Genomic DNA, 243,793 nt, shown 5'->3' with positions numbered 1-243,793 from the left:
GCTTTTTCTACGCTATTTCTTTTTTCAGCCGTCGGCCTTGTCATGATACGTTTTCTCTACTACTCACGCAAATTATACACAAAAGTTCGCTCACTAACCAATGCAGAACCTGCGGTCAATGCTATAAGTGCCTTTCTTTTCAAAACTGCGTGCGCTTGCTGTAGAAAGATAGGAAAGTGGGCGAGTTCGTTACGATTCATCGTGCTTTTAGCAACAGCGCAATAAGAACGCGGAAACAAGGAACAATCACTCCGAAGAAGCAACGCCGTGTTGCTGTGTTTCTTCCTTTTGTCCTTGTCGCTTTCGCGCTGACCACAAGTACGAGTCATTGCTTTGTTTTAATTAGCAGGGGGTAGAAGTAGGGCAGCGCGGATCCCGTAAATGCTTGCTTGGGCGTACAACTGAATAATTTATAATTGTCAGTTGGCTGAGTATGAAAGTTGTATGCGGAGTATGGCCGTATTTGTTTCATTACGCGAGCGTGCAAGCAGTACGCCTGTTTCACTTTGGGCGAAGTTCCGCTGCCGCTGTAAGCCAGCCATCGCCACGTTTTTTCGCCTTTATTCCTTACGCTACGAGGAAATGTGGTTCCAGCTATTCAAGATAAGGCCTCACATTCTCAAAAACACGCCACTGGGCGCCATAAGAAGCGTGTATATGTGTGATTCGGAATTTCTGATCGGTGGGTCTCGCAGCTATCGCGGCTTCCCGTACACCGTCCGCCATCCCAAGAAGACGGAGCTGCACATGCTGCGCGCTGATTCCCTCGTGTTCGCCGGCAAAAGTTCGCACATAGTTTGTCTGATATTTCTGTATATGCTTTTAAAAAACAAGGCAGCACACCACGGCACTTCAAACATCGATAAGTTGTGTTTAAATAGCAGCCTTCCATCCAGCTACGACTTTCCCTGAGTAAGAAAATAAAATCTTGAAGGCCGTGCTTTTGCAAACTGCATGCCCTGAAAGCAAATGTAGATCTCGGAGGCTAAATTGACTTGTTAGCCGCAGTGCAGCACTGCGGCAGTGTGAAGGTTAGGTTGCCTCGGTTGCCTCGATGTGCGCCCGCTCTCCGCGGGCGCACAATAAAATGGCGGCCGCGCTAGCAGACAACGTGGTTGTCCTCACCCTAAACGGAGAGCGGGTGCGCGCGTAGGCACCCTAGTGACGGTTATGCCCGGTAAAATTACTGGATGATATATTGAGCTGGGCCACGTTGCGTTTGTGTGAGCGGTGAGAATGCTCGTTGCAGTTACACGGTAATTGAATCATATTTTGGAAGTGCCTAAACAAACTGTGATCCGTATCGTGTGCATTAACCATCAGGAAACCTCTGGACTCGTGTAACGCCATTAGTTCGCCTTATGTTTCCTGTGATACACCGGTGTCTTACGTGTACTACAGCGCCCGTCCGAGCTGCCTTTGTTCTCGCCTGTCCGCGTTCGCTCGTGAAATGCCTGGCACTGTGGCTTCGAATTATAGTGCGTGGAAGAGTTTGTTGAAAGTTGTGCTTTTGTGCGGTGGTGTTCATCGGCAATTCGACAGTGTTCGTGCTGGAAAGAGCGTCGTCGCGTGGTGCCTGCGAGACGAAGGAGCGCTTGCTGTTCACATCTTGAAGGTAAGCAGGTCTGACGCTTGCGCGCATTCTCGCAGCTTATGGTTCATGTAGTAAACTTTGTGCAACGACAACAGAGCACTTTCGGAGAGTATGTTGCCCATGTTGTTGTGCCCATTTAGCAAACCGTTTCACGATGGGAGTTTCCGTGAAAATTATTATTTCTTGCCGCTTGCTTTCTGCAGTGATGTGCTACCACCGCTGATTGTTGAGACTTAATAGGCAAATATTTACGTAAACGATGAAAGTTCCCGTTTCCTCGGTAGTTTCCCGGCAAGAAATTCTTCCGTGGATATATTTTCTGCAAATTACGTGTGTAATGCATGTAGTTGTGTCGTGGGCATCGCGAGTTGGAACGCGACTGCGGTGTTTTGACAGTGGAGCAGATATTTGCATGTGTGAAGATTATTTTGTTGATACAGTTCAGTTTGAAGCCCAGCTTCGCGAGAACCTGTCTGCATTGTTTCTGTTCTTCGTCGCGTTCGCGTATTTCTCTTCTATGTTGCACGGCAAATATAGACCGATATTACAACAGCGAAATTTCTTTTTAATCGATGCATGTCAATAAGGCGCTCCTTTTCATTAATATTTTCATCTGAAGAACATGATGTCAGCTCCTGCGATTGTTGTCATAATATGTGGGTTGTAGCACTGCGTAAATAAGGGCTGCGATTTTGTTGCGATGCTTTCCGCTCGATGTTTGCCTCTCTTGTAACCCACCGTCCACGGCTCGCTGTACTAGTCAATAACGATGGCGGAATGTCAGTCCGACCACTGAAGAAAAGGAGTAGCATCGGAAAAGGCATCGCTACAAAATCGCGGCCTAGGTTTTAGACCGTTCATAATCGATTCTTTTGATTCACTACGTATTTAGGTTTTGGTGATAATTTCCCAGGTAGTCTGGTGTTAGCTGCTGGTTTTATTCCCGCCTGAATTTTACAATATAACAATGTAAGCACATGAGATATAACTACGAGACATCTGTAAAACGCACAGATTTATGTGTGAGTCTCTTTCTTTCAATGCCACATGACACTGTAAATCACACGTTTGAAGCTTCACATCACAATAAATTAAACCTTTCTTACTGTTGAAGGTTATGCGGATTCTGGAGTCAAGCCTACGACCTGTAGGAACCTGCTGCACTGCTACATATTGGATCGCACAACGATGCACTTGACCTGCATGCTTTTACAAGGTGCGTAAAAAACTGTCGCTGCACTTAGTTGTAGGATATGCTTGTGCAATATGGAATCATTTTTTGTGTGTGCCATTTCCAGGATTTCTAGTAGCAGATCACTTGCACAGTATCTTTTATTTATCCGGGGAGCCCTCAGTTGACGCACTGTAACTAAATTTGGTCCTTCTGAGACAAATATAAACAAAGCTGGAGTGACTATGCAATATATTCTCTAGACAGACTATATATTATTCGAGCCAGGTTGCTTTTTTAGAAACATCATTGAGGAGCATGAGAGTGTCTATGAGCCACCCGAGAGAAACAGAAGGCTGTGGTTACCTGAATTATTATGTAGTCACTACTCGCACTAGTACCTGCACACCTAAATTCTTCCCTTTTCTCGGTCACAAATATGCATTGCATACCATAATTCATCTCCTAAAAATACCCTCATCAAGACAATAAAGTTTGCTGCTCTATTAGGTAGCTGCCAAATTCCTAGTCACAGTATGAGTGCTCAATTTTTCAAGCAAACAACAAGCCATTAACCTTTTAATGTGGCAAGTTCAATGTGTGTCTCAAGAGCTCGTCGGCTTCAGGGTGGAAGCCAGTCTCTTTTATATGTAACAGAAATTTCACTCGTTGATAATGTGGTATAGAATGCTGCTGAATCATAAAAGTCAGCCCAGTAAAGTAGTTGCAAGCCCACATGGTAGCACAGCTGAAAGCGGAGCATTCTCTGTTGCATTGCATTTTTTTCTCCGTTTCGCTGCACTTGTTCATTTGATAAGACAGAGCTGGTCCTATGCCATCATCTATCTCAAATGTGGAGAACCTTTTTTTACCTTCTCATCTTTATTACTTATCTGCCTAATACACAAGCTTCCAATGACATGCAAACAATGCGGAGTACTGCCTATAACTTATGCATTCATCTGTGGTTTGTGGTACCATACGCTCACCACCTTAGATTTTCGTTATGTTACATCGAGGCTTGCTTCACGCTCGAGCTACACTGCACTTGGTGCAATTTTGAAACAGCCACTTTTTGACATAGTGTAATTATTTGTTGCACTCTCACTGAATTGATATTTTCTACTGTGAATAATGCGCTCGCGGTGATTGTACGAAAAGGTTTTAACCACCTAAAGACATGGTTTAGGCAGAAAGTCTCCTAAGTAATGCTGTCACACAAAAGTTGTATAACAATGCGCTACGTCGCAAGATCCATACATAACTAAATTTCTGGCTTTCAAGCCCTAGCTTTTCAACACAATTGTGTGTGCAACAAACATCTTGCTTTTTAACCACTATTCTTGTAGTGACAGACTTTTGTCTGTTTAATATAAGCGCTCCAATCGGTCTTACTATGTCTGGTTAATTCCAATGGATTCTTGACTGTTGCTGTAATGGTGGCGGCTTCAAGGCCAACTAGATCTCCCAGCCTCAGCTGAAAGCATGGACACAGTGGTTGTTTCTTTTGATGATTGTTGTATGTGTGACTTGGCAGTTTGGGTGTCAACTTGTACTGGTTTTGATTGTGGTGGGTTAGAGATGAAATGAGAGCTCATGGCATGTTCTGCACTGCACAATGCGATGGTTTGGCTGGCATCCTGTATCTTAGTTTGTCTTGGACTGCTGTCTGATTTGTTGAGCTGTTGGCCGGATTCTTATGGATACAAAGCTGTATACTGGGCTAGGCAATCATGCCATTGTGCTTATTAGCAACACAAGATATACACAATAATATTGTCAGGCATGCTGAGGCATGTGGGCTGGCGCTATGTAGCACACTAGGGAAAGCACACCAATGATGGCATGGCATGGTAACGCTTTTCGCTTGCACCGCTGTGGTGTTATCAGATTAAGGTAGCAACAATGACATCTAGGCTTCCAGTTCCTGCACTTGCAATGCAGATAGTAGAGTATGCTATTCGCTGGTAGTGGAAGTTTGCAAAGCATTGATTACATACTAAGCTAGCCCGCCTCCCTTGCGTGCCAGCATATCGCCCGCCTGTTAAACACCACCGCTGAATCTAATAGCAGCATGCAGTTGCAGGATATCAACGCAACTGAAAACTCTTAAAGGATACAGCATTGATGGAAGGTATTGCTTAATACAAATGTCGATCGCCTCCAACATTTTGCTCTATGACGAGCACGTGATGAAGTATAATGCAGTTCGTCTTAGATTAAACACCAGTTAATTCATCATTTTTCTGTTCAGAAAGCATAAGATTGCAATAATGTATTCACATGAAGTTTATTGATAGTGTGTCCAATTTTGATAAAGCCTAAACAACTCGCCACGCGAATAACACCTTTTCGTGCTTGTGAAGCAGATGCTGCTACCATTCAGTTTGCTGTAGGTACACATACACAGCATGTTTGCCCTCCACCTTCTGTGGCATGCTGAAGTCAGTAAAGTGTTGTGCTAAACGTTCTGTAGAATGCACACCTGCAGCCTGTACCTGACAATAAAGATGGGTAAGAGCTACAATAACTGTGAAAATGCGAAAAATGCACAGGATATTGTAATGCCTTTCAATTTGGCATTAGAATGTGTGCGGAACTAACTTTTAACCACAGCACCTTATGGCATAGACAGTAGTGTTGCTCGATGGGAGGCCTGTGATATTAGCAAGCTTTCCTGGTAAATATTGGCAAGTTCTTGCTCACGGCATAGGGAGGGCCTCAACTTTGGGAACCTCGATGCTTGAGGTAGCACACAAAGGTTTATTGGCCAGTTGCCTAGTCCTAAAGTTCATGTAATACTTAGCAGCTGCTGCAATAATGTTTAAAATAATTTGTGAGCAGTTTTATACCTGAGTGGAATGGCAGATAACAGTGCTCAAATAACAATTAGTTAAAAGCTTGCTCGTTGCCCTGATCTTTATATGTGCTATTTCTGACTGCTGCAAGTTTCTTAGCTGTGTGCATACAGGCCAAGCTGTTCTTGCTTATATGAATATTTTTGAATAAGTGAAAAAGATTTACTTTTGTTTTGTTTTTCAGGTGCCCTGTGAGCTCTCATCCAAGCACCGCATTGCAGAGGTCTGCTGTGAGCAGACGTGGCAAATTGAAGTAACATACAGATAATCCAATAAAATACTCGTAATTTCAGACAAACCTTTACAAAGTACAGTGAAAACTTTCTTTTAAAAGTACAAACACCAATACAGCGTGATCTTTCCATCCAAACATTACATTTTATATTAGTAAGAAAGACATAACTAGAACAGCAGCAGCACTGCGGTGAGGAACGTACAATAGTATTCCAAGTGTTATACTGAAATATTCTATGAAGTCTAATTAGTTTGTAATTTTAGAACAAGCTAGCATGACTTTCTGTGCCATAGCAGTGTTCTAATCTGTATGCTGCATCTTGTAGGGAACAGTAACCTTGCAATCTTCATCTGTGCATGTCTACATAAAATACAGGATTTAATCACTGGGGCCACATAAAGGATGCATAAAGGTGGAACACACGAAGGAAACATAAAAGCAGTGGCCAAATTTCAACATGGAGGAAACATAAAGGACGGTAACATAAAGGATACACAAAGGAAAGACACATAAAGGAAACATAAAAGCAGTGGCCAAATTTCAACATGGAGGAAACATATAGTACGTTAACATAAGGGATACATAAAGGGAGGACACATGAAGGAAACATAAAAGCAGTGGCCAAATTTCAACATGGAGGAAACATAAAGGACATTTCCTCATGTGACCTCAAGGAAACATACAGTAAACATAAAGGACATAACCATTTTCATAAGGGACGCCGTTTCTTTCTTACTTCATTTGCTGATGTCTCCTACAGAACGTTGTACAGCGCTTGAGATCCTTGGAACACAATTGGGATGTCGAACAGATGGCACAGCAACGCCTGTCTCAGGTCGGCACCGTACGTACTGTTACGTCAAGAGTCCAGATATGCAACAGTTTTCATTTAGAAATGTTCTAGAACATTTATACGATATCGACGTGCGTCCTTGCAATCTTCCAGAATTCATCGTGCATGTCAGCACACTCCTAATCTGTGGCCATCAACTCGTCTTTGAGTACCCTTCTCCCCTTACCCTTGTGCAGAGCAGCATGCTAGAGAACACTAGCTCCGGCCGACCTCTCTGTCTTTTCATCAATATATATGTTATTAGGCGATGGCGTTCGGTTCACTTATGGGGAATCTCTGATCGCGAATCACTCGAAGAGAAACCTACGAGCAGTGACCGTGCCCGAAAGCTCGGAGTTTGTCGCACTGTCCTTCGTTTCTCCTCTCTCTCTCTCTCTCTCTCTCTCTATTGGTGTTTGTATGGCCGCTTTTCTTTTTCATGAAACCCTGATCCGTCTCCTCTTCGGAAATTCCCGGCGCTGATGCAAGCGGAAGTTAGCAGAGCAAGTTCGCGACGGTGGGACAAGCCAGCTCGTCGCCAGGAAGGGTCTCAGCTAAGGTCGTAAAGAACAGGAGCCATCGGCGCGGTTTCCTCGCATCCCCGCTTTTTTTTCACTCACCGGCGCGTATTTATGAAGCACTTGCGCGCGCCTAGTCTCACGCAACACTGGCGCTGCTGAGTGCATGGGACGACTCGCTGAAATTAGTCCCGTCGCCGCACCGAGCTACAACAGCATCACTTGTAGGTTGGATTGTATTTCACGTGCGACGCTTCAAGACTATGCCTGATAACAGACCGATAAGCAATGCAAGTGCAGATGAAGTAGCCTTGCGCAGATAATCTGGGCGTAGTTATGCGTGGTTGGAACGACACCTCACCTCCTGACAGGGCAGCTTTGACTGCGCTGCGTCTAAGTTCGCGCTACCGACGCGGGCTCAAAGACCTTGGCCTTGTTCCATCTACCGCAAGGCCCCCAGAAGGCAGGTGAGGAGACTGGGGAGCATCAGCGTGGTGACAACGGCGTCCCTGTCTCCTGAAAGAAACAAACACACAGAAAAGGGGACCAGAAACAAGAGTTGCCACCACCGGTGGTCGAGAGACGTTGTCTAGGCTTCGGCCTATTGCTTTTGAGGAATACCGAAGCGACGCTTGTTGTTTTCCTTTCGAAATAGCTGGGCGGTTTCCCCCTGGCCTTGCAGCTGGCATCCTTCTCTCGCCTTCCTTTCAGATAACCTTGTCACGGTTACTCGCACCCGCTCCGCTTTGACGAAAGACCACGCGGTATATATTTAGATTACTGCCGCAGAAATGGATTGTTGCCTCTGTTTTCATGCTTTCGTTCTATATTTGCGTGGCGCTCGACCTTCTTGCACGGGTAACAACGCATGCATGTGTCTCCCAAGCCGACGTGGATGGCAAAGTACTACGCAATTAAGCTTCTCAAGTTGACAAATACGGCGAGGTTCATGTTCGTATTTATCTCGAACAGCTTTTGCAAGCCTGCTTGCGCCTAATGAACAGCTTTTAAAATGACAAGTGAGCCACTGTTATTTGGTAATCGGTATGGTACAAGGGCGCTGTGGAGTAGTTTCAACTACAGCTTCCCGTTGCCACCAACGTTTTTAAAAATTTTCTTTATTGTAAAGATGACGTGACAGCGGCCGATGTGACGGAGGCCGACGTGGCCGTCATTGGCCCGATACGTTTATTCGAGAAGCCCCAAGTGTGATAAGGGTGGTTGCTTGTGGTGTCCAGCCCGGCCGAGAGCAAGACAGCATTTTCCTAGCTCGTGCATGCTCGCGAGCGAATCTACCAAGCTGCGTGGTTGGGATTTCGAAGTATGATGGATGGCGAATATAATGACGATACCTTGAGGAACAACAACCTACACTATTTCCTTCCTCTGACAGGACAAAATTGTGTGGTTCTAGAAACCTAATGATCTAGTCCGCTGGATAGCTGCTGCATCTGGCGCTCTTTCATCAAGTCGCGCTTCGCAGACACTTGTTGCGGCTCGAGGTGGCGTTTGGGTCCGGAATCCACCAGGCTCACTGACAAGTGCGTCCAGTCGTAGAAATGACAGAAAATGGGTTTATTTTACATTATTTACACTGACTCCAGATACGGAAACCCCTTTCATGTAGGAGCGTAGTGAACGTCTGAGTTCACATCAGGACACGTCAGCACCTCCCACTGCACCAAAAGTCTTCGCTTCTAATACCGCCGTCATCCCAAGGTCACTAGACTAGGGAATATGAGGGCTGTATGGCGGCCAATCACAATCGTTGAATCGGTCGCAATATCCCGCCCATGATATGGCGCCATTCCGCCGAATCCCGTCTCCAATGTTGTACTTTCACCGCAGTATATTTTGCAACATGGGAATCCGAGTTCGAAGCTGTTCCCACGGTAGCATTCGATGTTGACCCATTTGATCAGTTAGTTCAGGTTACCAGGTCCCGGGGGAGGGGTCTTTTGCTGACTCGTCAACAGTCGGCGAAAACGTTGCTTTGACTTCTGGATAGGCGCTGATAGATGGGTGGGGTTGCCTCTTAGCGAACGTCTAATTAATTCTCTTGGCCGCATTGAGATGCAGCACACTTAATTGTCCGCGACAGTGTTCACAGGACATGAAGACCATTTCAGAGATGTACCATCTATAAAACGAGGGAGGCGATGACTGGCTGCGCATATAAAACGACCTTATCTGTGTGAAGCATTGCTCCCCAGTTGCACCGAGGTCGAAGAGAAAGGAAGAAAGTCGAGCTGGTACTGAATTGGAAGTGAAAAACTTTGACGCTCTTCACTACAACCTTACATCAGCAGGCTTGTTCTCGTCATGCCACAGTTTTGTCGTTTTCTTTAGACTTCAGGCGACGAGCAGTTAAAGAACAAGTCCCTCAGATTGAAATAAAGCACCTTGCCATACGTTACGGCCCGAGCATTACGCGCTTTCCGTCCCTTTTACACAAACAGGTAAACGAGGTTTACAAACAACGTGTCTTTATAAACTGTGCAAGACGCAACGAGTCCGCGTTTGCTAAACGTTGAGGGTCGCCTGTCTGTAACGAGATATTTGCTTGTGCCGCGATCACCGGCAACATGGCCAGCACATGCATCGCCTCCGCTCATTGAGACGGCCCTGCCGTTCCAGCTTCGCGAGGCGCTCCAAGCTAAGCGTCGACCGAGAAAGAGGTAAATGTTTTTCCCCGCATCCCCGCGGCGGCATCCTTCAGTACTTTCAGACTGTTACGTCTCCGTCTAAACTTTTCCCTGTGCGAGCAGGCCGGGTATCTGGCATCGTCGGTGTGCCCGTGTCTTTCCCTCCCTCGCCATCCTCACAGGAATGAGCCGAACGCGAGTTTCTCGGGGGCGGTCGCTTTTTAAAGCAACCCTGGAGAGCGTCCAGGTTCAACCCCGGCTCGGGGGAGTCTCGAAGTCGAAGACTAAAAAAGAGGAGGATTCCCGCAAAGCAAAGAGAAACTCAAAGAAAAAGAAAATGTAAGAGTTCCGCGCCTGGAGTCATATCTGAACCTAGCAGCTACCGCCTCCACCAACAGAGCCTGCCGTCACACTGCTGTATTGCCGCCGCCATGTTTGTTCCTTCTCCTCGACCCCCTCCACCCCCCACTTTGCCACTGGGGCGAGCGAGCCAAGCTCGCCCACCCTTACATGTCTGCCTCCCCCTCTCTTGCTTATTTCTTACCCTCTCTTTCTTCCTCTCCTCTCTGGCATAAGGGCTTCCTCATCTTCCGAGAGGAGCGCGCGGCCGAGAAAAAAAAGGGCGCCGTTCTTTTTCTTTCCAAAACAACGTGACTCTCCTGGAACTCCTCCTCCTTCTCCACCTCATTATCATCTCTTCAGCTGTTCTTCGACCAGCGGCGACAACCGCCTCGGCGCGGTAGTGATACAGCTTCAACAAACCCTGCAGATGCATTCGACAGCAGCCGCAGCCACCAGCATCCGCCTGGGAGACCCGTGAACGAGCGCAGGAGCGCGAGAAAACATCCTTTAGGATCATCGGAGTAGGTGCGCCTGCATAGGAGCTACCGGAACGAGAAAAAGGAAGATAAAGAGCGGTTCTGTTTTGCTCGCCGGTGTGTTGTGGTCAGTGCTCCTGCCTGGAGGAAGTGGTTTTGTTTACGGCGGGCCACCGGAGACGCCGAAGCGGCCTTGCGTGCAAAGGGGCGTCTCCCCTCCACTCCTCTTCGAGCCTTTTTTTATACCTCCAGCTCCTGACTGCCAGCAATGGATGTCCTAATGCAGGTCGGTTTGATTTTGTATTTCAGCATGGGGGCAATTTTCTTCCTTTTTTTTCTGTTTCACTTAGCGTTTGTGCCAGTAAGAAAGCCTAAAAAAGTGCGGTAGGAGATCATTTAGACTTATTCGTTTCCTATTCATTGTCACTCAATACAGGGCGCTGGCATTCCTGGCAGTCGTTTTGTGAAATACCTGTTGGGTCACTCGAGAACCCTCAGTTTGTTTGCATCAGGCTCACAGTGACCATCGCAAGCATTAGAGTCCCGGCGGTCATCTCATTGTCTTCGTTACTTGGTGCTGTGGCTTTTTTTGTTTCGAACTGCACAAGACCACATGGACAATTCGACTGTCTTTATTACTTGATGTTGCGGTTTATTCTTTTAGATTATAAACCATATAAGACTTAGTTTAGCAACCATATAAGACCACATGTACTATTGCGAAGTATTTCAGTTCTACGTTCAGTACAATTTCAATTTGCAGCGAAATTGTGGCTAACCCATCTGTAAATTGTTTACCATGTAATGACCAAGCATGAGGTCCACACTGCTGCTGAAGCATATGCAAACAGTACGAGCGCAAATCAGACAGTCTTTACCCCCGCCTCCTCCCCACTTCTCCTTTTTTTTTTTTTTGCCAAAAGAACAGCTGTATAGGGTTTGTCCGAAAAGGAATGTCAGTGATTATATTGTGAAGCGACTATACGTCTCTTTACACAGGACCACTTGGGATTGGTGAAGGGGGAAGTTAGACTATACACGGGTGGTCGCTCAGTCGTCCGCGACACTCTGGAGAGAAAAGACAAGCTATTCCGTGAAGCTCGTTTTCATTTCCCATGCAAGTCGTAATGCAGCGCTCGTTGGAACAAAGAATTGCCATCTAGTTTTGTGTAAAACTCGGTGAGTCCTCTGTGGAAAATTTTCCTATGATAAAGACGGCATTTGTTGATAATTGTTTGTCGGGAAGTCAAGTCTGCCGGTAGCACGAGGCCTTTTTAGAAGGTCGTGAAGAGGTCAGTAATGAATCCCACGCTGGGCGACCATCACCGACCGTCACCGACAAAAATGTGATGCGTGTGAGCGATCTTTCGGACTCGGACCGTCATTTGAGTGTCCTTTTTGTCGCACAGAAAGGAAACATTCCAAAAAGTACCGTTCGCGAGATTTCGACGAATTTGCAGGTATCAAAAGTGTGTGCGAAGATTGTGCCCAAAGTGTTAACGGATGACACAAATCGCACCGTCTTGAAACATGCCAGGAACATTGGGACATGTGTGAAAGTGACCCCCCATTTTTTAGACAACATCATCACAGCTGACGAGTCTTGCGTGTTTGAATACGACCCGAAACAAAAAGCAAATTGCCGAGTGGCACAGCTCGGCGTCCCTTCGCCATAAGAAGGCCAGAATGAGCAAGTCAAAAGTCAAGACCATGCTCATTGTCTTCTTAGACATCAAAGGGCTCGTCCACCATGAGTTTGTAGCACATGGTACAACAGCAAACGCGTAATTCTACGTGGAAGTGATTAAGAGACTCAAACTAAGAGTGCATCGCGCCCGGCCTGACATGCAGGGCGATTAAAAACTACACCATGACAAAGTGCCAGCCCACATCGACTTACTCGTGACCCGCTTCTTGGTCAAGTAAAAAGTGTCAACGGTTCCCCAGCCACCCTGCTACCCTGACGTGGCTCTCCCAGACTTATTTTTGTTCCCGTGCTTGAAAACTCCCATGAGAAGGCATCATTTTGGAACAGTTGACAAAGTCAAAGTGGTTTGCTCCAAGACTTTAAAGGACATTCCGTAGGAGGCCTATCGTGACGCCTTCGATGCCTGGAAATCTCGCTGGAAGCGATGTATCGACGCAGGAGGAACCTATTTGGAAACACTTTAATGCGTTGTGCCGATCTGACCAATAATTTTTTTAATCGACTCATTGACGGTACTTTTCGAACATACCCTGTAAATACGTAGTCAGCATAGTCATTCCCAGCGGCGGACCTTTCTTGGACCGGCACGGCGCTGCTGTCGGTTGTTGAAGATGGTGGTTGTGCTTCACGGCGTACGAGCAACGGAGCGTGATTCGTTTTATATGGAGCAATGAACGAATGCCCATCGATATCCATAGGGAAATGCAGCCCACGTATGGGAAAAGATGTCTCGCTTTGAGAAGTGTGAGGTGGTGGTGTTGTGAGTTCGCAAAAGGCCGTGAAGAAGTTTGCATGACAATGAGCGTTAAGAGAGGCCATGTACGTCGCTGACTGACGAAAACATGGCACAGGGGCATCTCAAATTTAGTGCTGTGATGGGACAAATGTTTGAACCGGTGTGGGGACTATGTGGAAAATTAGTGTAATGTGCGCAGAATAGTACGTATATTTGTAACTACCCGTATGTACATGTACTTTATTTTGGCTAACAAAATATAGGGGCAAGGACTTTCTGATTCGCCCTCGTATGAAACATCAAATTCACGCGACACTGCTAGTCTGGCCGCAATGCAATGAAACGTCGTGTACTTAATTACCAAATCTATAAATTACCTGTAAGCAGGCTCACTGCCAACTAAAGCGTTCTTGACTAGCGGAACTTCTATGAATCATCAGAAGAAATTGGTAAACTGTGTCACTTCAGGATCTAACATTCGCTTGCTTTTGCTTGTTTGTTTTTGGTGTAATGAAGGCTAAACAAAAGGAGATCAGGCGTGTAAAAAACATACTGCGTAGAGACACCTGCAGCCAGCTAAAAATATGATTTTGTGGATGCATGAACCACAGCAGGGGTGGCTGGCTTAATGATACAGTGTCCCAGCGCTTGCACAAGCAAGTGACTGTGAGCGCAATAAACTCTGAGTAAAACCACACAGAGAAGAACTTCCGCTATTCAACAGGTAGCTTAAATCTCGGCATTACAGCGAAGAAACAAACATGAAAGTTTGACATACAGGGTGTTTCAGCGAACACTTTCAAATTTTTTAAAGGTTGCCTGTGGCAGGGATAGCTCAATTATAGTTTATCAGCCGGTCTACTCGAAACGGCGGACACTTGCACAAAAAATTGAAATGAAAAATTGACTAATTAACAAGAATTCACAAATTAACTTTTTAGCTAATTATCTAATGACCCATATTGCAATTTACAAATTCTAGCAGTGGGCTTCGCAAGGCGGATGCACTTGCAACGAATTCTCAGGACGACACCAGTTTCGAGATATGAATTCCCGAACTTTGCAGGGAAATGCATTGGTGTTCCAGTTACTTGTGTGCTTCAATGCATGAAACGACGTTTTTTTTTTTATCAAATTAACTGGAACGCCAATGCATTTTTCCGCAAAGATCGGGAATTTATAACTCGAAACTGGAGTTATCTTGAAAATTCATTTCAAGTGGATCCGCCTTGCGAACTCCACGGCTCTAATTTGTCAATTCCAATATGGGCCATAATGTAATTAGTTAAAAACTTAATTAGCTGGTTTTTATTAATTAGTCGATTTTGCATCTCAATTGTTTTTGCAAGTATTGTCCGCCGCTTCGAGTAGACCAGCTCATGAACTACAATTGTTTTATCTGCCAAAGGCAACCTTTAAAGATTTTCGAAAGTGTTCGCTGAAACACCCTAGCTGTATACGTAAGCGCAGCCAAATATTCGATGCTCAAAGTTACGTGCAAGAAACTGAGATTCATTGTTTTTCTGCAATTTCTCACGCGAGTGACCACAAGGTTGCTTATCTTGAGTGAAGGGAACATAATTTTAATGGTTATGCAAGTGCTTCGGGCAGGAAACGCGGAGATGAGTGGCCGGGGCCAAGACTTCGAATTCGCGACATTAGAAAACATGGAGGAATTGTGCGTTGCGTGGCTATCTGTGATTTCAAATTTGAAAATACCAATAATATATTCTGTATCAAATAATTATCTACTCCCAAGATTCTTTTCGGGTATTTAACAAATATCGTGACTCAAACGTCAATACCGTAACGGCTACTTGCTCACCACTACATAGTGTTCGCGAACGTTCACTCCCTATTAGCGCTAGCTACCTCTCACTCCTTCGGCATCGGGGACAGTCCTATAATGTAAACCTGGATATATACCGTCGCAACCTTAGTAAGTACTATTGAAACTCACGTTACCTTCACGTTTTCTCCCCCACTTCTGCATAAGGCTTACGCGTGGCAGAGTGGGTCGGGATGGTTGGTCTGCCCAAATAACTTGTACAACTACACACTCTTTGGCAACCGAGTTACCCGGAAGGCAAATAAAACAAACTAAACATCGCCTTTATAGTGTTTCTCGGTAACCGATGCGGGCTCTTTGTACATATAATGCACAAAGCCCATGTACCAGTCTGAACGCGCGGCTGCTGCAAACACATGTCGTCTCTCCCTATCTCCCTCTTTCTCTGCATCAAAGTTCAACCAATTGTAAGCGCTATAGTCGTGCCTTTGATCTTTCATGTAGTTCGCAAGCGCTATCCATTCGACCGCTTTGACAGTGCTACTATCCGTAGCTATACAGAATAGATGCTCGAGTTTCAAAATCTCTTTTGCTTTGAACCACCTCTCCCTAAATTTGTACATACGAGAGACGCTCCGAGTGTAATTGGCAGTGATTTTTGTACGCCGGTCTTGAGACAACATTTAGCGCCTGGTGGTAGACAGCATGATTTTTCATGCAGTAACTCTGTGCTATGGGCGTCACACAAGTGGCGTAATCTCTGCACAATGGTGCTATAGAAACCGAACAGCCATGCGTAGTGATTTGTTTCGTAAGCATGCTGTTAAATTTCCCTACAGAAAAGAAATTCCAACCGCAGTCATTCACAATTCGCATTATGGTGCGTAGAGTAGTACGCATTTTCCTGCAACTCGGTGCCATAAGATTGGCAGGTGATGCTTAATATTGGGTGGACGGGCGCGCACTGCAGAGCGGTCGTCGTTCTTGTGGAACACAGGAAATGTGCTTGGTCGATAGACATCGTGACGGCCTATAGTCGCCAATGGTGTTTACTATTTTAGGACACCGCGGAAGCTTCGTTGGTCTGCTCTGCTGAATTTATTGTCCTGGTGCGTAACAAAATTTAGCCTCACTCCGTTCGCCAGGGAATAGGCTAGGACACAAAAAAAAAATATTTATTTTTTATTTATGTGCGTGTACTGCAATTCAAGGCATAACAAATCACGAGGAAAATAAAGGGCAGTAAATAGCATGTAATGTAAATAGGCATAATCCGAGCACGTTTTTTACTTCCTCACTGAACCGTCAACGACCTATCCTTTGTTCTACCTTGATACCAATCAAAGAACATTTTTGACCATTTGTAGCCAATTAAACGGAACACTGTTTGAAGGATTAGTGTGCAGCGTTAGGCGAGCATTGCGATAAACGAAATGATCGTACTGTTACCCGAGTTGCCACGCGGCATAATGTGAGGATGAAATTACAAGTAAGCATCGAGGCCCGTTTCACGCAGATACTGCAACAACGAACACGTGGCTGCAACGTTAGTGGACGCGTGTACCATCTCGTGCAACGTCGTGCATGGCGAGCCTCCCCGCGCCCTCCCTGGGGCCCTAAGCCTATACCGTCGTGTGCCGATATCTCTAGATTTAGGCGAGACAAGACGGGAAGTCAGTGCTGTGAAACATCAGAGGGTGGCGCAAGCGACTCAACGAAAGCGTGAGACGTGGGAACGATCCCACATCTTCGCATTACGCGTAATGCAAATATGTGAGATCTTTCCCCACCTGCGGCAAGTAGTTTTTTGATCCACTTTCATTGCCAATAATTTATCACTTCTTTAATTCAATTATTAAGCACAAGTAATTTCCCCTATGTTTCCCTTGTTGTCTTTGGCTTCTCAATGGCAACGCGTACTTTGGGAGGAGGAGGAGGAGAAACTTTATTATTGCAGAAACCGTTGCGCGGTTTATTCCTGGGTGGTTCCCTCTGACAGGGCTCCACTGGCGATCGCGGCTCGCCGGGCCTGGTCGAGGGTCGCCAGTTGGCTTCCCAGGTCCAGTTCGGAGAGTCTCGCCTCCCAAGACCACGTAGTGAGTGTGTGTGTTGTGACTCGTGGCGAAATTGCTTTGGGTAGCATAGGATACAGCTCTACAGGGCCAGAATGTCGAACTTTCGAAGATGCTAAGAAAATCTGGTGCGAATAAAATGGGAACTGTGAAAGAAGTAACGCCACCTAGAGAAGACCATCGTTTTCAACATTACAAAACTAATAAGCCTGAAGTGCTGGGCACTACTTTCAGTAGGGCTCTTGTAAACACTGCAGCTTGAACGGTCCGCAAGGTCTCAGCCTGTGAATTTAGTTGTTTCAGCCGTTTGCGTCTGTAGGTGGTGCATTGCTTGACGGTGCTCCAAAGAGAATTAGCTGGGCAGGAAAAAAAAAACAAGCTTTCGCGACCCACTCGCCAGGTCAAAACACTTACGATGTATTACATGCTGCTGCCGCATGCACGCAACAAACACGCGTTCCGTGAGCGCACTCGAGGAAACCCCCACACGGCCTTGTGCACGCTTTCTTGAGTGTCTTTCCACTGTACGTCGAGCACGCTCGACCTGCAGACCAATATAGCTTTCTTGTGGTTTCCTCGTTCCGCGTCTTTCGGCATGGACCCCTTGAAAATTTAATTTCTTCATTCTGTACTTCATACAGTCCATGACAAGCAGCCGACTAAGTCGTACCTTGCACTTTAAATCGACTGTTGCTTAATAGATGCCGTACGTTGTCTACTTAGGCGCCTTGGAAAACCTCCAGAATACAAGTTATCTGGGTAGAGATCACTATTTCCTGTTTTCATTTTTCAAAATGTGCGGCGTTTAATGAAAAAGACTCAAGTTTCGTTTCAATCTTTTTTTTTTTTTTTCGTTGGCAGATTACTCGAATGACAAAGTACCGGTGTTTTCGGCGTCTGTTTCGATTACATGAAGTGAAGGGTGACCATGATAATTCGGGGATTATCTGCTCAACTGTTTACCTGCTCATTTATTGAGAAGTTTCTTCCTAAACAGCGCAGAAGACTGTTTGCAGAGGTGTGGTCATAAGACATAAAAGCCAGATATGCCATGATCATGAGAATAAGCATATCTATTTAAACGTGGAGCAACAAGCATTGTAAGTGGCGACGAGTTACGGTAAAGAGTACATACGCACAATCATATGAATATTACCGTAAAGCTAATATAGCAATTCGATATTTCATATCATTTCCATAATTCATATCTAGGTTATCATCAGCAATCTCTTCGAATATCGGCGATCTGTGTGCCTGAGCGGAAAACCCTCTTTTATTTTCCGACAATTTTCGTTATACTCACACGCACTTTAATTCTAGCAAGCATAGGTGTACTTTTCTTGGTTCAGTAGGTAATCATTGCCAGTTTGATATAAATACATTGTGTTTCTACGGGCTAAAATTTTAAGAATAGTTAACTGCTGGGCTAGTTGGTGATCTTGCATACTGAAAAGATTTTGCGCCAAAAAACAACACACACAAGGAAGACGACGACACCACGGGCGTTACTTCAACTGTTTAATGAGGGTGAAAGCACTCGACATATATAGCCCTCCACAACACCGCGCATGCGTACAAGGCAACATGGAGTACAAGGTTTTATCGGAGTAGGCGTGATAGAAACATCAGCTCAAAGAAAAACCGATGTATCACTAACACAGTTCGGACCCGCTTTCTTGGTGTAGAAAGCTTCCAATGTTTCACGCGATGTCTGATGCCCGGTGTAGCGCCCGTGGTGTCATCGTCTTTCTTGTGTGTGTTGTTTTTCGGCGCAAAATCTTTCCAGTATGTAAAATTTTAAGTTTACATAATTACCTATCTATATTTACCGCTGTTTCTTTATTCCACGTACCACTCTGCTCTCGAATGTTGTCCTTTCTCTGGTTAAAACGAATCTAAGGAATTACATTTGGCCTAGTCTATTGGGCATTCTTTTAAGTTTAACTGAAAACGCTCGACCCTGTCTTTGTTCGCAGACTGCCTATTTGCATTATAAGCATGCTGCGCAAGATTCACAAGAAAAGAAAAAAAAAAGGACAGAACAGATCGCAGCAACAGTACTGCGCTCTGTGTTGTTCTCTTTTCTTTTTTTCTTTTCTTACGCATCTTGCGGTGCATGTTTATAATTCAAATATGAAGCAACTAGTCCTCAAGAAAGTATTATTGCAACAGATGTCTATTTGTATTCTTACGATGAGCAGTAACCGCAATATTTTTCCGAGCTAACAGACAGCGGAACGAAAAGCATGCGTCGTTGAAGTCAATGTATTCTCCCTCAAACCGGAAAACGCTGTGGGTACTTCTTTCCGACAGCATCGATTGTATGAATTTCAGAACAAATGGGAAAACCACGAGCTAGTTAGAACTTCTCGCGAATTCCAAGGGCCGAAAAATTTTGCAGTGGGCTGTACCTATATGTGCTATCCTTGTTACAGTGCTACCGCTTTGCAAGATCCGCATATTTAACCAAATTCTTTTCTCCTCGCCCGCGCAGGGAAGCATCTTCGAGCAGCGAACGAGCGAGTTCTCGAAAACGATAGGGCGGCGGATACAAGTGTTCAGCTCCGGGGGCGGGATGTTCTCGTCACACAACAAGTAAGTGTCCCGCGGACGCCTCCAGGAATCGCGGGGTGCTCGAGGTCATCGATGGTCGCCCGTTGACCCCGGCATCGTCCCTTGACGACAAGCACGTTCTGCAAGCGCGATGCATGTGTTTTTGTGTACGTGCATGCTATAGTAATCATATACACTGATCCTCAATGAGTGTGCATCACGGTTTGCCTTTTTTTCTTTCAGTTGCATGCACGCGCGGCCTAAGTTACTCCATCCAGAAAAGTTCATTTCGAAGACTGGTTTCTGTCACCAAAACAACTATATGACGACATAACGCTCTGTTAAAGGTGTTTAACGTACGATACTAGCTCCAAGCTCTCGTTATGGTGGCGGACAACGCTAAAGGCTTCGTCGTTCTCAAGTTTTCAGGAAGCAGGTCACTCACTATGCTGCGCGCTATTTATTTGGGAGATGCTGTTGAAAAGTACTTCGCGTTCTCCACGATGTTTAAGTTAGCCGCTCTGAAATGATGTAACTAAAGCACGAGAACGTCACCGCGATTAGGGAATGGGCGACGCCGTGGCAAGAGGGGGGAGGGGGGGGGGGACGAAGTTGACGAGAGCGCAGCCGTCGTCCAAACTGTTTCGTTGGGCCGTCACACGCAGCTGCTTGCGCGACTCCTACTTAAACAGAACGTAACCTCTGGATTATCACATCTGTGGTGCGATTTTCGGACGCAAGAAACAGATTGAAACGTCATGTTCTTCAGTGGTGGTCACCATGATAAACGCCTCGGCAATCGTTCTTGTTCCTGTTTAAAGACGCCCGCTGTGCGACCTTTTACCACTGTGCTAGAAACCGCCAGAAACGTTTAAATTTATTTGTTTGGACAGCATTGGTTGCGTTTACAACTTCCATCTTCTTATTTGCCTGTACAGAACAATTCAAAGTGGGCCGTAACATGAGGTATTCTTTTTTTATGTACCGATTTATTGCTGTAATGAGAGTCCGATTACCTTTCGAAAAACTATTTCGTTAGCTTAAACGTTTCTTTTTTTTTTCTCAGACAATCATATTTCTCGCGTAGCTTTGTCTCTTTAGTACTGGCACTCTCGATCAATGCTGAATTCTATGGCTATTGAGTGCGGTGCACTGTCCTCTTGGCTGTGCTTCACCGCGACTACAATAAGGACATTGGAAGTAGCCCGGAAAACAGGACAATAGAAAGTAGTGAGAGAACACTTCACAGACTCGTCATGTCGTCGTCGTCTGCTCGCAGCTCTTGCGCGAAATACACAGCCGTGAAAGGAAGCTTTATGCGTGATAAGACAAGCAATCGACAGTGACAGAGCGCACGTGCTACCACTTGACAAGAATTACGGGCAGAATAGAGACTGAACGGCTGGCAGAAAAAAAAAAAAGATTATCGGCACAAATTATGATTACTGGGGCCGATACATGCGTATGCATTAGGAGAAAAGAAGCAAGTCAACGAAAGGGTCTAACTATGTGATAAAGAATACAATGGTCTGTGAACGCAAAATGCGCAATTGCCACTTCATGAGGTACGTTATCTCTTCGTCGCTGTCGCTGACGGGAAAAAAGAATGCGGAGACATGCTGCTTGCATAGGTTAGTTAATAGTGTATCTCTCTTTTATCTGATGAACAATGATAACCATCCACACCTCATACTCCCGCTAACGCAGACGCTGCTGACTAAATTATGATATGAAATTTATCGCAAGCAGCGCGCACATGCGCTATCTCAAGTGTGCATTACGATAACGTGCGTGGAATATGTAAGCACGCTGTCCATCGGCCTGCATGACAGAGATTCGAAATCTCAGAAGCTGGCACGCATCCACCTTGTAGTCATTACTAGCACTATATTTAGTCTTCACGTTCATTCTCTTTTTTTTTTCTGTAGCTGCTGTTGCCCCGTATTACAAATATTTTTGTTGCTTTTCGATCAGTCCTCTTTTTCCACTTTTATTTTTTTACCAACAAGTCCCGCTCTTCTATGCTGATAGCCCTTGCCACGTAGTGTTGTGCGCCTCTGGCTCTTCGATCACATGTTTTGTTTTGCCTACAATCTGTGTTCGCACCTACATTTTCTTACGCGGCCTTCAACAAATCACTACCCGCCGTGGTTGCTCAGTGGCTATGGTGTTGGGCTGCTGGGCACGAGGTCGCGGGATCGAATCCCGGCCATGGCGGTCGCATTTCGATGGGGGCGGAATGCGAAAACACCCGTGTACTTAGATTAAGGTTCACGTTAAAGAACCCCAGGGGGTCGAAATTTCCGGAGTCCTCCACTACGGCGTGCCTCATAATCAGAAAGTGGTTTTGGCACGTGATACCTAAACTAATTTTGTTTCACCAAATCACTATGTTGAGTGCCATGTCTCTAATACCGATGTCTCAAGGTGCACTATCAGTTGCCATCGAGCCCGATTGGAATTGAAATTCTCGACCGCGATTGGATTCTTTCCACCGCTTGCTCACGGGAGCTCATCGCGATGAAGAAATTTGATCCCGATCAGGCTTGTTCTCGATCAAAAGTGAGCCGTGTAACGCGCCTGGTAACTCATTTCTGGTCTCCAGTTTCCTGCGCGGTTATAAAATATTGAATGCCTTCAAACAAACTATCTGAATTTTCTACAATTTTGCAATGCTGTATGCGTGTTTGTCTTCCCGTAGGGAACTGCTGGGGCAGGCATTTTATTTCGCCTTTTGTTTTTCTCTGCTGTTTGTTCTTATAACGTCATTGGATCATCGCCATATTCAGGGGGAATATCAAATGCCAAATCACTTTCCCCCTTTTTTTTTGATTGGAGGGTGTGCTTTTGTTTGGCTTGTCTGGCTGGACGAAAACTGAAAACCAGTGTGATATCGCAAGACGGTGGTTGCACGCTTGAGAGCAGATTACGCGGTCGTAAATCTGCCGTGCCGCAACAGTGCTGTGGCGTCTCGTTGGCGTCGATTTCGCTGGAATCTACAGGTTCGCAAACAGCCTCCTTTTATCTGAATAAGTGCGGCGTTATCGCATGCGTCGCGGTTCAAGATGAGTGACTGAGTAGGCAACAAGGAAACGCCATGAAAGCTTCAGTGTTTGTGCCAGTACGTCTACTACAAGTCGTTTCAATGCTTGCTATGGCACGAGGGAACAGTGCATTTGACAATTGTTCGCTAAAGCATGGCTAGTGCAGCGGTTCGCTATATATTGGTTTTATTTTATTTTATTTTTGTATTTACTTGCTTACTAGCGTTTTACTCAGGTCAGTCTGATCCTTGGAGCAATTGGCAGGTTCTAAACATAGGTACCAGCCACAGTTGCTACTTGCCCTCTATCTTGTTACACTCCATCTCATTACGATTTCATTAAGCGGCAGCTTGGCGCTGACATTCTGTACTGTATACTGTTCAAAATATTTTTTAAACTTGGTTAAAGCTTAACGCACGCTTTTGTTGAACCGAATGGCACCGTATTCCTTTTTATGCGTATATGTGTGCAATTAGACTCAAAGTGGTGGTTGGTTACGATAACAAAGCTGATTTACTAACAGCCTCGCGTTCAGGATGACGGCTGCCAGAGTTTCAAAAAAGGAAGTTCGAGCAGGCGCTACTGGCTGGAGAAACTCTCTCTCTCTCTCTCTCTCTCTTTATATATATATATATATATATATAAACTTCCACTTCAGCTTGTCCAATTACCTGTGGCTAGTTGTAACAAGGTGCAGCGATTGATCACCGCTTTCCAACAACGACCCAATGAATTGTTGCGTCTCGCCACCAGACATGCGTCCAATCCGTCGGCAGCCAGAGAACAGGTCTGTGTCTAAACAAAGGTGGGGACCGCGGCAGAACCGGACGCGCCTAAACGGAGCTTCTATAAATTGCGGCAGTAAAAGTTTATCTGCGGGGCTCCGAAATAGCGCCTTCAGACGCGAGGAGGCTCGCCTGCTTGGCTCTTTCGGTTCTTGCTCCTGTCTCCGTACTTTTTTTGTCAGCTTCTGTCAACACGAACACGCGAAGATGCAAACGCGAGGCACCTCTCAGCGCAGACAGCCAAAGAAACCTGTTTTACGACATTGGATTGCGTGCACACGCCACCAGCTTCTTTTGTGTGACGTGTCCGTCTCCGGCATGCATTTTCTACCCTTATCAAGCAGGCGCGGATGCACTTTCAGTTCCCTACTAAAAGTCCATTCTCGCAGAATATTCGATCGAAATGAAAGCGTATACTGCCTTTACGGACAATCCGATTCGCTGCTCACGGAGCCAGTTAACCTACTGCGCGAAAAAAAATGTTGCCACAATCGCGCAGGGCATGAAACGTACTTTGCGAGCGCTCTTTTAGCCCCCATAAAATGCGTCGTTAAAAGAAAAAAAACTAGGCAGCAGTGTACACACATTTCGTGAGACTTGGGTTTGTGTTTATTGTTCGATGTTCAACTTCGCGAACGCAAGCATTCGCCGCTCGTTAAGAGACTAGCAGGCAATTTACAGACGCTCGTTTAGTCGGGCCAGCATAACTCCGGTAGGAAATCAGCCGTGTTGTTGTGTTCAAAAAATCTGAAAGCCGCGATTTTTCAGCCAACAGCAACGTTACAGTCTAGGGAAAGTGCTGAGTGGGTCTATCCGAGCGCAAAGTATTAGGGCCAATTATCGTTATTCGTAACAACACGAATGCAATGAATGACGCTGTCAGTGCAGTGATTCAGAATAATTTCTGACCCCAAAGGTATCCTTAACTTCCAAAGCGGCGATGTAAATTGGAGGGCTTTTTTTTTGCGCACTGACCCTATGCGCAATGCGGCCGCCGCGGCCAGAATCCAAACACGCTGACTACAGTGTTGGGCAGCGGGAAGCCACACTCGCTAAGGCACCACTGAGGTGATTTATGCATCCTTGTGTTCATTCAGGTATTGATATTTACATGGCTGTGAACTTCTGTGAACACTGCTGTTAATTTAGAGCTGTTAACGTCAAATTCTCAACCATTCTGAATAAGCACTACGGAGCACACATTGAACAAACAGTAACCTTGAGGAAAATAAAGCTGTGTTGTACTTTCCAAACGAAGCATAACCAAATGGTTGGAAAATAAGTGCACTATAGCTATGATTTCCATGATGGCCATAATAATTGCGTAGCCCTATATTCCTCCAGAAATCATACATTGAAGCTCAGCGACAACGGCTAGCCAAAAGCGCCTACTTTTGTTTTTGTTTTTTTTGCCACAGATATGAGTCTTCGCGCATTTCTTTCTATCGCTGACTTGACCCGAAGGAAAAGACACGTCCGCAGGCAATAAGCCTTGATTTGTCTCTCCTCGTGTGCGTTCTTCTGACGTCCGAATGGCGAGTTGAAATTATAGAGAAGAAGGCTACTCTATTGTATGACGACTCCATAGTACAAGTCGTGCCCACTTATGGAGATGGCGCTCAGCGGTAGTGAACTGGAGACGGGTGTCATTGCCCTCCCCTCCCCCTCCTGATGTGGCGGACCTGGTGTGCCAGGTGCAGCACAGAATCTGGTGCACGCCTTCGATTGGTGCGGCCGGGCAGGGGAGGTTGACCAGACGGCAATATCCAATTTATTGGCTGGCGTGGACAACTAGCGTCCTGCGGAAGGTTGCAAACGGAGCGAAGTTCGGCGCAACTGCTTCGTTAATCTCGAGATTGCGAGAGCCAGCGCGTGGGTGACACGCGTGGGCGGAATTCACAGCTAGCAGCAGCCGCCGACAGACCTCCCAGACGACACGTGCTACTCTGGCGCCATCTCGTAGCCGTCGTCGCCGCACTACGATTTTCTTCTCACGCTTTCGCCATCGCCTCCTCGGCTTTCCGCTTCATGGTTTCGCTGCGCGCTCCTCTCCGCTTTCCTCCTCGTGCCTTTCATCCCCACCGCTGCGCTCCGCGTCAGTTTTCATCTTTCGCTGTTCTAGTTCACTCCGAAGCCGCCGCCACTCGCCGCAGGAACGGGTGTCTAAGTGCTGCGCTCTAATAGATGCATGAATGTGTAGCTCTTTGCATAGACAGTAGCTCAAGGGATGCACACCGTCTTCGGTGCTGACGATTCGTTACGCTACTTTACATCTGTGCACAAAACTATGCTAGCTTATGGAAAAGAGAGAGAGAGAAAGCAAGGAGAGGAAAGGCAGGGAAGTCAACCAGACGAGTGTCACATTTGCTACCCTACACTGGGAGTGAGGGAGGGAAAGGACGAATAGAAAGAGGAAGAGAGTTAGCACTGAGTGCACGTGGGAGATGCACAGGGGCACATATGCGGTCTCTCAAAACGATGCACTTGAAGTACTGCACTAGCGCACGAATCGCTTTTTGTGCCATTGAAAGACAACGTTCAATAATGACCGTAGTGCACATTCGGCTTGCCTGTCTGCAACTGGTGCCTCATTAGCACGTGAAGTGCGTGTCATAGTAGCGGCAGCACGCGTTTAAAACATACTGGTGAACGTCGATAACGTTGTGGGGTGGATATTCACGTCTTCGTTTGAATCATAAGTTTCGGAATAATTAGCAAGCGCTAAGTCAGAAAAAAATAGAAGTACTAAGTGCATATCTCTGCACAAATGCGAACTGTTCGCGGCACCAATTGAGCGTGAATTTAAGGTACTTCACAAAAAGTGCGAAATCTAGGTCCTTGCTATAATTAAACTGCTTAAGCACATAGAAAAAACGCGAATATACCCTCATCCTTTGATGCGAGAAGAGTTTCGGCAGTCCTGGAACAAAAAAAAGAAACTATGAAAAGGAAAGCCCTAAGCGTCACCTATAGCAGTGATATCTCTAAGACAACAGCCTGGTAGCGATGACGACAATGACAGGACGACGATAAAAGACGATGATCTTGATAGCAGCTCAAACGTCCCGGTCCCCGGATCGAGTCACGCATTGGAAAAAATTGTTTAATCGCAATTCCTTCTGCGAAAATGTGTGTCGGGGATACCTTCGAATAGACGCCATGAAGTATTAGTGAAGGAACAACAGCACCCTGCCGCTATACATTAAAAGAAATCCTTCCAGATCTTTAATAACTTTGACTGCAAGCATTATCGATGACAAAAGAGCTTTGTGAGAGCGTTACAGGAGCACCACGGTGGTGGCTTTTCGTGGTTTTGACGTTCCGTAGCTGAACACAAATTGTAGGGTTCCATTCCCGACCACGGTATCCGAATTCCGATGGGGACAATGCAAAAACGCTTAGGTATCGGGCATTGGGTGCACAATAAAAAATCCCAGATTGCCAAACTAATACGGACCACGCCTACTACGGATTCTCGTAAAACCCGTAAGTTGGTTTGAGACGTTACACACTGTAATTTATTAAATTTTATTTTCATTTCTGTAGGGAAGATTAACGCATCGAGCCTGCCGCGATGCCTAAGTGGCTACGGCGATGCGCTGCTGAGGCCTAGGTCGTTGGTTCGATCCGGGCAGTGGACAGCGCATTCCAAGAGCGGTGGAATGCAACTCTCAGTTACCATGCATTCAGTGCATGGCAACGAACCCCAGGGGCCAAAAATTAATACCGACTTCTACACAACGGCATGTCTTATAATAAGATCGTGGTTTCGGCACGCAAATTCCCAAAATATAATTACTCTTTATTTTTATTATTGCATCGGGAGCTTAGGGTTGCTTTGATAGAGAACTTCAAAGTTTGAAGTGGCCCGACGCCCCCATTTAAGCAGGCCGTGTTCAGTGCTTTCAGACCTGGGACCATATTTTGTGATGTCTTCTTTTCATTTCCATTCTATTTACCCTTTGTCAGAGGCTCGCAAGATGTCTCTAGTTTCCGCTATGGCGGCATCGGTTACTCGGCTAAACGGACGATCAGAAGTAAATGGAACCAGCAGAAAAGAATGTTTTGCAAAAATTTTCCCCTGGCTCCTCTGTCCCGGGAATGCCGTGTTGTGTTCACTTTTGCTTCCACCTCGAAGAGAAGATATATAATGCAACTTGGCGCCAACAGTGCCCTCTTACAGCTGCAGTTCATCGCAGGGAGCAAGGACATTGCCAACGAATGCTCTTAAGGCACGAACTGGGTCGCCTAGCTAAATCACCATCAGAAGGCGTACGAAAGAAATGCGGTGGTCAGGTTGCGGTCACCACTAATGCGCGAATGCTGGACTGCCTACAAACAATGAGAGCATTAAGCGGCCGCAACGCGGTCCGGCCCTGCGAGCAGAGTCCAAGGACGGCACGAAAGCGTAATGTTCTTGCGCCGCCGCGCAGCAAGTAAGTAGGATACTTGTAGTGCGCCTACAGATTCTCCTACCAAGTTCTCCGGGCTCCGAACTCGAATCTGAAGCTCACCTTAAGCTGAATTCTTATGCTTGAGCATCGAATGGAAAACGAAACGAAGGAATGAAGCCAGCCAGAAGGTAAACATTTTACTGAAGCTCTATACTGTCTCCTAATACCAGCTACTTTCATACTCACATTCAGGTTTGATAGCTTCCGAAGTGGTCGTATACACTTGCGAGGTGCACTGGGCGACACATAACAATGCGTAAGCTCCATCTGATTTCGTTAATGCGTCCTCTAGGACCATTTTCCTATTTACAAACATGACTCCAGGAGGTTGCCCCCGCCATATCCCGGTCGAATCACTCGGCTGGCAAGGGAGCCTTCACTTGGCGAGCTAAGTGCCTTGCTAAGTTTAGCAGGTGCGAAAACAAATCACCGGTGAAACAACCGTCGGTCGTGGCAGTATACGGCTCCCCAGCTGCTACTAGCGTGTTGCAGCTAATTTAGTTCAGGCTGTATTCATTTGTATATAGCACATACCACATATCAAAATAATGAATGTGACATTAAGATGCAGAAAGGCGGCGGTACGGATAGGTGGTCCAAAGATGATACTCTCGCGTAGGTGCGACGGCGTACAGGCAGGCAGAAAACCGACTTTCAAAAAAATCCCTTATGAACTTTGTGCCCTCTAAACAAACGTTCAACTGGGCGGCGGCGATAGCAACATGCGTTGGCGGTGGTCGTCAAATCGAATGACGTCATATGACGGTGCTTGCGGTTGGCCGCTTTTATATACATGCGTCATTGACTCTTCCAGGTGCATGCGCTCTCCCGGCGGATTCCAGAATAAGCGCCAGACTATATATAAGGGCACTGACGTGAACCCGACAGAAGTGGGTCGTGTCGGCGTGTAGGGCCGCAGTCGGCCTGCCGAGTTCAAGAAAACACCATCGCGTCGCGTTGAGCGAGCGTCGAGTCAGGCCGAGCCAGTCCGACTGCCTGAACTAGGTTGACCCAGCCCGATTCATGTGCAGCGCGCATGTATAAATGCGGATGGGTCGGGCCAGCCAACCCTGAGACTTTCGCGGTACTTCCGGGACGTCAGCGGTTCTCATGGGCGAGGTGCACTCTAGCACGGCGTCTCAAAGCGCTGGCTACCACGCGAGTAGAATTGGAGAAACTGGCACGGTCTCGCTTTTAGAAGCAACTCGTTGCTATGCGACGGGATACAAGCGATAAACAATGGTGGTTCTGTGGCCGAACGGAAACTTTATACGCGCTCGCGTGCTGTCACTCGTGCTATTCAACGTGACGCAATCGCTAATCGTCTCAACGATAGTTGCCGTTGGCACGGGAGAAGTATGCGTGCTATTGTGGCCTAACTGCTGCAGCTTTACAGAATATAGCGAGAAGGCTCGGTCGCTTACTATACCGAGTGTCCCATTTAACTTGAGCTGAACGTTAAAAGCATGCAAACACCGCGTAGCTGGACAGAACAAAGGTAATGTTGTTTGCCGTCGTTTGGAGATACTCGGATTATTTTCTGCATTCTGCCTAATTACATTATTACTCTTAACTAATCAACTTCTAAAATATATTTTGATTAGATGAAAAACGTCAACGAGAAAATTATAGAGCGACATGAAAAAATTCCCGATGCAGCTTTCTGCTGCTCAATACGGGCTACATAAAAGTGTTTTTCCAAGCATGAGAAAAGCCCGCGAATACACGCAAGGTGCCTCGAACGGCCAGTCGCGCGGTAATTTTTCCGGGGATGCCTCCAGAATTGGCCTATAGTATACCTCACTATCTCCAGGATAGGCTGATTGTATATTGCACTACCTTCGAGGTCGGCCGATAGTGTATTGCGCTATCTCCATAATCGGCCGTTAGTTTATTGCACTATCTCCAGGACTGGTCGACAGTACCGTGCAATTTACTCCAGGATCGGCCAATAGTATATTGCACTATCTTCATAACTGACCATTATCTCCAGGATCGGCCGATTGTGTATTGTAATATCTCCAGAATCGGCGGATATTATAGTGCAATTTACTCCAGGATTGGCCGATGGTATATCTCACTATCTCCAGGATAGGCTTATTGTATATCGCACTATCTTCAAGGTCGGCCGATAGTATATTGCGCTATCTCTATAATCGGCCGTTAGTTTATTGCACTATCTCCAGGACTGGTCGACAGTACAGTGCAATTTACTCCAGGATCGGCCAATAGTACATTGCATTATCTTCATAACTGACCATTATCTCCAGGATCGGCTGGTAGTACACTGCACTACCTTCTGCATTGGCCACTATATCCAGGGTCGGCCGATAGTGTATTGTAATATCTCCAGAATCGGCGGATATTATAGTGCAATTTACTCCAGGATTGGCCGACGGTATATCTCATTATCTCCGGGATAGGCTTATTGTATATCGCACTACCTTCAAGGTCGGCCGATAGCATATTGCGCTATCTCCAGAATCCGCCGGTAGTATATTGTACTATCTCCAGGACTGGTCGATAATATGGTGCAATTTACTCCAGGATGGACCGATAGTATACTGTACTATATCCAGGATTGGTCGGCAGTAAAGTGTAATAGTAAACTGCATTATTTCCAGAATTGGCACACTTCACTTGGAGGGCCGACACTGGATAGAGTTTCATATCAAAGTGGGCCGATCCCGGAGATTTCGTTATGAGGGGTCACGTGGTTCGCGTGTTGGGATTCTCCGCGTCTTGCTGTAATACCTGACAGGCACGTAATCCCTATGCTGCAAAACGTTCAGTTGCAGATGATCAGTTGTATAGCATTTATGAACCGCTTCAAGGAAGGTTCGGTTGACGTAGATTACAACATGTGCATTTGTGTGTGATTTTTTTCCTTGTTTACGATTACTCTTGCGAAGTCATTATGAAGTGTATTGAATTCAACAAGCTGAGGAGCCCAGTACCCGACTGGCTCCAGAAAGTAGAAAGACTTCAGTGCACGCCAAAAAAAGGTTAGTCCCGGAGATAGCCTGCGTTTGGCTGACGTTGTTTCGTTGCTAAAACTTTTTTTTTTCGCTGTTTAATGTAGCGCAAGTCAGGCAATGAAGAAAAAAAGAAAGTTGTGGCCTAAATGGTTAGAACATTGGGCTGTTGTGTTAGAGGGTCAAGGTTGGATTCCATCATTGGACACGTAATTTTTCTGCTTTCTCTGTTGAAGAAACCTCAACCGACGCAAGAAAGGAGCCTACCCGGCTATCGGAAAGTGCATCGTATGAGCCAAAGAATGATTCGCATTACTCTTTGAACTGGTAACCATCACAGCTTTTCGAGTGCTCTAAAAAGTGAAATCGTTGAAGAAACATTTAGCCAGTCTCCAAGGCGGGTTTGCAGTTTCGTGGGAAGGATAATAACGGGTACAACAAAGGGATGTCTATTTGGACATTACAAGATGTAAATACACAAGAACACAAGAACTGCCATTCAGTTTTCCTTTCACATAACAAGCAAAAATACTTATACCACAATGCATATTACCCTGAGCAAAACTAGAACAAGGTGAAAGCAGGAGCCAACGTTTCGATAAGTGGACTTGTCTTCTTCAAGGCGACGTATGCTTTCCCTGTTGCTCTTCGACTAGAGAGTAAGTAAAAGCGCTAAATTAGAAATTGCTATATCTGCTATTACATTTTCTGTAATGACTACATTCCTGGAGATGCACATTGAAATTATTAGTATACAAAATCAGAAGAAATCTTATTAAAAAATCTAGGCAGCAAAAATATCGTTATAGTTCGCACTCAGCGCGCTTGCACTGAATTGTAAAGTGGCTGTAAAATATCAAAATATAATTTAGTAGGTTATATGCTCGACATGGCTCGTTGCTCTGATGACCTAGAATGCACGCACTGTACCTCAAATTAAGGCTCGAGGTAATATATAGAAGGGTAGGTCTGACAACGTTGACGTGGAAGGTAAACAGATGCCGTTGCATTAGCACATGCTTAAGTTGTTTGCCTTATGTTGCGCCGCACGGATCTATTCCTGGTCGTGTTCATTAACATATGTGACACGTGACGCACTGACGTTTGTTACCTTTCCACCACGGAGGTAGTCGATCTCTCTCAATCGTAGCGTCTTTAACAGATGGGCGGAAGAAAAAGAAGGCTAATGAAAGCCGGGATTTCCTCCCGAGTAACGATGTCTGTGCAGTGGCGAGGGGATGTCTTTAGCACGGCTGAAAGGGGGCAGCAAGACAGGAGAGAAGTTACCTAAGCGTTTTGTAACAGTCCTTACGAGCGTTACCACTGTGAACGCCACCACGCACACCCCTTGTCTATCGCTTAGACGTCGTGGCTTGGTAAAACGGCCCGGGGCATCACCAGGTACTACTCGCTACTGCGGGGGAGACGGCGGGCTATATACGAAACAGCGAAGGCTCTGAGCGCGGGAGCCTGCGGTGTCGCGCCGCTGGGCTGCCGGTTGTGTCCCCGGCCGTTACATCAGTTGTGGGCGTGAGTCACGCACTCGAATTGGGAGGGGGGAGGGAGATGTGGGAGAGGGGGGTTACAGGAACACGGCTTCAGACGGCCCAACCGCTCGCCCTTGTTCTATCGGAACGCTGTAGTGACACCACTTCGAGCGGAACCAAGAGGGGCAGTTTGAAAGAAAACGCACCGAAGCTGAGAATACGAGGCGAGCTGTAAATCTCGGTGGGAAAACGTTGCTTCAGGACGGCGGGGGCAGTTCTTCTGCTATACGACTACCGGCCCGAGCCAGGGGCCCGCCAAGCCGTCAGCAGCAGCGGCCGCAGCAGCAACAACCGGAGGTGCAAAAATAGAGGGGGTTGTCTCGCGCCCCCTCCCCGGGCCGACCTTGCTTCGCTGGCAGCGTGTCGGCGGTGTACACCCTCCCTGTCGTCGTCTCCACGCGCAGCGCGCACTGCTGCTGAGTTTGCGTTGCGCGCATTCCGCGGTGCAGCAGGCAGCGAGGCGAGGCAGGCGCGACCTTCCAAGGATGCGGCACCGACGCTGGTCGCCCCCGAGGAAACACGTCGGGCGAGCAATGCGGACGCCCGCCTTGGCCGATGTCGGGCCGCGGTGATGCGGCCCGCTTGCAAGCGTGGGATGCGCTGGCGCGCAATCGCCATGGGCGGAGCAAGCGGCGCTCGCAATCGCGTTGTCCTCGCGGGATCACGTGTCAGCCCGGCGGTCACAGGTCGGGTTAGCTTTTGAACGAGGTCGTACAGTGGTGGGAGTACCACCTCCTTCTGGGAAGCTGTCGAGCACCTTTCGTAGGGCTAGTTGGTTAAACGTATAGCGATATCACTAATCCAACGACGGCTAAACGTTCTCCCGAAACAGTAATACACAGATTACGTCTAAGCACAGCAAACGCGAAGAGGGTTCTTTTTTTTTTTTTTTTTTTTACATAGCATAGGACAAGAGTTGAAAGTGCGGTGTGCTCTTGCTTGGAATCATAATAAGGTATTGAACCCCTTTTGTTGCGCTGCATCATTCGTGCTCAGCATAGGAAGAAAGAGCGAGATAAATTACGTGCTCTGGACAGACGGCCACTTTTATTTGGGGAAGATATTTGGGCCGTAACCAACAATTGATCTGCGAAAACGCGGAGCTAGCTCTTTAAAAAAGTGTTCGGAAGAGACGAGAATAGCAGATAATTACTAGAGCGTAGTAATTATGTTCTGTGGATATGCGCGGTAGTGTAATGTTTCTTTTTAGAAGTTTCCTTGATCTTGACTTCGCTACAACCTGTGATGTGAGCTTGTATAATACTCCATGGTAGACTGCGCTCCATCTAAATGCAAGTGAATTACGAGTGGGTGCTCTATTTACTTAAAGGGGATTACTTTTTGTACAAGTTCTGTATTGTGAAGTACGACGCGACCATTTGAACTTTGTGTGAAGTCTGCGTTGGCGCTCTCGAACCTATATTTACTTTTTGGGTTGATAATTTATCGCTTTTTGTGTCAGTTTTAGCCGGCCTATCTTTGTTACGTACCGTCTGTCTATTTTTTCTCTTGTTTGTTCCTTTCAGCCGGACATTTTTTTTTATAACTGTTTGCTTAAGAGACAAGGAGTAGCGGGCATCACTCAGGATGCCAACCTCTCCTGCACAAACATTTAATAAAAGATATGGTCTTAAATTAACACACATGCACGGATTAGGTATAGGGCGCTGGTGTGTACTTCATTTGTGTGTTTGTGTCACTTTGCTGCTCTCATCTAATAGCTGTCGACCGCTGCTGACATTCACCTGGCCACTCAAGCCCGCGTTGGAATTTCTGCGGGTTAACTAGCTACTTGTCAAGAAAGGCTTAAGGGAGCATTTTATGGGCACAATACAACCGAGTACTCAGCTCTTTTATAATTCCCGGCATGAAAATATGCTCATGTGTGAAAGCGCAAGCGAAAACGAGGTTAGAGGAGAAGCATTTCTGTAGTGCGAAAAATTCACGCTGTGAACCTGCCTGCAGCATTCACGATGTAGTCAGGATACGTTTACGGGTGTTTCCTATGACTGTAACGCATTGTCGGAGAACGCATTGACGCAGCTTAAGAAAGAAAAAAAGAAGAGAGAGAAAAAAAATCTGTCATATGCAAAAAACTATGAGGCAGCGAGACGCGTAAACACAAGGTTTACAAATCAAAATCGATTAAACAAAAACCTACACTTTTAACCTTTTTTTTCTTCCTGTTGTAAAGCGAACAAAGAGCAATTTTGTGATCAAGTTCTGTAAAAAAGATTAGGTTTTGGTTCCTCCGCTTCAACACAATATAGTGCAACCAACGAGCAGTTCATGTGAAGCCAACTGCTCTCGGATGTTCTTTACATTAAATACGTCTGTTTAATAATTTTTTACCTTTGTATACTTGCCTTCAATCTTTAGGACACGAAAGGTGTTTCAGGAGAGCACTGTATACTCCAGTTAGAACGTATCTGCTTTAGCCGTAGCGAAGCACTCTATGTACATCGCGAAAGGAAATCTCCGACTATGTTGCCGTTAAAAATTGGTGCGCTTACTCCCCTCGCAAGCCTTGGCCGTTTACCATGAACTCATCTATTTTGCTTCTTACTACAGACTCAAACGTGTTTTGTTTTGGTATTGCATTATATTCAGGAAATGTTGGCGCCTTTAAGTGGCGCCGGCTGCTCCTTTTTGAAAAAAAAATGAAAGAGCAAGCTGGCACTGAACAAAAAAAAAAGTTGCAAGAATGTAAAGATCATACTTCAAGTCAGGGGACATAAATACCGCTAAGGAGAGCTCATAACAGACCGCGTAACGCACTGGATCGTAAAATCTAAAGCGTGAAATTTCGCCTCTCGGCGTGTTGCACGCCATAACAAAAATGAGTCGTCGACATAGAAAAAAAAAGAAAGGACGTTTCGTGGTCGTGCGGCATCCAACAATGCCCCCCCTCTGTAGCTCAAGGCCTTTGCACCCACTGCCGTAACTTCGCGCTAGTTGAAGCGACGGACGTGCAATCCAACGGTCTCGCCTGCAAGAGAGCGGAGGCGAATATACTACGTCATTTATTTCGACACGTCGAGCTCGGTACTGAAAACATTGCTCCAAGCTAGCATGACGCCGAGGAGCAGAGTTCACGAGTCTCGTGCTGTATGAAGGACGAGTTGCATCTAATCAGACCTATTCCAAAGAGAACGGTGAGAAGTAAGTTTGCGAGACTGTCTTATGGGTCCTTTTTCAGTGCCACGACGTGTTGATGAAACTGCCTTCTGCTTCGTTTCGTAATGTGGCGGACGCCTACGTTGTGACCTCTGCGGGCCTGTCTGATGACGACAGTATGTCTTCTGTTTCACGGCAGCGTTCCTCCGTGGAAGATGCCAGTGACAGCGTGAACACGAAAGACGAGCCATTACACGTGTTTTGCATGTCAACGTGGTCATTCGCTGCTAAGGGACGGCGTTATTGGTAAAATTGTATTTAGAGTTGTATACCCGCTTGAGGCTGCAGACGTCGTTACAAGGCCGACGCGGCCCCATACTTAACGGGATGATGTCATTAATAGCGTAAAATGAAGACTTTTGTCGACGGTTTCTTTTGTCTCGTGATTCACGTTTTCGTTTTCGCAGACAGGCAAGCGTGCTTGACGGTTTTCGGTTAAGCCGTATACTGGTAATTGGCGCGTACCTGTTTCATTGTCCTACCAGAAAATCTTGACGAGCTTTCTCTGCATAAGCCACGCTTATTCAGCGTTTAGACACGAGAAAGTTAGCGTTTTGAACGTGTCACAGATTAGACTTCTGAAATTGTGCGCACCGTATGGCTCATTTCTTTAGGCATCAAGTATTACTAGGGTTCTTATACTCACAAGTAGAAAGACATAAAGCGGGTAAGTTTAGCGCCGGTTACTGCTTACAAAAAGTTTCCCTTGTTTTCAGTGGTCAGTGGGCATTTCAGGATGCTACAATCTTGATTTGCTTGACTACCGAAAAAAGCGGTGCCTGTTCATGTGAACTTTTTCCCCACTAGTTTAGCTTCTTTTTTTTAATTTCTAAGCTTCCTTTGCGATAGGAGAAACGCTCCTATGGTTTCAGAGTTAAGGGCTGCTTGTAAGCTTTGTAAGCTCAGTGAACTATCAGCACAGTGGTACATCTTTACTCCGTAATATTACTCTCTGCTGACGCGCTTGTACTGATAGACATCACTATTTGTTCACATTGTTAGCAAATGAATACGCTCAGCGCTACTACTGACAAGGGACTGAAATGCTTGCTGGAGAGCTGGCCACCGGATGAAGGTCCATATTAGCCGCATGTCTCGTGACCAATAGAGTTTCCTAAAAAAAATTACAAGAGGAAACACTGGCGCTAGCGTCTATGGGAGAAGCAAGCATTTCTGTTCAGTCAACATGGGACTTTCAAGCTCATCATATTCAATAAAAATATTACGTTATAAGTGTCACACTTTGCAGTCACATATTCATGTGCGCACGGGCTTATTGCGTTCTGCGTCTAGAAAAAGTAAGGTTGCTTCGAAATTTAGGCCCATAAACGCAGATAAAGCACAGCGAAGGAAAAAAAAGACATTCACTTTAGCATACTCTAAAAAGGATGACGGAGAAAACCTGAGCGCTCACGAGAAATTCATTAAGTTACTTTGACATTCTCATTCGAATGCGTTGTTACTACTTATTACTTGTTTTCTCCCACCAAATATCGTGGGTTTGAGTGCCTTAATTAACTTTGCCTTAATTTACAGCGAAAGCCGTGGGTTCGACTCCCACGAATGGCAGTGTGTTCGACCATCAATGGTGGCAACACCAGTTTTGGTGCCGTTGAATTTTGGTCTTACGAAAGGTCGAGGTTTGGACTCCCACCAAAGGTCGTGGCTTTGAGTTCCACCATTGGTCATAGGTGGCATCATCAATTGTGGTACCATTGAATTTTGGTGCCATTGAATTTTGGTGCCATTGAATTTTGGTGCCATTGAATTTTGGTGCCATTGAATTTTGGTGCCATTGAATTTTGGTGCCATAACGCCGGACGGTCAATTTTTCGATAACGCCGGACAACGGATTTTTCAAACCATGAAGCACTTAAGGCGTTCCCCTTAAAAACACTAAAACGTCTCAAGCCACAGGCGCAGATTAGACAGATCCATGTGCTATCCATCATTCCCATCGTAGCTCAACGATTGCAGCGCCAGAGTTCCCTGCAGTAATTTTAGTAGGAAACTGTAAGTTGGGGCACCTATCCGAAACGTTTAGGGATCCAGCGTTCCTATAACATGAATGCCTTGTATTGAGGTAAGCTGCCAGGACACACCAACGTGGTCCCTGAGCCGAGCATGCTTCTCCGCGCAAATGTCACGCGCACCCAACCACCGAAAATGAAGGCTTCTATATTTAAAACATTTTATTCCGAGTTACGTGCCTGCCGCGCGTAATTTGCCAAGAGAAGGCTCTCCGCCTTCTCTTGGCGGAGGGTGGGGCATTGACGTCACCACCATTGTCAGTAGCTGCAGCAGCAGCAGCAGCCCTAACTAAGCTCGACGCTGTTTCTTTCATAATCCCGAACCTTCGCGCACGAATTCAAGCAGAGCTCGCGCAGCGCGCGTGTGTAAAGCGCGGTCTGTTCCCATCCGCCCCGATCTCTCTTCTTAGCCCGCGTCCTCTAGGGGGAGTCACTTGATTGATTACCTGCGGCGTGCCAACTTGGCATCACGGCGTGTGTAGTACGGGAAAATCGGACGTCCTACATCCTGCTCCAGGTTCCTTCTCCGAAGACACGTTGGTATACGGACGGCGTTCCCGTGTCTAGCTACTACGTTGCCGACTTCAAGGTGCCCAGACTCGCTCCTCCATCCTTGTCGCTGTGCGCGCATAGCCACTTCCGAGCTTACGTAACACTGAGGAGTGAACGTTTGTACGTTCGTTGTGCGCCTATAGCATCTGCGAATAGAACGAACACGAGTACTTCATTGTCTCCCATGTCTGCTTGGATATAGCGCGCGAATGGAAAAACAAAGCAATTGGAATGTAGTGCTCAGGAAAAAAAAAACATCCTGAACTGTAAGGACACGAGCAGTTTCTAAAGGGGGAATGGGTGCTGCTTGCTGCTGGCGGTCCTACCCTTGCGAAAGGTTCCGGTAGTTGCACCGGCCGAGCGACACTTTAGAGTCTGAAGCGCGTTCACAACGCATACAAAGAAGGCTGACGTCGAGGAACGAGTTCAACCGGAGGCGCAACGTGCTGCGCGATTCGTCAGTACCACTTCGCCCTGCTAGCCCGCCTGCACGTCTCACCGTTCACACTCCTGAGGAGGTATGCTGTAAGAGTCCACCTAGTGGACATGTCCATTTCGTCCGCTGCTGAAGTGCTGATTGGCTGTGACACTTGGTTGCTGCGGTTACGCAGTCCAGCCCAGCCAATCAGAACTTCAACAGCAGACAAAATGGACATGTCCACTAGGTGGACTCCTATACAGAATACCTCCCCAGTTATGTATCACGGAGGAAATTGAGGAGAAGTCGGAACAGCTAAGGGCACCTCTGTGAAGGAACTAACGAGAAATGTTCTGCAGCACTCTACCGCGTGTTCAGCATTTCGTTGAATCTACTCTAGCTTGCTAGACCAACTCCGAATTAAAATAATTAATACAACACTCCGGTAGGCATTGGATAAAGATAGGCAGATGTTCGCGCTTGATGCAGGGAAGAGAGATCATAGAGGTGGCGCAAAAAAATCGTGCATTGCCTTCATATTTATAGTGTCAACTTCTGCAGCGGTCACGATACAGAAAGAACGCATGGTAGCATACAAGGAAACCTCATGTCATGGTAAAAAAATGTCCATACCCTCGCTAAGTAGGTGGCCGGCATTGCGCTGGGAGCCCTAACACTGTAGCTATGTAAGAATTTTCGGGCAAGCGGTAAGTCCTTTAAGGTGACGTTGCAGTCACTGCAAAAAACGGCTTCCATTTTCGATGTCGTAACGGTATCACAGCAGTCCCAAAGGGGGTCCCAAAAGGGTATGGGATGGAAAAACACTTTGATGAAAGCAAGCGCAAGGACTCGTCTACATTGAATTAGGAGAGAACGCCAACTAGGCGCCTCGCCATCAGCGTCGAATAAATACACGGTGTGGCAGCCTCAGAACTTCAGAGGTTGGCGAGGGTTTGACACAGGGACCCTTCTCTGCCTACGCCGCAGCCTGTCAGACCTTGCTGCATGACTGAAGAGACGCGTATGCTTGTTTACGGACCTGTTACGAAAAAATATGGCCTTGCACGCCGAAAATAATACCCATGTTGAAATATTACCATTTGGTGGTGGCGTCGGTATTCTGCTATACACCTGACACGCAACCACGCCGCGTCGCGAGATATGCCGAAAAACAGCGTTCCATCTCAATCTCCGCCAATCCTTCACTCGTGTCCTTCACCGCTATAGCAGGTGACTTCCTGCCTCGCTTGAGAGTTTGACTTTTAATTGTAATCTCTCTGACTTTTTTTTTCTCAGTCCAAACTCGCCGGTGGTATAGAACGCGTTGTGTCAAGTACATCAATATCTATCTATCTATCTATCTATCTATCTATCTATCTATCTATCTATCTATCTATCTATCTATCTATCTATCTATCTATCTATCTATCTATCTATCTATCTATCTATCTATCTATCTATCTATCTATCTATCTATCTATCTATCTATCTATCTATCTATCTATCTATCTATCTATCTATCTATCTATCTATCTATCTATCTATCTATCTATCTATCTATCTATCTATCTATCTATCTATCTATCTATCTATCTATCTATCTATCTATCTATCTATCTATCTATCTATCTATCTATCTATCTATCTATCTATCTATCTATCTATCTATCTATCTATCTATCTATCTATCTATCTATCTATCTATCTATCTATCTATCTATCTATCTATCTATCTATCTATCTATCTATCTATCTATCTATCTATCTATCTATCTATCTATCTATCTATCTATCTATCTATCTATCTATCTATCTATCTATCTATCTATCTATCTATCTATCTATCTATCTATCTATCTATCTATCTATCTATCTATCTATCTATCTATCTATCTATCTATCTATCTATCTATCTATCTATCTATCTATCTATCTATCTATCTATCTATCTATCTATCTATCTATCTATCTATCTATCTATCTATCTATCTATCTATCTATCTATCTATCTATCTATCTATCTATCTATCTATCTATCTATCTATCTATCTATCTATCTATCTATCTATCTATCTATCTATCTATCTATCTATCTATCTATCTATCTATCTATCTATCTATCTATCTATCTATCTATCTATCTATCTATCTATCTATCTATCTATCTATCTATCTATCTATCTATCTATCTATCTATCTATCTATCTATCTATCTATCTATCTATCTATCTATCTATCTATCTATCTATCTATCTATCTATCTAAAGCTAAAGCTAGACCATTGACGTCTGCGTAATGCGAAGCACAACGTAATTGTCACTACGTTGTTGTTGTTGTTGTTGTTGTTGTTGTTGTTGTTGTTCACAATAACCCAAGTTAATGCCAAAAAGGTTCATTGAAGGGCGGCACATGCCTAGCAGCACGTATCGATAATGGCGTCGAAGAAGCTCATTGAAGACGGGCACATACATAGTAGCACATACCCTCAGGAACGGCCCACGTTTTTAGACTCCACTATCATCGGCATCGGCCCACGAAAGCCGGCAGGTACCCATTACAGAAAACTGGGTTGAACTCGCCTAGAATAATTCGCTTTAAAAAGGTGACCTAGCAGAGGTGATGAAGACCCAGCGTCCCTTCTGAAACAAGGAGCTTCTGGCATCACTGTATGTCGTCGACATCTTTGGGTGCTCTCGAAAGTTGGAGACCTCCTTTTACAGCGGTAGATGTTATGTGCTCACTTCCCTAGTCATTTTTATTTCCACCGGTGTCGGTCACTGGAATTCCTCAGTGCGATGCCAGAATTGTGTACAGAAAAAGAAAAGCCACAGTGACCCGCGAGTATTCGAACTCCGGACCCACAGATTGCTAGTCAATGATACTACCCGTCAGCGACGCTGCTGATGCTGAAGCGAATAGTACTGCACCTGGCCTCCTCACCGCTCGTGTAAATGGTTGGCTGACCCCACTCTCTCCGGCTTATCCATAAGCCAGCACTGAGGCGAAAGAATACAAACGAAGCTGGTGGCAAGAAGCGAAAATCAGGATAGGAAAGAGAGGAAGAAGAGATCACGCCTCTCCACTTTCCATTCGGAGAGCACCACATCCACAAACGAAGACGATTCGGACTAGAAGCATCCGTCGCTCAAGTTAAATTTCTTGAATGGAGATTCCTCGTTCTCATGCTAATGTATGTACTCCAACTGATACCGCATGAAACAGTGCCAAGACTTACTGCACACAATATTACGTCAGGTATTACGTTGCTGCTATCTAAAACTCCACAAGCAGCTTATTCGGAAGTTTGTATGTTAAAGAAAATAGAGAAGTTTATTCATTCACTCATTCAGACATACGAATTGTTTTCACACGGAGATTATCTAGAAAGGGGTAGTAAAAAGGCAACTAAATTCCTGAAAATGTGCCAAAACCAGTCCTTACCATCAAACTGCACAACGCACAACACAATGAGCTATTTAATTGTTCAACGTTATGGTAACGAAAGAAGCAGACATAATTTTGCACCTACAAACACAGCATTAGACAACATTTCGCAAATTGCTCGTAGAGCTAAAGCTGCAAAACTTTGATCGCAGCAATAAAGTCATAAACACATCAAAAGGTCAACAAATTAGAAAGTAGTCTATGAGATAAAATATAACAGTGTTGTCCTGCAACCCACCTTTTAATTCTATATGATTTTGATAGAGGTCGGATATTTGCTATTCCGAAAGTGTGACCTATACTACTTAGGAGTATATCTGGATATTCTGGTATATCTGGTATCTGGATATTGGATATCTAAGCCTAAATAATGCCTATCGTATGAATAAAATTTACAAAGGTACAACTTAATTCTTTCTTTCTTTCTTTCTTTCTTTCTTTCTTTCTTTCTTTCTTTCTTTCTTTCTTTATGCACTGTCTTTCTTTTTTTTTGGAATCTCGCAACACAACGTTGCACTAGCAGTACCGTTAACAGTGCACTCTTTTGCTAGGCTTCTTATTTGACTGACAGCTCATGGTGCTGTGAAACATATTTTATCGATGCTACTCGAGCGTGCATTACCTTGGAGACTACACGCTAATTGGTGTGATGCGAGCCCTTAATGCTAATCAAACAAGCACTGTCAGCATATTTCGGAAACGATAGTAGCAAATCGTTTGGATATCTGCATATATTACACTTCGAGTGGTTTTTCTACCGAGGTTGTGCTGAACAACGGTGTCGAAAGACCAAAATTATTGACCAGACCGTGCATACACCGTGCATACTGGAGTCACAGAATGTCATGGCTTTCGAGCTGCGGAGTCCCTCAGCACAACTTAAGACTATGGATTTCACTCTCGGTCCTCGATGACCGCATTATAATGGCGGCACATTGAAAAAGCGGTGGTGTGCCGAGATTTTAGTATCCGATAAAGAACCTCGGGTCGTCAAAAAATAATCAGAAGTTCTCAGCTCCGGCAATCCTTATGCATAGCCCAGGAGTAGCTTTGGGACGTTAAAATAAATAGCCTACCACTTAGCAGTAGACGCCACAGAATCGTCTTCAGTTTAGTCAATACAGGCATGTACACATCTCCAAGCTCCCCCCCCCCTCCACCCCCGTCACAACCTCCGTCCAGTTGCGCGCAACACAGAGACAGACCTCTTCTGACCTGTTTGGTTCAACTCAATCACGATTCGTCCAAAGGTGTCATTTCATGCGCAGGCGCTTTAGTGGGCGGTTAACGGGAACGCCACTCGAAGGAGAAAAACGAGGGAACACGATTGCGCCGCCCTTCAGAAAGCCATACACTTCGTGTCACTGAATTATGCAGCGGCGCGCAGAGCCGCATCGAAAGAGGAAGCTGGGCTACTTTACAGCTTTCCCGAACTACGAAAGCAAGTGGAGGTAAAACTCTGCCTCTTGTCGAACCGCCGGGCCGTATCACAGTAACCGTTTTCCCAGTTCAACACGCCAAAAGTCCAGTTGCGACGCCGGTTGCATGTCACTCTTACTACTTTGTTTCGTGAATTCAGAAGCGAACGCGTGATAGTGCAGCGCGATCACCGGGGGCATAGGCATGCTCCTGGTTGCACCGTTTCCTCGCAATCGCGTGGCGAAGCTTCGCTAGGCTAAACGCGGAACTCCTTTTCTTTTTTCTTTTTTTTTTGCTCGTGACCCGCTGGCGCCACTTTCCGCATCCACCGGCACTCGTTTTGTTTTTGTTTTCTTTAGGTTTGCCGCTTGTGTGAATCTGCCGCGACTGCGGTCGTGGAAAAAAAGAAGTCTTTCCGATGCGCGCCTACCTGTGCTGCCGGTTGGCGGATCACCGCGGCACGCTCCGATAACGTCGCTTTGCTGTGCCTACAGACGGCGATGGAGAGGTAGTCACAAATAAATAACAAACAAGGCAACGTTACACGAGTCGCTTACGCACCACTTCTCCGGAAGAGCCCTGTGGGTAACGAAGCCCGAAACAATAGGCCTTCGGTTACGGTTCGCCTGCCCGTGCAAGCAGCAGCGTGCCCGCTGCTATATAGTGTGTGCCACTGGAACCCCCTTCCTTCCCTCTCGCTATTTGTTTTCTTTAGCGACGTCGTCATTGTTACCACTGCTGTTAGTGCACAGCAATAGGAGGCCGCAGGTCTCCGGTCACTGGCGCCCTCTAGTGGAGGGTTGTTCGCGAGGGCGACGTCATGGTAATTTCGCTAACAGGTGGAATGCGTTTAGGCTGAGCAGTGCGGGCTATCTTTCGCGAGCGCGTTGGGCTGCTCGCACTACCGCAACAGTCGCTGCTAAACTTCCGGGCGCATTAACTTTGTCAAGTGCGCAACGATAGAAGATATCGCGAGCGCCTTCTACCGATTTCAACAGTTGTGGCGCAGACCAAGTGAACCTCACTAGCGAAGGTTAACCGTATGTAACCGGTTCAAGTGAAGCTTGTTCTTTTTCGTCGCTTTCTTCTGCAGAAATAACTCGCGAGACTTTTCTTCGCTTTTATCCCTTGATCATCACGATAACAAAAGTCGCAGTGTCGGGCGAACTATGTAGCAATGATAGCGATAGCGAAGCATTAGACAGTTACATGGAGTAAGGTTCTCGTAGTTTTATCGGTCGTATAAATTTCAGTAAGCATTCGCTTACTATAGCAAACCAAGCGCGGTGTAAAGCGTGCACAAACAAATCTGAACAGAGCTCGATGACCACGAGCACTTCTGTCACAACGCTGGTGTGATGCTCAGCTAGAGGAAAGGGAAGTGCCCGCGCTTGTCCTAAAGCCAACGCTTCGTACTGTCGTTCGCTTCCCCATTTCAGATATGCCGCGTCTGCACGACATAAGTTACGCGACGTCATCTGTAGGCATGTGATAAGACGGCACTCATCAAGGCACCATCCTTCCTATCTCGCCCTCTCACTCTTGCTCTCGAGCCCTCCCCCAACAGCATACGGAACACGGGCCGCGCATTCTTATCGCGTTTGGACCTTATGGGGAACATCACTGCGAAGGCGAAAATTCGCCTGGAGGGTCCATGTAATTTCGATCACAACAAAGTCAATTTGAGTCTTTTCAGTTAGTTTTACAATGACTTGATACACACGAAACAAGGACCTTTGTGCGTGGATAACTAAAGAAAGGCATGTCAATAGAATCGCTATTTTTAATTTCTGCTACGGGAGTACCTTTTCGAGAAATCACGCCAATTTACGTCCGACGGTAAATGCCGAACGGAACAAATTTATAGTTTACGTAATACTAAATGCCCGCGCACTTTGCATTCTGAGCTTGGGCCATGAAACCGAGTACCGAAAGTAAGTGGCGCGCACTGCATTTGCTCTCTTAAGGACTGTACGATGCATGAAAAGAAATGTGGTAGTAACAGGCGTAGTTTTTTAAAGGCGTACTGACAATTTCTGCACCCGAATCGTCCGAGTTGCAATATCAAATGCCGCGTGAGTCGATCCCGTGTCCCTAGCGTACGAGATTTTTCTTCGCTGTTATCCCTTGATCATCACCATAAGAAAAGTCGCAGTGCCGGCCGAAATGGGAAGCAATGATAGCGATAGCGAAGCATTAGACAGTTACATGGAGTAAGGTTCTCGTAGTTTTATCGGTCGTATAAATTTCAGTAAGCATAGAGGTCAAAAGGCCACCAAACGACCACTGCACCATTTCCGACCCGCGCGCACTCACCAGACTTAAGCATAAATGCTCAAGCTCTCAAGAGTGTCACTATTAGCTCTCAAAGCTGCTTTCTCAGTTTTGTACCGCAAGGTATAGCTTAGTGAGCAAGGCTGCACGGAATACGTTATGATGTAATGTAACGACATCCTGGCCAGCAGTAAAATGCTGTAACGTCACCCGTCAAAAGTGCTAATAGCACCGTCAGACGGCCAATTTAGGTACATTTCGAGCAAGGACACTTACTTCGCCATTAGTTTCATTCACAGCCTGTCAGACGGAGAAGTTTAGTGACGCCTGCTGTGGACTGCACTTGCCAGCGAGCCTGTTCAACGAACTCACTTCGCTGCGCTGAAGTATGCAGCAGCCTCGACAGGAGCACCTCAAGAATAAATAAATCAATGCTCATAGCAGAGTCGACATAATTTCTAAGGTCACTTTTCATGATTTCAAATGTTATGAGCGTCTTGGTAACATAATGTGAAGCCAAAACAAACTTGAAACGTTCATTCTAGGCGGAGTGCGCTATTTTTGACCCTCTGCATATTATATATATTCCTTTGCTTCCATTGGCTCAAAACAAATAGACGTTTTAATGATATACACAGCATTCCTATTTTTGATTGCGAAGGTTCTCGTAAATAAGCATTTTCTTTTCTCCTAATAGTACCATAACCATTTCTAAAACTAACAGTGCCAAGAATCTTATCAATCCCCATGCCTCCACAGATCGTCATTGTCATCAATCCCGAATTTCAATTGACTGACTAGCACCATGCCGATGAAGTGGCCAAGTGCTCTCGCTCGATGTGTCACTAAATTTGCTCATCTGACTGTGGTATAAGAATCGTTTGCAGCGAAGCTGACGCAGTTGCAACTGCACTTACTTCTCCCATAAGCATTGACGTGTTTCGCCTTTAATTGTCGGCGGGAAAAAAAGTGTATTTACTTTTACACCGCGTACCATAAAGCACACCAACACAAAGTGCTAAATATTCAAACGCACTGAAGGAATTGCTCACTTCCATTGTTTAGTACATTATAGTTTTCGCCCAACTCAATTACGAACATGTACTCGCGCAAGAAACCAGATACAATACACTGGGTAGTCCCTCACTTGAGGTGAATACTCAGTGAGAGAGAGGTGGAACGCTATACCTACTGCGTCAATTGGGCTACGACAATTGGCTGTTTCGTTCGTGCTGTACGACGCCTTCGAGGCTGCAACCGTAGACCGCGTTTCCGGCTGTTTGATCGACGTTTCATATCGACCATGCCGCTGCTTGCTACCGTCGGACTTCACCGGCACTCGCCGCCACACAAAAAACTGTCGTTGAACTCTCCTTAAGAATCTTTTCGTAAAAAAATGTTAGCTGCCTTTGATACAGTGGTGGCCCACAGCTTTTCTCATTTTTTCAATGTTTGAAGAAGAGGTGAGCTTACCTTTCCTGCAGAGTTATCATGTAACCACTGCACCGCGTGCGATTTTTTGAACAGACACTCACACGCGTCAAAAAATTTGGCTGCTTCGCCTAAAAGGCGAAATCAGTGACAGCGATTGCAGCGCCTAGCGTTGTGCCTGGACTCCTCGGTCGGAGTCTCAGCTATGTAACTTAAAAAAAAGGAAGGGTATGAATGCGAGCTATAGTTGGTACAATTCCGTGGGTAAAAAAAAAGACAGCGCGAAATTTGAACGATTTCAGTGACCATCTGCGCGAGCATGCCATTAACATGAAGAAAAAAAGCTTTAGTAACCTGGACATCCACTGTGCAATGTGCGGCTGCTATCCGTTTTTTTTTTTTTTTTTTTAGTCAATCATGAGATACAAGTTCTGCGACGGTGCAGAGATCGAAACGGCACGCGAGATTTTTTTGAAGCTGTCGTCATGATGTGTATAAAAGGGGACGGACGCATCGCGACGTTAATTAATATGCGTTTGTTACTTAGCGACTAATTATCACGTGTCACCCGTCCCCCATGGTTGCCACCGCTGACGGCATGTCTCCGAAAGGACCGACCTTTTGTTTCAAAAGGGCTATCCTTAAATGTTACTTAGTGTTCATAGAAAAACCCGGCATGTTACACGTGCTCTGAAATAATTATTTGACCTCTAGCTTGGCTCAAGTACAAATTTATAGTTATCCGAGTATTTCATGCCAAGAAAGTACCTTAGCTCAAAAGAAGAGCCCGTTCACCAGCATCGCTAGTCTTTATGGATCCGAGACAGAAGGTTCATTTGAAGTGTCAAGTATCCCAGCGAAAAGCTGTATTTCGCTAAATAAGCTGTAATATCGCTAGTTTTTTGTTTCTTTTTTTTTTTACTAAGTGCTTTCTTTCTATTTAATACTTCCACTAACTGACGCAAACATCCGACCTCTGAGAGCTGTTATTTCACTTTTCCGGTGCGTTTCCTATTGTGTGTCAGGTGAAGCGGCCTGTGCACGTTAAGCACGCTTCGTTAAAAACTGCGAAATAAATGTTGCGGGCGGATGTTTTCCAGCGCGGCACGAACTGTTTCCTTTTTTCTCTCGAACATTTCGAGCTTCTCAGTTTACTGTGACGGTTTCAAGCGTCGCGTCCGAGGATTTTCGTTTCGTCTCGAATCACTCGCTTTTATTTTTGCGCGTTTGTAACCTTCGCAGAAATGTTCAATTGGCCGAAGCTCTTCTCGTTTTACACAAACCACGATTTTCCTCTTTGTAGAGCAGTCAATTCTACAGGGTCCAAAGCAGCTATGCTAATAATAATAATCAATAAATCATTTATTAATTTATTTATCATGCCCAGGAACAACCATGAGGTCGGAGTGCTGGCTCACGCGTAAATTAAAGGAATAGAAAGCAGTGGGAGAATACACTTATAAACAATGAATAAAAAGAACAATCTTGAAAAGAACAATGCAGATGCAGCAAGCCACAAGGTTGCGCCTTGTGTGCTTTAGGAACGCAGAATGTTCAATTTACTCAAAGCTTAATGTTCTTTACCTATTTCTTGCAACCGCTATACGCAGTAATGGCGAAAAATGGTAGGGGACGCTAATCGTTGACTTCGGTGTCTCTTAGTGGCACTCGCACTTGGGCGTTGTTCTTTTGGTTAAGTTGAGGTGAACGCAATGCACGAACCAAACTCGGAGGCAACTGTTTTCCATTAATTATCCGGTTAAATATCATGCCACCTTCTTTTGTGTGACGTAATTAGTTACGTCATTACTTCCGCTTTCTGCTTCCGGGTTTCCAGAAACTCCGTCAAAGTCGTGCTCACGTCGCGAGTCTCTAAAGTCCGCGATTATGTGCTCTGATGTGCGTTAATCTGTGATTTCTAATTAATCCTAATTATTCCGGACACTTCATTAACTCAACTTGTAACTAACCTTATGCTCTGATATCATATTGTTGCGGGAAGAAAGCAGGCCCACGAGTGTAAAATAACGTATATTTACAAATGATGGATATGGCGTTCAGGCAACTGCCAGACTTCGTCTTTCTCTAGTCCAATTCAACTTCTTCCTTCACTTCACCGTAACAATATATATAATGAAACCCATGAATTTTGTACTGTACTATACTTCTCCATTTTTTTTAATCTGTTTTGAATTTCCTCGTCTGTCGTCACAGGAGGTTAAACGGCAGTGCTGCGCCAGAAACAACAGTGCCACTCGATGCTTGGGCCACTAAAATTACGTTGCGTCCACAAACGTGTACGCCGTGACTGAAGGGGATATGTGAAACTATGACACAACAACGCAAAGCTCTGAAAAAAAAAACTGACAGCGAGTTATGCAAACTGTCAGGATCATGAAAATAAACGCTATAAAGACTGCATTCTTTGGTCGGTTGGGTGTTGGTGGCGACTGGCAGGAACACGGAAACGTCCATGTTCTCTCGTGATGTTGAGCGGAATACGAAACATGATACTGAGGAATTCGGGACAGGTGAGGATACAACGAAGTAATTTGAAAAGAAACAGGTCAGCGCGATTACGTCGGCAGCGAAGTAAGGTCAGTGGAAATAAATCAACAGTGCTAGAAGAAGGTCCGGTATCTGTTGAACGACAACAACAACAATATTTATCGCCACAAAATATCGAAAACAACACAAGCAGGCCGGTCTAAGCCTCAGTTGACTTTAGGACTGTGGCTATGAATATGATAGACAAGGCAAAAAATATACATAAGTTGATGAGACATGTAGAAAACAAAATAAAACGAATGGCAAAACATTAAGAAGAACAAAATAACATTTGGTTATCTACTTATAGCAAAAGAAATTGAAGAGGTTGAATGATAAGTTGAATAAGTTGAGAAGTCGAATAATATTAATAATAATAATAATAATAATAATAATAATAATGTTTATTGCTACCAGAAATGCAAAACAACACCAACAGGCCGGTCTAAGCCTCAGTTGGTTCGCCGTGCCTATGAATATGATACACATGGCGAAAAAAAAAATACATAAATTGATGAGAAATGTAACATAAAGAAATAAAATGAATGACAAATATAAATAAAGAACAAGAGATCAGTTGGTTAGTCTACTTAAAACAGAGGAAGTTGAAGAAGTAAATATTATGATGCAAAAATGTTCTGGAGGTTAATTTCACCATAGATAATTTTATGGTGAATAATAATTCTTTCGGCGTGCTTTTCGATATATCGTTCAATATTTCATCTGGTAACTTGTTAAAGATGTCCGGCACATATGCATAGCGATTGGCCGCACCGTACGTTGTGGCTGATCGAGGATCTAAATAACGCATGTGTTTTCCGAGTTCTCTTTTGGCGGCACTTTTTGTTTTGAATGCGGACCAAAAATGTTTGACGACAACTGTTTCGATAAGCAATGATTGGAACTTTGATAGACCAAGTTCACGGAAGATATTTGCAGCTCTTACTATTGGTGAATTGTAGGCAACATATTTAAGAATATTTTTTTTATAATTCTCTCTGCACTGCATCTCCAACGATCCGAACAGAAGCCGAAGACAGTAATGCCGCATCTCAACAGACTGTAACCCGGTGCATGCACAATAATCTTTTTTTACAGACAAGGGTGCAAAACTTTTGATATTAAACAACATCCAAGCTACTGACCTCAGTTTAGAACAAATAAGTAATAAGTGATGCTGCCACGATAATTTACTATCGAAAGATATTTCGAAATATTTCCCAGAATCCGCGTACGGAATAGGCGCATATTTACAAGAAACACAGTTCTACTCATGTAAGTAGCGATGCATATGTTAAATACAGTAGTCTTCAGTAGAGAACGAAAAGAAACAAGTTGTGTTTTTTGGGCATTAACCGCAATTTCATTGTTAGTGAACCAAAACATTGCACTGTATACGTAATTTTGCAACATTTCAGTGCGCATTTTGTTAAAAAGCTGTTTTGTCAGTAACACAGTGTCGTCAAGATGCTGGAACACGGAACATTTGGAAGTATCCAAAGGAAATCATTAACGAAGATGTTAAACAACAACGGCGATAAAATGAATTCATGAGGAACTCCAGCTTTCACCCACAGCTTAGAACTATAAACGCCCTTATCATCGGTAGCGACCACTTGAAATCTATTGCTCAAGTAATTTTCGAGAATGTTGTAAAAAAGGCCCACGAAATCCCCAAAAATACAGTTAACAAGATTTGATGATTCAGAGTGTCAAACGCTTTCGCTCCATCTAAGAACAGCGCACACGTGAAAAGATTCCGATCGATTGCCGAGAACAGTTCATCTGAAAATTCTTCAAGCAGTGCTACAGTACTACGCCCTGAAACAAAGCCAAACTGTCGATCAGTCAGGATAGAAAATTTGTGAAGAAAAGAAGACTTAGTATGGAAAAGAAATTTTTCTAAGACCTGAGCAATAACCGGCAATATAGAAATTGACCGATAGTTTTCAATATTATCTTTCTTCGCTGACTTCTGTAGTTGTAAAAGAATTGCAGTTTTTAGGCATTCGGGAATTTCGTCACCTTCCAAAAAAAAACCATTCAGCATATGCAGGATAATATCTGACAGCGCATTGAAATTCCTTCTCATGGTGTGTAAAGATATTCCATCATATCCAGTGGGCTTGTTCGGAAACTGAAAATAATTTCTTTGAGATCCACCCCTCGAAATTTTAGGAAGAAAAGCTGACCCAGATACGGATTGCCCTAATGACCGAGTGTTTTTGGATGTAGAGGCAGCTTTTTGGGACGCTCGTACAAAGTACCTGTCGAAAGCATCAGCCACTGCTGTAGGAGGTTGCTGAAAAGCACCGAAAACAGACCGTTTACTGGAACTCACTCCTCTGAGACGATTTGCCAAAGACAAAGCTTTGCTTACATTATTTGAAGATTGTTAGAACTTATAAAGAAAGTAACGGGTTTTGTCGGCACGCAGAAGAGCAACAATTCTACTTCTTGTCGACTTGTATTCTATTCGCAGTGCTTGGTTTCTCATATTTCTTTTGCAGCGTTTCCACAAGGTGTCTCGATACGAAATAGAAGCAAGCATTTCCGCGTTCATCCAGCAGTGACCCTTTCTTATCGGCTTAATTATCAGCCGTGTGCAACGTAATTCAATTTTTTTTGTTCATTTGTGTACAGAACCTTTCATAGACTTTGCCCAACGAATATTTGGTTAAGGATGAATAGTCAAACGAAACGATAAGCTTATCAAGCTTCGATTCATTGAAAATAGGGACAAGGCATTTGCGCTGCCCAGATGCAGTTTCGACCGACGGAGTTCCGGACGCGTCTGGTAATACAAGACGGCATGCTACAAAGTAGTGGTCAGCCAACCTTTGTAGAATAGTACTGACCTAAGTGAACAGCTGGGAGCTCTGACCGCTATGTGATCTAAACAAGACTGCACTAGGCTATTATTAACTAATCATCTTACTCTAGTAGGAGCTCCAATTGTACATTCCAGACCATAAGCGGACAACGTAGATAAATAATCACGGTCACTTTTTCAGAGCATAAAATGTTGATATTAAAGTCTCCGATCAAACAAGATCGGTCCACTGAGCTTCACTGCCGCAGAGCTTCATCAAGCTCTACAAGAAACCGTGAAAGGCTGCATGAGGGTGGTCAGTAAATCGATAAGACCTGCACAGAGAATGACTTCTCACAAACTTTGACCATCATGTATTCAGCGTGTACAGAAGATGCATCAACAGAAGAAACTTCACAGTTGTTTACAAAGAAAGCAATACCTCCGCCTCGACGCACCGCTGCGTCTGACCAAATGTGCGGAAGAGCACTGCAAGGTAAACGTGTCAAGGCAAGCCTGGGAAACATTTATTTCTGTTATCGCAAAAACATCTACAATGCTAGCTGCCTACTCAGCCAGAAATTTAAATATTTCTCAATCTTCACGCAGACTTTGAATATTAACGCTCACATTGGTGAAATCTTTATCAGAATTGCATCGAAATTCTGTTTTAAATTAATTGAAGTCCAGTAGTTCGCTGAAAGAAAAAGGCATGTTGGCTAAGCAATGTTTGCCAGGTATGCTTGTTTACCGATTCGAACAAGATACGCTGTTTCATTCTTTTTCAAAAAGATGTTGCCTCCTTTCGTCCAACAAAACCGATAACCCTTTTCCTTTGCCTTCGTTCTCGATTTCCAGAAGAGATCATGGTTATTTTTAGTAGATTTTTTAGTAGATCTTTGGAAATGATACACCTTCACCTCGTTGCTTCAGCTTTCTCGGCACTTGAAACCATTTCTCCTTCCAAATTACAGATGTCAACCGCACCGGGACCGCAGGTGTACCACCAATTCTGATTTTTAAGCGATGTACAGCGGCAATGTCGTCAGACGAAAACCCAGACAATTCCAGTTTTGCTGCCATTTGCATGATCGTTTGTGTTAGGCTTTCATTACTTTTCTCTGGCAAACCATGAATCTCTAGGTTCTTTAGTCTGCTGTACTGCTCACTTTCACTTTGGTTTTCTTCTATCTTTTGTATTACTGCTGTCTGAGTTAACACAGTTGTTTTCAGAGCTTCCAGTTCAGCACAATCAGACATTTGACGTTACTGAATATCCTGCTGTTGTTTCAAAACAGCATTGTACTTCTCGGACAAAAACGATACCGATCCTTTCAGTTCCCTAAAACTGATTTCGATACATCCGTGAACTCTTCTTTCATCAATAGGAGAGAATCAACCTTCTTATGCAGAATCGGCTAAGATTGCAAACTTTTTCTGATTCCCTTTGGCTCAACCAACAGTGAAGACTCCGAACCGCTGTTTTCCTCGAGAGCAGTCTCTGTGCCACTGTTTAGTTTCTTGTTACTTCGGCACGTTTTACACCCACGCATCTCTCTTAGCATTCCCCATAGTAGTGAAAGTGTTAGCTGTTATTCCAGAGCATGACTGTCCGAGATGATACGAATATTCGCATTAATACGATACGAATGGTATGAATATTCGTATATATATATATATATATATATATATATATATATATATATATATATATATATATATATATATATATATATGCGACCGCCGAGAAACTAGCCTACAAATCAGGCGTCAGACGAGGAAAACTGTTCATCGACGGAATTAATGTCGAAACAAACACGAATAGTGTCACATAACAATAATAATTATAATAATAATAACCATGACGACAAGAATAATAATAATAGCAATCAGTAAATTATATGCACTATCCAGCCCGTATAAGCATGGGTGCTTGTGCGCATGGCTGGGCAGCACAACTTTTGGTAAGTACTCGAGCTCAAGCCCCAAAAAAGCAGTTCCTAAACTGCGCTCTCGACACTAGGTCTGGAAGCAGACAACTGGCTTTTCTGTTCATTTCTTTAGGCAATGCCAATACAGGAAGGAAAAACAAATACTACAGATATGTGTGACCTTGCAGAATCGCAACCCAATTTTCCGAAAAAATTTCGGTTGCCTGTAATTAAATCCCATACTTTAAAACGTTGCCCCTATATGACTGGTCCGTTTGATACCCTCCAACACATAACCCATTCGGGCTCTTGGTAAGGGAATTTTACCAATGCCGTGATTCATTCACATGCATTTTACTTCGCGAGGATATTGGCCACAATATCACCCCCCCCCCCCTACACACCTTTATCCCTAGATGTGATCTCGTCGCAGTTTACGGTTACACCAGGGCAGCATGCTAAATTAGGCGTTAATACTAAAAGACAGTTATAACGCTCCGATAGGCTGCATACGTAATTTACTGCGAAAGCCAGTAATGTGTACGCACACCTCGAACTTTGTTTACACGATATCTATAACCTGCCTCTACTTTTACACAAATATGAACAATGTGCCTTTTGTACTTCATCGAGGACACCGAGAAACCTACTAGAAGCCTCGTTTAGCCGAAAAATACACGTAAAGTAGCGGGAGTTCAGTAATTCATTGCAACGGCTCTAATGTCCAGAAAGTTTCACCCCATATTGCACTGAGCATGGCCCCTGTTTCCAGTAAACGTAAACTTGGTGTAAAATAGAGTTATCTCGACTTATTGGGACGCATAGCTGATAACGACAGTATGATACTTTCGAACGCTTACTCAAAATTTTAGCAATGACAGTATTTCTATCGCACGCATGTAACTTCCCCACAAGGATTGGCGATAGCTTGCCTCCCATTTCACGATAAATTTGACCCTGGTGGCGATTGTTCTTCTGCCAGAGAAGCGGGCAAAATTCTGCGCGTTCGTAAAACACTCATAATGCTCCGGAGCGCTTGCATACGTAATTTATTGTGAACTTCCCAATAAATCCACCCACTTTGAACTTTGCCTACCCATTGCCCATTACGTGACCCTTACTTTCACCTCCTTTAATTCACTGAGGACAGCGTGCGATCATCGTATCACTCATGGAAATAGAGTAAAAACGAAAATTCGTTATCTTTTTTGTAGCGCTCCTAATTAAGCCAGGGATGTCAAAATTTCGGGACGCATTGCACATAAAGCGCCTCTGACTTCATTTAAACATGACAATTGTGTAACGCAGAGTTCTTTACGGGCATTGGTAAACGTAGCTAATAACGGCATGCATGACAACTGGAAACACATTTTTAAAGAGTTTTTTTTTTTTTTTTTTTTTTTTTTGCAAGAGCTGTATTTGATTCACACACATCTAACGTCGTACACGGAGTTTTCATAATGGTAGGCATATTTTTCGCTAAGATTTATTTTGGTGGCACATTATATGTAATTGCATCGGGCTCAATTTCGCACTACTCGTGAAACACACTCGGCCCGCTCCAGAGCACATGCATACGCAATTTATTGCCAACACCGCAATTTGCGCGCATATTCGGAAATTTGCGTAAGCAGTAACCATAACGCGCCCCCTTATTTTCACAAAATTTAAACAGGTTGCCCTGTCTAGTTTGTAGAGGACGCCTGAGAAACCAACTGCAAACGGGGTACGACACGTAAAGGTAATTAAAAGCACGATAGTCCAGCAATTATTTCCAACGCTTCTATTTAAACTAGAAAAACGGAAAGTTTTGCCACACACTGCATGCACTTAGGAACTTGAAGTGGTGTCTTGTGCAGTTGTCTTTGTACTTTGGTAAATATAGCTCTACAAATATATATATATATACGTAAATATATATGTAAATATATATATATATGTAACATATATGTATATATATATATATATATATGTGTAAATATATATGGTAAATATATGATCTACAAAATCTCAGGCCGATATCACTAACCTCCTGTCTTGGCAAATTATTTGAGAAGGTGATCCACACACGTCTCACGTCTTACATTGAAGACCGCAACCTATTTCCCACTAACATATTCGGCTTTCGCCAACATTTGTCGACACAAGATGTTTTCCTGCTACTTCGCGAAGAAGTTCTATGCAACACCGCGGTTGGTGCGGAACATCTCGTCCTGGCTCTTGATTTAAAAAGCGCATTCGACACTATTTCACATGAACTTATCTTATCTGAGCTAAGTGACATCGGTTGTGGACAAAGAATCTATGATTACGCCCGCTCCTTCCTGACCTCTCGCATCGCGACAATAGGCATTGGCACTACGCGCTCAGACCCTTTTCCCATGCCCAATAGAGGTACACCGCAAGGGGCGATACTCTCCCCCCTTCTTTTCAATATCGGCATGAGACGCTTAGCCAAAACACTCGACGTCATACCTGGGCTAGGGTACGCGATATATGCAGACGATATTACCCTATGGGCAACCAGCGGCTCGTTAGGACAAAAAGAAGAAATCCTGCAAGAAGCAGCGACCGTTGTTGAAACCTTCGCTCGCAGCAGTGGAATGAGCTGCGCTCCCGATAAATCAGAATTTATCAGGATACGAGGTCGAGGCCGTCAAACTCACGAGCCGGTGAACCTCTTTCTAGGAGACAGCCAGATAAAGGAGGTCCAGAAAATGCGAGTCCTCGGACTGTGGCTGCAAAGCAACAAACGAGTAGACCACACCATTAAAACCGTTAGGACTACGGTGAAACAGATCTCCCGTATGATCCGTAGAGTAACTTATCACCGAAAAGGTTTCAAGGAAACAGAGACGATCCGGCTCGTTCAGGCTTTTGTGCTAAGTCGTCTCACATATAGCCTCCCTTTCCAGGACCCCACGAAAACAGAACTAAAGGCCCTAGATGCGTTCATTAGAACGTCGTACAAAGCGGCTCTCGGCCTACCACAGGGAACCTCTACTGAACGCCTGCTGGCCCTCGGGATTCACAATAACTACGAGGAGCTACGGGCAGCGACGCTCATATCTCAACGGGAGCGGCTTAGCTTGACCTCCTCTGGCAGAAAATTACTTTGCCGCGTGGGTTACCCTACTCGTCCACAGTATGCGGGAGAAGAACTCGAATCTCTGCCCAGAGTCCTTCGTGAAAGGATCATAGTAGCCCCAATCCCTAAGAACATGAGTCCAAAATACCACCGGGGACGTAGAAGTGCTCGAGCTCGAAAGTTAATGCAGCAATTCGGTGGAAACCCGGATACAGTCTACACAGATGTCGCCCGATTTGGTGCTTACAAATACGCCCTCGCAGTGGTAGGAGCGGCCGCAAATCAAGGGCTTGTGACTTGCGCCACGGCTAGAGTTGCATCTGCGAATACCGCAGAAGCTTCAGCCATCGCGCTAGCTATTAAAACTAAGGACGCTCTGGGACAATCGTCGATAACTCTTACAGATTCCCAAGTCGCATGTAGACTATTCCTCACCGGGAGGCTACCACACAGCACCACTCACCTATTAGGATCCAACCTAACGCAGAAACACATGATCATCTGGTGCCCGGGTCACGCAGGACTCGAGGGCAATGAGAGAGCGAACGGCGCAGCTCGTGCTTTTGTCAACCGAGTGGTCGACCACTCTGACGAAAACCCCTTTTTACCACGAGACATCCTTGAGCACCAGCGGCGCGAGCGAAGAAAGTACAGTCCCACCACACCCTGACCTATCCAGGCAGGACTCTTATGACTGGCGCCGAATACAGACGCACACATTTCCAAACCTTTCTTTGAAAAATGCCATTCACCCAACGCTGTACAGCGCTCGCTGTCCGTGGTGCGGAGGCCGGCCAACTCTCGCCCACATTACGTGGGACTGCCAGAACAGGCCACCCAAAATTAATACACCAAAAATAGCCGGCAAACTTTCCGGAAGGGAGCAGTGGGAGACTTGGCTCGCCAGCGAGGATCGGGAGATGCAACTGGCGCTCCTCGACCAGGAACGGCGGACCGCTCAAGCCAGTGGGGCCCTGGACTAGGGGCTCCACCCACTCGCTTTCTGCATTTTTTTTTCTTTTAAATAAACGTTTTGATATATATATAAGCTACAGAAATGAAACGTTTGCCGTTCGTCGCGCATGACACTCTTCCGACTTCTACAAAATATAAGTCCTGTGCTTTGTATAGTTCACCAAAGAGACTTGGGAAGAGTAACTACACGTCGTGTATAAAGTATAAAAAATTGGGCGACGCTGAGTATTCAGTAATTATTTTTAAAGCACACATTTATCTAGACTTCAAATGTTTGGCACACGTCACCAAAAGTATGACAACGCCCCCCCCCCCGCATTTATTGAAGATATGAAATTTCTTCAATTTATGTTACGCCCACAGAGAATATAAACATTTTGAAGCCTTTCGTATAACGCTTCAATATGGACCAAATACGAGAGTTTAACAATTTTTATTTAAGCGCCAGGCCCTTCAAAATTTGCCGTCTTATTGCACTTACCAGTCCCCACGTTTTCTCAAAATATAGACTTTATGAGTGATATAGTTTTCTTTTCTTTTTTTATAAAGCCATCAAAACTGGCATATAAAGCTTTTGAGCTGTTCTATAGTCGCAATAGCAGCTTCGCTGTAAAGGAACGAGTTATCGACACGACGAAGAACAGTCCGGCTTCTGTAAGCCATCATATTTTATTCAGCCGCTGCGACCTAAGGTAAACAGTTCCGCCCTGCTTTTCACTTCGCTCAGTGATTGCACCGTGCCGGGTATGAACGCTTACACTGCGTTTCATAACATTCTGGCGCAGTGATTCGAGCCGCGAGGCGTGCTCTGGCTCTGGAGACTTCGTTCGACAATGAACAAACGGCGCTTTAATGCGAGAAGGAAAGAGTAGAGGAGAAGCGGGGTAAGCGGGAGAGCGGATGCTCTCACGCGCGTGTTTTGCGTGCTGGCGTTTTCGCGCTCCGATCGCATGACGGCAGCTGGAAGCTTCACTACTGTCATGTTATACTAGAGCAGCCTTTCCCGCGAGCACTGATACCGCAAAGAGAACCCCTCTGTAGAAAAGGAGGAGGAGGAGGAAATAAAGAGAGAAGGCGAGGATGTGAGTATTAAGAGTGCAAGGAGTGAGAGTGCTAAAAAAACCGGAGAGAACATCTGTCTTCAAAGTACTAAGACGGCTACATGAGAATCTCTTTCTGAGTACTAATAGCTAAGAAGACCAGAGAGAACATCGCTCTGAGTACTCTGAGTAATAAGGCTTGAGGTTCAAAGTACTAAAACGGCTACAGTTAATCTCTCTGAATAGTACTAAGCCGCCTTATTGCTAAGACGACAAGAGAGACCCTCTGTCTGAGTACCAAGAGTAATTAGAAGTCTTATTACTAAGACGTCAGAGTACTAAGGCGGCTAGAGAGCACCTGCCTGCGCGACACGACTGTTGGCCTCATACGGAAGACAAACCATCGAACTATTGGCGACTCCCAGAGCTGCAGCCGAGGTACCCGAACCGGAACGGGCGTGTTCACCGGGGCAATTAGCGCGCTGAAACGGCAGGATGTCACGCCACACGTACGTAGTCTTCTGACATCGACGTGTCTCTAGGTTTGCGATAATTATTCGCAAGAGTTCGTGGCACTTCTGCGAGCACACTGATCTATGAATGAATCTTTCGGCGCAGCGCCGCTGTTAACGAACGCCGGTTAGTTACATGCAGTCGACAGGTTGTTTACGGCCTCCCTTCCGCGCCCACGTCACGTGGTGTTGTCGATCCGCGTGCAACGCGCGAGTGCTTGCTTTCCTGTTTGCGCTCGCGACACTGCTGCTGAACAGGCCGATCGCTTCTTTTGCCCAGCTATGGAATAGAAGTGAAAAAAAAAAGTGAATTATGGGGTTTAACGCTTTGAAACTTGGGTTATGAAGTATCGAAGGCTGTAAGCTTGGAGGGGTCCGGAATAGGTTTGTTCATCTGGGGTTCTGTAACGTCCCCGGAGGGTCCCGGGGGTACGTGTCAAGATATATAAGTATAGCAGCGGGAGTAATACGGAGGTGGATCAGGAGTTTTGGCATATAATATCGCACCGTTTGAGCAGGCTTGTGACATCGGACGCAACATGAAAAAAAAAAACCAAATAAAATGAAAGCAGCCGCACCTGCAGGTTGAAAACACGTCGAGGTGGTTGAAAGAAAACGTCGGTGTTTGCTCGAAGTATAAAGTGGAATGAGCATTAACACTGTCGAGATCACGCCGGAGGATATATCGAAAGTCGAAAGATATTGAAAGTGGGCAGGACGATATTAAAGGCATGTGCAACGATAACAAAAGCGGCAAACGGCGGATAACAAAGGCTTAGGGAAGCGCTGCACTCTGTAAATCCGGTGGCTCACCATCGCACCATATGTGCACTGAGTAAACTAATGAAGTATTTTGCTGGTCGACGTCTTGTCCATTTGTGGTGCGACATAGCCGCTCGCTGCTGAAGGAAGACGTACGAAGTCAGGTAATATTTTAGTAATAATAATGTAGGTATCGCCTTATATATATATATATATATATATATATATATATGTGTGTGTGTGTGTGTGTGTGTGTGTGTGTGTGTGTGTGTGTGTGTGTGTGAGAGGGAGAATCCTATATTAATAACCAAGGAAAGAGGGGTAACCGCCACCCGCAAACGTTAAGTCCGCTTGTTCATTTTTATGTATTTTATAATTAAATAAAGGCTATCGCTTACTCACCCTTTCGCACTTTGGTTCGAGAGAGCCGCGAAGTTTTGTTTTCCCGATGTCATCACCGTGAATAAAAATGACTCGTTGCGACAATCATACGTCGTGTATTATGATACCTTTCAACGGGAATAAGTATCCGTCATGTTTAGTGTTTGAACACATCTTAATTCGTACAATGTCATCTACATGCCACCTCACGCATGTGTCATATTCAAACCATCTGCGGAAATGTTCATATATTTCAACCTCTTAAGAAAGATCGCATAATTTGGTGATGCGTCACAGTGTTTCGACTACATTGTAGGCTATTTTATGTTCTCCTTGATTTAGAATGTCAAAACTGACATCAAAATAAGTATTGTGGGTATATGTGTTCAAAACGGTCAAGCAATATTTGAGGTAGTGGCCTCTAAAAAAAAGTTATGAGTCACTTAAGTATCCTTACGGGATTTGAATGCGAAAACACTTTGGCTTCTTTAAGTTACCACCTTAAATTAAAATTGTACCTGAATCCGCCTTAATCCACTTTGCACTAATGTGTACCAACCTTAATGCACTTTAATCCACTTTTATCCCTCTTAACCCGTTTTCTCGCCTAATTTGTATCTACCCTAATTAGCTTAATCCGTTTAGCTCACCCTAATCCACCTAAATTCACGTTGATCCATTTTAATCCAACTTAATGCACTTTAATTCACCTTCATCCACTTTACTTCACCGTGGGATTTCTCAACGCGAGCCGTAGCAGGTTCAGCTCCGGGAACGTGACGTCATCGCTTGGTCACGTGGGTTTTTGTACCAACGGACGTGAACGCCGGACGCAAGACGTACGGCGCATTTTTCGCTTCGTGGGGCATGTAAGACTTTCGCGTTAAAAATTATCAGTTCGCTGGACCACGCAGTTGACGTTGATTGCAATGCACGCTTATTGATATCTTCCAATAGAAATAACGCATATCTGACTGCTTGACCTATTACCGTTCTATCTGTATTGACCTTAACCCTGCACACGATGGTTACGCGCCCGTCTAAGTGCAAATTCACTCCTTTTCGCGGCATATTCGCTAGGCTTGGCGTCTAGAAGCGGGAACTTTTCGTGCCGGTTTACTCCTAGAAATATTTGCCCGAATTTAGCGTAAGCTATACTGTAGTGATAACGCAGCAGCTTCGTGCGATTAAGCCGTTATAGCCAAACTACAAATCCGAGTACATGCGCGAACGTGTGGAGCCTGTACTTAATCGATGTAGGAGAAATGACCTGAAACGCTAAAGCAAATAACTAAATGCACGAACCTAAGCAACACTACCCTTGAGAGTTGAGAAAAGTCATGTTGTAAGAAGTTTGGTTGTGTCTGTAAAAGCAGCTTAAAATTTCCACGAATCAGCGCGAACCATACGAGTTCTGCCTAAAAATGTTAGCGTATTTTTTTTTAATTATGCACCGAGACGAAAACGGCGTGCAGGCACTATCTCTCTTGTGTAGCACCTACCGCAATTTCTTTCATTCTATTATCGCGTGTTCGCGTGTTGCATTCGTGCGCGTGCTAAGCTATCCAAATTGCACCTGGTGAAATCATATTCAATCCAGGCTGAAGCGGGCAAGTTAGGGGAATTGCAGGTTTCTGTCTAATACCGCGCGAAGCGCAGAAACATTTTTGCACGTTTTGCAAAACACCCCTCGGTTTATCCATCGTTACGGTCGCAACCGAATGCACATTCGTGGGGAAGGCTGCAAGCAACATGTCGCTTTTTATTGGTCCTTGATGCCGTTACACGCTACGAGTTTTGAGTCGAGCAAAATTAAAGTTAGTAACGAATGGTGTTTGGAGAGGAGTAAACTTTTTCGGGAAGCATCGAGAATGTGCGTGTCGCACAGTGCATCGAACGCTGCAGGGGCCGTCAGGAGTGCGCGCGTGCCAATCTGTCAAGTCACTCGTGATAAGTTAGCAAAATCAGTTTGGTGTGAACCCACAAGGTGGCAGAATTATTCGCGAAAGTTGTTATGGCACCTGACAGTACGCGGCGCAAAGAATGCGAGGCAACCTTGCTGAAAAAAAAACGACATTTTATGCGTATTTTCGTACTACCTTGAAGTGGATGTGAACAGGAACTTTTTTTTGAAAGAAAATATTTCACTCAAGAAGTTCGTTAAACGTGTTCCGCGTCCTCGGCTCCACCAAGGGCCTCTTCTTTTTTTTTTTTTTTTTTTTTTGTTCCCGAAATTAAAATCGGCAGGTAGTGTCGGTGGCTCGAATGCTGTGATGGGTGATAAAGAAGAATTCGTAAAGGAAGGGTGCAGTATTCTAAATAAAATGCTGGCTGTGACAGGTATTGCTTTCATTGCGGGAACGTCCAACTATATATATATATATCATAAGAAGCCAACAAACAAAGTCGCCATGGGCAACACAGGGGTAATTACTTGTACTTAGCCATTGAAATACATAAATTATAAATTAATGGAATTGAAAGTGGATGAAAACACAACTTGCCGCAGGTGGGGAACGATCCCACGTCTTCGCATTAGGCGTGCGACGCTCTAACCAATTGAGCTACCACGGCGCCGTCTTCCCATCCACTTTATGGGGAATTTATGTGTTACTACTGGAACTAACCATGGGAGCGTTTGCGCGGGCTAGCACTCACACGCAAACGGGAAACTGAACGGATGCAGACACGAACGGGGTGACACGGTATGGGACAGGTGAAGTGCGAAGTACTAGAAAAGCTCATTGGAAAAAAAAAAGAATGCAAGGAAGAACCGCGAAGGGGAGAATCGAAGCAACGTCGCAAATTTCGCGCAGCAGTGTAAGTCGACCATCCTGGCAACGGCGGGTAGCACATGAATTTTTCTTTGATTCCGCATGGCTTCGGAGAGAAAGCTCTCTGCGATTTTTTTTTATTATTGTTCATTGTGGTTCAGCTGTGTTGCGTGTCAGCTGCACGTTTCTTTTAAGCAGTAGTGGGTTTTACGTTCCCAACGAATTCTCTCCTTCACGTAATTTGTTTTGCGATTCATAATCAAGTCTCGACGCTTCTGAGTATGCATGTCGCTAAATTCCATGTCGTTTTGGTATCAATATTAGGAGCTAACTGGTGGTTAAATATAGGTGGTTATTTTTTGACGTATAATGAGGTCTTTAGTTGTAACTTTCTGAAAACAGTACGATGGTGTAACCTAGAGGCTTTAAGAGGATAACACTTATCATGCAACGACTCCCCAATGCCAAATCAGTTTTTTTCTTCTTTAGAAAAGCCAGCTAGTTCGAAGCCAAAAGGGTGAAGTTTGGGCAAGATCATCTACGACCGTGTCCGAGTAAGTTGCGCTGCCAGGTTACAGTAAAATTCCACGGATGGGAGACTGAAGAACACACGAACGACACGCGCGTGAAGCCCCTTGTACCGCTTGCTATCCATGTGGTTTTCCAGAAAGTTCTGCAGCAGAACCTTAGTGGGACTAGTCCCTATATAAGCCACATACATTACTCATGATTCTCGAGGATTGAGCGCTGTGCTGGCTTCGTAAGCTAACACTATAGCACGGTAGCTCTCGTTATAAAACTCTGTTAACCAAGTTGCCATCGCCAGTAATATTCTTACGCAGTTTACGCTCCCATTTCTATGAAAACGCGCCAGTTCCCCCGTCCTCACGAGCAGTCATGGCCGGGCAAAGCCAGTGGTTCGGCAAGCTGTTTTGAGCTGCCAGTGAATTCCCCTCGTCGCGACTACTCCTAGACGGGCTTACCACATCGCGTGTTTCGCGATGGGTTGGGCAGTCGACATTGCTGCAGGTCGTGTCTCTTGTCGCGGGTTCCTGTAAAAAAAAAAAAACGATGCACCTCCCGAGACTGTACGGTTGCCACTTGACGTTTGAGCCTTCGTTCGAGCATTGCTGCCATGTCAGATGTCTCGAATGAACAGCGCTTGCGTAGCACACTGGAGTCGAGCCCAGCGTAAACCAGCCTTTTCTGACAGCTCGCACGAACGTGTGGGCGAGCTCTGGATAGCCAGCGTTGGTCCAGATCCAATGCGCATTTTCGCTTGCCCCCGATCGTGTTCAGCCAGCTCTTAAAAATTGTGTTTTAGCCGTGAAGCGAAATTGGACTTCTGTAGCGATAGAACTCTCGGGACGTAGTAACTTACCACAGGTCTGTGACCGAATCTTGCAACCGTGCAACAAGGTCGATGTTCTTTGGGGCATTTGACAATGTGAAATTTTGCGATGCAGAGTCCGAGCTGTCTTTTACTGCGCAAGCATTCTTTGGCGAGCTCCGCAGCCCTGTCACGCGAGAAGTGTAATGCCTTGTATCTGCACAAAAATGAGTCATTTGCAAAGTTAAGACATTTAATCGTAATGACAGTGTAAATGTACATGATTGGAAGCTTTTAAGCAATAAGGAAAGAATTTTAAAAAATAATGAAATCAAAATGGAATACCCACAGATATACACAGGGCTCCTTAGAAAATGCATGGGGAGGCTTATAGTAGGGATGGCCCATCTGAAATTTGGGGGTGGGTCAACTTGAAATTCGGAGGTGGACCAACTGAAATTTGGGGGTGGGCCAAAAAGTGGGCCAACTTTAAATTTGCAAGTGGGTCAACTTGAAATGTGGGGGTGGGCCAAGGTAAATTTGGGGGTGGGCCAACTTTAAATTTGTGTGTGGGCCAACTTGAGGTTTCGAGGTGGCCCACCGCCCAATTGAACGCTGCTGAGTGCCCTTCGAATTACGGACACCTCACGGGCAAGCGAGCACGTGGTTGGCGCATTTTCATTGGGCGTTACCGAGGCGTAATCATAACGCAGGCGAGAGCTCGCGTGGACAAGGAACGCGTCCATAACACAGACTTACCAGAGCGACAGCGAGGGTGGAGCTGCGATGCGCTCTCTACTCACGCAACACCTCACGGGCTACTGCGGCAGCCGGCGTTCACTTGCAACCGCTCGGCTCCGTCGAGGTGGTCTCGTGCCCGGAGCTCCAGCTCAATTGGTACGATTGCACTGAAGGCGTTGGATGCGGCGAGAAAATCTGACAATTGCCTACTAAAGCCTGAGCATTCTTTGCCACCGTAAAGGCCATGGGTAGAGGCAGGTCAGCTAGAAAAAGCAAGTAAGCAAAACTAAGCAAAAACGAAGTCACGGCCGAGCCAAACAATGCTTATGCAGAATTTCTCAGAATTTCTGTAACTTTTCGTGACGTAATTATGACTAACCATTTCTTCAGGTGCAAAATCCTAATAACATTTTTGCATGCGATAGCAACGTATGCTCAGTGCTTGCACTAGTTCGCGAAGCATCTCGTCTGAATTCTGGAGAAACCTTACTGAAGTTCTTGTCTGAAGCCTGTTGTGTGTCATATGGGCCTTAGAAATGGGCGATCACACAAATAAAATGGGCTTGCAATGGCAGGTCATGCTTAGTGTTTGCACTGGTCTGCGTGAGATTGTCCGAAGCCTCTTGTGAGTCATATGTCTAGTTACGCAATAAACAAGAACGTGGTAAAGGCTAGAAAAGATGCAGTGACTGGCAATGAAATCTAGGCGAAAACAGCTGTCATTTGCTGAATGAATGCTAGATGACGCCAAAGCTGCGCGCCGAACAAAGCACGGAAAATGTCACCAACGCGCGTACTTCCCGTTCCTCAGCTAATCTAAGTTTGTTAACGTACATCTGAAGTCACGTCTGATGAGCAAGAACACGTAGTGCATTAACGGCAGCGTGCGCAAGGTAGCCCCGAACTTGCTGTCGCAAGTACTTGCTATCACAAGATCACGAATTTGCGTCATGTGACCATCTTTATATTTTTTATTGTTTTGCATTTATGCTCTCCTTTATTTAATACACGGCAGGACATAATCAAGGGGAATAAATTTGACAGAGGTGATGACAGTAGCTGTAGTCGTCGGTGTGATAAGGATTGGGCATCTCACTGGCCGGGTCCCACCGGTGGTCATAGCCTCGAAGTACGGATGCTTGCGCCGGTGGGTGGAGAGGTCAGGACGACGCCCCGTGGTCCGGCATAGCAGCTGAAAATCTCTTACAAGCCCACACAGTTAATTGATGAAGCGACTCCGACTCCTGACTGTGGCTACACTCCTCTAACGTCACGTCATCTGACGCTTCAAAAGACACGTAATCATTTCGCAAGCTGAACTCGCCGCCAACTATTCTACTGCACAGGCACTGCGCACACTGGAAGGCTTAACGACATCTCGTTTGAGGAACTTTAACTGCTGCCAGCATTGCGTGCTAATTATTTCGGGGCGGACATTTCATTGGAGCCCCAACATTGACTGCCAAACACATCACGCATCTCATGGACATTGCAGCGCCGTTTTAAATTAGAAAACAATGAAGGAATTCACTACAATCATCGTCAGAACCTGGGATCTGTACACCCCGTTAGACCGAGTGAGTCTCATTATGACTGTGAATGTCGGTGTGTTGCGGTGCAACACACCGCCTCAGCCTGCCCCAGTCGTATACGACAGAGACGTCTCTATTTAGAGATCTAGATTCTCAAACTGCCTTGCATGACGTTTGCGGGCCATGCCGGTGTTTATGCAACCGTTTGCATCAGTATGCGCGATATCCCGTGGCCTCCTGATCTTGATTTTGCACGTAAGACTTGTAAGTCATGCTGCGTGGGCCTGGTTACGCTCGGTACCTAGCGTACACGTTGATGTCTTTTTCTTGCGTGTCTTTTTTTTTTTTGCTTTTGAATAAATCTTGATTCCTTGTTATCGGTCAAGGTAATTTATACTTTTAGTGTGTCCCACGTGTTCGTTTGCGTATCCGTTTCGTCGGCAGAGGAACGTAATCTCACAGGCGCGAATCGCGTCATCCGTAATCCAGCTCCATCGCATTCACTTTCCCGCGGGGCGTCTATTGCGTAAGAAGCAAGGACGTTACGTAATCCTTTCTTTTACGCAGTGGCATTACGACAGCCTTTTCATTCCTCCAAGTGAACAAATTCACTGCAAAGGGTTGCATTCCTGCATTCCTTCACAGGTTTTCCAAGGCTATTGTCGAGAAACATTTTCGAAGAGAAAGAAAGAAAATGGAAGATGAAATGCGGGCTTGAGAATGATTTCTATACTTTGTTTCTTTCTTTCTTTTTGCTTCTTTAGTTCCTATCTGTCGTGCGAATACTTCACTTTGCGTCACATGCTCACGTTGCTCACGCAGTTCCGAGTCACGTGTACGGCGCCGCCGCTCAAAAGAGCCGAGCGCGCTCTCCGAGATGACTTGCGTAAGCGCTGACCCATTTCACTGCCGCGATTCGCCCATGTGTAGACGGGGGAGATGCGCGCGGTTATCCTCGGCAAGCGACTGGACAACTGCGTGCGTACTGTCTCGGGTCAGCGCGACGACGGCGCACCCAAACGTGGTCCAGTTTCTACGGTCCAGGTCCAGATGTGGTCCAGGTCTATGCCTGACGCGTATACAAGTTGTTTAAGCGAGCGCTTTCAAAAAGATTCTTCTTTTTTTAAAGATGGCCTGGCGCAGGTCGCACAATTCTAGTCCATGAGCTAGTTACTCGAAGAGGCGGATATTACTTGCGCGAAAAATCGAAATGCTTATTCGATTAATTAACAAAAATTCACTAAATAAGCTTTTAACTAATTACCTAATGGCAAATATTGCAATTTCGAAATTTTCGAAACTTTTGTCTTCCTTGAGGGCGACTGGCCTATAGTGAACGTCTTTGATTCACTCAGGCCTTCCGTGTGCGTGCGCGAGCTCACCGCGGCTTTCCTCTCCCTCCCCCTCCCTCCCTCCCCCTCTCTCTCTATCTTATCTCTCTCTCTATTCCCTATTTCCCCTCCCCCAGAGTAGGGTAGCCAACCAGACGCATTTCTGGTTAGCATCCCTGCCTTCTCTCTTTATTTCCTCTTCCTCCTTCTAGCGGGTGAGACGGCAAGGCGTATCCACTTGAAAAAGAATTGTGCAGATGACACCATTTACGAGAGTTGCGCTGTCAAACTTGCGGTAAAAAAAATGCGCTGTCGTTCCACTTACTTTCATAACAAAACGGCGTTCTATGCATTGAAGCACATAACTAACTGGAACTCCAATGTATTTCTCCGGAAAATTCTGGAATTAATATCTCGAAGCTGTTGTCATCCTGAGAAGTCGTTCCAAGTGGATCCGCCTTGCGAACTCTGCGGCTATAATTTGTAAATTACTATATATAGACGCGCGTATTGTCGATATTAATTTCACCCGTGTGCACCCATCGTCCACCTGTCTATGCAAACTTAATGAAGAGTGAATATCGCGACCAGCCAAGTGTGTAGTTCTACACACGAGGGTCCTTCCGGGAAATTCGCTTCATACTTTTCGGTACTACTAAATATTCCCAAACAGCGAAAAGTAATTTGATTTTCTGTTCTTTTAGGCATTTCTTTCCTTTCTCGAAGAAAGCTGGAAATGGTTGCGAGATAGGCGTTTGCGCCCTCCATGACACATTCCTTTCGCTCCCTTTCCTGCGCCCTGTGGGGTCTTAGAGGGGGAGTGAGTAAAGTCGCGTGAGCGAGTCGCAATACTGTCTGGTTATCCCGACCTCGGAGAGCGGAGCCCCCATATAAACTCTGCCAAGAATGACAGCCGTCTCCCAGGCGAAGGCTGGAAGAGCACACGTCGCGAAACAACGGCATAGCGGGTCTGGAGCTCTTTCCCGGTCCGCATCTTGTTCTTACATCGCACTTCTTTGTTTGAAAACAAACGCGTTTAATACTCACTGCTGTGCTCGTTTCAGGTGTCGCCCGCCGGTGATTCGGTCGCTTTTCGCGCCTTGTCGACTCGTCCTACCACCTGCGATTACGACACCGCCTACAAAATGGGCAGGCCGCCACTTACCTTGCCCCTCCCCTCCCCCTGCCTTCTCCCTGCCCTCTCCCTCCCCTCTCACCATTAATCACGTACCTGCATAAACAAAGCGTCTCGTTTAGAATGGGGCTGCACGAGACATTAATGACGTTAGAGGGACACAACTTCCTCCCTCTGAACGATACGACGTGCCCACCTTTCTTTGGCATTCGCGCGCGAGCTGTCGCTCGTGTCCGGACTTTCGTTCCCTCATTTCCTTTTCTTTTTCTAATTTTTCTCTTTATTTATTTATTCACCTGCCTTCGTCGCTCTTTCAGTGAAGGGGCAAGAACTCCCTCTTACGTCCTCGCACCACTCGATATAAGCTGTCGGCTTTCCGAGGACCACGACTTGATCCCCCGTTGCTCAATGCAGCGCTACCCACTCGATGCGTCCATCGCGCCTCTGATTGCATCCCTCTTCGTGCGCTCTCATTTGCTTAGCTGGGTCTCAGAGAAAAGCTCATTGGCGCTGGCGACGTCATCGGGATTTCGCCGCGCCAAGGTAATACTGCGCGTGTGCGATGACTCTGTTTCCAGAGAGCCGCTGGGAGTTCAGTAAACGGCACCTCTGTCTTGCTGTTCTGAGCAGGTAATACCCTGCCTGTCGAAACAGAAGTAATGAGGAAGTGCACCGACGTAATCGTGGAGCTTACCCACGCTAAGCGAATTTTCGCTCTGGCGCAAGGCACGCTCACACGTCTTGTAGGGGCGACCGTCGAAGAACCCACTTCGCCCGAAGACAGATGTAGCGTAACCTGCGCGGGCCGTGGGCTAACGCCAGTCCACGCCCGCCCACAGTAGTTAACGCTGGCACCATCTAGGGACGGCGGATGTGGTGTCTCTTTCCGGGAGAGAAACTTGGGCAACGAACGATTTCTGCGAACGACACTGCGGCTACATGTGCGTGTGGTGACCTGTTATGTTACCATTCCAGACAAAAAGTGATCAGCAGTGAGCGAATGAGGCAAGCCTCGGACCGGTACGAGGTTGAGGTTCGGGTTTCCTGGCGGAAGTGACTTCCGGTTCTGTCACTCTTATGTGCGGCTTCATAACAAATCTAACCTGACCAGTCTTGCAACCACTGCGTACATTATAAACGACTTTTTTGTCTGTTTCGCTTATCTCTCTTCCGCTTTGTTGCTTCCTTAATTCAGATAGGCAGAAGCATCAGCGCACACTCCGGATAGGTCTCTTCGACACCTGTGATAGACACTGGCTCACTTTTCTTCTCACTTTTTCCCCACAATTTCTAATTACATTTTGTTGTTCGATATATTGCCTTCCATTTTATTCTACAAGCGAAACAGTGCGATAACCCGTAAGGTGGTACTAATATCATTAAAGTGTAAAATTTGATTTGCTCAGTCAGGCTAGGTGACTATAGGTCACCGCCCGTTTCAAAGGCCGATGCCAACATAAATCATCATCATCATCATCATCATCATCATCATCACGAGAAATTATAATCCACCCCAAAAATAGCACGAAGCTGCTAAGGAAACTTGTTTTCAGGAGTAGCTTTTTTCAAACTGTTTATTAGCTGTTATGCAATGTTCAGTTATTGCCAATATGGAGCCAACTAACAATGTCCAGCATGATAAACTGCAAATTTCTCAGCTGCTAAGAGAAACTTATTAGTGAAGCCCCTCCACCTATACCTATACAGGGTTGGCCACACCCGTAAAGTTTCCAACAAAAAGTGTGAGTGCTTAAAAGTTTAGTGAGATAAAGCGTAATAAATAATGTCACAGGAACGTTTGACGTCGCAAGAACGAAGATTAGACACGCCCATCCACTCACTAACCACATTCAGGAAAGAAACAAAATAGGAGATGCCTCTGACGTCACGTATTGAAGCCGGAAGTAGAGCCATCTTAGTGTGCCCTCTTCCTTTTTTGCGTCTCCAATCAGCTCGCCGAAGCAGATGGGGGCGAACTTCGAACTTACACTGCGACGAGCTGCCTGCGGTGTGCGCAGCTGACCTGCGTCAGTACGAAACCTGGGAAACTTCTGTAAAAGCTTTAATGAAGCATACGCACCCGTGAGTTTCTTTTCGTAGCACCATTGAAAAAGACAAAGGAGACCCGCCCATTGGTCGGGTGGGAGCCTGTGTTGCGGGTTGTTTCACTCACACTCACAGCTCTTCAAAGGCCCAAAACTTAATTTTGAAGCTTGGGACACCACACTCCAAACACAGCTGCTCTCGCGAACGGAATGTGCTTAGAGAAAGGCCCGGGCCGAAAACTGTTGTCTGGATTTTTGGTGCATGGCCGAGAGCTGCTAGAGCTTCATGGGCGTGGTTTCTGTGAAAACAAGGATGTTCGGACCGCCAGCCTCCGTGCTCCTTCGCGAAAAAAAGCAAAACGTGACTTGCGTCACACTCTCTCCAAAGCAACCGGACTCTCTGGGGCCTCTCCTACGCTTTCCTTCCTTCCTTCATGTACTAACCATCATTCGCAAAACCCGCCGTGGTTGCTCAGTGGCTATGGTGTTGGGCTGCTGAGCACGAGGTCGCGGGATCGAATCCCGGTCATGGCGGCCGCATTTCGATGGGGGCGAAATGCGAAAACACCCGTGTACTTAGATTTAGGTGCACGTTAAAGATCCCAAGGTGGTTGAAATTTCCGGAGTCCTCCACTACGGCGTGCCTCATAATCGGAAAGTGGTTTTGGCACGTAAAACCCCATAATTTAATTTTTAAATCATTCGCAAAGTATACCTGAACGATAGTAGTGCCAGAGTTTTAAAAAAAATCGTAATATGGGGTTTTACGGGCCAAAACCACAATCTGATTATGACGCGCGCCGTAGTGGGGGACTCCGGAAATTTCAACCACCTGGGGATCTTTAACGTGCACCTAAATCTAAGTACACGGGTGTTTTCGCATTTCGCCCCCATCGAAATGCGGCCGCCATGACCGGGATTCGATCCCGCGACCTCGTGCTCAGCAGCCCAACACCATAGCCACTGAGCAACCACGGCGGGTAGTGCCAGAGTTCGCTCTAGAAATTTTTGTACGGAACTCTATAAAGGCAAGGCAGCACCACCCGCAGTGCGCTCGCTGTCGAAGGCGGGCCACTTCATTTCCCGTTTTGTACCGATACTGAGGCAAGGGCTAGCGGACAGCCCGACTGAGAATAGAAACCGGGAGACAGCGGGGGACTGGGAGCAGCGTTCCTGGCAGTCGTTTCAGTCCCCGAGGCGCGATGAATAAACACACACGTGCCAGTGCGTCGCTCTAGCTATTTCGCTGCATGGCTGCGCCGCCTAAATGCCACCGACGACGTCGCAGCGGGAGAAGGGGGGGGCGCTTGCTCTCGGCGCAGTCAGAGCGGAAAGGCGCCCGAAAGCGATGACGAGCAAGTTGCAAAGCTCGCTGCCTGCGCGCATCGAAGATGAGCGACGTGCTTAAGAGGCGTGAGGCTGGCGACATCGCAACCTTGCTACAGAATATCGAAGTCGGACGGAGACCTCCACGTCCCTACGAAGGACTTAAACGAGCAGAAGCAGGGACAGCCCATCCATGTATCCCGGGCACATATTCCAGAGACGTTGAAACGCGCAGCATCAACAAAGACTTTCCTCGCTCCTCGCTTCGGAGATGACTAACCACGAAGTCGTGGCTTCGACTACCGGCTGCGGCGACTTCATCCTAATAGGGCGTGTTGTGAAAGCCCTCGTGTAGCGAGCTTGGAGACAGAGAGAGAGAAAGAGAGAGAGAGAGGATATAAGGAAGACAGGGATGTTAACCAATCAAGAGTCTGGTTGGCTACCCTACGCTAGGGGGAACGGAGAAGGGGTGGAGAGGCGAATGTCAAAGAAACTATGGTGGTAAGGACTAATCTATTGAGCCCATCGATGCGTTTTTCATAACCAGATTGCGGCTGTTGAACGGAAAAAAATCCCATAATTTAAATCATAGTGCCACGCAAACGGTACCGAACGCGAACCAATGCTCTAGGGACGAGCTTTTATATCCAACTGCCAAAAAAAAAAAAAATATGATGTTAGTCCGCCGTCTGATAAGCAGCTGTCTGGATTTCGCACCTCGTCTCCTTTGAAGAGCAGCTCACGATGCTTTTGTGCTGTGAACAAACAAACACGGTGCGTAGATCACACGGAGGCGATCGTATCTTTAATTGATGCACATCGCGGAAACCGCGGAAAATTCAAGCGAAAGCCCACGCTCACCGCCCCCCCACCCTCTTTTTTTCTCGAGCTTTCCTCCCTGCGAGAAGTGACGACGTCACAGGCGGTCACCTCCGCGTCGCGCACGGTTCATAAGTAGACGGCACCAGCACGAATGCGGGGACTCTCGTGAAACGGCAGAGTACGCGATAGTGCCACCGCAAAAGCACCGCGCCGCTAGAAAAGAATATATAAAAAAAGTGTTGGAAGGTTGTTCAACCGCAAGTTGAAGTCGATGAAAGGCAATAATGTTTTCCTTAGCCAGTTGGGGGCGAGATAGGGACGGAGTCATTGCATGGGTCGCTCTAACGCGCCAGCCCTCCCGTGAGAGTATGAATGAATAAACTTTATTTCGCTTTTTATAAAGGTGAGGGGCCGGGGAGTAGAGAAGGAGGTAGTTTTTCTGGATTGGCCCACATTTGCAGGCAGCACTGTCTTCGGAAACGGCCCACATTGTTATACATAATTGTGTGCTAATAGATTTTAAATAATTTCTGGGCTTTTACATGCTAAAACTACGATCTGGGTATGAGGAACGCCGTAGTGGGGGGGGGGGGGGGGGGGAGCTCCTATGTTGTAATGGTTACAATATCGGAATTCTCTGCAATAATCCTGTGTTTGAATGAGGCCGTCGAAAATTTTGCTTTATGAATTTATTTAAATATCTATGAGCAAATATGTATATCCAAAACATCACGGCAATCAGTGACCTCAGAGGCACACGCCCACATTTTTAGATTGCACTATATCCGGCGTCGGCCCACGAGAGAGACTAGAAACATAACCGATATGGAAAAATCATGGTAACTCACCAGGAAAGCCGTTGTTCTTACAAGAAAAAAAAACGGACAGAAAAGATGGCGCTATGCATTACCAACGTCCCGCACTGAAACGTATGGGATATGGAACATGACCGCTCCAAATTACCTATATTGTTACCCATATTGGGCTGACGGGCTCCGCCGGCTGGACATGATCAGCGCCTTAAGCCTGTCGCCGCCCTCCTTTTTCTCTTCCCCTTCTCCCTTCCCCCAGCGTAGGGTAGCCAACCAGACCCTTGACTGGTTAGCATCCCTGCCTTCCTATATTTCTCTCTCTCTCTCTCTCTCTCTCTCTCTCTGTCTTTCTCTCTCTCTCTATCTATCTATCTCTCTCTCCCTCTCTCCCTCTCTCCCTCTCTTTTCACAGAGATCCACCTCCTTTTAACGCGATATCGTTGAGGGCCCCTTGTCGCAGAACATGCGGCGTCGGCATCAAGCGTCGGACGTCGCTTCGGCAAAAAGAATATCTAATGGCGCATACTCAACCACGCAGGCCCTCCATGTGGCGCTAGGAAATCACTGAAATAATTGAATTTCTCAAGGTAAAATACGTATAATAATCGTAAAGTACGACTTACACACAACCTACTGGCATGATAGCGGATTGTAATTTGAATATACGAGAGAACATAACTCAAGCTGCTGGTTTTGCTGCCTGCCAGGCTCTGCCGCTCAAGCCTTCAAAGGCTTTGGCAGGCCTGTATGAATGTACTGATTTGATTATTGGCAATAAAGGTATTATTATTATTATTATTATTATTATTATTATTATTATTATTATTATTATTATTATTATTATTATTATTATTATTATTATTATTATTATTATTATAAAAACTCAAACACAAACCCATTTTAACGCGATAGTGTTTTTCAGCTGTCGCTTGAGGTCTGTCTTGGAAGAAGCGGCGCGGCCTCCTCGGTTCCTTGAACATCATCAAAAAAAGAACCACAAAGCTCGTCTTTGTTCGTAGCGTTCGCCGCCAGCATTTCTATGGGGCCCTGAACTAAGGGCTCCACCCTACGGCGAAGTCTCCCCACCTCATTAGAAATAAATGTTTTCTCTCTATCTCCCAGGGAACATTACGGTTGCATAAGCTGCAGTTGCCGCGAAGCGTGAGAAGCGCTCAGGGATCATTGAATGCTATCGCGTTCCACTCTTAAAGCGAATGTTAAGCGTCCTCTAACTTTTGGTGACGGCGATTGATTGATTGATTGATTGATTGATTGATTGATTGATTGATTGATTGATTGATTGATTGATTGATTGATTGATTGATTGATTGATTGATTGATTGATTGATTGATTGATTGACCTGTCAGTGAATGTCGCCAAGGATTTGTCACCAGACTCGCGTAACCTCATTAGGCTCCATCTCCATCCCCGTGAAGACCAGCTTCTACATTTGCGAAATTGAATCAGAAGCAGTACTCGAAAATATCGACTCTTGGAAGTTAATGTCACATGCATCTAAACCATATGTTAATGATTTAACCGTCTTTTTTCCACCTATCTGCGAAAATAGATGCTGCTTTATGTGAGACCATCGTATTACCAATGCGAACTAAAAACGCTCGTGAACGACATTTCTAACGTCGTTCATTTGCACTGTAATCCAGGACGAATCAGCACAACGAACCACGATGCGATTAGCTTTCTCCGCGTGTTCAGATAATCAACTCCTTTATTTACCTAAACAAGCATGAACGGCGGTCACATGGTCATACACATGGATGCTGCTGTTCGCATATATCGTGCCATTTGAACAAACAATGGGTTTCCGAGGTTGGCAGTAAGAACTGGCTATAAAAGGCGTCGTGTCGTCGCTCGGCTTTTCCTGGGTCTTGGCAAATTGAGGAGTATATTTTTGTCTGTGGTCCCCATTACGCCCAACATCTTCCATCTGATCTCCCCTTGCAATTAACGAAACGCCTTTTACCCGCAACTTGCGGCATAAACGATGCGGCAAAAAAAGAAACTACGTCCCTCTAATAGTCGTCCGGGCATGGCTTCGCACGACACCGCAAGTCGGGCAGCAACCGTTCTCACGCGTCACGGGACGGAGGGCGACGCTGGACGCATTTCCCAGCAACACTGGCGTGTTCGCTCCTTGGATCACGATCGGGCCCACGAGGGTCAAGTGAGCCGTTGCTCGGGTAGTTCCAGCCAGCCGTTTCTTTACGTGCCTTCCTGGGCGCAGGTCGGTGGGGAACAGGCTGCATTCCGCTCTATTTCGGGCTCTTTATTCTCTCACCACGTTGTTGGCGCACGCGCTGGGGCTCTTTGTGGCGTGCGCGTTAGACGTCCACGCGATCTCGAGCGCCAGTGTCACGGAAGTCTCGAAAGTCTGGCGATAATGACCGCGAACAGCACGAATATCGGAGGGACAAAGAGAGAGAGAGAGAGAGAGAAATAAAATAGCGCTTGGGTTCAACCGTTCACTTCGCCCTTTTCCGTTCTTTCGATTTACATTGTTTCCGTCCACGGTATGCTATATACTGAAACGGGGGGGGGTGAAGGGGGGGGAAGGGGGGATGAAGAAGGAAATACGTGCAACCGTCGCGGAATGCACATTCGGGCAAGATGAATGAAAGAAGAAGGGAAAATAAAAGCGAGAAACAAAAACTATCAAGCGCGCCTCAGCCCTGAAACGCCGAACACGAGGACAGCGAGAAAAATCTCGGTCGGGACGTTTGCAATTTCGTTGCAACTCGATCCGAACTCCCGCTCGGCGGAAGCGCGAGCGATGCTATGGCGAGGCTGCGAAATTGCGCGAGGATCGACGGTAGCGTCTTTCCTCGCTTCCGTCGCTGCTGTTGTTGAGGGGTGGCTCAACACGTACGGCCAATATTGAGCACCGAAACGGCACGGGTATTTGCATACATGGCCTCACTCATACAGACCATGCACAGTCCGTCACTTCCGCGTACGAGACGACAACGCCTGTGTACGAGGCTTGTCTCCTGTTCGAGCGCATTTGGCACTATGCGGTACAGGGTCACCTCACACACAGGCAAACATTGTCAAACTCGGAAAAGTCCAAAACAAGGCGGTTTGTTTCATATTTTGTCGGTATGAACGTAATTATTCGACGTCGTCCGGGCTCCCTGAGTTAAAGTTAACATCGCTTTCCGTACGTCGCTACAGAGAATCCTTAAAATTCTTGCACAACATGAAAAACGTGTCTTATCGCTCTTCGAACGCATCATCTTTGTCTTTCGTCAGGCCGTTTTCCACGCGTAACTTTCGTAAGATTGATGCATTTCCTCTTTTTTTTTTTTATGCCCGCACAACAGTATACACAGATGCTGCAGTATACGCCAAGCAAAGAGGCACAAACATAGTAAAGACAGCTGCGATAGTAATAAGCCAGGACTACAAAGAGATCAGCAGCGCGTCAATCAAGGACTGCTCGGTAACGGAAGCTGAGGAAATAGCCGTAGCTCTAGCGGCAGTGGAGGGCTACCGATCCGAAAGGTCTTTAACAATACTCACCGACTCGCAAACTACGTGTCGGAATTACATGAACGGCAGAATAGGACGCAGAGCGCTTCACATCCTCCGCTCCTGCAGGGCTAACAACAAAGTCAGGCATACAATTTTCTGGGTACCGGGACACGCTGGAATAGAAGGGAACCTAAGGGCGGACAAGGCAGCTCGAGAGCACACAAACCGAGCGGCCACAAGCACCGACCCTGAGGAACCCATACCAGTCAACCCAAGCTACTCAGACATTTTGAATTACTATAAGGGGGTCCGAATCAAATACCCTCCACCCCACAACAGCCTAAATCAGCATGAAGCAACCTCTTGGAGGAGGCTGCAAACAGGAACATATCCAAACCTAAACACACTAAGCAAGATGTTTCCCACCCAGTATACAGACATTTGCCCCTGGTGCGGCGCCAAGCCCACCTTATATCACATTACATGGGAATGCGTTCAGAATCAACAATTCCTTCAAATAAAAGACCCGAGTGCGGAGCAGTGGGAGAGGGTGCTCTCCAGCAGCGACCCGAAAGTTCAGCATGGACTAGTAAGGCACGCTCGCCGAGTAGCCACCCTCAGTGGTGCCCTGGAATAGGGGCGTCGACCCTGCGCAGATGGGGAAGAAGACCGTGAAGACGGCCGACCGCATCTGCCACCGCAAATTTCTAACCAATTAGAGCAAATAAAGTTTTTCCTCCTCCTCCTCCTCAACGCGCTATCGTACCGTGGCATTTCATGCCTGGCTGCATTCGTTCATTCCCTATAAAGGAACTTGAATGTGCTGCTTCTAAAAATCAATATGAATTTACTTAATTCTGTTTCTCTATTTCACTCTATGAATACTGTATTACTTCAGTGCCTCGTTGCTCTTGGTATGGATAGTACATATTTCCAGTGTATTAACTGCTGCATCATTATTTTAAGGCTGCTAATATTGAAATAGTTATTGCTCTAATGCGTTTCGTTATCTTGTTCCCAGCTGTATTAACTCACCGGTGCAATAGCCATTCTATGGGGCGGTAGTATGTACAAATAATAATAATAATAATAATAATAATAATAATAATAATAATAATAATAATAATAATAATAATAATAATAATTACTATTATTATTATTATTATTATTATTATTATTATTATTATTATTATTATTATTATTATTATTATTATTATTATTATTATTATTATTATTATTATTATTTATTTGTTTCGCTTGAACAGGACATGCCGATAGATGTTGCCAAAAACATTCCCCGCTCACTGTCGCGCCGTGTTTAGTTGCATGCTTGCGCGTGCCTTTGCTGCGCGTTCATGGTGACGATGATGATGAATGGCGATGTTTATTGGCAGAGCGAGAGAGCAAAGACCAACCAACACCAGCACTGCGCACTACTCAACAGAATAGGCGTGGACACCACGGGCTCGGCCAATTAGCACGCAGCTCTACAGCCATCGAAAAACTTAACGGCCCTTATAGGATCCTAGAAATATCGTCGTGAACGCCTACGCTTCTGCAGACACCTTTCACGGGCGTTTTTCGTGTGTTTCGTCGTGTCACGACTGTGTACTTCGGGTACGCGAAGGTGTCGTCAACGATATTGGAAGACATCTCGGGCGGCGAGTAAATGGCTGGTTTTAGAGCTCGCGCAGTTCAGGAGCAAAACACCGATGTCGTCCACAGGTGCTGCGGAATGGGACGGGCTCTTTCAGAATGCGTGCAGCGTACAAAACAACGGCCAGTGAGCCCACACTGCCCGAGATAAAATCTGCTATCCGAAAAAGTAGTTCCTGAACACGTTTTAATGGCCAAACCCTTCGTCTTCATTCGCTGGAATTATTCCTACGTTAACTAGACGTCGTAAACCACCATTTAGAAAAGAATGAAGTCGCGATTTATATAGGCTCGTACCATTGAACTGCGCCAGAACTCCTCATACCCTCAGATGATCGCCAGCTGTCTTTCTACGTCGCAGGTGGTTGACAACGTCAGTGTTATACATCTGTAGCGCATATTACGTCTGCAATGTTAAGTTCGTCGCCAATATTCCTGCTGATTACTGCATAGCACGAAAGGCCGCATCGAAGGTTGCTTTCTTGTATTCAGGCTCGGGAAGTAATTTAAGTCAAATTATTGAGATTACCTAATAACCCACCACGGCTAGTCCACGCCATGTCGAAGTGGAACGCTCCGAGCCCAAGGCCGCACGAACGGTGGCATCGCGACACGGCTTACGAGGTTTCTTGTTCACGCTGTCCGAACGTCTGAACGATCGCATTTGCCCTGCAACAACAACGCTCCCGGAACGCACTCGTGCGTTGTCCGTCGCGACGTAACAGCGGAAACGTGCCGTGTCTTCACAAGGGCGCGGGCACGATGTCGACGCAGCCTACAGCCATGCTTTTCCCACGCTTTCCTTTTTCGCGCCGTTGTGTACTGCCACGCATAGGCAGTTCCATTCCGCTTACGTGCCTCTAACGGTTTATGTGCTGTCGCTTGCGTGCAGGAATCTCCCAACATCGCGGGAACGCGCGCGTACAAATGCGAACACATAGCTTGAAGAAACGAGACGGAACGGGAGCGAAGCAAAGGCAGCTGCCGTAGGGGTGGGTCGCACAGCATAGTTTACGCACAGCGCAGTTTGCGCACAAGTCGCCTGCTGTCACTTTGCTGATTGGCCGCGCAGTCAAAATGACGCACTATTCGTAGGGCCGCTGCAGCCAACGCTGCTATGTATTTCGGTAAATGCGCAGGAGTGTCTGCCCAAAAATTAAAAAAAAAATATTCTATCTGCGCCGACTTTCTGTAATTCTTAAATGTAGGAGAGTGAGGACAAAAAGAAAATGTTTTTGCTTATACCAGCTTTCCAAGCAGCAGCGAACGTCACAATTTTGCGCTATATAATCGTCAGTGCTATTTATTTACTTATTTATTTATTTATTTATTTATTTATTTATTTATTTATTACAATACCCCTAGAGCCCACAGGGGCGTTACAGAGAGGGGGGTGGAAAGACAAAACAAAACAAACAAACAAAAGTACAGCAAAAGGAAAAAATCATAATGCACATGCCTGTTCAATGATATGCTTGGTAATGGCTGTCATGAAGAATGGCGTGTCTTCAATGCAGGCAATAAGAGGCGGAAGGTGGTATTATTATATTTTGCGTACACATTATGTTTATTAATCAATTTAGTGCGCAATGTTGTAATCACAGGATTGCAGTCGACCATAACGTTTCACTCTAAACTTTGGGCCTGTAGCACCAGTCTCCTAGAAATGCGGAAATGTGCCGCGAGATGGCATTGCTGTTTCTGTTAACAGTTTTCTTCTACAGCGAGTAAATGTTAATAGCGATGCATTTCGCAGCTGGCCCTAATTCAGGCTTTGGTGTGATTCGGTGTGCGATTTAAAAGAAAAAAAAAGAAAGAACGCTCGAATAAAGCAAGATAACATACTAAAGACAGTTGAGGAAATGTTCAAGCGAACGTTTTACAAATCATCGTGTTCGCAGGATGAGTCGTGGCACAGTTGCCGCATCCCAACACGAGTTCAGTTCAACTGGTGTGTAGAAATAAAAATGCGGAAACGTTAAAAAAATTAAAAAGAACTGCAACAAGCAGCAACGCAGTCACGCTACGCATCGCATGCACGTTTGCCGCACGCACTGTGAGCATGATATTTTCATCGTTCTTGTTATAAATGATATGTTCACTTTTATTTCCAATTGTTTTAATCTGATTGCACAATAACATTTTTATTTATTGTATAATCACCATCTATAAACCGCGAGTTCTGTGTGCCTTTCTTGCTATATCTTCTTTTTGATATTGGCAGTATTATTAATTCAATACGTAGATAAATAAATAAGTAAATAAATAAACATGCACAAACACATATGTGCAACCATGTACTTTCTACATGGTTGCACAGATGCACCATGTGCAGTAATAAAATTCATATGGGCGCGCACCGCCTCTGTTTGTTGTGTTCGCGTGCTCAAATGACCGGAAAGCGGTGACTGGAGGTGTTCCTTATTGGTAGAGTAAAAGGCGGTGACAAATCTCAGGCACGAGTAGCGTGGAAGAAAACGTATGCGTTTACTGTGTTCGCGATAAGTAAGAGAACGCCGATCAGATAAGCTACGCGCGCAAGCCAGTCTGCAGACGACTTCGACATGTTCTGGTTAAGAGGAAACTTAAGCTCAGATCGAACTTTGATTTCCGTATTAAAATACACGTTAAATGAAAAAAAATACAAAAGAAAAGCTTTCATAAGACAAAATCTGAATTCTGCCGGGTGTTGTAACAAGTCCGTTTAGGTTATTGTTGTTGTTTCTTCAGTGAAAAATTATCGGAAGTCACTGAACTTCAGTGAAATTGAAGGATAAAGTTCGCGGCTCCGCAGCTCCGCATGCACCTGCAGACAGATACTCAACATGTTATTAGCTGTATACACATTGGAGCGCCTAGAGCGGACAAAAGTCGACGCGCATTAGCTTGCAGCCTAAGTGAATTTACTGCGCTCTTATACAGAGGACATACAACGCCCGTCTAATTAAGTCTCGTCGCGTTCGCTCATCAAGTTGCTGTAGGCGCTGGTTGATACTGCCCAATGCAGAACCAACCATATACTCGACTCTCTCAAGCTTGAAGTTGGCCACAATTGCCTTGTCTATACTTCCACGAGGTCATTCGCACATATCTCATTTAAGGATCGATGTCTGGGCAACTTGCACGTGTGGGGCCAACTTGGTCTTGGTGACGTCGTGTTTTGCAGCCTTATATGTTCTATTTATATCCCCATGCTGCCTGCGTCTGCAAAACAGTAGTTAGAGTGGGTGGATCGAGGGGAGAAGTGCGTCCAATGGATTCTTCGAAGTCGGTAGCTCTCGCCCACGGAGCTCGTCCCGTACATTCCCATTCGGGATATCGTATTCCCTGCGCGTCGCCGGCGTTGTCCTTCCGAGGGAATGCAGTGGTGCGTCTTCCGCGGGAGCGCGGAGGCGTTGTCACCTCAAGCGTGCGGCGCCCGCCAGCGCTGCAGTAGCCGCGCCCTCGCCCGCCCGCGGTGCGCAGTTCTTTGTCTCTCGGCATTTTTCGTGTCCGCCCTTGTACTTTCATCCCCGAGCTGCACAAGAGTAAAATAGCGCTCTCCTACGAGAGGTCTCCCCGTGAGGCCTCGGATGTGGGAGGACGAAGAAGCTCGCCGGAGGAGGAGGGGGAGAAAAAAAGGTCACTGACCCCGTGTCGCGCCGTGCTCCAAAACGGGCAGCCCTTCCCACCGCCCTTCTCCGACGTCGCCATCAATTTGCCCCTGGTACCGGCGAGCGCCCACGCTATGGGAGCAGCGGGGTCTCCCTTCGCGCAGTATATATGCACGCGCGCAAGTCTAAGCAGAAGGCACGCGCCTGTCGCGATTGCGCCGAAAGAGTAAGCAAAAGGAGGCGCAACAGGGAAGGACGACGCCGAGCTCCCGTCGGAAGGATTTTCTAAAAACACACACCGGCGCGCAAAGCTCCCTGCCCCCACGCCGCTGCGCTCCGCTTCCCGGGCACGCAAAGCGAGCTCGGCGTTTTTCTTCTTCCTCGAGCGGCAGAGCCCCGACGGTCCGGGCCAGGAGCCGTCCAAACGCAGCCTCGTCGTCGTCCCCTTCGGTGACGACGAGTGTGTGAAGCGCGTGAACTCATCCGTTGCGTCCGCTTCAGTAGTGGCGTGAAGCCACTTGAAGCGTGGACAGACACCCGACCGCGTTTCCTCCCTCTCCTACCCCCCCCTCCCCCCTGTGCCCAACTTCCTCTCGTCTCGGAAGTCCTGGCTAGTTCCTCGAGGATGGGGCCCTTCTCCACCGGAAGCGTAACGTTCCCGTCTCCCACGCGGTTCTCGCTTTTTTTTTTTGTGTTGGCCATTCGTCATCGACACCACCTCGTCCCTCCAAATTGGGCGCCACGAGAACAGGCGACAACACTATACCCCACAGGACTAGCTATCTCTTTAGTTTTCTCCTTTTATTTCAAGCCTCTCGCTCTTTCCTTCCGTCCATTCTTTTCTTCTCTTGCTTCCCTCTTTCCAGTGTGTTGGGTGTCCAGTGCTTTAGCCGTTTCTCTCAACTTAGTCTTGCGTTGTATTGTCTGTGCTTTCTGAGCGTTTGTAGAAATCTTGTGGTCAGCATGGCTAACTCCAGGGAAAATGAGATGCCCGTACGGAGCAGGGCCAGAGGGCTTTCAAACAAACAACCAAACAAAAAAAGTTCAAAAAAAGAAAGTCTGGCACGACGAAAACGCTCGAGTGGAAATGATCAGGGGTCTCAAGCTTTAAGCGTAGTCCGTGCTTCCTTTTACGAGGCACTTAACCCTGCCGGCGACGTCACGCGACGACTTACTTGACGTCGCGGGAAGAAGACTGGCAAGGCGCACGAAATGCGTCGAATCTTTCAGTGAAACAAAGTGCGCTTAACTGTTAAGCTGGGCGCTCCCCTTGTCACTTTCCTTCCCTTTCCGTATTTTTTTTTTTTTTTTGTGCATGTGTGCGTTCACCACATATTGTGTTCGAAACAATCTCCGCACACTAATATTCACATTGAAAGAGTATATTTTTTTTTTATCTTAAGTTAAAGCGCAGGGGTGTTATTCGCCATATTTGAGAAATTTGGCCTGTAAAGCAACTACAGTAATAATATGTGGACTACTTGTGCCAGAAACGTTTTTTTTTTTCTATTATGCTTTGAGAAAGAGTAATACGAGTCTCGCAACAGGATGATACGTCGTTCAAAAACAGTAAAAATTAAGAAAACTGGACCATCAGCCGTACCGTACTGAAAGCGCCTTTTCTCACAGATCAATGAAGCAAAGCAGCATTATGTTGGGGTCATGGCTCGTGAAGGATCACATTTGGGAACGCCCAACCTTGTGCAGCAGAACATTTCGGTTGTCTGCCTCAAGCCAGACAATTAGGATGCCCGTGGCAGATGGTCTCCCTTCCTCAACCTTTAACAACAAAAAAATCGAAATTATATTTAAAGATTACTAATCAAAACTTTTGCGTCATTTGCATCGTTTTGTGTGTTCATTTGCTTCTTTTTAGCTTTATGATTATTTTATGTACCAAACCTGCACAGTAGGTTTTGATGAACGTCCTATTGTATAGGTATAGGTCTCCAGATTTTGGCTACTTGGAGCTCTTGTGTGGCTAAACCTATACGTAACGCCAGCCGACCTACGAGCTGGACGAGGACAGATTGACTTGCTCACAAATGTCTACCTACACACCGCTGAGAAAACATCGAATGTAGAATCCCAGGACAAGCACACACATCTCGCTTAAGTGAACGTCCGCGTTGACATTTCGGTCACGCTCATTGTATCTCTTGTACTGCCTACGGTGCGCAAACGTCAACTTACCACCACAGGTTAGAACTTGAGAATCTGCGAGGCCCCGTCAGCCGTCGCCACGGGGGAAATTACTGCGAAAGGCCTGGCGTCTCGATTGACGTCAATCGAGCCTTGGTTATAGCCGCCACCTCCTAAATAGCACAATGCCTGGGCGCTTTGAGCCATGACGTCACGTGTGTGTGTAGGCCGACGAGCAATAAATCTCAGCGTGGAGTGCTAGTAACATTTACCACGATTTCTTTAAAGAGAAAAAAAAAGTGCAGTGGTAGCGTCGACCTACGTAGATGACGCCGCGACCAGAACGCTTAGTCCTGTTAACGAGCAAGTCAGCATCAGAGTCAGTTTACTGAACGTCGACATCAATGCGATGTTGGAGGCACCGTCTGATGAATGGTAAATGCTTGACGAAGGTTGGCGCCCCCTGTTAGAGACGCGTTTACGATGTAGTTACGAAATAAAAGGCTGGCGTTATAGCATTATTTAACTATATAATAGTTGTTAACCTTTACTAAATGCTGCCAACATGGCGCGAACCATGCGTTGTCAGGTACTGGTTTACTTACGTTTGCGGGGCCTGTGCTATCAGCATGAATTCAAGCTCTCGCAATTCCTAAACTATCGCAATGCGTTATTTATTTTCGATGTTCTGGTGCATTCGTAGCAGTGACCTAATACGGACCCCAAAACGCGCACTATAGGGACTACTCCATGCTTTAAGAAATGTGCTGATCCCACTCCCTCTTGGAATCGATGTAAGCTAAGTTTTGTCTGCTGTTTGCGTTCGTTGACGTTGATATATTGACGGCATACGGCAGTCGTGACGTGATGTGAAATGTTACCTTGGCTGCTCCGCTTGTGTTTGTTGTTCTTGCTTTGCTCGACGCTTTGTGCGAACCTTCGTCTACTCGGCAATAAGTGCGCTCTGAACCACAACTGCGCAGGCCCTCCACGTGGCGCACACCCTGTCTTGCATTCTTTACAAAGTTATTCCTTGGAACTTTGAGAATGTCAGCTTATAAACAAATATCATGAAACAAAACATTGACAGCGCATGTCTTTTATGTTCTTGTGACATGGCCACGTTTCAACCACGTCCCGATGCGGCTGGCGTTAGCCGCGTGCGTCTCAACTACGTCCCGACGTGGCCGGCGTTAGCGGCGTGCAAGACCACAGCAACAGCAGCAACAGCAGCGGAAAGTCGAAGAAAGAGGCAAAGAAAGCTTCGTTCTAAAATCCGTCTGCAAAGCGATTACACGTCGCACTTCCGTGTAGCTACGCACAACAGGTGCTCACATCACATGTTTACAGTTCAGTTCGCGTTTCAATTTATGCCGGCGGCATACATTTGGGGGGTAACCGAACGTCGCCTATAAACTGCAACGCCTGCCTGGTCTGTTCCTCCTTCTGACAGACTGCACATGCACGTACGTCGCTTGTGCTGCCACGCGTCGCGGGCTACCTGCATCTTTCCTGTAGATATGGCGTAGAGGCCCGGGCCGGACTACACAAAAATGTGCGCCCCTCAAATTTATTTGCCGTCGTTCCAAGGACGCAAACAAGAAAATTGGCCCCGCGCCCCGGAAGCGTATGGCCCGGTATGCTGGCGTTGTTTTCCTTCCACTTATAAAATCGACCATATTCGGGCGAATAGCTTGCGCTACCGACACATTGCACCCGCAGCTGTGCGTACATCTCGGCCCGTGATCGCACGCACCTGCTTTTCCCCCATCGCGAGATATGTAAATTGGACCGGAATGCGGCGCATATCAATGACGAATCCTGTTGTGTTCAGCCGTTTCAGTGAAACATCGGTGTGAGGCGCACGGTCGGTATCGTGAGCATGTACTCGCTCCAAAAAGTTTTGCCAACAAAACACGAGAGGGGAATGCCGGAGGAGGAAAAGGAGGAGAGTAAGTTGGCTGGCATCGTAAAATCGGGAGAGAAGTCGCGAGCACGGACTGGCAGCACCGTGTCGTATAAGCAAAATACATTCGCCGTTTCGTCTACAGCGAGCGCAGGCGATCGAATATTCGCAAAACAGCGCGCGAAGTGGCGTTCCTTGATTTGACAGCATCAAAAATGTGCTGCACGTGACGTTGTTCTTTGCCCAATATATTTGCCAGCAATTTATTTGCTTGCTGAGCGTCGGCGGATAGACGTGCTCCGATACATTTTACCTTCCTTCGCGCGCGCGTTCGACGCTATTCCATCGCCCACTCGATCTGCTTGTTTCGAGGCTCGCGACTTTGTAATAAGCGTTCATCGATTTATGCGCCACGCGTACGCAATATTACGCTTGGTGTCTACTATATATTTGCTTTCTCAACATGTTGATCAATGCCTACGTGCACGCATTATACACTAGGTGAAAGGCGCAAAAAAGAGCTTCCAGTGAGCATACGCAACGGAACATCTTTTTCACAAAGCGCAGTGCACTTTCTTGCGTATGCAAGACAAACGTACACTGGTGCGTGCGCAAACATTTGCACCACAGTGCTCCCGACCGCAGTGCTTTACCACATCTACTGTATTTGTATGGGCGTCTCGCGATATTTGGTGGTGTTTGTACAGTTGAGATAACGATGTGGAAGGAACATTGAGTTTATGTTCATTGTCCGAGAAGCAATGCACTGAAGTGATTGGTAACTATTCTTTCATCGCTCCCAAACTCGCAGGATACACACATACGAAGAAACGAAGACACACATAAACACTTTTTTCTGTGTCTTTCTTCGTTCCTCCCTGTTTCTCACGCTGTTTTTATTTTAAACACGAACCACCAACGGGCCTCAATCTCTACCCTTCATAGCCTCATAATAGAGTGTCATACAAGTGACAAAACCTCTCGCTTCATCGGCTCTTCAGTAACCCTAAAAAAAATGTGGTTTTGCGTGCCACGACCACGATGTGATTATGAGGAACGAAGTAGCGGCGAATTTTCTATTAGTTCTAGGCAACTGGGGGTGCCTTAACATGCACCTAAATCTAAGTACACGAGTGTTCTTGCATAATTCGCTTCCATCTATATGCGGCCGCCGTGGTAGGGCTCGAACCTGCGACCTCGAACTCAGCAGCGTAATACCATAACCACTGGGCTACCACGGCGGGTAATCAGTAGGCTTGTGTTTGTCATTTGAGTGGACACTGCGTCAGCTCGCAAGAAGTTTCTATCATCTGTACACAGACGAGGATTGTGCGATTCAGTAACTCATTCACAGGATTGCTTCTCGACAAGCGCCTACATCTCTTACGTCTCATGAAAACGGCCATTCTCAATATGTGCAAGCGTTGTAGTAAGTTGATTTTGAGAGCTCGGGGGGGGGGGGGGGGTGGAAGGGGGAAGTCTTTTGCTTTGCCCTTGCATCGCGTAACGACGAGAGATAACGAAATGAAATAAACCTCCAAGGAATAGAACAAGAAAATTTTAATACATGCACCTCCGAGTGAGCCACATGAGCACGGCTCTATTTATAACGAAGATTAGGCAGATTAGGCTGTTATGCGGAAGCAGGTGCCGAGGCTGAATTAGTCAGAACAGGAGGTCTCAGGCAGCCGTGAGTAAACGACCCTAACATCTTTGTTTATGTTTATTTATTTTTTTGTTTCTTTATGTCCGCTTTATCAGTGTCTCGGTGCATTAACCTCATCTTCAAAATCATAAACCAGCTGACCTGCGAAAAACACCTCATGTACCACATTTCTGCCTGCAATGCTGCAAGGTGACTGTGTTCTCGATACACCTTGACGATGTATTCTGTAAACTCATTAGGAGGATATATACCCAATACCAAGTACGTTTTCCGGGCCACATATACACTTGTTGCCAAGCGCACATCAGAAAAAAAAAGAATCTAATTGGGGAGTTTAATGTATCGGAACTGCACCGCGGGACTTAGGGACACCGTATGGGGGACTCCGGATTGATCTTGGCCAACGTGTTCTTTTTTTTTTTGCATTTCGTCCCCATCTAATGCAGCTGCCGAAGTAGGGATTCGACCCCGTCACCTATAGTGCTCAGCAGCGCAACGTAATAGCCACAGCGTCACCGCGGCGGGTGGGAACATCGGAAGCGCGGACATTAGTAAAATGTCGCTAAACTTTTTTTTTTTTTTTATTATTGGTGAGCGGCACGTTTTAAACGCGATTTTTCGCGCGTCCAGGCGCTGCCAAACGCGCAGTACGCGCGTAGTATATACTGACTGGTATGAGTATCTCTGACAAAACTTTCACTATGCCCACTTCAGAAAATTTATACCCAAAGTGCGGTCGCTTTCGGGCAGCAGGAACTAAGATGTAGGAGAACAGCTAGTTGAATCTAATTGGCAATGTTCTCATGCTAACATTTTACTATATAACAGTCTACACTCGTGCATAATTTAATTGTACGTATTGGAAGCTACATGGAGCAATTAGTTCTGCCTTGTTAACGCTCAAGCTTTTCTACTATATAAGCAAGACGTCAGATAAAATTATTGCTAATATCTGTTACAATTTAGAAACGTTCACAGTGACTCACCTTCCCCAGAATGATCGTTTAATCTAAGAACTTACGAGAGCAATGTCAGGGGCTTCGCATATAATGCAGATAATTGCAGCTTTTGCATGCTTTTTGCACGATATTGTCTCTGCATAAGCACGTTAGGTCGCACCGCGTAATGTAAGGGCGTTACCTTCGGTGTAGTAAGTGTCTGCCATAGCTTCACGCGCTCTTTTGTTTCGTGACTATAATATCGCCAACAATAAATCTTAACCTGATTGCAGTTTCTTTTAACCTTTCATTTTTTTAGGCTAGAGTTCTAGTCGTCCACTTAGGGGCGAGCGAATAGTAATTTTAGAGACCGAATCGAATACGAGTTGAATAGTGCCACAAGCGATTCGAATATCGGGCACTTTTCCAATCATTTTCGAATACAAAACAAACGTTTTCACCATTATTATGAAACGATGATCGAATGATTGGTATATATCCTGTAAAGTACGGCTACTTATATGCCGGAGCCGGCTCCACTACGCAAGTTCTCATGTTTTTTCATATATGCTATGCCCTCGGGGTAAATATCTACCGCACTTTTGCTCCGATCTTATGTTCGATTCGGTGCAGTTGGAGTTTTGAAATATTCGAAAAGTATTCGAAAAAAATATTCGCATTTACGAATAGCGACTGTTGAATTCCAAGACCGAATTGAATGGGACACTATTCGATTCGTTATTCTAAAGTTTCGAATATTCGCATACCCCTAGTTTCTGTCACGACATTGCACTTTATTAGGTATTGTTTTTTAAAAGCCAAACTGAAGCATTTGAGAAAAATATACAGTTTGTTCGCATACCCGGCATTTTTCAGAGAGTGCGATTGATCCGCGTTTGAAAAAAAAAAAAGAACAAAAAGAAGTGTAGCTCCATGCACGCTGCATATATATAGCGTACTCCACTAGGAAACCTCTCGCGTTTTATGCTACCATATGACCTCTGGGATGAATTTTTTTTCGAAATTGGGCTCAAATTTTATGTTGAATTGGGCACATTCAAGGATTTAATTTATTAGGAAATAATTTGAAAAATATTTGTATTCATACGAACCGGCTACTCGATTCGAATACCTAATCGAATAGCGCAATATCCGATTGGATATTCAAAATTTGCGAATATTCGCGCACTCCTACTCATTTTGTTCTACCAGTGTCGCCAAATCAAGCGTGTATTATTATTATTATTATTATTATTATTATTATTATTATTATTATTATTATTATTATTATTATTATTATTATTATTATTATTATTATTATTATTATTGCGAGAACAAACAACACTCTACAGCTGATATTGACGTGTGTGGTTGCGTTCATAGATCCTGCAGTTAATTGTGTAGGTTAGGCACTGTTCGTTATCACGTGCGCAGAAATAACAATTGAAACTTACGTGTATTTCGAAGGAAAGCCCCCATCCCGGAACCAGACGTCTTCTTCAATCTTTTCGGTTGTGTGTACAGAGAGTATAAAGCCCATAAAAGCAAGGTATATTTCAGATCAGGTCATAATACGCAAAATGAAAAAGCTGGCGCGATAAGATGGCATAAAAATTTGTGCACATTTTTTTGAAAAATCTTGCGAGGTGCAGATGGAGAGTCAGGTCGCTAACTGCTCAGTCATCAAAATTAAAAAAAAAACATAATAGGAGACCTAGCGGTGATAAAGGCGGGGAAGGTTCTCCCACAACCAAACTGTGAAACCTTACAATGCGAGACAGTTGTCAATGGAAAATCTGTTACACATCAGAACAACGTGTACGAGCTCATTTTGACGTAAGATTTTGTTATATGTGCAGCTTACACACTGCCTTCATAGTTGCTTGTCGCACTTACCGTATAGTTAGAAACGCATCCTAAGAGGTGGTTCTGCATTTACGTTGAAGCAATCCGAGCGATGGACGGTACAGCTGTCCGTCGATGTTGAAATACATTAGCGGCCAGTTTTAAGCGCTCTTTAAGTTTCAAGTGCACCATCACTATCATCATTAGGAGCAGCAGCAGCCTACTTAAGCTTGCTAGCCACACAAGGCAGAAGCCTCTACCGGAAATCTTCAACTGTTTCTCTCCTGTGTAAGACCAACAAAACTCCCCCGACTGCTTCCCCTCCCTTGACACCCATTTGGTCACTGTAACAAGACTCCGGTTATGTGATGGGCGCCATTTAAAGGCCGTCCCAGCTTCATTTTTTCCACTTAGCCTCAACCACAGAAAGTGATATGCTCAGTTTTTACCCGTACGGATTGGTGGATGCTATGAGCGTCCCCTTTGATACGGGGCGGTGGGTTGCGCCACCAACCTCTTCTTTTTTTATTTTATCAAATGCCCTACCTACAGACAGACAGACAGACAGACAGACAGACAGACAGACAGACAGACAGACAGACAGACAGACAGACAGACAGACAGACAGACAGACAGACAGACAAAAAACTTTAATGACAAGATCCTGAGAAGCTTTGCCCTAGGGCAGAGCTGCGGGTCGCTCCCACATGGGGACTGGTAGGCCGAGCCTAACCACCGCATCGTGGGCTCTCTGGACAGCCCAAGTTTGATGTGCACATTCTGAGCTCCGGATGGCAGAGCTCCATTCTTGTTTGAAAAAACACACCCACCTAAAGAATTCCGAGCATCAAACTTTCTGAACCACTAATGGGAACTTATCTTTTTTGTACGCGTCCGTTGTTTGTGGTCTCGCTATACTTTTCTGCCGCCAAACCTGGAATCGCCTCTTACTAATCTCTATTGCGGACATGTTTATATTCTTCCCGCTATCCCTGAACCCAAAGGCTTCAAAGAGGCCAGAGGAGCGTAAACCGACATCTGGGTAGATATTTTCACACTGTAATGAAACATGTTCCGTTGTTTCCCTAGATTTAACGCCGCAAGCACGTGCTTCTTCCTTGGTGTATCTCGCTTTATAACTACGCTTCCTAAGGTTCTGATCTCGCTTTGAAAAGTAAAGAGCATCCCTTTGAATTATCACAAATTGTTTTTTTTTTCCTGATTTAGTTTTGCTTCTTAGGTAGTCCCTCATAACAGATTTATTTTCTATTGCCGCACTCATGAGAATGTTTCAGCCTCTGTGACATTGCGTTTGACGTTCTTTGTTGCCATGTTGCTTACTAGACCAGTCGCATACTTGCTGGTAAGCTTCCTAGATATTTTTTTTTGTTTTTTTCTACTCTTTGAGTCGACGTTTCTCCCGTACAAATACCTGAACACTCTCAAGCCTTTACTTTCTTCCATATTCCTCATTCATTCTTCAAAATCAGTTTTACTCTGAACTTCCTTCATTTCGAAACTTGTCCAGCCCATATAATCCTGCACAGCTTCATTCTCGTGAGCGCCAGTTACGAGGCGTTCCACTGACCTTTGGTTGCCATCGGGTCCTGCTTGTACCCCTGACTTCAAGCTAACGGCCGCATTTCCAAATGTAAGTCCTGGAAGCATTACACCTTTCCACATACCCCGGAGCACCTCGTACCTATTGTGTCCTCCATAGCACTCTGTGTTTCATTATGGCCGTATTTCTCTTTCACTTTGCTATTATTGTTTTTTTCCTGTGTTTCCACGTATCTATTGCCTTCGCTTTCATTTCATTTATTTCATTTATTTTTTCCCTTAAAGGCCCGAAGGCATTACATAAGGGGGGAACAAAATCAAGGTCAAAGAGAAAGAAAAACAATAACAAAAAAAAGAGTATGTAACAGTTAAATGTTCTTGTCACGCGTATACAATGCAAAGTAAAATTCACGGGATCGAAACACGAGAGAAAAAAAATATAGATATATATATGAAACACTCAATTAATACACGAGAAAAATACAGTGAAAAAGGCATCACACGGAAAACAAGTAAAAATAAAAAATAATCAGCAGCTCAGAGTGCCGAATTGAATATGACAGGAACCTTTTGCCCTCATGAAAAATGGTCATTTAGTTTATCCCGGAATGATTTGCGGTTAGTGCATGATGCGATGGTATTTGGCAGGCCATTCCATAGTGCTATCGCGTCCGGAAAAAAATGATGACTTTAGAGCTAAGGTGTAACAGTTGATGCGTGCGATGCTATGGTCATGGCTTAGGCGGCTAGACGTCCTGTGCGGGGGTTGCAGCTTTTCGTGTCTCGTGCGTGGGTGATAGTAGAAATGATGAAGTGTTCATGCACCAAGGTATTTGTATTCTTTTCCTGGCCATGTATTGACACTGTTTGTTCACTGTTTTTTATTACCATAAAGCCTGATTTTTTAACGCTAAATTTCAATCTTAAATTCTCACCTTTCTGTCCACAGCTACTAGCCAGCTACTTTCCTTATCACTTTGCCTGTTAGCTAGCAACACAATGTCGTCCGCATAAAACAAACCTGGAAGCTGCTCCTCTACTATTGTGCCCGCTTGTTTGTATGAGAGATTAAACCCGATATTGATTCCTTCTAGCGCCCTTTCCATCCTTACCATGTACATTATAAACAGCAGCGGGGATAAAGGGCACCCCTGTCTCAGTCCCTTGGTGATATCAACTGTCTCCCTTCGGTGATATCAACTGTCTCCCTATATATATATATAGAAGGTCGTTAACTAAGCCTTCCCCTTCAAAATATCTCACAGAATGCTGCGGTCTACGTTGTCATACGCTCCAGTAATGTCTAAAAACGCCACACATAACGGCTTCCTTTCTTCTATGGATATTTAAATACACTGAGTAAGAACAAATAAGTTATCATCCAGACGCCTACCGATTCTGAAGCCATTCTGAAGTTCTCCCAGCCATTGTGTTCCCAGACAAGCCATTGTGCTCGGCCCATGCTTGCAATTTTAATTTAATTGCCTGCATTGCTAACCTTTATATTAGTAATATAACGGTCAACGGTCTATATGAGTGAATTCTATCTTTTTTTTCCTATATCTTTATAAATAAACTTCATTCTACTTTTTCGCCAACTGTCTGGTACTCGCTTATCTTGGAAGCTTTTTTTCTGTTGCTTTCAGCAGAGCTTCCTCACTTTTCGGTCCTAGTTCATTATTCAGCCTAACGGGAACCTCGTCTAACTCTTTGGCTGTGCGCTTAGGAATTTTCTCTTCGGCTTTCTTCCAGTTGAAATTTCTCAGCCACAGCTCCTCTTCTGATTCTCGCTCATGCTCTTCTTTTTTCTGAAAAACCATCTCGTCATTGCCTTGAAATTATTCAACTGCTCTTTTTCGGATGTAATTAATGCTGCGTCCCCTTCCAGTTTGTTTCCATCTTCGTCTAGGGTATGTTGTATTATTCCAGACTTCCTGCCTAATAAATTAATGTAGTTCCAAAATATTGTATACTCTATCTCAGTAGTTCCTCGCAGCACTGTGGAAGTTACACGAATTCTTAACCAATAGGAAGCCCGGATGCCCCTCTACATGTGCTCATCCGCGCCACGTCGTCTGCTCAGTGTCTGCTTGCCATACCGTCGGTACATGCTACATGGTTGGTGGGTTGACGAAAGAATGTTTTGACACCGTAACCATAAGCCTTGTTTACATGCATGCGACAGCGGAGCTTCGCTTCACCTGTACACTTTCCCTGCAGTTGCCTTACAGCCTCCTTAGCAAGTAGTAAGGGCGAGCGCCCTCATAAATGTTCACCCGCGGCACAGCGTCTGCTCGGCGTCTACTTGGCATTTGATCGCTACCGTCATCACGTATCATGGTAGAGCGGGGGTAGTAAATTAATAATGCAGTGACCAATTAGTGATTTACAGCGTTCCGCACCGTCAATGCATCGCCAGTGTTAATGGCGTGCCGCCACGTGTTAACTCGAAATCAGTTTTAGGCACGGCACTATGTCTGTATTCTAGCAGCATGAAACCAAACAGCCGATCTCAATAATTACGGCAAAACTTGCCTAATGCTTTGACCTCAACTTCAGATGAGACTTAGCGATGACGGATTTTGCCGCTTGTTTTTTGCTGACAGGACGGAGAGCCAGTAACATGCGAAAATTCAAATCGAAGCGGGCAGTACTGCCATGTTCCTATAGTTGATCACGGTTAGGATGGATACTACGGTTACCGGCGGTAAATGCCGCGGTGATTCTCCGTATACGACGGGCATGTGCAAAGGTCATAAGATGTCACGTATCGCCATGCCGTATTATGTAGCGTGCAAAAAATAAAACTCTCTATACTCCGTTTCATACATAGCAGTCAACGCTGCGGAGTCTAGAGAGACTTCTTGCAGAGGCTTCGTTCGCAGTTGGATAGAGTTCGATGTTTTTTGAGCGCTATTGTGCGCAGCTGTATTTATATAGGCTCAGTGTAGAATGAAACAAGGTTTAATCCTTAGAAACAAACACACTGTGGTATACGACTGCTAATGCGTTGTTTTAGATCATTATTATTTTTGTTGTTCTTTTCTGATTTTTTATTTCCAACCCGTCGCGAGGAGCTTCACGTGCATGCTCGCGCGAGCGAACGCTATTGGCGCGCAGCGAGTCATGGACGGAATGCCCAGCGAAGCGTAGACGGAACGCGCGGAGTGATAACTTTTTTAGCCGAACTTCTTGCGTAGCTTCCACAGCTATGCACAGAACAACGTATAGTGCAGCCAATAATCAGACCGCTACACCGGGAACTATATACCGCTGCGCAAGGATATTGCCTATGCACGCCTGGTACCTTCGGCGCTGCTGCAAGGCACTTCTGAGACGGAGTTCACTCGCGCGATAACAGCAAAGAGAGAGCGGCCCCTAGAAACTACCGGTCGCGGGCCTCATCAGCCTCCTGCGCCTGAACACAAAGCGCGTTTTTTAAGTTCTTCCACTGTGCGGAAAGTCTATTTTTTAAGTTTTGAGATAAAAGACATGCGCATTACGCCTTACAATTATTATATAAAATTTCTCGTATACCTTCCAGCAATCTTGACTTGTTAAATTGTCGTTATGTACAGAGGAAAAGGGTTAAAAATCTGCGGGCTTAAATTTTAACCTCTTTTCTTACTATTGCATTGCTGCGCCGAAAGGAAAATAAAGACTTTGGATGGAGAGCAAGCTCCCTCCTAAGTCTTTATTTTTCTTTCAGCACAACAATGTATTCATTAGACCTCAACCAACTCGCCCAGCATCAAGTTCTACTCAATGCTTTTCTTGTTAGCTAGATTTAGCGGGCTACGTCAGTGAGCAAAACCGGAAGCCATCTAGGGCCTGTGTTTGTAAACAGTGAAATGGTCTATATAGTGCAGCCTTCTTTTTCTCACGTATTTCTGACAAAAAATCCTTACTTTCACCTTTAATCTTTGCTTGAACCAGTATTTGAACCATGGGGGCGAAATGCGTAAACGCCTGTGTACTTAGATTAAGGTGCACGTTAAAGAACCCCAGGTGGTCAAAATTTCCGGAGTCCTCCACTACAGCGTGCTTCATAATCAGAAAGTGGTTTTGGCACGTAAAACCCCATAATTTAAATAATTATTAGGTATTTGAACCATACATTTTTCCCCGGTATATTTCCCATCTTCTGTCTACTTAATCCTGGGGCAACTGCATTTAAGTGCTCCTCAATCTCTGCCCACTTTTTTATTTCTTCTGCCGCCCAGCATGCTTATGTAGCCTAATGCACGGCGAGCTCTCTCCTTACTTATTTTCCTCCTTTTTCTGTTATCGACGGCGATGCTACTCCGACGTCATTCCCCTAGGCGACCTTTTTCTTCATTACTGCCTAACCTCCCCTCCTGAGCGCCCGTGGGCCCCCCCAAAAAGCAATTGCGCGACCAGCGAGTCGCCAGCTCACTTCTTGTCCAAGCCCGTGATTGAAGTGGAACCCGCCTCGTTGAAAACCACCGTACCTTCTCACTTCCCTGTTTACTTCCACAACCTCGACACCTTTCTCTCGGCTGACTCTCCATATAGCTTCATTAGCGGCCGCAACCGCTCTTCCTTCGTTAGTGACACGTAAAGTTACCTCCGGCACCGTGCACACCACAATCTGCACCCGAGGGGACATCTCGCGCCAGTCGCTACGCCAAACGCTGAGCTAGTCCTGCCTGCTTTTTTTTTTTTTTTTTAACGTCATTTAGTCCGCCCGCTACTACTATAAGGTTACGTCCCTGTGTGTTATTCACAATACACACTGAGCTCCCTCTATCTCGAAGTGCCTATAATTTCGATTGTTGTGCGATTCAAATCTTCCTTTCAATGTGCACGTTGCCCTCCAAGTTTCAGCCCCCATGTGCAGGTAGAATACACGGATTCTATACTTTCGTTGTGCATTTTATCGCTAAGTGTACATAACAACGGGCATCGCGGTGCCGAACAGTTCACGGGGCACGTTAGAGTCGACAAAATATCACGTGCGTGGCTAGACGAAGTCGCAAAGTCAATCAACGCAATGAGGTGACCGAAGGGCAGTGACACTTGCCAAGGCGTCTGTTTGCCGTCGTCACGGCTCATAATCGGACAAGTCGGTGGAACTCTTTGTAAGGCGATGAACCAAACAGCGCGCTGCGCCTGACGCATGGTGCTCCGTTTAATGCAGTGTTGACTCACTGCGTTCCACATGCGAATGACACGGGCGCTGCATGAGACGTAGAATCAGCCACACAGAATGTAGCAGTACACACACAAAAAAAAATATATTTTTAAGAAGAGAGAGAAGAGTGTATGATTCTGAGAGGCAGAGGATGTTAAGCAGGGCTGGCTCCAGTTCAGTGGTTCACAGAGTTCTGCCTTGCACCCCCTGAACTGTTCGAAGGTCTTTCAGGACATAGAAAGGAGTACGTCTTTCTCTTGCTCTCTCTCTCTCTCTCTCTCTCTCTCTCTCTCTCTATATATATATATATATATATATATATATATATATATATATATATATATATATATATATATATATATATATATCTTTCTCTCTCTGCACCCTTTAATGCTGAGAGGTATGTGCAGAGAAACAGTCGTGAAGCGAACGTACTACAACAACAATAAACAATATGCTCTATGTTCCTAATCAACATAAGGGGAATATACCGCAACGACGCAACCACAGCATTTGTGCTAATGACCGCACGAAGGACCGTGCTAATAACCTGAAGCGTTTTAATAAAACAGAAATGCAATTTCCTGTGTGAGTCAAGCTTTTGTTGCACTGTCTAACGCGGATCATAGCTTCTTTGAATCTTTCAGATGAGTTTGCTGGTCTTTGATAAACGCCTTGTGCACTGTGTTCGTTGTGGCCGTTGCGTCGTCGCGCTGTAAAAGCTTTATATACAGTGTGCAGCCTCAGAGAACGTTTTCAAATTTGTTTTTAAATTGCCTGTTGCAGATAGCACAATTCTAGTCCACGTGCTGGTCTACTCGAAGAGCAAAAAAAATTGAAATGTATAGTTAACCAATGAACAAGAATTCACTTATTAATTTTAGTGCAATAGATAATTAAGCTTTTAGCTAATTATATTATGTCACATATTGTAACTTACAGATTTTAGAGGGTGGGACTGCAAGGCGTATCCACTTGAAAAGAATTGCCTGGATGACACCGTTTGCGAGATATGAGCCGTCAAACCTGCGGTAAAAAATGCACTGTCGTTCCACTTACTTAACAAAAAGGTCGTTTTGTGCACTGAAGCACAAGAGTAACTGGAACGGCGATGCACTTCTCCGCAAAGTTCGGGAATTAATGTCTCGAAACTGGCGTCACCCTGAGAATTCGTTCCAAGTGGATTCGCTTTGCGAACTCCCCAGCTAGAATTTGTAAATACTTTTGATAGCTAGTCGATTATATATATATATATGTATGTATATGTATATATATATATATATATATATATATATATATATATATATATATATATATATGTATGTATATGTAAATATAGCTGCGCGAGGTCGCCGTATGCTGCTCGCCAAACCCCCCCCCCCCCCCCCCCTGCGGTTGTTGTCTTTTTCACAGACGATGGTCCTCAGTGGTGCGTGTCCAGAGCGATGCCGCGGCACTGTAGCTACTGTAGCTTAGGAAGCTAGTTGGCACCCATCAACGATGACAAGAGAAGGAGGGAGGGACAACTCATGGTAATAAAAAGAAAGAAAGAAAGAAAGGAGGAAAGAAAAAACGTATAAGAGTCTATAGCGCACAACAAGGATCACGTACAGAACCTTATACCAACCATGGCGCACACTCTATATGACCGCTCGCGAAAAGGAGTTTTTAAAACCTCCAGTGCTCACGTTACGTACGATCGCCTTCCCATCCGCCTTGGTTTCATATCGGACGCTTCGGCAGCACTACAGAGGTGTAAGTAGTCCATCGCAGTAGTTAATTTTCTCTCTCACCCAAAATAACGCTCCGGGAGCCCCAGAAAGCATCTGCTTAAACAAAAAAAAAAAAGATACCATGCAGCGTATTGACCACCACCTTCCCACTGAAGTAATATTTTTTTTTTTTCATCTACGTAATCTGTAAAACATCGTACATACACCGTGATTGTTAAAAGTGCATGGCCGCCGTGAGACCACAGGCTGTTTTAGGCAGCCTGTACAGAGGCTTTCTAGAAGCGGTTTGAGAATATCACAGGGGCGTACACGAACATAGGTACTCTATGAACCATAAACAGTATATGAAAATCGTTTCTAAGATGTATGCCGTCTGATAAATGTGAATAACCATTGTATGAAAACACAAACCTTGCAAAGGTCGATGGAGGGGCGTAACACCACTGGGCAGTCGAAGGATGGGCGCAGCATGCGTCGGTACATGTTTTCCCAATAACGCATGCGAATGCTGACCGAACGTTGCCAAAAGGTCGCCGGTGACTTGACGCACTATGTTCTACATTCTATAGTTTTCAGGAGTAAACTATATCACGCACAAACGCAGGCATAGCGGGAAACTCAATTACAACAGCATAAGAAGTGAAGTCGTGCTTCACGTACAGAACATAATACGGTTCTTTGTCACAAGTTGGACGTGTTATACAAGGTTGCCTGTCGGAGGAAAGTACAGAATTACGTCTTTACACGAAGTGCGTGTACGAAATTTCTGCATTTTCTATGTTGATCTTTGGATTACGTTCGCAGTGCTTTTCGTCCACGAGAATACCCCGCCACCATCATTCACGAGAGCGCGTCCGACGCGTAAGCGACGACGCCTTATCGCGAGGAAAACGCCATTTTCGTGGGCCATTAGCCTGCTCTTACGACCGGAACAATTTGCGGCCGCCCTGTCTTCCAAAGATACACCAATCTGTGGTATACGCTTATTGTACCTAATTGCGGCATTCGCTGTCCGTCTATTAGCAACTTCGCATGCGCGAATCGCCCACTGTGTGCCGTTAATAACCGGCTGTCAAGTATATGCGCTCGACTGCATGCTTTCAGTGGTTCCCGGCCTTAGCGTCCATCCCGCCCACGTGACACGCGCGTACAGATGGCGATGTGGCAGCGACTTCTGAACGACTTTTCTGGATTTCACGCAAACAGTGGCGATCTGTTTTGGCGCCTCAAAAGTCTCTCTCCTCGTGTTTTTCGGAGCCGCATTTAGTTTGTCTCTCGACGTATTATCTCCGTCTGCATGATGAATACGCCTAGGTCTAAGTCGAGTGAAATGCGTTTTCACGTTTCCAAGTTAACTTAAGCTTGCAAGAAAAATCCTTTGTAAGCGCTGGTTTGGTAGATTGTGCCTGACGCTTTCAAGTAATTACGTGCACGAGGTGTCACGATTAGCTTTCTTTCTCTACACCTCCCTTCACGCTTCAATTTATGCTGATGGTTCATAAGCACGCGCACAAAAGGTTTCGGAGCAAAGAAATTGCGACAAGGCTCTCTCTCTGTATCTCTCTCCCTCTCTCCCTCCCTCCCTCCCTCTCTCTCTCCCCTTGTCTCTCTCTCTCCTTCTCTATCCCTCTCTCTCTTTCTTGCTCTTCCTTTCTTTCTTTCTCTTTCTCTCTTTCTCTCACTCTTTCTTTCCTTCTTTAACGTGGGCCAGGAGCATAAGGACGCAGTATTGGATGTCATATGTGCAAATACCGCCTGCACATTCCAGGGTGAATGCGTCGGCTTCAAGGAAATTTTGCTTTTTCGTGGATCCCGTGCAATGGAATTGCTTTCGTGGCCTGTAGTGCATACACCGCATGAACATGCGTGCGCGCGCGCACGCAGGGCAGCTTTTGGCATAGTCTTCGCATAATGCGATAGTCTGTCCATAGAAGCCGTACTAGCGAAGTCGTGATTCTAACGTGCTCGCATTGGAGCACTAGCGCGCGGACACCACTTTCTGCGATTGTTCATTTTACGTTCCTTCTAACGAGTCCTTGCTCGGGACGCATCGCGAGCCAAATTATATCTGGCGCCAGAGCTATTGCTGTAGACACTTGACACATGTGTCGATTCCTCAAACGAGAATGAGGCTACTTGAAGCGTCTCGCAACTAATTAATCAGTATATGTAATATAACAACACAGAGTGTAAGACAATGCGCAAGGAATTAAGTAAACACACATACACACGCACATGCGCAAGAGGCCCGCATCGCCTGCTCTGTTAGCGATGAAGGCTTCTTGATTTCAAAGACACAATTTAGTTGAGATCGTACAGAACACGTGTTATTACGTAAGTTATCAAGTAAAAGTTTCTGTAATGCTGGTTTTCACGGCACTACTAAAGCTTGCACTGCACGAGGAAGAGGATGCGATGGGGTCTGTCTGCTTCTGAATCTCTCCCAGTTACTTGGACATGACGGCGTTATTCACGCAGATTAAAACAGAGTACCTGCAAGTTCAAAAACTACTGTCACTGAGCATCAGAAAATGCGTGCTTGCAAACTTCCCAACGGCTGAGTCTGCAACGTTGGTGCTTTTTTTTTTCTTTTTCTGACGTCTGCTCTAATACTAACTCAAATGAGTGCTTCTCATTTTTACGATGGCTGCTACATCAACGGCAACATTGACGAGGAATATCAATAAATCAATCAATCAATCAATCAATCAATCAATCAATCAATCAATCAATCAATCAATCAATCAATCAATCAGTCAGTCAGTCAATCTACCGACCAATCGATCAATCAATCAATCATTTACCGTTCCCACGAACAACCCTAAGGTCTGAGTGCTGACTCATGCATATATTTAAAAAAAAAGCTGCATGATGATACAAGCAGAAAGATAAACAGTATGATTAAAAGGGACAATTATGAAAAGAAGAGTGTACATGTGTACACACAGCAAGGCGCAAGGTGAATAGAAAAGAAAAATGAGGAGAAAAGGGCAGTTGAACAATGTGTGAAGCTATGAGAGAACAGTAATGACAGCGAGTTATGAAAAATCACCAGATCATGAAAATAAGCGTTATAAAGACTCCGCATTCTGTGGCCTGTTGAGTGTTGGGGATGACAGGCAGGAACATGGAAAAGTACGTTCTCGGGGGATCTTGCGCGATATATGAAACGTGATACAACTGAGGAATAATAATAATATACTGCAGTATAAGATCGCGTGTGGCTTGTCTGCCACCTATCTGACGAGCTGACCTAACGGAGCCTTGCGCCTCTGGAAGCTAGCGCATATCCACTGTCAGTCATATTATTTACACGGCACCATTCCTCGAATGGAGCAAAATCGAAGAGAGCGAACTCGACACGCTCATCAGGTCCGGCGTCAAAAGAACAATCGGTATTCCACACTCCACTAGCACGGTAAAACTACTCGAACACGCAATACGCGGCACTACAGACGAATTAATCGAAGCACAGTTTATTGCAAAGATCTCCAGGCTTTCGTCAACTAAGCCGTGCATTAGGATTCTTGATGAAGCTGTTATACTCCCTATACAGGCACTGCTCGACAGATACCCCCCTCTAAACTAGCCCGGGAGGGTATAAAGGTAGAGCCCGTACCGAGGAACATCTCCCCGATATATAACGAAGGTCGCAGAAGAGCACGGGCTATAGAACCATCCTTCAACGAATCAATCCTTACGGGGAAGCACTGTAAAATAATTTACACCCGTAAAAGTGAGAAGGGGCGTAAATGTGTCTATAGCTCACACACCTAGGGTGGGGTTCATATAACTGACACCTCAGGGGTGTGACTTATAGACAGATTTACACCCTTCTTCACTTTTAAAGGTGAAAATTATTTTACAGTGAAATACATTCATTCTTCGTCGACGCCGCCAAATACGGCAGCGAAGACAGGTTTACAATCTTGGTCGTTGACGCGCGCGGAGCGCTTATCAGCGCCGCGTCAATCTACACTAAACACGCGAACGAGGCGGAGGAAACCGCGATAACCTTGGCTCTTCAAGCCACAAAAGGCCCGACGACCATTTTCTCTGACTCGCGCAAGGCGCTCAGGGCTTTCTCGTCCGCTCTAGTTTCTAAACACGCAGCCGGCATCGTCAACAGATCCTTTCGTAGCACTACGGGCGAAGGAACTGGAGTTCATAGCATAGCGTGGTTCCCGGCCCACGTGAACGATATAACTAACCGAGCGGGTTGCAACTCCAACGAGCGGGCCAACTACCTGGTGCGTGAATTCACAAGCCGCGCCCGAGCTAACGGTCCGGATCTCCCACAGGATTGCCCCTTCAAAGATGATTTTACCACCTATCACGAAATTGCGTCGCATCACACACAAAGCAGGAGGAAATTCCCTCCCACACCACGAAACTGAACAGGTCTCAGGCCATTACTTTCAGGCTCTTGCAGACGAGATCCTACCTCACCCCCAGAGCCCTTAGTTGGACAGACCCCAACTTGAATAACGTTCTTGTCAATAATAATAATAATAATAATAATAATAATAATAATAATAATAATAATAAAGCGTTAATGAAAGTACCCCAGAAACAACCTGTACGTCTGTTATTGCGAGTCATTTATCCTGATGAAATTGCAAATTGGGAACCTCACTGTAATATAAGTAGTATTGTAGCTCAGCATCTTCTAATATGGCATATTGCTATTGACATCCAACAGACAATTGCTTCAGCACTGCGTGCTCTCCTGCAGGTTACAGCTCGCTCCGTGAACACGTGGCTTAAAGAGTTTCGCGACCAATATCCCCACTTTTAATGTGCAGCCTGCCGTATCGCATATAGGAGTTCGCGCGGATGCAGCAGCCGCATAAAAGTCCGGCAGAACCAATCGCAAAGGGAGAAGTTATGCCTGTAATATGTATGCTGGCGAAATGATCTTGCGTAACTAGTAAAGTATACCAGCAGCAGGCAATTTTCGTAGTCGCGTTTAGTCGTGTTTAGAAACTTTTCCTGCGCATTCAACGCGAGCAAAGTTAGCAGTGAAAGTCGTCAAAGCGAGATTGCGGCCTCATTTACAGTCCGCGGTGGTAATCACGCGCCTGCCTCGAATAAGCGCGCACGACGTTGCGTGAAGACAAACTCCGCGCCTAATTATTCTCAACAGTGGCACGCACGCGCGGACTAGCTCTCATGAAAAAAAAAAAAAAAAAAAAGCGCTTGCTTGCCAGACAAAGCGTCAACCGACAACCCCACGCGCCGTTCATTATTATACGCGGTGCCGACAAAGAGAGCGTTTTTTTCTAAGGCAGTACATGACGCGTGGGCCGTGTTCAAAACGCGAACACAAATAGTCGCGGACGAGTGACTATACCGTAGTTTACCGCGTATTGCATGCGTATTCAGTATCAGAACAGCGGGCACGCGCACCGCGTCCTATACGCTTGCCGCGCCTATTGAACAGTCGGCGGCAAAAGTTTACGGGGCGTGGGTGCCGCGAAAAAAAAGTTTCATTTCCGAGTAGTTTGCGCTTGCACTCAGTAGAGGGCCGCAGGCAACACTGTGCTGTTCGCATATACCAGGGCACAAGTTGGAAATCTGAATGTGTATCATGCTCCATGCCCACGCTGAAAAAAAGAAAAAGTTCTACTTTTGGTTTTCTCCCGCACATATGCTTTTGATGCAGACTGTGCAAACGTTTGACTCTTCTTGTTTTTGCTTTGTTTTTACCACTGGTGAATATTCAGTTAAACGTAAAGCACTTTGGTCGAAGCGTTGTGTTTGGACCCGCTAACGTTTGGGCAAAACCAAAAATAATTTGCACTTTCCAACCAGAGCATTTGTGGCCGGACACAATGTCAGCTGTAAGGCTCATTCAGCGTACTTTCCTAAGGTTCGACGTGTGCAAACTCCCACGGAGATCGGCCAGAGAAATGCCAGGCGCTCCTAAGTATAGAACGCAAGCGCATATAGTGCTACCCAAACCAACGAAGAGCGAGTAGGGCTTGCAACCGACAATACGGACTACACAGCGCTGCGAAAGAGTGAATGCGATTGCTTGGTCGATACGAGCTAAAACAGATGATGACGTGACGCCCGTCCGTACACTTCGTATTGCGAACAGTGAAAGGGCCACGTGTTGCCCTCAGGTTCTGCACGTTTCGCAAGCTCAATTAATAAAACTTCTGCCGGATAGCTTCTTTCGAGAGACGTGATGAGCCTTTTAGTTGTGTTAATTAATCATTACGCCTAATTGAAACGCATAAATAATAAGGTTTTCTTTTTTTGGTTCAATATGATAACTACACTGCCTTGTTGAGAGGTAAAAATCTCTTGTAAATGTTTCTTTTTATGTATGCTGTACCTGAATGTACACCTGTGGCTTTTCTTGTAGTCCCCCCCCCCCTATGTAATACCCTCCTTCGAGGGCCTTTAGGGGTATTGTAAATAAATAAATAAATAAATAAATAAGGAAAATGAAAGTGGACGAAAAGACAACTTGCCGCAGGTTGGGACAGAAACCCCATCTTCGGTATTGTACGCGTTCGGTGCTTTACCAATTAAGCAGTCGCGGCAGCCATCCTTCCGCCAACTTTTTTTTTATTCTATTGGGGGGGGGGGGGGGGAGGAGGGGGCTTGTATACAAGTGCAAGATTGTCCTTGGGATTGCTGGCCAGCGCGGCGTCCCGGCCAAGCCAGCGGACGTGGAACAACCTTTTAACCGCAGACGAAGGAGCAGGAAACGTGCCAATAAACTCTCGTATGCTATACCTCGTGGCATCGAAGCTGGCGAGTCATCGAAGCCCTCACAATGCAATGCGCGAGATGAATGGTAGAATTCGAGGGGATCGATTTCTTCTCCTTCTGTTTTATTCTTTTCTTTTTTCAGTCACAACCATGTGAAACAGCAGGCAATGAGGCCAGAGAAAGCATAGGGGAAGTTAACTGGAATGTTTAATCGATATGTAGAAATAAAAAAGTCGGACAAAAGGAGGAGGAGGATGCAAGCTACGGGCGGATCTAGCCTGCAGAGGCATACTGGCAATTGTTCCGCCCGAGCGTCTCCTTTTGCCATGCGGGAATAAAATTAATATGCATATTAATAAGTAGTTCATCGCAGCATACAGTTCACTCCGTATCCAACGAGGCCATTAACTGCGATGGGTATAGCTTAGCATTACTTGGTGAACTGGTGAGTTTCTTTTCAAGAAGCTTCTGGAAAAGGCGAAACACCTATCCCCTGAAAATTCAGTGTCCTTGCGGGAAGATCAATTCATCGCGGTAGCGCACGGAATCGTCACATTCATATCTCACTCTGTCAAGTAGAGTATTGCGCTCCTCCACAAATTATGGGAATTCTAGCAAGTAATGTTCTATGTCACCACGGGCGTTGCAGAACGAACACACTGGTGACGGCGACAGTCGTATATTTTGTGCCATCCCGCCGGCGTTCCGTTCCCGCTGACCGGGCGCGAACACCGTGTACAGCAAGAACAGCAAGGACCCGTCTGTCGTACATGTTGTTCTTTCGTCCTCGTCTTCGTAGCGCTTTTTTTCATCAAGTATGCTCAACCAACTCGCCCACATCAAGCTTCTACAGCAAGGACGCTTTCCATTGGCTAAGTCCCTTGGTCACGCAAGATTGATAAGGAGTGAAAGTGGTTCTTTGGAGACTCTTGTGCGCGCAAAGACAGGACGTCGAACCAAGAAGGGACACATACCATGCGCAAAAGAACCAAAGAACCATGTATACAACCAACTCGTCCAAAACGTAGCGCTTCCGAGTGAAAGTGGTTCGCAGTGGTCGTCCCTTTCATAGTCGCTGGACGTTTTGTGGCACTCCCGTCGTTGGCCTGTGCGTTAGTGCTTGGTGCGCAGTGACACCAGAATCCTCATTTCTGGGTACGCCGATGTGCGATAGAAGCCACTGAGAGCCCAGGTGAGACCTTAGACTGCGTAGAGGCTTGATGTTGCGTAAAGGCCGCCGTAGGCGAACGTACTGTATACAAGATCCTCGTTGGAGTACGCGGAGTGCTTTTTGGCAGTCGGACAATTTCACTTATGGTTGCAGTGGGCAAGACTTGAGTTTCTGCATCAATGTACCATGGTTATCCAAGTATGTTAATAGCCGGAACGCGTCATGTATGAGGCGTGTTCTGCAGCCTGTCGGGCTTCTCTCGCGCGCGTCCCTCTGGACACGCCACGCCATCTGCCGGCGCCGCTGTGAAGTCCGCGTGCCCAGTGGCACATACGTAGTGCCCCATGTTGGCGCCAGAGAGGTTCATTGAAGAACGACACATACCCACGGGCACATACTTACAAGAACGGCCCACATTTTTGGTGGGACAAGTGGATAGCTAGATAACTAGATATCCGAAAATAAAAGTGGTCTGACAATGCCAAATACGCTATACTTGCATTAATATTCGCATTAACAAGGTAACGAGAAACGAAAGAGGACGAAAAGACAACTTGCCGCAGGTGGGGACCGAACCCACAACATCCGCATTGCGAGTGCGGTGCTCGAGTAACGCTGAGGGCGTGGGGGTTCGAAGGGAGCTTCTAGAGCTAAGCTCACGCACTACGTGCGACTAAAAAGGTCGTTCCACGTCTGCCACCTTGGCCTTGAGTAGCGCTGACTAACACGATCAGGGCTAATTTCATACACGCAAAGAAATACTCAAGAAGGCGAGCGAGAAGACGACCGCACGTGCAATAGGGTAGACGCAGGTTCGATATCCCCACCTAGCTGCGGCAAGTTATCTTTTCACTTTCATTTCGCTTTGCCTTATTACTTCTCCGTTTCAATCAAACATAACATATTATTTTCCCCCATTCTTTCTCTGGCTTCATTGCTTGTTACTCCATCACTGTGGTGAGTAACGATGAAATCGAGCCCCTCTGAACTGTTTGTTTTTATCGCACGTGGGCGCATTACGGCAGTAACGTTATTGTGAGAGATCTTTACCTGCTCACATTTCGTCATGACTTCAAGCGCGCGGGCCTATATCCGTTCACTGTCGTGGGTTAGCCTATAGCCGCGTCTAGCTGGGCGCTAGAAAAGTAACTGGGCAGCGTAAATGGTGGTCTTCGAATTTGAAGCTCAGCTTATGCGAGAGTGACAATCGCAATACAGGAGATGATGAAAATGCCCGCCACCGGTTTGAAGGCATGTCTGCGCACGACGCTGCCTATTGCTAGGCAGCCATTGGAGGCAGTCAGTGCCTATTTCTAGGAGTCAGTGGGCTTTTGCACTGTTCGTAAGGCACTCATAACGCTCCGGATCGCTTGCATACGTATAGTTTTCCGCTGAGGCCGTGATTAGTCCACGCGCTTTTGGTGTTCGCCTACACATTACCCGTAACTTGCTTCTAATTTTAACCAACTAAGCACAAGGCGCCTTGTTTAGCTCCCTCGGAGCACTAGAGAAACTTCCGCAAACCTAGAATAACGCATGGAAATAGGGGGAAAATGAGGATTTAGTAATTATCTGCAACTCTCCTATAATAAAGTCAAAAGCGTTCAAGTTTCACCCGACACACATTGTGCATAATCTGGTTCCCATGTGTAAATGTAAACTCGGTGTAACGTATATATTTTCCGGGATACCGGTAATCAGAGCGCAAAATGGCCCTATATAGCTGGCACATTTGAGCAATTGGTAAATAATTTTTTTATGAAAGACTATATTTGAGACAGACGCATTTAACTTCCCTCACAGATTTGTAATTAAGTGTGATTGTAGAACTTTCGCGAAAGATGGTAATGCTGTAATGCATGTAATGCTTTCGAACACTTGCTTACGAAATGTGTGTTTCAAACCCTACAAAATTTACTCGAATTACGTCACTATTACGTCAATTACGTCAATTATCTGACTAGGCCGACATAGTTTGCAAAAAGAATAATCCATTCACTATTTCAACTAATTATATTAGTAACTTCTTAGTTACAAACATTACGGCACGTGTCTGTATCAAAAACGTGAAGGGAATCGTCATAAATGCCTAGTTCGGCGTTTCTATACATTTTACATTGACCATGTAGACTGAAATTACGGGCGTCAAACTATTTGTTCGGTCTACCTGATTACGGAGGCGACACCGTGAAGCGCGGATAGCGGTGCAACAACCTCGAGGTGACATCGATGACCATCGCTGGAGAGACCGGCGCAGCTGATATCGCTATGACGTAGGAAGTGACATCGCGTGACTCGCGTTCGCGCCTTTGCTGCAGCCAACGCAGCTCGCTGGCTGAGTGACTGAAGCTTTGATTGTTTGGTTGTAGATAACGTTTCTTTATTTCCGAGGCAGCAGTTTAGTCGCCCAGCCTTACAGCATGGTTTACTGTTTCGGTGCAAGTGCTGGACGCATTCGACCAATTTCGGTGCGAGTTTTCGCGCGTACTCCTAAACGAAACGGCAGCGAGGTGCTTGGCTGATAAAGTCACTGAAAAACAAGATACCATGGTGATAGTATGAGTCGAGCAAGTGGGGCGCACAGGGCTTGTAGCGTGCTCGCCCTTGGTATCATTGAAGAAACTAGATGATCGTCCTCTGAGTGAACAGACAGTACTAGAGCACCGTCCCCATCGGCTCAGACGGCATTGAAGGCACTTCTGTGCTTTCTGAGAACGTCTGGTTTGCACGAGCGGTTTTGACTCAATGACTGTCTGTGCATGTCTCTATACCCTCTCTCCCTTCTCTCTCTTCCTCTTCTCCCTTCCCCCAGCGTAGGGTGGCCAACTAGACTCTTGACTGGTTAACATCCTTGCCTTCCTTATATACCTCTCTCTCTATCTCTCTCGCCCTTGACATGACATCAGTCGAAATACCCTGCGCCGAGATGCATGCGACTTGTATGCGCGCACACAGCGGCAGCGGGGATTGAGACAAAAAACGTAACGCGGTTGAATTTTCTCGTATCATAATTGACTAAGTGGATACATTAACATCCCGCGATAATTCTGGCGAAAGTGGCAAGCCGCGCTCCCCTCGACGAATGCTGTAAACAGTACAGTTATTGCGGCAAAAGGGCGTATAGTTACTTCTATGAAATTTTATTCCAACTGAATAACCAACATGAAAGCATAAAGTTGCTCGCTACCTAAAAGCTTTTGCCGCGCTGCCCACTAGGCTGGGACGTACGCGCTAGTTTTGCCTCCAAGACGCCCCACATGAAACGCTTAAAACATGCAAACAGTCGGAATTAACCGTGGCTGAACCGCTGGAGGTGCCGAACACTTCGCAGCCGGTATCACGTGATGTCACTTTCTGCGTCACGGATATAGATTCCAGCAGATAGCGCCGCGGTATGTCCTCGAGACCAGTATACAGGCACGAAGGTCATAAGCGCGAAAATTCGGTACGAGGCAGCGTTCGTGTCTGCACCCCGCCTTGCCCGAGAGGAACGTTTGGGCGTCGCTTATAATTCGAATGCCCGTCTCTGCCTGCCGACTGCCACGCATGCTTGGCTGATGACGCCGCCCGCCACGTTTCCTTTTGTTCCAGTGCTTTTCTTTTCCCCCGTCTCTTCGCCCCATTGTCTGCGCTTTGCCCAAAAGGGTGTGAAGCCATAACCAATGTGCTATAGCAGCCGCACGACCACTGCTGTAGACACGTGACTGTGCGCGCATCCGAGAAACCCAGAATCCTTTTGTTCTACCCTTCCATCAGCTGCGTCGACATTCGGCCGCGAATGTTGTGGGGGCGTCAGGGAAAAGCTGTCCCGCGCACTGTCTCTGGAAACAGCAGCTGACGAACGAGTGAAAAAATAAAGGAAGAAAAGATGTATACGAAGACAGTAACGTAAACTGGGCGACATGACAGCCTGCCAAGTCAGCTGCCTGTCACGCGGGCATTGCTAAGCTAAGCGAATCTGCTCTGTTTCTAGAGAACCGTGGTTGCCAAGAGCGTTTTCGGGCATGTGGGAAGGGGAGGGGGAGGGGCAGCATACAGTTTATAAGTTATGCCTAACTTACAGTTTGCGACTATTGCAGATGCGTAGAGGCAGCCTGCGACTAACTCGGCACCAGTGCATTACGCGCTGTCAGTATAATTAATGCATTTGCTGCGCGGCTGTGTGTGAATGAATTAAATAATTAATTAATTAATTAATGAGCGAACGCAGCGTTTATAATCACAAACTGGGTCCATGGCCTAGGTGTGAAGAGGTATGTGTGAAAACGAAGGATGGAGGTAGGCTGAAACGTCACGTCATATGGGCTAGTAGCACCGTAAGCTTTCTTTTCTTTTTCTTTTTTCCTCATTGTGGTCCCAGAAAATAGACGAACGTATAGTATAAGAGTGCCAAACCTTTCACCCCCGTCTAATTGCGCTTTCATTTCTCGTTGGAGAGGGGCGACGTTAATAATTTTGAGGCCAATCAGAAATATATATATATATATATATATATATATATATATATATATATATATATATTCACATGTCTATACACAGCCTTCGTCACTTCTGACTACAGAGCGCTATAGCCTTGGGCTCAAAGGAAGCGTGTGTCCCAGTAATCTCTGGATTCAAGATATGATACACAAGAATATATGCTTTGCATTTTCGTGTGACTTTCCTTGAGCTCTCGCGCTATCTATCAAACTTTAATTATGTCCTTGAATGTATGCTTAATCCTTCGTAGGCACAAAGTTCCGTCTCCTTAGGAAGAAATTGTGGGGGCTGTACAACTCCTGATGCGTGTATTTTCTCTTGCTGAGCCCATTTTGGTCGTTCTAACATTACACGTACTATAGGTACATTATTGTCACTCGCATGAGCATCCTATCATGGAGGTCGCTTGAGACCTTAATTGAATAGCCCTTATATCTACTTTTTTTGTTTTTTGTATGTTAAATGTCGTGTACAAGCACTTTCAACGTCACAGCCATAAGAGTTTAACACCAAGTGCTACCGCGATGCGCTGTGTCTCTGCTGTGACCCCTCTAACGTCAGCTCGAATAGCGCCAGACTAATGTACGCGGGGTCTAATGGAGGGGTCGATAACGTGACGATTATGCGTATAGCCTAATGCGTGATCACATTAGACTCCGAGTATTTCTACGAACTTCCAGATCCTGCGGCGAGGGATATCTCGCCTTCAACGAGCGTCCTTCCCCTACAGCGTGCTGAGGCACGATCCCAACCTTCACAACGCCCGCGAACAGACGACAGCTTACACACGTTACTTCTTTTGCGTAACCAACCGCATCAGCTGTCCAGACAGCCGCGCACGCAAACTCCCAAGACAGTTTCCGAATATGCCGTTAATCTAGAAGCGAGAATTCCGCGACTCCTTCGTCGTATATACGATGACTGCACGCGGTCGCAACGCGTGCGTCTGGAATGTGACTCATTGTTTAGGGGCGAACGAAGGCCATCACGCTTGCAACGCTCCGCGAATCGTGACGGCTGCCTCCACTCGCATGCACAAGCGAAAGCGCCATCACGGTGAGGTTGCGCGTGTCCCCATGTTCGTCCGCGTCTCATCACACACGGCGACGCGCCAAGAGGAAGGGTGCTTTTGCCAGGAAACGAAAACGACAAACGAGACAAAACAATCAAACGCAAAATGCCCGCTTGCGACTGCATGCAGCCTGCGAGCACGCCGCATCGGCCCACGCGCATATACGCCAGCCATAATTGCACCGTGCCCTCCCCGTGAGGTGGCACTTCATCAACTGTCGTGCCGATCCTCGCTCGTGTGTTATAATTCCAGCCTACGCTCACGAAATCATACATTGTGTCTCTTCGCACAAGGACGAGAAGCACTTGTCTTTTTTTTTTTTTTTTTTTTTTGCAGCTGCGACCAGTTGATCGGCTATTTACGTTCTGTTTATTTTCGTCCCCTATTTCTCAGCCGTGCGCAACAGTACCGTATTTACTCGATTCTAGCTCACTACCAATTTTTCACGGCCAGAAATTGAACAAGTGCTTCCCCTCGATTGTAACGCGCACCCGAATTCTCATCGTTCAGAAAAGCAAAATCCATTAACCTTCTATTGTCCAGATACATTTAAGGTGAAAGAGAGAGAAAGAGAGAGAGAGGGAAACGGCGATTTAATAATTTTCTATTAATGTTTTTTTTTTGTATTTTACTTACAATACTTCAAGGGCCCCGTGATGGACACATCAGGGTTGGGTAGAGTCAAAGCGAACACAATTGCAATGATTAGCACAGTTGTACATGCAGACATTCTGATGTTTCATCGCCGTCACACGCAATTTCTTCGATGACAGATTTGAAGCCAGCAGGGTCGGTGATTGTAGCTGTGCGGCTGGGAACGCAATTCTAGACTTGCGCAGAGCGCATAAAAAAGGACTGCTATATTGCCGCGGCAGTGGGATTTAACGTTTAACTTTCCGATTACTCGATTACCTCTTCGCATTCTCCTCTAAGCAAGCCATTTTCAATCGTCACCAACACACTTGTCCGGGAAAGTCTAAGTTTATAACTGGTCTTTTATTATCGCTACAGAAGACCAAGTGATATGCACTATGTCTTCATTCACTGACAGTGCGCTTCGAAAATGCAAGGACACAATCCTAGAACGCAGCGACAAAAGACATGGAAGACAGTCACTTCGCAAACGCCACATTTACCGCAATGTCGATTCCAGCTGCTCCTTGTCAATGACCCAACAATAAAACCCATTGCGGCTCTCATGCCGAATTGGCATTGTCACACACACACACACACACACACACGCACGCACGCACTCGTCGCATCATGACGATCGTGAAATATATACAGCCAGAATGGTCACATGACTTCTGTGAGTCACTTATACTCACACAACTAAATCATCCAAACTTATTACGGGATAAGTTATTTCCTTATTATATATTAGTTTAAATATATATGTTATTCATTTCACGGCTATCTCCCTCTCTCTCTCTCTCTCTCTGTTCTCACTTGCATGATGAATGGCTGCTCTTCTCGGCCTTTTATTTCTTTTTTGTTTCAATTCCTCTTTTTTTTTTTTAGCGAAGCTTTCTTTCCGAACCTTCCGAGACTTTTCCGACCCTGGCTGCAACCCTTGCGAAAATAGTTCTGTATATACATACAAAGGTTACATGAATGCGACCAGGAAGTAGCTCAGGTAAACCTTGTATGCTTACCGTAAATCCAGCGCTGTTAACTTCTTACATAAAATAACTTCTTACATAAAACCTGCACATATAATGTAGACTCACGGGCGAGTCACGGGCACGCATATCTGTTAGTGGAATGGTGAATTACATTTAACGGTAATTCTTTGATTTACTTTACTTTCTTTGATTTGGCCGTTCAATATGTGCCTCTGGGATCTTCTTCTCCAATCCGTCTGAATGGGCGGATTGTACAGTTCGTACATGAAACATAAAGACATAAGACGTCGGCTCACAGGTAACACGCCGATCTGTTTGTGGAATGGTTAATTATATTTCACAATTTCTACGATTCGCTTTGCTTTGTTTGATGTAGCCATTAAGTATGTGGCACTAGGTGCGTGCCCGGTTTTGGTCAATCCTCCAAAGTGGGTGTCTCACTCTGGCACAAGACGCACCGATTCCCTAAATGTTGCTTGATGCGTGCCGTACTTTTCTGCGCGTACAGCTGTCATCACCAAATTGTAGGAATCGCCGTTAGCTCTATATCATTTAATTAATCGCGTTCCTTAAACTTCATTTCGCATAGATTCCAACATGTGGGTTGAATCTGCAAGAGCTATTTTTTTTTTAGCTCCAATTTGTCATTTACCACCTAGACAATTCGACAGTCGTAATAAGAGCCCCAGCTGGGAGCAGCCAACTTGCGTTATTACACGCGAGCTTCGCTGTCTTTACTACGGCCAATCTGCGAAGAGTAAGATATTCGGGCATACCTACGTCGCTGATATGCATATAACCACAGGAGAATCGAGGGCAGCCGACCCCCCCCCCCCCCCCCCCCCAATATTTTATTCTACCGCTCCTCCTAGAAGCGTGAATTGTCAGGTGATGGTATGCCCGCCCGCAACCCCAATAAAAATTGAGAATCAAACCCATCAACGCAAACCACCAACCCTCCCCCCCCCCACACACACAAATACGTATAAACATTCTTCATTCTTACGCCGCTCTTTCACGTATGCATGAACAAAAGAAAAAATCAATGACCGATGTTTTATATATAGCATCTATGAAATGCTTTAAGACCTCGTTATTTGACTGCGGTTAATTACCGATGATTCAGAGCAGTCCGCGAGTGACTGGCGTTTTCCGTCTCCCACGACGACGCTCCGCGCGGCCGATGCCAAGACTAGGAGCTGCTCCGCATGCTTCGCGCGTTCGCTCGGATGTCTACACCGCTCAGCGTCGCAGAAACTGCGCATCTTGGAAGCCAAGCATACGCGCGCGAGAGGCACGGCTTCAAACGCGCGCAAAATTGCGCAGTTGGAAGGTCGCAGAGTCGATTCTCCTCTTCCGCCGAGCGCGGACGACGCCATTTGTAAACAGAAGCACCGTTGCCCAGGCGACGCGTCCGTCGGCTCTCGCAGCCAACGAGAACAAACGAGGCCGTCGCGAGACGGGCGAGAGGAGCCAGCCAGCAGCAGGGTGGCGGCTGCCGAGTGCGAGAAAATCTACGCGTGCCTGTGTAACTTCACGACGACGAGCGATTTCTTCGAACACAGGTGCGTAGCGAAGGCACCCCTATTTTGTTTTACTCTATTGTACGCGACCTGAGATTTCCGTCCGCGATCTCCGGAGACAGTTTTGCGTGGCGTAGCCGTCAATTTTGACCGGTTATTTTAGTCCGAGAAGTGCAGCGTTCGGGCGACGGCGCCCAAGTTTCTATTTCTGTGTTGGAGATTTCGTGAGTTGGTTCTCGTCCTACGGCAAGTGGCCCGTCGGAGCAACTCGCTGCGAAACCAACGAAACCGTTTCGTCTTACGGACCTCACCGGTATTGTCATCTCAAGCAGCTGTGAGTGCTGACCAATTTTCTCTATCGTCCCGTTGGTACGGGCTCAATGGGAGCCGAGTTAACGGTGTACGGGCAGGCGGCATTCGTCCCCAACGTCCCGAGACGGCGACTGCAACTCCGCCGCTCGCCGTGGTTGTCACATTGTCCTCGCGTTTTTCATTCGCGTACTGGCCGTCTTCCGAGAAGCCGGGGTTTGTCGCACCTTTGACGCCACTGCGAGTGGAGTGCACATTTTGAGGGTCTCCTTTTAGGATGATGCGGCGCGGCATGCGGCGAGCGAGGGAGCACCCGTCTCTTCCTCGGCTATATTTATCCTCGGTCCGACGTTGTTTGTAGACTGTGCTCTTAACATCTATATGCTTTGTTCCTAAGCGCAGTTGCGATTTCACGGCGCGTGTATTCGTTACGTCAAAACCGCATGAGATACGACCGTACGGGCGCCACGCGCCGTACGAGCCCCGCCGCTGGTATCTTGAAAACAAATACTGTTGCTAAGAAGAGCTGATTGCCTTAGTGCGGCGTTGTAAGTTTGTAGTCGCTGAAGGCACGGAAGAGAGCTTTCCACAACAAGTTAGTGTAAAAAAAAAAATTGCTAGTAAGTTCACGGTGACCGACTTTTACGTGCTGTAGAGGTGATAGCGGAAGACTGTCGTAAGGCGTGGTCGGATACGGAAGCAAGGCGTGCCGATATTTCTGTTGCCTACTGTTGCCGCTGGGTCCGCCTTTTCCCGAGTCATTGGTTATAAAAAGCGGGCGAGGAATGACTGCGCCTGATTCCGTTCAATTTAGTGCCGTGGGACTGCCTGTTGAGCATTAGCATACTTGTTGATCGGCGGCGCGATAGGTTCCCGAGCGTTAGGTGCTACCCTTGGATGATTAAAAGTGCTTTTGTCTTCTAAGCAGGTCTTAGCGGTGGGTCAGTGTATGAGGTGTGTTGGAAGCATTATCGTATGCATAAGGCATTGTAGCCACGGCGACCTTGTTAGGGCGGTTCCGTTTGTCTTGCCACTGTATTCAAATATTGACGTAAATTGCTTGTGAGCTTATTGGGAAGAAATAAACGCGCGTGAAATCTGCCTTGTAAAGCATTAGTATTCTGCAGTGTCACAGTTTCGGGCAAAACTAGCGGTAATATGTCACACTGCAGATGCACTAATCTGCCCATTATGATTTCTGATACATAATAGCCAAAGATATAGTATTTATTTTTGTAAACCCTGAAAGTATGCAGATATCTGGCTTAATTTATTTGCTTGTCGTTTCATGCTAAGTATGTTGTGTACAAGTAGCCTTCCCTAAAACATACTTTTGGAGGATGTTGTTGGAAAAGAATTAGCATATGTGATGTCTTCAATTCTGGTTTTGGGGGCATGTCAGTGTCATCATGTGCCAACACCTTTTTTTTTCCCCTAAAATGTGCACAGTGTTCCCATGCTCCTCGTTCTCATTGCAATGACCGGGCAGTTGTTCGAGTTAAGAAAGCTATGATGAGGTTTCTTTAATCAGCTAAAACTGCTGCCGATGAGCTTATTTTGTGCGGGAAATATCCAACAGGCAATGACATTTATATAATTTTGCAAAACTTACAATTTTTAGCTGCATTCAGGATACAATAGTTCATGTTGAGTTGTTTGGAGTGTTAGGCCATCTTTACTTTGCATACTGCAACAACTTTGAAGCTTACGTCATGGGTGGTGTGGATGTTTACTCTGCCTAGATTGTCCCAAGAGACTTTGTTGTTCAATTTAAAAGCTGATAGTGTACTTGCTTTGACTGTCGGTGGCGGCAACAGCGAGAAGGCAGGAAACGGGCAGTCATGAGTATCATCAGTGTCAAGACGACGACCCACAGGGTCACGACGCGTGTCAGGACACACCATCGTGTGTCCACCACAAGCCTCGATGAGAAGCCGGCGTGAGTGCCAAGTCTCAGCTTGGTCGCATGGGAGTGTAGTGATTGGCCTCGAGCAAGTGTTTCCCAGTTTTGCCTGGATTTTGCCCCAAGTGCATCCCGTACAGCTCCCATTTGTCTGTCCTTCACTGCATTGCATGGAGTGGTATGTCTGGAAGGATCAATGTCATGTCTCCAGTCTTCAGTGCAGTTCTTTACACTTGTGTGCATAGTCAAGAGTTGCATTCCACCAGTGGGAATAATACCGTGGTCTACTGGCTGCAACATACCATAAACCAGTTCTAGTTACTCTTCTCAATGTACACTTATCTTAACTACATTCACATAGGTTATTACATTATTGCTAACTCCCATTTGCAGAAGTTGGCACCCGTGTGTGTCCATTCATTTTGTCCATACACTTGTACCTCTTATTAAAGCTGTGACAACCTCTGCCTTGAACATTATGGGTTAACTAGATTGAGGCAAATTTTGAAGTTACTCCCTCTTGGTGAAAAATGTGTGGGCTGTACAGAATTTCGAACATTAAAAATTGGTGGACTAGAGGCGTAATTTTGCTTTGCACTGTCTGTGCTTCTCTTAATATTTTAGTGCTGCAATAATCGAACTTTGTAAGCTCTGTTGGGGCGGTCTTAAGGTTACTGAGCATTGGTAATACCTTTGCACAACCTTCGTGTATGTATGTGCGATGACATGTCACTCTGTATGAAAGAACGCTCAAGGGGCGTGGCATGTCTTGTGTGGACATTGTTTTAGCAAATCCGCCACCCAACTCTCCACTAAAGGGTGAGAGCACCAGCATCGAATAGCATGCATTCTTTGGGTGTTTACTGTGGTGAGTTTTAATAATGTACTAACATGTTGGTGTTTGACCTTTTGTTTCAGTAATTTAATCCATGACCGACTAATACTGCATCTTGAGTGATCTTGACTAACTCTGTGCTGCACGGAGTTCTTTACTGTTTTAGTTTCTGCTTATATTACTATGCTTTCTGTACCAGTGTTTGGAAAACTTAGAGATAAAATACTTTTGTTGGCTATTGACTTTAAGCTGTGAAAGTAGACATGTTGTGTTTTTATAGCTCATCTTCCAGAATTATAAATTGAACTTGAAATGGAAAGCTGTTGAATTTTGACAAATTTTTTTCAATGCCTAACATTTTGTCATGCAGTTTGTATAATTTGTAGAATGCTATACTCTTCCAAGTGGTTGGTTACCTTTGATAGCAGTCATATTTACTGCTGCTCAAAAGCTAGCAAGATTATCTAGTATAATTATGATGGAGTCTCTGGACAGTTGCTTCAGCCAAATTATTTTGACTGTTCATTATGTATGTCAACCTTTACTCTAGGAAAAACAGAAGGAAGGTGGGAGATGGAAATTGAAGACAATGAGCAAAACAAGAACAAGGTGAAGATGGGAGCCAACATTTCGATGAGTCAACTTGAAAAAGACAAGTCCACTTATTGAAACGTTGGCTCCAACTTTCAACTTGTTCTCATTTTGCTAACCTTTACTGTAGACATTTAAATGTTAGATTGTCTGGATTAAGTAAACATTGAAGTGTTGCACTTAAAACCAATACTGATACTGACTTGTGCAGTTTCATGCAGCCTAAAAGATAGGCTGACAAACAACAGAATTTATTTATTCTTATTTATGCTAGCAACCCAGTAATCATGTGCTGGTTTCTTTCCATGTAAACTTGTCAGGCTCCATATGGCTGAGAACATCATGAAGGACGTGAAAAAGTATGCCGACATGGACATCGATGAACTTCTATCCAAGCTGTCTCCGGAAGAACTGGAGCAACTTGGCAACATGGTGGACCCAGATGTGAGTGCTTCCTTTATGGATGCAATGGCAGCCACTACATTCTCACTGATAAGACCCTTGGGACTTGCACTCATTTCAGCGGGGGGGGGGGAGGTGGGTTGTGACTTTGAACGGCAGGCTGTTCTCTTCGTTAGTGCCAATTAACAGACTGTTCAGTGAAAAAGTGTTATTGAACCCCTGCCCTGGCATCAACAAAATCAAACATCAAGGCTTGTTTAGTAATATTTATTAGTACAGGATTAGGTTTGAAACTGTTGACAGGCTGTTTGGGCATGAACTTGTAAATAGTCAAATGTAGCCAGGCCCCTGCCTGGCTACATCCCTGAGGCTAGAGGACTCAGGCTCACCTCCCTTCTTTCCCTCGAATAATTTCTCCTCCTTCTCTCAGTGGGAGTAATCTGTGGCTTTCTATAAATCAAAATTGAAGAAGGCAGAGGAGCCGAGCATGTAACATGTGGGCTGCCTGCAGTTTTCTAGTGGTTTGTGGTATTGCGCGGCAAAGTATTTATTCCCTTGCTTTGATCAGTGAACTGTAATTTAGTTGGATATCAACAAGAAGTGCATTGCAATATTGTGATTCCACAGCTAACAATTTCTTTGTGTGTAGGAGCAAGACTGTTTATCATTAGGAATACAGATGGGACAAAAAAAAAAACACAATCGGAAAGCTTAAGGATGCAGTGTTGAAATTCCTGGTTTGCTTGTGCCATTTGATAAAAATTGCACAGTCCAGGTGCTGGAGGTGTTGCTAATGTAAGGACACACTTTTACTCAGCAGTGTGAGTGCCTGCCATCTGATATACTGTTGGTCTCAAAGGTCTGCGAGGTGCAGGTATTGCAAGAAAATTTCTGTGCACTCCGTGCCTGCAGACATTGCCATTGTCACATATACTACTATAGTCAGTGACTAGTCAAGAATGCAAGAGAGGCTCTTCACAAAAATTCGTGGTGTGCATGCCTCCTGTCTCTGCACACTTCAAAAAATAGCATCCTTACATGTGCCACCCACACTAAGAGGAGGCGTCCAGTTGTCCAAGCAACAATGAGCACACCATGCACAATTGATCCCTTCTCAGACATGGGTATCACTCATGCTCTTGCAAACCGCACCAGGTTGGGGAAGTTTTCCATCATCGAGGCGTCTGAGCAAAGTGAAAGCGGTCTCATGATGCAGAGGGGAAGGGAGGAGAGGAAGACCAGGGCCGGTATAGCGTGAGGCCTTCTTCCACTTGATTCTGTTCTTATCATCTGCTGCTCATGACTGGCTGATCATCACTCAGACCACCGATGAAGCACAAAAAAGAAAATAATGGTAGCATTACCCCAGCCCAGGACAAAGCAAATTGCTGGTGCACGTATACACATTTTCTTTGAAGGGTACGTGTCGCTAAATTCTTAACTTCGCACTGACTACAGTGCAATCTGCAAATATGAAGTCCGCATAATGTGCCCATGCTGCAGAAATAGTCTGCTTTTAAAGCGAAAGCTTTACTGGCCACGAACTTGCGATTTCGCCTTGGTGGTGCTTCGAGGAGGCACATGACGTCACAACGTACCTTGCCACGGATATTTCTCTCTCTCTCTCTCCCTAGTCACTACACTACTGCGCATGCGCCACTAGTAGCACCGAGCCACAGGTGTTCCACCGCTGCACAGCACCGCGCCTGTCTGCCGCCGCCGTGTGGTATGACGTCACACCGCGTTCCTCGTCGTTGCACTCGCCTCTGCTCGCTTCGCCAGCTGCGTCGGATGCCTGATAACATGTTCGAGGATTGAAAAGGAGAGCTCACGTGCACTGCAACCACAGTTGAGGCGGCAGTATGGACGGCGACAATTCTGATAAGCAGGAGCAGGCCTGGAATCGACATTGGAACGAAATGAAGAGGAAACGAATCGCCCAGGAAACAGACGAATAGCGCGCCAAACGACTGGCTAAACGCCACAGCATAGCTAGACAACCAGACTAACCTGGACTTGCAATCAAGATTAACCAAGGCTAACCATGCTATGCCTTAGCTTTCGCTACATATATCGTGGCATAGCCGAGCTAAGCCACTGCCAATTTTTTTTCATAGCTTCTCTGCCTCAGATGCTCTCTCCACAGGGCTGCAGTGTTGCCCTTGCGTTGCCTTCGTTTGCAAGAATGCATTCTAGATCAGCGCAGCAGCATTAATTATTCTTTCTTGCAATGAGCTAGCAAAAGATGACCGGTGATCCCTAGAAAATTCTAGCAATCTCTTGCAAGCCATCCTCCTCTTTTGCAACAAGGTATTGGGAGCTCCTTTGCAGACGAGAGGGAGGGGTGTGCCTCCAGGTGTGGCCTGCAAATTTGCAAAATAAATATATTGGCCTGTTTGATTCTTTGTACATCCAGCACTAGATTAACTGAGATTGAATGTTCCTCACTCAAGCTCGACAATGTGTAATGTCTCAGTAAAAAATTACAACTTGCTTCAGTGAGACAGTTGGTAAAACACCGCCGAAGGAAAGCTTTATCGCAGAACACCGCAGAAGGAAAGCTTTATCGATTGTACAGAGACAGTGTATGACATTTTAAGACTTAAAAGGACCCATGGACCTTACCATTGAGCCCTACTTATGTATATCGCTGAAACTAGCTTGCATTTGTATACTTGTATATTAGGCTAACTTCTGAAATAAACTCACACACACGCAAAAAACGTATCCTTTAGCAGAGCCTCTGTACATGCGTTGTACTGAACCGAGGCATGTTACCCTTTATCAGTGCCTCCTTACACGTGCCGCAGACTTGAAAGTCCCCAACGTCCTTGCCGGGAAAGCACCGAGTCAGCACATTCACCACCTTCTGCCATCGCTCTTCCGACCGTGTGCCGTTGATTTTCGCGAGGTCACTATTAAAGCATAGGCGATCTCATACTCGGCAGCTTGATCTGAAGTTGCGAACGAGAAAGTCTCTTTAGAACCTTGCGTAGGCACCGTCGAATTCTGGCACTGTGCCCTCGTGGTATCAACGTCTCATTGTGGCATTCTCGGCGTCGCGATATGCGTCATCGGCTCTTGCTTGTCGCTTACGTACCACATCGCATACATGCTTTTCTTCTCAGGCCACAGGGTTGGAATGACGTCGATGGTCTCTCTCCCGCCGCTGCTCTCGCTGTCACTCCTCATAGAGACGCTGCTCTTCAAGCATATGGATCATGCGTGGCCTTCCCCTAGCAACGGTGGAGCAAAATAATACCAAGAATTCTCCTTGGTCACCTTATCAAGCATACATAACGTCACACACTGCATCATACATTTACAGAAACACTGCTGTCACAGAGGGCCATTTTAGGTACCGGTGGCTGTTAAACTGGACTCCGATGCAAGCAGCAATATGCGTTTGCTTTTGTTGTTAGCTCTTTCACTTCTTAGGTTTCCACGCAGATGCCATAATATCTCGGATCCTAGCCATAGACATCTTTGCAGTAAAGCATGCGAGTGTTGTTATTGATAAAATAATTGTGCAACTAATAAAGCACTTCCCACCAGACCCTCGCCCTAATTAAAAGGCAAGCCAGTCTGATACAAGCGAGAGTTCCTGCGCCAAACACAGAAAATTGGCGGAAATTGAGCCACACTGCGCCAGAACGGCTTCGGCATGTGTACTCCGGCAATGGCCGCGAACAGTGAGTGGATTCATTCTCCAAAAAAGAGTGCAGCCGTTCACATGCCACTCGCCATGCAATGGTGCCTCCTGCACAGAATTTTCACACTTGTAACACTGGACTTTTCAGTGCTTCTGGCAACTGGCTGGTGTGCACGTGGCCAATTAGGCGGCTGTATTTAGAATGTACTGGAATATGGTTGAGTAGGATGAGCAGCACGGCGTTCCTTATAGCTGAGGCACAAAACAGTAAAAAGTAGGTGGATGGCGCTGCAAGCGAATTAGATATTAGGGAAGCACCTGCTGCAGCGCATTCAGCAGGTGGGCGTCTCTGTCTCCAGGGCTGGTATAATGTAAAACTATTCTAATCTGTTGTTATGCTCATATGGGCGAGGCCTGAGTCATTTGGCCTAACAGCTGATTTGGTATGAAAAGTCTTAGTTTAGCCCGAAAGGCAAAGCATTGATTGCAGTAGCACATTAGTAGACAGCGATACAAAGTAAAGATAGTAGATTTATTGGCCGCATAAGCCTGTAAACATTCGCTTACTAACTAAAGTAACAAGCATGGGATCATGTTGGCACAAGCAGACATGGACAGATCTCACTCGATGACCGCGGAAACCCTCTGTCAAAACAGTGGAGTGAAGAAACGCTCCAGCAGTATCAAGCGAATTGATTTTTGTGCTGCCTTTCACTTCGACATGATCTAAGCAGAAAAACGCAGCATACACGAAGCTATCAGCACTTGCACTCTGTCGCCATCGCAGATCGCTTTAACATAGGGCTCACACGGCCGCGCCATACCCAGCAGCCGCTGTAGTAGACTGCCCCCTCCCCCCAGTGCCTTCCGCGTGACTGAAGACTGTGTGAATCCTCCCCGCTTTGCTCCCTTGCCCATGCGAGATTGAGCCTCCATTGCCAGCTCACCCTCGTACGCTTTCACTTGCACATACTGCAGAGCATATGGTGCACGGCGACGATGTTATCGCCCGTGGACTTTATATGGAACATCATGGCGATGTCAACAGCAGAAATGCGCCTGGAATGTCCATATAATTGCTATCGCAATAAAAGCAGATTGCAATAGCTTTACGTTATACTAGCCCAGGTTTGATCGTGGCTCTCTGGGTCTGCGGTGACATATCGTGATCCAGAAATCATATTACACCGATTAAACCGCATAGTTTGAGAGCATTTTCTGCTATCATCATGAGCATCGACGCAGGAACATGTAGTTAGATCATAGTGCCGCTGATGTTCACAGCTTGATAGGAAAGCATGCAGTGGGCCACCTCTCGACACACACTTCTATATTCTAGTAGGCTATTGCTGCAAATCGTGCTTCTACTGAGCGGTTCGTGTTGGTTTATTCTGTTTCATCGTTGTTTTGAAGTACACGGCCATGTTCCATATTTTACCAAAATTCAGGTTGGCCTGCTCCGAACTGCTTTAAAACCACATTTTATCTACTCCAATGTGCTCCAAAATGAAATTTAGTCTGCTCCAAAATTCAGTTTTACTTGTCCCAAAAATTGCTCCAAAATGACTTTGAGAAGTGCCACCCCTGTATCTTGCATAGGAAATAAACTGAACTCAATTGAGACAAACTTTGCACTTAATTCTGATAAGCAGGACAGTCAAACCTTCTTTTTATCATGTTTTCCATAAATTCTTGCTTTTCTGTCTAAGGTCCTTTCATATTTTTTTATGAAATGGAGCACAGTTTTTAAACACTCTTCATTCATGTGAAATTGAGTTCTGTCAGTTAAAGTTATTGAAACTTGCTAAATTTTAGTCTATGTCCAATGTAGTCCATCTTTACCCGCAAAAGTTAACTAGGCCTGAGCAGACAAGGAAAGAAATGTAGGACCTGCCTTGGCAACTTCAAAGCAGTAATGCCAGCATTCTTTTGTTTTTGCACCTTTTCTGGCTTAATGCACCTCCTCTCACAATAAGAGTGGCCTTGGTATTCAAGAAAAATATAAACCTGAACTTATTTTTTTCTTCCATGTCCCCTCATGCAGTATTCTTGTTAAAAGTGGTGTGAAAAAACAATACCTAAATACTCTCATGCAAGTAAGACCGTTTGTGGCATTTTGGCTGGCCATTGAGTAAAACAACCTTGCTTGCACAAAAAACAGAATAATAAGGGGTACAGTGACTGTACATTTCTTCACAACTTCATTTCAGTGCTGAAACCTGGCACTCAAACTTCAAGTAGCGCTGGTAGGGCATTGTGCACAACGAAGACACCCTTATTAGCCTTTCTCTGAGGCACTAATCTTGACCAGACACTTTAGTTGTATTTCACTGTTTGTGCTTGTGTTTGTTGCTTTGTTGTGTGGATGCATCATTTCATGTTACCACATCGTCTGGGGTAGTGTGTTGGATGTATGGCCATGCGGATATCTCCAGCATTCATTAAAGAGTGTTTCTCACTCTTGGCAAAGAAAACAAGGTTAAGTGGAAGGCTCGTGGGTAGTACAGCAGTCCTTCGCACTGGATTGAACAGTATATTTTGGGCTTTGTGACTTGTTTCCTTGTCTACGCTGAAAGCTGAAAAATGTTTCCTTTTTTCCCCACTCTGCCATGCGTCCTGAGACATAGGGTTTCTTTTTTTTCCCCCCCGCCCACTGCAGGACTCTCTAATACCACCATCGGAACGATGTCGGACACAAACCAAAAAGAAGCCGACGGGTCCCCTGAACCGGCGCCACCTGCTGCAGTTCCTCGAAAAGTTTGCACGGGAGCAGGAAGACTGGCCCGAAGCTAAGCCATTCCAGGCGGGATCAAAGCGAGGTGGGGCACTTGAACACTTCAGTCATCGTGTTTAAGACACTTGAACTCGGAGTTCTAAAAACTCTCCTCTGAAAAAGTGACATTCCCTGCCAGGCTGTGAATCTAATTTTCTAGGCAGAGAAATTCCCCATTTCTGACAACTTATTTCCACAAAAGTCTAAAACCTAATTAAAGAGGACAAAGGAAAAGCAGAAGTATTCAACAAGTATTTTCATTCAGTTTTTACAAAGCCATGTAGCATTGCTATTTCTTACACACCGACACCATTACCGGAAATGGAAAGCGTTGCCGTGAGCAAGGAAGGAGTGGAGGCTTTGTTGTTTAACCTAAACCTGCATTCAGCTCATGGACCTGATGGAATTTCTAATCATGTTTTGAAACAATGTTCGAGACAGATAGCGCCTTTCTTAGTAATATTATTCAACAAGTCACTAGATAATCAAAAACTGCCGGAAGATTGGAAGACAGCCAACGTGACTCCGATATTTAAAGAAGGTGATCGTACACACGTCGGCAATTACAGGCCGATATCTTTAACTTCCGTTTGCTGTAAGACTCTCGAACATGTCCTGTACTCTAATCTGATGAAACATTTTCAAACAAATAACTTTTTCACTTCGGCTCAGCATGGGTTCCGCTCTGGTTTTTCGTGCGTAACACAACTAGCCGAATTCACTCATGACATTGCACTCGGCCTGGACCACGGTGAACAGATAGATGCACTCTTTCTTGATCTGCGGAAAGCATTTGATGTCGTCCCGCACAATCTACTTTGCTTAAAATTATCATTCCTAGGCCTTCCTGAACATATTTTTGGCTGGATAAAGGATTATTTACACCTGCGCAAACAGCAAGTTGTTCTTAATGGGGTAAACTCTGCTCCAATGCACGTGCTATCGGGAGTGCCTCAAGGCTCTGTGCTTGGGCCTCTTTTGTTCCTAGTTTATATTAATGATTTAGTAGTAGGCCTTAATTCAACAGTTAGACTGTATGCCGACGACTGCGTCATGTATCGTGCAGTGAAATGTTATGCAGATATGTCTGTCTTACAGGACGACCTTGAAAAAGTTTCTATTTGGTGCAAGCGGTGGCAGATGACTCTGAATACTGGTAAATGCTACCATGTGCAGTTTACAAAGAAAAAGAAAAAATTCCCCAGTTCCTATTGCCTAAATAATATTGCACTCAGTACCGCTAAGGATGTTCAGTACCTCGGAGTTACGTTTTCTGAAACGCTTGACTGGACTAATCATGTTAACTCAATTAGCGCGAAAGCTTACCGTCTTCTTCACTTTTTCCGACGAAATTTTAAGCATTCTCCTTCATCACTGAAGGCAACCTTGTATTTAACAAACATCAGGCCTATTCTAGAATATGCATGCGTTATCTGGGATCCATACACTAAAAACCTCACAGAAAAAATAGAACGCGTCCAAAAGCAAGCAGCACGCTTCGTAACAGGAAATTATAATTTTACTACCAGAGGATCCAGAATAAGGGAAGGGTTGGGTTGGAAAACTCTTTCTTCACGCAGGAAAATCCTAAGATTGAAATTCCTTTACAATATATATAAAAGTAAAACTGGTATCGACAAAACACTGTTCATCAAGGAGCCGCATTACGTTTCATCTAGGAGAGACCACGCTAACAAAATTAGAACTTATCAGTGCCGTACCAATGTGTTTAAGTATTCATTTTTTCCTAACACGATTAGCGATTGGAATGAGCTCCCTAATGAAGTGATGGCAGCTTCTAGTTTTGAAAATGCTATTGAGAGTCATATTCTTTGATTGTTCTGTTATTCATCTCTGCACATACGCAACTTTTTTTTCTGTTTTGTTAGTTAGTTACTTTGTCACTCACTTTGTTTTGTACTTTGTTAGTTTCTATTCCGCTTTTGCGAATTTCAGTGCTTAAACTATGTTCTATTTACTGATGTATTCTTTTGATGTTGGTGAATATGTTTCCATTGTGACCACCTGTATTTTAACCCCCCTACGATAATGCCGTACAGGCGATGTAGGTATACCGAATAAATAAATAAATAAAAAATATCCCTGCATAGTTTCTTCTGCTGCTATATATGTTGCTGTGTAAAGGTCGACTTCAAATGTATGTCAGCTTTCCCCCAACTCGCTCATCGCAAATAGAAGAACAAAAGAGTATCGAAGTACAAGTCATGACAATAAATTTATTATCTGTAACTGAAGTCACAGCCCTTGTCTTGGCTTTTAAATTGAATAAAATTTGGCACCAGAGTTAGTGTTCAGTTCATGCCACTGTTGACGTTTAAGTTGGGATAAACCCAAGAAGCGACTTACACATGCAGTTGTACCATGGATGCCACCAGTGTGTGCATTGGTCAACTCAGCATACTGAGTGTGTGTTGATGTGTGCACTTATTTCCAAACAACATTGCATAAATAAATAAATAAATAAATAACTAAAGTGTCAACTTGCTATGTTTTACAATACAGGGTAGTTTATATTTTGTGTAGTTGCTTGTTAGTACAGATGACTTCCGTTAATTCAACCTTGGCGGGACCAACAAAACTGATGGAATTATCTGGAGGGTCGTATTAAGCAAGATGCAGAAAGAGTTTTGGACCTGTCATGCTATGGGAAGCACCTTGTAACCAGTCTCTTTTTCTTGACTTTTTCTTTCCTGGAAAAATGAAGTCACTTGACTTGAAACCTGTCTGATCATTATGTCATGCTGGGAAAATCCAGGCTAACTAGTACAGTCAGCCACAAAAGTTTATGGGCCACAGGATCTCGGGGGGGAAAATATTCAATTTCTGAGCAGCCTGTAACAGCAGTCAGTAAAACCAAACATCACAGTGTTGTTCATATATATTGGTAGAGGCTGTATATGTGAATACTAGGCTGCGCAGATATTCAGCTTTTTCTCAGATCTCGTGTTCCGTAAAATTTTGTGGTTGACTGTACATCTTGGTGCTCTATGATAGCAGTACAATTCCTTTGAAAAGTCGAACTGTGCCTCTGTGCATCTCTTCTTACAGCTGACGATTCATGACATGATGCAATGGGTCTGTCAGCTTCTGGAATTGTTATGGCTACTGCATGGTGTCTAGACAAAATCTATCCAGCACTTTTCTTAATTTTTTATGAGCAGTGTCGTAATACCTAGCCTTAACCATTCTTGCGGCAATCCCGTGGGCGATGCCATGTTTGATCTTGTGGTGGCACGTCCACTGTTTGCCTCAACTTCCTCCATTACCTCCGCATTTACAGTCGGTGTGTATGATGGCGGTGCGGCTTGCAAACCTGTTTCGGGAGATGTCGTAGATGGTGACTGGGTGGATGACATGAAGCTTTGGCCACAGCTTCAGAGAACATGCAAAAGCGCTTTGAAAGCTGATTAAGCTATGTCCAAATAGCGTGAGCAGTGTATATGGTGCTTGTTTTAAAAGCGAGGCTAAATATGTATTCCAAGCTGACCAAACTTTCCGCTCATGAATTGGATAAGGATTAATCTGTTTTTCTCTTCGTTCTTTTTTTTTTTTTTGGAAAATATTTTGAAGCAGCGGTTTGTCACATTTCTCACTCAGTTTCCTTGGTGTGGTCACTATCTGATTATTTCTGCCTAATCGCTCGCAGGTGTGCCGAGTCCGATAGATTTGTTCTTGCTGCACGCAAGATTTGAAGTAGCCTTTTTGTAGATTGTAATACCTTGTAGCAAAGATGTATTATCACTAGTAACTCTCTTACTTTTGTAGACCGTTGTGAAACATTCAGCTTTGTGCGCTGTTGGTGTTGTCCGTTATTTACTGTGCGTGTATGGTGCGCATATATTCAAGTGTGCCCATTCACTTATTGACACGTTGGCGGTAGAGTAGGCACAAGATTCCATGCCAGTTGGGGTAGATGTGTGTGGATACTGTGCAGAAGGGTTGAAATCTGGGCCAGTTGGTACATAGTTGAAGGAAAAAAACCTGTCACAAGAGAAAATAAGAGAGGTTCACACCACAATGACTGGTTTGCTTTTTTAGGTTGGTCACGATAGATGTGATAACTTGCCTTTTCAGGCTCTGTGATTAGTGATGCTGTTGTTGCGCATGCTCTGCTGGCCTTCCCAGGAATATGCCATTTCTAATAAAGCTCAGTTGATAAAAAAAAAAACAGTCGTGGTGTGAACCTCCCTTCTTGTCATTTGTGACTGGTTTTTTCCTTCAACCAGATGCTGTGCGCGAAACAAATTATGATAAGAAGCAGCGCTACTCCATTTGTCATTGTTCAACGAGCTGTACTCACTCTTGCCGACGTTCCGGGGCTGAAGCATTTTCTTTGAAGGTTTAGCAATACAATGCTGGCAGATGAGCAAATTTCTGTATCCTCAAAGAAAGCCGTGCATCTCGAAGTGCCGGTAACGCATACAGACAGTTGCAGCAACGGTTCGCGAACTTGGCTACACAGATCCATTTTATTCCTTGATATGCCAGTCACTATTCTTGCAGCCAACTACTGCACACATCTTCAATCTACATGATTCAATCTGGCATGATGGGAGCACATTGCATTAGCGAAAACTCAGTTGCATTTCCGACAGTTGATCGCACAGAAGCAAGGTGGAAGCAGTAATGGTTTCGTAGTTGTGCACTGTCGCTGAGACGACGTGTGGCGTTCCGCCTAAAGCACCTTTTCGTTTCTCTAGAACAAACTGCTCTGCGAAAAGGGTCAATAGCTACGCGTCAGCAAATTATGCTCTATGTCGTGACTTAATGATAATAATCGATGATGCCAAGTCAAGAGTTTTGAGACTAAGTTCAGCGTGAAATTAAAAGATCATGCGTTTTCCAACCATTACACTTACTAAATGGGATCATTTTATGTGAGAAAATCATGTAGTAGGATTTCTACACCTTTAAGAATATGTGTCGGTGCTTCTTTAATATTTGTTGCTTGTGTGCCCTTAATCTCGTGATTATGGACATTGTTTATTTAGAGATATTGATATTGAGGGTCCTCTAATTAATCCTTATAAACATGTAACAGGGTTTCAAAGTTGCTCTGCTCCTTTTTTTCTCTGTTGGTCGGGCCTTCTAGGAAAGGTCTTTGTTCCCCGTGTCCAGCCAAAGCCCAAACAAGATGACGATGTGGAAGTTGAGCTGGACATCGGTGAAGACTACGAGAAAGCGCTCAACACAGCAAATGAGTCGGAGCTGGTGGACCTGGCAGGTCAGTGTGTTTCCGTAGGTGTGCACATAACAGCGAAGCCACAGTTGCTGGCAACCTGTGAGGTGGTTTGGTGGAAATTCACCTCAATGTGCTTTATCTTGAATTAGTAAAGGCAAGGCGCAGAAGACCAGGACTCAAGAAGAACACAAACGACAGGACAGGCACCGGTCCTGTCGTTTGTGTTCTTCTTGAGTCCTGGTCTTCTGCGCCTTGCCTTTACTAATTCAAGCATGAACCAACTAGCCCAAGCAAGAGTTTTACTTGTGTTTTATCTCTTGTTGAATGCTCAGCTTGTTGCTGCTATGTTCCTACATGCGGGTCATCAGTGATCTATCCCAAGATCATGCGTACGAGTTAAACTGACGGCCAGTGTTCGGGTCTGTGGGCGACCAGCTAGCAGCTACTGCGAGCACACATGCCAAGCTTGTCGGTGTGTTTAAGCTCACACGTAGGCAGAAAGCTTCAAACTGTGCGAATATGTTGCAGCAGACTGGTTGATGGCTGCTGGGTGATGTAAGCAGATCATCGCCTGTGACTTTGTGCTCTCATAGCCGAAATTTGTCGTGCTGCAGTTCCACAGGTAATTGCATTTTTCTAGATCCAAAAGTTGATAAGGCTTGTACGGAGAGCTTTCCCAATTAGTGACAATTAGTGACTAATTACAGCGTATCGCCCGTGACCCCATGGTTGCCACCACTGACGGCATATCTCCGAAGGAACTGTCCTTTTACTTCAGAACTACTATATTTAAATATTACATAAAGTCCTCGTAGAAGCAACCAGTATAATGCCCCGACCGGAGGGCAACAAGGCTAAAAACTAGGAGTGTGCAAATACCGAATAGTAGTAGATTTCGAATCGAATATCAGATCAAATCAAATCAATAAAAAAAAGCAGAATATCAAATTGACTGTCAGGAAATATAACACAAACCTTATGCTTACAAATTTTGTGCAAGAAACACGGTACTGCACGTGCTCAGGAGGCTACTCACATTACATTAAGAAGAATCTTGCTAGCTATCAGTAACTTAGGTACCTATGATTTGAGATGTATACAGTAGAACCTTGTTTATACATAACGAGGAAAAAAAAAAGACACGAGGAAAAAAAACGTATTAACCGAGACAACTTGCAATCAGAAGTTACTGAAAGATCGCCAGACTCAATGACTTGACATCTGCATAAGGTGAAGCGTTGCGTTAACCATTGCAGCATGAGACGCCGACGCGAGCCAAGCTGGTGGGGTTCGAGTGGCACAGAGACACAGGTTGCCCTTTTTGATGGCTTCAGCATGAGCCAGCAGCTTCTTTTTTTGGTGCGCATAAGCATTTTCATGTGAGACAGGCGGCTGACTATTGCAGGGAAGGTGCCACAGCGGGTCGGCTGCTGTTTTCAATCGTACACACTTCACACCTTCTCTTGTTTACATTAGGTCTAGTGGCTCGAAAACGTATTGTACAGTTGCAGTTTGGCTATCTACTGAACATTGCTGCCAAAATATTGTTTTCTGAGAAGGTATGAACCAGTAAAAAATAACCGTAACTGTATTGGGCTTTTTTTTTTGTGTGTGTGGGTGTGTGTTCTTGATCGTGAGCGTTGTTGCCGGGAAATAGTACGTAACGAGCTCGTATCAACAAGGTTCTACCGTAGTATGCTGTACTCTTTTTAAAGGGAACAACAAATTAGTCTGCCAGCACTGATAACAGCTCAATTCGTATAAGAAGGTGTGCAAAATACATTTTATCAATAGAATGTATGTCGAATAAAATCAAGTGCTTTTTTTTCCCTCTGGAGCTGAAGAAATGGTGAAGTCCTAAAAACTACAGGGGATTTCAGTTATATAGGAGTGGACCATACTGTGCTTAATGACAATCTTCTATTGTTTAAAAAGTTTTGCTTTCAGGTTTTCTTCTAGGAAGCAGGAGGACTTTTCCATTTTTATGGCAGATTGTTTCTGTGGGTTATTGTCAGGTTGTTAAGGCCAATCTGGGCGGCAGACTAAAATGGGGAATGCACATCACGCCATCAGCACCGCTCCGCTGATTCATCGGTGTCGCAGGCGTCAACTGCGGTCAGTGCCGATGGTAAAGAGTTCTCAAATCGGGAGGCCCACTTCAAATTTGTGTGGCATGCACCCCTCCCAGCTCCCCCCTTCTATTTTTTTTTTTTTTTTTTGTCAGGATCCGTCTGTCGTCTGTGCACATGCGCCTGAAGCTGGGAGTCAGTGAGCTCTCAAAAGATACTTTTGAGCCAGCCATGTCTTGAGACGGGTCGCTCGATGCGATGAAAAGCGAAGGGTCGAAGCGATGACAAGAGAATATTGTGCGCCTGCAAATGATGTTCAGAATGAGGGGCCACTGTACCGTATTTTGCAAAGATGGTAGCTATGAACATGCAATGGTCATCCCGTGCACTTGTTTCGTTGGCGAGGCAGCTTGTCGGCTTTGAGGGTTGTGCGACCATTGTGAATAGATCTACATTGACATAGTAACTGTAACTGTAACTACACCTGACAACGCAGCTATGGCTTAATGGGCTAGGGCCTGACGACAATTTTTTGTGGTCGATGTTAAAACTGGCTGGAAACCTTCGCAGAAAGCTTGCCGCAAATATGTTCCTATGGGTGACTCATCACTGTTCGGTCGCAAGGTCACGTGTATGTGTTAGATTGACGGGCGTCGAAGCGGCGTTCGGGTACACGTTCGATGAGCCAGCAACTGCCATAAGCACGCGTTAAAGTCGTCTGTGTGCTCACATGTGAGTAGAAAGCTCTGAACTGCGCGAATCTGCGTGCATGCACTCTGAATTCGCATATTAGATGTGATCATCATGCCTTCCGGTGACTAATCTGCTTGATCTTCACGCAGGCTTCCGTGCTTTCCACATGTGCTGCTTTTGTTGCTCCCTCTGTTCGCGTAGCATTAATTGTTTCGATCGGTTCGGTTGACCTGGTCGAACTTTGTACCAATAAAGATCGCCTGCCATGGAAACATTGCACATGTCAAGGCACCGACCACACCTGGATCATTCAACAAAGATACTGATATTCAAAAAATCGAATATTTGGGAAATTGAATATTAGATATTTGTTTTGCAAATCAAATTATTCAAATGTTCACTATTTGATTCTAAATCGAATATTCAAGTATTTGCACACCCCTACTAAAAACTGTGACAGCCATGAGTGATGTGGCTTAAGTCCTGTTGTCCAAACATTGGTACAAGATTGAGAATGGCCTATCTCTTGTTCTCTTGTTGCTTTGTTAACTTTGTCATTGTTCATGTAGTAATACAACTTTTCTTGTGTCTTTCTTTCCGGTACAGCTATACTTGGTCTGCACAGCATGCTCAGTCAGGACCAGTACCACAATTCTGTGACCAATCGAAGACAGAGGCCGGGCACAGGGTTTGATTGTGAGTAGCTTTTGCATTGTTGCGTTTTGGCACTGTTCTGTGGGTGATGGACCTAAGTAGATCAGAGGGTTTTATGAAGACTGGACATAACTTGCTACCCACCGTGATTGCTTAGTGGCTATGGTGTTGGGCTGCCAAGCACAAGGTCAAATCCCAGCCACTGCGGCCACATTTCTATAGGGGTGAAATGCAAAAACACCGTGTACTTAAATTCTATGGGTAAATGCCGTAACCAGGCATTGTGTGCTGCAGTTATTGCTTGAAAAGCTTCCTAGGGGAGGCCGAAAATAGGCATTTTTAATGGATAACGATGTGTGTTCAATGCATTGACTGTCTCCTAAGCTCTGCCGAAACATATGCTGCGAAGAAAGGGTTGCTATCGGGGTCACCATAGGGGTCAAGTCAAGCGCGTGCGTGCGTGCTGACTGGCAAACTTTGAATTATCTGGCGAAGGCCAATTTAAGGATTGAGATAGCGCAAGTTTGGGCCCATAGAAATGCATGGGCACTGGCCAGGACCTTCGGTCGGGATCGAATTAACGGTAGTCTACTGTATTTTCTAAAGCTCCCAGTTATTGTTTTTCTTCATTCATGTGAGTTGTGCTCCAAACTGTACAAGTAACCATTCATTTTCTGGCTGCCATCATTTTTGTTCTCAATTGTTCAAATTCTATAAGGTTATTCACTAAACAACTCACTGCAGTAGCCCAGTGGCTACACCAAAGGCCCAATGGCGTTGCGCTGGATGGTTGCGGGTTCAATCCAGACCGTGGTGGCTGCATTGCAATGGGGGCGAAATAAAAAAAGTGGTCGTGTGCTGATAGTTAGGTGTACATAAACGAATGCTAGGTGGTCAAAATTAATTCAGAGTGTTCCCTCACCACACTGTGCCTCATAATCTGGTCATTATTTTGACATGTAGAGCCCCATTATTTATTTTAATTCTTTGAGCAAAATTAATACTGTATCATACGGTGCTCTGCAATAGAATGGGGCAGGTGGTAACATGGCTTTATGCTAAGTTTCGTAGGTTTGTAAGAATCTTTTTTTTTTAGTTGACCGATATTTTGGAAAATATTGTGGCCCCTTCTGTGTTAGAAAATTCCATTGGCGACTGTACTTAATGCTTTCAGCATCACTGACGAACCAGTACGTTTCCGCATTTCTGTCCCGCCATGTTCCTTTTTACATTCCTTTTGTCAAATAAGAATGTGTGGACCATACCAGGACCATACCATTTGCCATTTTTCATGTCATTTTCATTTCCACTTGGTCAAAATGAAACTGGTGTTTGTTTTATAATATCTGAGAAAAAGCCTGATGCTGGGCATTAAAGGTCAAATTTTAATATAATGAAATTTCCACATAACGAAGTAAGTTGGCAATTTTACTTTGTTATATCGAGGTTTAACTGTAAGCATTCGTATTCAACTCTAAAATTTAAGTAATCGAATGTGCTTACTATTGTGTGGTTCAGCGGCGTCCTGTTTTGTAAGGTTTCTTTGTTGGTAAATGTACGCAGCCCTGGTGAAGGCGTCCATGCCCAAGCCCATGCCAATGGAGCCAGACAACGACACCAACACCCACCAAACTGCCGAGAAAGTGGCTGCCAATGATCCGTCCTTGAAAACACTTAACTGGAACAACATCAAGGTATGGCGTGATAATTTTTTGTTAAAGTTTGGTGTACGAATAACAAGTATACAGCAGCCAAATAATTTCTTTGCGTCAGTTTTTAAAACTCACTCAATTATTTTTTAGTTAGTTGTGCTGTTGCCAAGTGCTCCATAGGGATCTGTGTAAAACCTCGTCAATTCGGATTTCACGGGACCGAAAGAAATGACCGAATTGACTGAATAACCAGTTATCGAGGGTATCAAGACAACAATAAATGCCTTCTATGTCAACATGCTTCTATTTATTGAATGAATAAGCGAATCCTGTTTTTATTTTGCACAAAAGCATTGTGGAAGCTGCAGTTCTCATCATCTCGCTACTGATTAGCGCTTGCAAAAGTGAAGGCCTCACGACTTTCTTTGCAGTACGGCTGCAGCACACTTCATCCCGAACACACATTTTACTACCATGCACACATCACAAAAAATATTTTAAGCCATTGAGCTGGTCGCCAACAGATTGTCCATCCGCTGCGATATGACCGGCGCTCTTCAACCTCAACGGCTTCTGCCTTGTTTGTGACATTGCACGCGTGGCCATTATGCCGAGTCAAAACAAAACTACTGTTTGCTGCAGCCGCCGCAGACGAAACCGCAGCCACTAGGACGTGATCATGGATAGCACACATGCAGTTTCAGAAGCGTGCGGCCAACATGGTACTATGCATGGCGGTAAACACAAGGCTATAAAGGCACAAATAGGCACGAAGCGTTCCAGCGTTCCTGTTGTTCACATACGATTTCTGCTGGTGACTATGGCAATGCGGATGTCTTGGTTCGACAATAGGGTCGTCGTTGCTATTTGGCATCGCACATTTGCTGCGTTCCGTGCTTGCCGAGCTGCGAGAGCTTCGGAATGAACCGATGTACGGCCAAGTATTTGATTGCATTAAGTAATGCATACGCCTGCCGGGACCAGCGGACAAGTCCAAATTATTCGATTTTCCAAATTAAGTTAACAAAGGTAAAATTAACAAGGTTTTACTGTACGAGGAACTAAAAGTAATTCCATTTCTTTTACTTGGCACAATCTCAAAATATTGTATTGCAAACATGCTCTGTTGTAATCCATGGCACTAGCTACATTTCTTATGGTAGGACAATTTCACAGCTTTCCACATACTGTTTTGCCCCACCAGGCGATTTTGATTGAATGAGCGCTAAACTTGGTTAGTTTATATCAGCACTGGTTAAAAATTCTCGAAAACTGCAAAGTTTTGTTCGAGCTGTGTCACTGAGAATCTTCTGACATAACTACACTGGCTGTCTTTGTGTTGCATTCTCAGTTATGAGCAGATTGTGCCATAGGTAACGTCAGGGGTGGGAATTCCGTGCCAATTACTTCATTTTGATACTCAAGCAAATTGCTGCATGAAATTGTTCCAAAAGCCAAAAATGGCAGAAATTGCCCCACATGGTGCCAGAACAGAGGAGTGGCTTCCTCTCCTCAGCCACCTCCATACACCCAGTCACTCCATTTGATCTCCAGATGTCTAGGTGCTTCCAGTGAGTCTAGTAAGTGGCAACATGTAGTCAGCCACATTCAGAATCTTGGTTTGAGTAATCATGGTTTCGTTGTGTTAATTAACGCTAGCTTCTTCATAACTCCTGAAGGAAAACACCTCCAGTCACTTCACCAGTACTTAAGAGGTAAATTAGTATGAAAAACGCATGCTCTTCAACACTTCTTTAATGCTGTACAATGCAACGTTTTGTGACTGTTATCCCACTTAGTTATATTAATGGTCTAAATGAAAGGGGAAAAAATAAGTTGCACGCTTTAGAATGCTCCAACAATAGCATATATGCTCAGAGATCAGAATTTGTCTGCTGAAATCTGCTGAAATGAAATCTTATCTACTCCAAAAATTGCTACACAATGACCTTGGGCGTTCCCACCCCTGTAAGGTGCGTGCATGCTCGATGTACATGTTATGTGTGTGAGCCCCCTTATTAATTTCCTACAGCTTTCTTGAGTGAGAGTGGAAGTATAGAATTCCATTTTTTTTCTTCTGCTTCAGAACATCCGAAGAGATGACTTCAAAAAGCTCTTCGAAGGTCTCAAGAAGAATACAAACCTCGAGTCCCTTTCCTTAGCAAACACTGATCTCACTGATAGCTTAGTCAAGGTAAGTGTTCAAAACCCTGTTGTTACTTCTCGTTAGAAAAAGAAAAGTGTACAAACCTGCTGGTGCAGTTTGCTTTGGAACTTGCGACAGTGTGCTAAGCAAATATAGTAGGCCCATGTAAACTTTTCTCTTTTCTTGCAAATTTCTGAACATACACTACATTCCCTTTAAGAAAAACTTGAAGGGACCATAAAAACTTGTTCGTCTTATCAAAAGTGCCCCACACCCCCCAATTAAAAAAAGAAAAGTGGCAGCATGTCACGGACTCCATGGAGACCGCTACATTAAATAATCATCTCAAATTCTGAATTTGCCAGAAAACAAGTGACATTGTCCCACAAGTGGAAAAATAAAAGGTGTGCTGTATTCTTGGAAGGCTACCTTCAATTTCGCGTGACTAGCACAAGACACATTGGCGTCTATGAGCGACAGCATTCTTGACACAGTGCCAAGCACACTATCTTATCACAGTGAGGAAGCGCTGCCTCCCATTGATGTGTCCAGGGATAGTCACGCGAAAGTGATGCATCTTTGAAAGTGATTGTCTAAGAATACGGCCCAAGATAGGCTGTGGTAGCAATTCTTTAGCGATGCTTTTTATGTTATTCATTTTCACGCTTTGTCAATGGTCAGAGCGATGCTCCGCCTGCATTGTCAGTGGGATCAGCCGGCCATGTACGGTCAATAAGAGTGAACAGAACTCGCACAACAAATAGCACAAATCGAAAATACAGCCTTTATTTATTTATTTATTTATTTATTTATTTATCATAGCCTCAAGGTACGGTTGTAGATTGCAGAGGGGAGGGGCAAAGTAAATACAGAGGCAAATCACAAAATAAGGAAGGAAGACAAACAACATGGCAAAAAACATCGTATACAAAATAAGAATGGTAAATAGAAACTTGTGAGCGTGGCAAAAATACATGGCGTAACAAAAAAGAGATGACATGGTTTCGTTGTAGTTTGGCATGTAGTTTGGCGTGGCTTTTCTTGCAGTTTAGCCATGGCCAGAGAGTACTACTACTTCAGCTAGGCTTCACTAGCTTCGGTTTTTAGGAGGTGATGGCAGCATCTCTAAAGATCACGCTGGTGACATATAAAAATGAAAATCACTATTTCTGCTCGACTGTTGCGATGCGCGAGATTTTTCTTTCATTTTTCTTTATCACTTCTCTCACTCCCTCGTGCCACAGAGCAGATTCACTTTGCATTGCTGTGCCAGGCAGCATGTTTCTTTTTCCGTTTTTCTTTGGTGTTCCGCGGATGCCCTGCCAGAATCGGCAGTGTTGGCGGTCACAGTGAAAGTTTGTCTTAGCCATAGAGTATATGCAAAGCGGTTCTTATTAAGCAAACTTTTTTTACAGGGAGTCTATGAAAGTTCAACCAAACATTTGCACATTGTTCGGTACATATAAAAAAATTTGGCTTAACTGAGTTCATCTTAGCGAGAGTTTACTGTATATCATAAATGGAGGATATGCAAATTTATACAGGCGCACTTCCCCATGCATTTTGTCTCATCTAACCTAACCCTGGACTAAAATCGGAAATACGGTAGGACCCCACTGATACATTTTTCAAGAGACTGTAGAAAAATGTAACAAGCAGGAAAACGTAACAGTGAGGAAGGGCTTAAATTGCCACAGCAACATTAGAAACAGCTCTGAATGGCTCCCTGTACAGTTATCGGATGTCTCGGCATTCGTATTGTGACCGGGGATGGCACATGCATGCATGTAGCATAAAAGGCACTGTGAACCGTGGATAGCACATGCTGCTGTGAACGTCCCAGCTAAATTTTTCAATCATGCGCAGCACATGGCTCTTGCAAGCAGATCGCAGTTACATGCAACTGCAGTGTTTGGTTTGTACACAACAGGGCTAGAGTGCACCCCCATGCTCATATGCTCCTGTCTGACAGGCTCTGCTATGTTAGCTAGACTAGACTGGCGTTGGCCTGCACCAGCATGACAAATGGATAAAGCTATATCTAACTTGCGCATTTTGAAGTGCTGTCAATAGCTCATTACGAAGCGAAATCTGCCAAGGTGTCTGACCAGGAGCGAGCAGGAGTGAGTGCACACTTGCAAGCATGCGTGTGGTTTGACCTTAAGTTTCTTGCGGTTTGAGGCTAGTTGAGTACCATATTTACTCGCATAATGATGGCACTCGCGTAATGATTGCACCCCTGAATTTTGTCGTCAAAATTAATTTTTTTTATTTCCCGTGTAATGATTGCACCCCGAACTTGCCGCAGCGATATGTCGTGTGCTAAGTCTAGCTAATAATGATCGCGCTTACCATCTGTCGAATGCTACGCGAACGACTCTTCAAGACAAGCCAAGCGTTCTGCATGCACCAAACATTCTTAAGTAGATGCCTCATTTCATTACTTTCATCACTTTCCACACTTCCATGACAAAAAGAGGTACAACCAAACTTGCCTTTATTATGGGTAGGCTTTATAATGGTTGTGGTCAACAAAAACAAAAAAGGTGCCTTTTGATTCTTTTCATCTGCACTCGTGGGCACGCAACAAATCGCGCGCGGCAATGATAGTAGCCACGTTTACACTGATACGTTAAAAGTGTACCCTATTCATACGCCGCCGCTTGTAACACAGTTAAGATATTTGCCCACCCTTAGCGTAAACATGCCGTATCAGGATAGTAGTGAAGACAGATGCCGCAGTTTCCGCAGCACGCCGGCCATGTATTTCTATGTCACTGGCAGCTAAGCGCGCCCATGTTTCTGTCCCCTCAAAGTGGACATGGCTACGTTATTGCCGCAGACTTGCCGATATTAACGATATTATTCATCACTGATATGGAAGAAACTGTTTCAATGCACGTAACATACTCACGAGAAGAAAAAAAATCGTGTTCGGTGCGTTCGGCTTGCTCCGCTGGCCGCCATTTTTGTTTTGGTGTCCCGCACCCGCATCCCGCAGCAAACACGGGACGAAACAAATTTTTAGTTTCTTTTCGCGGGAAGTTTAATCCACGTAATGATCGCACCCCTAAATTTGCGTCAATTTTTCTGACAAAAAAGTGCGATCATTATGCGAGTAAATACGGTATTCAAAACTAGGTGAAATTAGAGAGACCCAACGGCTATGACATTGACAAGCAGGGTGGCCAAAGTTTAATTCATACACGGGTGGCTGCGACCAAGCATGAGCAGACGATAGTCAGCTTCTTCCGGGAGTACATAATTATTATAGAAATTCAAAAGCAGCAGCAACTTGATTTGGGCAAGTTCGTTCATCTGGAGTAAAACTTGAAGCAGCCCGAAGAAGATGAGGACAGGAATTGAAAACAAACAACAGGACGAGTGTTGTACTGCCAACTGGAAAATTTATTGAAAGATCAACCAGCTCTTACAATGTATCGAAAAACACCAACAATAACGAAAAGGTTGAAAGGCTTATCTAGAAAACTTATCTCAAGTTTTGTGAGGCTTAGTGATGCTGTGCTAACACATTTATGTATCTCCTGCTTTGGTAAGGCTGTAAGCTCCTACAATTTCTTTTTTTTTGCTCTTTGTGTGCTTCAAGTTTTATACGCAAAAGCAGGTTTTTGCTTACGTCAGCCTGTTTATTAGACTGCTTCAATAAATACACGTAGTAACTGTAAGAAAAAGTGCACTGATCTGAACGCCCTTCTTGATTGATGTCAGCTATTGGCCAATAGCAGGTGCATATGGGAATCTGCTATATTATGAAATAGAGCGTCGAGAAAAGAGTAAGGAGCAGGCTTCTGTTAAAAAGAGAGCATTTGATAAAAAGGTGACTTTGCGCTCTACTTGCGAGATCCGTGTGCTGCACACGACTGCAAAATTTGGCCAAGATGTTCACAGCAGTGGATGCTATCTGCGAACTGTGTTTTTTCACCAAGCCAGAGGGGTGGTTCAGGGCCCCTCTAATACCAGTGTACCAGGGACGTTGGCATTGGGTTATGCAATCGCCTCGCCCTAGACAGATTGTGTCAGCTGACCCGGCGCCAGGTGATCACATGCAGGACTTTGGTTATGGCTCTCGTAAGGCAGCAGTGTACCAACTTGTGCCACTGAATTTGTTGCCCTCCTTTTCTTGCTTTGTTCAGGCTTCTCAAATATGTCTTGCTTTCAGCAACGGTGAAAGCAAGGAGGTTGATCATCCAAGTTATGGAGTCTAGACGAGCAGGAAAGATATCTTACATCGGGCATTGGGAAACTCCTCATAACTGAGTTTATGTTACTAGGAGTGTGCTGTATCTGAGGGATTACTTTTGAAGGTGCCTCTGAATGTACCGTATTTGCTTGCATTATGATGTACCTTTCTCTTTGCCTGGAAGATTAGTGCAAAATATGTATGTGCATTCATTATGTGTGATGAAAATTCTAGCAAACATTTTGGCAGACTGAGAGCAGGAAGAATGATTTGTTAGTGAATGTAGTGCGATTGTAACAATCATGCATGTCACCTTGATCTCGCCACAAGCATTAAAAGTATCACCATGCATAGCATGTGGGTGGCCAGTGACAGCAAAGTACCGGTGGTTGTTCAACTTGAATCTCTTTAAATTTTCCACAAACGTTTGCTGCATCACTTGAACAATACAGCTTTTTTGGTGTCAGAGTGTGTGGGTGCGCCTTCAAACGATCAAACCCTAGTGATATCTGACTTGTAGTGGAATATAGTGGGTGCTGATACGTTCTTTTCAGTTACAGTTGTGCTTATTAACGTGCAAATTAGGAAATGGGCACAGAGATGTGACAGTATTCCTGTTATGTTCATGTGAATAGAATGCTAGTTAATGCCAATAGCTTGTCCATTCAGTTATTTCAGTACACCAGTGAACTACTATTTTCAATAGGAATGCTTGAGTAGTGAAACTTAGAATTTTCTGAATAAATAAATATGAATACAGTATTTCAAAACTACAGGCTTCAAGTGTTGAATCATATACTATAGTAAAGTTATCTTTCTTCTAAAGTAGAAATAGAAAGACTGGAAAGGTGGCAAAAATCCTTTTTTTTTTTCCAATACACACAAATTCTCTGAACTGGAAAAACGAGAAAGCAATAGGTGCTCACCAAAGTTTTGGATGGAGCGTGCATTATAACGGTCCAGTGGTTGATATGCATAAACCCTTTTCCATCACATGCAGGCTTGGTAACCCTGGTATATAGTACAGTAGAACCTCGTTCATATGTTTGGGAAGAAAAAAAAAAGACATACTAACAGGGAAAACGTATAACCCAAACTCATTAAAATATTTGCCAGATTTAACTGTAGTTGAGATGCACATAATGGGGAGCGTTGCACGAATATTTGCTGCATGAGATGCCAATGCTCGCCGAGCTGGTGGGGCTCAAGCGGCCTGACCTTCAAGTGGCCTGAAATTTGGCCTGGGTCAGCAGTTTTTCGGGTGGTGCATTTTGGCGAGAAGTTCTTAAGTGCTATTGTGAAGTCGGGGGTCCATGAGGCCACGAAGGATCCATGGATGGTGCCGTGCCATGTGCCGGGAGAAAGAAGGGTTCCGAGCGACAGTTAAGAGAACAGAGAAAGGATTATATTCAATACGGGTGCATGACCAAGTTTTTCAATATTGGCTCCATTTCTCGGAGCACACCACATGCTAGAGTCTTTGCATGTCAGAGTGTCTCTCCCTCTCACAGCCATCTGGATCCACTTTTTATGCCGTTTATTTCGCTCTTTTTCTCACTGTGGGAATTCACTAACCAATTGCAAACGCCGAATCGTTCACCACCTCCCATTTCTGAACTCCACATTGTACAATACGAGGCAACCAAATGCAAACTGGGAACCGGCCGTCGACGCCAGGACTTCTCGGCAGTGACCCTGTCATCAATCAGTGGCCTCTTCGTGACAGTCAGGAGGGGGTGACATTGTCTTGAAGAGAACTGCCTTGAGGGAACAATGAGGCATGATCAGCACCCGTGACAGCCGCATGTCTGCCAGTGAAGCATCCTTTGTTCTGAGGGATCGCCAGGCACAAGAGTGCCCATTCGGCAAGAACCATTCTGGCACAAGACGCCAGCCGGCGTGGAGTTAAGGCTTATGGAGCTGGTGGGTCCCCAGCAGCCTGAAATGCACATTGTGGTTTCTTTATTGCATGTTTTGAGGTGGCAACTGGAAACCGAAATTAAATCGAACTGGTGGGTAACACCGGAATAGGACGCCGCCAGAGGGAAACATGACGCTAACGTAGCACTGCCTGCGGCAGAACCAGCGGCACATTTTGGTTATCAGCTATTAAAAGCATGCATGATGCTTCCAACGGTGTCATGCCAAATGCACTGTGAAGCAGATAGGCGAAGATGCTTATCACAATAGATTTGGTGAGGATAGTGGTGAGTGTGACAGGCGACAACCTGCGAGGGGATTTGCTTTACGGGAAGAGGAAACTGAGTGCGTCCTGGCATTCTTGCGTGACACAGGCGAGCGAGTACTGTGGGGAAGCTGCCCCTGTGGTTCCCAACTGTTCTGAATCACTCGAGCTTCGTGCCTTGTTCACATGGCATCTAGTGGCCGTAAGACGTATCATATGATCGTAGTTTACTGATGTACTGCAGGGTTTTCCAGGAACGTATGAACCAGTATGAAAAAAGCTTAGCTGTATAGTTTCATGTTTCTGTTCTCGATCGCGAATGTTGTCATTGTGAAATTGTACAAAATGGCATATCAATTCTCTACTGCACAGGAAAGTGAAATTTGAAATTCCCAAACCGAACACTTCGAAATGGAAGTATGTTTGAATACAGCAGAGCCCTAATTTTCATTGATTTCCACTGTGCTGTTCTTGTGCAGCGCCTCATTGATGCAGTGCGGCACAACAAGACGTTGAAGTCGCTCAACGTGGAGTCCAACTACATCAGTGGACCTGTCATCAAGGACCTCGTTGAAGCCACCAACGCTCAGCAATCCCTCGAGGACCTCAGGGCATCTAACCAGGTGAGGGAGGAACCCTGCTGTTTTTCATCTCGGTATGCACTGTTTAGTGCAGTGTGTCAATGGGGCCCTGAAACAATTTCCGAAAGAAAATGTTGCCAATCTGCTGATGAGGCTCCTGCGCACATGTGAGCCAAATGTTGTTGCACTTCATGCAGCAGAGAATTTACAATCTCGTGTCAAAAGCAATAAAAAATTGCTTGCTCTCGCTTCCGCAATGTCTTCATGTAGCCGCACCTCGACCAGCTTCACCCACAACAGCTATTGGCTGATTTCGTCATCGCAAAAACGTTCTCAATGATACAAATACCGCTCATTTGAGTTAAATAAATAAGAAATATATGTCTGCAATCTCGGACAGAAAAACTATCTCATTGTTGCACTAGCCAGTCTTAACAAGGCAGTTAAGCATCGCTGTGTCTGCTGCATAGGGTCACGGAGACGAAAAGCAGAGCATAGACGCACAGCCACCATGGGGTGCTACCATGATCCGTCCCACATTTCAACTTTGGGTGGGCCCAGTGAGGCATTGCTCCCTTGTGCCCCTTGCCGTCACCCCTGTGTAGCTTCCAGCGTACTAGTGGAAATGAATGGAGAGAGAAAGCCACTGATCAGTCCTATAACTACTTCTAACTTCACTTTTGCTTTTGCTTGAAGAATTCAAAAAGCTTTTGTAGCAGGATATTAGGATTGAAAAAAAAAATTATAATATGCAGTTTTATGTGCCCAAACCACTTTCTGATTATGAGGTAGCTGTAGGGGAGGGCTCCGGAAATTTCGACCACCTGGGGTTCTTTAATGTGCACCTAAATCTAAGTACATGGGTGTCTTCACATTTTGCCCCCATCGAAATGCAGCCACTGTGGCCGAGATTCGATCCGGCAACCTCATGCTCATCAGCCCAACCCCATAGCCACTGAGCAACCACGGCGGGTGAGATTAAGATTTGTGAGCAACTTAATTTAATAGTGATGTCATTCTATGATTAGTTAACAAAGTGTCTCAGGGCCCCTTTAAGGGGGGCAAGGAGGTACTGAAGCCTTCTTTAAAGCCTCCTTTAGCAAATTTAATAAAACTGCAGTCTTGTTCAGTTTCCTGTGCTGGTATTGAATATGTAGTCATCTTTAAGATAGCTCAATTAGCTCATAAAGCTAAATAAAAATAAATGGTGCGAAGTCTACTCACCAAAATGCAGTTGACTTCCATTAATTCGACGCTGACGGGACCAACAAAATTGGTCAATTACCCAATGGGTCGAGTTGAACAAGATGCAGAAGAAATGCATGGGTGTCTAACCATCAAGGCATCTGGAATTTGGGATTTGGCGGCGTATTGGAATTTACGTCGTAAGGATAAACACCAGGTGCACTCATCATCTGCTTAGGTGCTGTTTTAAATGCCACTATCAAGAAAACTGTACAATTACCATCTCTGAGGCTTTGTCAAGATTGGTTTAGCGGTATATACTACTCATTTATAACAAATTTAGCCAAAGTGAAATTTCATTGAAGTTGGCCTTTAAAAGCACTGTAAAGTAGGGGTATGCGAATACCAAGCAGTAGATTTCATATCGAATATTGAATCAAATCAAGAAAAAAAAACGCAAATATTGAATCAAATATAGAGCTGCACATGCTGAGTAGTCTCCTAGCTTTGCATAACAATGTTGCAAGCTGTCACTAAATTTGGCATACTATTGAAATCAATGATGTAATTGAAAGCAATGATGCCAGAATAGAACAGTTGATTAGATAGGTAAACTCTTTGCGTAAAGCTAACAAAGAGCTGACCAAACAGGTAGTAGAACTGAAAAAGAAGGCACAGCCAGGCCCTGCCAGCGTAGCAGTAGCCAGACCAGTAGGTCGAAGAAATGAACCAAGCGAGGGAGATAACTCCCCTGCCCCGGAAAAAAGAGCAGTAAGCCCCAAAACTGACTCGGTTTTTCCAGTCCTCAGCGAGCTGAAAGAGGTAATCAAAGAAATTAGAGAGACGACAGAAAGGACTAACTTTAATGTGGATAAACTATGGAAATGGAAGTTAACGGCCGAACAGCAATTCAAGAAACTCAAAACGAGATGCGACGACGACGAATTCTTGCCGTCAGAATCAGAAAGTGTAAAATCGCTCTCCGGAACGTCAGGGGGCGCTCCAAAGAGATCGATCACGGGTAACAGCAAAATTAACCCGTCCAATAATCATGGATAGCACCCACAGTTTTAGTGTGTGGCAGTGGAATTGTCGCAGATTCCTCAACAAAAAGGCATCGCTGCGCCAATTAATTATATCGATGGGGGTCAAACCAAAAGTAATTATGCTGCAGGAAACTTTAGCGGACGAAGTAAAGCTGGCCGGGTACAAATCGGTATGTAGAGAAAAAGATTGCGGGAGGGGATTGGCCACCCTCGTTTACAAAAAGCTACCCTTTATCGAACGCGATATCAGAAGTCGTACTCAAAAGGCACAAGGGCAGGGCACAGAGTATCTTCTGCCTAAACATTCATAGCAGTCCCACCTACAAGAAACAAAGCTTTAGGGCACTTTTCAACAAGGCACTCGCAGTTGCAAAGAGGTCCCCACTCTTGGGACTTCAATGCTCCTTACCAAGCGTGGGGATATGCTTGGAGTACAAAGAAAGGTGAGGGGTTATGGGACCTTGCCACGGACCTGGGACTGTACCTGATCACCGATCCGGCTTTCCCCACCCGCTGTGGAACGTCCACGTGCAGGGACTCTACACCCGACCTAACTTTTGTCAACAATTCGAAACAAGCTAGTTGGGAAAACTCGGGCACCCATCTAGGCAGCGACCACTATATCATACACATAGGTATAGGTATGCTGAAACAAGAGACTAGAACCTTTCAGTGCACAGACTGGGACCTTTTTAGGAAAGTTAAAGCGAAGAGACTAGAATCGGAACCGATAGAAGCGGGCAGACAGTCCTTCCAGACCTGGATCAACCAGCTCGAAGAGGACCTCAGGGAAGCCACTAAAGAAATTAAGACCGAACAAAACATAGAGAACATAGACAGTAGGCTCGCGCATCTGATCGAGGCCAAACAATCCATCCTGCAAAGATGGAAAATGCAAAGACTGAACCGAAAGCTCAGGAAAAAGGTAGCATTGCTAAACAGACAGATAGAGGAGCATTCGAGAACGCTCGTGAAACAGCAGTGGGACGAAGTTTGCCACTTGGCAGACGGCAGAATCAAACATGGAGGCAGTTGGAATATCCTCAAACATCTATTGAACGAGAGCAACACTAAGTTAAACAAGAGAACGGCAATTACAAAACTAGTACATCAAGTCAGCCAGTGCACGACTCAGGAGGTAGTCATGAGACAGCTTGTGGACAAATATCTCCCGCTCAAACAACCGGGCGATAGCGACGAACGCGTGGAGTACATGGGAGGACCGTGCGAGGAAATGGACCGCGATTTCACCGAGGGTGAGGTACGGGCCGCCCTCCATGGTCTCTTGGTAGATCGGCAGCCGGACCCGACGGTATTACCAATAAACTCTCTTAACCCTTTGAGGGTCGAATTATTTTGAAAAAAACTTTCCCAGGTGGTCAAATTACTTTATTGCGGATCTTGAATGTACAAAATGTATAAAGTCGGGAATAAATGGTATGAAAAATTAGGAACAGTACTTTGGTGTTGGCATCACTCGGAAATACAAAATGTTCAATAGTATTTCAGAGTGTGGCACTCCTTGAAACACGGTTCTACGCAGAGTGCCTTATCGCAGTCTGCACACCTAAAATGCGTGTCTGTTCTCCTCTTGGAGCGACGAGTTGTGTTGGCGCACACATGACATCTTCTCTGCGTGCGGCTGCCTTGGGCAGAGGTCTGAGGCACCCTCTTGTGTAAGCGCATTGCTGCTTAGAGCGAGAATACCTCGCGAACGCCGGTGATAAACAAGCTAAGAGTAGCGCCAATCTAGATAGAAATCAACTTCCGCCGCCCCTGCAAGAGAGTGCCAACAAAGAGAAAAATGACGTTTCGCACGCCTCCATTGCGATCATGCGGCAAAACAGCAACTGCAAAAGGGGTGTTGCCGCAGTCTGCGCGACGTGCTGAAGCTAGAAATCAGCTCTATTTATCTCTCCAAGAAGGTAGCATAAATTTCAAATGCTTCTTGTAAGTCCTAAGAGGTGGCAGCACCTCCCAGTGAGCAGGTATCGTGATTATGGCGCAAAATTTCAAACTGAGGGTCGAAACCATACCCGTACGGCAAAGACCTTGCGGGACAGAAAACCGCCGCCGTACATGTACGGCAAAAACCTTCAAAGGGTTAATGAATCTAGACAATGAGTCGATCACTTTCTTGATGGATCATTTCACCGAGTTGTGGAGAAAGGGAGACTATCCGGAGGAATGGAAGATGGCCAACACCATCCTCATACCAAAACTGGGTAAACCGCTCCATCTGGGTAATCTCTGTCCAATCTCGCTTACATCGTGCATAGGTAAAGCTATAGAACACGTTATTCTCAACAGACTCACTAGATACGTCGAGCAAAATGACATACTCCCGTATAACGTGATCAGTTTCCGCCCCGGACTATAGACTCATGACGCCATGCTCCTGATCAAACACCAGCTCATACACGGTAGCCTGGTGCATGCGAGAGCGATTCTGGGACTAGACTAGACATCGAAAAAGCTTTTGATCGCATAGAGCACAAGGCCATCCTCGAGGTCCTGTCTGAGCTGGGGTTGGGCGAGAGGCTATTCGGCATAGCCAAGGCGTTTCTGGGCGGTAGGCAAGCGAGCCTCGCGCTAGGAGAACTAAAATCGAAGGTGATGAACCTGGGAAATAGGGGCACCCCGCAAGGGCCCATACTTTCGCCCATGTTATTTAATCTAGCAATGACCAGAGTTGCGAGGAAACTGGAGAGTATAGAAGGTATACACTTTGCAATATATGCCGATGACATAACCATATGGAGCGCCAATGGTAACGTAGGCCAAACGGAGACCAGACTGCAGGAGAGCATACACGCCGTGGAAAGCACGCTAGCCGAGGTGGGACTCAACTGTTCAGCGGCAAAGTCTGAGCTTTTGGTCCTGAAACATCGGCGCTGTGGTCGAAGACCCAGGGGCTACGTCCCCGAGGAGGAACCCAAGATTATCTTACGCTGTCACAACGGATCCGCGATTAAGCAGGTGGAAAAGATTAGTTTTAGGCTTCCACATAGCAGCGGGAGGTACCAATCTCAGTGCCATTCAACACATTTCAAACAAGACGGACCAAGTCATCAGGTTACTAAGGAGAATCAGCAACAGACAGAGAGGCCTGGGTGAGGACAGCGCTCTAAGGCTAGTGCACACCTTCGCTTTCTGTCACTTCACCTACGTGGCAGATCTATTTAAATGGTCACAGGCCGAGCTGAGAAAGCTCAACACTATGATCAGAAAGTTAGTCAAGGCTACCCTAGGTATACCCATCAGCACCTCGAACGTGAAGCTCATGAACCTAGGTGTGCACAATACGATAGAAGAGATGGCGGAAGCGCAACAGATGGCGCAGCAGGAAAGACTGACGAAAATGCAAGTGGGCAGGCTTATACTCAAGGTATAGGGACAGACCCCAATAGATCGATGAACCTGAAGGAGGCCGAGGTAGAATTGAGCGCGAACCTTAGAGATGCGATCAGAACCACCCCCCTCCCGAGAAATATGCACCCAGAACACAATGTTACCAGGAGAAAAGCGAGAGCGAAAGCTTTGTTGAAAGAAATTGAACAGCTAGGACAACAGGCGGCCTTTGTAGACTCTGCCTGGGTCAAAGGCAAAGAGGCCTACACCGCCGTGGTGGTCGACAGCCGGGGTGAGGTACCGGACGCCGTCTCCATCTTCACTAAGGATTCCACGGTGGCGGAGCAAGCCGCAATTGCACTAGCCATCAGGAACCATAAATGGTCTTCCATCTATAGCGATTCCAAAGCATCAATTAAGAGCTTTGACAAAGGCTATGTCGCTGGGACTGCGGCTAAAATTGTCGACAATGTTGAAACTATCAAAACTGAAATTCGATGGTTTCCTGCACATATGGGACAAGTGGACGAGACTCGGCCCAACCTCAACGAGGTGACGAACAACCTGGCACGAGGACTTGCTTGCCGTGCCGGTCAGTACCGAACCAACGCCCACTACCATTCCGAGGAGCATAAAGATCACTTACTTAAAAGGACATCACTAAATATTACTACTTGGGGCGTAGGCAATTCCCACTGCCAGATGTAAAATTGAACAGGGCTCAGGCAGTCACGCTATGTTTACTGCAAACCCCAGGACGTACCCCACTCCGTATTTCATAAATAAAATTCACTCCGAAAGAGAAATTAGGAAATAATGTAACGTGTGCGATGGCATCAGACACATGCTGGCGGGTTGTCCCACGACTCTCGCCAACCCCGAAGAAAAATGACTTTACTGGCACAAGATGATATCAAGCTTTTCACATCAAGATCAACTACGGGCTGTCCAGAGGGTCCACGATGACGCCATAAGGCGCGGCCTGGCGGTGCCAACGTGGATGCGGCCCGCCTCGGTCTGAAAAGACCGGGCTTCAGGACTCTAATAAAGTTTTGTGAATGAATGAATGAATTGAAATCAATTCATCTTGGGTATTAGGCACGAACACACACAAGAAACAAGGAAGATGGGACTTGTGTTTCTTGTGTGTGTTCGCGCCTAGTACCCAAGATGAATTGTGACCAACTCACCCAACAAGACGTCCTTTTAAAATATTGAAATCAAGATGTACAGGTCAGTCTACTATTATTAAAGGGAACACCAGATTAGTAGGCCAGCACTGATTAAAGCTCAGTTCTAGCATATAAAGGTCTGGAATTTCTCTCTCTCTCTATATATATATATATATATAGAGAGAGAGAAATACTGTTGAATGGAATCAACTGTTTTCCTCCCCCCCCCCCTCTGAAGCTAATGAATTAGTGACATTCTATTACATTGAATACCAGTGCTGTTCTCAGGTTAATAGCAGACCTGTGCATTGGGGCAATCTTTGATTTGTTGAACAGAAAGCTTTCATTCCAGTTTTTAAAATACAGGTGGGCTAAAACGACCTTATGGCAGTTGGGTTATCGTGAGGCCAATCTGCATGACAGACGCAAGGACCGCGCATCACGTGACTCTATCACCACTTTGCGCACAGCCAGCATCGACAGTAAAGAGGAGATGCCGTCGCCGCCGTTTCATTGTCAGGCTCAGTGGGACCTAAAAGAATCTGAAATCTGGAGTGCCATGGCAAATTCGCGCAGTCTCCACATCGAATATCTATATATTCGAAAAATCGAATAGAATTATTCGAACGTTCACGATTCGATTCAGTAATATTCGAGTATACGCACACCTCTACTTTAAAGATCTTTCTTAAGTACGGTAACTAAGAAGAACCAAACTGAACGGAGAAGGCAAATGCTTAATTGGCTCATTTCATCATTGCAGGTGATGTCGTGAGCTCTTCTGATTCATCACCCTCCCTTTGTTGTGTCGCGTGCATGCAGGATCTTAACAGTGTCTGCTTTTTTTTATCTACAGAGGCCTTCGATCCTTGGTAACAAGATCGAGATGGAGATTGCGCGGCTGGTGGAGAAGAACCGTACCTTGTTGCGGCTGGGCATCTCGTTTGACGTCCCTGATGCAAGGATGAGAATAACGCAACACCTACAAAACAACTACGACCGTTGTGAGTAGCACTGGAAATCTACTTCACTGTGTGCCTTAACTAAAGAAACATGAGCAGAACAGTTCATTTAATATTTTATTGGCCTGGTTCTCTCAAATGCTGTAGAGGAAGAATCCAGTTTAACTTTGACTGCATAGGGTTACTTAATGTGCACCTAGCACACATGAATGCTTTTGTATTTTGCTGTTGTCAAAATGTGATCTCAACAGCCAGGAATCACACGTGTAACATTTTGCTCGCCAGCAGAAAGCCACCATGGTAGGTGATTAAAACATTGTAGTTAAAGTAGGCCATGGGAGCAAGAAATGTTAGGAGAAACTATGCTCCCTCGCATATGCCACTGGTGTGGTCGGTAGCGTCATCTCGTGGTTAAAAAGTTATTGTTGTGGTGGTTATCACAACTGAGAATGCATGCTTCGAGTGCTGAAAGGTGCTGCCTGTTTAGTATCCCTTTCTTCACTTTGTCCATGCTGTTTTATGGGCTACATCCTGCTTAGCTGAAGGCAGCGTAGGCATAAATAGTGTGTGTGTTCGCGTGTGTTGGCCAGTATGCATATGTGTGAGCGTGCATGCAGCATGCCTCTCTAATGGTGTAGTAATCATGCAACCCCTATGCTGCAGACTATATGTACAGTCAAATGCCTTTGTAACGAAGTGCTCAGGACCTCATTATACAGGTCACTATGTTAGCATTGTGAAGCGTACCGCTCATGCACTAGAGCAGGCTAAGTGCGTTCAACAAAAGAAAGCCTTTATTTAAAATGAGTTAGAGAGATTTATAGTCAAAATAAATCTCGCATTTCTTTTTGCGCACACTTTGTCTGACTGAATATGCGACTGCAACCGACCTTATAGCGCTGATGTCCACAGCACATTCCATGGTCAAATGTAGGAGCTATGCAACGTTAAGCTGCAGATCATCCAAATTTGACTGTTTTCTAGTACTTAATGTTGTGAGTGCAATCTGTGGCTCTGAATGTTGAGTGTATTTTTGGGGGGAAGACCATGACTAATTTCATGAACAGTTCGCCTCTTCTCACATAAAGCTGCACTCGCGTGGCAACCATTAGAGATGTTCGAATTTCCGGATGTGCTACATGGTGGCTATAATCTGCTGCCTCTGCGCACAAGCGCGAGGTTGTGGGTGTGGCTCTTGGTCACGGCGACGATGTTCCCATGGGGATGGAATGCAAAGGCACTGGGCGCGCATTGATGGAACTCCAAGGGGTCGAAATTAATCTGGAGCCCCCTCTCATATCTCATATGAGGGTGTTACCACAAAGCTTCAAATGCAAGTTCTATCGAAAATGAGTAGCTTCATCTGGATTTAGTGGAGCTATTCAATGAATGAATTCAGTGAAGGAAATTGTGCGTTATGGAGGTGTGCATTTGTGGGAAAATTTCCATCCATCCATAGTCATTACGCATTGTGCAGGGGCAAGGCAACATTTCTTTCGACTATAAGTAGAGTAATTTCTTCGTCTCAATCCCAAATCTGACATTTGTTTCAGAATGCTACATCATGCTCAGTAATTACCAAAAGACGGCTTAATCATTAATAAGGAAATAAAAACACCGTAACTCTTTTACAGTGAAGTGCTGATGCATGCAAGCTTTTTACTAAGGCTTTCAACCCCTCTTGTTCTTGCAGAACTCCCGCAGTCATTTAGAAAGAGTGCTTCTGTGCTCTTCAGATATGAGCAGACACAGCTATGCACACTTCCCAAGTCAAATGTCTTTCTTTATTCAACAGTAATGTGAGAAAAGTGCGTACTATGGTGTGGAAGTTAGTGCAGAAAAATTATTCGTAGCATTGCAGTGACATTGCTAACTGGTCCATGAGGAAGAGGCATGCAAATTACATTTGGTTGCACGAACACTCACAAGAATTGATCATTAAAGAGCCCAGGATCGAGACATTGTAACTAGCATTAAAGTGTGTGGGACCAGATTGAAAAGAACACAGGATGCAAAGGTAGACTTCAGCAGTACACACATAATGCTAGACTTTTGATTGAAGCACAATTGTTGTGCTATGTCCTGTGTCCCTACCCTTTTTGGTGGAATACTAGTGCAATGTGAACCGGACAAGGGCGTGGGAAGAGCACACGAATACATAGACACAGCTGATGTGTTCATGTGCTCGTGTTGTGTCCTTGTCTTGCTTGTACTGCACTAGGGTTCCAAGATGGAATACCAGCATGCCTGCATTACAAACCTATTTGGTGGCTGTGGGCTGAAATGTTGGTCTTCAAGGGTCCCAAAATAAAGAAGCAACACTATGTAGTGTACGAAGCTTTGGATACTGCATGGTAAAGAAACCCAGGCAGTCTAAGTTTAGCCAAAGCTGTCAACTATGGCATATTTCTCAGTGCCCCTGAGTTGCTTTGGATTGTTAAACACTAGGTAACCATGTTTTGTTCCTGTCATTGTGACTGCAATTTTAGTTCTATTTAAAACATCTCATTCCTAGAATAATCACCAACTGTCTCTCACTTCTTGTTTAGTTCTACTGAGGATAGTTTGGGTAAATCGTCCTCTATTGCTACGAGCGGCATGAGCAGAGGTCTTTTCCTGTGACTGACTGTGAATTGTCCTTGCTCTGTATTGATTTGGTCCTTCTGCTTTCAGTGCGGCTGCGACGTACCGCTTCAGGAGCACAGCTCAGCAGCACCTGAGCTCCTTGGGAAACCTTGCCGAAGCCGCGTCTTTCTTTGCTTTCGTTTTTTTTTTTCAACTTTATATCCTAGAGGCGAAGGGCAGGAGAGCTCCTGACCTATGTTGCAACAGCCGTGGAGTTTCATACAGATATGTGAAAGGCATGATGAGGTGTGCATCAGGATGGATTAACTTCACTGAGAATGGCTTCAAGCTTCTTCCATTTGTTTTATTTCAGATTCGCTATTGTCGCCAATGAAAAAGTGCTTAACACTCTGCAAGAATAGTTGGACTTTGAGAACAGTCAGGTGGTAGCACTCACTGGCTATTATATGGAGCTGATGTAAGAAGCTACAAGCACATTCGAGGCAAACTTTATAAAGAGCCATACTCTTCTTGCCATTCCTATGTTCGTTGGCTCACCTCCCTCAAGCACTAGGGCCCGATTTTGTGTATGGAACTCCACAGCAATATCATTGTAACTTTTTTTTTCAATGATGTGTGCAAGTGTGTGTTGGACCTACTGCTGCCATTTAATTGTGACACCCTGTGTACAGCAAAAGTTGAGCCAGCAGCAGCAACTATTATCCTTAGGTGCATTTTTTTGTCCTTCCTATCTTTGCTCATCTCGCTCGAAAGGAATGTCATCTTGTCGCAAAGCTTTGGTTCAGGGGTTCGGTGTTAGGTGGCCAAGGGAAATTTGAAGCTGCGTGTTTTTTTTTTCTTGATGAACTGCGTAAACAAGAATCTTGGTCGCCGCTCTTTTTGGCGGCGAAGCAGCAGGCCAAAGCAGGAATAAACAGGGCTTAGAGTGAAATCATTTTCCCAGACCACACGTCGGAACCTGCTCGATTGGCACCTGGTGCGTGCTGACCTGACGGTGTTCATTTTATCATAGTTCTCAGCTGCACGCCACAGATACTGCCCTCCCTTACTGCTATCCAGCTAGCAAGCTTTTTGTGTAACCACCTTATTCAAAGAAAACCTGTTCCTTCACAGTCCAGCCAGGCATGTCATTTTTGACAGTGACATTGCCGAACAGTGACCACATCCTTGATCAATCTCTTTGGGGAATATTGCTTTCAGTGTACCTTGACCACTTGGCTATAAGCCGACAGAATCAGATGCGCTGAAAGGAATGCTGTACATGCTCCCATTGGCACAATTTTCACTTGCCACATTGGATGTTAAGTTACACGATGGACAGCATCCCCAAAAGGGTTCAGTTGAGGATATGGCCTCTGCTATAATGTTGGACTTCTTGCAAGTCATACTTGTCTGTACACTACATAGCTATCTGCCAGCTGGAGGTGTGACTGAGATGAAAAGTTCGCTGTGTTTTGCAGTATGTTGGAAGGTAGTGACAGTTTCAGAACATTGAGCTGGAACAGCACGTGAAAGTTTGGTGTCACTATTGTGGTTGCTGGCTTTGATAGTGTTTCCTGTCTGCTGTAGAGGTGCTGCCCGCAGTCTCATGTAAACTGCACAAAGATAATTGTACATTATTCACATAAACATTCATTGTTGCGCATGTTTTTCTCTTGCACAGTGGCGTGTGTGTATGCTCTATGATTTCATCTCCACTATATCAGCAACAAACCGGTGTTTTTCCTTAGTGTTTTTCACTCGTGCCTCCAGTTTACTGGAAGCAAAGGCATCATCATCATTTTGCTCTCTCACCAAATCGGTCGCGTGCACGATATGTCCACTACAAGTCGCGGCACTGGGCGTCATGCTTTTCCTGCTCTAGCACTGCCTTTAGTACACTTCACAGCCCTTTGGTTTCATTGCGTTACATGCTGTCTGGTTTTTGAAATGTTCGGTGCTTTGCGAGCACGGCGTGCAGGTTATTCGCGTCTGCTGCTGCGGCATTATAATTGGGCAGAAAGTAAATGCATGCCGCAGGCAGCTTCGCTTGTAAGCTGTATATCTTGTTCGTGTATCGTAGTAGTATGCTGAAACACATTGCTATTTGAAAGCAGCTGGTGCTGGATGATGTTGAATGCCAAAGCATTACCACATGTACTATTGCGGTCAATATGAGTTGCAACAAAAATAAACACCCACCACGTTTACTTTCACTAAGAAAAATGACAGGGGTCATCTCTTTTGTAAACGGGGTGCTACTAGTAATAAGCCCTTCTATAGATTCGCAAGTGTGCCTCCCTGCATTGCTTTTTTGTCCGAATAATGACCAAATTAATGGTCATTGCTGAAATTTAGACAAAGTTCTAGCTACACATGCTGGGGCTTGTTTCTTGTGTATGGTTTCCTCACCAGAACTATGTCTACATTTTCCATGTCATAATACCAGCAAACTCTGCTTGTACATGCTGTTCGCAAAAATGACTGTGCCGTCACGAGTTGGACAAACTGCCTTGCAGGAAATCTAGCTTTACAATTATGAAAGAACCTGTTGGAATGGCATTTAGTTAACAGACTTTGTGTGCATTGACGCTGTCGTATGGTCTCTTAGCTTGTCCAGTGACAGGCTCCCAGGTTGCAAATCATCTTGAGTGCAATTGTACATGGCTGCATTTTGCTGCTTGGTGTTATAATGAGATCCTGTGTTTCGAGACCTTGAAGTAGGTCTTGTGAACCTACCTGCTCAAAGGTTAATTGTCACGTGTATGTGCAGTTGTTCCACAAGTACAGCACTATGCCATTTCATGCGTCCACTTAATTCCTCAGTAAGCTGTACATAAATGCAATGTCTCCTTGTGTTGCCATTTCAAATGGCTTATTCTTTTCTTCCTTTTTTTTCTGCAAAGCACAATGCCGGCATTCTTGTACCCTTCATTTGTGACATGCAGGGTCAGATATAACAGAGGAAAAGCTTGATACAAATGCCTGTGCCAGCCGTTTCAGATGTGGTGCTCCGTTTGGATGGGACTGCATTACCTCTTCACCATGCATGACATATATTCTGTGCACACAGCCATGATTTTGAGCTTATCAAGCTGTTTGTGTAAACCTTGAGTAATAAAATTCACACATGCATTTTTGTTCTGTTTAGACTTTTCCACACAACACATTAGTACAGCAACATGTGTGACCCTTTTATTTTTTAGGTTCATCAGCATAGCTCCTTAATAAAAGCATGCAGAGTGGTATCGCAGCACAACTTATTAAGTGTTCCATGGACTTGCTTCTGGCTGAGTATGCAACAGCAAGGGAACGAATTATAGTATGGGATTGGGTGCATTCATAATGTTTGCTTGACCTGAAGTCACCCTATTTGCATTTGTGAGTGCAGGATCTTTGAAATGTTACTGATGTCAGACAGCAGGCAGGCACAGCGAACATGGCACTAATTCCTGTCCTGCCAATGATGGAGTCACTGCCACTGCTGTATCCCAGTGTATTAAAAATACTAGCACAGTACTAATTGTTTTTTCTTCATTGTTCCTTTAAACTATCAACATATCAACGAGCACAGATTCACTTGAGCCAGCTGTGCAGGACATTTCCTCAAAATCGTGCATTTGATAGAGTTCAGAGCTGTTGCTCTCGTAGGTTTGTCCACCTGCACGGGAGTCTTCATACAGCAACCAAAATTTACCTTGCGCACTGCCTCGTATCTTAAGTCACATCTGACAACGTCCAGCCAGATTTGTCCAAAGAACAAGGTAGGTATTTGATAAGCTCTCTTTCACTCTCGAAAAACTGAATCCCATGTTTACTGTGATAATGAAGGCTCGAGCAGGTGGCTTTAGCCACCTTTTCATTTTAAATCTTGTTTGGGACCATGATCATCTCGTATGTGAGTGGCTGTTTTAGTGTTGTGCAAGGGCAATTTACTAAATCTGGTCAAAAAGATTTTTCTCTTCATTCAGCTACCATGACAGTGTCTTGTAGAATATCACACTCCCACTGAAGCAAAAAGCCATCGCTGATTCAAGCTACGCGCACGTGCTTAAAGACCATGTGCAACGAAATACTGCACAGAGTGAAAAGCTTACATTCCATCCCGGTACCTTGCAACACTGTGGAAACTGCCAGACTCCATCCATAGCCAATAGGAAGGCTGGGTGCCCCTCGAGACTTGATCATCGCTGTCCCGTCGTCTGTTTGTCATCCTGTCTATACAAGCTGCACGGTTGGCAGATTGCCGCAATGAAAGTTTCGACATTATAACCTTGAGCTGTGTTTAGTTGAATGCTACAGCTAGTTAAGCTTCGCTTCCATCTTTACGCTTTCTCAGCAGTTTCTTGCAGCGCCCTAAGTCAGTATTAAGGGCGAATGCCCTAGTAAATGTTCACCCACATGCTCAGCGTTCAAGTGGCATTTGCTCACCGGTGTCATCACATACTATATTAGAGCGGAGTAGTAAATTATTGATTCAGTGAACAATTAAGCCTTTGTAGTGTTTTGCAACGTCAACGTAGCACCAGTTCTAATGCTGTGGTGCCCTCTGTCAACTGGAAATCAAGCCACTTTGATGGCTCGGCGCCACCTTTAGTCCTAACAGCGTCAAAAAACACTTGATTTCAGTTACGACAAAACGTACCTAATGCATTGCCCTTGGTATGAGATGAGACTAAGTGATGAAGGATTTTGCCATTCATTTGTTGGCAGCGACAGGCTTGAAACGGCCAATCTGGGCTGTTCAAGGCTGCGTAATCATGTTTAGAGAGGCTGTTACGGTTGCCTGTGGTAACCGCCACAGTAACTTGCAGTATAGGACGTGTATGCACAAAGGGCCTGAAAAAGTATGTATTGCTGTTACGTTGCATTTCATCGTAGTTTGCCTTCAAACACTCGCAGGGCACGGACGTGCATATTCTGCTAAAAATGTTCGGAAAAAAAGGATTTTACGCTTACTGCTGCACTGTTCAATCTTGCTCAAATTTTGTAGGAAGATTGTATTTTGGGGATTTACGTCATTCAGTGTAACACTTGATTTGCACAGTCAATTGCCTGGTTTCTAAGGAAAAAAATTGGCTTAGCCCAACTAACCCTGGATGTGCGAAACGAAAGGTTGGTTTAGCCTGGTCAAGTGTTGGTTTCATTTGGTTAACCTTTGATTTAGCTGTAATTATACTTAAGTATACAATCATCGTTAAGCCAGGTATGACGGCTGTGCCTAGGTCGGTGGCTAGACGTGACTGTGATTAGGCTTCGGTAAACATGCGTCGTTCGACGGTGCGATGCCTATTGTGACACAGGGAAGGCGCAAGTGCTAGACATGCAAAGAGACACCACGAACATGTGCAGCGTCTAAGCACAAACGGACAGGTCGCCAACGCGGTCGCTACATTGATCTCGACGGTGCGACGCCTGTTGCATTCCGGACCCTTTCCGGTGAAGCAGCTCGCCGGGTGATATCCGCGGGGTGATCAGACGCCGCTCGGCGACGACGGCTCAAAGCCTCCCGCGCAGTGACCAGAGAAGACGGCCCGGCCTCGCTCTCATCCATGGCCAAGTTTGCACTGACTAGTTACTGACTAGGCGAGCGCGGCGCTCCTCTTAGCCAGGCGCGTGGCTAGTCACGTGGTCAGGCGGCAACCCAACTGCGGAGAGCGCATGCGCCAAGCCGGCAGCGAAGCTCGGCACGGCGAGTCGCATGATGCGTTGCCAAGGCTACGGCGCAGCTGCGGTCAAATGAAGGTCAAATTCGCGGCGACGGCGAAACTTGGCTCGACGAGGTTAGTAAAGCTTTCGCTTTTAAAAGATGTGCCCACAGCCAAGGAGGTTCAACCGCCGGGAGTGAAGCCGCCGGCAGCCATATTGCTAGGCGCTCACTGTGTTTACGTTTCCGCGATGAGGAATAAACAAGGAACCCCTTTACAAGCATTTCAGTCCGCACTTGTGTGTTGTCGATAAAAAAAATATTCCCGAGTCAATTTATTGCCGCAGGCTTTGAGAAAAGCTATTAGTGGGACGCTAATCCCAGTTCCTCACTTCGTTAAATTATGAACCGTGCCTCCACACAGCCCGTGCGATGTGCGTGCCTAATGAACATTCGTGACTGTTTACCCACTAACTGACGTGAAAGATGCGGTAGGCGCTGTTGTGCGGCGCGTCAAGTGAACGGTCTTCGAAGTCGCGCGGTGCATCACCCGCGCCACGGTGTGACCCGCGCAATCCGCGTAAAGCTTTGCCGTGTTGAATTGTGTCGCGGGCATTTCTAAAGTGATGTTTTTCCACTAACCTTGATGGATCTTATGGTCGACGACGCCGTTCTCGCCAACAGGGATAAATACCACACAACTCACCCTTTCACTTTATTTTGCGATGGCAGTTCGGGGTAACGATGAATAAAGCCCTGGGGGCATCCGTTTTTAGAGCGCAGCTCTTTCAGGCGCCCGTTTCTGCGGTGAGCGTCGGCGTTGTTCCTCGTAACCGAGCGAACGAACACAGCGAACGATGAAAGCGAACTCGGATCGCAGCGGAAGATGAAATACGGCGATAGTGAAGAGAGCGCGAAGAGGATGGTATGACGAAAGCGTGAGAAGAAAAGCGTAGTGCCGCGCAAGACTGATTTTGCGACGATGATGGCTACGAGATGGCGCCAGAGTAGCGCGCGTCTGTATGGAAACAAAGCACTGCATAAGCGGAGGCCTGTCTGCGGCACGAGACGTTCATTTGAGGGATCGCCAGCCGTTTGTGCGCAGGCGCTATAGTAAGAGCGGGCGCGAGAGAGAAAATGTGGGGGGGTTTTCTTCTTGAATATATGGCTCTGCCTATAGGCACTACGGAGAAGGTTTCTAAGCGCGTGTTTGTCCCCTAGACATGCCGGCACTGCAGAATGAGGTCGAGTTTAGGCTCCGCCGTTGGCTGCCCGCGCAGTGAGGCAGTGGGCGCAGACACACCATTTTGTGATCGCTGTGTCTGAAGGTGCAAGGCTCTGACTAGTGTTGTATAAGTCATGGGTCGCTTTTTTCGTCACGACGATCGACTGGATTTTTTACAAGCACTGCTCCAGGAAGGCACATGTAAACGGCAAACGGAGGCCTCAGGAGAGCACCTGATGTTATAATAAAGCAGGCGGCGCAGGATCTCCAGGGCACCCAAGGGGTAGAGGGGACACCAAAGCTGGAAGCAAGGCGCCCGGTGGGTTGGGGCCGCGGAGGCCGAAGTGTGCTAGGGTGTGTTCGCATAAAAAATTGGCTACATGTTCCCGATAGCGGACAGTCGATCCTATACACCCCTGGCACCCGCATGCCTCGGCGAGCCCCAACCCACGGACCAGTCCGGGTTCTAGCTTTGGTGCCCCCGTTGCCGCTTTGGTGTCCTGGAGGCGCCGCCAATAATGCGAAATAATGACACGCTGGTACAATAAGTAAAAAAAACACGATTGGATAAATAGAATTACGTCCAGCGGCCAACTTGTGACGCAAAGTTCAGAACTACCGCGCCCCGGGACTTCTGCAACGACAGTCAGAACTTTGCCTCTGAAGGTACGTCGAACAGACTTTCTCGCGCCTGCGGCACTGGTGCTGAGTCAGTCATCGTCACCGGCGGCCTTTCAGCCACTTGCGTTCAACCACGGTTGCTAAGGCGCTCTGCCTTCTAGATTTTCAATATATGCGGCTCGGGCTCTACTACGGTTGCTACTGCTCCCACGGAAACATCTGTGATGTTATTTGCAAGGTACATCGCCCCCAGGCGCGAGAAATACGCTACGACTGACTTAGCACGAGCGCCGCAGATGCGAGACAGTCTGTCCGACACAGCGGTCGCCAAATCGGGCGTGAGTGCCCGCTGCTTCACCTATTTTGCTGCGCCGGCAGCCAGCGTCCGAACGTAAGCAAACTCGACCCCTGTCCGCAATGCTTGCACGCCTAGGGACAAACGCCTACAACACCCCCTAAGAAGAGCTCTCAGATCTTCGCTCTCGCGCCCGCTCTTACTCGCGCCTGCGCACAAACGGCTGGCGATCCCTCAAATGAACGTCTCGTGCGCGGGGGCGGTCTGTGGCGGCTGCTGTGAATCGCGCCCACGCGCCGCCTCTCGCGACTTCCCGATTGGCGAAGCGGTCGCGCCACATTTCGCTCCGCACGTCAGATCTACCCCCCACCTCACCCATCCCTAGACAACAGACATGCGACAATTTGGAGGTGACTGCAGACCCACACACTCCCCTCCACTGTCACCCTATCCCCTTACCATCCTTCTTTCCCCACCCCCGCCTGCACCCTCTGTCCCGAACCGTTCGCATCCGCCATCCACATCCTCTCGCTTTGCCCGGCGGACCCTACCCCGCTGGGCCTGGAGCACCTGACATCGTGGGAGGACTGGGAGACCGTGCTCCGCTCTGAGGACCCGGCAACGCAGACCATCGCGACCAGCCGGGCTGCCAGTGTTATGGACCTACGGAACATAAACGCTTGAGTGGAGTACGGTCGTACGGGGGCCCAGGGCCCTGCGTGCCCGGAACATCTTCGTTTGATTAAAGTTTTTAACAACAACAACCGTTTGCAACGTGTCGCACGAGACAGATTGTCCGCGAAATGAAAACACGTATACAGCTGCGCTCAAATTTCGCATTAGGGATTATCGAAATCGTCGGTTCCGTGTTTTTTATAGTAATAATTGCTGTTAGTATAGTAATTTCTATGGTAGTTAAGCAGTATTTATTTTTCTGAGAAACCGTAAGTCCCCGTCGCGTTATTTGTATGCAAATACAATAATTGCTCTCTATTTTAGTTCTCAAAATTACCGAGCTGGTTTACAAAAGGCGCCACAAGCTATGTGTTTAGCATACTGAACAACGTGACAGTCATATGCTGAACCCAGAGCTTGCGTCATGAAATTCACTGTGGACGTTCTTCTATATTTCATGTGCTGGGGAAAATTGATGCTACTCATCTATCCAGCCAATAACCTATTGCAACGCACACAATTGAAACATCAGTCAGAAATGCTACGCAGACATAGGAACAGCAGAAAATATTTCCATTTGACACCTGAACTTTTACAAACCATAATGGTTCACTATATACAACCTAAGTTATTAACTCGGGTTCTGCGTTCATTAAATTTCAGATATTGCACTCTTGAAACCAGTGCTCACGCTTTTTCTTCGGTATTCGCTCGTTTCGTATACTTGCTAGACCGGTCGCATACTTGCTGGTAAGCTTCCTAATTTTTGTTCGTTTTTGTTTTACTACACTGTGAGTCAATGTTTTTCCCGTACAAATACCCGAACACTCGCAACCTGCTTACTTTCTTCCATATCTCTCAGTCATTCTTCAAAATTAGTTTTTTACTCTGAACTTCCCTCACTTCAAAACTTGTCCAAGCCCATATTACCTTGCACAGCTTCATCAGTATACTCTTCTTGTACATGGGCACCCAATGCGAGATATGTGTCTCCATATACCTATCGCCTTCGTTTAAGGTGTTTATATTCTTTTACTCGAGGACTATTTCCTGGCCCTGTATTAACACTGTCTGTTCACTGTTTTCATTGAATATCATAAAACCAGATTTTTTAACGCTATATCTTAATCCAAAATTCTCAGTTTGTTGTCCGCAGACATCAGCCAGACGTTGCATATCACTTTGCCTGTTAGCAAGCAACACAATGTCGTCCGCATAAAATAAACACGGAGGCTGCAGCTCAATTAACTGTTGTGCCAGCATGTTTGTATGAGAGGTTAAACCCGATATTGATACCTTGTCGCGCCCTTTCCATTCTTACCATGTGCATTATACACAGGAGCGGCGATAGACGGCACCCTGTCTCAGTCCCTTGGTGATATCAACTTTCTCCTCGTTCCTCATCCCTTCCGATTCAACGCTAACGGTATTTTCTTTGTAATTCTCCCTCAAAAGCTGCACACACAAAGCGACTACGCGTCGCACTTGGCTCGATTTGCAACGTGCCGCACGAGATTGACTCTCCGCCGCAGCCAATACAACGGCGAAATGAAAACACGCATAGAGCTGCGCTCAAATTTCGCATCAGGGAGTATCGCAATAGTCGGAGAATTGTTTCCTCGGAAACCACGTGACCATTGCGTCGAAATGATTCGGCTGTTATTTTTTAATGTAATTTAATGCTACGCCCTCTTCCAGTTTGTTTCCATCTCCGTACACAATATGTTCTTGTATTGTTCCCGACTTAACTGCCTAATAAGTTAATGTGGTTCCAAAATATTCTAGGTGCGGTCTTCTTTATTTCACGTATTTCTCACGACCAACGTTCACTTTCCCCTTTAATCTTTGCGTGAACCAGTATTTGAACCATAGTTTCTTTCTCCCGGTATATTTCGTATTTTCTGTCTATTTCTTGCATGCCTGTGGTCTCACGATGATTTCTGTCGTTCGTCGTCCGTTTCCCGTATTTGCATGTTCCACCAGATGTTCGGCTTCCTGTTTTCCTTTCCAACGAGCATGTTGCTTCTCTTTCCTCATTTCTCTCGTCATTACACTTAGAAGCTCACTATACTCCGACTTCTTGCTTGGCTATTTGCCAGGTTCTTTCTCGACTGTCGTTGTCCTTGTAGCTTCTTACGTCAGCTCCACATAATAGCCAGCGAGTGCTACCGCCTGACTGTTTTCAAACTTCAACTATTCTCGCAGAGTGTTAAGCCCTTCTTTATGTCTGACGAAATAAAGACAGTCAGTCAATCAACAACCTTATTAAGGTCCTAAGGAATTACTAAGTCGTAGTTGCGGGCCGCTTCCACATTGGGGCCGGAAGACCATGGTCCTGCACCCGTTCGCGGGCCCTTTGGACAGTCCTCAGTTTGTCCTGGGGATCGCCGCTCTTAAGGGCCTCTTCCTTCCCAGTCCTCTTGTTTATTAAAAGATGCGTTTTGTAACGCAGAGTATTGTCAGGGCATGTGTGCTAACGAGCAATATACTCTTCATTACACTCAGGTCAGTGTGGGTCGATGTCCGGAGCAAAGCGGCTAAATTTTCCTCTCGAAGGGAAAGATACCGTTTGTAACATTCTCAATGTGGAAGATTGAGGTCTAGTTAGCAGTGGGTGTGGGAGTGGGAATTGCCTGCGCCCAAGCTGATAGTGTTTGAGTATTTTATGAAAAGAGAGTAAAGGGTGAGAGTTATAATCCCGACTGCTTAGTGTATCGGGACCAATGCGGAATGTTAGACCTCGCTCTTGGTCATGAACTAGCTCTTTCGGGTTGGGTTTGCTGGAATGTACATTGGTTCTCATGTGCGCCGGGAACCATGCGATAGTGTGAACAACATCAGGTGGTCTTTGCTTGGTTATAGCCGCCGCCTCTTTCGAGATTAGGCCAGATAGAAAAGCTCATATGGCTGATCTCGAGTCATTGTAGATGTAAAGCCGCGAGGGATCATTCATAGCTAGCGCGATGGCAGCCTCTTCAGCCGCCGCTACCATGGTGTGTCTTACGGAAGCTGCATTAAAGATTTTCCCGTGAGCATCAGCTACAACAGCTACAAATGAATTTGTGCGCGCATACTGGGCAGCACCTACATATAGGTAGTTAATTGCAGGCTTTTGTGCGTAAAGTCAATGAGAGAGCGGGCTCGTGCCTTGCGTCTAGCTGCATTATATTGGGGGTGTACATTCCGAGGGAAAGGGCTAACTTGAAAGGTTGCCCTAACGGTGTGAGAGAGCATGATGGCATTCGCGTCGACGGCCAAGTTAAAGGCAGATGCGATTTTAGCGGAGCGACTAGTAGACTCCCTATTAAATACAAAATCGTTATTATCAGTCTCACAAGGTAAGATCGATTGCCTAAAAATATTTATGAATTGCTTTTAAGAAGCTGAGACAATGTTACTCTAAAATAGAAGTCTTTCCCCTATTTAAGACTAGCTCGAAGTTCCTCCTTCACTTGGTTAAACATTGCAGCCTTAGTGGGATCACCACTCAGCTTTGAGCGCTGTAGTTTGTTGACACGTCGTGACAAGTGTAAAATATATATCGTCATCCCTAATTATACTGAGTTGAAACCAAAAAAAATTCTTGCTTTTAACAGGGACAAAACGGTGAATGCATGAGAGGATAAGGTTTTCGAAAAGAGAAACTAACTCATTAACGTCATTACCAGCACTTATTTGCACAAAGTGGCCGAAATTTTCACTTAGGTATCTACAATGGAAGCATCATCCGCACGATCGAAGTTCGGGAATGAGGTGTATATGAAATGTGTGGCTTTTTTATGGGAAGAAAAATGCAAACTGAAACTGCTCTATGATCCGAAATACCTTCAATGACTTCACATTAGAAACCACCTTCCACAAGGCATTGGCTGAGAAAGATTGATCTAGAAGCGCTTCACCTCTGGATAGGCTGCTCTACTATCTGTTTAAGACCAGTCGACAGTGACAGCTCAAGAAGCTCCCTCGATGAGCGAACCATGATGTGGTTCGATCATGGCCGTCATGAAATGACGGCCATGATATATATGAAGCATTAAAATCACCCACGAGCAGTATGTTTGATGAGAGGATGTTGCGCTCGTGTATAGAAAGTATTCAGGCTAGATAAGAGGTCAGGAGATGAACCTGGAGGGCGATAAAGGACACCGACTATTACCGATCTCTTTTCAAGGTATAGCTTACACCAAGCAGATTCTAGCTCGATCAGAGATTGGAGAACAGAAAATTGTAGGTCAGATTTCAGGAAGAAAAGGCTGCGCCACCTCCTCGGCCGTGTTTCTTGCCAACTCTAACAAGGCTAAAACCAGGCGGTGCTATTGATCGTTTACGTCACCTTGTCGCCACGTCTCTGTGACGCCTTTAATCTGAGGAGAGTGACAAGTAACGAGTGCGAAAAAAGTCAGCAAGTTTGTTAAGCAAGCTTCTCGCATTGACATTGAGAACTTGTAGATTGTTATGTGGAGTAATATAATTTCATTTAGTGTGATGGGTAGAACTATGTGTGGCAGCATTTGACGTGTGGCCTGATACTTCGACAAGTTTGTTAGTATATTCATCCCAGTTATTAAATAAATTATGGGGTTTTACGTGCCAAAACCACTTTCTGATTATGAGGCACGCCGTAGTGGAGGACTCCGGAAATTTCGACCACCTGGGGTTCTTTAACGTGCGCCTAAATCTAAATACACGGGTGTTTTCGCATTTCGCCTCCATCGAAATGCGGCCGCCGTGGCTGGGATTCGATCCCGCGCCCTCGTGCTCAGCAGCCTAACAACATAGCCACTGAGCGACGGAGTTTTCAAGAAAGGAAACGCAAGCGATGAGTATGAGGATTATTGTGTTACAAGATGAGCCCCAAAGTGTTAAACTAATTTAAGGTTTAAGTTGATCCGTTACACAAGTAACGGATTCTGGAATTGCAACAGCCCAGTAAAATTTCCGTGCAGCGTTGATGAAACCAATTCCCTGAAAAGCGCTGTTTCGTCACATATATATCGCTGTGCATCCTAATGCAAGTGTTGCCGACTATTGAATGTGATGATTAAATGGATTGCGGAAATTGCCTTTTCAGGAAAAAGCGCTCAGCCTGTAGCCCAGTAAAATGTTTGTGCAGTCATGGTGGAACTACATACCTGAAAAGCGCCAGTTCGTCACATCACTCTTCATGGAAATGTGAGTGTTGCCGCATATTGAAAGCGATAAATAAATAGATTGCGGAAATTGGCTTTTGCGAGGAAAAAGGTAAGCCTATTGCTCAGTGAAATGTGGGCGCAGCCGTGGTGGAATCACTTCCCTGAAAAACGCTAGTTCGTCAAATCACTCTGCATGCAAATGCAAGAGTTGTGGCATATTGAAAGCGATAAATAAATGGATTCCGGAAATTGGCTTTTCCGAGGAAAAAGGTAAGCCTATTGCTCAGTGGAATGTGAGCGCAGCCACAATGGAATCACTTCTCTGAAAAGCGCTAGTTCGTCACATACATCCTGTGCATCCTAATGCAAGTGTTGCCGGCTATTTACAAGATGAATAAATGGATTGTGGAAATTGCGTTTTCAGGAAAAAGCGCTAAATCTATAGTCCAATAAAATGTAGGCACACCCACAATGGAATCACTTCTCTGAAAAGCGCTAGTTCGTCACATACATCCTGTGCATCCTAATGCAAGTGTTGCCGGCTATTTACAAGATGAATAAATAGATTGCGGAAATTGCATTTTCAGGAAAAAGCGCTAAGCCTATAGTCCAATAAAATGTCGGCGCAGCCGTGGTGGAATCACTTCCCTGAAAAGCGCTAGTTCGTCACATACATCACTGTGCATCCCGATGCAAGTGTTGCCGCATATTGAAAGCGATAAGTAAATGGATTGCGGAAATTGGTTTTTCCGAGGAAAAAGGTAAGCCCATGCATTGCTCAGTGAAATGTAGGCGCACCCATAATGAAATCACTTCCCCGAAAAGCGCTAGTTCGTCACATACATCACTGTGCATCCTAATGAAAGTGTTGCCGGCTATTTACAGGATGAATAAATGGATTGCCGGAATTGCCTTTTCAGGAAAAAGCGCTAAGCTTATAGTCCAATAAAATGTCGGCGTAGCCATGGTGGAATCACTTTCCTGAAAAGCACTGGTTCGTCACGTACATCACTCTGCCTGCAAATGCAAGTGTCCAAGTATTTACGCGATGAATAAATGAATTGATGAAATTGGCTTTTACCGAGAAAAACCTTAGCCTATTGATCCTTTTCGCGGCGATCCCGTGGGCACTGCCATGTTTGATCACGTGGTGACGCGTCTTTTTCTTGCCTCAACTACCTCTATTGCCTCCGCGTTTACAGTGAATGTGTATGACGCCGGTGTGACTTAGCAAACCTCTGTTTCGGGAAATATCGTAGACGGTAACTGGGAGGGCGATACGAAGCTTTGGCCGTAGCTTTAGAGAACATGCAAAATGGCTTTGGAAGCCTATAGGCTGTGTCGAAACAGCACGAGCAGCGTATATCTTGCTTGTTTTAAAGAGACACTAAAGGTAAACATTAAGTCAAGCTAAAGTGATAGATTAGGGCTTGAGAATCTCTAAGGCGTCCATATTATCATGAACAGAGCCTTAATAATTGATAAATTGAGGCAACTGCAGGACATCATTATAGACTGCCCCGGGACATTCAAGTGCTTGCCTGATGACGAAAGCACTCCTCAGTTAAATTCTGTCAATAGTACTCAACCACTCGTTGCAAAACACATCATTGTACTGTATTATAAGACGAAATAAAATGCTACTTGTCAATTTCTATTTCATCTTTAGAAAAAGGAACTCCGCATCGTCGTCCTTTAGAAACGACAACGACGCGGCAGTCGAAAGGCTTTGTTTTCCCTCGACTCCGCGCTGCCCACGCTTTTACGTTTCAGTAGTTTCGTTATCGCGTAGTGTTGCGCTGGTTGTGTTCGCTCCCGAAACTCGCACAAACTACAAGTAGAAGAGAATAAACTTCCATGCGATGTCGCGGGATGCCCGAACGGGCTATGCCACTTGACCGAAAAGCAGCTGCTGCGGCGAATCGCGCGCTCTGTCTTCAAGTGTCTTCGCACGGTACCGTCATCTGTCGGGCGCCGTTTTACTCACCGACGGCAGCAAAGGGTGCTGATGGCGTATGCAGCTTTACCACTCCCCCCGGTGGGGTAGCGGGAGATTTGAATTAGGAAAAAGGTATTCGGACCCTTCAGATGCAATTTTTTCGTAAACTAAGTCTTTTCTTGACACTAAAAAAGCGTTACGAGGTTTCTGGAATGGTATTTAAACAGTCAACGTCGAGTTAGTATTAGCTTTTAGTGCCCCTTTAAAAGCGTAGCGAAGTATGTATTACAAGCTATCCAAACTTTCCGCTCATGAATTGAATCAGGATTGGTGTGTTTTGTTCTTCGTTCTTTATTTGGCAAATATTTAAAGTAGCGGCTTGTCACATTTCTGACTCAGCAAATTTTTTTGGTGCGGTCACTATTTGGTTATTTCTGCCTAATCCCTTGCAGGTGGGCTCCGTTCCGATAGATTTGTTCTTGCTGCGCGCAAGACTTGAAGTAGCCGTTTTGTAGATTGTAATACCTTGTAGCGAAAATGTATTATCGCTAGTAACTCGCTTACTTTTGTAAACCGTCATGAAACATTCAGCTTTGTGCGCTATTGGTGTTGTCCGTCATTTACTGTGCGTGTATGGTGCGCATATATTCAAGTGCGTAACCATTCACTTATTGACACGTTGGCGGTAGGTATAGGCGCAAGATTCCATGCCAGTTGGGGTAGACGTGTGCAGATATACTGTGCGCGAAACGTATTATGACAGGAAGCGGCGCTAATCCATTTGTCATTGTTGAACGAGTGGTACTCCCTCTTGCCGATGTTCTGGGGCTGAAGCATTTTCTTTGGAGGTTTAGCAATGCAACGCTGGCGGATGAGCAAATTTCTTTATCCTCGAAGAAAGCCGTACACCTGAAAGTGCCAGGAACACGTACGGACAGTTGCAGCAACGGTTTGAGAACTTGGCTACACAGATTCATTTCATTCCTTGATATGCCAGTCACTATTCTTGCAGCCAACTACTGCAGACGTCTTCAATCCACATAAATAAATCTGGCATGATGGGAGCACCTTGCGTTAGCGAAAACTCAGTTGCATTTCCGACAGCTGATCGCACAGAAGCAAGGCGGAAGCAGTAATGGTTTCGTATTCGTGCGCTGTCTCTGAGGCGACGTGCTTCGGGTCGCCGAGAGCGCCATCTCGTTTCTCTAGAACAAACTGCTCGGAGAAAAGGGTCAATAGCCCAGTGAAATGTCGGTGTAGCCACGGTGGAATCATTTCCCTGAAAAGCGCTGGTTATTCACATAGAACACTCTGCATGCAAATGCAAGTGTTGCCGCCTATTTACGCGATGAATAAATGAATAGCGGAAATTGGCTTTTGTGGCAAAAAAGATAAGCAGGTTGCCCAGTAAAATGTACGTGTAGCCATGGTGGAATCACTTCCCTGAAGAGCGCTGCTTCGTCACATAAATCACTCTGCATGCAAATCCAAGTGTGCCCGTCTATTTAGGCGATAAATAAATAAATTGTGGAAAACTGGCTATTACAGGGAAAAAAGCTAAGCCTATATATCGGCGCAGCCATGGTGGAATCACTTCCCTGAAGAACGCTGCTTCGTCACGTAACTCACTCTGCATGCAAATTAAAGTGTGTCCGCGTATTTTCGCTATGAATAAGGGAATTGCACAAATTGGCTTTTGCGGGAGAAGGCTAAGCCTATATAGGTTTCGTTTTTTCATTTCCGAGAAAAAGCTTGTTGGTTTATCCAACGCGAAAATCGGCGTCAGCCCGTGCGCGAGGAGTGATTTATGCGAAGAACCAGCGAATCAGAAAGAACTAATTGGACCTGGCTACAACAATAACAGCATAAGCCATATGCTCACGCTTTTTTTTCTTTCATTATCACAGAAAAATTTTCCCAGTTTATTTGTTTGCTTATCGCACAAATCGGCGTAAGCACGTGTGTGCGGAGTTATTTATGCGAAGGTTAGGCGCTTTAGGGAGAACTTATTGGACCTGGCTGAAACGGTATTTTATTGGGCTATAAGCTTACCGTTTCTTCATTTTTCGAAGAAAATTAATCTCAGTTTATCTCAGTTTATTAATCTCAGCCCACGCCACGGCTCGAGGTCTCACACGCCGAGCCGCCGTAGATATGCGGCCGCCGCCTCCGCCCCTGAGAGCGGGGCATCGGATCTGACGGATCGGGACACTACGACAAAAATGCAGCAACAAGAATCACAGTGGGCGTGGGCGATGGCCTAACCACGTTGAGAGACCTCACCCAACACTACAGACTTGAAAGACGCACTTTCCCGCCACCGCACGATAAATTAGACAGGAACGAGGCCGTAACCTTACGCTTGCTCCATACACACACCTGCCCTAGCCCCGCCGTCTTACATCACTGCTACCCGGGTTGATATCCAACAGATGCGTGTAAAGCTTGCGGACAGAGAGCAACGCTGCGACAGATGCTCTGGAAATGAGCGGGCAACAACGCTAATGAAACCACCTCCGTTCGCGACGCGTCCACAATCGCAGCAGTTGCCAGAGTACAGGAAGCCCCGAGCTCGCTTCTTCCCGACGCCGCCCCGGCTGCGGGAGCCGCCTGGGACCTCAGCCGCCCAACTGGATGGATGGATGGCGGCTACACCCTTCGTAACGGGCGGCGGCTGGCGCCACCTAGCCTTTTGCTCCCCCTCCTATTTTGTTTCTTTATATCCCCTTCTCCTTATACTAGTTTTCACTCCCCTCGTCCCCCCAAAATCGATATCTAAGATAGTATAGAAAAGATTAGCTCCCCGATTTATGGCATTATCTCTCCCTTGACTTCCTCCACCAATCCTCCAGCCTCCCCTTCGTTACTGCCACTCTTTTCTCGTCTATTTGCCCTCGTTCCCCGGGAAAACCTAATGCCCCTTCCATATCTGTCACTGTTCCCTCAGCCAGAGTCGGGCGAAGGTCTGTGCATCTCAGCACTATATGCTCTGTGGTCTCAATTTCGGCTCCGCAAGCTGTGCACAAAAGGTCCACGTCTTCAAATTTAGCCCTGTATGTTTTCGTTCTCAAAACCCCCGTCCTAGCTTCGAATAATGGTGAGCTGTCCCGCGAGTTATCAAATAAGCGCTCTCTCTTTATCTTCTGTTTTTGTGTCCTATACATAGATAGCGCTGGCTTTCCGAGCATTCTTTCTTCCCAGATTTTTCTTTCCGTCTCCTTCACCCCCTTTCCCACACTAGAACCACGTTGAACCCCCTCCCTCGGCTGTACGTATCTAATCCTCAGCCTCCTAGTTCTAAGTGTCCACTTTGTGTTCAAACTTTTAATGTATAGATATTTGTACACTTCTCCCGCCCACCTTTTTTTCCCCACAGTGCTGGGAGTCTGTTCGTATTTTAGCTTACTTACTGCCTCTCTACCTTCGAATGACGTCCATCCCATGTCCCCCCGCACTCCCTCATTAGGGGTGTTCCCGTGCGCTCCTAAGGCCAACCTGCCTACACTTCTCTGTCTTGCATTCATGCTTGCCTGAACTTCCGATTTCATGCACAGTACTGAATTTACGAATGTAAGGCCAGGCAACATAACCCGTTTCCATACCCCTCTAACCACCTCGTGCTTATTATAGTTCCATAGTGCCTTGTGTTTCATTACAGCTGAGTTCCTTTTCATTTTTACAATCATAATTTTTTCTTGTTCTTCCAAGTACTTTTTGCCCTCGTTAAGCCAATGCCCAAATACTTGTCTTTTTCAACATGATCAATCTTAGTGCCTTGTATTTCAAATGGTTCCTCCTTTCTTCACTGTATACTATTATCCCAGACTTCTCTCTACTGAATTGCAGTCCCAATTTTTCTCCCTCCTCTCCACATGTCCTCATTAGTTCCTGTGGTTCTACTCGGGTGTCAGCAAGCAGTACAATATCATCTGCATACATCAGTCCGGCTAGTACTTGAGCTACCTTCTGCCCTTCCAGCATATAGCTTATGTCGGTTCCTATTGTGCTCTGTTCTAGCCTCTTTTTCATTTGGCTCGTGTAAATCATAAAAAGCAGGGGCGACAATGGACAGCCCTGCCTGAGACCTCTTCTTATTTTAGCTGGCCTTGTAGTTTCCCCCTCCCATGTTATCTCTACCCCATTATCTGTATAAACTTGTAGGAATCCAGCCACCTTTCTATCTAGACCATACTCCTTCAAGTCGCTCCATAACTTTTCTCGGTTTACATTATCATAGGCTCCTCTAATGTCTAAAAAAGCTATCCATTGCGGTTTCTGCCTGACTGCCGCTATCTATGCACTGTGTTATAAGACATAAATTATCATCTAGCCTTCAGTTCCTTCGAAATCCATTCTGCAGCTCTCCCAAGATCTCTTCACGTTCTGCCCATTCCTCCATTCTCATTTTCACCATCTGTATTGCTACTCTGCATATGACTGATGTGAAAGGTATTGGCCTGTAGGATTTAATGTTGTCCTTGCTTCCCTTACCTTTGTAAACTAATATCATTATACTTGATTTCCAGTCCTGTGGAACCTCTCCCCCTACAACTATTTGTTCAATAAGTTGTCGTAATTTTATTTTACTTTTCTGGCCTAATATGCTTATCAGTTACATAGGTATGTCATCAAGTCCTGTCGCTGTTCCCACGGGGACCTTGTGTTCAATTCTGCCCCATTCCTTACTTGTCATCCCTCTGTTCTCCTCCTCTAATTCTCTCCTGCTGTTGTCATTTCGCTACCCTCTGGCTCTGCAAACGCTGCCTGTATTGTTAACCTAATATATTCCTGAGCTTACTCTCCCTCTACATCTGTTCCTTCTGGTGTGGTCAGTGAGGGCGGAACCACCACTGTCTTCTTACTCTGTTGCCTTATGTGTTCCCAAAACTTCTTAGAGGCATTTCTGTCTTTTTTCGTATCTCTAACAACCACTGTACCTCAACTTTTGCTATCTTGGCTTGAATTATTGCCGATGCTTCTCTTTTCATTGCAAGGTAATTCTCCCATTTTGTCTCCACATCTTCAGGTGGGGCTCCCCTTTTCTTTGCTGATCTGTGTTTTCTGCACGCATCTTTGCGTTGCTCTATGGTCTCCTTAACTTCTCGGTCCCACCAGATTTTCGGTTTATGTTTTCCCTGCTTACTTCCTAGTTTCCTAATTTGTCCCTTCTCTAGCTCTCTTTTAAATATACCCATTAACTCGTCGTATGCCCATCCCCTTTGCGGTTGCTTGGATACCATGTTTTCAATGTTTTTCGCCACTTCTAGTAGCTGCCCGTCATTCAGTTTGCTCATACCTTTCCTTTCTTTAGTTTCTATCAGTGGTACTGTCCTTCCAAAACTCATTTTGATTCGTTATTGATCACTCCCCAGGATTTTGTACCTTCATTATGAATTTCCACACCTCCCAACCGTTCATACAGCTTGTGGGACATTAGGCAGTAGTCGATTGTCGAGTGGGAGTTACTTCTTTCCCATGTTATCTCCCCGTCGCATTTATTTCAGTATTAACTATTACAAAATCATGGGCATGACAAAAATCTACTAACATCTGCCCTGTTGCATCTGTCGCCCCGTCAAAGTATTCCAAATGTGCATTCATGTACCCTAAGATGATTATCTCCCGTTTCATAGCTAACTCCCTGATGTCCTTGGCCATACATTTGAAATGTTTTGCATCCTCCACTTTCGACTCATTCCCTGTTTTCAGGTACACAACTCCCAGGATTGTCTCTACATTCCCTACGGTGCCCTTGAGCCAAAAAACTGATCTTTCCGAACTCTCAAAAGAAAGTTCAGAGTTGACAGACCAGCTCGGTGCGGTCCAGGAAGCCGAAGATGCCGCAAGAGTCCAAGGACTTCGAGCCACCACCTGAGGCCACAACAACAAAAACTACCGGACACTTCTTTAATAAAGTTTCCTCCTCTCAGTTTATTCGTTCGCTTATAGCGCAAATCGGCGTGAGCACGCGCGTATGGAGTCATTAATGGAAACAACGAGTGATTTAGAGAGAACTTATTGGACTTCGTGGAAAGGATATTTTCACGGACTATAGGAATAGATTTTTTCATTTTCCTGAGAAAATTCAGCCGAGCTTATTCGTTTACTTATTGTGTAAATCGTCGTCAGCACGTGCGTACGGACTGATTTATAAAAGCACCCAGCGCTTTAGAGCAAAGTTCTTCGACTTGTCAGAATCGATATTTTCATGGGCTATAGGCTTAACATTTCTTCATACTTTCGAGAAAAATAATTTGAGTCTATTCCTTAATTTATCGCATAAAGCAGCCACAGCACATCAGTGCCGAGTTATTTGGGCAAATAACCAGCACTTCTGAGAGAACTTATGGGAGCCTGCTGAATCGATATTTTATTTATCATTTTTCCATATTTCTGAGAAAAATATTTTGAGTCTATCCCTTTATTTACCACGTAAATCAGACTCAGCACGTGCCTCCCGAGTGATTTATGCGAAGAACCAGAACCTTTGAGAGAACTTATATGAGCTTGCTGAATCGAAATTTCGCCCATGAAAATCGCCCATGAAAATATCGATTCAGGAAGGTCCCATAAGTTCTCCCATAGGTGCTGCTTCTTCGCATAAATCACTCGGCACGCACGTGCTGAGGCTGATTTACGCGATAAATAAAGGAAATAGACTCAAATTATTTTTCTCGGAAATTTGAAACAATGGTAAGCCCATGAAAATATCGATTCAGCAAGGTCCCATAAGTTCTCTCACAGGTGCTGGTTCTTCGCATAAATCACTCGGCCCGCACGTGCTGAGGCAGATTTACACGATAAATAAAGGAATAGACTCAAATTATTTTTCTCGGAAATTTGAAAAAATGGTAAGCCTATAGCCCATGAAAATATCGATTCAGCAAGGTCCCATAAGTTCTCTCACAGGTGCTGGTTCTTCGCATAAATCACTCGGCACGCACGTGCTGAAGCTGATTTAAGCGATAAATAAAGGAATAGACAGAAATTATTTTTCTCGGAAATATGAAAAAATTGTAAGCCTATAGCCCATGAAAATATCGATTCTCCAAGGTTCCAAGAGTTCTCTCATAGGTGCTGGTTCTTCGCATAAATCACTCGACACGCACTTGCTGAGGCTGATTTACTCGATAAATAAAGGAATAGACTCAAATTATTTGTCTCGGAAATTTGAAAAAAATGGTAAGCCTATAGCCCATGAAAATATCGATTCAGGAATGTCCCATAAGTTGACTCACAGGTGCTGGTTCTTCGCATAAATCACTCGGTACGCACGTGCTGAGGCTGATTTATGCTATAAATAAGGGAATAGACTCAAATTATTTTTCTCGTAAATTTGTAAAAATAGTAACCCTATAGCCCATGAACATATCGATTCAGCAAGGTCCCAAAGGTTCTCTCACAGGTGCTGGTTCTTCGCATAAATCACTCGGTACGCACGTGCTGAGGCTGATTCTCGCGATAAATAAAGGAATAGACAGAAATTATTTTTCTCGGAAATATGAAAAAATTGTAAGCCTATAGCCCATGAAAATATCGATTCTCCAAGGTTCCAAGAGTTCTCTCATAGGTGCTGGTTCTTCGCATAAATCACTCGACACGCACTTGCTGAGGCTGATTTACTCGATAAATAAAGGAATAGACTCAAATTATTTGTCTCGGAAATTTGAAAAAAATGGTAAGCCTATAGCCCATGAAAATATCGATTCAGCAAGGTCCCATAAGTTCTCTCACAGGTGCTGGTTCTTCGCATAAATCACTCGGCACGCACGTGCTGAGGCTGATTCTCGCGATAAATAAAGGAATAGACTCAAATATTTTTTCTCGGAAATTTGAAAAAATGGTAAGCCTATAGCCCATGAAAATATCGATTCAGCAAGGTCCCATGAGTTCTCCCATAGGTGCTGGTTCTTCGCATAAATCACTCGGCACGCACGTGCTGAGGCTGATTTACACGATAAATAAAGGAAATAGACTCAAATTATTTTTCTCGGAAATTTGAAAAAAATGGTAAGCCTATAGCTCATGAAAATATCGATTCAGGAATGTCCCATAAGTTGACTCACAGGTGCTGGTTCTTCGCATAAATCACTCGGTACGCACGTGCTGAGGCTGATTTATGCTATAAATAAGGGAATAGACTCAAATTATTTTTCTCGTAAATTTGTAAAAATAGTAACCCTATAGCCCATGAACATATCGATTCAGCAAGGTCCCAAAGGTTCTCTCACAGGTGCTGGTTCTTCGCATAAATCACTCGGTACGCACGTGCTGAGGCTGATTCTCGCGATAAATAAAGGAATAGACTCAAATTTTTTTTCTCGGAAATTTGAAAAAATGGTAAGCCATTTGGTAAGCTCATGAAAATATCGATTCAGGAAGGTCCCATAAGTTCTCTCACAGGTGCTGGTTCTTCGCATAAATCACTCGGCACGCACGTGCGGAGGCTGATTTACGCGATAAATAAAAGAATAGGCTCAAATAATTTTTCTCGGAAATTTGAAAAAATGGTAAGCCTATAGCCCATGAAAATATCGATTCTGCAAGGTTCCATAAGTTCTCTCATAGGTGCTGGTTCTTCGCATAAATCACTCGGCACGCACGTGCTGGGCTGATTTAAGCGATAAATAAAGGAATAGACTGAAATTATTTTTCTAGGAAATTTGAAAAAAATGGTAAGCCTATAGCTCATGAAAATATCGATTCAGCAAGGTCCCATAAGTTCTCTCACAGGTGCTGGTTTTTCGCATAAATCACTCGGTACCCACGTGCTGAGGCTGATTCTCGCGATAAATAAAGGAATAGACTCAAATTTTTTTCTCGGAAATTTGAAAAATTGGTAAGCCATTTGGTAAGCTCATGAAAATATCGATTCAGGAAGGTCCCATAAGTTCTCTCACAGGTGCTGGTTCTTCGCATAAGTCACTCGGCACGCACGTGCGGAGGCTGATTTACGCGATAAATAAACGAATAGGCTCAAATAATTTTTCTCGCAAATTTGAAAAAATGGCAAGCCTATAAGCCCATGAAAATATCGATTCAGCAAGGTTCCATAAGTTCTCTAATAGGTGCTGGTTCTTCGCGTAAATCACTCGGCACGTACGCGCTGAGGCTGATTTACGCGATAATTAAAGGAATAGACTCAAAATATCTTTTCTCGGAAATTTGAAAAAATGGTAAGCCCATAGCCCATGAAAATATCGATTCAGCAAGGTCCCATAGGTTCTCTCACAGGTGCTGGTTCTTCGCGTAAATCACTCGGCACGTACGCGCTGAGGCTGATTTACGCGATAAATAAAGGAATAGACTCAAAATATATTTTCTCGGAAATTTGAAAAAATGGTAAGCCCATGAAAATATCGATTCAGCAAGGTCCCATGAGTTCTCCCATAGGTGCTGGTTCTTCGCATAAATCACTCGGCACGCACGTGCTGAGGCTGATTTACACGATAAATAAAGGAAATAGACTCAAATTATTTTTCTCGGACATTTGAAAAAATGGTAAGCCTATAGCCCATGAAAATATCGATTCAGCAAGGTTCCATAAGTTATCTCACAGGTGCTGGTTCTTCGCATAATTCACTCGGCACGCACGTGCTGAGGCTGATTTAAGCGATAAATAAAGGAATAGACTCAAATTATTTTTCTCGGAAATTTGAAAAAATAGTAAGCCTATAGCCCATGAAAATATCGATTCAGCAAGGTCCCATAAGTTCTCTCACAGGTGCTGGTTCTTCGCATAAATCACTCGGTACGCACGTGCTGAGGCTGATTCTCGCGATAAATAAAGGAATAGACTCAAATTTCTTCTCTCGGAAATTTGAAAAAATGGTAAGCCATTTGGTAAGCTCGTGAAAATATCGATTCAGGAAGGTCCCATAAGTTCTCTCACAGGTGCTGGTTCTTCGCATAAATCACTCGGTACGCACGTGCTGAGGCTGATTTACGCGATAAATAAAGGAATAGACTCAAATTATTTTTCTCGTAAATTTGTAAAAATAGTAAGCCTATAGCCCATGAAAATATCGATTCAGCAAGGTCCCATAAGTTCTCTCACAGGTGCTGGTTTTTCGCATAAATCACTCGGTACGCACGTCTGAGGCTGATTCTCGCGATAAATAAAGGAATAGACTCAATTTTTTTTCTCGGAAATTTGAAAGAATGGTAAGCCATTTGGTAAGCTCATGAAAATATTGATTCTGCAAGGTTCCATAAGTTCTCTCATAGGTGCTGGTTCTTCGCGTAAATCACTCGGCACGTACGCGCTGAGGCTGATTTACGGGATAAATGAAGGAATAGACTCAAAATATTTTTCTCGGAAAGTTGAAAAAATGGTAAGCCTATAGCCCATGAAAATATCGATTCAGCAAAGTCCCATAAGTTCTCTCACAGGTGCTAGTTCTTCGCATAAATCACTCGGCATCCACGTGCTGAGGCTGATTTACACGATAAATAAAGGAATAGACTAAAATTATTTTTCTCGGAAATTTGAAAAAATGGTAAGCCTATAGCCCATGAAAATATCGATTCAGCAGGGTTCCATAAGTTATCTCACAAGTGCTGGTTCTTCGCATAAATCACTCGGTACGCACGTGCTGAGGCTGATTCTCGCGATAAATAAAGGAATAGACTCAAATTTTTTTTCTCGAAAATTTGAAAAAATGGTAAGCCATTTGGTAAGCTCGTGAAAATATCGATTCAGGAAGGTCCCATACGTTCTCTCACAGGTGCTGGTTCTTCGCATAAATCACTCGGCACGCACGTGCGGAGGCTGATTTACGCGATAAATAAACGAATAGGCTCAAATAATTTTTCTCGGAAATTTGAAAAAATGGTAAGCCTATAGCCCATGAAAATATCGATTCTGCAAGGTTCCATAAGTTCTCTCATAGGTGCTGGTTCTTCGCGTAAATCACTCGGCACGTACGCGCTGAGGCTGATTTAGGCGATAAATAAAGGAATAGACTCAAAATATCTTTTCTCGGAAATTTGAAAAAATGGTAAGCCCATAGCCCATGAAAATATCGATTCAGCAAGGTCCCATAAGTTCTCTCACAGGTGCTGGTTCTTCGCGTAAATCACTCAGCACGTACGCGCTGAGGCAGATTTACGCGATAAATAAAGGAATAGACTCAAATTTTTTCTCTCGGAAATTTGAAAAAATGGTAAGCCATTTGGTAAGCTCGTGAAAATATCGATTCAGGAAGGTCCCATAAGTTCTCTCACAGGTGCTGGTTCTTCGCATAAATCACTCGGTACGCACGTGCTGAGGCTGATTTACGCGATAAATAAAGGAATAGACTAAATTATTTTTCTCGTAAATTTGTAAAAATAGTAAGCCTATAGCCCATGAAAATATCGATTCAGCAAGGTCCCATAAGTTCTCTCACAGGTGCTGGTTTTTCGCATAAATCACTCGGTACCCACGTGCTGAGTCTGATTCTCGCGATAAATAAAGGAATAGACTCAAATTTTTTTTCTCGGAAATTTGAAAAAATGGTAAGCCATTTGGTAAGCTCATGAAAATATCGATTTAGGAAGGTCCCATAAGTTCTCTCACAGGTGCTGGTTCTTCGCATAAGTCACTCGGCACGCACGTGCGGAGGCTGATTTACGCAATGAATAAACGAAAAGGCTCAAATAATTTTTCTCGCAAATTTGAAAAAATGGCAAGCCTATAGCCCATGAAAATATTGATTCTGCTAGGTTCCATAGGTTCTCTCATAGGTGCTGGTTCTTCGCGTAAATCACTCGGCACGTACGAGCTGAGGCTGATTTACGCGATAAATAAAGGAATAGACTCAAAATATATTTTCTCGGAAATTTGAAAAAATGGTAAGCCTATAGCCCATGAAAATATCGATTCAGCAAGGTCCCATGAGTTCTCTCATAGGTGCTGGTTCTTCGCATAAATCACTCGGAACGCACGTGCTGAGGTTGATTTACACGATAAATAAAGGAAATAGACTCAAATTATTTTTCTCGGACATTTGAAAAAATGCTAAGCCTATAGCCCATGAAAATATCGATTCAGCAAGGTTCCATAAGTTATCTCACAGGTGTTGGTTCTTTGCATAAATCACTCGGTACCCACGTGCTGAGTCTGATTCTCGCGATAAATAAAGGAATAGACTCAAATTTTTTTTCTCGGAAATTTGAAAAAATGGTAAGCCATTTGGTAAGCTCATGAAAATATCGATTTAGGAAGGTCCCATAAGTTCTCTCACAGGTGCTGGTTCTTCGCATAAGTCACTCGGCACGCACGTGCGGAGGCTGATTTACGCAATAAATAAACGAATAGGCTCAAATAATTTTTCTCGCAAATTTGAAAAAATGGCAAGCCTATAGCCCATGAAAATATTGATTCTGCTAGGTTCCATAGGTTCTCTCATAGGTGCTGGTTCTTCGCGTAAATCACTCGGCACGTACGCGCTGAGGCTGATTTACGCGATAAATAAAGGAATAGACTCAAAATATATTTTCTCGGAAATTTGAAAAAATGGTAAGCCTATAGCCCATGAAAATATCGATTCAGCAAGGTCCCATGAGTTCTCTCATAGGTGCTGGTTCTTCGCATAAATCACTCGGCACGCACGTGCTGAGGCTGATTTACACGATAAATAAAGGAAATAGACTCAAATTATTTTTCTCGGACATTTGAAAAAATGCTAAGCCTATAGCCCATGAAAATATTGATTCAGCAAGGTTCCATAAGTTATCTCACAAGTGTTGGTTCTTTGCATAATTCACTCGGCACGCACGTGCTGAGGCTGATTTACGCGATAAATAAAGGAATAGACTCAAATTATTTTTCTCGGAAATTTGAAAAAATAGTAAGCCTATAGCCCATGAAAATATCGATTCAGCAAGGTCCCATAAGTTCTCTCACAGGTGCTGGTTCTTCGCATAAATCACTCGGTACGCACGTGCTGAGGCTGATTCTCGCGATAAATAAAGGAATAGACTCAAATTTTTTCTCTCGGAAATTTGAAAAAATGGTAAGCCATTTGGTTAGCTCGTGAAAATATCGATTCAGGAAAGTCCCATAAGTACCCTCACAGGTGCTGGTTCTTCGCATAAATTACTCGGCACTTACGTGCGGAGCCTGATTTACGCGATAAATAAACGAACAGGTTCAAATAATTTTTCTCGGAAATTTGAAAAAATGGTAAGCCTATAGCCCATGAAAATATCGATTCAGCAAGGTCCCATAAGTTCTCTCACAGGTGCTGGTTCTTCGCATAAATCACTCGGCACGCACGTGCTGAGGCTGATTTAAGCGATAAATAAAGGAATAGACTGAAATTATTTTTCTCGGAAATTTGAAAAAATGGTAAGCCTATAGACCATGAAAATATCGATTCTGCAAGGTTCCATGAGTTCTCTAAGAGGTGCTCGTTCTTCGCATAAATCACTCGACACGCACTTGCGGAGGCTGATTTACGCGATAAATAAAGGAATAGACTCAAATTATTTTTCTCGGAAATGTGAAAAAATGGTAAGCCTATAGCCCATGAAAATATCGATTCAGCAAGGTCCCATGAGTTCTCTCACAGGTGCTGGTTCTTCGCATAAATCACTCGGTACGCACGTGCTGAGGCTGATTTACGCGATAAATAATGGAATAGACTCAAATTATTTTTCTCGGTAATTTGAAAAAATGGTAAGCCTATAGCCCATGAAAATATCGATTTAGCAAGGTCCCATAAGTTCTCTCACAGGTGCTGGTTCTTCGCATAAATCACTCGGTACGCACGTGCTGAGGCTGATTTACGCGATAAATAAAAGAATAGACTCAAATTATTTTTCTCGGAAATTTGAGAAAATGGTAAGCCTATAGCCCATGAAAATATCGATTCAGCAAGGTTCCATAAGTTCTCCCATAAGTGCTGGTTCTTCGCATAAATCACTCGGCACGCACGTGCTGAGGCTGATTCTCGCGATAAATAAACGAATAGGCTCAAATAATTTTTCTCGCAAATTTGAAAAAAATGGCAAGCCTATAGCCCATGAAAATAATGATTCTGCAAGGTTCCATAATTTCTCTCATAGGTGCTGGTTCTTCGCGTAAATCACTCGGCACGTACGCGCTGAGGCTGATTTACGCGATAAATAAAGGAATAGACTCAAAATATTTTTCTCGGAAATTTGAAAAAATTCTAAGCCTATAGCCCATGAAAATATCGATTCAGCAAGGTCCCATAAGTTCTCTCACAGGTGCTGGTTCTTCTCATAAATCACTCGGTACGCACGTGCTGAGGCTGATTCTCGCGATAAATAAAGGAATAGACTCAAATTTTTTCTCTCGGAAATTTGAAAAAATGGTAAGCCATTTGGTAAGCTCGTGAAAATATCGATTCAGGAAAGTCCCATAAGTACCCTCACAGGTGCTGGTTCTTCGCATAAATTACTCGGCACTTACGTGCGGAGCCTGATTTACGCGATAAATAAACGAATAGGTTCAAATAATTTTTCTCGGAAATTTGAAAAAATGGTAAGCCTATAGCCCATGAAAATATCGATTCAGCAAGGTCCCATAAGTTCTCTCACAGGTGCTGGTTCTTCGCATAAATCACTCGGCACGCACGTGCTGAGGCTGATTTAAGCGATAAATAAAGGAATAGACTGAAATTATTTTTCTCGGAAATTTGAAAAAATGGTAAGCCTATAGACCATGAAAATATCGATTCTGCAAGGTTCCATGAGTTCTCTAAGAGGTGCTCGTTCTTCGCATAAATCACTCGACACGCACTTGCGGAGGCTGATTTACGCGATAAATAAAGGAATAGACTCAAATTATTTTTCTCGGAAATTTGAAAAAATTGTAAGCCTATAGCCCATGAAAATATCGATTCAGCAAAGTCCCATATGTTCTCTCACAGGTGCTAGTTCTTCGCGTAAATCACTCGGCACGTACGCGCTGAGGCTGATTTACGCGATAAATAAAGGAATAGACTCAAAATATATTTTCTCGGAAATTTGAAAAAATGGTAAGCCTATAGCCCATGAAAATATCGATTCAGCAAGGTCCCATGAGTTCTCCCATAGGTGCTGGTTCTTCGCATAAATCACTCGGCACGCACGTGCTGAGGCTGATTTACACGATAAATAAAGGAAATAGACTCAAATTATTTTTCTCGGACATTTGAAAAAATGGTAAGCCTATAGCCCATGAAAATATCGATTCAGCAAGGTTCCATAAGTTATCTCACAGGTGCTGGTTCTTCGCATAATTCACTCGGCACGCACGTGCTGAGGCTGATTTACGCGATAAATAAAGGAATAGACTCAAATTATTTTTCTCGGAAATTTGAAAAAATAGTAAGCCTATAGCCCATGAAAATATCGATTCAGCAAGGTCCCATAAGATCTCTCACAGATGCTGGTTTTTCGCATAAATCACTCGGTACGGACGCGCTGAGGCTGATTCTCGCGATAAATAAAGGAATAGACTCAAATTTTTTCTCTCGGAAATTTGAAAAAATGGTAAGCCATTTGGTAAGCTCGTGAAAATATCGATTCAGCAAGGTCCCATAAGTACTCTCACAGGTGCTGGTTCTTCGCATAAATCACTCGGCACGCACGTGCGGAGGCTGATTTACGCGATAAATAAACGAATAGGCTCAAATAATTTTTCTCGGAAATTTGAAAAAATGGTAAGCCTATAGCCCATGAAAATATCGATTCAGCAAGGTCCCATAAGTTCTCTCACAGGTGCTGGTTCTTCGCATAAATCACTCGGCACGCACGTGCTGAGGCTGATTTAAGCAATAAATAAAGGAATAGACTGAATTATTTTTCTCGGAAATTTGAAAAAATGGTAAGCCTATACCATGAAAATATCGATTCTGCAAGGTTCCATGAGTTCTCTCATAGGTGCTCGTTCTTCGCATAAATCACTCGACACGCACTTGCGGAGGCTGATTTACGCGATAAATAAAGGAATAGACTCAAATTATTTTTCTCGGAAATGTGAAAAAATGGTAAGCCTATAGCCCATGAAAATATCGATTCAGCAAGGTCCCATAAGTTCTCTCACAGATGCTGGTTCTTCGCATAAATCACTCGGTACGCACGTGCTGAGGCTGATTTACGCGATAAATAAAGAATAGACTCAAATTATTTTTCTCGGTAATTTGAAAAAATGGTAAGCCTATAGCCCATGAAAATATCGATTTAGCAAGGTCCCATAAGTTCTCTCACAGGGGCTGGTTCTTCGCATAAATCACTCGGTACGCACGTGCTGAGGCTGATTTACGCGATAAATAAAAGAATAGACTCAAATTATTTTTCTCGGAAATTTGAGAAAATGGTAAGCCTATAGCCCATGAAAATATCGATTCAGCAAGGTTCCATAAGTTCTCCCATAAGTGCTGGTTCTTCGCATAAATCACTCGGCACGCACGTGCTGAGGCTGATTCTCGCGATAAATAAAGGAATAGGCTCAAATAATTTTTCTCGGAAATTTGAAAAAAATCGTAAGCCTATAGCCCATGAAAATATCGATTCTGCAGGGTTCTATAAGTTCTCTCCCAGGTGCTGGTTCTTCGCATAAATCACTCGGTACGCACGTGCTGAGGCTGATTTACGCGATAAATAAAGGAATAGACTCAAATTATTTTTCTCGGAAATTTGAAAAAATAGTAAGCCTATAGCCCATAAAAAATATCGATTCAGCAAGGTTCCATAGGTTCTCCCATAAGTGCTGGTTCTTCGCATAAATCACTCGGCACGCACGTGCTGAGGCTGATTCTCGCGATAAATAAAGGAATAGACTCAAATTTTTTCTCTCGGAAATTTGAAAAAATGGTAAGCCATTTGGTAAGCTCGTGGAAATATCGATTCAGGAAGGTCCCATAAGTACTCTCACAGGTGCTGGTTCTTCGCATAAATCACTCGGCAAGCACGTGCTGAGGCTGATTTACGCGATAAATAAAAGAATAGACTCAAATTATTTTTCTCGGAAATTTGAGAAAATGGTAATGCTATAGCCCATGAAAATATCGATTCAGCAAGGTTCCATAAGTTCTCCCATGAGTGCTGGTTTTTCGCATAAATCACTCGGCACGCACGTGCGGAGGCTGATTTACGCGATAAATAAAGGAATAGACTCAAAATATATTTTCTCGGAAATTTGAAAAAATGGTTCTCTCACAGGTGCTGGTTCTTCGCATATATCACTCGGCACGCACGTGCTGAGGCTGATTTACGCGATAAATAAAGGAATAGACTCAAATAATTTTTCTCGGAAATTTGAAAAAATGGTAAGCCTATAGCCCATGAAAATATCGATTCAGCAAGGTCCCATAAGTTCTCTCACAGGTGCTGGTTCTTCGCATAAATCACTCGGCACGCACGTGCTGAGGCTGATTTAAGCGATAAATAAAGGAATAGACTGAAGATATTTTTCTCGGAAATCTGAAAAAATGGTAAGCCTATAGACCATGAAAATATCGATTCTGCAAGGTTCCATGAGTTCTCTCATAGGTACTCGTTCTTCGCATAAATCACTCGGTACGCACGTGCTGAGGCTGATTTACGCGATAAATAAAGGAATAGACTCAAATTATTTTTCTTGGTAATTTGAAAAAATGGTAAGCCTATTATAGCCCATGAAAATATCGATTCAGCAAGGTCCCATAAGTTCTCTCACAGGTGCTGGTTCTTCGCATAAAACACTCGGTACGCACGTGCTGAGGCTGATTTACGCGATAAATAAAAGAATAGACTCAAATTATTTTTCTCAGAAATTTGAAAAAATGGTAAGCCTATAGCCCATGAAAATATCGATTCAGCAAGGTTCCATAAGTTCTCCCATAAGTGCTGGTTCTTCGCATAAATCACTCGGCACGCACGTGCTGAGGCTGATTCTCGCGATAAATAAAGGAATAGGCTCAAATAATTTTTCTCGGAAATTTGAAAAAAATGGTAAGCATATAGCCCATGAAAATATCGATTCAGCAGGGTTCCATAAGTTATCTCACAGGTGCTGGTTCTTCGCATAAATCACTCGGTACGCACGTGCTGAGGCTGATTCTCGCGATAAATAAAGGAATAGACTGAAATTATTTTTCTCGGAAATTTGAAAAAATGGTAAGCCTATAGACCATGAAAATATCGATTCTGCAAGGTTCCATGAGTTCTCTCATAGGTGCTCGTTCTTCGCATAAATCACTCGACACGCACTTGCGGAGGCTGATTTACGCGATAAATAAAGAAAAAGACTCAAAATATTTTTCTCGGAAATTTGAAAAAATGGTAAGCCTATACCCATGAAAATATCGATTTAGCAAGGTCCCATAACTTCTCTCACAGGTGCTGGTTCTTCGCATAAATCACTCGGTACGCACGTGCTGAGGCTGATTTACGCGATAAATAAAAGAATAGACTCAAATTATTTTTCTCGGAAATTTGAGAAAATGGTAAGGCTATAGCCCATGAAAATATCGATTCAGCAAGGTTCCATAAGTTCTCCCATGAGTGCTGGTTTTTCGCATAAATCACTCGGCACGCACGTGCGGAGGCTGATTTACGCGATAAATAAAGGAATAGACTCAAAATATATTTTCTCGGAAATTTGAAAAAATGGTAAGCCTATAGCCCATGAAAATATCGATTCAGCAAGGTCCCATAAGTTCTCTCACAGGTGCTGGTTCTTCGCGCAAATAACTCGGCACGTACGCACTGAGGCTGATTTACGCGATAAATAAAGGAATAGACTCAAAATATCTTTTCTCGGAAATTTGAAAAAATGGTTCTCTCACAGGTGCTGGTTCTTCGCATATATCACTCGGCACGCACGTGCTGAGGCTGATTTACGCGATAAATAAAGGAATAGACTCAAATAATTTTTCTCGGAAATTTGAAAAAATGGTAAGCCTATAGCCCATGAAAATATCGATTCAGCAAGGTCCCATAAGTTCTCTCACAGGTGCTGGTTCTTCGCATAAATCACTCGGCACGCACGTGCTGAGGCTGATTTAAGCGATAAATAAAGGAATAGACTGAAGATATTTTTCTCGGAAATCTGAAAAAATGGTAAGCCTATAGACCATGAAAATATCGATTCTGCAAGGTTCCATGAGTTCTCTCATAGGTACTCGTTCTTCGCATAAATCACTCGGTACGCACGTGCTGAGGCTGATTTACGCGATAAATAAAGGAATAGACTCAAATTATTTTTCTTGGTAATTTGAAAAAATGGTAAGCCTATTATAGCCCATGAAAATATCGATTCAGCAAGGTCCCATAAGTTCTCTCACAGGTGCTGGTTCTTCGCATAAAACACTCGGTACGCACGTGCTGAGGCTGATTTACGCGATAAATAAAAGAATAGACTCAAATTATTTTTCTCGGAAATTTGAAAAAATGGTAAGCCTATAGCCCATGAAAATATCGATTCAGCAAGGTTCCATAAGTTCTCCCATAAGTGCTGGTTCTTCGCATAAATCACTCGGCACGCACGTGCTGAGGCTGATTCTCGCGATAAATAAAGGAATAGGCTCAAATAATTTTTCTCGGAAATTTGAAAAAAATGGTAAGCATATAGCCCATGAAAATATCGATTCAGCAGGGTTCCATAAGTTATCTCACAGGTGCTGGTTCTTCGCATAAATCACTCGGTACGCACGTGCTGAGGCTGATTCTCGCGATAAATAAAGGAATAGACTCAAATTTTTTTTCTCGAAAATTTGAAAAAATGGTAAGCCATTTGGTAAGCTCGTGAAAATATCGATTCAGGAAGGTCCCATACGTTCTCTCACAGGTGCTGGTTCTTCGCATAAATCACTCGGCACGCACGTGCGGAGGCTGATTTACGCGATAAATAAACGAATAGGCTCAAATAATTTTTCTCGGAAATTTGAAAAAATGGTAAGCCTATAGCCCATGAAAATATCGATTCTGCAAGGTTCCATAAGTTCTCTCATAGGTGCTGGTTCTTCGCGTAAATCACTCGGCACGTACGCGCTGAGGCTGATTTACGCGATAAATAAAGGAAAAGACTCAAAATATTTTTCTCGGAAATTTGAAAAAATGGTAAGCCTATAGCCCATGAAAATATCGATTTAGCAAGGTCCCATAAGTTCTCTCACAGGTGCTGGTTCTTCGCATAAATCACTCGGTACGCACGTGCTGAGGCTGATTTACGCGATAAATAAAAGAATAGACTCAAATTATTTTTCTCGGAAATTTGAGAAAATGGTAAGCCTATAGCCCATGAAAATATCGATTCAGCAAGGTTCCATAAGTTCTCCCATAAGTGCTGGTTCTTCGCATAAATCACTCGGCACGCACGTGCTGAGGCTGATTCTCGCGATAAATAAAGGAATAGGCTCAAATAATTTTTCTCGGAAATTTGAAAAAAATGGTAAGCCTATAGCCCATGAAAATATCGATTCAGCAGGGTTCTACAAGTTCTCTCCCAGGTGCTGGTTCTTCGCATAAATCAGTCAGTACGCACGTGCTGAGGCTGATTTACGCGATAAATAAAGGAATAGATTCAAATTATTTTTCTCGGAAATTTGAAAAAATAGTAAGCCTATAGCCCATGAAAATATCGATTCAGCAAGGTCCCATAAGTTCTCTCACAGGTGCTGGTTCTTCGCATAAATCACTCGGTACGCACGTGCTGAGGCTGATTCTCGCGATAAATAAAGGAATAGACTCAAATTTTTTCTCTCGGAAATTTGAAAAAATGGTAAGCCATTTGGTAAGCTCGTGGAAATATCGATTCAGGAAGGTCCCATAAGTACTCTCACAGGTGCTGGTTCTTCGCATAAATCACTCGGCACGCACGTGCGGAGGCTGATTTACGCGATAAATAAACGAATAGGCTCAAATAATTTTTCTCGGAAATTTGAAAAAATGGTAAGCCTATAGCCCATGAAAATATCGATTCAGCAAGGTCCCATAAGTTCTCTCACAGGTGCTGGTTCTTCGCATAAATCACTCGGCAAGCACGCGCTGAGGCTGATTTAAGCGATAAATAAAGGAATAGACTGAAATTATTTTTCTCGGAAATTTGAAAAAATGGTAAGCCTATAGACCATGAAAATATCGATTCTGCAATGTTCCATGAGTACTCTCATAGGTGCTCGTTCTTCGCATAAATCACTCGACACGCACTTGCGGAGGCTGATTTACGCGATAAATAAAGAAAAAGACTCAAAATATTTTTCTCGGAAATTTGAAAAAATGGTAAGCCTATAGCCCATGAAAATATCGATTTAGCAAGGTCCCATAAGTTCTCTCACAGGTGCTGGTTCTTCGCATAAATCACTCGGTACGCACGTGCTGAGGCTGATTTACGCGATAAATAAAAGAATAGACTCAAATTATTTTTCTCGGAAATTTGAGAAAATGGTAAGCCTATAGCCCATGAAAATATCGATTCAGCAAGGTTCCATAAGTTCTCCCATGAGTGCTGGTTCTTCGCATAAATCACTCGGCACGTACGCGCTGAGGCTGATTTACGCGATAAATAAAGGAATAGACTCAAAATATATTTTCTCGGAAATTTGAAAAAATGGTAAGCCTATAGCCCAGGAAAATATCGATTCAGCAAGGTCCCATAAGTTCTCTCACAGGTGCTGGTTCTTCGCGTAAATAACTCGGCACGTACGCACTGAGGCTGATTTACGCGATAAATAAAGGAATAGACTCAAAATATCTTTTCTCGGAAATTTGAAAAAATGGTTCTCTCACAGGTGCTGGTTCTTCGCATATATCACTCGGCACGCACGTGCTGAGGCTGATTTACGCGATAAATAAAGGAATAGACTCAAATAATTTTTCTCGGAAATTTGAAAAAATGGTAAGCCTATAGCCCATGAAAATATCGATTCAGCAAGGTCCCATAAGTTCTCTCACAGGCGCTGCTTCTTCGCATAAATCACTCGGCACGCACGTGCTGAGGCTGATTTAAGCGATAAATAAAGGAATAGACTGAAGATATTTTTATCGGAAATCTGAAAAAATGGTAAGCCTATAGCCCATGAAAATATCGATTCTGCAAGGTTCCATGAGTTCTCTCATAGGTACTCGTTCTTCGCGTAAATCACTCGGCACGTACGCGCTGAGGCTGATTTACGCGATAAATAAAGGAATAGACTCAAAATATCTTTTCTCGGAAATTTGAAAAAATGGTAAGCATATAGCCCATGAAAATATCGATTCAGCAAGGTCCAATGAGTTCTCTCACATGCGCTGGTTCTTCGCATAAATCACTCGGCACGCACGTGCTGAGGCTGATTAACACAATAAATATACGAATAGGCTCAAATAATTTTTCTCGGAAATTTGTAAAAATGGTAAGCCTATAGCCCATGAAAATATCGATTCTGCAAGGTTCCATAAGTTCTCTCATAGGTGCTGGTTCTTCGCGTAAATCACTCGGCACCTACGCACTGAGGCTGATTTACGCGTAAATAAAGGAATAGACTAAAATTATTTTTCTCGGAAATTTGAAAAAATGGTAAGCCTATAGCCCATGAAAATATCGATTTAGCAAGGTCCCATAAGTTCTCTCACAGGTGCTGGTTCTTCGCATAAATCACTCGGTACGCACGTGCTGAGGCTGATTTACGCGATAAATAAAAGAATAGACTCAAATAATTTTTCTCGGAAACTTGAAAAAAATGGTAAGCCTATAGCCCATGAAAATATCGATTCAGCAGGGTTCTATAAGTTCTCTCCCAGGTGCTGGTTCTTCGCATAAATCAGTCGGTACGCACGTGCTGAGGCTGATTTACGCGATAAATAAAGGAATAGATTCAAATTATTTTTCTCGGAAATTTGAAAAAATAGTAAGCCTATAGCCCATGAAAATATCGATTCAGCAAGGTCCCATAAGTTCTCTCACAGGTGCTGGTTCTTCGCATAAATCACTCGGTACGCACGTGCTGAGGCTGATTCTCGCGATAAATAAAGGAATAGACTCAAATTTTTTCTCTCGGAAATTTGAAAAAATGGTAAGCCATTTGGTAAGCTCGTGGAAATATCGATTCAGGAAGGTCCCATAAGTACTCTCACAGGTGCTGGTTCTTCGCATAAATCACTCGGCAAGCACGTGCTGAGGCTGATTTAAGCGATAAATAAAGGAATAGACTGAAATTATTTTTCTCGGAAATTTGAAAAAATGGTAAGCCTATAGACCATGAAAATATCGATTCTGCAAGGTTCCATGAGTTCTCTCATAGGTGCTCGTTCTTCGCATAAATCACTCGACACGCACTTGCGGAGGCTGATTTACGCGATAAATAAAGAAAAAGACTCAAAATATTTTTCTCGGAAATTTGAAAAAATGGTAAGCCTATACCCATGAAAATATCGATTTAGCAAGGTCCCATAAGTTCTCTCACAGGTGCTGGTTCTTCGCATAAATCACTCGGTACGCACGTGCTGAGGCTGATTTACGCGATAAATAAAAGAATAGACTCAAATTATTTTTCTCGGAAATTTGAGAAAATGGTAAGGCTATATAGCCCATGAAAATATCGATTCAGCAAGGTTCCATAAGTTCTCCCATGAGTGCTGGTTTTTCGCATAAATCACTCGGCACGCACGTGCGGAGGCTGATTTACGCGATAAATAAAGGAATAGACTCAAAATATATTTTCTCGGAAATTTGAAAAAATGGTAAGCCTATAGCCCATGAAAATATCGATTCAGCAAGGTCCCATAAGTTCTCTCACAGGTGCTGGTTCTTCGCGCAAATAACTCGGCACGTACGCACTGAGGCTGATTTACGCGATAAATAAAGGAATAGACTCAAAATATCTTTTCTCGGAAATTTGAAAAAATGGTTCTCTCACAGGTGCTGGTTCTTCGCATATATCACTCGGCACGCACGTGCTGAGGCTGATTTACGCGATAAATAAAGGAATAGACTCAAATAATTTTTCTCGGAAATTTGAAAAAATGGTAAGCCTATAGCCCATGAAAATATCGATTCAGCAAGGTCCCATAAGTTCTCTCACAGGTGCTGGTTCTTCGCATAAATCACTCGGCACGCACGTGCTGAGGCTGATTTAAGCGATAAATAAAGGAATAGACTGAAGATATTTTTTTCGGAAATCTGAAAAAATGGTAAGCCTATAGACCATGAAAATATCGATTCTGCAAGGTTCCATGAGTTCTCTCATAGGTACTCGTTCTTCGCATAAATCACTCGGTACGCACGTGCTGAGGCTGATTTACGCGATAAATAAAGGAATAGACTCAAATTATTTTTCTTGGTAATTTGAAAAAATGGTAAGCCTATTATAGCCCATGAAAATATCGATTCAGCAAGGTCCCATAAGTTCTCTCACAGGTGCTGGTTCTTCGCATAAAACACTCGGTACGCACGTGCTGAGGCTGATTTATGCGATAAATAAAAGAATAGACTCAAATTATTTTTCTCGGAAATTTGAAAAAATGGTAAGCCTATAGCCCATGAAAATATCGATTACGCAAGGTTCCATAAGTTCTCCCATAAGTGCTGGTTCTTCGCATAAATCACTCGGCACGCACGTGCTGAGGCTGATTCTCGCGATAAATAAAGGAATAGGCTCAAATAATTTTTCTCGGAAATTTGAAAAAAATGGTAAGCCTATAGCCCATGAAAATATCGATTCAGCAGGGTTCCATAAGTTATCTCACAGGTGCTGGTTCTTCGCATAAATCACTCGGTACGCACGTGCTGAGGCTGATTCTCGCGATAAATAAAGGAATAGACTCAAATTTTTTTTCTCGAAAATTTGAAAAAATGGTAAGCCATTTGGTAAGCTCGTGAAAATATCGATTCAGGAAGGTCCCATACGTTCTCTCACAGGTGCTGGTTCTTCGCATAAATCACTCGGCACGCACGTGCGGAGGCTGAATTACGCGATAAATAAACGAATAGGCTCAAATAATTTTTCTCGGAAATTTGAAAAAATGGTAAGCCTATAGCCCATGAAAATATCGATTCAGCAAGGTCCCATAAGTTCTCTCACAGGTGCTGGTTCTTCGCGCAAATAACTCGGCACGTACGCACTGAGGCTGATTTACGCGATAAATAAAGGAATAGACTCAAAATATCTTTTCTCGGAAATTTGAAAAAATGGTTCTCTCACAGGTGCTGGTTCTTCGCATATATCACTCGGCACGCACGTGCTGAGGCTGATTTACGCGATAAATAAAGGAATAGACTCAAATAATTTTTCTCGGAAATTTGAAAAAATGGTAAGCCTATAGCCCATGAAAATATCGATTCAGCAAGGTCCCATAAGTTCTCTCACAGGTGCTGGTTCTTCGCATAAATCACTCGGCACGCACGCGCTGAGGCTGATTTACGCGATAAATAAAGGAAAAGACTCAAAATATTTTTCTCGGAAATTTGAAAAAATGGTAAGCCTATAGCCCATGAAAATATCGATTTAGCAAGGTCCCATAAGTTCTCTCACAGGTGCTGGTTCTTCGCATAAATCACTCGGTACGCACGTGCTGAGGCTGATTTACGCGATAAATAAAAGAATAGACTCAAATTATTTTTCTCGGAAATTTGAGAAAATGGTAAGCCTATAGCCCATGAAAATATGGATTCAGCAAGGTTCCATAAGTTCTCCCATAAGTGCTGGTTCTTCGCATAAATCACTCGGCACGCACGTGCTGAGGCTGATTCTCGCGATAAATAAAGGAATAGGCTCAAATAATTTTTCTCGGAAATTTGAAAAAAATGGTAAGCCTATAGCCCATGAAAATATCGATTCAGCAGGGTTCTACAAGTTCTCTCCCAGGTGCTGGTTCTTCGCATAAATCAGTCAGTACGCACGTGCTGAGGCTGATTTACGCGATAAATAAAGGAATAGATTCAAATTATTTTTCTCGGAAATTTGAAAAAATAGTAAGCCTATAGCCCATGAAAATATCGATTCAGCAAGGTCCCATAAGTTCTCTCACAGGTGCTGGTTCTTCGCATAAATCACTCGGTACGCACGTGCTGAGGCTGATTCTCGCGATAAATAAAGGAATAGACTCAAATTTTTTCTCTCGGAAATTTGAAAAAATGGTAAGCCATTTGGTAAGCTCGTGGAAATATCGATTCAGGAAGGTCCCATAAGTACTCTCACAGGTGCTGCTTCTTCGCATAAATCACTCGGCACGCACGTGCGGAGGCTGATTTACGCGATAAATAAACGAATAGGCTCAAATAATTTTTCTCGGAAATTTGAAAAAATGGTAAGCCTATAGCCCATGAAAATATCGATTCAGCAAGGTCCCATAAGTTCTCTCACAGGTGCTGGTTCTTCGCATAAATCACTCGGCAAGCACGTGCTGAGGCTGATTTAAGCGATAAATAAAGGAATAGACTGAAATTATTTTTCTCGGAAATTTGAAAAAATGGTAAGCCTATAGACCATGAAAATATCGATTCTGCAATGTTCCATGAGTACTCTCATAGGTGCTCGTTCTTCGCATAAATCACTCGACACGCACTTGCGGAGGCTGATTTACGCGATAAATAAAGAAAAAGACTCAAAATATTTTTCTCGGAAATTTGAAAAAATGGTAAGCCTATAGCCCATGAAAATATCGATTTAGCAAGGTCCCATAAGTTCTCTCACAGGTGCTGGTTCTTCGCATAAATCACTCGGTACGCACGTGCTGAGGCTGATTTACGCGATAAATAAAAGAATAGACTCAAATTATTTTTCTCGGAAATTTGAGAAAATGGTAAGCCTATAGCCCATGAAAATATCGATTCAGCAAGGTTCCATAAGTTCTCCCATGAGTGCTGGTTCTTCGCATAAATCACTCGGCACGTACGCGCTGAGGCTGATTTACGCGATAAATAAAGGAATAGACTCAAAATATATTTTCTCGGAAATTTGAAAAAATGGTAAGCCTATAGCCCATGAAAATATCGATTCAGCAAGGTCCCATAAGTTCTCTCACAGGTGCTGGTTCTTCGCGTAAATAACTCGGCACGTACGCACTGAGGCTGATTTACGCGATAAATAAAGGAATAGACTCAAAATATCTTTTCTCGGAAATTTGAAAAAATGGTTCTCTCACAGGTGCTGGTTCTTCTCATATATCACTCGGCACGCACGTGCTGAGGCTGATTTACGCGATAAATAAAGGAATAGACTCAAATAATTTTTCTCGGAAATTTGAAAAAATGGTAAGCCTATAGCCCATGAAAATATCGATTCAGCAAGGTCCCATAAGTTCTCTCACAGGCGCTGCTTCTTCGCATAAATCACTCGGCACGCACGTGCTGAGGCTGATTTAAGCGATAAATAAAGGAATAGACTGAAGATATTTTTATCGGAAATCTGAAAAAATGGTAAGCCTATAGCCCATGAAAATATCGATTCTGCAAGGTTCCATGAGTTCTCTCATAGGTACTCGTTCTTCGCGTAAATCACTCGGCACGTACGCGCTGAGGCTGATTTACGCGATAAATAAAGGAATAGACTCAAAATATCTTTTCTCGGAAATTTGAAAAAATGGTAAGCATATAGCCCATGAAAATATCGATTCAGCAAGGTCCAATGAGTTCTCTCACATGCGCTGGTTCTTCGCATAAATCACTCGGCACGCACGTGCTGAGGCTGATTAACACAATAAATATACGAATAGGCTCAAATAATTTTTCTCGGAAATTTGTAAAAATGGTAAGCCTATAGCCCATGAAAATATCGATTCTGCAAGGTTCCATAAGTTCTCTCATAGGTGCTGGTTCTTCGCGTAAATCACTCGGCACCTACGCACTGAGGCTGATTTACGCGTAAATAAAGGAATAGACTAAAATTATTTTTCTCGGAAATTTGAAAAAATGGTAAGCCTATAGCCCATGAAAATATCGATTCAGCAAGGTCCAATAAGTCCTCTCACAGGTGCTGGTTCTTGGCGTAAATCACTCGGCACGTGCGCACTGAGGCTGATTTACGCGATAAATAAAGGAATAGACTCAAATTATTTTTCTCGGAAATTTGAAAAAATATTTTTCTCGGAAATTTGAAAAAATTGTAAGCCTATAGCCCATGAAAATATCGATTCTGCAAGGTTCCATAAGTTCTCTCATAGGTGCTGGTTCTTCGCATGAATCACTCGGCACGTACGCGCTGAGGCTGATTTACGCGATAAATAAAGGAATAGACTCAAATTATTTTTCTCGGAAATTTGAAAAAATGGTAAGCCTATAGCCCATGAAAATATCGATTCAGCAAGGTGCAACAAGTTCTCTCACAGGTGCTGGTTCTTCGCATAAATCACTCGGCACGCACGTGCTGAGGCTGATTTACACTATAAATAAACCAATAGGCTCAAATAATTTTTCTCGGAAATTTGAAAAAATTGTAAGCCTATAGCCCATGAAAATATCGATTCTGCAAGGTTCCATAAGTTCTCTCATAAGTGCTGGTCCTTCGCGTAAATCACTCGGCACGTACGCACTGAGGCTGATTTACGCGATAAATAAAGGAATAGACTCAAATAATTTTTCTTGGAAATTTGAAAAAATGGTAAGCCTATAGCCCATGAAAATATCGATTCAGCAAGGTCCCATAAGTTCTCTCACAGGTGCTGGTTCTTCGCATAAATCACTCGGCACGCACGTGCTGAGGCTGATTTACACTATCAATAAACGAATAGGCTCAAATAATTTTTCTCTGAAATTTGAAAAAATGGTAAGCCTATAGCCCATGAAATTCTCGATTCTGCAAGGTTCCATAAGTTCTCTCATAGGTGCTGGTTCTTCGCGTAAATCACTCGGCACGTACGCACTGAGGCTGATTTACGCGATAAATAAAGGAATAGACTCAAATAATTTTTCTTGGAAATTTGAAAAAATGGTAAGCCTATAGCCCATGAAAATATCGATTCAGCAAGGTCCCATAAGTTCTCTCACAGGTGCTGGTTCTTCGCATAAATCACTCGGCACGCACGTGCTGAGGCTGATTTACACTATCAATAAACGAATAGGCTCAAATAATTTTTCTCTGAAATTTGAAAAAATGGTAAGCCTATAGCCCATGAAATTCTCGATTCTGCAAGGTTCCATAAGTTCTCTCATAGGTGCTGGTTCTTCGCGTAAATCACTCGGCACGTATGCACTGAGGCTGATTTATGCGATAAATAAAGGAATAGACTCAAATAATTTTTCTCGAAAATTTGAAAAAATGGTAAGCCTATAGCCCATGAAAATATCGATCAAGCAAGGTCCCATAAGTTCTCTCACAGGTGCTGGTTCTTCGCATAAATCACTCGGTACGCACGTGCTGAGGCTGATTTACGCGATAAATAAAAGAATAGACTCAAATTATTTTTCTCGGAAATTTGAAAAAATGGTAAGCCTATAGCCCATGAAAATATCGATTCAGCAAGGTTCCATAAGTTCTCCCATAAGTGCTGGTTCTTCGCATAAATCACTCGGCACGCACGTGCTGAGGCTGATTCTCGCGATAAATAAAGGAATAGACTCAATTTTTTTTTCTCGGAAATTTGAAAAAATGGTAAGCCTATAACCCATGAAAATATCGATTCAGCAAGGTCCAATAAGTTCTCTCATAGGTGCTGGTTCTTCGCGTAAATCACTCGGCACGTACGCACTGAGGCTTATTTACGCGATAAATAAAGGAATAGACTCAAAATATTTTTCTCGGAAATTTGAAAAAATGGTAAGCCTATAATAGCCCATGAAAATATCGATTCAGCGAAGTCCCATAAGTTCTCTCACAGGTGCTGGTTCTTCGCATAAATCACTCGGCACGCACGTGCTGAGGCTGATTTACGCGATAAATAAAGGAATAGACTCAAATAATTTTTCTCGGAAATTTGAAAAAATGGTAAGCCTCTAGCCCATGAAAATATCGATTCAGCAAGGTCCCATGAGTTCTCTCACAGGTTCTGGTTCTTCGCATAAATCACTCGGCACGCACGTGCTGAGGCTGATTTAAGCGATAAATAAAGGAATAGACTGAAATTATTTTTCTCGGAAATTTGAAAAAATGGTAAGCCTATAGCCCATGAAAATATCGATTCTGCAAGGTTCCATGAGTTCTCTCATAGGTGCTCGTTATTCGCATAAATCACTCGACACGCACTTGCGGAGGCTGATTTACGCGATAAATAAAGGAATAGACTCAAAATATTTTTCTCGGAAATTTGAAAAAATGGTAAGCCTATAGCCCATGAAAATATCGATTCAGCAAGGTCCCATGAGTTCTCCCATAGGTGCTGGTTCTTCGCATAAATCAGTCGGCACGCACGTGCTGAGGCTGATTTACACGACAAATAAAGGAAATAGACTCAAATTATTTTTCTCGGAAATTTCAAAAGATGGTAAGCCTATAGCCCATGAAAATATCGATTCAGCAAAGTCCCATAATTTCTCTCACAGGTGCTGGTTCTTCGCATAAATCACTCGGCACGCACGTGCGGAGGCTGATTTACGCGATAAATAAACGAATAGGCTCAAATAATTTTTCTCGGAAATTTGAAAAAATGGTAAGCCTATAGCCCATGAAAATATCGATTCTGCAAGGTTCCATAAGTTCTCTCATAGGTGCTGGTTCTTCGCTTAAATCACTCGGCACGTACGCGCTGAGGCTGATTTACGCGATAAATAAAGGAATAGACTCAAAATATCTTTTCTCGGAAATTTGAAAAAATGGTAAGCCTATAGCCCATGAAAATATCGATTCAGCAAGGTCCAATAAGTTCTCTCACATGCGCTGGTTCTTCGCATAAATCACTCGGCACGCACGTGCTGAGGCTGATTTACACAATAAATAAACGAATAGGCTCAAATTATTTTTCTCGGAAATTTGAAAAAATGGTAAGCCTATAGCCCATGAAATTATCGATTCTGCAAGGTTCCATAAGTTCTCTCATAGGTGCTGGTTCTTCGCGTAAATCACTCGGCACGTACGCACTGAGGCTGATTTACGCGATAAATAAAGGAATAGACTCAAATTATTTTTCTCGGAAATTTGAAAAAATGGTAAGCCTATATATAGCCCATGAAAATATCGATTCAGCAAGGTGCAACAAGTTCTCTCACAGGTGCTGGTTCTTCGCATAAATCACTCGGCACGCACGTGCTGAGGCTGATTTACACTATAAATAAACCAATAGGCTCAAATAATTTTTCTCGGAAATTTGAAAAAATTGTAAGCCTATAGCCCATGAAAATATCGATTCTGAAAGGTTCCATAAGTTCTCTCATAAGTGCTGGTCCTTCGCGTAAATCACTCGGCACGTACGCACTGAGGCTGATTTACGCGATAAATAAAGGAATAGACTCAAATAATTTTTCTTGGAAATTTGAAAAAATGGTAAGCCTATAGCCCATGAAAATATCGATTCAGCAAGGTCCCATAAGTTCTCTCACAGGTGCTGGTTCTTCGCATAAATCACTCGGCACGCACGTGCTGAGGCTGATTTACACTATCAATAAACGAATAGGCTCAAATAATTTTTCTCTGAAATTTGAAAAAATGGTAAGCCTATAGCCCATGAAATTCTCGATTCTGCAAGGTTCCATAAGTTCTCTCATAGGTGCTGGTTCTTCGCGTAAATCACTCGGCACGTACGCACTGAGGCTGATTTACGCGATAAATAAAGGAATAGACTCAAATAATTTTTCTTGGAAATTTGAAAAAATGGTAAGCCTATAGCCCATGAAAATATCGATTCAGCAAGGTCCCATAAGTTCTCTCACAGGTGCTGGTTCTTCGCATAAATCACTCGGCACGCACGTGCTGAGGCTGATTTACACTATCAATAAACGAATAGGCTCAAATAATTTTTCTCTGAAATTTGAAAAAATGGTAAGCCTATAGCCCATGAAATTCTCGATTCTGCAAGGTTCCATAAGTTCTCTCATAGGTGCTGGTTCTTCGCGTAAATCACTCGGCACGTATGCACTGAGGCTGATTTATGCGATAAATAAAGGAATAGACTCAAATAATTTTTCTCGAAAATTTGAAAAAATTGTAAGCCTATAGCCCATGAAAATATCGATCAAGCAAGGTCCCATAAGTTCTCTCACAGGTGCTGGTTCTTCGCATAAATCACTCGGTACGCACGTGCTGAGGCTGATTTACGCGATAAATAAAAGAATAGACTCAAATTATTTTTCTCGGAAATTTGAAAAAATGGTAAGCCTATAGCCCATGAAAATATCGATTCAGCAAGGTTCCATAAGTTCTCCCATAAGTGCTGGTTCTTCGCATAAATCACTCGGCACGCACGTGCTGAGGCTGATTCTCGCGATAAATAAAGGAATAGACTCAATTTTTTTTTCTCGGAAATTGGAAAAAATGGTAAGCCTATAACCCATGAAAATATCGATTCAGCAAGGTCCAATAAGTTCTCTCATAGGTGCTGGTTCTTCGCGTAAATCACTCGGCACGTACGCACTGAGGCTTATTTACGCGATAAATAAAGGAATAGACTCAAAATATTTTTCTCGGAAATTTGAAAAAATGGTAAGCCTATAATAGCCCATGAAAATATCGATTCAGCGAAGTCCCATAAGTTCTCTCACAGGTGCTGGTTCTTCGCATAAATCACTCGGCACGCACGTGCTGAGGCTGATTTACGCGATAAATAAAGGAATAGACTCAAATAATTTTTCTCGGAAATTTGAAAAAATGGTAAGCCTCTAGCCCATGAAAATATCGATTCAGCAAGGTCCCATGAGTTCTCTCACAGGTTCTGGTTCTTCGCATAAATCACTCGGCACGCACGTGCTGAGGCTGATTTAAGCGATAAATAAAGGAATAGACTGAAATTATTTTTCTCGGAAATTTGAAAAAATGGTAAGCCTATAGCCCATGAAAATATCGATTCTGCAAGGTTCCATGAGTTCTCTCATAGGTGCTCGTTATTCGCATAAATCACTCGACACGCACTTGCGGAGGCTGATTTACGCGATAAATAAAGGAATAGACTCAAAATATTTTTCTCGGAAATTTGAAAAAATGGTAAGCCTATAGCCCATGAAAATATCGATTCAGCAAGGTCCCATGAGTTCTCCCATAGGTGCTGGTTCTTCGCATAAATCAGTCGGCACGCACGTGCTGAGGCTGATTTACACGACAAATAAAGGAAATAGACTCAAATTATTTTTCTCGGAAATTTCAAAAGATGGTAAGCCTATAGCCCATGAAAATATCGATTCAGCAAAGTCCCATAATTTCTCTCACAGGTGCTGGTTCTTCGCATAAATCACTCGGCACGCACGTGCGGAGGCTGATTTACGCGATAAATAAACGAATAGGCTCAAATAATTTTTCTCGGAAATTTGAAAAAATGGTAAGCCTATAGCCCATGAAAATATCGATTCTGCAAGGTTCCATAAGTTCTCTCATAGGTGCTGGTTCTTCGCTTAAATCACTCGGCACGTACGCGCTGAGGCTGATTTACGCGATAAATAAAGGAATAGACTCAAAATATCTTTTCTCGGAAATTTGAAAAAATGGTAAGCCTATAGCCCATGAAAATATCGATTCAGCAAGGTCCAATAAGTTCTCTCACATGCGCTGGTTCTTCGCATAAATCACTCGGCACGCACGTGCTGAGGCTGATTTACACAATAAATAAACGAATAGGCTCAAATTATTTTTCTCGGAAATTTGAAAAAATGGTAAGCCTATAGCCCATGAAATTATCGATTCTGCAAGGTTCCATAAGTTCTCTCATAGGTGCTGGTTCTTCGCGTAAATCACTCGGCACGTACGCACTGAGGCTGATTTACGCGATAAATAAAGGAATAGACTCAAATTATTTTTCTCGGAAATTTGAAAAAATGGTAAGCCTATAGCCCATGAAAATATCGATTCAGCAAGGTCCAATAAGTTCTCTTACAGGTGCTGGTTCTTCGCGTAAATCACTCGGCACGTGCGCACTGAGGCTGATTTACGCGATAAATAAAGGAATAGACTCAAATTATTTTTCTCGGAAATTTGAAAAAATATTTTTCTCGGAAATTTGAAAAAATTGTAAGCCTATAGCCCATGAAAATATCGATTCTGCAAGGTTCCATAAGTTCTCTCATAGGTGCTGGTTCTTCGCATGAATCACTCGGCACGTACGCGCTGAGGCTGATTTACGCGATAAATAAAGGAATAGACTCAAATTATTTTTCTCGGAAATTTGAAAAAATGGTAAGCCTATAGCCCATGAAAATATCGATTCAGCAAGGTCCCATAAGTTCTCTCACAGGTGCTGGTTCTTCGCATAAATCACTCGGCACGCACGTGCTGAGGCTTATTTACACTATAAATAAACGAATAGGCTCAAATAATTTTTCTCGGAAATTTGAAAAAATGGTAAGCCTATAGCCCATGAAAATATCGATTCTACAAGGTTCCATAAGTTCTCTCATAGGTGCTGGTTCTTCGCGTAAATCACTCGGCACGTACGCACTGAGGCTGATTTATGCGATAAATAAAGGAATAGACTCAAATAATTTTTCTCGGAAATGTGAAAAAATGGTAAGCCTATAGCCCATGAAAATATCGATTCAGCAAGGTCCCATAAGTTCTCTCACAGGTGCTGGTTCTTCGCATAAATCACTCGGTACGCACGTGCTGAGGCTGATTTACGCGATAAATAAAAGAATAGACTCAAATTATTTTTCTCGGAAATTTGAAAAAATGGTAAGCCTATAGCCCATGAAAATATCGATTCAGCAAGGTTCCATAAGTTCTCCCATAAGTGCTGGTTCTTCGCATAAATCACTCGGCATGCACGTGCTGAGGCTGATTCTCGCGATAAATAAAGGAATAGACTCAATTTTTTTTTCTCGGAAATTTGAAAAAAATGGTAAGCCTATAGCTCATGAAAATATCGATTCAGGAATGTCCCATAAGTTTACTCACAGGGGCTGGTTCTTCGCATAAATCACTCGGCACGCACGTGCTGAGGCTGATTTACTCGACAAATAAACGAATAGACTCAAATAATTTTTCTCGGAAATTTGAAAAAATGGTAAGCCTATAGCCCATGAAAATATCGATTCCGCAAGGTTCCATGAGTTTTCTGATAGGTGCTGGTTCTTCTCGTAAATCACTCGGCACGTACGCGCTGAGGCTGATTTACGCGATAAATAAAGGAATAGACTCAAAATATTTTTCTCGGAAATTTGAAAAAATGGTAAGCCTATAGCCCATGAAAATATCGATTCAGCAAGATCCCATGAGTTCTCCCATAGGTGCTGGTTCTTCGCATAAATCACTCGGCACGCACGTGCTGAGGCTGATTTACACGATAAATAAAGGAAATAGACTCAAATTATTTTTCTCGGAAATTTGAAAAAATGGTAAGCCTATAGCCCATGAAAATATCGATTCAGCAAAGTCCCATAAGTTCTCTCACAGGTGCTGGTTCTTCGCATAAATTACTCGGTACGCACGTGCTGAAGCTGATTCTCGCGATAAATAAAGGAATAGACTCAAATTTTTTTTCTCGGAAATTTGAAAATATGGTAAGCCATTTGGTAAGCTCATGAAAATATCGATTCAGGACGGTCCCATAAGTTCTCTCACAGGTGCTGGTTCTTCGCATGAATCACTCGGCATGCACGTGCGGAGGCTGATTTAGGCGATAAATAAACGAATAGGCTCAAATAATTTTTCTCGGAAATTTGAAAAAATGGTAAGCCTATAGCCCATGAAAATGTCGATTCAGCAACGTTCCATAAGTTCTCTCATAGGTGCTTGTTCTTCGCATGAATCACTCGGCACGTACGCGCTGAGGCTGATTTACGCGATAAATAAAGGAATAGACTCAAATTATTTTTCTCGGAAATTTGAAAAAATGGTAAGCCTATAGCCCATGAAAATATCGATTCTGCAAGGTTCCATGAGTTCTCTCATAGGTGCTCGTTCTTCGCATAAATCACTCGACACGCACTTGCGGAGGCTGATTTACGCGATAAATAAAGGAATAGACTCAAATTATTTTTCTCGGAAATGTGAAAAAATGGTAAGCCTATAGCCCATGAAAATATCGATTCAGCAAGGTTCCATAAGTTCTCCCATAAGTGCTGGTTCTTCGCATAAATCACTCGGCACGCACGTGCTGAGGCTGATTCTCGCGATAAATAAAGGAATAGACTCAAATTTTTTTTCTCGGAAATTTGAAAAAATGGTAAGCCTATAGCTCATGAAAATATCGATTCAGGAATGTCCCATAAGTTCACTCACAGGGCTGGTTCTTCGCATAAATCACTCGGCACGCACGTGCTGAGGCTGATTTACTCGATAAATAAACGAATAGACTCAAATAATTTTTCTCGGAAATTTGAAAAAATGGTGAGCCTATAGCCCATGAAAATATCGATGCCGCAAGGTTCCATGAGTTTTCTGATAGGTGCTGGTTCTTCATGTAAATCACTCGGCACGTACGCGCTGAGGCTGATTTACGCGATAAATAAAGGAATAGACTCAAAATATTTTTCTCGGAAATTTGGAAAAGTGGTAAGCCTATAGCCCATGAAAATATCGATTCAGCAAGGTCCCATGAGTTCTCCCATAGGTGCTGGTTTTTCGCATAAATAACTCGGCACGCACGTGCTGAGGCTGATTTACACGATAAATAAAGGAAATAGACTCAAATTATTTTTCTCGGAAATTTGAAAAGATGGTAAGCCTATAGCCCATGAAAATATCGATTCAGCAAAGTCCCATAATTTCTCTCACAGGTGCTGGTTCTTCGCATAAATCACTCGGCACGCACGTGCGGAGGCTGATTTACGCGATAAATAAACGAATAGGCTCAAATAATTTTCATCGGAAATTTGAAAAAATGGTAAGCCTATAGCCCATGAAAATATCGATTCTGCAAGGTTCCATAAGTTCTCTCATAGGTGCTGGTTCTTCGCGTAAATCACTCGGCACGTAAGCGCTGAGGCTGATTTACGCGATAAATAAAGGAATAGACTCAAAATATCTTTTCTCGGAAATTTGAAAAAATGGTAAGCCTATAGCCCATGAAAATATCGATTCAGCAAGGTCCAATAAGTTCTCTCACATGCGCTGGTTCTTCGCATAAATCACTCGGCACGCACGTGCTGAGGCTGATTTACACTATAAATAAACGAATAGGCTCAAATAATTTTTCTCGGAAATTTGAAAAAATGGTAAGCCTATAGCCCATGAAAATATCGATTCTGCAAGGTCCAATAAGTTCTCTCACAGGTGCTGGTTCTTCGCGTAAATCACTCGGCACGTACGCACTGAGGCTGATTTACGCGATAAATAAAAGAATAGACTCAAATTATTTTTCTCGGAAATTTGAAAAAATGGTAAGCCTATAGCCCATGAAAATATCGATTCAGCAAGGTCCAATAAGTTCTCTCACAGGTGCTGGTTCTTCGCATAAATCACTCGGCACGCACGTGCTGAGGCTGATTTAAGCGATAAATAAAGGAATGGACTGAAATTATTTTTCTCGGAAATTTGAAAAAATTGTAAGCCTATAGCCCATGAAAATATCGATTCTTCAAGGTTCCATAAGTTCTCTCATAGGTGCTGGGTCTTCGCATGAATCACTCGGCACGTACGCGCTGAGACTGATTTACGCGATAAATAAAGGAATAGACTCAAATTATTTTTCTCGGAAATTTGAAAAAATGGTAAGCCTATAGCCCATGAAAATATCGATTCAGCAAGGTGCAATAAGTTCTCTCACAGGTGCTGGTTCTTCGCATAAATCACTCGGCACGCACGTGCTGAGGCTGATTTAAGCGATAAATAAAGGAATAGACTTAAAATATTTTTCTCGGTAATTTGAAAAAATGGTAAGCCTATAGCCCATGAAAATATCGATTCTGCAAGGTTCCATAAGTTCTCTCATAGGTGCTGGTTCTTCGCATGAATCACTCCGCACGTACGCGCTGAGGCTGATTTACGCGATAAATAAAGGAATAGACTCAAATAATTTTTCTCGGAAATGTGAAAAAATGGTAAGCCTATAGCCCATGAAAATATCGATTCAGCAAGGTCCCATAAGTTCTCTCACAGGTGCTGGTTCTTCGCATAAATCACTCGGTACGCACGTGCTGAGGCTGATTTACGCGATAAATAAAAGAATAGACTCAAATTATTTTTCTCGGAAATTTGAAAAAATGGTAAGCCTATAGCCCATGAAAATATCGATTCAGCAAGGTTCCATAAGTTCTCCCATAAGTGCTGGTTCTTCGCATAAATCACTCGGCATGCACGTGCTGAGGCTGATTCTCGCGATAAATAAAGGAATAGACTCAATTTTTTTTTCTCGGAAATTTGAAAAAAATGGTAAGCCTATAGCTCATGAAAATATCGATTCAGGAATGTCCCATAAGTTTACTCACAGGGGCTGGTTCTTCGCATAAATCACTCGGCACGCACGTGCTGAGGCTGATTTACTCGACAAATAAACGAATAGACTCAAATAATTTTTCTCGGAAATTTGAAAAAATGGTAAGCCTATAGCCCATGAAAATATCGATTCCGCAAGGTTCCATGAGTTTTCTGATAGGTGCTGGTTCTTCTCGTAAATCACTCGGCACGTACGCGCTGAGGCTGATTTACGCGATAAATAAAGGAATAGACTCAAAATATTTTTCTCGGAAATTTGAAAAAATGGTAAGCCTATAGCCCATGAAAATATCGATTCAGCAAGATCCCATGAGTTCTCCCATAGGTGCTGGTTCTTCGCATAAATCACTCGGCACGCACGTGCTGAGGCTGATTTACACGATAAATAAAGGAAATAGACTCAAATTATTTTTCTCGGAAATTTGAAAAAATGGTAAGCCTATAGCCCATGAAAATATCGATTCAGCAAAGTCCCATAAGTTCTCTCACAGGTGCTGGTTCTTCGCATAAATCACTCGGTACGCACGTGCTGAAGCTGATTCTCGCGATAAATAAAGGAATAGACTCAAATTTTTTTTCTCGGAAATTTGAAAATATGGTAAGCCATTTGGTAAGCTCATGAAAATATCGATTCAGGACGGTCCCATAAGTTCTCTCACAGGTGCTGGTTCTTCGCATGAATCACTCGGCATGCACGTGCGGAGGCTGATTTAGGCGATAAATAAACGAATAGGCTCAAATAATTTTTCTCGGAAATTTGAAAAAATGGTAAGCCTATAGCCCATGAAAATGTCGATTCAGCAACGTTCCATAAGTTCTCTCATAGGTGCTTGTTCTTCGCATGAATCACTCGGCACGTACGCGCTGAGGCTGATTTACGCGATAAATAAAGGAATAGACTCAAATTATTTTTCTCGGAAATTTGAAAAAATGGTAAGCCTATAGCCCATGAAAATATCGATTCTGCAAGGTTCCATGAGTTCTCTCATAGGTGCTCGTTCTTCGCATAAATCACTCGACACGCACTTGCGGAGGCTGATTTACGCGATAAATAAAGGAATAGACTCAAATTATTTTTCTCGGAAATGTGAAAAAATGGTAAGCCTATAGCCCATGAAAATATCGATTCAGCAAGGTTCCATAAGTTCTCCCATAAGTGCTGGTTCTTCGCATAAATCACTCGGCACGCACGTGCTGAGGCTGATTCTCGCGATAAATAAAGGAATAGACTCAAATTATTTTTCTCGGAAATTTGAAAAAATGGTAAGCCTATAGCCCATGAAAATATCGATTCAGGAATGTCCCATAAGTTCACTCACAGGGCTGGTTCTTCGCATAAATCACTCGGCACGCACGTGCTGAGGCTGATTTACTCGATAAATAAACGAATAGACTCAAATAATTTTTCTCGGAAATTTGAAAAAATGGTGAGCCTATAGCCCATGAAAATATCGATGCCGCAAGGTTCCATGAGTTTTCTGATAGGTGCTGGTTCTTCATGTAAATCACTCGGCACGTACGCGCTGAGGCTGATTTACGCGATAAATAAAGGAATAGACTCAAAATATTTTTCTCGGAAATTTGAAAAAGTGGTAAGCCTATAGCCCATGAAAATATCGATTCAGCAAGGTCCCATGTGTTCTCCCATAGGTGCTGGTTTTTCGCATAAATAACTCGGCACGCACGTGCTGAGGCTGATTTACACGATAAATAAAGGAAATAGACTCAAATTATTTTTCTCGGAAATTTGAAAAGATGGTAAGCCTATAGCCCATGAAAATATCGATTCAGCAAAGTCCCATAATTTCTCTCACAGGTGCTGGTTCTTCGCATAAATCACTCGGCACGCACGTGCGGAGGCTGATTTACGCGATAAATAAACGAATAGGCTCAAATAATTTTCATCGGAAATTTGAAAAAATGGTAAGCCTATAGCCCATGAAAATATCGATTCTGCAAGGTTCCATAAGTTCTCTCATAGGTGCTGGTTCTTCGCGTAAATCACTCGGCACGTAAGCGCTGAGGCTGATTTACGCGATAAATAAAGGAATAGACTCAAAATATCTTTTCTCGGAAATTTGAAAAAATGGTAAGCCTATAGCCCATGAAAATATCGATTCAGCAAGGTCCAATAAGTTCTCTCACATGCGCTGGTTCTTCGCATAAATCACTCGGCACGCACGTGCTGAGGCTGATTTACACTATAAATAAACGAATAGGCTCAAATAATTTTTCTCGGAAATTTGAAAAAATGGTAAGCCTATAGCCCATGAAAATATCGATTCTGCAAGGTCCAATAAGTTCTCTCACAGGTGCTGGTTCTTCGCGTAAATCAATCGGCACGTACGCACTGAGGCTGATTTACGCGATAAATAAAAGAATAGACTCAAATTATTTTTCTCGGAAATTTGAAAAAATGGTAAGCCTATAGCCCATGAAAATATCGATTCAGCAAGGTCCAATAAGTTCTCTCACAGGTGCTGGTTCTTCGCATAAATCACTCGGCACGCACGTGCTGAGGCTGATTTAAGCGATAAATAAAGGAATGGACTGAAATTATTTTTCTCGGAAATTTGAAAAAATTGTAAGCCTATAGCCCATGAAAATATCGATTCTTCAAGGTTCCATAAGTTCTCTCATAGGTGCTGGGTCTTCGCATGAATCACTCGGCACGTACGCGCTGAGACTGATTTACGCGATAAATAAAGGAATAGACTCAAATTATTTTTCTCGGAAATTTGAAAAAATGGTAAGCCTATAGCCCATGAAAATATCGATTCAGCAAGGTGCAATAAGTTCTCTCACAGGTGCTGGTTCTTCGCATAAATCACTCGGCACGCACGTGCTGAGGCTGATTTAAGCGATAAATAAAGGAATAGACTTAAAATATTTTTCTCGGTAATTTGAAAAAATGGTAAGCCTATAGCCCATGAAAATATCGATTCTGCAAGGTTCCATAAGTTCTCTCATAGGTGCTGGTTCTTCGCATGAATCACTCCGCACGTACGCGCTGAGGCTGATTTACGCGATAAATAAAGGAATAGACTCAAATTATTTTTCTCGGAAATTTGAAAAAATGGTAAGCCCATGAAAATATCGATTCAGCAAGGTCCAATAAGTTCTCTCATAGGTGCTGGTTCTTCGCGTAAATCACTCGGCACGTACGCACTGAGGCTGATTTAAGCGATAAATAAAGGAATAGACTGAAATTATTTTTCTCGGAAATTTGAAAAAAGTGTAAGCCCATGAAAATATCGATTCAGCAAGGTCCCATGAGTTCTCCCATAGGTGCTGGTTCTTCGCATAAATCACTCGGCACGCACGTGCTGAGGCTGATTTACACGATAAATAAAGGAAATAGACTCAAATTATTTTTCTCGGAAATTTGAAAAGATGGTAAGCCTATAGCCCATGAAAATATCGATTCAGCAAAGTCCCATAATTTCTCTCACAGGTGCTGGTTCTTCGCATAAATCACTCGGCACGCACGTGCGGAGGCTGATTTACGCGATAAATAAACGAATAGGCTCAAATAATTTTTCTCGGAAATTTGAAAAAATGGTAAGCCTATAGCCCATGAAAATATCGATTCTGCAAGGTTCCATAAGTTCTCTCATAGGTGCTGGTTCTTCGCGTAAATCACTCTGCACGTACGCGCTGAGGCTGATTTACGCGATAAATAAAGGAATAGACTGAAATTATTTTTCTCGGAAATTTGAAAAAATTGTAAGCCTATAGCCCATGGAAATATCGATTCTGCAAGGTTCCATAAGTTCTCTCATAGGTGCTGGTTCTTCTCATAAATCACTCGGTACGCACGTGCTGAGGCTGATTTACGCGATAAATAAAGGAATAGACTCAAATTATTTTTCTCGGTAATTTGAAAAAATGGTAAGCCTATAGCCCATGAAAATATCGATTCTGCAAGGTTTCATAAGTTCTCTCATATGTGCTGGTTCTTCGCATGAATCACTCGGCACGTACGCGCTGAGGCTGATTTACGCGATAAATAAAGGAATAGACTCAAATTATTTTTCTCGGAAATTTGAAAAAATGGTAAGCCTATAGCCCATGAAAATATCGATTCAGCAAGGTTCCATAAGTTCTCCCATAGGTGCTGGTTCTTCGCATAAATCACTCGACCCGCACTTGCTGAGGCTGATTTACGCGATAAATAAAGGAATAGACTCAAATTATTTTTCTCGGAAATATGAAAAAATGGTAAGCCATTTATTTAAAGGAAATAATTTTTTTTCCGAGAATATTAATGTTAGTTTATTCCTTTATTTATCGCGTAAATCAGCGTCAGCAGTGCGTGCCGAGTGATTTATGCGATTAAGCAGCACCTTTGAGACAACTTATGGCACCTTGCTGAATCGATATTTTCATAGGCTATATATAGGCTTACCATTTTTTTCAGTTTTGCGAGAAAATAATCTGACAGAGAAGGAGATGGAGAGAGAGAACAACTTTATTGTTTGCCCGGGATGGGGTCAAGCGAAAGGGAAGAGATGGGAGATCATCTGTCTTCTTCCCCCTTTAGACGGCAGGCAGGAGTCCTTGGGCCCCGGCGACGTCTTCAGCCATCCGGACGAGTCGGACTTGTACTCCCGGATTGCATTTTTCCGTGAAAATAATCTGAGCCTGTTGCTTTATTTCCCCGCCTGTCAATATCTTAACTTCTGACTGTTAGGTTAGGGGTGTCGCAGCTTTTGTTTAAGCAGAGTGTCCTTCCGATAGGTATACTGTATTATAGTTGTGCACGGGGTCGGGCGTGCCCGAAAGCCCTGAGCCGGCCCGGCCCACGGGCAGTGCTCGGGCCATTTGGAGATTCTCTTACTAGGGCTTGGGCGGGGCCCGGACCAAGGAAGCCACGTACCCAAAACTTTCTCTTCTTGCTAAGAGGCTATTAGCCACTCCGGCCACCAGTTCAAGCAATGAACGAAACTTCAGCGCAGCCGGATTCATAATTCAGCAGCGCCGCACTTGCCTTAACCCTTCATTAATGGACAACTTGTTGTTTTTGCACAATACCTTAGAATAACAATTCTGTGCGCGCGCTGCATCTGTATATATTCAAGATTCTGTCATCTGGAATGCAAGAGTTCAACATTATAAGGTCATTTAAATAAACTGATTTTCCTCATATTGTTTCTTTCGTGTGTCGGCGTCGCCTTATTGCTGGTCGGGCGGGGCCCGGGCCCTAACCCGGCCGAAGGCCAAGCCGGGCGGTGCCGGGCCGGGCGAACTCAGGCTTTTTTTAGCGTCGGGCCGGACCGGGCCACCTGTGGTAGTGTAGGACCCGGGCCGGGCGTGGGCTCAGAATTGCGGCCCGTGCACAGCTCTACGCTGTATGACATGGTTTCCGTAATATACTCCCAGTTGCGAGTGATTCCTCGTGCTGCCTTCCATCTTGTCCCCGTCTAGTTTCGCGCTCTGCACACTTGTTATGTACAGCATTGTATGTTCGTCGCAGTATTCGCTTTTCGATTTGCCTTTCTTGAGTTGATTGAGGTACTAGCAGTCATGGAGGCATTACGTAATCGAGGAGTACAGAGCGCTTACGTAAATACCATGTAAAATATCTGCAGAGGTTCTACAGCTACCCTAATTCTACACAAGAAAAGCAGGAAGATACCTACAAAGAAAGGGGTCGGACAGGGAGACACAATCTCTCCAATGCTATTCACTGCGTGCTTGGAAGAAGTATTCAATCTATTAAACTGGGAAGGCTTACGAGTAAGGACCGACGGCGAATATCTCAGCAGCCTTATTTTTGCCGATGACATTGTTCTATTGAGCAACAATGCAGACGAGTTACAACAAATGACTGAGGACCTTAACAGAGAGAGTGTAAGAGTGGGGCTGAACATTAATGTGCAGAAGACAAAGATAATGATGAATAACCGAGCAAAGGAGCAAGAATTCAGGATCGCCAGTCAGCCTCTGTAGTCTGTGAAGGAGTACGTTTACCTAGGTCAATCAATCACAGGCAACCCCGATCATGAGAAGGAAATTCATAGAAGAATAAAAATGGGTTGGATCGCATACCGCAGACATTGTTAGCTCCTCACTGGAAGCTTACCGTTATCATTGAAAAGGAAACTGTACAATCAGTGCATTTTACCAGTGCTGACATATGGCGCAGAGACTTGGAGACTGACAAAGAAGCTTTAGAACAAATTAAGGACCGCGCAAAGAGCGATGGAACGTACATTGCTAGGCATAACGTCAAGAGACAGAAAGAGAGAAGTTTGGATCAGAGAAGCAACGTGTATAGACGATATTCTAATTGACATTAAGAGAAAAAATGGAGCTGGGCAGGTCATGTAATACGCTGGTTAGATAACCGTTGGACCACTAGGGTTACAGAATAGATACCGAGAGAAGGGAAACGCAGTCGAGGACGGCAGAAGACTAGGGGGAGCGATGAAATTAGGAAATTCGTGGGCGCTAGTTGGAGTCGGTTGGCGCAGGACAGGGGTAATTGGAGATCGCAGGGAGAGGCCTTCGTCCTGCAGTAGACATAAAACAGGCTGATCATGATTATGAGTTTCACAGCTAATGAAATCGAGTGATCGGAATGTCGATTGTTAGAATCTTTTTTACGCCGAATTCTTTAAAAGGATTTAATCAGGGGCGACTGTGTATTTTCGCTCCGGTCTTTCTATTCCATTCATCTTATTTCCTGCCACACGTCCGGGAGAGGCCGTTCTCGGTTGACACGGCACGCGCATGCTGGCAATTGCCCGACGCTATCGAATCCTCCTCTCAGTATGCGTTTACGCGAGTAGGTGGAGTTGGAAGTTAGAGCAAGCGGGTGGGAAGAGTCGGGTCAACCCACCCGTTTCATGCGGCTTGACTGAACTCGGCTCGGCCCAAACTGCAAGCGTTTACGTGCACCCGACAATCGGTTTTCCTCCCGAGAAGCCGCCCCACACCAACTTTGTCGGGTTAACGTAAACGTTGCGGCAGTGATGCGCAACTTACCTGTGTTGAGGCACACTGATGTCATCGTATCCATAGCGTTGGTCGATGATCTTTCTCTATATGTGGGCAAAGAATGAACGAGACAGGAGATTTCTGTATTGCACAAATGCTGCGGCAATTTATTTAAGAGTTTCTAAGTTCATGGAATCTATTACGGGGGTCCGTCTTCAAAGGAAGATTGCTTATCGCTGGAAAAGGCGCTGCCTTGCCCTCTTTAACCCCCTCCCCCATTCTCCCTCTTCCTCCACAACGCAAGCAGAAAAACCTGTGCATCGCGCTGCCCGTACACTTATATATTCAATACAGGCCTCCGAACGTAAAGTTAAATGATAAGACGCAGGGATGGCTCGAAAAATGCATTGCACTTACGAAACTGTGCGGTATCTCCCGTGTCACTTCCACAGCCTCAGATCTGCTGTCGAGAGGGATCTGAGGGGTATTGCTTTCACCGGTTCAAAAGAGTAAGTGTACCGGAATCGGGCAATGTTTAAAAAAGCACCGCCTGACATACGTTGGTATTGCACAAGCCTCTAAGGGGCATCCCATGTGACACATCCTATTATGCCCTGGTGTCTAACCTGGTAATCATGAAACAAAGCACGTTCAGGCTACCGTACGCCGCGCAGTGATGGTGTTTCATTTTTGTCCGTACCACGTCTGGATGTGGCACAAAGCACGCGATTTTCTTGGAGAAGCGAAAAGCGCATAGGATAAAGCAGTGCGCAATAAAATACCTAATGGCTAATGGCAATGGCTGTTTTTTGTGGAATTGGTAGGAACGTGCCCATTTTTTTTTTCAAGCATCCCCGACGGGCTTTCTTGTCGAAGTGTCGGCGAAGACAGTGTCTCGGCTGGCAAATTAAACAGCCTTCCACTGAGCCACTCTTGCAGGCGCTACTTACCTGTACACTATATCGTCAAAGGGCGGCCGATACCGTTTCTACAGCGACAGTCGCTCCATAGATAAATTCTTATAGTCATTAACAGGTCAAGAATGCAGAAGTGAGAACATTTCAGGGAATGGGTAGGCACCAGCTGATCTTTGTGGATCACTCGTTCTCGCCTAACTTCTGCATGCGTGCGCCGGTGTTTCCATTTTGAATGGAAGCCAACCATCGTCCCTCATGGGACATCCCTAGTAATTTTACATCTCTCTTTGGCGCAGGTACCCGTAGCATGCTTTCATTATAGGCTAAGACCGCGCCATTCCAAAACGCGCGTGTTGGGTCGCCACCCCACGTATCGACGTTCGGGTGCGGGTGCAGTGTGCCTGCTCAATGCCCGTGTATCTCTTCGCTGTCTTTCCTCGAGCGTGCGTTTGTTGACCATCGTCTGCGCCACCTGTGCCTGTCCTTCCTGCTGTCCATGCACTGGAACTGAAAGCTTCCCATGCCGACAACAACGCCAGACACACAGCCTAGCGAGCGGGGGAATCACATAATGCATGCATAGGAAACGTTGAGCATTCACGATGACCGCTAGCCAGTGTTTGTCTACATGCAATGGTTTCCAGGTTCTACATAGACATATATCACAAATGTGCAAGCCGTATCATGGCCAGTCTGAAGCGCGCGTCTGGTGTCTGTGCAGGCGCGCCCTCCTGACAGGCTATAGCCGTATGCATGCGTGCGAGTTCTAACACTGACGTGGGTCGGACAATGCTATGCTTATCAGGTTTGAGCAAGCATGGAGTTCATGCAAAACATTAAACAGGCGCGCCTATCTTGCTCTTCAGAAAATCGTCTCGTTTGCGTCGTAGCTCCAGCGGCTGGCGTCGGCAGATCTTGTTGACACAGCCGCAACGCCATCTGGCCAGCAGCCGGCCGGTGCCTAACCGCACCGGGTTTGTGCATACATGCTGATGCAAGGAGGCCCGTTGTGTCCCGTGTCGGTGCGAGACGTAAGGGAGCTCCATTTCCATCGCAAAATGACGGGCAACAAACCTAGCACACCTTTTTTGGCTACTCCTGCATTCTTGAATTGTCACTTGCTGTACACACACGTGCGGATAGAGACACACCAAGGTACAAATATATGCTGCCGCAAGCGGGATCTGTGGGTAAGCACCACCAAAAACACTTTTTTTGCCTTGGAGCCTGCCAACGCAAACTGACCAGTCCAACAAAGGAGGCGCAGAACCTCCGTGTAATGCCGTATGCTGCCGCACTCGATGTGGCCTTCTCAGACGGCAGGCCGTTCGGCGGTACTGAACTGCGGAGCGAATGATCGGGACTTGTCAAAACACCTTCGACATGGCTACGCGGGGTGTCCTGGACAAGACTGTGGACCGCGCAGTCTTTACGAGTGTTACGATTAGCGCCCGTCGGAGATTACGAAGCCCGGTCCATTTCCCCTTCGCCGCGACGGCGGAGGTTCCTTGGACGATGGCTCGGCGTCGATGTCGTTCTCAAAGGGGTCTTCTTCCGGCGGCAGCGTCGGGCTGCTTGTCGAGTCGATGGACGGCACCGGCGTCTTGTCCGTGGCCGTGGGCGCAGCGAAGTCGCGAGTCGCCGACACGCTCACCGTCTCGCTCGTCGTTGTCTCCGACGTAGTTTGCGGAGCGTCCGTGCTCTCCTGCGCCGCCTCGGTTATCTGAGGCGCCCCCAAGTCTCCTCCGGCAACACGTGGACCGACGGTTTCTGCAGCCGCCGGTTCTGCGGTTGTCTGTAGGCTGGGGGCTCGCGTAGTGGTCACCACCGAAGCGGGCGGAGCCGCTGACGATGACGGCTCGCTGACTCTGGTCTCGGCTTCCTCGTCAACCGCCTGGGTCGCTGTGCTGGCGGGTCCCGTAGACTTCGAGAGCGTGCCGCTTTCCGTGCTGCCCTGCGTGGTCGGCCCGGCGGTGGGGTGCGCCTTGGAGTCGGGGCAAGGCTCGGCGTGGTGCGGGTGCTCGAAGCCGAACCCAGTGTCTGGTTCACCGTCATACGGTTTTTCGGACGCCGGTGGAGCGGGAGGTCGGAAAACGTCATCCTGCATGAGAAAGCAAGAGTGAGAGAGGGAGGCGAAACACTTTGAAAGAACCGTTCTCATTTTACCGACTGTCTTTTGTTCTTGGTATACATAAATGCTTTCTTCCCCTGCTAATTGTACGTGTTATTGTGTCAGTGATGCTCAAACGTTACAGCGATAGTGATTTATAAATAGTTAATAATAAGTGAAGTTATAGTGAATTTCAAAGTGATAGGACTGCGACGCAAGCGTTTGCTGCGACATTCAGGCTCCCTTGCTACGTTGTAGGGAACAGGCACGAGTGTTCACGATATCGACAAGCTTATAGTGAAGAATGCGATGTGGTCGCAGCTCCGTCATGTCGAAGACAAGGTCTTCTCAGCCGACCTCAGAAGGATCTGGTGCATCTGAGATCTGGGTATCTTGTAACCACTTATAGAAAGAAACGGTCCGTTGGGTGACTTGTAGATGTCATATGAACACGACAATGATGTTAAATTATATACCTCGTCATGTTAAGAATACGTAGCAATAGTCAGCAACTAAGGATATAATAAAAAACGAGTGTAAGTATACCATAAACTGGCTGGGATGCGAGTCTGTGTCGTTGTCGGCTCCTGCCGTGCCCTCCGTCAAATGGCGTAGAAATAACCAAACAAAGGTTATCTGATTGGTGGCTAAAATCAAGGCAAGAGTGAAAGTTCTCCCTCCACTAAGTACAAAATATATTATTAGTCACGGCTAGGTGGCATGTGCTGCCACGCGATTTAAAGAATTCAGCCTTATCCATCCATCCATCCATCCATCCATCCATCCATCCATCCGATGGAAACAAAGTACCATGGAGATTTACAAACACGGCAAGAAAAAAATGAGGAATTCAGGAAGGTAAAGGGGAGTGCCTCGCGATTTGAGGCCCGAGCTAGCTGGCTGCACGAGGACAACAGACACGATTAGAGGATTGGGGACAAAAAAAGAAAAGCAGGAATGAGATTGATAAAACTGAAGTCATTGCAAGCGCAGGTAATGGTAAAATGCAGCGACAGAGGTTTTAAATGCGAAAGTTAAGATCGAGATCAGGTAGGCGAAAGGCTGGATAGCAATAGATGTAGTAAAACCTGGTTTAATTAGGCAGGTTAGGTGACACTTTGTCCGTGCCCCGTTTCATAGAAGGATGCCAATAAACATCATCACCACCGTAATCATCGATAGCACTTCTCGCTGCGCACGCGTCGCAGGGCGCGGCGGGAAGGAGGGAGCGCGCATCAAGGAATCCTAGAATTCGAGAGGGAGGAGAGCTCGTTCGGAGAAGCGTGCAGGCGGAGGCAAAAGCGACGCGCCGGCCTCACTGACTTGTACTCCCTGGCCGGTCTCGCCAACGCACTAACGTGACTCGGTATCTCTCAGTGTCTGAGAGGGGATTCGTAACGACAGCATGCCGCCGCGTCGAAAAACTATTGTAGTCGCTGAAGAGAGGAAAACGCAAGCGCGCCGAGGCTAAGTGCATCGGAGGGGCCACTGAGAGTACAGACGCTCGTTAAGCAGGCAGGGCACCAGCCACGCCAAGAAGACAGCCGAAACTAGCGAGGCCCGTCTCGCCGAAATGCTCGATTCGTGTCGCGCCCGCGAGGAGCTACGCGGGACGTAGAGCAGCGTTTTTGGGGGCTCTAGCGGAAGAGTCACCCAACGCAGATGCGTGCATGGCTCCACGAGGCTTCTGAAGAAAACAACGAGCGCCTCTTACGTTGCGATACGGTCAAGGAGAGCGTCATCGTAAATTTGCGTGACAGACGATAACATTAAGATACGAATTAAGTGAATAATAAACATGAAAAACAGACAGAATAAATGACGATGTGCGTCGACATTCTTCTTTAGCGTCGACACTTGACTGACACTTTTCTTTAGCAGCAGCGCTTAACGCGCAAAGCGTTCGTTTATAAGGCAGCATACTTGAGTTCATTGCGATGGAGGCGCCACGCGGGTAGTCACGTAGGTTCTTTTCTTGTTCTTATCTAGCGGATTTTCCTTGTGGAAAAAAATATGTGCAATAAATAGAAAGTTAAATAACGCTAAATATGCTTTGAAGCTTCATCGTTAGAAGATATTCTTTAAATTATGGGGCTTGCGAAGGTGGTTAATTATTCTTCAGCAATTATGCTTTACAGACTGCAAAGTTAGTGTAACTCGCTTGTTAGAGTGGCCGACACGCTTCATGTTGCGTCGTCTTGAAGACCTTGGCTAAAGGTAGCGCACCCAATATATTGCGCATCTGTATCTGTGTCAAAATAGCACACCTGTATCGGAGCGCCGTAACTTTTAAAGGTACTGACTTCAGTTCGAGTTTATTGAGCTTCACCATGACATAGTACATCACACAGCACATACCTGCGGAGGTCCACCCTACCGGTGACAAACAATACGTTTAGTACACTTTGACGTGAAAACGCTTGCCGCCTTTCGATGGGGGCAAAATGCAAAAACGGCTGTGTCCCGTACATTGGGGGGCACGTTAAATACTCCCTGGTGGTCAAAATGAATCCGGATTCCTCCACTACGGCGTGCCTCATAATCAAATCGGGGTTTCGACACGAAAACGCCAGAATTCATTCGTTCAAAGCGCTTGCAAAGTTGCGATAAACACAATGTAAATTGTTTCGTGTAGCACACAGGAAAAGCCAGAAGAGTAATCTTTCTTTTCTTCAATAACAAGCCATTCACCAAGAATAAGCACAGTAGTTACTATAATAACGGAATAAACGAGAAAGTTCCATTATAGAATAAATAATAGTTCAGAAACTTGCTCTCTGTACTACGTTTTACTCGGGAGCTCGTGTATTAGTTTTTCCCTCCCTCTATATTCACAGTTCAAGAAGAATAGTGTGTTGAATTGTCTGGGTGTCACAAAAGACGCGTTATTTCCTCAATTCTCCTCCCCCGCATCCTATGTATACACGCCCATTAAGCATCGCTTCTTTAAGAATGGGCCGCAAGCCTACGTGCCGCAACATTTGCAAACAGTAGGGAACGTGATCTTGGGTACATCCAGAGCACGTTGAGCTATGTGCGTTCGTGACTGCTGTTTTGTGTGTGATTAAATTGTTCGCCGGAGAAGGTGACCGCTGGTATAGGGTCGAAACCATGGTGGCTACACACCAAGGATACGTGAGGCTGGGTGCGACCGTGGCTGTTGTTTTGTGTGCTATTAAATTGCTTGCCAGTGAAGGTGACCGCTAGCAGAGTCTGAGCCACGGTGGAAGCACTCCCGGCCTACGTGAAGCCGTCTTCGTCCGCAGCTATTGCTTTGTGTGTGATTAAATTGACTGCCGATGGAGGTGACCGCCAGTGGAGTCCGAACTGCAGCTAGAACCAGTGTGCGCGTGTGTGATCCATGCCTAGACGGCCAGAGGTGAACGCCGACGCCTCGAGAGGCATATAAAAGCGGGCCGATCCGACACTTCACCAGTCTGCTTCGGGGACGATAAACGAACGCCGAGCAACTCCCGGGCAAATAAGCTGCCGACATCACGCCCCGACACCGAACCCCGCCAGCCGCCGTGGAAGCCAGCCGTCGACGTCGAGGGTCACTTTTACGGGCCGCATCGGTTAGGACGGACTGTCGGCGCGCCCGGTTAGCTGTATGTCACTTTTGGTTCTGTGGACCCTAAATATTTGCTTTCCCGATTATTGTTTAGAAATGTAGGTTGAACTGATGTTAATTGTTCACGTTGCGATTAGACATCGTAATTGTTCAACATTGTTACACCTGTTCTTTGGAATTGTCACTTTCATACTTTTTCTGTCTAACATATTCGCATCCACTACATACTAACGCCAGTTTGTTTTGTTGCGGAGAAATCACATTAAATTACTGCCCTTTGCTTGATTTCATCCGGCCTTTGTCTCGTTCACGACGGCAATTGGCGAAAGACAAGCACCAGGCTCCACCCTCTTATGCCACTACTCAGGAGGAGCTAACGCATCTACTCTGAGTCGTGACAATGAGCTTCTACCTCAGTTATCATGACTCCGTAAGTATAGTAAGGTATATAAGAGCGAATTCCGGCTATATATTTCGTGAATAATCGAGGTATAAAAGTGATAATAAGGCTGCGTTAAATATGTTGGAGCCGCCTTAGTCTCGACTGCAAAGTTTGGTTGCTCAATCGCACGTTACTTTGTTGCTACAGCGTTGCCAGAGCGCTATAAAAAAGACCAACTTCAAAGTACCATTATTCGTTTTCGCGTGTCGCGTGAAGAGATTCGTTAGCTGATTCCGCTTGTTGTGCGTCGGACAAAACTAAGTAAATCGGTTGCTGCGTGCACCGCTTTTGTTTCTTCCATAAACTAGGGTTACTCGAAACGTATGCACGACGGGTGAGGAGTCACGTGGTACTCACGGGCGATGGCACTCCCCGCAGCCAGTTCATGAAGTCCGTGAAGGCCGCCTTGATGCCGGCTGCGAATGGCATAGAACGAAGCACGTTTGCATGAACGGTCCCCTTATCAACAGTTCATTTGTACTCACGACAATCTATTTAGGGAACGCCACAGCTTCCCAAGAAAAGGGCAAAAGGCCGCACAACAGACACACACAACAGCAGCTGCGTGAATTCGTAATAATGCGTTAGCTTGCGAAACTGCTTATATAGAGGTGTCATTGGAGGAACTGGTGACAGCAGGAGTGACGGATAGCGGGTGTTCCTGCAAATCGGCCTTCTGAAGTTGTAGAACATCTTCCATACCACCCGCGAACATGCACGCCTATATGACGGACCCTTTTCTAGAACGTATCAGTGAGCATTCGAAGATGAAAATTCGTGCCTTCAAGACATGTATTTCATTGCCGACGCCTGGACAACGTTTTTATGCTATTCACTGCTGACAGCGAGTGAGCGCGCCCTTATATATAGAAGAAGATGTCCTGTGTTAGAAGTTAGGCTGATGCAGCAGACGCTTACACAATAGCGTGTACTCATCGATCGCCCATTTTGCGACCGGCGGTGCGTGTATATAATAGACCTGACGAGCTGCCTCCGTAACCTGAAAGGCCGTGGACTGTGGTTGTGCCCTGTAACATAGACGGGCTATGACGCGATTTTTCGTTACAGTTAGTGACGTATAGCTTATTTGCATCGGATAAGAGTTTAAGCGATACCCATTTCTCACGCTCGACTCTGCGTATGCTTACTTTGTCCAGTGCCTGTATCGGATGTCTTGCGCGCAGTGACGTTTAATTTCGATGTCGCCTTCATCACCGATGTCTTCGCGGTTCCCTCATACTCAGTTTACCGGGCATAGAAGACAAGCCACTGTGGTAGTCCAGTGGCTATACGGCCTTCTGCCGGTGGGGTCGCGGGTTCGATAGCCGACCGCAACGCAAAAAGCACATTTTTACTGGGGTTTCGGAGTGCCTTAAAAGACTTGCCGGTGGGCAGAGTGAAATTGGAGCTGTCCATATTACAGCGTCCCATACAGCTCGGGTGAAAGCTTTGGAACGCTCGACACTATAACGATCAGTTCGAGAATGTTTCGGGGACCTTTTACGCATGTACAAGGCTGTACATACCTAAGGCGAAAGCTTCATCAGTATCAGGGCTCACAGAAGATACAGTTTGGAATGGAGCCTGCAGGACAACTTGCTATTCGTACACCTGCTCCGCAGGCACCATTTCGATGCTTTCTTTTACTTCTTTGCATTGAACGCGCCATTGGCTCAGGTAACGTCAATCGGAGCCACTCACACCACGAGCGTTCGAAGAATTCGGAGGCCCCGTCGCGAAGGCTCCTGGCCCCGCTGGCGATGCTCTCCAGAATGCCCCTCTTCTTCACGCTGTGTCTCGTTGTTTCGTCGCCATCTTGAGCTGCGCACGATGCCAGCGCCACTGTGGACGCCAGGAACGCCAGGAGCAGCAAGGTGCGAGCGCCCATGTTGTACCTGCGCGAAAAACAGAAGTGGATTAATTACAACACTAAGTCAGCAGAGACGGTAAAGTTTTGGAAGCTTTGCTTTGAATAATTTGGCGAAGGACCTTTGGTTACTAGCGAAGAAAATGAAAGCCGAGTTACCTGTCGTGAATTGCGCTCCTAAGCCTCCTCGCTGGCGCGTGAGTGTGACGTGACGTCGCGTATTTCGGGGTATGTTCTCGTATTTGCACCAGTTTTAGTGCTACTATTACGCTACAACTACAACTCGCTACGATGAGTAGTTAGTTTGCTTATAATGCAATTAATAGAGTAAATTATTTCACAGACAAGCGATTAACTAGACCCCCATATAATGCAATTAATATCCATGACGTCTTGGTATGCTGACCCAGGAGCTTCAAAGCACTGTCTCCGCCTTTCTTGTCGTTCGTTTCTGTGGTTTTTCTGGGCTTGCCAAGCATGCTTTGATAGCAAATGTAACCGTATTGTTATCGCAAAACCATAATTTACTCATACTGCTTAAATTAATATTGTTAGATAGCCCGAAATAGGTTTATTTGGTTAGTGAATACCATCGTGAACAGCGCAGATGACTGGACAAGTGACAAAGACGGAACGCAATGCACTGATGACATGACCAGAAAGAAAGACGGGACATCGGGCGCTTTGTCACGCCGCCCGCATTTCCCACGCAGCGCGTGTGTTAATTATTCGGCTCTTTAGTATTCGAAAACTATTCGATATTCGATTCGCTTCTAGCACTATTCGATTCGTCTTCGAATCGGTCTCGAAAATTACTAATCGTACGTCGCTAATTAAAAGAACAAATGGAGCATTCGGAGCCAATAAGCAGTTTAGAGGGCACAAAATGTATGAATGTCAAATAATGATAATAACACAGGTTAGCACACGCAAGCACTGTGTGTGCGTGGAGTGTGCGTGGAGTGTGCGTGGAGGGGGGGGGATAAAGAAAAAAGAACAAATGAAACAACAACGTGACTCACTGCACGTATGCTCGATTGTCCGGCTGGGTACTTAGAACACACGCCCGTAGTGATAACGAGGTATCTCACAGCGATGAATGCTCTCCTTTCAAGGCCTACAGTAGGTCATGGCTGGTCTATAGTCGTTGCCTGCTTGAGGACGCGGCGAAGAACGCGAAACGACGTGTGCAAAAAACCAGCGCACACAACGCAGGCGCTATTCACAATGAGCTCGCTCTAACGACATTTTGAGTAGCCCGAGGCGCCATTCAGCTGCGTGTGTATTCTTAGGCTTAGTACTGGTTAAGCTCCCTTCCTTTCATATATGTTCTCTCTCTCCCTCTCTCTTTCTCTCTCTCATGAAGTTAACAGACAACAAAGCCAAGGAAGGCATAGGAAGTTAATGGTAAATTCGACTGGCTTCTACAGCGCTTGAAGTGGATTTGCAGCGATGCCAAGCCATTTCGACTTTGGAGCCAAGGAAAAGGATGCTACAGAACGTGCTAGCTGCTCCCAGAGCAATCGGAGTATAACCACGTGATCGAGTTTCTGTCGGATCTTGGCCGCGCTTCCATGCGGTCGAAGGTGGGAGCGCCTCCGACCGCTCCGCGAGCTGGAGCACGCGGCGCTCCGAACGAACCAGGTGAATGTGATCCGAGAGCTCGGTCTCGACCAGCCCAATGTAAAGCGAGCTGCGAGATCACTCTGTAAACCGCTCGAAAGCAGCCAGTCGAATGCACCATAAGTGTCCTACAAGTGAAATGTAAAAATAGTAAAGAAATGCACTAGTGGATGAAAAGACAATTTGCCGCCGGTGTGAGCCGAACCCACATCTTCCTCGTTAGATGTGCGATGCTCTATAACATTTCAGTTACAGCGACGGCAGTGTACCCCTGTCCACTTTTTTTAATAGTTGTGTGCACTAGAGCTAGCACACAGAAATTTTAGCTTTAGCGCAACACGTGGTCATGGCAGTGAATGTGGAACGACGTCACTGTAACTTAGGAGCAGGCAAGTGGCATCCTATCATCAAGGCTGCCCTATAGACGCGACCGTCACGATGCAATCAACGAGAGGAATAAGGGAAACTAGTATGAAACCTGAAGCCAACTTCATTGAAACGTGTAGAAATACTAAAAGGAGAACTAAAGTGGACGAAAGCCCAACTTGTCGTATTTCATAAGTTCCCATCACTTATTTTCAGGACTGCAGCCACGTCACTTTTTCTTTTGTTTTGGAACCTAAGTGAAACAAATTTGGAGAGATCAAAAGTGCGCCTCTGAATATTTTTCTCCCGAAGAATTATTTCGCCAGAAAACTGAAATTGCTTTATTTGCCCCGGCAACTGAGTCGGCCAAATACACTTCTTTCATCAAAATTAAAAACGATCGCGGGCACATTCTACACCAAATTCGGCCTTTGTCATGCCAGTTAAATGTTTATACGCGTGTACGCGCACAAAAAGTTATACGTGCAAATAACAGGCATCCGTATATTTCTTTTCTGCGCAAGTACCATCTTTGTCACAAGTTTCGTATGTATATAGGTACTTCGCCAGCGAGATATATAGTGCGGTAGCGCGAGGAAACGATCGTTCAGGCGCACAGTGTGTTTGCAACTTTTGGCAAACACTGCACGTGTGAAGGCGTGGCGTTGTTGGCTGAGGCCGTGCCTAACTGCTGCAGCGTCGAGCATGAGACCAAGACAGGGATTTAGCCGCACCGTCCATTTCTGTATCGGCCGTATATATACAGTACAGCAATACGTTATAATGCTCTTCAGTGCGCCTATACACCGCTTTGGCGGACGGAGAGATTCACCGGCTAAGGTTCTCTCTGTTCATTAGATATAATGCTTTGTCTGCGAGCGTACGCGTAATCGCTTACACATGGCGCTTTGCACGCTAGGATCAATGCACGGTCGAGACACGAAGCACCGTGAACGATGACCAGCAGCACGCACGTGGTCGAGCGAGCTCCCATCGTGGGAAAGCTATACATGCAGCGCAAAGTATTGCACGTATACACAGCGCCCGCATACATCAGCGAGCGCTGGCTTAATTCTCCGCTCACACAAGGTAAACACATTATGAGCGCGCCGCAAAGACCCGAAAAAAAAAACAGAGAAAAGAATAACGAAGACGTGTATAAGCAAAACGGAAAGGAGACGAATGCAGAAGGCGGCCCGCCTCGGAAGCAAGGTTGACGCAGTCACGCGTTATTAGTACGTGGACGCGGCTTCTTTAGCTTCGGTTTATAGTCTTACCGAACACTTCTCTACGGCTGTCCTTAGGAGCTCGGACAACTGATGGTGCTTTAGGCGATCGTATAAATTAAGCGGACGCGCTCCCTGCGAACAAGGACGCGCTGGGCGATTGGAAACAAGGCAGCGCGCGAAGCGCACTGAGACGTAAGAACAATCACAAAGAAGCAAGAACAATGGCGCCTACACGGACGCCAACCGGTTTGTCTCTCACACGAGCGCCTTGCTGTGCCGACCGCTCGTTCCCAATGGGCAGGAAACGAAGCGGACGCGTCCGTGACTGCGATGAGTAGCGGGTCTTACTCCCCGCGTTGCTCCTTTTCTCACGCATCTCGAAACGAAGTTGCGACTGTGTATGTGTGTTTGTGTGCGCCCGTGTAGGTAGGTTGATGTGTTCTTGCAACAAATGAGACCTGCGCCGGCAATCGGAACACGCGATGACGTGAAAGTATACACACTTAGCCAATCAATGACCGATAGCAAAGCCCTCAGCCATTTAACTTGGCGTCCCGAGTGGAATATGCAGGCATACTATACGAGATCTATGCGCGCGTACGAAGTGTTTGCCGCGGCATTGCAGTCGACCCAACGAAAACGACAGAAGCTGAGATGCATAAAGTAACGTTTTATTTAAAATTGGAGTAAATTACATTTTAAACTTACGACTTTGGGAGCGATTAAACGGCAAATAACAGACGTAACGTGCAGGGACACCAAGGTGTGCGGTGTGGATTACAGAGCAAACGGGGTTATAGCCGATATAGCCTGCCCGGTATTGTACTATATTCGGGATCGGCCCACGTATGGGGAGGTAAGCCTAGGTAACGCCTGCGTCACTTCAACCGCGGGTCCGCCCGGGATTGTACTATCTTTGGGATGTTTTTTTTCTACACGCGTACACGATAGCGGGGAGAGTAGCCGTTAGGAGCTTCGATGTAAAAAGCTATGAAATGTTACCTTCTGTCGCCTCATTAACCTGTATTATTACGTGGAATTCTGGGTTTTATGTATTCATCGCTGTGTTTTTATAGCTATTATTTTGTTGTAGCCACTGCTTCATAAGTTTTTGGTTTTCTTGTCGCTTACCCTTGTAAGTCCTTGTATGTTTCATCATGGGGCCCTCTACGTTTTTCGGAATGTGGGACTAGTATGTGAAATGTTCTTTTAAATGAGCTGTATACCGTTACTCTTACGCTAATAAATTACGAAATTCTGAAGAACGGCTGACCTCAGAAATTAAGTCAACTTTCTCAAAGCCTGCGCTTACAGCCAAGAATCTCAAAGGGCGCTTCACAGAGGTCAGATGGCGCGTGCAGACCGGAACATTTCAATTTTAGACGGCACGCGCGTATATATAGGCCTTTCTTTGACATTACTATTGATTTCTTGCAGCCGTGATTCACCAACTTCATTGTGTTTCATTTTTTCTTCAAAAGGACTTCTTGGGCAAGTTGGTGCTTACATTTCCTAGGTATACTTTGTGGCGCAAAATACATTTCTGGAAAAGGTCTGTCTCCCTTTCTTCTGTCCCTTTTCCAGAAATGTATTTTGCGCCACAAAGTATACCTAGGACATCATTTTTTTTCTTCGGGACTCCATGCTACCCGCTCGTGCTAGAGGACATAATTAAATGGCGATGATATTATGCAAGTTACCTCTGTGCCTTCGACGACGGCCCGAGTAACGCCGAGTTGAAGGCGCCGTTGCCGCTTCAAAAATCTTCTTCAGGCTCGAGGTGGCTTCCCGCACAGTTTCAACTCTTTTTTTTTTTTAATTTATCGAACGCGGTATCGGCACACCCCGTCACGGGCGACGCAGCGCACTGCCGGTGGCGCCGTTAGGGGATTCATGCAATTGATTGCGATTGCCCGCGGGCCTGCAGCTCCTCACGGTGGAGTGCAAAACTGCTCCCATAGGGCGCGAGCGTTGCAGAACCACGGCGATCACCAGGGCAACACGATCGCTGACCCGACAACACGCACACCGCGCCCGCTTCCTCCTAGGCATGCACTCCGCAGGGGGGAGGGGGGATGGACGCCTGCAGATGGCCGCCGCGCCCCCTGGAGCGACTCAAAAACGATCGGGCGCTGCTTGCACGCAGGTTGCGTTCGCCGCCTTCGCACCGTGACGGAAGATTCGGCGCATAAATGACGCGTACACACGCAGAGTAGGGAGACGGTACGAACGCTGCTAACAATTGAGAATTTCGTTGGGGGAGAACAAACTCAAAGAGTAAGTAGGAATAAATACAAGAGCAGTAACTCTGCATGCTTAATTCTGTTTGCCTCTTTTTTCTTTTTGCGCTGCACTCAATGTGAATGAACCTCGACGCATGACGCAAGCCATGTTTTTCTTCGCAAACGGAAGCTTTATTCACGCGCATCCGTTTTCTTACGTTCTTTCTGCTGAATTTCTATCCTCCTTTCCCCTTGCAGGATCGCCAACCGGAAGGCGGCCTGGTTCACTACCCTCTCTCTCCCTTCTCTTTCTCTCTCTCGCTCAACACGCCATGGAGCTGCCTGCAGTGCCGGTGTAGATTGCAGTGTTTAAGTAGAATGCAAGCTGATGCGAATGGTCTCGGACGAAATATTATGTATGTATGCGAGTGAGTTAGTATTGTTAAATAGTTAGTCTGCTAAACTGTTAGTTATGGTTAGTTAGTAATAGTTAGTGGTAGTGATATTTAGTCAGTTATAGGTGATAGTTAAAATTAGTAACAGTGATAGTTAGTTAGAAACATAGGTGGCCAGAATTATTCCCAGTCAATGTACCACGGCATCTCTCGACAGCAGGCTGTTCTTTAAGGATGTAAAACCTTATAAATAACTCACCAAAATGTTAACTCCAATGCCATTAGCGTCGAAGCAGATACAATACGATTCTTGAGAACAATATCACGCAGCAAAGCACTCCAATCACGAGATGTTTGAAGTATAAGTGCGAACCAATCGTGGTGCCAAGCAAACCAAGCATGGTAGAACATCTCAGGCAGTCAGTAACGTGCGGTTTTCCGAGCTGTATACGGTCTCCTTTCAATGTATGTATGCGTGTATTCAATCAGGCAACCTTGCGCAAGTGGATGCACAGCCGACCGCAAACGTTTACGGAGTGCACCTTCGCACCTTTTTTGTCCCACTGCCCAGCACAATAGCTGCGACGAAATATCGCGTTTTCTTTTTCTAACATCTCATTTTTGTAAATTTCACTTTTTTTCCGCTGGTAACAGTGCTCCGAAAACGTTTGCGGTAAGGCGTATGTGGTTCATCGGACAGGTGTATTTACAACGCGAAGCTCAAGATTTACACTATTGTGTTGTGTCGCGACCTTCGCGGATGGAAATTTTCGTCCGATGTGCCTCGTTTCCATCGAGCACAGAAAGCAGAAACGCCGTCTAAAGTATCCCCTCACAGCAGATCGCATCTGGCTGCTAACACACTTGATTCCAGAGTGGTAGCCGTACCGCGTAAAAAATATAATTAAATTATGGCGTTTTACGTGCCAAAACCACAATCTGATTATGTGGCACGCCGTATAGTGCGGGATTCCGGATTAATTTTGACCACCTGGGGTGCTGTAATTAACGTGCGCCTAAATCTAAGTACACGGTTGTTTTGGCATGCCGTGCAGCGTAAGTGTATTACGTGGTCATCCATATGATGGAGCGCAAGGTTGCGAAGCCTGACTGGTCAGCTGTTATTCTTGCCATGTAACACCGTAGATGTTACATAAGTGACCGGAGGGCGATAGCAAGCAATTTAATCTAAGTCAGTATACACTACAAGAAAGCTACAAGGTACAAGGAAATGCTTGACTTCGTTGTATAAGGAAGCACGTTGTTCGCGTAAGGTCTTTACGGTCTCACACGTGTCATTTATTTGCAAGTCATCGCCTGTGTGCTGTCTTTTTTGTGTAGTTGTACACGCACACGCCGTTTTCACAGACCACTGAAATATGCGTAATGAGAGATAATAATCAGGGAAACTGAAAAGTTCGAGTTCTAGCAAAACCATAAGAATCCAATAAAGAATGGTGCCAAGGAAACCAAAGGGGGAATTAAGTGTTTTTCTATGTTAAATGTCGACAGTACTTACCCCCCAAAGATGCCTCTAAAATGAAGGGCGTGCCAAGGGCGTTTTCTTGCGGCGTTTTTCTCTTAAACGTGTACGGTATTTTACAATGCTGCAAGTAAACCCTAAAAAAGTTCAATTCTTTTTCTTTACTTTGTCCCACAACAATGGACATGATCAAGCTTACGTGTATTTTCTTTATGCAGTGCAGCGCGCTCGGTACTTATCGGTCAGAAGCAGCGTGCACGTCTCAGTGTGCCGCACCCTTCCCGATAGGAATGTAGCGAGCGACAGCTTTAAATCAAAGGGTCGCAGGCAAGACTGACAACGACGATTGTTGTGGGACCTGTCAGTATTGTTGTAACGTTGTTGTTAATAATTGTACTTTATTGCCGTAACACGAAATTGCTATTGAATTGTACTATCATGCTGCAATTTGCCCATGTTATAATATGTTTCGTTTTAGGACGTCCCCCTAACAGTTCCGTAACTGTCACCTCCCAATGTAATCAGCCTCGTTAATCCTCTTAGGATGTACCCGAGAGGTCAACGAAACTTGAACACGATGAGCCACAAAGGGTGTAGAATTTATTTAGTGATAGAAGAACGGGTAGATTTACAAACGGTGCTCCGAGCCATATAGAGTGGCAACAGTTGACGTTAAACTGACGATAAGCTGACGATATGCTGACAATAGTTGATCGGTCCAAACGGGCGTACGTAGCCAGTCTCAGGGAATTCAGCCTCAATATACACGATATACAGCGATGTTTTGGGCCTTAGTCACAAGAAACCAGGTTCGCACTGTATATGGTCCGGTTTGCGAGAATTGGCGCCCGCCAATCACGTTCGCAAACGAGATATGGGAGTCATGACATCAGCCAGAAAGAAGCAGATGTTATATAAGAAAAAGCTTTGTGAGTGTTTTCTTTTTCCTTTTTCGAACACATTACAAATAATAGCAATGTGGCATGTAACGCAACCGTACCTGTGGATCACACTGAAAGTTGTGAAAAGAGGCGCCATGACAGCGATCACAGCGCCCCCTCGCACCGATTCCCATTCTGCAAGGGCGCGCTCAGGTTAACAGAAGTTCAGAGCTGGTGACACAACGTGAACCAGCTCTTGTAATAAAGGGACTCCACATTGCTCGGGAAGTCAAGTCCAATTTCTCTGGGCTGCCTCCGTGGACCATGCGGTGAAAGATGCACCTTCTCACCGTGGTGTTATACACATCTGTCACTATATACAAACAAAACGAAACTTCACCGGCGTCACTGTCGATTCACTACACTAATGAGAGTGCCGTTCCTGATGGTCTCTGTTTCGTGTACACAGAGGCAGAGGCAGCGGCTTTTCTCGCGGGGAGGATGACTCGTATATTCGTGAGCATCACACCGCGTCACTCGATGTTTCTTCGCCTGCGAGGCAGAAACGCCCGGTCCGTTACTACTTGAAGTATTGAATGCGCCAGTCACAAGCATAGGAAACGACAGACAGTGAAGCCAGCGAAAGCATAGAGGAAGTTAGTTGTTTATTCAAAATGCAGAAATAATAGGTGAAGGAAAATGAAAGCAGACGGAACAGATAACTGGCCACCCAGTGACAACTGATCCCACATATCCGCATTAACGCGAGCGGTATATAGAGCTCCGCAAGAGAGAGAGAGAGAGAGAGAGAGAAAGGCAAAGGAAAGACAGGGAGGTTAACCAGAGATTATCTCCGGTTGGCTACCCTGTACTGGGGGAGGGGCAACGGGATGCGATAGGTGAGAGAGAGAAGGATTAAAAAAAGCTACACACACACGCACGTACACACAAACTGTTTCTGTGGGCACTGTCACGTAGCCCGCAAAGGCGTTCCTAGTGTTATGCAGTGCACCGTACAATCCTGCGTCACACAGCTCCGCAAAACGTATACCGCAGCAAATCTGCTAAATCGATGTGGATGTCACTTGTACCCGGCTTCCAGCTGGGTAGTTTGAGCATGCGCCCTGAAGTAAAAAACTAGAAAGGTTACCATTGCAACTCTGTGGATTCGTTGGGGTACACATGTTCGGATATATTCGAAATTCCGAATACTAATCGAGAAGTTCTTACTATACAACTCGTATTCGATTTGGGACTTCACTATACGAAATTGTCTGATATTCCTACGTGTTCGACTATAAGGGATACCGCAGTTATTCGAGTTCCAGGCAGAAAGACAGGCGCATGTTGGGATTGTTGCTCAAAAGCACTCCAAATTCACAAAGTGTTCCTAAATTCTCTTTGCTATTGGCTGGCGGTCTTCGCTGATGATATGTGTAGCATAAAGATTGGCTGAACTTTTTTTCTTATGATGATTTCTGGTGTGAGAGTTCTCTCTTCTTTTGTGTAAATGCGGGCCCTGTTACGATTTGGGCAAGGCAATTTCTTGTTGTGGCGATCTCACCAAGTTGGCATCTCATTAAAGCAACGTGCGGTGCTGTGGCATGACAGTTATCTCCTTTATCGAACGCAGAACTATATATATATATATATATATATATATATATATATATATATCGGGTGGGGGGGGGGGGGGCATATGAACTCTCCGTACAGTCACTTTGTTTAGAAACGAGAAAATATGCGGTGTTTGGTTCGATGTTTAAAGCTAGTTTTTCTCGATAATTCTTATTTGATTAGTAAATTTCACTATTCGAACACCTCTACTAAAGAGCTAACTTAAAACTGATAATTGTCCTGAAGCTAGCGCCGGCCTCCAGAGGCAATTCACTCGCGGAAGGTGCTTTCTTTTTAAAAATGTGTTCAGTAATAAAAACAATAGCAAACGGAGGGAATATTCTATTTTACAGTGATCAGTTACAGAACAACGAATCGGGAGCTTAAGCTCACAGGTATGTCTGTTCTGGTGTTGAAAAGTAACAAAAGAAAAGAAAGAAAACTATGGGAAACAGTTTTAGTTAAAGAAATGTCGAGCCGTCACCGCCACATACAAAAATTCCCGCATCAGTTTCAATTTCGCCTTAAAAGGTAATGAACTAAGTAATCTAAAGCCTTTTGAAAGCAGTGATCGCGAGCCTTTGAGCTACGTTTATATAGTGAAGTGGTTAACGGTTTCATTGAATATCACTATTCGCATGGCGTCGTTGCACGTCGTAAACCGGTCAATACATTTCGTAAAATTAAATACTCCATATAAGTTATTTTAAATCCCATAGTGTGGTCCAATGATTCCTTTCACTAATTCACATGTTGTCTTTCAATACGAAACCTTTTTCTGAGAACTAGGTATTGTGGACTTGAGTTACGAGTTCCGTGGTATCCATGCAAGCAAATTCTATACACCTGCTTTCTTTAAACGTGTGGATCTCAGAAGGAAATTTTGTCAGCTTGTTGTAGGATGCAAATTGGACAGCTGATTGCGCATTTCGCAATAAATTGCCTCTGCCTATGAGTTCTCATTTTTCTTCTTATGCCACAGAGAAGCAACGCACGCGGAAAGGCTAGTAGAGAAAATTGTCATTGCTATTATGGGCATTACGGAACCTTGGGTGATTCGACATCGTCATCCGTGGTTTGCGGTTACACACGCAAATGCGATCGAAATTCGTCCTCGTCCCCGTTCCCCGATTAGCAGAAATGTTATTATGGACACTAATTATCCTTAATAGACTCGCCAATCAAAGGTACTGTCGAAGGTTCAGAGACGCCGTAGGCAACATATATAGAGCTCTTCCAATGCCTGTTACGACGATGTTATCAAATGTCTATAAACGTTGTATGGTCTAACGCCATGACGTCGTCTGCAACAGGAACGCACAAACTTAATTGCTGAGGATTACTGAACGATAGATTTACTGTATATGCTCCCTTTCGAACTCCGCCAAACGCTAGCATGCAGCGCCACAGGAGGTTTCTGTATTTATATCCAAACAGGAAAATTACGGAATGATTGAGGGAGCATAAACATGAATGCGTGACGCGGCCACCAGCCCTCAAGGTAAACTTTAAAACATTCGCACACAACACTTCACTGGCTCGTCGGGATTCTTACGCGGAATCTAGAATGGTGCACAAGTCTTACCTGCTGTACGTGTCGCAGTCGCTTGGTTTCTTGAACACGGAAACGTTGCAAGTTACAACAGTTGGGCCTCTTAGTCAAACGCTCTCTGTCGTTTCTTGGTTAGCAAAAAAATACAAACCGGATTGGCGGTGTCATCCTGGCGCAGAACATGAATGGGGCGACCCGTATAGCAATTTAAGCTTGCATAATAGCTTCCGTACGGTCCTGATAACATCGATACTTCATGACCTACACCGCTTCGCACAACAATGCCGCGCTGGAATGTCACCCGCAAAGAAGAATAAGAAAGAGAGGAGGATGACAATTTTAAAAAAAAGAAGCTATCTACGTTTTCACTAAACGTTTAGTAAACGCGAACTTTCGAAATGAAATCCGCGACCGAAGCGAAACGCGGAGAAAGCTGGCGTGACCAGCGGATCTCTGAAAACAACAAAATAAAACGACGAGCCCACTTACCGGCCGATTCAGTCACGGTCGGGCGAGACTGTCCCGTTTCGTCTTCCCTCCTCGGTCGTCTGTCCACCGGCCGTCTGCCGCGCTGCCGCGTTCGTGACGGGTTTCGCAGGCGAGTCTTGCGGGCGGTATACGGACGACGACACCGACGCGAGACGCAAAACAAGAGCTGTAAGCAGGCAGGCAGGCAGGCAGGCAGGCAAGCTCGGCGACTCCCACACTTGGCGAGCCAACGTAAGCGTTTCTTCCGGCCCTCAGTGCGTGCGGCCGAGGAGCGTCGGTGGGCGATCGCCGTCTGCCGCCTCTTCGCGTGCTCGTCCGACGAGGATTGTTTCCACGCACGTAAGGGCGCCCACAATCGCTTGTGTGTGCGTGTCCGTCGAGTGTGCGTGCGTTTAGGGCCCTTTGTTCTGCGCCACCACTGAGGCGAGCAGCTGAATCAACCACCGCAGCGCTTCCTCTTTCCACCCCCCCTTTCCCGCCCCACAGGCAAGCTTCTCTGCCAAGGACTTTTTCCGTCGTGGCCGGCCAACACCTCCCCTCCCTTTCCCCCACCCCTTTTTTGGCATTCCGTACAACACGCTGCAATGCACAACAACCTGGCTTCACTTTCTCCTTCTCTCGACTTTCCCTCTAAATCTCATTCTCCACCCCGAGCAGCCCGCGACTGAGCGACGCCACTTATTGGGCAGGAGAACAACCTGTCCGGGCGGCAGTCCTTTTGTGCTTTACGTTTTGCGTCACAGTGGCCGCCTAGCGACCGTGATTTTACCCCCGGAGAGCGCACAACACCCTTTCACCTAGTAAGACGTCACCACGCTGGCTCATTTTCGCCTGCGCCGCCGCGAATGAAGGAAGAAGCACGTCCAGTGGACGTGTCCTTTAATGCAGACGTAGAAACAAAGGAGAGAAAAAAATTAATAAAAAGAAAGAGCACCTTTTCTCGGAGGGAATTTGAAGCACTTCCACAGCTTTCTGCGTACAGGAGTGTAAGATTACATTCTCTGAATGGCTGGAGCACATGCGCACGAGGCAACAATTTCTTCCAGTTTCCCGTTTTCATTTTCTTTCCTATTGTTGATGCACTTATACGAAGAGAGGAAACTAGAATGCGTGTAAATCAGGACATTCGATCAGTTGAAGGAGATACTAGGAATCTTCCGCAGTGATTTCACCAGGCGCCGAAGCAGGGTAAACAGATGAAGTTACAATAACCAAACAGCAAGCAAAAATGCATAGCGTGAGGAATGTTGTACCTGTAAGCGCTCCCCTGGCAAACTGAGCAAAAAAAAAAAATGCATGGCTTGAGGAATCTTGTTGAACGCTCCCCTGTCGGAGATTACTCTTGTGGAAGAGGACAAGGAAATATTCTCTCATTTTGTAGTCTTGCGGATCTTTCCCGTAATTTATTGTCCTTTTAAATTTATTCACTGTTCAATTATCCGCTGCACCACTGTTTATATTTCAGAGACAACTGCAGAAATCTATTGAAACAGTGCCCAAAAAAAGTAACGTATTGATCGCCATCAAGCTTTTCTCCCACATTTCGGCGCTGAATTTGTTGCCCGGCCATTCATCATATGTCCGTGTATTCTAGGAATTAGAGAATAACGCTTTAGTCACTATGGATGGTTCTTACCTTTTTCAACCTTTCATTCGTCCTTTCCAACGTGTCAGCTGCGTTTCGACTTCTTATGTGTCCCTGAAATTGACAATTGCGCTCGCGTATGTCTGGAAGGTGTGATTGCATGTCGCCCCCTTGCAATAACACTAGCGTCAACTCCAGTTGATGCAGCAGGCACCGCAAGCAGTAGGCCTTCCTTTACAGCCAAAGAATGCCTACGTCGTCTTTTCACTACGACCGCCCAATCTCTCTCTCTCTCTCTGTTTCTCTCTCCGTCGTCTTTTATGACGTAATATGTTTGGGCTACGTGGTTATCAACGACCTCAACCAGATCCCGAAGAGCTGGTTGTACTTAAGAGGCTATTGGCACGGCAAAAAAACCTAGACATGCTTCTGCTATTTCTGCACCTTAGCGCTGCTGGTTAATCATTGATTTTTCCAATCGTAGTGTTCCCTGACAATCATGCGTATCGAAGAACGCTCTTCTATTGGGCAGTGCGAAACAAAAGGGTGAGCAGAGAGGCGGCGGAAGACAGTGCTGACTGTTAACTAAAACTGTTATTAACGAGAACATGGAATAGAAAGTTTGAAGACGCTTAAGCTTCGCCTTTAACAGTGGAACGCCCGATAGGATTCAAAGACACCTGACTGCTTCTCACGCTTCCCGGTAATTGCAGCTTATGTAACCGTAATGTTTACCAGGAAGCGCTGGCGGCGAACGCTCTGCACGAAGGCGAGCTTTCTGGTAGAAACGCGGCCTCTTGCGTGGGCCGATCACGGAGGTGCACAGTGCACAGCCGAGACCGGATTTTCGGTGACACGGGGCCCTTAACGCTATAGCGTTAATACAAAGCAAACTCAACTCCAGTCGATATCTGCGTAATGCAATGCATTACGTAGACGTCCCTACGTGTGTGTGTGTTGTTTGTTTGTTGTTGCGGTGGTACTCACACACCCAAGTTGCATGTCAAAGAGGTTCATTGAAGGGCGACACCTACCGAATGGCACACAACCAGCTGAGATTGCACTATATTTGCGATCGGCCCAGGAAAATGGTAGGCATACACACCAAAACTGGATTGACTCGGAGAAGAGTGCTTCGCATTATTATTAAGGCTAATTTGAGTCTGTCCGCCATGTCAGGCATTCGCGTTCGCGACGCGTCACGAGCGCCGTTTCAAGATACTACTTTCATCAATGTTTACGCGCAAAACACGCACTGGACCTGTGTGACTAGAGGACACGCGTATAACGTTAGAAACCGCATTAGAGGCGAATCCGCGGGCATCAAGGATAAGGATCAAGGATAAGTTCGGAGCATGCCGTGTGAGATTGCAGTTTTTGCCAATTTATTTTAGGGAAGTTAAAATCGCGCAGCAAGGTTAGTCTGCTACCTGACGCATGATGTTGCAAGAAAGAGATTATACAATGGGGGAGCTAATGACGTCAGTTTCTGCCGTGGGGCTCCGATAGCACACAACGACAGCCGATGAACCTAATAGCAGCTTGCAAAAGATTGCTCATGCGCCCTTAACCTCGGGTAAGACCTGAAAGCGTATTTTTTTGTGTATAAGTATGGCTACACATCCACCTTGTGATTGACTCTCTTTGCGAATGATCGCGTGATTAAGGGGTGATATTTCGTAATTTCTAACGTTACTCCCGCGTTTCGGTTCCTGTCATGAAGTCTATAGTTTCAGGCACATAACACATTTAATGGAATAACATTTAATGGAATGAAAAGGAAAGGGATGTTGGAAGAGGGTGGGTGCGTCTCTATCCTGAGACTCCGCTGGCCAGAGATATTCGCTGGGCCTGGTCGAAGAGACACTTGCTCCCTACTTGTGATTTTGGATCCCAACAGGGGAGAATCCAATTTTGGGGGCCTGCTCGTGCACTCTCACGTTTCGTGGGCGAGAGTTGGGTTCCCCCCGCACCAGGGGCAGCGGCCGAAATTCAGGCACAAAAGCAATCACTGAAGCGCTTCCATTTAGTTAATAATGGCATGAGCTTTTATGTTGATGAAGCTTATTTTTACCGACTGGGACGCAGCTTCGACACTGCGCTTCCATGTTACTGTGAATTACAGCGCACACCGGGACGCGGACAGGAAATGACGAAGATAAGCATGCATGATTTCCTGGAAATTTGACGCTTCATTCGAGCAAAGGGCTAATGCGTTTTCAAGCGCTGTTAGTTGTCCATTAACCGCTCTTCTTTTATTTCCTTTAAGTGATAAGCAATTAACTGTAGCTGTTTGAAGAACTGAGCCATATCAGGTCCCGGGTTAGTCCCAGAGTTACCGGCGCGAGCATCAGTAATTTCTTAACATGTCATACAAGGTCGACAAACATCGAACACAGCAGCCTCGGGCACGGCAGCACAGCTAAGTCTAACTCATTATAGAGTGAAAACATTTGCGTAAACCTTTCCTCACCTGCACGAGAAAGACCAGAGGTTTACGCATCCGCTTCCCGTGAATGCTGCCGTGTGCTTTGGCCCACTGCTGAGAACAACAGGAAAGTACATACATCTCACATCTACAAGCAATGACAAGTATAGGTAACATAGTGTTTTTTTCATTTACGTATTTTTCAGCTTCTCATTACGGAACACACAGGAAATGTCATCACTATAGTCTCAAACAGCCTTAAAATAAGCCTGACCTCTACCAAGCTCGTCGTTTTATCTTTGCCTCCGTCACAGACAAAAGATACACGCCGATTGCCGCCATTCGGAAAAGAACTGCTTCCCTGCGTCGCTAACCACGTTGCCTGTTCTTTCGCTTGCTACACAGACGTAAAAGCGTTGCGGTTACAAAGCCGCGCCGATGCGGGTTGTGTTTGCATAGCTGCACCGCGCAAATAAGCGACCATGTTCATTACTCGCGAGTTTTCCCGGCTCTGGCATGGAGATCCAGTGGCATTGTGTTGTTGTACAGCCGTGGTAAGCTTGTGGCCCCTTGACAAAGTAGTACGACAGGAAGTAATGACGATTACCAAAGGATGAGCAAATTACCAGTAAGGAAGAAACGAAAGCGGCTATGGAGGATTGCTGCGCAATATACAGGCTATTATAATACATTCTCTTATTGTTCGAATAAATATATTTTAAATCTCCTGCGGCATCGTTGTTCCATCCTTTGATATAAATTTTTGGAGAGGATGAAATTTCCTGCAGGAAAAATCGCATTGTGCGCATAAGT

General features: G+C 44.9%; 2 protein-coding genes, 1 long non-coding RNA gene and 1 other non-coding gene across 8 annotated transcripts; 2 read left to right on the top strand and 2 right to left on the bottom strand.

Moving 5' to 3' along the window:
• Positions 1-849: 849 nt before the first annotated feature.
• LOC126547706 (uncharacterized) lies at positions 850-6,570 on the top strand. Its single transcript, XR_007602759.3, has 3 exons — positions 850-1,615; positions 2,709-2,810; positions 5,808-6,570. It is a non-coding gene; the product is annotated as an uncharacterized lncRNA (long non-coding RNA).
• A 4,214-nt stretch (positions 6,571-10,784) lies between these two features.
• tmod (tropomodulin) lies at positions 10,785-160,523 on the top strand. 4 transcript variants are annotated; one of them, XM_050178223.3, is made up of 11 exons: positions 10,785-10,957; positions 19,471-19,571; positions 121,217-121,340; positions 127,610-127,769; positions 132,837-132,968; positions 136,295-136,384; positions 137,906-138,036; positions 140,081-140,188; positions 147,006-147,149; positions 154,718-154,865; positions 157,497-160,523. In XM_050178223.3, the coding sequence occupies exons 1-11, from the start codon at positions 10,940-10,942 to the stop codon at positions 157,541-157,543; spliced, it is 1,203 nt and encodes a 400-aa protein (XP_050034180.1). In that variant the 5' UTR covers positions 10,785-10,939; the 3' UTR covers positions 157,544-160,523. The 4 variants fall into 4 exon arrangements, with proteins under 4 accessions (XP_050034180.1, XP_050034181.1, XP_050034183.1 ...); XM_050178224.3 differs by lacking the exons at positions 10,785-10,957; positions 19,471-19,571 and adding exons at positions 117,186-117,300; positions 119,385-119,506; XM_050178226.3 differs by lacking the exons at positions 10,785-10,957; positions 19,471-19,571 and adding an exon at positions 117,186-117,300.
• Positions 63,629-63,701, bottom strand: TRNAR-CCU (transfer RNA arginine (anticodon CCU)). The gene has a single exon. It is a non-coding gene; the product is annotated as a tRNA-Arg (tRNA).
• Positions 160,524-218,341: 57,818 nt separating the features above from the next.
• Positions 218,342-239,422, bottom strand: LOC126530904 (uncharacterized). Of its 2 annotated transcripts, none has more exons than XM_055070845.2 (4): positions 238,968-239,422; positions 226,945-227,138; positions 225,601-225,659; positions 218,342-221,221 (listed from the first exon to the last, which is right to left on the bottom strand). In XM_055070845.2, the coding sequence occupies exons 2-4, from the start codon at positions 227,129-227,131 to the stop codon at positions 220,565-220,567; spliced, it is 903 nt and encodes a 300-aa protein (XP_054926820.2). In that variant the 5' UTR covers positions 227,132-227,138; positions 238,968-239,422; the 3' UTR covers positions 218,342-220,564. The 2 variants fall into 2 exon arrangements, with proteins under 2 accessions (XP_054926820.2, XP_054926821.2); XM_055070846.2 differs by lacking the exon at positions 238,968-239,422 and adding an exon at positions 232,029-232,649.
• Between the last annotated feature and the right edge of the window lie 4,371 nt (positions 239,423-243,793).

Source organism: Dermacentor andersoni, chromosome 5 (assembly GCF_023375885.2).
Source record: "Dermacentor andersoni chromosome 5, qqDerAnde1_hic_scaffold, whole genome shotgun sequence".
NCBI lineage: Eukaryota > Metazoa > Arthropoda > Arachnida > Ixodida > Ixodidae > Dermacentor > Dermacentor andersoni.
This window is presented reverse-complemented; position numbering and strand designations above follow the sequence as displayed.

What these genes read in the sequence shown, in the direction of transcription:
- tmod (XM_050178223.3), top strand. An exon ending in GCAACATGGTGGACCCAGAT is followed by an intron (nt 121,341 to 127,609) that starts GTGAGTGCTTCC and finishes CGCCCACTGCAG; the next exon opens with GACTCTCTAATACCACCATC. An exon ending in ACCTCAGGGCATCTAACCAG is followed by an intron (nt 147,150 to 154,717) that starts GTGAGGGAGGAA and finishes TTTTATCTACAG; the next exon opens with AGGCCTTCGATCCTTGGTAA.
- LOC126530904 (XM_055070845.2), bottom strand. Translation starts at nt 227,131, where the DNA reads ATGGGCGCTCGCACCTTGCTGCTCCTGGCGTTCCTGGCGTCCACAGTG. An exon ending in ATTCTTCGAACGCTCGTGGT is followed by an intron (nt 225,660 to 226,944) that starts GTGAGTGGCTCC and finishes TGCCATTCGCAG; the next exon opens with CCGGCATCAAGGCGGCCTTC. An exon ending in TGCGGGGAGTGCCATCGCCC is followed by an intron (nt 221,222 to 225,600) that starts GTGAGTACCACG and finishes TTTCTCATGCAG; the next exon opens with GATGACGTTTTCCGACCTCC.